Below are 223,411 nucleotides of genomic sequence, written 5' to 3' on the forward strand. Positions count from 1 at the left end.
ACTGAGATTGCTTGGTAAATTAAAGACTCATGTGGTCAGAAAAAGAGAGATATATAGTAAAGAGAGATTCAAAGACAGAGAAAGTTTCTGAATGGTTTAAAGTGTGTTAAAAATATATGCAAGCTGAAAGTTAAAGTTCTTAAAGCAAAAAAAAAAAGGGAAGAGAGTTGTTGTGTATCATAGTACACACCTTTAATCCCAACACTTGGGAGGCAGAGGGAGATAGACCTCTGTGACTTCAAGGTGTGGTAGCACACGCCTTTAATCCCAGTGCCTAGAAGGCAGAGACGAACAGATCTCTGTGAGTTCAAGGTGTAGTAGCAACACCTTTAATCCCAATGCCTGGGAGGCAGAGACAGGAGGATCTCTGAGAGTTCAAAGACAGCCTGGTCTACAGATGTACTCTCAAAAAGCAAAAAGTTAACCTAGGAATGTCACAGCTTAGATTCTTAAGCATCTAGTGATTTAAAGGCGCAAATCAAAAGTGCTCCTGGATAGTAAAAAATTGCAGATTCACAATAGGACAGATTCAGACCACTAAATGAGTCACACTGTTGGATGAATGTACGTAGGCTTGAGAGAGAGAGAGAAGAAAAAGAATATAGAGAATAAAGTTGATGATTTAAAAAAAAAGAGGTAAAGTCTTTAAAGAGACAGAGTACAGATAGTTAAGAGATTAAAAGAAATAAAGAAAAATAAGCCGCGTAAAAATGGAAAATTCACAGAGAGTCTGGATTCTTTGTATTATTGTGTTTTCTTTAAAATTTTTGACTGTGAAGGAGCTAAGTACAGAGAGACATTTCATTATATGGGCTGCCCAGTGGAACCAGAATGGATATCATGAGGGTATGATTTCAGAATTTGGATCTAAGGATATGATACTTTGGAAAAGAGATTCTTCTTTTGTTTTCACAGAGGATGAGACTCTATGGATTTCTTCTATTCCGATTTGGTATGATGGACCACGTTCTCCTGAAGGGTTGCTGTGAACATCTTCAGAAAATTGCTTTGCTCAACTGCCAACTGAGATGAAACTAGCACACAGGTTATATCATGAAAGACCTAATTAACGACGCCCCCATTCAGCAGGAAGCAGTTTGGAGAGAAATAACTGCGCCCATATTCCCAAAAAAATGTTTATAAATGTTCTTTTACATTTAAAGGGGGATATGATATAGACATGAATAATTTGCATTAATATAGATTTTGCTTTATTGATAGAGATTTACGGTCAATTTTGTTATATGTATAAATGTTTCTGATGTAACTTTTACTTGATAACTGTTTTGTTATATGTAATTTTGCTATGTTAAAGTTAAAGCCTTTCTTTTTGTTTAAACAGAAAAAGGGGAAGTGATGGGGGAGTGTCATATATCAATCTGTTGATTTCATTGGTTAAGCAATAAAGAAACTGCTAGGCCCATTTGTTAGGCCCACCCTTAGGTGGGAGGAGTAAACAGAACAGAATGCCGGGAGGAAGAGGAAGTGAGGGCAGACTCGACAGCTCTCCTCTCGGGAGCAGACACCTCAGAGAGAGACGCCATGTCCCAGCTCCCAGGCAGATGCAAGCAATGAAGCTCCGATCCAGGATGGACATAGGCTAGAATCTTCCCGGTAAGCGCACCTAGGGGCACTACACAGATGATTAGAAATGGGCTAAATTAATATGTGAGAATTAGCCTGGAAGAGGCTAGATAGAAATGGGCCAAAGCAGTGTTTAAATGAATACAGTGTCTGTGTAATTATTTCGGGTAAAGCTAGCCGGGCAGGCGGCTGGGGTTTTGGGGACGCAGCCCCGCCGTCCATATTACTACAGGACCGTGGTAAGAGATATGTTCTAAGAAGCAAACAGGGATAAGTAACCACAAATACGTTTTCAATTGAAAGTTGTGCTAAAAGGCGTAAACCAAAACTCATCATTGAGGTTAGAATCGCTCATATCAGTCACTGCTCTCAGTATCTAGAATCTTTTTTTGTCTTGCAAAGCTAAAACTCCATTGCCATCAAACACCTTCCCCTTCTTTGCCTCAAAACCCCTAACAACAGGACCCTGACTGTTCAAAATGGTTTTTAATTCACTTCCTCCTTGTTTCACTTACCATGCGTCCAGGGTTCAGCCATGTTGTAGTATGTATTAGAGATGTTTCTTTATTGTTATTTATTTACTTTGTTTTTTTAAGATAGGGTTTCTCTGTGTAGTCCCAGGTTTCCTGGAACTTGCTCTGTAGACCAGGCTGGCCTTGAGCTCAGAGATTCACCTGCCTCTGCTTCCTGGATACTGAAATTAAAGGTATGTAACACCATGCCCAGCCCATCTTTATTTATTTATTTATTTATTTTGAGACCATGTCTTACTATGTATCTTTGCTGACCTGGAACTCTGTATGTAGACCAGGCTGGCTTTGAACCCTGTCTGCCTCTGTCTCCCATGTGCTGGGAGAAAGGCATTCACTACCATACCCAGCAGACTTCATTCCTTCAAAAGCCAAATCCTATCCCACTGTGTGGAGAGGTCAAGTCTCGCTTATCTGTCACAAGCAGATATTCACAAGGCTTCCACTTTGCCTGATGTGAATAATGAAGCTAAGAACATGGCTGTACGTACCCGAGCCCGTGCTCTTCGGTCCTTTGGGGTGCACACGGAAGACTCTCTGGCAGTTCTGTGCTGAACCATTTTGAGGAAACTCCATCCTTTTGCACAGTGGTTGAGATATTTTGCCCAAGATTCCTAAGATATCACTTTTAACCTTTGGGAAAACAGTTTCAAATGGTCACAAAAGCTTCAGAAGCATAGAGAGGAACACTCCTCTTTCCTCCTCCCAGATTTCCAGGCTAGTCATGTTTAGCATTTTCTCTCTTAGGTGAACAGAGGCTCTCATCGGTCTACCCTACTCTAATTTTAGATTATAAAAGTTTAAGACCGAGTCCCACTCAGTCGCTGGTCATTTCTCTTCCCACTGTTAAAATTTCCTGCCTCCCTTTCTATCAGCTATTGTATTATTATTATTGACTTGGAACGATTATGAATAACAATTTACTATATGTTGCATCTCACCTCTTAAGATCACGTGCCCATGACGTCACTAGCCAGACTGCCACAGCATGCTGCTCTCCACCTGGACTATTCTGCTGCATTGTGCTGGAGTGTACTTTACTTCATCGTATTTTATATACTCTCCTTTCCATATGCATTTCAAACTTAATTTTCTGTCCCTTTCTTCAGTATCCACTCTTGTTAGCTAATGCAAGTGAAAGCATTGGCATTGTCTTTTTTTCCTGTGATTTCTGGGTTTCGCCCTATGAGATGATTCAGCAGGTTAAGGTGCTTGGCGCCAAGACTGAGGCCCTGAGTTTGATCCTGGAAAGCCACAGGGCAGAAGGAGAAAACCAACTAAAAATTTGTCCTCTTATCTTCACATGGGTACTGCGGCACACATGTGTCCTCCTTAAATGAAAAAATAAGTAAATGGGAAAAAATAGAAGAGCAATGGATAATGGCACCTATTCAAAGCTCATACTCAAAGAATATGAATATCTTCCAGCATTTACTAGAATTATGTTAAAGGGTGTAAAAACATTATATACAGGGTATCATACTGAAATAAAAGATGACACACAGTTCTCCATAGAAAATAAAATAATCCCGGGAAGTGTCCAGAACTCTAGTTTCTCAATAATTACTCACATGCCAGAAAGTTCCTTGCAGAGGGCACAAAAAGTTGGGATCTAAGAAAAAAAATGAGCTATGCCCAGATTTTGAACGCACACTTACACAACTACTCATTGAACCAACTGAGGTGTTCAGACTTACTCCCCACTAATACCAAAGGAACAAGTGGGGGAGATTTCCAAGGGATTTTCCTTGAGGGCACTGTGCATATGGCCTCTTCCAGTTTCAGTAGACTGGTGGGGATTTTATGAACGCTGACTTTAAATCTTGGTCCACGCTGCATCTTGACACTAGACTTAAGGCAGCCTTGTGGGACTTGTCGGCTCCCCCTCTGATATGCTGTTGAACACGCTTCCTCTCACCAGACATCTGCCGCTGCTTTGGAGTAAGGCTGCTTTCCTGGGGGTCAGGTCCAAAGCTGCCCTCAAAGGGCAGCGCTGGTGACAATGTCGTGAACAGAAAGGCTTTGGCCAGAGAAGCAGAGGGGTTGTTACTGGGTAAACAGGGCCCTAAAGATGAACATTTGTTTGCCAGGAGCCTCCCTTAAGTCACCAGGAGCCCCCCCTTAAACCACCAGGACCCCCCCCCTTAATTTGCCCCAAAGGTCAACTACCCTAGACAAGGGCATTTAGTTCTGGGTCAACTCAAACACCCTGTATCAGCTCAAAGACCTCAGCCTGCTGACTGTCTCATAAAATCTGCTTGCTTGTCTGCCTTTTTGATCTCCTCTCTGTTCCACCCCCACCCCCAGACAGCCTTGGCAGTTTGACCCTCAATAAGCTTCCTAGCCATGGAGTGGTCCCGTTCGGTGGTTTCACTGCCCCCTGGCTTACACTGAGTACATGTGAAGTGTAGACAGAGAAGACAGGCAGGCCCTGACGGTGGCTGAGCCTGCTGCTCTGCTTCTTAGCAGTGATTGCCATAGGAACAGGAGGCACAATTGCAATTGTTTCATGGATGAGGAAGCAGAATTACAGAGCTTAAGGCCATTCTGGCAATGCAACTCCGTGGTAGAGCATGTCTAGCATGGATTCCACCCTCAGCAACACACACACACACACACACACCACCCACCAGGCACACCCTATCCAGGGTTTCCCAGCTGGTTAGGCACCTTGGGACTGCCATCTTGGTCTATGCAGTTTCTTGCTCTAACACAGCTCCTCGGGACCTGCCTCACTAATATTTTGCAGTTTTATGAGTCCCGCCGTTGAGATCAGTTCTAAATTTAGAATAAAAATGACAAGAGTGGTTTCCAAAATTGGAAAATGAATTTTCCATCCTGCCTTCTAGTTAAAAATTCTTGAATTGTCTCTCAGTAGCTGGATGTTCTGCTCCCAGGATGCCATGCACTGACTTCCTGTGGCCTGGTTGTTTGGAGAAGAAGACCCTGAGATAAGTAATGACCTGGACATTCAGAGTAAAATTTAGTTGTGGCAACAGCATTTCAGAGAAGAATTCGTATCATAAGCACCAAGCAGAGCCTGGCCAACCGTGGCCAACATCTACAAGCTCACACAGCAAGGATGTCAGTCAGTCTCCTTGTATCCCCAAGAGGAGGCAGAGACACAGCTACAGCTGAGCTAGGAGTTTTACAGGTTTTAGATAACCTTTGAGAGTTGGTATTTTTTTTATCCCACTTCACCATCAGAGAAGCACAGCTCAGAGAGAGAGAGAGAGAGAAAACCAGTGGGTCTTGGTGCACAAACGGTTGATGCTGGGGCCACAGATACAGCCACACCTGTCTCCAAAGCTCCTATTCTCTTCCTTTATATCACTCTGACTGCTTTTTGGTGATTGGTACCCAACTGACATTTAAAAAAAATATATTTTTCACATCTCTAAAACTGTAGCTATAATTGCCTATGATTTGGGCATAACGGTGAGGGTTACTAATGAGGAATCTGTGTAATGAGTCAGAGGGGAATGAGGGTGAGAAACCATGCAGCTGAAGGGCCTCAAGTCTCCTCATGGCTGGACTTCAGACACGGTCCTTCACCTGCTTGTCCACTAACATTCTCATCACAAAATGGAGGCACACAGGGATAATGGCATATACATAGTAAAAGGCTATCACCAAGTCCGTTACTTTGTACGCTAACTGAAAACATTAAGAAAAAAATAGCTCTAGAGGCCAGCAAGACGACTCAACCGGTAAAGAAGCTTGCAGCTCAAGCCTGAAAATCCTAGTTTAACCTAGAGAGAACTGACTTCATGAAGTTGTTCTATGGCCTCCACAGATGCACTGCAGCATGTATCTATATCACACACAAGCACACATTAATAATAAGATATAAAGACAGCATGGAAGCAATGTATTTTACCACATTTGTTAACTTGAACTCATTAGACGTCTGCTGCTTTCCTGTTCATGGTAAAAGTTCACCAAAACCAAAATTATGACTAAAGAAAGTAGCCAGTCCCTTATGTGAGTTTATACATTTTCTGATGATTTTCATCTTAGATCATATTTTATCCAAAAGTTATGAAAAATATAAGAAAATACATACAGCTCAAGGTAAGATGATTTCCATAAAGCTTGCATAACCTCACAATCGTTGCAATAGATGGATGTAATAACTCAACAAAATGGAGCAATTCTTGCCTCATAGAGCTGACAGTGTCAAATGAGACATTATATAAACCGTGCTTGAGATGTCACAGAAAGGAAGATGCTCACAAAAGTTCGCTGTGACTCATGCCTGCTGTGATGATCTGGCTGAAGGATGCTGATGACATACCAGCTGTCGTCTGTGGCGCTGTGTGTAGGGGATTACAGAATTCTGCCAAAGCCCCATCTATTCGGTAACTTACAAAGGCCTGGCGTAGGTTCAGTATTAGTAATTATCTTTACCCACGTTCAGGGTGGGTCTCCCTTCCTCAGTTAAATATATTTGGAGACTCCCTCAGATATGCAGTGGGTGTTGCGTTTCCATGGCAACTCTAAATCCTGTGAAGATGACAAAGAAGATAAAACAAGGAAGACATAAAATATAGAAATACATCAGAATATCAAACCCAATGACTGCTTGTTATTGGTGCTGTAAAATAAACTGTATGTGTTTGGTATTTAAAGAGTGATTTCCAATAGAGATGGGCTCCCCACAGAGACTAGTTTGCGCTGGGGGTCAAGGCGCTGATATAAAATGGCTGTAGCTGCAAAATTGTTATCTTAGTGGGTCAACCATCTTCAAAGTAAGATTTTGTCTTGAAGAGACCACACAGAGACATACTGGGATCTGGGCTGAGAGACTTCATGCGTCTAGGTTAATTGCCGTCTGACCCCAGACACCAGGCTGAGCCCTGAGAAGACGGACTCCACCACCCATAGAAAGGGATGTCTGTGTAGCCTACACACCTGAGCTTGGCTTGACCTAGCTCCTTAACTAACTTGTTTGCTCACTCAGGGGTATCTCTAGTCCCCAGCTGTTATCACCTAACTGAGTTTGTGTCTGTTATTCCGATCAGTTACAGAGCAGACAGTGTGCCGGCTGTGTTTAGAGGGAGGTGCTGGATGCATTTAGTGGAGAGCCTCCATGCCGGGACTCTGGTGCTTTACTGCATCCTGCTAGTTGGTCCAGGTGGACCCTATGGGATGCTGGGGTTAACTGTACATCTCTTTTCTAAATCATGCTGTGATGGTTTATATTTGTTAGCAGCTTGACAAGAAATGATTTGTACTGCAAGCTCCCACCGCCATGGCAGAGCTCCCATGCTGGACTATATCCTCTGAAATCACAAGGCAAAATTAATCACGTCAACCTTGGCAATTGCCTCTGTCAGGTATTTTTTTTAATCAGTCATGAGCAAAGCCAATGCACTGTAAATGGCTGTTACATTGTCTTACCTGGGGAGTATGGTGAACAAGAAAGGAACAGTGTACATGTTCGCTGTGTAATGTTCACTGTGGATACAATCATCAGCTACATGCTAACCATGTTCATGTTTGTGTGCACTGTGTGCGTGCTCACCCTGTACATGTTCATGTTCACTGTTTACACGCTCACCATGTTCTTGTTCACTGTGTGCGTGCTCACCCTGTACATGTTCATGTTCACTGTGTACACGCTCACCATGTTCTTGTTCACTATGTGCAGGCTCACCCTGTACATGTTCATGTTCACTGTGTGCGTGCTCACCATGTACATGTTTGTGTTCACTGTGTGCATGCTTACAATGTGCATGTTCATGTTCACTGTGTACATGCTCACCATGTACATGTTCATGTTCACTGTGTGCATGCTCACAATGTACTTGTTCATGTTCACTGTGTGCATGCTCACCATGTTCATGTTTGTGTTCACTGTGTGCGTGCTCACCATGTACATGTTCACCATATACATGTTCACCATGTGCATGTTCACCATGTGCATGTTCATTGTGTATATACTCACCATGTTCATGTTCATATTCACTGTGTGCATGCTCACCATGTACATGTTTGTGTTCACTGTGTGCATGCTTACAATGTGCATGTTCATGTTCACTGTGTACACGCTCACCATGTACATGTTCATGTTCACTGTGTACACACTCACCATGTACATGTTCATGTTCACTGTGTACACGCTCACCATGTACATGTTCACTGTGTACACGCTCACTATGTGCATGTTCATGTTCACTGTGTACACGCTCACCATGTGCATGTTCACTGTGTACATGCTCACCATGTTCATGTTCACTGTGTACACGCTCACCATGTGCATGTTCACTGTGTACATGCTCACCATGTACATGTTCATGTTCACTGTGTACACGCTCACCATGTACATGTTCATGTTCACTGTGTACACGCTCACCATGTACATGTTCATGTTCACTGTGTACACGCTCACCATGTACATGTTCATGTTCACTGTGTGCGTGCTCACCATGTTCATGTTCACCATATACATGTTCACCATGTGCATGTTCACTGTGTATATACTTACCATGTTCATGTTCATATTCACTGTGTATATACTCACCATGTTCATGTTCACTGTGTGCATGCTCACCATGTTCATGTTCATGTTCATGTTCACTGTGTGCGTGCTCACCATGTTCATGTTCACCATATACATGTTCACCATGTGCATGTTCACTGTGTATATACTTACCATGTTCATGTTCATATTCACTGTGTATATACTCACCATGTTCATGTTCACTGTGTACACGCTCACCATGTACATGTTCATGTTCACTGTGTGCGTGCTCACCATGTTCATGTTCACCATATACATGTTCACCATGTGCATGTTCACTGTGTATATACTTACCATGTTCATGTTCATATTCACTGTGTATATACTCACCATGTTCATGTTCACTGTGTGCATGCTCACCATGTTCATGTTCATGTTCACTGTGTATATACTCACCATGTTCATGTTCATGTTCACTGTGTATATACTCACCATGTTCATGTTCACTGTGTGCATGCTCACCATGTTCATGTTCATGTTCACTGTGTATATACTCACCATGTGCATGTTCACTGTGTACATGCTCACCATGTTCATGTTCACTGTGTACATGCTCACCATGTTCATGTTCATGTTCACTGTGTATATACTCACCATGTTCATGTTCACTGTGTGCGTGTTCACCATGTGCATGTTCATATTCACTGTGTATATACTCACCATGTTCATGTTCATATTCACTGTGTATGTGCTCACCACGTGCATGTTCATGTTCTCATGTAGGTGGGCCTTCTGTCTATGTGTTATTTTCATTGGTTAATAAGGAGACTGCCTTAGCCCTTTGATAGGACAGAAAATTAGGTAGGTGGAGTAGACAGAACAGAATGCTGGGAGAAAGAAAGCATAGTTGGTCAGACGCCATGGAGCCAGCCACCAGGTCAGACATGCTGAATCTTTCCTGGTAAGCCACCACTTTGTGGTGCTACACAGATTATTAGAAATGGGTTAAGCAATATGTAAGAATTAGCCAATAAAAGGCTGAAACTAATGGGCCAGGCAGTGTTTAAATGAATACAGTTTGTGTGTTGTCATTTCGGGTGTAAAGCTAACCATGCGGGAGCCGGGCGGGATGAAAAGCAGGCATGCCCGCAGCTCCTCACCACAATGTTCACTGTGTATGTGCTCCCCATGTACAGGCTCACTGTGGACATGTTCATGGTAGATTGCGTTTTCCCCCTGTATATATTTCTGACCCACAGTTGGTTGACTTCATGAATGTGGAACCCACAGTTGTGGAAGGTTAATTAAAGTTATAATATTTAAGGGTATAATGTTTTAAAAACTGGCACATTCATATAAACCTGATGGTGCTGCTGAGCACACTCACAGTGGTTTGCTCAATTTTTGCCCAAATGATGCACATTTAAGATCATCTGTGACTTGCATCACATGTTTATCTGACTCATGAATTTTTTAAAGGTGCACAGGAAGATTTTATTAAACTCTAGGCTTACAAGGCTGATTGCATTTTACATTTTTATTATCATTATAAATGTTTTCTCAGCAGAGCTCTGAAACCCACTAGCGTCCTGCTGTTCATTTTCTAAAATAAGATTCATAAACTTGATTACAAATGAAAAGAAAATCAGATTTTAAATCTTGTAGCAAATGAAATGAATATTAATTTTGAAAGCAGAAATAATATTTTAAGAATAGTCTAGCATGTGACAGCCACTCCTGGGAATATCTAACCATCTTCTGTTGTCACTTGCCTCGGCTTCTCATCACTCACACTTGGTAAATATGTATGGTGTGTGGAGGCCACAGTTGTGTGAGATCTCCTTTCTCCCGAGACGGGGCTTCCATGGAGCAGGGACCAGGCTTGTTTCTCTCAGTACCAAGGGGACTCAGAACACTTGAAGAAGTCCAGCGCAGAGAGCAGACTGACGAGGGAAGGGTGTCCTTGGATGGACCGTGGCAGGTGCAGAAAGGAGGCCGAGGCTGCTCTGCCTGGCTCGGCTTCTCAATGGCTTCTCCTCAGGCATCATGTGTTTCTGCAGCTGCTGTGTCCTAGCTGTGGGCTCGTGTTCTCACCAGTGTGTCTTCTCTGCATTCCGGACACATTCGCCATGAGGTTATTCCAACACTCACCAGGTGGCCATTTGTAGAGGGATTTGCTAACATGTGTCACTGTGTGACCTGAGACAGCTGCTCCTGGGTCACCAGAGTCTCGTTGAAGCAAGAACGGCTTCCTTTGCAGTGTCAGAAGGAGCACCCCGATCCACTTCCTGCCTCCATAGCCGATTATTGCTGTAAGTGGGATGGTTTGTAAAAAACAAAGGCTTATTTGGCTCATGGGTCTGAATGTGGGGGTGCTGGAGAAAAGGCTGCAGTGTCCTTGCTGATGGGGATTCTACAGGGTTCCATCATGACACAAGATGTCACACCCCAAGAGCACACAAGCTCAGCCCTCTGGCCCTCTTATCAGAAAGCCACAGTCCCACTGAGTCAGTACCCATCCTTATGGCCTGCCTGAACCTTAGTCTCTGCTAAGGCACCATCATTGAACACAATAAGTTAAAGTGATTTCCTGCTTTCTAAACACTCACATAGAGATTAACTTTCATTTAACGTATAGCAGGAAGTAAAATCAGGTGTGAGTATTTGGGTACAAAAATAACTTCTTCCTTATTCAGTGTGTTTAAGTTTTTAATTTGAACAATACTGTATTAGTTTATGCAGTCAAATCTCAGGTAGACAGTGTCTTGTGTACTTAGAACTGAATGTTACCCTTATTCAAATGGGAAAAATAAGTTTACGTTTTCAAGACCAATATGGCTATCAATTTCTATGTAATGCCAACTCAGCATGGTAAATTGGGTCATGTTGTGCCAAAGTTAACGGCATAGCTAAAATTTTAAAAATTTAAATTATACATATAAACACATGTATATATATACATATATATACATATACATACACACACACACACACACACACACACACACACACACACATATATATATATATATATATATATATATATATATATATATATATATATATATGCCTTCTGTCTTGTCTTCAAATCTCCCTGCAATTGTGGCAAATTCCAAGCTCGCTTGCATCACCATTTCTCTTCCTAATTTTAATCAAGCACCCTTAAATTATTTTTATAAATCTATGAGACCCAGAGCCTTACAAAAGAAACACTGTATTCCATGGTGACATTACCATATCAGGGACAGGGACAACCTTGCAGTCCCTCAGTGCCGGACAGTGGGGAATCTCATGAAAGGTGGTGGCATCCAACCAAGGTGGTCTTGCTTGCATCGTATGTTGTTTGCTGGTGAACTTGGAGGCCGTCTTGAGTTGGGGCAAAGACTTTTGGTTAGTGTAGTGTGTGGTACGTTAGGATAGAACTGGAGAGAAGGGAGGAGGCAAAAATGGGGACAGCGGAATGGCTTTGGACCTAAGTTCAGGGTGGTCCTGGTTTCTGATATTTTATGTAAATTTACAGCTGAGTAGTGTTTCTGTCTCCAAAGCATCACTGCTATTGTCATAGTTCATTTTAATGTGACAAAAACCATATGCCAATTCAATTTTACTCTGATGCCTCAGAACAAAGGCAAAAATCAGGTATATGAGCATATAATTAGCTAAAATCATTTGAAAAACTCCATGGGGACTGAACATATGTCAATTTTCCTCTTTAATAGTGTCCCCCAAACAATACAACAGAACAGCTCTGTGTAGCATGTAATTATATTTGGTATTATGACCATCTGGAGATAAATTAAAGTTGACTGGAGGGTGAAATGAGATTATATGTAACTATGAACCATGTTATATAAGGGATTCAAGCATCAGTAGATTTGGGTGTCCATGGGTGCCCGTGGGCAGACCTTGAGGAATGGGCTTAGATAATTGCCCAGTTCTTACAAAACCTTCTCTTAGGAAAGTCTTCCTGATAAATTCTCAAGTAAACATTTCTCTTGAGTGAAAACACTGATTTACCAGGGAGTCAGCTTCACAGGGAATATTTAGGAAAAATGTTGAACCAATGTCTTGCACGGCTGCTGCTGATAGACATGGAAACAACGATGATGTAACCACTTCTTTTTTTTTTTTTTTTTTGGTTTTTCAAGACAGGGTTTCTCTGTGGCTTTGGAGCCTGTCCTGGAACTAGCTGTGTAGACCAGGCTGGTCTTGAACTCACAGAGATCCGCCTGCCTCTGCCTCCCGAGTGCTGGGATTAAAGGCGTGCGCCACCATCGCCCGGCTTGTAACCACTTCTTGCTGGTGCTTACGGAACTGTGCTGAACGCCTTGTGTACGTAGGCTCATTTATTCCCCACTGATATTCTCTAGGGCAAGAACATCACTCTCATTTCATGTTATAAGTGGGGAGCTGGGCTTCAACACAGTGGGCATGCTCTCGCTTTGGCCTGCCAGGTTGGGTGTATCCCAGTGCAGAGCCCCTTCCCTAAGCAGGGGGTTTGTCACCTTCAACAGAGTGCTCCCATTCAGCCTCAGGGAAGGGGCACTCTGGAATTCTCCTCTAATGGTGGATGTAGTCATTTTCCTACCCTGCTAATGGGATGGCCACCTGGCAGTCCTGTATAAAATGTTGGCAAGTCTCACGTAAGACATCTTCAACTTGTCTGTCTCCTTTGGACCAGCATTGAAGGAATCGACCACCAGGAAGTCAGCCCCATGAAATCTAATCTATCTGAAATGTAGGACGGTAGAGAAATGGTTAACAATATAACAAAGTGACCATGGAGATGGGGTACTCTGTTCCGTGAGTCTTTAAAATGAACACTTAAAATGGAAAGATATATTCATGTTGTCTTTGTAAGCAATATAATACAACAGCCATCATGTAAGGAAACAAACCTAGGTTTTGTTTAACCAACACCATCACACCCAGATGAGGGATGGCACAATCCCTGGGGCTCTGAATACGTGGTAGTACCTGTGAGATTGGGTGCTGTGAGCTAAGCCTGGGTACCACCTTCCTCTCTACCCAGAGTCCTTGCCAAACGGGCAATGAACAGATCTCTGATAGTCACGGTATAAATTTAAGGCAGTGAAGAAACACTTGGAGTCACCTGCCCTCTGGAGAGGACCTGTCCTTGGTCCATGACAGCCAGCACAGGAGATGGGGTAGATTGTTGCTTTACTGGTCTCACAGCAGTTGCACCTGAATCTACTACTGTCTTAGTTTCTGACTGCGCTCAGTTGTCTGCTTAGGTCGGGAGAGACTTTCGCATTTTGCCATTACCTCTGCTGTTGCCACCAAATGTAGTTTTTAATCTGAGTCTCTATCTATCTTTCTATTTTGCCAATAAAGACTCAGGAGCCAGTAGTTAGGGTGAAAACATGGTAGCTAAGAGAGGCAGAGAAAGCACACAGCTGCTTCATCTTTCACTGCCTTTCACAAAAGAGTTTCTCTTCTGCCATCCCAACCCAAAATGGACCACCGAACTCAAAGTCCCTCCCTACTACTTCCCGTGTGTCTTTATCCATCTTCATGACTTCCTCTTACTCTTTATGGGTTGTGTGTGTGTGTCTCTGTGTGTGTGTGTGTGTGTGTGTGTGTGTGTGTGTACTGGTTGCTTGTCCAGCTCTCGATCTATGGTTGATTTTATCTAATCTTTTAAAGGGGTGTGATAAGGCTGAACCAGGCCACAACCAAAAACAGGTTTTTCCAGTAAATAGAGCAATCTTGGGGTTCATAGTGTGACCAAATATCCTGCCACAGGAGCTGATGTGCAGGATTACCTATTGTGGTAGGGTCATGAGGGCATTCTACACACAGTTCCATCCAGAGAGCACAGCCCAGATTCACCCAGTTGTGTTTACTCTCAACTTGACAGGACTTAGAATCACCTGAGAGACAAGTCTTTTGGCATACCTGGGTTCTGGGGGTTGGGGGTTAGCTTAGTTAAGACAGGAAGAGTCACCTCTAAAAGTGGGCTGCAACATTCCTTGGGCTTGGGTCCTAGACTGCATAGAAAGAAAGCTTATTGCTCTTCACTCACTGCTTTTAGCTTTCAGACTGCAGATCCAATGTGAGCAGCTGTCTCAAACCCTTCACACTGGGACTTGCCATTCATGATGGACTGGGAATGGAGAAGAGGACATGACTGCTCCTAGGTATGGCTGAGAAGGTTTGCTGTAGGTATGAGGGAGAAAATAGTCAGAGACATATGGAAGGGTCCAAACTGAACTGGGCCATGTTTTTTGATAAAACAAACAAACAAACAAGCAAAAAATGCACACTGGAAAAAAGACAGCATCTTCAATAATGGAGCTGGTCAAACTGGGTATCCACATGTAGAAAAATGCAAACAGATCCATATCTATCACCCTGCACAAAACTCAAGTCTAAGTGGATCAAAGACCTCAACATAAAACCAGATATATTGAACCTGATAGAAGAGAAAGTGGGGAATAACCCTGATCACTTTGGCACATGCAGTTGGAGAACACCGATAGATAACACAGACACTAAGGTCAACAATTAATAAATGGGACCGCATGAAATGGAAAAGCTTCTTTAAGGCAAAGGACACCTTCATTTGGACGAAGTGGCAGCATACAGAATGGGAAAAGATTTTTACCAACTCCACATCCAATAGAGGGCCAATATCTAAACTATATAAAAAAAAACTCAAGAAATTAGACATAAAAATAGCAACAAATAATCCAGTTAAAAATGTGGTAGAGATCTTAACAGAGAATTTTCAATAGAGGAATCTCAAATGGATGAGAAACACAAGAAATGTTACATATCTGTAGCCATTAGGGTAATGCAAATCAAAACTACTTTGAGATTCCATTTCACACCTGTCAGAATGGTCGAGATCAAAACCACAAGTGACAGCTCATGGTGATGAGGATGTGGAGCAAGGAGAACACTCCTCCCCTGCTGATGGGAGTGCAAACTTGTACAGCCACTACGTAAATCAATATGGCAGGTCATAGAAAATCGGGAATGGATCTACCTCAAGAGCCAACTACACCATTCTTGGGCATAAATCCAAAGGATGCTCCATCCTACCACAAGGACCCATGCTCAACTATGTTCATTGCAGCTTTATGTACAATGGCCAGAAACTGTAAACAACTTAGATGTCTCTAAGCAGAATGAATTAAGAAAATGTGGTACATTTGCATAATGGAGTATTACTCAGCTGTCAAATAACATCATGAAATTTGTATGCAAATGAATAGAACTAGGAAAAAAAATCACCCTGAGCAAGGTAACCCAGACCCAAAAGACAAATATGGTATGCATTCACTTGTAAGTGGATATTAGCCATTAAGTAAAGGATAACCAAGCTAAAATCCACAGACCCAAAGTTGTTAGGTAAAGGAAAGGGCTCTATGGGGGACACATGGATCTTCCGGGGAAGAGGAAATAGAGTAGATATTATGCGTGAACTGGGGGCTGATAGGGATTGGAATAGACATGATTAGGTGTGGGGGAGGGAGAGATAGGATGGAAGGTTTCTTAGTTGGGGTTTATTATTGCTGTGAAGAGACATTATAACCACGGCAACTCTTATGAAGGAAACATTTAATTGTGGTGGCTTGCTTACAGTTCAGAGGTTCAGTCCATCATGCTAGGGAGTATGGCAGTGTGCAGGTAGGCATGGTGCTACAGAAATAACTGAGTGTCCTACATCTTGCAGGCAACAAGAAGTCTCACTGGGTAGTGTCCTGAGTATATGAAACCTCAAAGCCCACTTCCACAATGACACACTTCCTCCAACAAGGCCATACCACTCCAATGAAGCCACACCTCCTAATAGTGTCAATCCCTTATGAGATTATAGGATTATGGGGGTCAATTACATTCAAACTACCACAGAGAGAGAGAGAGAGTTCAGGGAGAGACATCTGGAATTGGGGGTCACTTGGAGGTGGTGTGAACAATGAATGCAGTGGAAACTTCCTGGAATCTATGAGGGTGATCCCGGTAAGGACTCCTAGTAGTGGGGGATATGGACTCCAGAGAGGTACGTGGGTTCTATGTAAATGCACACTACATGTATTCATTTATTTACTTTTATACCCTCATCCTTCATATGTGCATATATGCAGGAGTATATTCCAAAGCCAGTGGAGAACCTCTGGCGTTTCTCCTGGAGACAGGGTCTCTCACTGACCTGGCCATTGAGTTCCCTTCAGAGAGTTCAGGAGATTGGAAGCTCAACCTGTCTCAACTTTCTTGAACTATGGGCTTACAGGCACGTACTTCCACAACACGTTTTGTGGGTCCTGGGCATTTGAACCCAGGTCCTCATGTCTGTAAAAACTGGCCTTACCCACTGTGCCATTTCAAAAGCAGCACTCTACTGTCCCAAGGGCCTTGAGCATCTTTGGGTTGTAGCAACCTTAAGGGAGCAATCTCCATGGATACGGGGGTGGGGTGGGAGGATGACTAACAGGATGAGTTTGCGGTGTGGAAGAAATGCTGGTAGATTTGATATCTTCAGTGGCCCCGTGGGAAGGACCAGACTACAGCAAGACAAGAGTGCCCTTTCTGAAGTCAGTTTCTCTCCCCAGAGACATCATTTGAGCCCACACAGTCTGGAACTGGCCGAGCTGAATTAGGCAGTTTCCCCAAGGGCACAGCAAACAGGAGCTTCCAACCCCCTGAAGCTCTAGCTGCGCTACACTCCCCATTCACAGGATACAGCAGGCCGTTCTACCTGATACTATAACTAGAACACAGTGTACCCGAGGGCAGTGGGGCAGATCTGCACACAAAGCCAGGCACTGTTGGAATTCCATGGCCTGGTTTGTGGGTAGCAGGCATTTATGGCCTCAGTGTCTCACTAAATTGGCAGGAGCAATTAACATGGGCACCAGTTTACAACTATAGAGGACTTTTACAACATGCAGCACATTTTGAGGGAATGCTTTTTTTTTTAAATTTTTGATATTTGGAACCTCATGTCCACATGCAGCAATGAACAAAGACGCCGTGGGATGTGAACAGAGCCTGCTGCTATCTCTGCGGATGTGCTGCGGGTATCATCAATCCAACTATCAGCTGTCCTCCTTCCATCCATCCACCCACCCACCCACCAGCTAGCCTTGAACTCACTATGTATGGGAGGTTGATCCCGAGTTCTCCATCCTCCTTCCTCCACCTTCCAAGTGCTGTAATTACAGGCGAGTATCGCCACAGCAACACTTTGCTTTATTTTAAACATAGTATAGGATCTTCACACTGGACACTGTCTGTTCAGAAATCTTCATAAGGTCAAGGAAGCCCATGAGGGAGGTTCAGTGTCCCTCAGCCACTAGAGGGATGGCTTCATTTTTAAGCCACGCCACTTTCTTAAAATTAATCTTTGCAAAACGAAGAAAATAAAGCTTCCATCGTGACTTTTTACTTCAGTGACCCACAACACTGCGTCTGTGGTATTATGAAATTATCTGAGGCTGATATGGTTCTATCTCTTTAAAAAAAAAAAGCAGCTAGGTAGGGGGAGCTGTGACTGCCGCACTCTTCTGGCCCTGTGCTGGATGCAGAGGCAGTCACGCTGGGACCTGCAGATGGTACAAAAGACACACAAAGCCCCAGCGATCCAGTTGGTGACTCCAGTTGGTGACGGCCTCGCGAGTCTCTGAGGGTCCCTCCGGTGCATCTAGGAGCAGCTGCATTGAGCGCTGCGTCCTGTTGGAGCCTGGTGGCTCAGTCGCGCCTGCAGCTGCTGACCTGAGTCCGTGGACCAGCATCTGCATCTGCGCCCTGGGGAGGACAGAGCAGCTCCAGCGTGTGGGGCCCCACGCTGTACATCGGTGAGGAATTGTTATCATTGTTACCATTGCAGCACCCGTTGTTCCTAGGGGTCTTAGTTTCAGAGGGGCTCTGACGGCAGGCTTTGTCTTTCTCTAATTTCCACTCCAGATTGCACGGGGTGGTTACAATGGATTCACTGCTGTAATGAAGAGTGGGGTCCAGACTCTTGGGACGTACACAGTGGTATTCTCAGAATAGCTTATTACTTAATTTGTAGCGTCCTAATTTTAATAGCATGTTCTTAAACAGCCCATTTCTCAGTAACCTTATAGAATGATACTCGAAAGCCTTTGGTGAAAAACATTTTTTTTTAATTTTATTTCGTTCTACTAAATAATCAGATTCATAGAAAGCATTCTGTAATTTTAGCAAAATTCTCTTCCGCTCTACTGTCTGCTTTGCTTACCTGTGTTTTCCTTAAAACAAGGTCAGTATCTCAATGAAGAGCGTTCGAGCCTAATATGCTGGTAATGTTGGCTTTAACCTTCCTCCCTGTGTCTCTGAAAATAGCAAAAAGTCTTTCCATTTCAGCCAAAGACAGGGTGGGGGCTGATTCCAGGTGTTCTCTGGACTGATGGGAACTCTTTATTTCTGCACCACCCAGGTTACTCACGCCCAGCCTCATCTATTTGTCACAGGACAAATTTTTAAAGCCCCCACCGGCAGTCACATATCTGTTAGGGCGGTGCGAGGATTCTCTGTCTCCTGAGGCTCACTGATGACCAACCAGCTTTCTTTCCTTTGTCTTGACACTTAAACATTCTGTGCCGTTCCTATTCTTCTTTATCCTTTCTTTACCTCTCTTGACTTTCGGCTGCCCAAGTTTCCCCCCTGGGATCCTCACATCTTTCTGTGTCCCTTTCAGAGGAACCAAGCTAAGCCCATTCCATCTTCCACTGTCCCCCCTGTATCCTCAGCCCATCAGAATGGCTTTAAGAACCCTTGAAAGTTGCTCTGATGTTTCCTATTCTTCACATAAGAAGAAACAGCCAGCCCCAGCTTTTGAGGAATAATGCCAGCTTACAGGAGGAATCCTTTGCTTTCTGCAGGACTGACCCTCAGCAGCTTCGGCCTCAAATGTCAGCTCAACTGGATCTTCACGCCATAACCCCTCCCCCAAAAGTCACTTACACTGTGTCTCAGTTTCCCCTCTGTCCAAGACATTGATGGTCATAATGGTCACATGATGATATTGAGACACCAAATGTTTGTGAAGATAGCCAGCTTGAACCAGGCAGAGTGTGGCTAGTTAGTATTGGACTCATTCCCAATCTATCCATCCATCCATCCACCCATCAATGAGATAAAGCCAAATAGCTTTGTATATTAGTTCTCCCTCAAAAGCTGAATTTAAAAATGAATTTTTGGCTGAGTGCATCTTAATCAGCCCTTGCTTTGGGTTCAACGCTATGCACTGTTCTACCAAGCTGTTTCTACATCTTTGAACTATGAAAGCAATGCTGAAATTTCCTCACCGCCTCAGGACTATTCTCCGGGAGAGGGAAGGCTGATTCCTCTTGCATACCTCTCCCTAAACACAAGATGATGGCAATAGCTGTGACTGTATGGGCCCTGTCCACTAGGAACCCAAGTCAGGAAAGTTAAATGTGATCGAATGTGCCAAATTGGAAGCCAGAATCAGTCCCGTTGCTATTCTGATCTTGGACAGTCCAGGAGGCCATTCACTCTTGAAAGGCATTGCCAATCCTGAGACTATTTTTAATTTCTGCTTTGTCTTTCTCTTTTCTCTTTCTGTCTGTCCTTAAACTCTGCACTTACCCTGTGCTGAATTTCAGTGTCTAGGAGGGAGATGTTGTACCCTTCTTGCCCAAGAGATGGAACACAGAAACTGGAAGAAGTTCAGGATTGGGGACCAGAAAGTGTGGTGCTGGCTTTGTTGACTTCTCTCTGTGCTGATCAGAAAACCATGTATCCTCATCACCAAAATAAGAGGTTTAACTTTCATGAGAGTTCTAAGTATACAACCCTAAGGACTTTCCTCACTGTCTCAGAAATAATAAAAAAAAATTTTTCACTTGTGGGGTCAAAATTAGAAATTAAATTTATTCAATAGACCCATTCTGTAGGTTACAAAATGCAAGATCAAGGGAATAGAAGCTCAATGCGTTCTTATTTGAAAAGGAGAGATTGACTCAGAATAGCTTTTCTTGCTGAAGATCGTCAAGTTCTTAGACCCCCAAACCCCTAGTTCTGGTTCTTAGTGTGGTGTTTTTCTTGCTGCACTTAGAATTTAAGGTGACAGGAAGCTAGAGAGGTTACAGTGATTGCCAGATTTTGATGGACCCATCTTTAGTCCCTTTACAGTAATGGAGCACCCAGGTAGACATTTGTTTAAAAAATTCTCCTTCCAGTTGTATTGTGTGTCTGTTGCCTAAGCCAGAAAGGAAGGATTCTGCAGACTACATAGCCTTTCACTTTCTCCAAAAAGATAAAAGCTTACAGCAAGTCAGTCACCTTACGAGTGGTGGTTTAAATTTCATAAGCATCTTTATTTCATAACTACTGAGTGCTAGGAAGGAGCATGCATGCGGATCTTAACCGTGTCTGGAATTTGTGTACAGTTCCACACGACAGTAGATTTAACATTTCCCCTTGTTAAATGTGATGATACACTTAACCATTAAAATTCCCCAGTAAAACAAAGTTAATATTGGATAAGACATACGCACAGTAAATATTGACTACCCGAAGTGGAGATGTAACTGGGCACATATAGCTTTATAATTCTCATTTTCTAAATCTTACAATACTGCAGAAGCAAAAATTTAACTGTTGGATTAAACAATAGCGGCTTTGCCCTTAAAGATCTGACTTTGTTAGATTTTGAAGCTCAACCTGTAAGTCTTATTCCTGTCAAAACCTCCTCTTATTTTTATTTATCAGTGTTTTTGTTAAATGTTTGTGCAGAGTAATTGTTTAATGTATTTGTTCGACTCATTGTTATAGTCTTTAGAAACCCATCAAAATAAATAAATAAAAAGCCCAAGACTCTTAGTGGATTTGCTCAGAAAAGCAACTTCTTAAAGATAAATGAGCTCCTTATGTCTTCCAAAAGTACATGATATTCATCAACTCTTGTCAAATTTGGTAGATTTTAACCGTATTTATTTTAATGTTATTCTTAGCAGCTTTACCGAGATATTATCCATATGACCTACAGTTTGTTTCTGCTCTGTGTTTATGGAAAATTTTGTCTGTGCGTGTAGATGGCTTTTTTTTTTTTTGCCAGTGCAAATCCCTTTAATACTGGCTGATTGAAACGTAATGACACAGGATCAACTTGATTCAAGAGATAAAACCAGGTGTTTGTTCTTGTGACCTGGGACACGAGAGTTTGTGCACACTGCTGCAATTTGTACACCAAGTGTCTGAATTGCTCACACTATCAAATGCCTCCTGCGTCCAGGATCCAGACCTTGCAGTGGGAAGCTTAGGGGGAGCCAGACAGCTTTGAGGAATTGGCAGCAAAGGAAACGAGAAAAGCCTGCCTGGCTCACACGTAGGGCTTCAGAACGCCAGGGAAAACCTACGTGTTTTTCTCATTTAACCTGACGTAGGGTATTTTCACAGCTGGCCGTGCTCCAGGGAAATCCCGAGGTGCATGTGTACACACTGAGAATCCTGCATCTCTAGTGTCTCATTGTGGTGGTATGGAAATGCATTTATTTCTGCATTGATTGCAGAGGCCAAAGTTGGTCGTGGTGGCCGTGACCTTTTCTACAGCGTACAGCCCACAGTACTGGCATTAGTGACACAGGCAGTGCCCACTGTACGAGATCTTGGTCTGTTGATTTGTAGGGTGAATTCATCCGACTTCTCCATTTGGTAAAGGTTCTGTTTCGAGCCTGTGCATTCTTTGCTGACTCTGTGTTCTGAGAGGACAGGGCAATCACTCTTGGTAAATCGCTAGAGGCCGAGGCCTAGAAGTCTGTCTGCATTTGGCTTTTTGTTTCTGTGTTGAAGGCATTCAAGGGTAAGTTCTTGCCATGCCTGGGGGTTTACTGCGTGTGACTTTGTTTGGCAGTGTGGATTTTTAGTTCTCATCTACAGGTGAATGGATACTCTGCTCTCAGGAGAGGGCTGGGTGCAGGGCTGTGCCTGCTTGCAATAAATGGCTTAAATGGCTATTACTGAGGCTATTCTGATAGCTGCAGAGAGCTGTGGCCACCCAGAAGTCCTGTGGCACCATGTAGGGCCTCAGAAGAAGACAGCTCCTGCGTCCCACCCACGTCCTTTCCACGCAGCCTTTGCTTTGCTCAGCCCCCAGTGTTTCAAGTCTGTTCAAAAGGCTCTGCAATCTAACAGAAACCCTATATAGGACAAAGCCCTAAGATGACTCTAGCTATGTTTTTGTGCCAATTACACGGGAAGGCCTTTCTTCTCATTTCCTCAGTAACAGCCAGGCGTGTGTGTTCTAGCTCCTAGGAGGTCCGCTCTGACCTTGCTGTTTCAGTGCATTGGCTGCAGCCTAGATCCCGCTTGTTTTCTCCACTCTGCTCAGTGCTCACCTCCACAGAAGCACAGCTTTGGATTAAGGGATCCCGGCCAGTCGTTGAGAGACCGTGCCCTACCACCCCCCCGCCCCCCCCCCCCCGACTCCTGGTTGTTTATTTCAAGCCATATAATTCTCAGATACCTCTGCATCAGTTAGAGAGTGAAGTTGGAACATCTTTCTTCCTCCTCCCCAGGTGAAACCACACAGTGCCAAATCTTGCTTGGGAAGCTCAGGTTGCCAAAGCAGATTATTTTTGCTGAGGAGGCAAAGAGGTCACATCATAAACATGATGCTAATGCCAATCACGGAGAGAGGCTCCAGTTTTCGGAGCCAAGTGAATGATTGATTGAGCAGCTGGCCAGAAGTGTCCAGCCTCATTCCCCCACAGCCCATGCAGGGCACCCATTGCTTTGGCCTGAACGAAGTGTGTGAATTGGGGGACAGAAGCCATCACAGGCCGTTCCATAGGCGCATGTAATGTAATGCGCATGAGCAAAGACAGGGCATCAAGACTTGACGCAAACTACTGTCACTCTGTTAGGCGCTTTTAGACGCAGTTCACTTGGTTTCTATGGAGACACTGTTTGTGGGTGGTGCATGGCCTTGTTGTCCAGATGTAGAAAGTCAGGCACAAAGAAATTGCAGAATTTGAAAGCGGTGAGAAGGCTCCGGAAGGTTGTATGATGGTTTGTTCTTTTTCCAAATGGCTCTGAGGGGGCGGGGAGAACCAGAGGCTCTCTAAATGCTTTGGTGCTCCCAGGGAACTGGTCTTCTCTGATGGACCTCTGGGGCACTAGTCCAGTTTTCACCCTCCGCATCTGCTCCAACTTCCCGCTTTCTTGTAATGGGCTCTCACGGAGTTTGCCAGCTTCAGCAGTGTCTTTCTAGAACCAACGGGTGCTGTTTTCCAGAGCACCTCTGCTCCCTTTTATTAATCATCCTCCCCTCTTCAATCATCTTTCCTTTGGGGTTAGTCCCACGACTTTATTCCTCAGCTCTTGAAATTAAAACTTAACCCAGTCTTCAACCACCCTTCCTTCTGAATGAGATCATTGAAGATCATAGCTTCCCCGGTGCATGTACTGCTCCGTTTTTATTGAAGAATCCAGGTGAGGAATGTCTTTGGAGGGCACGCGTATCCAGTCTGAACGTACAGTTCCTCGGGCATTCGTTTTAGTTCGTTTCAGGAGCTCTCTGTTTGTGGCACATGGCCCTGCATTTCTGCATATAGAGATGGAGTTTTGCCATGCCGAATCCATTTATGAGAGCTGAGAGTGCTTTCGTTTATTTCCTGTTGCTACCAACACAACACTATAGACTGGGTAGGTTATGAAGAAAAGAGGTAGATCAAACATTACAGATCAGGTCGAAGGTCAAGTGGCCCATTTAGTGTGACCTTGTTGCTTCCTGCTGGTACAGTCCCAAGGCTGCTCAGACCGTCCTGTAGCAGGAGACAAGGAGCGCGTGAGTCTCCTCTGTTCTTTCCTCTTCTGATATAAGCTTTAGCATCCAGTCGTGGGCACACCACTCTTGATATTTACCATGTCAGCTCCCCAGGGCCCCTCTGAACTCACAGCTGGGTTAAGTCTCCTTCTGTGGGCTTTGCATCAGGAATGAAACCTCGGTGTGTGCTGCAGAGGGAGTAAGCCAGCTCCGGACTCTAGTGGCCTTACATCTGCTCTATTTTATGGTTGCATTTAAAATAAAAACTTAAGGAGCAAAATACATTTTTATTTAAGGGGAAAAATGTTTCTCTGCTAGTTTTTGAAACTTGCACTCATTGGCTTTTGATGGATGCCAATCAAAATGCCCTGTAAAAAAAATAATTACAGAAAATTGCTGAGAAATTGTTTTCAGGGATGGGATTACATTATATTTCGAGTTTTCCTAGATTTTATTGGTCATCCGAAAATCAACCATGACTCTCTGCGATTACTGCTGCGGACATTTTATCTAGTGAAAAGGCTGGTGGGTTGGGATGTAGCTTAGTGGAGTGTGCCTGCCGAGCATGCCCGGGGCCCTGGGTTCGAGCCAATATAAGTAAATAGGTAAATGAATGAGGAAGCTGGGTTGCACAAAGGATGACCCAGGAGCTGATTTCTTATGGCTTCAGCCCTTTGCCTTCCTCCTGGAATGTGTTTAAACAAAATTACGTATTTTCCAAATTTCCTTATCATAGTATCAATCCGACCTCCCTCTAAACAGCTCTTACATGTCTAAGAAAACTTTGAAACTGCAAAGTATTTTTATAACTGTGACGTTTGTATAAATAGAAAATTTGGTCTCCTAAACAGCTCTTACATGTCTAAGAAAACTTTGAAACTGCAAAGTATTTTTATAACTGTGACGTTTGTATAAATAGAAAATTTGGTATCCTGCATCCCAACTTATCCTCGTTGCCAAAGTTTGTCATTTCTCCATTTTAGTTCTTAAAAGGCAAGGCAATTTTAAAGATTAGTAGTCTTAAGCCTTTGCAACAGGCACATTTTCTATTTCTGAGACAAGTGTTTCTGGGGTGTGTGTGTGTGGTGTGCCTGTGTATATACTATATACTATACACTACACTATACTACAAACCATATACTATACCATATACCATATATTATATACTATGCTACAACCATATACCATATACTATATACTATACTATTACTACAAACCATATACTATACCATATACCATATACTATACTACATACCATATAACATATACTACGTACTATACTGCATACAGGTTCCCACCTGTCCATGCTTCTCTTCATAGGTTCTGGGTATCCAAACTCAGTAATCTTCATACTTGGTCAGCAGGCACGTTCCTCACAGAGCCATCTCCCGAGTTTACTATCTGTCTTTCAAGCATGAGATCTTGTCTGTGTTTAGTGCTAGGTTTGGATTTTAAGAGTGTTGTCCCTCAAAGAAGGTATATTGAGAAGTAGGATTCACAGTAGGAAGAAATCAGGGAAACTGAACACACGAGCTAGGTCGATAAATAGATACGGTTATTATTTTAGAGGCCTCCATATCTAGTAACGCCTGTGTTTGTTGGTGTGTGTCTTGTTGGGAGGCTGGGGACGGGGGAATGTCATGCTGGTTGGCAGAGGTGCTGCACAATGATACTTTGTATTTAATAGGTCACTGTCGCTAAGGACCTGGCCATCTTCTGTGCAGTCTGTGTCCTCAGTGCACACATTCCATATCCTCCTTATTCTTTCCTTCACCTTGTTTTTCCTTTTTCTCTCAGGGTCCTTGAAGTAAAGTCAAGATGCCGGTAGCTCCTGAGCTGGGAGGAGCGTTCACAGCAGCCAGTATTCCTTATCTCCTGAGATGAGGGTGGACACTGCCCTACCCAGCACCTCTACAGCATCTTCACCTGCACCTTCCGTACAGAAGAACCTCAGAGCACGCCTCCTCCGAGGAAAGTCGGAAACTCCCAGCAAGCGAATACAGGTTTGCTATTAAAAGGCGACCTTATCGGACCAGAGTAGCATACAGAACACAGGCACAAAACACAATGTTTTCTGACGTCAGATGATGACAGATGCCGGGGGAAACGGGCTTTTCACCAGCTAGGAAGAGCTCCGCTCAGAGAGTACTCTGAAAGGAAGCACTCGCCAGCCTTAAGCAGAAGGAGACGGGAAACATCTGTGGTTTTCAAGGACAACTGCTCCAGAAATAGGGATCATGGAGACCCAGGAGACGAGGTAAATAGTTAGTGTTTTAAGTGATAATTTATTCGTTTATGTGTATGCACCCTCGTGGGTTTGGAGGTCAAGGGACTAGCTTTAGAAGTCTGTTGTCTTTCTTTCCCCCCGTGTGAGTTTTAGGAATCAAATTCAGGTCATCAGCCTTGGTTAGAGGGTAGAGGGAACCTTTGTCTTGCGGTCCTCCTGGTTGCTGTTTTATTGGCTAGAGGGTAGAAGGAACCTTTGTCTTGCGGTCTTCCTGCTTTCTATTTTATGAGTATGTGCCTGATCTTTAAGCTTAAGGACCTATACAAAATTATATGTTTATTTATTCCTTTTGAAATTTATTTGTGCTCTTTTTCTTTTCGGATGCTTTAAATTGAAATAGAATCACATCACTTTCCGTCTCCCCTTTCTCCTTCCAGCCCCTTCCAGCTACCCTCCCTCAAACCCATGCCCCCTCCTCATGTTAATAGCTTCTTCTTCAATGATTATTGTTTCATACATATGTATGTGTATATATATATAAAAGCATGCTTTTCTCTAAGCATGAATCAGAGTTCTACTCTTTGTGTTGTGTGTGTGTGTGTGTGTGTGTGTGGGTTTCTAGGCAGGGTTTCTCTGTGCAATAGTCCTGGGTGTCCTGAAACTTACTCTGTAGACCAGGCTGGCCTTGAACTCAGAGATCCACCTGCCTCTGTCCCCTGAGTATTGGGATTAAAGGTGGCCATATCAGAGTGCTACTCTTACTTGAATGACGTATTAAAGTACCATGCTCAAAAGTTGAATTTTAAGTACCATAAAACAAGAAAGATGATTTTCCATTTCAATCAGATATCCACAGATGAAAAGACTTCAAATTTTATTTTGCCACACTTGAACTACTAAAGGAATTAAACAACAGCATTTCTCTGGTAGCTCCTGAAAACTGCACATTAATAGGAACATCGTCGCTTTCTCGGAGCAGCTGTTGCCTAGCGTCGTCAGGAGTCTTTAGGAACTGAATCTTGATCTGCGTTCAGGACTGGTCTTGAATGTGTCCCCCTCCCTCAGGCTGGGATTATTTGCTTGCGCCATCACACTTGCTTGCTTTCGAAATGTATGAATGCACGTGGGTGCCATCAACCAGCCGGCACAGACCTCACCCTCTGCATTTGCTAGGACCAAGCGAAATTACCTGAAACTAATTAGTGACGTTAGACACGAGAGGCGCATGCGTAACTTTCATCACTCTTTGCAGTAGTCTATTGATTTTTAGATGTTTTCTCAAGTTCTTCCATAGTGGTACCTGTCCGCCGAATTTTGGAAGTAGATGCTTTTACAAATGAAAAGTGAATTGCCTTCGTTTAACTTAACAGTTGGCTGGTTTGCTCTAAGAAATCTTGTCTGCAGCAATTAACATAGAACACTCACCGGTCCTGACGCTAACTGCATATTGTCAATCATCAGAACGAAGCCCAATAATATAGGTTGCTTTGCAATCACCCATGGATGATAAATTCTATCTATATCTAAAAGGAAATATGAATTAAATCTGAGTGTATTTTTTTCAGAGAAGAACATTATATAGGCTCTAGGTACTTCAAGAATTTTCACTTTACTAAAAACTAAAATGTCAGTGAACAGCAACACGCACATGCGTGTGAGCACATGCGTACATGTGCGTACACAACTGTGCATCCACCGACAGCTTCATTCAGCTTCCTGGCTGCAGATCGCACATGTCTCTGCTGGTGTTCAGACTTGAGCTGATCAGAGTGAATACCAATGGAGGCAGTAGGAAAAATGACCAAGTGACCTCAGAGGAAGGAGGATTCTAGTTACACTGCATCTGACAGACGGTCACATGGTTTCGGTAAAGGTGACTAGACACCAAAAGTAGATTCTATGTGGAGTTAGTGGGATGCTTGCTGCGGCTGGGTCAGATAGGCTAGGGACAGGACCAGTTGAATAGAGGAAGAGATGGACAGGAATTTGGAATTCTTATTCAAAGAAAGGTGAGCTATCCTGCTCCTAGTCTATCCCTCATCTCCAAATCTATCCCTCATCTCCAGATCTATCCCTCATCTCCAAGTCTACCCCTCATCTCCAAGTCTACTCCCTCATCTACAAGTCTATCCCTAATCTCCAAGTCTATCCCTAATCTCCAAGTCTATCCCTCATCTCCAAGTCTATCCCTAATCTCCAAGTCTATCCCTCATCTCCAAGTCTATCCCTAATCTCCAAGTCTATCCCTCATTTCCAAGTCTATTCCTCATCTCCAAGTCTATCCCTAATCTCCAAGTCTATCCCTAATCTCCAAGTCTATCCCTCATTTCCAAGTCTATTCCTCATCTCCAAGTCTATCCCTAATCTCCAAGTCTATCCCTCATTTCCAAGCTATTCCTCATCTCCAAGTCTACTCCCTCATCTCCAAGTCTGTCCCTCATCTCCAAGTCTATCCCTCATTTCCAAGCTATTCCTCATCTCCAAGTCTACTCCCTCATCTCCAAGTCTACCCCTCATCTCCAAGTCTATCTCTCATCTCCTAGTCTACCCCTCATCTCCAAGTCTATCCCCCATCCCACCCTCATGTTCACTAAGGACCATCGAAAGCATTTCTTGAGGCTCCCTGGTTCAAGAAGCCAGAAATTTAGTGAGGGGATTTCTAGGAAAATTAAAAGAAAGACAAAGACCTTTGGGATAAATTATAAATCTAGTTTTTGAGTATGGAGGGTGACAGCTGAAATTTCTAGATGCTGAGCTAGATGCTTCTTCAGGTGATGGAGTCAGGGCATCATAGATCCAGTGGACTTCCTGTTCAAATGTCTCTGGAGATGAATGCACACCAGTGCCAGCCATGGTCATTGCCTGGAGCAGAGCACGGGGAAGCAGGAGAAGGTGGAGGGGCTGAGTGTGGTTTTCCAAGAATAATCAGAGCACATGAGAGACTCTGAGAGAGCAACAGGGGCCTGGGCTGTCGTGGTCAAAGAGCAGAGATTATGTAATAGGAGAACAAGTTGTTTCTGCAGCACCTAACGTTTGCAAGTAACAACCGGACCTGTGAGAAACAGCATGATGTGTCGCAGAAAGGACATTTTCTAGGCTTGTAGTAGAACTAATTAGTATTACTTCCTCATATGAATAGAGTCTAGATTAGAGAAATCCTGGAGTTCTTAGAAGATTTGATAATGTGTTGTACTCAATTCAACATGCCAAATAAATGTTTGTTAGTCTTACAGTAATGAACACTCATTTCATAAGGCAAAAGAACACATTTAGAGAGGTTGCTTTGCTCTCCCCACCCCCAAAGAAATCTCAAGGTCAGTTTGAGGTCTAGATTTATTTAGTAATCTAATTTGGGGAAGGCAAAAAAAAAATACGTTTGAACATTTAACTAAATAGGATTTTAGGTTGCTGTGATGAAATTCTTGTCTGTCTATGGAGCCAAAGCAACAAAGATTCAGAAGGGGGTCATGTTTATATGTGGAAAACAAACAAATGCCCCTCAGAGGCTGGAAGGTGGCTCAACGTCAAAAGCACCAGATGTTTTTGCAAAGGTTTTGTTCCCACCGCTGACATGGTGGCTTACAGCTGCCTGTAATCTCAGTTCTAAGGGCCCAAAACCCTCTTCGGTCCTGTGAGGACTCCTGCATACGTGTGGTGCACATAAACCCATTCAGGCACACATGTGCATAAATTAAAAAAACAAAACGCTTAAAAAAACTTCCTTCTTTTAAAAGTTTAGATGAATCATCCAAAGAATAAAGGCATTTCCAGCTGGATGTGGTGATGCACGCCTTTAATCCCAGCTCTAAGGAGGCAGAGACAGGAGGATCTACAGGTCAGCCTGGTCTACATAGTGAGATTGTACCTCAAAACAAACAAACAACAAAACTAAAACAACAAAACAAACCAAACAACCCCCCAAACCCCATATCGCTTTGTAATATTTTTTTATTAAGAGAAGACCCTTAATAAAAAAACAAAATAAACAAACAAAAAACCACAACTCAAAATAACCAGCTGGTTTTTGTTGTTGTTGTTGTTTTTTTTTTTTTTTTTTAAAAAAAGCTTTGATGCATTGATCTCATCTTGGGAGGACTTGACACATAAATTTATTTTGTGTTATTTTCTACAAAGCTTCTGCAACTGTTTACTCCCCCCCTCAGGTTTTTGTTCCATATTTTCCTGTCGTTCATTCTGAAAACCCAGTCATTTTACTTCAAAAAGAAAAGTCACTTTTTTAAATCTCTAAAGGAAAACCTTTTAACATACAAAGTTGTTTATATTTGCTATTATTATTTTAATAGCTTCATTTATACATTAGTTATAACTTTTAAGTTTTTCATTATTTTTAATTGTGTAGGGGAGGGTGGTATGTGCACAGGAATGCAGGTGCCCACAGCAGCCAGAGGCATCCGATCCCCTGGGAGCTGGAGTTAGAGGCAGTTGTGGGCTGTCCAACGGGGCTGCTGGGAACTGAACTCAGGTCCTCTGGAAAAGCAGCCACATGCTCTTAATTGCTGAGCCATCTCTTCAGCCTCCAATTATTTATAACTTTTAACAACTGGCAATCCTCGTATTGTGTGCATGCGCGTGTGCCTGTGTGTTTGTGTGCATTCATGTGTGTGTACATGCATGTGACAGCTAGAAGTGAACCTCAGGCATTGCTCTTCAGGGGCCGTCCACCTTGTTTCTTTTGAGACAGGGTCTTATCAGCCCAGAGCATGCTGAGTAGGCAGTGCTGGCCACCCATCATGTACCAGGATCCAGGTCTGGGATTAGAGATGAGCTCTGACATGTCTGACTTTTTTAATGGTTTCTGAAGATTAAACTCAGGTCCTTATGTTTGCATGGCAAGCCCTTTATGGAATGAGCTATTTGCAGCTCTCCGGAAACCCTTTATTAATATTTTTAACAAGATGCATACATTGTGAGTTGCCTGGCACTAGCCAAAAGTAGAGAGCAAGTTACCTAATTCTCTTCCAACACTATCTCACGGTTTTTGTGGACTTGCTAATTTGTAGTAATAAGTTTCAAATTTCTCAGCAGACTAAGATATAACTGGCATCTCTGGATGATATAAAAATAATCCAAACCCACGTAAGCCTGTAGGTAGTAATTAGTGTGTCGTCAGCAACGTGTTTTATTTAGAAATTATCTAACACAGCTCTGAGGCTGTAAATTGCAAATAGATTTTGGAACCTTTTCAGCAGCTGTGTTATAATATAAAAACCCTTGCTACCAGCCCAGGTTATTACTCTGTTAACTGTAGACAGCATATGTATGTTAGACAAATATTAAGGAAGAGAAGGGAGGGAGAGGAAAGGAAAACAAAAACATGAAGATACCAAATCCATCAATTTTGGCTTGTTTCCTCGCTGTTCTCGATGTCTGTGCAGTATTCAGTATCCAGCAATTCATCTTTTACTTACACATTTGTTCTACATTAAATTCATAATTTAATTTAAAAATTTTTTTTGTTTTTTAATTGTGTATGTATGGGTATACACATGTCAATACAGGTGTAGAAGTCAGAAGAGGATGTTGGGTTCCCTGAGTTACTGCTGGTTGTGAGCCACAGCACATGGATGCTAGGGATGAAACTTGGATTCTCTGAAAGGTTACCATGGCTCTTAACCTCAGGGCCATCGCTCCATCCACTTAAAAATAATTCCAAACACTTTGTTATGATACTTTTGACTAGTAATTGACTAGTAAGCACAGTTCTTGTGTTAAACTTAATCCAGACAACTGAAAACATACCCTCTTTTACCAAAGCAGTAATGTCAAACTGGCCTTGTTTATTAAAAATTGACTTTAATCATTCGAACCTGGAAACCTTTGAATTCACTTCTCTTCTTTTAGGGAGCTGGGAATTTCACCCATGTGTTCCACGGCACTCCGTCAAGGGGGTTCATACGTTAATTTGGCAATGACTTACTGAAGTAAATAAAACATACATGTCTAACACACGTAAGCACACAGGTGCAGATAAGCTCGCAGCTGTTGTCCTAAGATTTTATCCACATGCGGCGAGCAGGACGGTTGACAGTCACTGGCTTATGTGAGACAGTTGGCTCCTTCTCCATCTCTCTTCCCATCTTTATGTGAATTGTGTTTGTCGTGCTCCCAGAAAGAAGCCACTGGTTTTCTACTGTTACTGATGGAGGGCAATTTCAAGATGCTGCTTGTCCTGAGACTTAGCTTTGGGGGTCTCCGAGTCCTTTGAGAACACCTGGTGGCAGTAGTCTCAAATTCAAATGACTATGGGGAATGGAGTGGCTGGCATAGGAGGGATGGTGACCGTTGGGTGGGCTGAGAGCTGAGGAAGTGGCTGTCAGAATGGGAGAATAGCAGAGAAGCGGTAGGAACTGAAGAGGAGGCTAAGGCGTGGTGAAAGGAGGATGGGGACAGCTAGTGGAAAGAGACCGGTCTGACAGGAGCCAAGCAGAGGACATCGTTGGTGCTCAAAGTCATTGTGAAATCAGACCCAAGAAGGAACCTTCAGTGAGAGCAGCAGGAGCATGGAGCACACAGGCTACATAGAGAGCAGGAAATTTCAGACCTCAGGAAAGTTCCTGCGGGGGTACTGTGCAAACAGAGAGGCTCAGGGCACCAACCCAGCTGAATCTATGCACAAGCCCAGCCTCCATGAGCGTGGGCCTTTGGTGGAACCTCTGTCTGCCGAAGACTCCATGCAGTCTCTAGGGTGTTCAACTCGGAACTGTGGGAAGTAGACCTACTCTTCGCTCTGCTTCCATGGACTGTCACTGGGAGCAGTGGCTCAGGAGTGTGACTGCCCGACTATTGCTGACCAGTTAGGAAAGATGGCCAAGGTTTCAAAGATGTGCCTCTGCAGTCCTCGGTGAAGGCTCTGAGACCCCAGTGATGAAGCTGATCTTGCACACGTCATGGTACCGTGTGTCTTAAAGAGCACATTGCTTCTGACCCTTGTGACATTAGAGAGGAAGGCTATTTAGGATTGTAGTGATGGGCACCAAGACTTAGAAATTGGAGGTGGAGTACCAGCTCTGAGCATTCCAGCCGATGGGCAGATTTATGGCATTTTGGCCAATGGGCAGAGGGAGGGTCTATGGAAAACCATGAAAGGATTCTTGTTAAATGGATGGCGCAGGATTCCTGAGGCAGGAAGCAGAGTGGTGAGTATTGAGACTGGGGGATTCTCCCTGAGCTAACTGAACAATTCCTGCCATGACTGACCTTAGCCAGGACAACGACAGCCTACTGATGGGGCCTGATGAATAGGGGTCTGTCTGTAGTTGGCCAAGAAGCTACTGGGTTTGGTCAAGAAGAACACCGCATCAGACTCACACAGAGGTTTTCTCAGCCTCCTCTTCTGTCTTTCTGTAGGCCAACCCCGTGAGCCAGACTTTACGTGGATCCCAGGATCCCAGTATGCTGGGGCACTTCTAAACCAGCTCTGTCCTCAGAATCATACCTTCTTCCGTCACAGATTAAGGATTTGTTATGCACCAAGGCCATGGATTTTATGTATAGCAATAAAATAGACACCAAGTTTTATGAATATTACATATTAGCAGGGTTGCTGGTTGTTTATTTATTTATGCCAACTTGACACAAACTAGAGACACCCGGGAAGAGGGAATCCTAATTGAGGAATTTCCTTCATCAGATTGGTCTGTGGGCATATCTGTGGGAAATTTTCTTGATTGATTGATTGATGTGGGAGGGCCCAGCTCACTGTAGGTGGTGCCATAACTGGACAGGTGGCCCTAGGTTGTATAAGAAAGCAGGCTGAGCAGGCCATGGGGAGCAAGCCACTAAGCAGCATTTCTGCGTAGTCCCCGTCATGGCTCCAGCTTGAGTTTCTGCCCTGACTTCCCTTACTGATGGGCTGTGATTGGGACATGTAAATAGATAAACCCTTACCATCTTAAGTTGTTTTTGGCCATGACATTTATCACATCAATAGATAGTAAACAAGGATGCAAGGCAAAACAAAACAAAAAATAACAAACTATACAATGTATGGGACCAAAGGGAAGCATGGGAAAGGGGACACCTGCTGAGTCACAGGGGGACCAAGAGCCAATTTAAAAAGCATGGTCAGGACATGTTGGCAATCAGAGAAGGTGAAATCTGAGCAAGCACTGAAGGCAAGGAGAGATTTGGTCATAAGTTGTTGGGGGAAGAATGTTCCAGTAACCAGGCCCTGGGTCTCTGTGATAGAGAAGGGATCCATTCTCAATGTGTCTCTGTAGCTGGTCCATTGAGGGGCAGAGAGGGAAGTTGGGGAACCCATTACAAGATGTAACAGGACAGGAAGTGATGCTGTCTCTGGCCAGCAGATTGGATCCTGGAGATACTCACCAACGGGCTCTGTTGGTCCACTTGTCAGTCTCTCGAAAGAGAGTGTATTTCCACAGCCCTGGCTGCATGAGAATGTTGACTATATCTAAGTAGAATATCAGCACTGGAGATCCCCTAATTCTCCAGTATCAGTTGGATGATCAACACTTCAATCTTGACACTAGCTACCCAGTGCTAACACAAACCCTGACAGCAAAGCCACAGTCCCATGAGACTCCACCTACTAGAGATGTCAGCTACCAAATGGGTGGGACCCCTAGACCACCTAGGCTTCTGCATAACCCACCAACCGACGGCAGCTTGGAGAATGCCTGAAATTGCCCCTAACCTGGGTTTCCTAATCTGCTGAAATAACTTGGGGCCCAGAGAAGCACTTTCCCTAAGATTGCAATTTATTATAAAGGATTCTATCATCTATCCTATATATTCCAGGACTAGCCAGCTGGAAGAAATGCAGAGGGTACCATGTGGTGATGGGTGCAGGCATGGATCTTTCCTGGTCCCCCCTGAGCATCCACCCTCCCAACACCTTGACACACTTACAGAACTACAAGCTCCCTCAGTTCCACTGCCTTGGAGTTTGTATTAAACTTCCATTATATTGAGATGACTTAGTATTGGCCATTGGTGACCGAATTCAACCTCCATCCCATGTTTTTTCCTTGGAGTTTCTTAAGGGTGGGGAGGAGAAGGGGACTGAATGACATGATTTGTTCTTCTGGCCCCTCACCTCCATCCTGAGGTCACTAAAGAGTCACCTCTGCCTCTGCACTCAAAGTCCACTGTGAATAATTAGGCACACTCTTCTTACCCAGCAAGACCCAAGGGTTTTAGGTGCTTCTGTGCCGGGAACCAGAGGCTGAAACCAAATAAACATTTGTATGATCCCCAAATGGAAGAACAAATCTGTAGATGGCAGCGCAGTCTTCGGCACGGCAGTCAGATCTGCAGTTCTAGTGTCTGGAAACAAGTCCAGACAGGGAGGAGCAGGTGGTCAGTGGAGGGCCAAGCCACCATGCCAAGCCAGCATGCCTGATGAAGGACAGTCAGAGAAGTCATTTGGGCTTGAAGCCATGACCAAGTAGCAGTGCCCAGTGCTGGGGTCAAGCCTGGGTCAGTGGTTTAGAGATTATTCTATATACCTCCTAGGTCGCAGAAGCTCACAAGTACATGTAAGGGCAATTGGTGTGCCCTGCATGTTTCGCTGGCCCCAAACCTTCTCCTGGGTGACAGGACCCCCAGCTTCTGTCATCTGCTTCATTTTCTCTCAGCTATTTCTGGGCGTGCTTGGGGCAGGGATAATTCACAAGGGCTCGGGGATAAGTTTGCTCATGTTTTTTCCACTTGAGTCCCTTGGCCATGGAGTCCGTACCATGCTTCTGCAGCTGGTGTCCTGGACAAGAAGTCATCCCCATGACCTAGTGGAGTCCTTGAGCCCAAAGCTGCTGTAGAGTGTGTGTTGAGGTGGGGGGAGTAGGCAGGGGTCAGGGCCCTTGTGGTAGTGCTGTGCCAAGTCAGTCTTGCCCACTTTTTTTTTTTTTGATTTTTCGAGACAGGGTTTCTCCGTAGCTTTTGGTTCCTGTCCTGGAACTAGCTCTTGTAGACCAGGCTGGCCTCGAACTCACAGAGATCCGCCTGCCTCTGCCTCCCGAGTGCTGGGATTAAAGGCATGCGCCACCACCGCCCGGCTCTTGCCCACTATTTTTGTCATAATTTTTATTGCTATGTATTTATTATAGAAAACAGTATGTTTCATTGTGGCATTTTCCACGAAAGCTTATCGTAGCCACTTCTCCGACATCTTTTCTTGTTCCCATCCCTCAGGTCCCCTCTCCGCTTTCATATGTATAATTCTTACATCTACATTCTGTATGTGAGAGCAAACATGTGCCATTTATCTTTCCACGTCTCCGTCCCTTATTTCCTGGGCACTGTGGCTTCACCTTGTGTTGTCCCAGGCTCAGAGCCATTGCCTTGCCTGTCCCAGGAAAGAGGAATGTGGGACTTGCCCTGTCTCCATATCTCCTCTTTGCCTTAGAAACAGCCACATCCAAACAGTGCAAAAACAAACTCCTTGTAAGTACCCTTCCACCTCTGTGAGAGGAAACGGTGTCATGGGATGGTGCAAGCCAAGCTGACCCTGCTTGCTTTGAATGCTGCTTTGTCTCTTGCTTTCAATCGCCATTTGCAGTGCTGTGGCCATGAATCAGTGACTGTTTCCACACTGTGAGAACAATTATCCCCATGAACCTGTTGAGTTGGACCTATGACACCACGCGGACAAGTGCCCGTCCTCCTGGCGCATGGCTCCTTGTCCTAACAGTGAGTTGCAGTGTTTGGTGCTCAGTATCCACTGGTACCTCTCAAATTTGAATACCTGACCCTACCGCTGGTGGTGGATGGAGAAGTTACAGAACCTCTGGGAGTGTGTGGTTGAGCTAGAAGTGAGGATTAGCCAGTGAAGGCCTATCTGCCACTGGCTCCCACCTGAGCTTCCTGCTTCCTGGTCTGCTGCAGTGTGATTAGCTACCACACACTCCAGCCTTGCCTGACAGAAACCGTGAACCAGAACAATCCCTCCTCCTTCTGTCAGGCATTCTGTCACCACCACAGAAGTAACAGTGACTTGGTTCCCCTTATTCCTTGGATGTTGAGTAGACAGTCAGGCTGCACCTCCGGAATGAGAGTGAGATTAACCGGGGCTTAGGGAAAAGTTGAAAGGAGCTATGAGGAAGCATCCTTGGGCTCCTGAAGGCCAACAGCAGCAGCTTTCTTACCTCTTGAGCCTTTTGAGGCATAGGAGCTGAACTGGTTGAGCATCCCTGGTCCCAACATGTGCAATGTGAAATGCCACTATCAGCAGAAAATTCCACACCATCTCATGTGTAGAGTTAAAACGGAAGTGTACTAAAAACCAAGAACAAGCCGGGCGATGGTGGCGCACGCCTTTAATCCCAGCACTCGGGAGGCAGAGGCAGGCGGATCTCTGTAAGTTCGAGACCAGCCTGGTCTACAAGAGCTAGTTCCAGGACAGGCTCTAAAAACCAAGAACAAAGAAACAAACAACAACAAAACCCACACAAAATCACAGCCAGGTGATTTGTCTGAGAAATATCTGAAGTATAAAGGACTTTGAGTTGAAGCTTGTGTCCTAGTTAGACTTCTGTCGCCAAGATAAAATGTTCAGCAAAACCACCTTGACAGAGGAGAGGGTTTGTTTCATCTTACCACTCCCAGGTAACACAATTCGTCACTGAAGGAAGTCAGGGAAGGAACTCAAGGCAGGAAGTGAAGCAGAGAGCACGGAGGAGTGCTGCTTACTGACTTGCTCCCCATGGCTTGCCCAGCCTACTTTCTTATCCCACCCCGGACCCCTGCCCTGGATGGAACCACTCACAGCAGGCTAGGCCCTCTCATTTCAATCATGAGTCAAGAAAATACCCCACAGACAAGCCCACAGGCCAATCTGATGGAGATATTTCCTTAATTGAAGTTCCCGCCTCCCAGGTGACCTTAGTTTGTGTTGAGTTGACAAAAGCAAACTAGTAGACGTGTGTCTGTCTACAAAGGACATTGTGTAGATGCCAATGTTTCCACTTGGAAAATATCCTAAATCAGAAATAGTTCCAATTCCAGACGTTTCAGATAAAGAGTGCTCAGTCTGTACTTGAAGCCCGGGTGTGATAAGCAGAGCAAGGCTCCTGGAGAAGGGCGGTCACTTTGACTTGAAGGTCCAAGTCAAGCCATGGTGAACCCCAAGGTGGGTGTTGGGCAGTGAATTCGTGAACTCACTTTCTGAGACCCGACATAATCCATGTTTAACAAAATACCCAGTGTCCTTGCTGTCTCTGAGGGTTAGCTGGGTGAAGGAGGGTAGAGATGCCCTGTGCAGCATGCACGTCTCTTTCCGCTGGACAGGACAGAACCCTGTGCTTGTTCTTGGTGCCTCTTTACCTCTTTGAAAAAAATGTTATCCTGAAAAACTGCAGGCATGTCTAGAGAAAAAGAGGCAAATGCTCCAAGGGGCACCCAGATGCTTACCTCCTACTGAGGGTCACCCACACCCTTTCCTCCTACTGAGGAATACCCTCACTCTCATCTCCTATGGATGGGTGCCCACATGCTGATCTTCTACCAAGAGTCACCCTCACCTTCCCCTCTCACTGAAGCTCTGCCTCTGCACTTCTGCACTCTAAAGCAAGTCTTAGGCATCGTACAGAGCCCTGGTCTCTATGGCCAGGTCCCTGGAACACACGGGCCTTGACGCGCTGCTGTGTGTGAGTTCTCAAACTGCATGGCAGTCACCTGGGGGTGTGGGGATTTCCTGTTGGGCAGCTGCAAACTGGAGAAGGGACTCTGTGGACTCTGTGGAGCCAGGGCAAGGCCACAGCAAACCCTTGAGTGTGGGCTGGAAGCTCACACAATCGTGTCTGCCGTTTCAGTTAGGGTGCTGGAATCTTTACTCTTGTCGGTGCTGGGAACCCACAGAGTCCAGTCTCAGCCCAAGTGTTTACTCCTTTATTAAGCATACTTTTTAATTGTGTGTATGTGTGGCCGTGTGCATGCCATGGTTTGGGGGAGCAGAGGACAGCTTCCGGGAGTTTGTGCTTCCCTTTCACGTGAATCCTCAGGATCAGACTCAGATCCTCAAGCTTAGCAGCAAGAACCCTTACTGAGCGACCATGAACACTGCCGCTGAAAAATCAACAGATAACTTTGCTGTGAGAATAATGAAAAATTTGTGTATTTCCCAGCACAAAACACTGGAATTTTAAGTGAATTCATCAGATGACTCTCCCTGGGGAGGGAATCCTGTTTAGAAACCACAAGTCAATCTGAGTAACGCAGGAGTGGGGAAAATGATTTCTCTGTGATTCTTTAATATAAGTTAATCTCATTTATTCGGTGCCATTTGGTTTAATGACAAGGTCATAAGAAAAGTAGGAGCCATGTGCTGTGGCTCACGCCTGTAATCTCAGCACTGGGGAGGCAAAGGCAGGTGGATTACTGAGAGTTAATGGGAACCTGGGCTACAGAGTGAGTTTCGGGCTAGCCTGAGCTACAGAAGGGGACCCTCTCTCTGAAAAACAGACAACCCTCCAAAAAACCAAAAAACAAAGCAACAAACAAACAAGCATCCAAGACCAAGATATCTCCCTCAAATCTCCCTCAAAAATCCCCAAACAAATAGAAATAATCCAATTACTAGATGAACAAGACAAGACACCAGTTTTTTATAGAGCCATGAGAAGGTCTATACAGTTCGTAACTCTTAGACCAAGTGAACAGGTTTTATAGGAAAACTGTTCCTAAATCACTGTGGAGGGAATGAGGCTTCTGTTTGAGTTCAATGATGGTGAAAGATCCAGTCATCCTGGTTTTTATGGATTCATCTCCAGTTTTCCTTAGAAAAATAAATAAATAAAACTCCCTCAACCCATTTCTAACTGGTGTCTTCACCAGTGGATGCCTGCCAATCTCTGTAACTATTCGGAGACAGCAGCAAATGCACGCACTGTGTAGCCCCCTCGGCTGCATGAGCAAGGTGGTGTCACGTGCGCTTCCTTCACCAGACCTGTTATTCCTCGGGTCTGTAATTCTGGGGGTGTGGTTTCCACCATTCATTGTTCCAAATTACTGCTGCAATGGGCCTGCAAGACCTGGGCTAGGAACCCTTGATCTGCTTCTTGACAAACCCAGATACTTAGAAATGGTGTAAATCGCACGTTGGTATATTATTTTGAAAAATCTGTAGTTGCGACAAGGGTGTAGCTCAGCATCAGGGATCTGTCTACCATGAGGCCTTCTGCTTGATCCCCAGCCATAAAAGCAAGGACTTTCTACACCAACAGTAAAAATCCCTATTGTGAACATAAGCAAGGAATTTAAAAAAAGAGATGACCAAACCTTTTGCTTTTAGAAATAACCTTTCTTTCTAAGTGATTTCTGGCCAAAGAATATTTAATCAACTTAGACTCGTGGGATTCTCTCTGATATGCTATTTCAAAGCAAAGTAGAGGTGAGTGTATTTTTAGACAAGTAGCTCAGCTGAGTGGAAATAGGAGGTTGGAAGATCTTTTTCGGTAAGCAGATGGTTGTAAGATTATTTTACTGAATGTCTCTATTTTGTGATCTCTGTACATTTATCCTGCATTAAGTATACGTTGATCATCTCTAATCACAAAGTTATAAAATCCTGAGTAAAATGCTCAAAAATAATTTTTATAGGGTCTGGGATGAAACATTACAGGTCATAGTCAGAGGAAAGCAAGCTAGAAATATTTGATCGAAATTACTTCTAGCCTGTGAATATAAGATGTATCTAAATCACAAATGAATTTCCCGTTTAGAATCAAGTCACATCCCCAAATAATTCATTATATATGCACAAATATTCCCAAATTGGAAAACCCCAGATCTCAAACACTTCTGGTCCCAAGTATTTCTTATAAGGTGTAAACTGTAGACATGTTTTCTTTATTTTTTAAAAAAAATTTGTTTTTATTGAGCTATACACTTTTCTCCCCTCCCCTCCCTTCTTCCCCTATCCTCTTCTACCCTCTCCCGTGACTCCCACGCTCCCAGTTTACTCAGGAGATCTTGTGTAGACATGTTTTCTTTCTATGGCATGAGTGAGAGCTTCATGCTATTTACATCCAGCTGGACTCTGACAGTGCTGTGTTCTTGGGACTTTAAATTGCCTTTAGTCCTTAGGGGAGCATGGAGGATGCTGCTGTCCCCAGAGAACGCTGGCTGTGGTCTCCAGCAACCTAAGCGAGGTGGAACCAATTGCTTCTAAGTAGAAAGCCACACAACACAGGAGAGACTGGATGACCCCTGGCTCCACGTTTTCTCTCACTCGTGTGTGTCAGGAAGCTTAGATAAGCTCTCATTCACACTAGGTGTCGAGTCTTAGCTATGACTGTAATATACCACCTCTGTGCAGGGTTTTCTGGGAACTAAATATGACAGTGTGGGTATAGAGGGTTTGGAATGTATTACATGATCATTGATTAAAATTGAGAACTGTTCTGATTATTGCCATGCTTTCCCTTAACTGAACCCCAAATTTAAGAATTTCTCCTCTATCATCTGTAAGATGTGAATACATTGTTGTGTGGTAGCTTGATAAGGTGTTTACAGTTTTCAGTTTCTTACTTCAGCTGCTGCTGAAAAATGAACACCTCTACAGTGTGATTTCAGAAGCAAGTGGGCGGAAAGCCTTCTGAAGTATGAACCCCAAGTTCCACGTGGTAGTAGAAATTAAAATCTCCTGTTAAAGTACAAACATTTTTTAGAGAAGTGACTTTTGTCATGTGGGCTTAACACTCCCAGGCCAGTACAGCTCAAGATATGTGACCTCCCAAAGTCTGGGGGCTTGAGTCATGGCTCTCCTTTCTCATGCAAAGTGCCCTGGTATGACCTGATTGCTGTGCATATGTACACAAGGCCCTCAGCAGTTAGCGTTACTTTGGCAGAGCTACCTTTGACAAACTCACTCAGGGTTTTTGGCATCCAAACACCTAGCTCTCATTAAAATTAATGGCGTAGTCAGGAGCCTCGTGTAAAACCTGTACCATCCTATTTTCTGATGACTTCACAGCACTCCAGGGAATACATAATGCCCCTCTTTGGAAGTAGAAAAGGCAGGAATGCTAACTCAGAAGCATGACCTCATTTCCCAAGGCATGTTTAATGACACTAAAAATAAACCTTAACTATGTCTCCGTGAGTGCAAGGACAAGGGAAGTCCGGCCCCCTTTTCTGGCTTTCTGGGGAGTGAGTGTGGCCTGCCAGATGAATTCTGCCTAGGTCCTCTGGGGCTGCCAAGCTGCTGACGCGTGTGCCTGAGAGACAGATCCCACCTAGGGAGAAAATATAATCCAAACAGGAGAGAGAGAGAGAGAGAGAGAGAGAGAGAGAGAGATCTGGGTGACACCTCCCGAAGCATCAGGCATCCCCAGCAAGGACACTTGCATTGAATTGGAAGAAATGACAGAGAGGGAGGGAGGGATGTATGCAAAGGCCATGTAGGAAAACTGGAGAACTAGCTGTCCTGGGGCCCAGCAGAGAGCAAGGAGGGGAAGACACTGGGGAGGACCCAATGTGCTGATGGGGTGGGTTTGTTGTAGCTGGCTTTGTGTGCATGAGAGAGCAGATGCTTGTGTTCGACTGTTCTGATAGTGGACTAAGGGTATTGAAGAACAGCTAACAGAAGATAACCCTAAACAAACAACACCTAAACACAAAAACAAACAAACAAAGAAAAATCCAAGAACACTAACGATCATTGAGCTCCCCAGGAAAACCAGTGTAGCTAAGTTAGAAAGTCTGTGCAGTTATTTTGAGACTGAGCAGCAGGAACAAACAAGCAGCCTCCTACAACAAGCCTTAGGATTATTCAAAGTAAGGTATCCGAGGAGGACAATTAGGGTTAGATGAGTTCTTAAGGGTGCTGATCCATGATAGGAACCCTTATAACAGAGACCACAGAGACACACAGCAAAGAGGCTGCGTGGCTAAGATGGGGATGAGACCTATCTTACCTGCACTTTGACCTTGAACTTCCAGTCCTCAGTGCTGTGAGGAGTGCGTGGTTCAGTCCATTGTGTCTGTGGCCTGGGGTGGCAGCTGCAAGCAGACTCAGGCTCTGTGGCACATCAGGCCTTGTCACCTGCCCCCTCTCAGCTTGCTGAGTCTGGTTCTGTGTGATAATCCACACCGGCTTTTCTCTGAAGTCACATCTTCCTAAAGAACCCAACTGCCACCACCTGCAGTTCTCAGCCATGCCTTTGTGTGGGTGTTGGATTGAAGTCATGTGCTGGACCCAAACGTGTTTGTCCGAGTGGACATTTTTATCTGGAGTATTCATCCAGAAAGTGCTGTGGAGAGAAAAGAGATGCTGACCGTGCTGTGTGCGCACAGACGGGGAGTGGTAGGGCTGTGGGAGACAGAGGGAAGGTGTGGGGACACTGCAGGCCAGCAGAGAGAAGAGAGCCTTCTTGGTTCTTTGAGGAGCAGAAGTCTGAGGGAGAGCTCTAATGGAGAGTGGTCAAAAAGAAGTTTAGAATCCGAGGGAAAGAAGAAGGCTGAGGCGTCAGATGCACAGCTTCACACTAACCAAGATGAAATATCACTAGTGTTACCGGGTGGCACCTGGCCCTGTCTTGTCACAGGTCTGGATGCTGCCTGCAGTCCATGGCAAGGACTAGTAGGGACACACATGTGGCCTCTTCTCTCCCATGTAGACCAATTGCATCTGATGCTGATGGTCTAAAGTCCGGCTGTTGGTCCTGAGTATGCTTCTAAGTGTTAACAGTCCACAATAGAGTCCCAAAGATTTGTGGTGTGCTAAAATAACCATGACAATTGCTTCCATACACCAAAGTACACGCACGCTTGTATACATACAACCTAGTACACGCAAGCTGTCCTGCAGGAACAAATACATGTGAAATTCTTCCTCCAAAAGAGGCAGGCACTGTGTTTGAGGGCTAGCCTTCATTGCCAACTTCAGAGGACTTGGAACAAACCTATGAGACAAGGGTGTGTCTGTGGAGGTGTTTCCAGAGATGTTTGACTGAGGAGTGGAGACCCACCATGCCTGTGGGTGGCGTGTTTCCGTGGGCTGGAGTTCTGGACTGGATGAAAAGGGGAACAGCAGGAGCAAGTCAAAAACCAGCATTCATTTGTCTCTGCTTCCTGATGGTGAATGTAATGTGACCAGCTCCCACCATGCCCTCCCCCCTGTGACGGACTAGAACCTCATACTGTGAACCCAAACAAACCCTCCCTTCTTTAAGTCACCTTTGGCTGGTGTTTTGTCAAGTAACGCACACTTAAAAAACAAAAACTAATAGTGTACAGGAATACACATCAGTTTGAAGAATTCCTCAGTTAAGTAGTTGGTTTGGCCATAGAGAAATTTTCCATTTCTCTATGTAGTGGATATGAAACTTACTTTTCCATAAAGAAACTTGAAGTGGGCAGAAAATTTGATATTCTGTGCAACAAATTTGTGCTGGGATTCTAGTATGCTTATCATCTCAATTTTATATACTTTAAACATAGGTTATATAACGAGGCTAATTAAGTTGAATGAATGAGTAGCTATCATAATCTCCTTTTATGGAGAAGTCATTCCTTTGCCCTTGCCCTCGGGTAAGACATGTTTCCAACCTCACCAGCATCATCTTAGTGCTTTTTCCAGTAGGTTCCTCACTGTGTTTGGTTCTTGTCACAGAGGACATGCACATCAGAGTAGCCCAATCACTGTGGGTATTTTCTGTTACTTTACCCTAGGTGTTTATCTCTAGGATCTGTCTTAACATGATGTATCTTGGCCAGGCAGGGGCAGCATTATCCTTCCTTTCTCAGCTCTCCAGCCCTGGCCTGTGAGATAGCTGCCTCCTTCCAGGAGTGAGGAGAGATGACCTTTGAAGAAGATGGGGGTGGGGAGGAGGGTGGAATTCATGACTTTGGCTGGATTTGCTTTAGTCAGAGAATTGAATTGTCATTCCAGAGGAAACATTTTAAAAACATAATCTGCCAAGGTCCTGCTCCAAGGTGAACAGAAGTCACCTGCATGAAAAGTCCTCCTCCCTGATGTCTTCGAAAGTGTGGTTAACGTTAGTAGGCAGCTCTGCCGGTGTTCTGGCTCCCGCTCCCTGATACGCTTGCAGACACTCTGAAAGTACCTTCCCTGGGTTTCCAGCCACAGCAGCATCGCAGATGACACAGATGGATGATTCAGCTAGCATTCCCCTTCACTTCTGACTACTACACAGGCTTGAAAAGCCATCAGTCGCCTTGCAGCTATGGTGATCATGTGACCCAGTTCTGGCCAATCAGAAGAAACAGAAGCCTGCTGGGAAAATTCCTGTTTTCCTCAGACTTTGCTGCTCCATACATTGAATTTGGGTAAATTGGAACCCTGCTAACCCCTTGTTCTGTTCCTTTCTTTTCTTTTCTTTTTTTTTCTTTTCTTTTCTTCTCTTTTTCCTTTTAACCACCTTATGGTTATGTAGCCCTGACCAGCCTGGTACCGTGTAACCCAGAGTAATGTCAAATTCACCACAATCCTCCTGCCTCAGCCTTTCAAGTGCTGGGGTTACATGTGTGAACCATCCTCCCTAGCTGGTATTGGCTATTTTAGGACAAAAAGAGAGACTTACTTAACATAACACTAAGTCTCTGGTCCTGACAGTGCTGAGGGGTGGCCTTCCCACAGCTACCAGGCATGTGAGAAAAATCTTCTCTTGCTAGTTTGGCTCTCATTAGGCTGGCGCTCGTACAAGGAGGACCTTCACATAGAATGGACATAGGAAAGTGAGTTCAAGACACCCTGTGTGGCTTGGATCTCCAAAGCTTCCCCTGGGCCCAGCCTCAGGCAGATTGCTATGTGTCTGGGGCCAGCCTGGTTCTACAGAGTGAGTTCCAGGACGGCCAGGCCTGTTGCACAGAAAAACCCTATGTGGGGAGTGTATGTCCCAGAATGTGTGGACTGCAGGGTTGACCCTGTCCATCTTGTACATGTTCACCCAGGATCCATCTCCTGTCATCAGGCTTGAACTGCAAGTCTTTACCTCCGACCCCGAATCATCTTCCAGCACATCCTCACTTTATTTAACAGCCTTGTGCTGACTCGTTAACCTGAGGAACAACAATTAGTTCCATGTGTGTCTCTATCTAACTGGTGAGGGGAGAGCTGATGGTTCTCTACCGGTAAGACAGGCTGTGAGACGCGACTCAACACTGCATCCCTGGGACACGCTCTTCTCTTTATTCCAAACAGAAGATATATGTACATATATTCATGTTTCTTTGTTTTCTGGGCATTTTGTTCTTCCTTGCTCCTTCCTTCTCTCCCCTTTTCCCTCCCTCCTAGTTCTTCCCTCAGCCCTGCAAATTTCCCTAAGGCCAGTCTGAGGAAGGCATTTTCTCAATTGAGGTTCCCACTCCCCGAGGATCCCGGCTTGAGGCAAGTTGACAAAAAAAAAATTGACCAGGACACTCTTCTCCCCATACCTGTCATTCTACCTTCACCAGCCTTCCGACCAGCCCCTTCTCAGTTGCCATGACAATCCCTTTCCCACTTTCTTCCGTTTTCTCCCGTTTGCCTCCTTCTATCACATTCTTTACCTCCTTAGTCTTTTCCTTTCTGCCCTTCCGTTTTCCTTTTCTCCCTCCTATTTATCCTTCCTTATTTTCTCTACCTACCTCTCTCAATCTTCCCTTCCTTTCTCTGCCTCACTCCCTCTTCCCTTATCTTCTCCTTTCCCTTCTTCTCTCTCCCTTCTCCTCCTCTCCCCTCTCTTTTTCTATCCCCCCTTGCTTACTCCATTCCTGTTTTTCCTCATTCCTTTTGCCGTCCCTCTTTTTCCTGTTTCCCTTTTGCCCCCATCTTTTCCTTCCCTTCTTCTTCTTCTTCCTTTTCCTCTCTCCTACCTTTCCCCACTTCTTCCTTTCCTCTTTTCTACCCCTTCCCGTTTACTTTCCCCTTCCTTCTCTTTCCCCTACATTTCTTTTCACCCCTTCCCCATTTCTCACATCCCCTTCCCTCCCCTGCCTCCGCCTATTTTCTTCCCCATCCATTTCCCTCCTTTTTACCTTCCTTTCTTCCCATGTACACTCTCTCATACACAGCCCCCCTCCCTCTCTCCTCCCTGCCTTCCCTTTCCACCTTCCCCTTCTTCACTCTCTCATGTCCTTTCTTCACTTCCCCTAACTTCCATCCTTTCTTTCCTTTTTCTGTCTTCCTTTGCCCTTCCTCCCTTTATCCCCCTCCCTTTCTCCATTGATATCTTTTTTAATTCTCACATTTGACCTCCATGTTCCCTCTTTTTTCTTCCTTCCCTTCCTTTTCCCTTTCTCTGCACTCTCCCACCTGCACCTCTCACTTCCCCTCCTTCCTCCCTCTCTCTTCATCTGTTTTTCTCCTCTCCTTTCCTTGATTCTGAGTGTCTCTATCTCTTTCCATCCATTCCTTACTCCTCTCTTACTTCCCTTCCTTCTTATACATTTCTTTCCCTCCATTCCCTCCCTTCTTTCTTCCTTTTCCTTTCCTTTCTTTCTCCCCTTTCCTTTTCCTCCTCCTTCCCCTTCCCTTTAATTCCCCATTCCTTCCTTCCTTTCTTCCTCCCTCTCTCTCTTCCTCCTTCCATCTCTCCCTTTCTCCCTCCCTGTGATTTCCCCCTTTTTCCTTGTCCACTTTCTTCCCTCTCTCCTCTTTCACTCCTTTTCAATCCCTTTCCCTACATCCCTCCACCCGTTCTATTTCTTTTCACTTTTTTCTCTTCCTTCTTTCCTCCCCACTTCCCACCTTTCTTTCCTCTCATTTATCTCCTTCCTCTTTCCATTTCCCCATATTCTCTCCCCCTTCCCTTTCCCCACTCTTCTTCCTCCCACTTCCCCAACTTCCTTCTCCCATTTCATTCCCTACCACCCCATTTTTCCTTCACCCCCCTTTACTTTCCCTTCTCGCTCACTCTCCCTTCCCTCTTCCTTCCCATATTTCTCTTGTTTTCATCTCTTCTTTTATCCCCTTTTTGTTCCCTATTGCCTCTTCCACATCTTCCACCTAATCCCCCCCCCATTTCTTCTATTTAAATTTTATTGTTGATATTGTAATTACAACATTTCCCCTTCCCTTTACTTCCTCCACACTGTTCCCTGTACCCCTCCCCACTCTCCTTCAGCTTCATGGTCTCTTTTTTCAGTGTTATTACATGCACATATGTATATGTACATACATGTATATTCCTGAATATGATCTGTTGAGTTCACATAATGCTACTTGTATGCATGTTTTCAGGGCTGACTGCTTGACACTGGACAACCGATTGGTGTCATCCTCTCTGGGGCAAATGGCATCCCCACTCCTAGCTTTTCTCAGTTTCCTGTAGTTCTTTGTGCAGGGCTGAGGCCCCTGGGCTTCTCCCTGAGCAGTTTGGTATGGTTTTTGGCGTCTTTCTTGTCCCTCTCACATTTGGGTGGTCATGTTGGTGAGGCTTTGCGGCTGGGGCTTCTGGAGTTCCTAGGAGACACAATCTCACAGCCAAGTCTTTGATTCCCTGTCTCTTATAATCCTTCTGCTGCCCTCTTTCACATGGTGATGTTCCCTGAGCCTTGGCTGCGGGAGTGTTTTGTAAATGTACCCGCTGGGACTAGGTTCCATATCGCTGCATATTGATTGTTGTGGTTTTCTGTAATAATCTCTGTCTGAGAAGTTCCTTGATGAGAGGCGAAGACTACACTGATCCGTGGGTAGACAGACAAATATTTAGGTTGTTGTTAGGGATTGTGTTGGATTAGTAAATTAGCGGTTGTAGAGTCGCCTCCAGTAACCATGACTCCACTATCACTGAATAGTTACCTAGGTTTCCAGAACCAGGTATGGTACCCATCTTGTGGAGCAGCCTTATGTCCAGATAGAGAGCTGTTGGTATGTGCCAAGGTGTGCATGCCACCGCTGCCGCACTGCTGATGGTCATCAGTGTGGTTCATAGGCGTCGCAGCGGAGTAGGGTTGTTGGTTGTTTCCTCTTTGGAAGCTTGCATGGCATCTTTTGGTACCACAAAAGCCATTTCTTAGGGACTCCTTCTTTCTTTCTAACCCTCCATTTCCACTTGTTTTTCTTCCTTCTTTCCTCAACTTATCCCTCCCTTCCTCCCCTTCCTCCCTTCATCTTCCTTTTCCTCATTTCCTTATTCCACTTTTCGCTCTCCTCTTTCACCCCCCCTTTCCCATCCTCTCCTTCCTTCTCCCCTTTCCAATCTCTCTAACTCCCCTCTTTCTTCTCCTTTCCCCTTCTCCCTTCCTCTCCTTTTTCCTCAATTCTTTCATGCCCGTCTCCATTCCTTCTCATTTATCTCTCTTCCCTCGCTTCTTTCTTTCACCTTCCTTTACTCTGCCTCTTTCCCTCCCTGCCTTCCTCCCTCCTGAACTCTTGTCTTTCCTTCCTAATTTATCCCTTTCATTCCTGCCTTCTCTTCCAGTCTTTCCCTCCCTTTCTCTTCCTCCTTTCTTCTCCTTTCCCATAACCGCCTTCTCGTGCTTTTCTTTCTTGCCCTTTTCTCGTCCTTGGAGAGCCAGTCACAAAACAATATTCCTCTGTGGTCTCCAGGTTCCTGCCTTGAATTCTTGACTTCCTTTGTGACAGTCTGTGATGTGGAACTGTAAGCAAAATAAACCATTTCCTCCCCAAGTTGCTTTTGATAATGGTGTTTTATCATAATAGTAGAAATCTGACTAAGACAGGTATCAATTAAAAATCTGATCATGTGACAAGAAAGGAACAGATTTGGAAAGAAAGCAGACGTGACTTATCGGGGAGGAAGCAATGACACGACCATTGCAAACATGAAGAAGTGTCATCTATGGGGGGTCTCTGAGTCCCTTTCTTATGCACGAAGCTGTGTCACCTCTGTTTCCTTCATTTTCTTCAGGTCTCTAGTTAAAGGCTCATTTCAGAGTGGAGCACGCCAGCCACTCACCTTCATCGCTGACTGCCTTAAATGGTGTCTCCTGTCCGCTGACATCACAGGGAGGGCCTATCTATCACTTGCCTATTTGCTTATCATTTCTCTTTCTTCCTTGGGATGTAAGCAGAAAACTAGCAGCTTTAGTTACTTTCATTGGTTATTAAAATAAGGATTTCCCAGGAGCAGAAGGAGAGAGAGCACGAGCCAGGAACTCAGAACCGCAAGGGGTGCACCCACACACTGAGACAATGGGAGTGTTCTATTGGGAACTCACCAAGGCCAGCTGGCCTGGGTCTGAAAAAGCATGGGATAAAACCAGACTTGCTGAACATAGCGGACAATGAGGACTACTGAGAACTCAAGAACAATGGCAATGGGTTTTTGATCCTACTGCACGTACTGGCTTTGTGGGAGCCTAGGCAGTTTGGATGCTCACCTTACTAGACCTGGATGGAGGTGGAGGTTCCTTGGACTTCCCACAGGTCAGGGAACCCTGATTGCTCTTCAAGCTGATGAGGGAGGGGGACTTGATCGGGGGAGGGGGAGGGAAATGGGAGGCAGTGGTGGGGAGGAGGCAGAAATCTTTAATTAATAAATAAATTAAAATAAATAAAAAATAAAAAAATAAAATAAGGATTTCCAGGATCCCCATTAGCCTTTCTCTTTCCTGCTTGGCAGGAGCTTGCAGGACGAAGTCGGGCCTGGGCCCCCTCTTGTCTTTACTGATTCCAAGCTGCATGATTTTCATGTGTGAAAATCTTCTCACCCTTTAAATCTGTGGAGATCATCTCCAAAGATGGATCCCATCAGTAGCATGTGCATTGTCCACGTCCATGTGTGGTACTAACATGGGCCTGTGTGACTGGATCCCTCAGTAGCATGTGCACTGTCCATGTGTGCACACGGGCCTGTGTGACTGGATCCCTCAGTAGCATGTGCGTTGTCCATGTGTGCACACGGGCCTGTGTGACTGAATCCCCTCAGTAGCATGTGCACTGTCCATATCCATGTGTGCACACGGGTCTGTGTGACTGGATCCCTCAGTAGCATGTGCATTGTCCATGTGTGTACACATGGAAGCCTATGTGCCTTTTTTGTCTCCTCCTCCTCCTCCTCCTCCTCTTCTTCTTCCTCTTCCACGTCTTCCTCCCACTCCTCCTCCCCCCTTTTTGGGACAGGGTTTCTTCAATGAGTCTGGAGCTCACTGAATGTCGAGATTGGTTGACCAGTAACCTCAGAGATCTGTCTATCTCCCACCCAGCTCCTAACCCCCCCTTCGCAAACTCAGGGACTGCAGACACCAGTGTGCAGGGTAGGAGACTTAATTCAGTCCTTCATGCGTACATGGCAAGCACTTTACCCACCGAACAATCTTCGTTCTCCCAACTCATCTACATTGATGGCTTCTGTCAAACTGGTTGTCATTTATTTAGGTAGCACACATCCTTGCAAGGGGTGATGGTAGCACTCAGGAGGCAGAGGGATCGCAACAGGTTCAAGGGTGTCTTGGTCTATGCAGTCAGTTCCAGCCAGCCAGGGGTACATAAGGAGACTGTCTCAGATAAATAAAAGTGAATAAATAATAAATCCCTTGCACATTTAGGAAATAAGATCAAACCCCCTATGGAACCGGCTTTTCTCTTTGCCTGGTAGAATCATGGCGATCCTGTTGGTATTTTGCTGCTCTGTCCTACTGACACGCCAGCAGTTCATTTAACTTTGCAGTCTTTGTACTTCATAGCTACCTGGCAGTCGGTATGTAATATGACGTGTGTCCATGTGAGGTGACTCATGTCACCGCCTTGCTGCCTGCCTTTGTTTGCTAGTTCCAAATGTTGGCAGCTGGTCTAGTCAACTTCTTTAGTGTTTCTGTGCTTTTCAGAAATATGGGAAAAGAGAGAAAGATGCAGTTTAGCTGAATACATGTCCACATATCCTATCCTAGCACTTAGGAGGCCGAGGTGGGAGGGTTCTGACATTTCAATACCACCTTGTGCTTTGTACTTTGTCTCAGAAAAACAAAATAGTAAAATACTATATTTTATTATTGTTTTTGTTGTTGTTTGAGACAGAGTTTCTCTCTGTAACAGCCCTAACTGTTCTGGAACTCACTACATAGAGAAGTTTGACTCCGAACACAGAAATACATTTGCCTCTAACTCCTGAGTGCTGGGATTAAAGGTGTGTGCCACCACTGCCCAGCAGTGCTATATTTTAATATGGTGGCACATATAGCTTAAGATTTACCTTCTGAATCATTTTGAATTGTGCAGTTCCATGGTATTACAGCCCTGATATTGTGTAACCACCAGCATTGTCATATCCAGAATGCTATCTGGTAAAACTGAAACTGTGTCTACTCAAACAGTTGCTTAGATACTTTGTTTCATTCTCTGGACCTCCTTGTCATTCAGGAGTGTATCCAGTTGGGATACAGCTTTTCAGTACTATCTGAAGAAGCTAGTGATTCCTCAGTCTACAGTGCTAACTCTGACTCCTCTCCGAGCTCTAGATCTGCAATTCCCGTGAGTAAAACCATTATGAGGTGTAGCCCAAAGGCACCCTGCCCTACATGTTCAGGCTGCCTCTGACCGGCATCCTTGCAGGCTGACTGTACTTCTTGTGGCATGCCCGGTGGCTGAGGTCATTCTATCCTTTCAGGATGTCCACTCCATGTCTGCGTTCTATTGTTACCACATCCTCTTGGTACCCAGGGAAGGAGCATATGGGAAGGCAGAAGAATAGAAGGTGGACCCTAATTCTGAAGTCTTTTAACCTGAAGGCTTGTCCTGGGGTCTGGGTGGTGACCTGTTACAATTGCTGAGCATGGTGCTTGGGAGAGAGGAGGGATGGAGAGAGAAGAAAAAAATCTCCATAGACAAAAACCCTTATTGTTTTTCTATTTGTCAATAACCCAATGCATTCACATGTACAGTGTTATCTAACTTAAAAATCAAATATTTCGCCATTGGGGTTTCTTGGCAGGATCTTTATGCTGCGAGTGTAGTTTTCTCTAGTTGATGAACCTATCTTCTTTCAATAGCAAAAGGCAATCTTGATGGACATCATTGTCTCCCTTAGCTTTATTAATAACTGGACAGTTCTCAGGGTAGTCAGTGTTTTTACTTCTGATGATGAATTCTGACTATATTGAGAGGAGTGAAGAGAAGTGGTAATGTCACGTTTTAGGCTTAACTCTAAAATAGAGCTCTTATTCTGGAGAGAATATTTCAAATAACAATCACCCTTTAACTATTTCACCATGTAGCTTTGGGGTTGCTGTAGCAGAGGGGGGCTTTGATTTTGCAATTTTCATCAGGATCCGTGAGAATAAGTGGAAGGAGGCACCTGATACTCACTGATGAAGCCTTCCTCACTTTTTAATTTCAAGGCGACTTAAGTTAAAGCTGTGGGGTGACCCTATTATGCCACCCATTCCTAGTTCTACAGAGTTGCAGATGTGACAGGGTGGGAGGAGACTTATCCCATCGAGTGTAAGAAAATGCAACCCAAATGAGGTACATTTGCTGTTAAAATATCTTATGTGTATCCTCTTGTATAGCTTCTGGCTCTCTTGCCTCCAGCAAATCTAATGTATGAATCTCTGCCCCTCCCTCTTTGGTTTTTGAGTCAGCCTTGCAGACAGCACAGGCTTACTTCAAAATCACGGGCATCCTCCTGCCTCAGCTTCCCTAGTGCCAGGTTTACAGCGATGATTGTCTCCACGTCTGAAGCGTTCATCCTACTTCTGGTCTAACGAACAGGAAAAACGATATTGCAATTCGGCGTCTCCCTCTTGTTTGGAGATGAGACTCCTGAGTGAAGGCCTAGGCCCTAGAAATGTTTGCTCCTCACAGATTTAACTCCAGCCAGGGCAATACACCTCTTTTCATGCGAATTTCAGAGTTTTAAATCCCCGCAGAAGGGGGCCGGGCAGAACTGGGCGGGGCCTGGCATGTGGGCGGGGCGGAAGACTCATTTAACCTTCCAGGTTGGACAGGGCAGGATGGGGCGTAGCCTGTGGGGTCGTGCAGATGCTCAGTGGGGTTGGGCTAGGTAGGGGCAGGCAGCTCTTCAGCTGTCCCGTTCTGTGTGTCGTGGGCTCGGGAGGGAGCCGGTGGGGTCGTTCCTTAAGAGACAGGCCTGGGAGACAGAGGCGGGGCTTTGAAGGGCTGAAGTCTAAGCTCCCGGGGGGGCGTGGCTTGGCGGAGGGCGCGGGGCGGTCCTTAGCCACCCAGGAGAGGGGCGGAGCCAAGGCGAAGCTGGGTTCTTAGAACCGCAGCCGTCCGCCGGGGTGTGCCTGGGGGCGTGGCCTGAGAGCGGGGGCGGGGCCGTCCTAGCCTCCCTGGAGGGGGCGGGGCCGGGGCGGGGCCTGGGGCTTAGGGGAGAACAGTAGCGGCCCTCAGGGCGCGTCTGCAAAGGCGTAGCCCCCGGAGGAGCGGCTCACCAGCTAACGGTCCTGGGGCCGCGCGTGCCCGCGGGCGACGCCCGCCCGGCCCTTTGCGTCGGGAGCGCGCGGCCGCGCCGGGGCTCGCTCCTCCTCCGCAGCAGCGCCTTCCTCTGCCTCTTCTGCGGGCTGCGGCAGAGCGCTGCGGCGGCGCCGGCCTACGCCATGAGGATCCCCGCGTCAGGGCCAGCGGCGGGCCTCTCGGAGCGGCTGGACTGGGCGTGAGGCGGCGGCGGCCTGCGGGCCTGGGGAGCCCGCCATGGGGGACAGGTGACGAGACCCCGGGTGGGAGGGCGGGCCGGGTGGCCCGCGCGCGAACCCCGCTGACCATCCCTTTGCCTGGCGCAGGTGGGTCCGCGTGACCGTGCTCCGCGGCTGCGTGGGCTGCAGAACCGTGGCGGTGCCGGCGACCGCAACCGCGCGGGACCTCAAGGAGCGCATCTTCGCCGAGACCGGCTTCCCGGTGGCGGAGCAGCGGCTGTGGCGCGGAGACCGGGAGGTAGGTCGGCTCCGGGCCTGCCCCGGGGAGATGGGCGCCGCCGTCGCGTGCTGGCGGCAGGAAACTCAGGGGCTCCTGTCTGTCGCGGAAGACTGATGCTCCGATGATTCATTCGAGCTTTGCAGATAGCTGGGGCAGAATGGCAGGAGCGTGCGCCTGCCGGCAGTAGTGGGGTTTTTTTTTGTTTGTTTGTTTTCCATTTACGGTTCCAGATTCGTGAATCTTCACTGCCTAAGACGAACGTTTTTTTGATGGGCATTGTGAACCGAGGCGTTTTAAAAATCTCAGACATCACCATTCTGATTCATCACTCGTTTATTTCAGGCCCTAAATTGAACAAGAATGCTGTTTTAAAAACGGCCTGTTCTGGAGCCCTTCCCAGCCCCCTGTGGTTCTGGGGCTGAGACTTATGGTTTTGCACGTGCTGGGCAAGCACTCTCCACTAATTTCTATGAATCACGGAAATCTACAGCTGAAAAGGGACTCCAGATATTAATACCCATACTGCTATTTTGAGGAGAAAATCTAAAACTTCTGAAGTGCCAATGAATGTCTAACTAGACCACAATTTTGGAAAATAGCAACATTTCACATATCCTCTTAGATGATGGGACAAATCCTGGAGTTTCCTTGAATGGGAAATTTAAATGACTTTTTATTGAAAATGATCTTATTCTTTATAACTCTAATATCTTACCTCTCTTATTCGGTAAAGAACAGCATGTCCAGGACTTAAAGAGTCGAATGAAATTACAGGGGTTACTTGAGCGACACCGATGACATTTCTAGTTGGATTTCCATACTGCTCAATTCATTACTCTCCAGTGTGGTCTTGACTTTTTATATACCTGGGTCAGTTTTCTGATTTCCTGTACACTTAAACAGATTTCCGGTGAACCGGTTTTTATGCACCTGTACTTTCCCCAGGGTGTTCGCTGCCTCTCTCACACACTGGCTTGCCCAGAGAGTTGAGGCGGAATCAAAAAGAGACACTCACCATTATTGCCTTCTTTATCTGTCACCTCCATGCCTTGCCCACCTTACTCCTGCGTCTCCTTTGTCATTCTGTTCCCTAGATGCATTTACTCCAGTGACTCAGTTGTAGCTTTTGCCATTGGAAGTGTCTCTGAGGTGCCTTTGAAAAGCTCAGATTTGGGGTGCTTGCTGGAAGAAGTGGTCATATTGTTTGGGTTGGGTGGTTAGGAGGGTGAAGGAAATCTGTGTCTATCACTGATTGGTTTTGAGGTCATGGGGTTCTAGTCTACGGCTGTGAAGGTGAAGTTGAAAGCATGGGGAGGCAGTGAGATGCCTCAGTGCTGTGCAAGCCTGACGACTGAATTTAATTCTGGAAACCCTTGCAGAGGTCAGAGGAGAGAAGGATCTCTACAGAGTTGTCCTCTGACCTCCACAATGCGCCCCTGTCTCTGTCTTCTCTCTGTGGGTCTCTCTTTCTCGCTCTCTCACACACACCACAAATAATTAAATCAAAGGCTATATAGGACACTCTGTAAAGGAGAGAATTGTGGCACCTTCACTGGGGTTGCCTAAGACCATCCTGCATATCAGATATTTACATTACAATTCGTAACAGTAGCAAAATTAGTTATAAAGTAGCAACAAAAATAATTTTATGAGGAACTGTATTAAAGGGCTGCAACGTTAGGAAGGTGGAGAACCGCTGACCTAAAGGATGGAGAGTGGGTGTAGAATAAGGCAAAAGGCTTTACAGAGCTTGTTTTTAAGTCTGGAGTCAGACCCGGAGACCAAAGTTTCCTTAGTGGATGACTGGCAGCTTGTTCTGGAAGAAATGTGACAGTTTGCTTTTGTGTGTGGTTCTGCTGATGCTAAGACATAGAAGCCACAGGGAAAATGCAAGTAATGGAGAAGTGGGTGACCCAGATCCTGCTTGCTGCTGCCATGTGTATACCGCTAGAGCCAAATCCATGTGCGTGTTAGTTTCTGCTTTCACGTCCAGTCTAGCCAGTTCTAAGGTGTGTGGCTCTAAAGATGGTGAAAGTCAGCTCCCAGCTGCAGATCTGAAACAGAGAGAGGTCGGTGTTGAAGACAGAATTCTAGGCTGTGGCCGATAGTTAGCACCTCTCCCTTTCTGTATTTGGAAAGTGTGGGAAGAGAACTACTGAGCTCCTGTGTCCTGTTCTGTGCCCTCCACTCCCTGCTCTCCTCCAGACACTGTTCTCTGACCTCTAATCTACAGCCTCCTTTAGTGCTCAAAAGAAGCATTGTGTGTTTGCATTCTTTCCACAGGTGGAGTTTACCTTTCAGTCCCATGCTGCTCAGGACTTTTTAGATGGACATTACTAAATTCTGAATATTTCAGGGTGAGCAGTGGATCACAATAGATAGTAGATGGTGATTTAGCTTTTCTGTCTTTTAATTCATCACAAATATGTCATGTCCCTCTCCAATACCCCATTCCCTAAACCCCAACTTTTGACTCTTGAGCATCTCCCTATGTCTTTGACACTGAAAAAAGGAAATTTTGGGTGATCTGCTGAACAGTTATATTGTCATAGTGTTTAATAATTTGGGTAGAGTTACTGTTTGCTGTTAATTGAAGATGCATGTCTCAGGTTTGTAAGGGAGAATGAGGCGGACAAGACCAAGATTCTGATGATTTTATAATCGATTTTAAAAACAATGAATAGGGACATAGTACATATGGGAGGAGAACAGGGACCTTTCTTTGGTTAGTTGTAGTGCCCAGGAGAGAAGGGGAGAGGGCCTGTACAAGCCACCAGATCATGGCACGCTCCATAGGAGATAGTGCTGCTGGGACATCTCTACTGTCTGATTGCTCTTTAGGAGAATCAGTAAAGTCTACCAGACTGTCTGTTGTCAGACTCTGTTATGTCTGGCTAACCTAGTGTACTTAGGTTATTAGGTGTCTAGTTTCTTGCAATTGATTGTCTTGGAAACCTGGAAACTTCCTATGTTTTCTTCCTTTGCTCTACCATTTTTTCTTTCAGTGCACCTTAATAATCCTAAACTGGGCTAATGATCATTGATTTATGTGTGACTTTCTTTTAGTAATTAGTTAGATGGTTAATTAACCTGTAGAATGGCCATCCATGGATGATGTTATGAATATCCTTATGTCTCTTCTGTGCCTGTATGCCTGACTTTCTCCTTCATGTCTGTGTATCTTCTGTTGTCTTTTTGTTATCTTAATAGTTCTGTAAATGTGTGTATATGTATATATTTGTATTTCATATGTATGTGTAACCTAAATACATTACCCAAATAATATTCCATTTACTTTTGTTGGTTATGCCCATTATAAGGAGTTTATCATTCTTCATGTAATAAGCTGGATAGCTTTCACTCAATATTTCATTATTAATATACATCTAAATTATATATATAACTTAGTTCAGTATTCATTAATGTGTGATGTTTTGCTATTCAAATACATTATAGTATTTGGATTATTTCTAAGGACTTTTTTTTTTTGCTAGTGACAGTCAATGTTCTCATCTATGTTTCTTTTTCTTTTTTCTTTCTTTCTCCTTTTTTTAAAAAAAGCTTTTCATGACAGGGTTTCTCTGTGTAACAGTCCTGGCTGTCCTGGAACTCTCTTTGTAGACCAGGGTGGACTTGAACTTACTGAGACCCGCCTGCCTCTGCCTCCCAAGTGTTGGATTAAAGGCGTGCTCCACAACTGCCTGACTAGCCCATTTATGTTTCTTTAAGCACCTGTGCAAGGCGTGCACTAGTTTTCAAAGATAGTTCCCAGGTTCAGCAGGTGTATGATGTGAACATGCTTTATAACCAAGGCCATTAGCGGTACATCCAACGAGAGGAGCAGAAGGATTACATACAGAAAATAAAGAGATCCAATGGGAGAGGGTTATTGAAACCTGGATGACAGGAGAAGCTGCTGCAGAGAGTGGAGAAATACAGTTAGTTTGGAGAGACTGGAGATTATGTACTTGAACCTAGAAGTAACTGCGGAGGAGCTTTGGAGAGGGATGTTCCCCTGGAGTAACTGTGAAATAAAGCTGAGGTGGTGCTGGAGGGAAAGCTAATGAGCTCACCCTTCTCCTCGTTGAGTTTTTGAACATGGAGACAGTTGGCCCTGTCAGTAAAGTGTACCTTAGAAAAGCAGTCCTTCAGGTAAGCTTTGGAGTCAATTTTGTGATCTTTGGACTGTTGAAAAAGCCCAGGTAGACCATGTCAATAGATTGAAAGTGGACTCAGACAGAGGGGTCAGCTCTGTGAGTCAGTAATTCATCTTGTACCCGCCTTCATTAGAAGCAGGGGCCAAGCACCAAGGCAGTTTTCAGGGAAGTCACAGCTTACTCCTCTCTTGCTGGGGGCATCTGTAGTAATACCTTCCAAAGGAAAACGTGATTCCTTGGGAACATGATTTTGTGGAATACCACTAAAAATAAATAAAAAATGCTGCTGATTCAGGGAATGCTGAATAGATTAATCCCAAGAAAATTGTCATACATATTAATATGTCAAAATTTTTGTCCTTTGATCTGTTACAGTTTCCTGGACCTATGCTATATACCAAATACATATTGATAGCATTGATCAAAAAGATAGTTTTGCTTATATTAAGGATCTCACATATATCTGAAACTGAATTTAAGATGATTTGGACAAGTAGAATACTTGCCTAGCTTGTGAAAGAGGGAAGGAAGAATTCTTTGGCAGAGGACAAATAGGTGAATTTTTACTTATAATTATTTAAAGAAAAATTCTAACTTTTAAATTTAAAGTATTTATTACATAAATATTTCAACTAGCATTTTGTTCTGTCTTCTGAAACATTCCCTTCAGAGCAACTTATTTCTTGGTGAGAATGGTTAACAAGCATTACTTGAATGAAAACACTTGAGGAAGGTTTTGAAATGACAGTGTTGGATGTTATGTCGCTTCTTACACATTTTCTGTTCTCTGTTTCAGTTACCTGACTGGATCAAGATTGGAGATCTGACTCCCAAAACCTGTCATCTTTTTGTGAACCTTCAATCAAAAGGCTTAAAAGGGGGAGGTATAATATTGGTTTTATCAGAATATAGCATAGTTCAGTCTATTGAAGATTTTATTTTAATCCAGGCACAGAGGGGAGGACGGTGACTGCCATGAACTAGGAGGAGGATAAAATGAAGAGTTGTTGGTCCAATATGAAATTTAACTATGCAAAACAAATGAGATCTGGAGATCTGCTGCACAGTGAATGGCCCAGTTGTGATGACCAGCACTAGCACTGTACTGTGTTCTTAAAGCCTCTAAGAAGAGTGGAGCATGGTGGTGCATGTCTGTAATCTCAGTATGTAGGAAGCTGAGGCAGGAGGCTCTTTGGAGTATGAGGCCAGCCTAGCTACTTAGCAATAAATAAATATAAACAAACAAATAAAATTGCTAAGAATGGAGATCTTAAATACTTTTCCACAAAAAGAATAAAGTCAAAACAAAATGGAGTTAGGAGAAACTTTTGGAGCTGATTGATAGAATAAGGGAGTAATAATGATGTTTGGATAGTTTCATGGGTATATATTGACCTTCAAGTTCATGCATTAAGTTTCTGTAGCTTTTATATGTACTTCTGTAGTCGGGCTTTCCTTTGGGCTGCCAGCTCACATATAACTACATGGAGACTTATTATTAATTATGACAGCTCAGCCTATAGCTTAGGCTTGTTCTTAGCCAACTCTTATAACTTAACCCATTTATATTACTCTATATTCTATAATATAGCATTACCTCTGTTTCATCTTATACCTCCTGTTTTCTCTCTGTGTCTCCCATGCACCTTGAATCTCCTCCCCTTCCTTTCTTTCCCCAGAAATCACACCTATTCCTCCTGCCTAGCTATAGGCTGTTCAGCTTTTTATTACACCAATCACAGCAAAATACTTCTTCATACAGTGTATAATTACCCTACAACATTTCTCCCTTTATGTCTAAATAAAAAGGAAAGGTTTTAACTCTAACATAGTAAAACTATATACAATAAAAAATTATCAGGTAAGAATTACATTCACAATGTCCAGTTGATTTGTATGTGGCATATTTGAGAAAATACTCTATTATTTATTTTATCTTGATGAATTTAACTAAACCATTTTATCATAACTTTAATATGGTATTACCATATTAAAACTATCTTTTTAGACCTCAAAACATCTTAGATAAACAACTTATGCTTTTATGTTTCTTAACTATTTTATAAACTTTATATCTTTTTGTAAGTTTCTTTTTGGAATTTAGTAATAAGGAAAACTATAAAACTATAACTATTTCATTTTCAACTCTATCAGAGACCCACAAAGGATATAATATTACCTGAGTAAGCAAGAAGTGTTTCAAAACTATAGAAACAATGGAGACATCTAGCTGCCTAGACAGTTGCCCTAGTTTTCTCTGTATATTGGCGCATCCATTTTTGGCCTACAGTCCTAGAATATCTGACAGATTTTTCTATAAAGCAGGAATTTAGAAGGACTGTCATACCTTGTCTTGGTAAAGTTTGGCAGTAACTTTTTTTTTTGTCCAATTTGGACAGTATAGTTTCAGCCATTGAGGCACAGGCAATTTATTGCCGAGCTGCTAACTTTGCCACAATAAAAACAAACTCCATATGGAGGTTCTTTGATGCCCAACATCCTTATTTGAAGTAGAGTGGTGCTGCCAGGAACAGATCCGTCTCATTGTCATGAAAAGCCTTCTGTTACTAAAACATCTTAAATGTGATATTCTGTAGGTTTCTGAAGTGTTTAAAGATCATCTGTATATCTAAAATATATCTCTGTATGACCTTGAAAACATACCAAACATGACTACAAGTTTTATTGTTATAGATGATTAACTACTAACTTATATTTCTTAATTATCCTAAATGACTTAATAATAATAGCTTTCAAGGACTAGAACTTTACATTACATTTTTAAATGAACTGCATAGGTATAATACCTTAAACCAGAAAGAAACATATACAGTATAGCAAAAATAACCTTAAATTTGTGTCAATATAAAAGTATCTTGCCGAGTGGTGGTGGCGCACGCCTTTAATCCCAGCACTCAGGAGGCAGAGGCAGGCGGATCTCTGTGAGTTCGAGGCCAGCCTGGTCTAGAAGAGCTAGTTCCAGGACAGGAACCAAAAGCTACGGAGAAACCCTGTCTTGAAAAACAAAAATATCTTAAACAAGAGTAGAAACATTTATAGGGTATGTTCTAACAAAAGCAACCTTAAATTTGTATCAATATACACAAATCCATACCAGTATAAGATATTTAAGACTAGTAATTAATTTTTAGTCTAAAAATAGATTTAGTAATCTGCCCTTTTATCCTATCGTTACCCTATCTCCCCTCTTTTCAAAATGAGATCCTTAACTCTAACCTCCCTTGTTTATTTGCTTACCATGATCAGTAACAATTTGCAACCAATCCCCTATACAATGACTAACACTGAGTGACGGAAAACTACCCAGTCCACCTTTTGGGAATGTAGGCATCGTAGTTTTTAAAATTATTTCCTGTTGCCCGGAGGTAACAGCATCTTCAGGGGACCCTGAGAAAATTAGGATACGGTCAAGTCCTGAGAGAGCTAGCTGTATTGTTTTTTGTTTAGTTTCTGAGTGGTGGGAAAGTATAGAGCTCATCTGAAGTCCTGGCTTAATAGTCTGTGAGGCTGGACCATCTCAGCTAGCAGCTTTGAAGTTGTTCTGGATGCAGAATTTTGAGGAAACTGTAACAGAGGCATTCTAAGAGGCTGGATCACTTGGGCTACTTGTCATCATTAGCATCTACTCCCTTTTCCCCCCTGAAAATACATAAACTTTTAAAAAGTAACATATATATTATATGTGTGTGTGTGTGTGTGTGTGTGTATTGACACAAGTATAGAATGTGTGGTATGCACAAGTCAGCGACAGATGATTTTTGTGTTATGTTTGAGCTAGTATAAGGCATCTGTTAACTCTATAAGTTTGTTTGGACTGTATAACCTTCTGTCCATGCACTATGAAAGGATGACATGTAATAAGTCATGAGGAGTCTGTAGCCAAAGAGATTTATCATGTCTCATCCAGTTTCAGAACTCTTCCCATAGTAGAGGAATCAGCATATATGTCACCTGTCCTGTAGTTTTGGCTTTTATCCTCATGTTGGTAGCCAAAATCCTCAGGAGTTCTCCCCCAGTCAAATCTGAACTCTATTAACTTCGAAGGAAATCATAACTTATTGTTTCCTGTGGAAACAAAGACATGACTTCTCCCTCAAAGTATTCTTTGTCTTCCATTCTTAAAGTGAAGACATTCTTAAAATATATATGTTGGTTTAATTTAGCAGTTTCCATAATTCAGTGTCTCTCAGAAGCTGTTTTTTGTACATTAGCATTTAAAAAATTCAAAGTCAAAAAGTACCATACAGATCCAGCACCTTGTATATTTTCCATCTTTACGTGGTGAGTTGTGAAGTTTTGTTTTCCTAAATCTTTTAAAATATATTCTGTATTTTAGGTCGATTTGGTCAAACAACTCCTCCACTTGTTGATTTTCTCAAGGATATTTTAAGAAGATACCCAGAAGGAGGACAGATCCTTAAGGTAGGATATCTGTGGTTTGCTTCCAGAGCAGATAACTCAGTGTTTGTGTTTGATCTAGATTTGATTACCTTGCCTCCACAGCCACAGTGCATAGCTGAATGGAGTAGATTTGAGACTGCAGCTGGCATGAAGGGAGGAGGGCTTGGAGTATAGGACTCCACTAAGCTGCTGTATACTCTCTTTAAACATGGTATCCTCTAGGAGTGCTTTTGTAGAGCACCCGGTTACATACACCAGCCACTAGTCAACCAACCAGTGGTTCAACAGCCTAACACAGGTCCATGTTAGAGGCCAGGAACATATGCTTGCTTGGGCTCTGAATTTAGAGCTTTGTTTCTGTGAGAGAGTTTAATAGCATAATTACTTATTTATTTATTTATTTATATTTTACATACTCAAATACATTTTTTTCACAAGATGGAGTGGAACTCTCTGTGTAATTCAGGCTGACCTCAAACTCATAATGCTTCTACATCAGTCTTAGTGCTAGGGTTATGGATATGGCTTATGATATGTTCTCTAAGTTTGAATATACTTATTAATAGAAAAACAAAAATTAAATAACCAAAAGAAAGGCAATGAAGGAAGATTTTGTGAAAATGAGTTTTGGTGTTTAATAAGAAACCTCTTGAATGAACTGGGACTGTAGATGAGTTGTTATGACCTCATTATGCTCCCTTCCTGAAGCCCTCATTTCTCTTCTAGCCTACCAAAGCTTTAAGGTCTGTTAGCTTATGGAATCATGCTCAGATAGGCATGGAATAAAGGTTGTGCTGCCTCTTAAGGGACATTGGAGCAGCTTCAGTGTGCCTTTCAGAATGGTGTTCATAGAAGGCTAATTTGAGACCTGTTTTTTATATTGACTTCTGGAGTAATGAAGGGTATGATTATGGAGTTGTCATGTGACTGAGGTGGCCTGAATGACCTACATGAATTCAGAGTGAGGATTCAACTGTTGGTTGCAGGAACTGGGTCAGAAGTGAGGGAGTAGTATCTTTGCTAGGAATGAGTCTGAGCTTCCAGGAAGGTTTGTTAGGTGTTTAGAAGTATTTGGGGGTGGTGAGGACTGAGAATTTTGTTGATGTCTTGCCCTTTCCTTTCTATATCACAGGTTTCTGAGCACCCACCAGATCACTCACAATCCAACAAATGATTGATATTACTCTATTTATAAATGGTTCTCATCACTAAGATGCTTTCTGCCTGAGGCATGTCAGGTTGTCTAGAATATTGCTTATTAGGGTGTATGTATACTAATACCCTTGAGTACCTAAGAGCATTTAAATTTGATAAACAAATGAGAACAATGGTCTGTTTTTGGAAGCTGTTTCAGCATAAGATATCTCAGAATAATCTGTATAGATCTTTGAACTAGAGTACTTTCCTTAGAACAAAGGCTTTGCATGGATTTGTTAGACTAAATGTTAGCACATTCAGAGCTGACTTGCGGGTGTGAATTTCTGGGAAAGACTTCCCAACTCCTGTGTATATAGGACTACTTTCAATAGGAACCTTACCAGAGCTTAACTTACCCATGGAGGTAGTGAGGTTTCTTCACTTTGATACACTTACATTTTAGATATTGTAGGTAAATACAGAGTTGGACAGTAGATGGCTGTATTAATATAAATTTTTGGTATGTTTTATGGTTAGGAATTAATTCAGAATGCAGAAGATGCTGGAGCCACAGAGGTTAAATTTTTATATGATGAAACACAATATGGAACAGAGACTCTTTGGTCAAAAGATATGGCACAATATCAGGGTAAGAATAATTTGGAGTAAATTTTATTTTTTGTGCTAATGATGATTTTTAATGATTTACAATGCTTTTAATGAACAGTGTGATTATCATTTGTACTTCCTGGCATGTTTAATTCAAGTGTTTTTGCTTTTTCTGCTTTTGTTTGGAAGATATTTCTGCTAGTTGGTATATTTAAAGAAAAAAATTAAAATAAAATGGCTAACAATGTAATTACATAGCCTTCCATTTCTCTCAGTCAGTCTACACTTTATATTATGAATAAGATAAAGGACACTACTTCTAAATAGCTATCATTTCTTCTGCATTTGGAAAGAAGTTGTATATATATTGGTCTCTACTTTAGGGCTGCCCTTGTGCTATGGGTGGGAACATAGACTTAATAGGAGAAGGGAAAAAGGAGGATGAGAGGGAAAGCAGTAAGAGAGCCATCACCCATAGACCTGCCGCCTGCTTGCACCCTGAAATGTTGAAAAATATGTATATAGCTTAGTTCATCTCAGCTCTGGAATTGATGGATGATTGTGAATACTTGTATATGATGGACAGTTACTGTGAAAAAGAAGTCTTAACTCATTTCTTAGATATATTTTAGGGACACATAAGTCACAAAATGATGTTTTGTGACAGTAACCATCATTGTTGTTAATTGAATATTTAACATTGATTGTAGTGGCTACAGTCATTCTGATGTCAGATTTCAGGCTTAACGGTAGTTCTTTCTTTACATCTGTAAAGAGATTATATGATGTGATGATAATCTCAGGAGGCTAGCTCCCTGGTTCTGATGTATATGAAGTGATAATCTCAGGAGGCTAGCTCCCTGGTTCTGATGTATATGATGTGATGATCTCAGGAGGCTAGCTCCCTGGTTCTGATGTATATGATGTGATGATCTCAGGAGGCTAGCTCCCTGGTTCTGATGTATATGATGTGATGATCTCAGGAGGCTAGCTCCCTGGTTCTGATGTATATGATGTGATGATCTCAGGAGGCTAGCTCCCTGGTTCTGATGTATATGAAGTGATAATCTCAGGAGGCTAGCTCCCTGGTTCTGATGTATATGATGTGATGATCTCAGGAGGCTAGCTCCCTGGTTCTGATGTATATGATGTGATGATCTCAGGAGGCTAGCTCCCTGGTTCTGAGTTCTGCCACTTTGCTGACTCTACTGCAGTCCTCTAGAGACTGATCTTTCAGTGGTTACAGGATTAGCTTGTAGTTTCTTGGCTGTAATTTTATTATTTAATGTAGCCTCCTAGATTGATGTTCAGTTTGCATTCAGGGGTCTGCAGCAAGTCCTGGTCCCATACAGCCCTATCCACTGCACAGTTCCATAGGCAGTGGCACACTGGGCAGTCCCTGCCCACATAATAGTGATAGAAAGAGCAAGTTTTCTTGTAGTTATTCTGAGAAAAAACAGGATCCTAGATGTAATAGTGGTCATGCTTATGCTTAGGACATTCTGTTTTCACTGTCCTGATGTGCTGTGATAGTGAGAACGTAGAGATCCTAGAAGCATTTCACTTCAAAATTCTGCCTCATGGCTTAAGTCTTTCTGCTTCCCATCTTTATTACACACACACACACACACACACACACACACACACACACACACTGAAATAGCTGTGTATAGTGGTACACTCTTTTAGTCCCAGCACTCGGAGGTAAAGGCAGGTGAGTTTCTGTGAGTTCAAGGCCAACTTGATCTGTATAATGAGTTCCAGGCCAGCCAGAACTTAGAACTTCACCATCACAACCACCACCAAAAAACTCAGTCACACACCTTCCTCCTGTGGCTCAGGGATCATCTCAAAAGAGAAGGTGGAGCTGGGGACCCTGTAAGAGTCATGGCTGGAGGGACTGCAAGGTGAAGAATGAAACGTGAGTCAGCCTGGCCTTTGTAAGCTCTGGGTTACAACTCCAGAGTCTGGCCTCAGGGTCTATGTCCCCTATGCAGTTAAGAAAAAGGTTCCCATGTGACTGTTATCACCACAGTAGAAACCCCTAGCAAAGTAGCAAAGCACCTGTGACCTTTAGAATAAGAATGAGGTCTGTTGACTAATAAACAGAGCTCAGGCCAAGGGCCTAAAGAGGAAGGATTTGTAATAAGTATAAGGATAGGTTCTATTGATGGAGGATGCAGAGTACATGGAACCTCTTTCGTTTTTTTGGTTCTTTTTATTTATTTATTTATTAAAGATTTCTGTCTCTTCCCCGCCACCGCCTCCCATTTCCCTCCCCCTTCCCCAATTAAGTCCCCCTCCCTCGTCAGCCCAAAGAGCAATCAGGGTTCCCTGACCTGTGGGAAGTCCAAGGACCACCCACCTCCATCCAGGTCTAGTAAGGTGAGCATCCAAACTGCCTAGGCTCCCCCAAAGCCAATACGAGCAGTAGGATCAAAAACCCACTGCCATTGTTCTTGAGTTCTCAGTAATCCTCATTGTCCACTATGTTCAGCGAGTCCGGTTTTATCCCAGGCTTTTTCAGACCCAGGCCAGCTGGCCTTGGTGAGTTCCCGATAGAACATCCCCATTGTGTCAGTATGTGGGTGCACCCCTCGCGGTCCTGAGTTCCTTGCTCGTGCTCTCTCTCCTTCTGCTCCTAATTTGGACCTTGAGATTTCTGTCCGGTGCTCCAATGTGGGTCTCTGTCTCTGTCTCCTTTCATCGCCTGATGAAGGTTAATATTCAGGAGGATGCCTATATGTTTTTCTTTGGGTTCTCCTTCTTATTTAGCTTCTCTAGGATCACTAATTATAGGCTCAATGTCCTTTGTTTATGGCTAGAAACCAAATATGAGTGAGTACATCCCATGTTCCTCTTTTTGGGTCTGGCTTACCTTACTCAGGATAGTGTTTTCTATTTCTATCCATTTGTATGCAAACTTCAAGAAGTCCTTGTTTTTTTACTGCTGAGTAATACTCTAATACGTATATATTCCATACTTTCTTCATCCATTCTTCCATTGAAGGGCATCTAGGTTGTTTCCAGATTCTGGCTATTACAAACAATGCTGCTATGAACATAGTTGAGCATATGCTTTTGTTGTATGATAGGGCATCTCTTGGGTATATTCCCAAGAGTGGTATTGCTGGGTCCAGGGGTAGGTTGATCCCGAATTTCCTGAGAAACCACCACACTGCTTTCCAAAGTGGTTGCACAAGTTTGCATTCCCACCAGCAATGGATGAGTGTACCCCTTTCTCCACAACCTCTCCAGCAAAAGCTATCATTGGTGTTTTTGATTTTAGCCATTCTGACAGGTGTAAGATGGTATCTTAAATCTTGTCTTGATTTGCATTTCCCTGATTGCTAAGGAAGTTGAGCATGACCTTAAGTGTCTTTTGGCCATTTGAACTTCTTGTGTTGAGAATTCTCTGTTCAGCTCAGTGCCCCATTTTATAATTGGGTTGATTAGCCTTTTACGGTCTAGTTTCTTGAGTTCTTTATATATTTTGAAGATCAGACCTTTGTCAGTTGTGGGGTTGGTGAAGATCTACTCCCAGTCAGTGGGTTGCCTTTTTGTCTTAGTGACAGTGTCCTTTGCTTTACAGAAGCTTCTCAGTCTCAGGTGGTCCCATTTATTCAATGAGGTCCTTAATGTCTGTGCTGTTGGGGTTATACGTAAGAAGTGGTCTCCTGTGCCCATGTGTTGTAGAGTACTTGCCACTTTCTCTTCTATCAGGTTCAGTATGTTCGGACTGATATTGAGGTCTTTAATCCATTTGGACTTGAATTTTGTGCATGGTGACAGATATGGATCTATTTTTATTCTTCTACAGATTGACATCCAGATTTGCCAGCACAATTTGTTGAAGATGCTCTCTTTTTTCCATTGTATACTTTAGTTCCTTCATCGAAAATCAGGTGTTGATAGGTTTGTGGGTTAAAGTCAGGGTCTTCTATTTGATTCCATTGGTCGACTTCTCTGTTTTTATGCCAATACCAAGCTGTTTTCAATACTGTAGCTCTGTAATAGAGTTTGAAGTCAGGGATGGTAACGCCTCCAGACGATTCTTTATTGTATAAGATTGTTTTGGCTATCCTGGGTTTTTTGTTTTTCCATATAAAGTTGATTATTGTCTTCTCCAGATCTGTGAAGAATTTTGATGGGATTTTGATGGGGATTGCATTGAATCTATAGATTGCTTTTGGTAGAATTGCCATTTTTACTATGTTGATCCTCCCAATCCAAGAGTAAGGAAGATCCTTCCATTTTCTGGTGCCCTCTTCAATTTCTTTCTTCAAAGACTTAAAGTTCTTGTCAAATAGATCTTTCACTTCCTTGGTCAGAGTTACCCCAAGATATTTTATACTGTTTGTGGCTATTGGGAAAGGTGATGCTTCTCTGATTTCCCTCTCTGTTTTCTTATCCTTAGTGTATAGGAAGGCAACTGATTTTTTGGAGTTGATCTTGTATCCTGCCACATTACTAAAGGTGTTTATCAGCTGTAGGAGTTCTTTGGTAGAGTTTTTGGGGTCACTTATGTATACTATCATATCATCTGCAAATAACGAAAGCTTAACTTCTTCCTTTCCAAAACGAATCCCCTTGATCCCCTTATGTTGTCTTATTGCTATTGCTAGAACTTCAAGCACTATATTGAAGAGGTATGGAGAGAGTGGACATCCTTGTCATGTTCCTGATTTTAGTGGGATGGCTTTGAGTTTTTCTCCGTTTAATTTAATGTTAGCTGTCGGCTTGCTGTAAATAGCTTTTATTATATTTAGGTATGACCTAATCTCTCCAAGACCTTTATCATAAAGGGGTGTTGAATTTTGTTGAATGCTTTTTCAGCATCTAATGAAATGATCATATGGTTTTTTTTCTTTCAGTTTATTTATATTGTGGATTACATTGATAGATTTGCGTATGTTGAACCAGCCCTGCATCTCTGGGATGAAGCCTACTTGATCATAATGGATAATTTTTCTAATGTGTTCTTGGATTCGGTTTGCCAGTATTTTATTGAGAACTTTTGTGTCGATATTCATGAGTGAGATAGGCCTGTAATTCTCTTTCTTGGTTGGGTCTTTGTGTGGTTTTGGTATCAGGGTAACTGTAGCTACATAAAAGGAATTTGGCAATGACTCTTCTGTTTCTATATTGTGAAATACATTAAGGAGTATAGGTATTAGCTCTTCTTGGAAGTTCTGGTAGAATTCTGCATTGAAACCATCTGGTCCTGGGCTTTTTTTTGGAAGGGAGATAAGTTCCCACTGTATGCTTTCTTCGTTTTCTTTAAGTGGGCACTTAGTGCTATGAACTTTCCTCTTAGCACTGCTTTCATCGTGTCCCATAGGTTTGAGTATGTTGTCTCTTTATTTTCATTAAATTCAAGGAAGACTTTAATTTCTTTCTTAATTTCTTCCTTGACCCAGGTGTGGTTCAGTAGTTGACTGTTTAGTTTCCATGAGTTTGTCGGCTTCCTGGGGGTAGCATTGTTGTTGCCTTCTAACTTTAATCCGTGGTGATCTGATAAGACACAGGTGGACACTGATATTTTTTTGTATCTGTGGAGGTTTCCTTCGTTTCTGAGTATGTGGTCAATTTTCGAGAAGGTATGGAACCTCTTTCTTAAGGATAGATTCTACTCATTGAGTGACTCAGCTCAGAATAAGGGCCTGAACAATGCTCAGGACTTGGGGGACTCTGGAAGGCTGGGTCCATAGAACAGCATCCACTCCAGCTTTCCAGGTGACCAGGCATCAGTCCTTCTTCCTTTGAAGAAATAGGCCTGAATGTTTAATAAGTCTGGTTCCTCCTATGGAAGTGTGAAGATTGTAAGAGCCAGAAGCAGTGACACATATGACAGGCATTCACTATGTGGACCCACAGCAGCCATGACTGCATGCACAAGCTCAAGCCTGATGGTGTTCCAGGACAGGGAGGGGAGGTGGTCAGGAAGTCCCATCCCTAGCCGAGGAGCTCTTATCTTTCCTGTTGACTCTAGGAGGGAAGATCTCTTTTCCTTCCCCTTGTGGTCAGCTGTAATGCTGGTAACCATGCTGAACTTCTTAATTCCCTTCTCTAGATCTTAAAGTTATATAGATCTTTCTAGATTCTGGCAAGAAGTTCACTCCTGGGCCCGTTGTGTGATCTTTCCTTTTGTGTCTTGTACTTTTAGTGAACAGGGAGCAGGCAGAACCACAGAGTATTTGACAGATGCCATTTGAAGTGAACTGTGGTTAGCTGGTAGATAATAACAAGTCATTCATTACTATTTTTGCATACTTACTGTATCATAATAGAAATAGCTAACAGTTTAAGGGCTGTTCTCTGTGGTGTGTGCTGGGGGGAAGCTTGAGTAATACCACAGTGGATCCTTTGCACTCCCCTGTGGGGAGATAAAGCTCTGATTTCAGTAGAGATGAAGAGGCTGAGCCTGTGCTGTGATTGGTGACAGTGGATCTGGTGACACCAGACTCCCTTGACTCCTGAGTAGTTTTTCATAGCTGTGTGCTTGTCCTTTTCAGAATATCAGCCTTGACCAACTTCATGTCCTGACTTCGATTACTATAAAGATAGCAGTTGCACTAATTAAAAGAAAAAAAAGACCAGGCCAACATTCCATATTTAATGAACATAAGGATATGTTCTTTGGATACTTGGAATCTCCATATAGTTCATTAGCATGGAGGCTGCACAGATCAAAGGGTACACATATAGATTCTGTGCCTAATTGTGTCTGTGTTATTCTTGAAAACACTGATGATATTTAAAGAGTAATGAGTTGATATAGTTACTTATATTCAGAGGATGTTAGGATTCTGAAAATGGGTCTCAAAAGAGTGCCGAAGTATTTGCTCAGAATTACACATACAATATATTATTAAAGAAATCACTTTGGAGATAGCATTGTAATTCCAAGTAATTTATTTAAATATTTACCATGACTATTTAAATTACACAGTCAATGCTGTGAATATAAATTAAGTAAAGCAAAATAAAAAAAAACAACCCAAATATTTAAAAGATGATTATTAGCATTAGTAAGGGATTAATTTCTGCTTTATGAAAAAATACAGTGACAAAGTCTTTTTTGGTTGTAGGTTTCCTTAATACATTGTTTTGCATGTCTTAGAGAATGATCTATGCTTGCCATACTTTCAGCTTTAAATGAATGTGTTTATTCAGTATACATAAAAAAGTAAAAGAATAAATAGCAACAGATAGGAGATAGATAGATAGATAGATAGATAGATAGATAGATAGATAGATAGATAGATAGATAACAAGCAAGCAAAACATCAGGTCACTTGCTGAAAACATCCAGCAGAGATCTGCTGAGGAAGCCCCTTTATGGCAGTCAGCTGGAGTTCCCAAAAGAGAGTCCCAGGCAGAGCAGAGTTCTCCTCAGGATGGGTGTCCAAGTAAAAGAACAAATAGCAACTGCTGGAGATGTCGTCATCAAACTGGACACAACATCCAACAGAAAATGACCAGGGAAGTTGAGACAATCAGACTGGAATTCCCCACTAAATGTCCTCTCCATGGGTGAGCTTCTCTTTCCCACTTCAGAACTTTTTTTATATGATGGGACAAACAGCAGTAGCATTGGTTAGAAATACTTTACCTTCTTGTTATTCTCCAGAATATACCATTTTTACTCGTGGAGCGTTTTGCTGTTCTTATCCCTTCCTGTCACAGAGTTAGGGGCCTCAGCCTATCCTCACAAGAGGCCTTGGAGAGGACACTGACACAGCATTCTTGGGTCTAAAGTGGAAGGGGTCAGATCCCAGAGCCAGCTTCTTGGTGAACTCCAACAGCACATAACAGTTTATCAAGCTGATGTATGCTGCACACATTTTCTAGAAATTCCCTCTACAAAGAATAACTTGAATATGCAATTTAGAAAAGTTTTAACAGAGGATGGTGCACTGTGGTAATATTCTTGTCTGATCTGTAGTTTTTGGTGCTTACGTTCCATAATTCTTGTAATTTCCTGGCAATTTACTTCTCTGGATGTTAGCTTTTTACCAAGTTTGTTTCTATTTTTATTGTGAAAACAGTTGGAATAATAATGCAGAATTTAGTCGCTGTGCTCACTTGTCTCTATTTTCTCATCACATAAGTTGTTTTTTTGTTGTTGTTTGTCTGGATGAAGCTCTTGGAATGGAGCTGACCATACATCTTGCTGAGTGTCTGCCTGTGCATTTCAATACCCAGGGTCGGCTCTCTATGTGTACAACAATGCGGTTTTCACCCCAGAGGACTGGCATGGCATTCAAGAAATAGCAAGAAGCAGGAAAAAAGATGATCCTTTGAAGGTTGGAAGATTTGGAATTGGGTTTAATTCTGTCTACCATATAACAGGTGCAGTATTGGCTGTGGGCAAGTGGGGAGTAAACTCAGCCAAACTATAGATAAATTTTGGTAAATCTACTGTATTATATTAACATTAATATTTAATATTGACTATGCTACATATTAAATTATATTGTTATATATTAAAATGTAGCTGTTACACATGAATCTTCATATTTTATATATATATATATATTTACCTTTTGGAAGTTCACCTTTTCATGGCTCCAGGTGATGGTTTATAAATGTTGAAGCACAGTTGAGGATTGTACAATATAGAGACTACTGTGCAGGAATTTAGAGCAGGCCTGTTACCCTGTGTGTGCAGCTCAGTGTTATTTTGTCCCCTAGTTAACAGTGAACACATTGATGTGAATCATTTGTGGGAAGGCTCTTTGTAATCTGAAGATTTGAGAAAGCCATAGGTTATGCTTTTCCAATATCAAGAGTCTCTCTGAACTGATTTCAGTGTGAGTATGTGGCGTCATGTAAAGGGACTAAGGACAAATATTTTTTAGATTGTCTTGTTGATGGATCTAATGGACATACATTTGCTACTTAAGATACATAAGAATTTAGAAGTTGGTGATTGTCCCAATTGAACTGGCATCTGACAACCACAGATACTAAAGAGCTGACAGACTTTACTAGAGTTACATTGAGTGTGAAGATTAGGGGCAAAGTCTGCATGAAAGACAAAACACATCAGAATTATCCATAGCAAGTCCTTTGAGCAGAACCATGGACAAAAGTTTCTTTCAGAGTAATAAATCACACTTTAGTTCTGCCATGGTTGAAATATCACTGTATTTAGTTGAGGAACAGAAGAAACAGTTGACGTCAATCTAGAGGCCGTGTGGTAAGATGTGGATCTTTAAGAACTGGCAGTACACGTTGTGAGTCCTTCCCCAGGAAAGTTAATTTCTCACTCGGTATGGAGTCTGTTCTTGCTGAGCTACATGGCAATGGAATAACCTGCATTGTCAAAGTTAACAGTTGAATCTTTAATTTTGAACATAAATGGTAACTCCTTTCTTTCTAGCTGGACTTATCTGGCAGTTAGTACTGAGTATATGTCTAAATAGTGTTTATATCTTCCACTTGTTGAATATTTAAAGATACAGCACATATTTTCACAAAAATCATGGAAGTTTCTATAACTGGCTCTTACTAGATTGGCTCAAACCAGAAACTGTTATGCCTCACTTTCAAAGTATTAAGTCACTTGCTTTTTTTTGATGGTAGTTGTCATTTCATTATGGCAGCACTTAAAATTGTTCATTGAGTTTCTTAGTTGGTTATGCCTTGGTTTTCATTTCTACAGATGTTCCTTGTATCTTTAGTGGTGACCAGATAGGAATGCTAGATCCTCATCAGACACTTTTTGGCCCCCATGAATCAGGCCAATGTTGGAATCTCAAGGATGACATCAAAGAAATGAATGAGCTTCCGGATCAATTTGCACCCTTCATTGGCGTTTTTGGAAGCACCAAGGAAACATTTGCAAATGGCAGCTTTCCAGGGACATTTTTCCGCTTCCCTCTTCGCTTACAACCTTCTCAGCTTAGCAGCAATCTCTACACTAAGCAGAAGGTTCTGGAGTTGTTTGACTCTTTCAGGGCAGATGCAGACACAGTGCTGCTCTTCCTGAAGAGTGTGCAGTCTGTATCTTTACATGTCCGAGAGGCCGATGGGACAGAAAAACTGGTATTTAGAGTGACTGCTAGTGAGAATAAGACCCTGAAACATGAACGACCGAATTCTATCAAGATTCTGGGAACGGCCATAAGCAACTATTGTAAAAAGATCCCAAGCAACAGTATCACCTGTGTAACATATCATATAAACATAGTTCTGGAGGACGAGAGCACAAAGGATGCCCAGAAGACGTCTTGGTTGGTGTGTAACAGTGTGGGTGGGCGAGGCATTAGTAGTAAACTGGATTCTTTGGCTGATGAATTGAAATTTGTCCCAATAATTGGACTAGCCATGCCTTTATCAGGCAGGGATGATGAAGAAAATGGAGCAATATCTGATTTCTCAGGAAAAGCATTTTGTTTTCTTCCTTTACCTCCTGGTGAGGAAAGCAGAACAGGGCTTCCAGTTCATGTCAGTGGCTTCTTTGGCCTAACTGACAACCGCAGGAGCATAAAATGGAGAGAGTTGGACCAATGGAGAGACCCTGCAGCCTTGTGGAATGAATTTCTTATTGTGAATGTTGTTCCCAAAGCTTATGCTACTCTGATCCTAGACTCAATAAAACGCCTGGAGACAGAAAAGAGCTCCGATTTCCCCTTGTCAGTGGATGCCATCTACAAACTTTGGCCTGAGGCCAGCAAAGTCAAGGCACACTGGCAGCCAGTGTTGGGGCCTCTGTTTAGTGAGCTATTCCAGCATGCGGTGATCTATTCCATTAGTGGTGAGTGGGTAAAGCTGGAGCAGGTGTACTTCTCAGAACTTGATGGAAGTCTAGAATACACACAGTCTGTGCTCAACTACCTCCAGAGCTCAGGGAAGCAGATTGCCAAGGTACCAGGGAACCTGGCTGCTGCTGTTCAGCTCAGTGCAGCCTCTGCCACCTCCACTGCGACTCCTGTGAGGAAGGTAACACCTACATGGGTGCGGCAGGTGCTGAGGAAGTGTGCACACCTGGGCAGTACTGAAGAAAAGCTTCATCTTCTAGAATTCGTGCTTTCTGACCACGCCTACAGTGAGCTGCTTGGGCTCGAGCTGCTGCCTTTACAAAGTGGGGCTTTTGTCCCCTTCTCCTCATCTGTCTCCGATCAGGATGTTGTTTACATCACCTCAGAAGAGTTCCCAAGGTAGATACTATGTGACTCAGACACTGGCTGCTTCAGGGAGTGGGGGGCTGTCCTGTCCATAGGGTCCTTGACTGCAGATCCACCAGTTATCTGTAGGTTGTGTGGTAAGGAGGGCTTTTCATGAAATGTTAAAAGATAAAATGTTATACTTTAAAAGGAAAAGGTATAAGAACTGGGTTTATTGCCTTGTGTCTCTAGTCCCAGCTGTTTAGGAGGTAAGAAGGACCACTTGAACCTGGGAGTTCCAGAACAACACAGTAACGCTTTTTCTCAAGAAACAATTGCTCTAGTAGCTAATTTTCAATCACAACACTGAAAACAATATTATAAGGTACTAATAGAGGTAGGATTAGTTAGTAGAATTACTTTGACGAAATTTAAAATAGTATGTGAAAAAATTATTTCTTTGTATTTTTAATACAGAGTGTGAGTGTGTAGCCTAGCCTAGCCTGGAAAGCAGTTTTCCTTCTTCAGCCCCAGATGCTAGGGTTACGGATGTGCATCATCCTACTTAGCTTTAGCAACTAAGTTTCTATAGCTAAGGGAACATGTTGACATTTCATGGAATAAAATTTGTTTTATTGTTAGGTATTTAGACTTTTTGAATTGACTTGGTATATGATACCTTTGTATTTTAAAGCAAATCCTAGATAATATTGTAGTTTGATGTGATGTAATTCTTGTAAAATGAAATAGCAGGTTTAACGGACTTGAAATTATATGGTGGACTTTTTTAACCTTAGAATTGTTAGAATTGTAACTGCTCACACCTCTCACGTTCTAGGTCCCTTTTCCCAGGTCTTGAAGCAAGACTTATTTTGGAGAACTTGAAGCCTCACCTTCTAGCTGCTTTAAAAGAAGCTGCCCAGACCCGAGGTATAGTAGCCATTTAGTGCTTTTCTTAAACAACCTGCTTTATAAAAATGTGAAAGGTTTTTATAAGATTTTTTCTAATAACTGTCTATTTTACACCTATAAATCTGAGTTCTTATGGCTCAGCCTAGAAGAATTGTTCAGTTGAAGATGTGTCAGGAGCGGTTCTAGTGTCTAAAAGATAACAAAGGCGATGTCACTGAGAACCTCATGCTGAGGCTCTTGGTGGTGGGCATTTGCAGGATGTGTATCATTGCCTGCACAGTGGTTTTGTTTTGTTTTGTTTTTCCCAGACCCTCCTATCCTCAGATCTTGCAGCATGTGTGATAATGAGGAAACTGATTATTAGCTCAATTTCACAGATGAGAGGAAAAGGTTAAGTTTGGGGTTTTCAGATGAGGGGTTCTACCCTGTCTGCCTTGTTTACTGTACCACATCCTGACCCGTTTATAGTATTCTGGGTGATCCTATTAGCTACCAGATGTGATCAACTTTCAAGAAATGTGTACCCATCCAACCCCACAGCACTGTAGGCAAGGGGACTGCGGAGACCTAAGAAACTCACTGAGGCCCTATATTGGGAATGATTTTCAGGAAATAACGGTAATTTGGAGGGAAAATTACTATAGTTCTGACTTTAATTCTATCTTTCGATTTCTGAAAACATTCCTTCACTTATAAAACTATTATCTAGAATTTTCCCAAGTTAGATATTTGACGCCCAAATTTCAGAATTTGTCTTACCAAGAAGCTTATTCTTTGTGATCTATCAGAGACAACATGAGTTTTTCCTTTCAAGGAAAAGTGATTAATCATATATCTTTATTCATTAAAATATTCATGAAAGGATTTGGGATTTGTCAGGGAAATGAGGTTGGGGTTAAAAGTGAGACGATGACTGAGCCTGAAATACTTGCTGCCAGGAGGATCTGTGCATATTGAGAGCTGCAGTGACGGACACTGTGGCCAGCATCCATCCAGATGACTCATCTTTGTAAATTGTGCATTTCAGGAAATCCTTATGAGGTGTAGAAATGTAGATTCTCTCCCTCCCTTCTATACATTTCTTGTTGGAGAACCTTCTAGCTTTTTTAAGCATACAATATATATTATTATCTATAGTTACCCTACTGTACAGTAGTACCCAGAACGTCTTACTCTGACATGTAGCAATACTGGCTGACCAACCTCTGTCTATTCCATGCATTTCATCCTGCACTCTGGTAACCACAGAGAAAGCGTGGGAGGTGCTCATGATCTAGGTATAATAGATAAATAAAAGATAGCTGGGGAAGAAGTCCTGCTGTACAGCTGACAGTGTAGCATGCTGGAACAGTAGTCTGTCCTACTGTTATACAGATCTCTGCCCAGTGCTTGGAAGGCACTCTGAGACTTCTGTCTTCTGCCTGGGGCGAGTCTCATGTTTGCAGACCTGGCACTGAACTCCAGAGCGATGTTCTGGCCTAGTCTTCCTAGAATACTTCCTAGTGGATGGAGTCATTGCCATCTCTTTATTGCCCAAGTGTGGGAGAGGGGTCCAGGAGGCAGCCCTTGAGCCACATAGTAAAATGTGATTCTACAGGCCCTGAGAGGTCTATGGGTCTATGTAGCATGGGGGAATGGTCTTGGAGTTCTCATGGTGGGTTTGGTAATGGGCTTCAAGTCCAAGGCCTTGTCTCAGTTACTTCCCCCTTCCTTAGTTAGGAGACATTATTGTGATGAGTATCTTCTATTGTTTGCTCTCCACAACCCTTAGCTAGCAGAGCCTGTCATCATCTCTACTTGAAAAGCTCAAGGAAATGAAAGACATTAGATAACTTGAAATTCAGAGTTAGAACCACCATTTTGTTTTTGTTCTTTCTCATTTTTATTTGCAAATTAGATTATTTACAGTTTAAATTACATGAATTAAAGGATTATTATCAGAAATTAAGTGCGAGGTGAATGGTTAGAAAATTCTGCCAGGAAATGGGTTTTAGATGAAAAAAAAAAAACCTAGAAAAAAAAGTATTTGAGTAGACAAATTCCCAATGGAGTGGTGCTAGGATCATATTTACATGTTTCTTAATTTTCAAGATACTTTTTATTAGATGAGTTTATGTGCTCTTACAATTAGTGACTCAAGAGTTGTCCTTAAATGTTTGTTTTCTGTATATAATAAGAAATGTGCCAAATGAAATTAATAAATGGATGAAAAAAATCACAGCTGCATGAGGATATGGATATCAGTCAGCACTGTCGTTCATGCAGTGGGCACTGCTGAGAAGGGGCCTGCTGAGCTGGGCTGCAAATCAGGGATGGATTTTGTATTCTGTGTAGACACACAGGGGAGAGACTTCATGTTTCAGGCACAGCCATGTTTTCAGTGATGACTCTGACACAACTTTATCATGATGTACACTATTTATTGAAAAGATAATTACCTCATATGCATGTATACAAATCTTTAGAAAATGTTGTATTTTTATTGCTAGCTTCTGGCGTACAGATAGCTGTATTTTACACAAGACTTGTACTGTGACGATGTTTGGAACTCCCACACCCAATGTTTTTTGTTGGGAAAAAGGACCATGTGCTGTTCTAAGCCTGCCTTTGCCAGAATTCAGGCTACTGCCATCTCTCCCTGAAACGCAGGAGAACCCGGTATCTCTCACAGCCTTTCCCACTTCTCTAGTCAACACAGCATTGTGAGAACTTACCTTTCTAAAACATTGTTTTCTACCTCTTATCAAAAAAATCTTTTAAAGACTTCTTGGTTTTCTTACTTAAAAAAAAGGCCATGTCGTTGACATTGTCCATGAGATTTTTTTATTACCTAGTTTTGTTTTATTCTGGGCATTTAAAGATGCCTGGTATACAGGACTGCTAAATCAGTGTTTGCTGTTACCAAAACTTTTTGTTGGTTTTGTTTTCCCCCTGATCATTTTCATCCTTAAAGAGCACTTATTCAGACATTTGATTGTTTTCCTATGCCCACCCCCTTCATCTCGTTTCATGTAACCTATGTGCGCTTCTGTAACACTGAACACAACGCAGCACCACACACCTGCACTTGTGTAGTTGCTTATAATCATCTCTCTAACCTGCCTTCCTCATCAGATAGAAAGTCTGAGGACATGTCTAGGTGTTTATTTCTAGCTATCCAGCACTTGTATTGCCTGACTGGCAAATGCTGCTGGTGAGGTAATCATTCTGATGAGACTTACAGTCCCTGTTTTAGCCTTGAAATCGAGTCCCAGGTACCCCAGTGCACAAATGTAATTCCACAAAGGTGCAGCGGTATACTTGATGGGATGAATGACAATTCTTAGAACATTGTGGTTATTGGTGGTTATCAGAAGCAAGCAGTAGGATTTGTTTGATAAATTTACCTTTCCTTATCATAAACTGAGCGTTACATGTATAGATATGAAAGCACTTATAAAAATTCTATTCTCCCTTTCTCAGTTCTCTAAGCCCTTTGTTTGATGATGATGGCCTGTGAGAAAGCCCATGGTTAGCCTGGAGGCTGCTGGGAAGGCCCTGTGATCTGTGCTTATAAAAAGACACTCTCCTTTTTTGCTGCTCTGAACTAAGTCTTAGTTCTTACAGAGTTTAGGTTAATTTGCATATGAATAGATCTTTAATCGTAAAGCATTCACTGTTTAGAGCTTTGTTTTTGCCTCTTCTTTTGCATAAATGTTGTGTAGAGAGTCTATAGACACCATTGCCTTAAAATGTAATTTCTGTAGTGAGCTTGTGAAATATTGAATGTTCTGGCATTTCTAAGAATGGATTTAATTATATTCTAGCACAGCAGCTTCTCTGGGGATACTCAGGTAGGATCACTGACTGAATGTTGTGTTCATTGATTGATTGATTGTCATTTGTTGGTTTGTTGAATCCTGTGTTGTTGTTTTGTTTTTAACCTAAATAGCTAGAAATTATGTCAACTTTTTTTTTTTTGCTGGAAATAACTTTAAAGGAGAGAGGAAACTACTAATATAGGCCTTTGTTTTGCAAACACTGATAGAAAACACATTTGAATGACTTGAAAATCTTCATTTCATAAATAGTCTCAAATGAAAGATACATTACACTGCTTACATAGGAGAATGTGGCATGAATGCACTTCTGTTATACACGCAAGTGCTCAGAGGAGAAATGCAGGGAGGAGAGCATTCTGGGAACTGTTAGGATTGTAGCCCAGTGTGGAGATTGGTGGGAGTAGGAAGCCCTGTCTAGCTACAGAGCACTAAAGTGGCCAGTCTGCTTTCATTAAGGACACTCAGGTGACCTGACAATGCTGGGCATCTCATTTTATTATTTTCCTACTCTTTTTGTTTTGCTTTAATAGATATCCTTATTTTTTATATTATTTTCCCAAGTTCATGTTTTACTTGGAAATTTAGGGGATGTAATATTTGATTAATAGAAATTGTTTTTACATATATATCCTTTGAAGCAGGATATATATATACACATATATACATACATTCACACACATATATATATATATACACACACATATATGATTAGTTTAGAAACTAAGTCATTATTAGAGTGACAGTTTTTGTAAATATTAAATTTGTATTAAAGGTATCTAATACTTTATCAATAGCCCTTATATTGGGAAAGTATAGTGAGAGGCAGTAAAGTCCTGATGTAAGTAGCTACCCTGTTACTGCCTGCCCTGGGGTTCATTGCATTTGGTTACTGAATCTCTGTGCTGTATCTCCTATTCAAGTCCAAGCCAAGCCTGATAGTAGATGTGTGTAATACCAGCTGTTCCTGAGGCTAAGGTAAGAAGATTGTAAGTTTAAGGCTAAGATGAACTACAAAGTGAGTTTAAGGCCAGCCTGGGGCAAGTTAGTGAGAATCTATGAAAAGTAAAGTAAAAAGAGAATTGGGATATAGATCAGCGGTAGGGGTTTTGCCTAGCTTGCATGTGACCTTGTAGTCAGTGCCCAGTATTACAAGAAAAACAACAACAAAAGGCCAAGGCAGGATGTCAGTGGCAGAGTAGCAGTGCAGACTTTCTGGGAAGCAGTGGGCCATTAGAACTAGAATAAGATGCTTCTGAAAGGCCCAGGGGCCTATAGCGCCACATCTAGACTTGAGTGCTGGACTGCCTTTTCCTTTTCTTTCCCCAGCTCCCTACCTTGGTCTTTTTATTTTTTTTTAAAGATATGACTGATATACAGTAACCATTTAATTGGACGTTTGCCGTTTGTGTCTTTACAAGGATTTGCATCTTCTATACAGTGGTGAATTATTAGAATTTACCAGCCATCAAAGTTGCCTTTGCCACTTTGTATCAGAAAGTGAAAAGAACTGCCGTCTACACAGTGCCTTAGTTAGCTTTGTCTAGTAGAATGCACCTCTTAAGGAGCTTACTTAAAGCACTTGGAATGAAAACATCATTGTTAAGACAATTTTTACAGTGACTGATAGTTCCTCTTTCTGACCATGAGCATTTATTCTCCAAGTTAGCAAGGAATGTCGACATGTAAATAATGGAAAAAAATAGTACAGTCTCTGAGCAGATAGTGGTTGTATCAGTATTGTTTCCAGTATCTAAGAGATGGACTCATCTATGGCCAACCAAACCTATGTACAAGGATTCTTCTTAAGTTAAAGTTGAATGTACCTGGTAATAGTTTGCTGACCCTAGGGACATTTTTTCCAGAAGGATAGTTAGATATGTTTTGACATTGCTGATAGTTGTGAAAGCCTCAAAGCCCACAACTCATTTATTAAAATGCTTACAAATTGTTTTGCTCATCCTAGTAGCAGTGTTTTAGAGGGAAGGGCACGGAGACGACTGTGTGAACATTTATACTTCCGGGTTAAAAGCTAACTGTCTTCAGTACAGAGTGCCTAGAATTTGGGACTTCTGCCTGAATTAACTTAATCTACTTAGAGTTGTGCCTTTTTACATTTTCTCTCTCCTTTACTTCCTAATGTTTTTCCAGTTGAGCATGACTGATATGTTAGTTGCATGCTATATGTGAGGTGTGTGTGTCTTGACATTTTACTTGTAATTCATACCAAATAATTTTCCTAAAGGTAAGTAAGTATGTTTTGTAAATTGTCAAATTTTATGCCAGGATATTATGCAGGATTATCTACTGAATGCATGTGATATGGCAGTTTACATGAAACATACGTGGTACATATTTTAAAATTTTGCTTTCTGGGTATTCTGAATTTTAATTTTCAACATTTTTATATCTTCAAAATTATGTTTTTGCTTTACTTATGACTTAGATATTCAGTTTAGCTAATTCTGTTCAGTAATCACTTTAAGAAACATTATTATAAAATTGATCTTATAATTTTAATTTGCTCCATAACCCAAGGAAACTACATTGGTTGTATTGCTGACAATTACTTGAATTCTTTTGTCACATGATGTAGAAACTGAAAATGTTCTGAATCTGGGTATTGTCACTCTCTTGATGTTTCCAAAGTGTGTCTTTGCTGGGACTTCTGTGGCAGTGGTTTGAAAGTAGCATGGTGGGGATTTTGGAGTAGAGAGTAAACCTTTGAAACAAACATGTCCTGCCTTGATTCAAAAGTACTAGGATGGGGAGAGGGAAGGGTGGGAATGAGATGACTACAATATCTTTAATCTGAAGTCCTGATTTCTAGCTGCTTTATACTGAAGACATTTAGCTTTTAACACTGAAGTATAAATATTCACACAGGAGTCTCCATGCCCTCTATTAGAAGGCCTCGGAAGCACCTCACATATGATCTTATAAAAAAAAAAGCTATATACAAAAGTCCCAAGAGCCTGAGGTATACCTCTTGTTACACCATTTCCCAAAATTGCTCATAAGGGTCTAGAAGTCATTTGCACATAGGGGAAAGATAAATGTTAGTTTCCATGGAATTGATTTTGAGATTTCTTTTATTTCTCTATAAGAGCAAATACATACCTACAGGTATGTAGTTTTCTATTTTGTTGTTACTGATGTTAAATATCAAAAATACTGTGACATACGAAATATACTTTAAAAATGTTAATTTTAGGCAATCTGTTAAGATAAGCAACTGTTCCCCGAAGGAGGCGAAATTCTATTACTCTCCTAGTTTTCAATCATCCAGAAATAGAATTGTTTTGGCGGGAAGAAATACCTGCCCTGGCAGCAACACCCCACATGTTTAGTTTGTTTGCCCTGAAGCTTTTCTACAAAATCCCTGGTTCTACAGAGCACACTTTAATAAAATCAACCTTGGCCAAACTGTAGCTGTGCTCGTAGAGAACAGTCTGTGAAGAGCCTCATCCCCATTGCTTTTCCAGGTGAGTGAGTTCAAATCTCTGAGACATTAGCTGACACCCAGTTGCATATCTGATTAGAGAGGCTAATAGGAAATTCCATAAGGGCCATTGCTACCCGCATTTTAGAAAGTGTTAGCTGCTAAAAAGGAAACTGCAGCCCCTGTGCTCTGAGTTTGAGCCCTTCTCTTCCTATACAATCATGCAGGTGAGGTGCCTAAAGTACTTGTATTTGTATTGGGCCTGCTTACCAAAGTTTATACATTAAATGAAAAAAAAAAGTAAATTTTATTTGCATTTTGTTTGGGACTTTTACTTGTGGACAACCAAGCATTACACATTGCTTTTCATGTTGATTCCATTTGCAGAACACTATATACCTTTGAATATGTATTTGATGATTTTTTTTTAATAAAATAAGCCTTTGTGTAGAAAATGGCTTCTTTTAGAAGTCATTATAAGCATTATTTTCTGTATAGACTATCATTTTAAAACTACTTTAGTTATACTGAATTTTTGCATTTTCTTCAAACAACTTCTTAGTACCTTCTTAAATGTGAGACTAGAAGAGCTTAGAGCTGTGCGTAACATTTCTGTGTGTGGTTTACAGGAAGACCGTGTACTCAGCTGCAGCTTCTAAATCCAGAACGATTTGCACGTCTTGTTAAGGAAGTAATGAATACATTCTGGCCTGGCAGAGAGTTGGTGGTTCAGTGGTATCCATTCAGTGAAGACAAGCACCACCCGTCCATTTCATGGCTTAAAATGGTTTGGAAGAATCTCTACATACATTTTGCAGAGGATTTGACTTTATTTGATGAGATGCCACTTATCCCCAGAACTACACTGGATGAAGATCAGACGTGTGTGGAACTCATTAGACTCAGGATCCCATCAGTAGTCATTTTAGATGACGAAACTGGAGCTCAGCTTCCAGAATTCTTAGCAGATATTGTACAGAAACTTGGGGGTATTGTCCTAAAAAGGTTAGATACCTCTATTCAGCATCCTCTTGTTAAAAAATACATCCATTCTCCACTACCGAGTGCCATTTTGCAGATAATGGAGAAGATACCACTGCAGAAGTTATGTAACCTAGTAGCATCATTACTTCCAACCCACAAAGATGCTCTAAGAAAGTTTTTGGCCAGCTTGACTGATACCAGTGAAAAAGAGAAAAGAATAATTCAAGAATTGACAATATTCAAAAGAATTAATCACTCATCTGATCAAGGGATTTCTTCTTACACTAAATTAAAAGGATGTAAAGTTTTGGATCATACTGCCAAACTTCCAGCAGATCTGCGACTGTCTCTTTCTGTCATAGATAGTAGTGATGAAGCTACCATTCGTTTGGCAAACATGTTGAAAATTGAAAAGTTAAAAACTACAAGCTGTTTAAAGTTTGTTTTAAAAGATATTGAAAATGCATTTTATACCCAGGAAGAAGTAACACATCTTATGCTGTGGATCCTTGAGAATCTATCCTCTCTTAAAAATGAGAATCCAAATGTGCTTGATTGGTTGATACCACTAAAATTTATTCATATGCCACAGGAGCGTATGGTAGCAGCCAGTGAACTCTTTGATCCTGATATAGAAGTACTAAAGAATCTCTTTTATAATGAAGAAGAAGCCTGTTTCCCACCTGCAATTTTTACCTCACCAGATATCCTTCACTCTTTGAGACAGATTGGCTTAAAAAATGAAGCCAGCCTGAAAGAGAAAGATGTTGTGCAAGTGGCAAAAAAAATTGAAGCATTACAGGTCAGTTCTTGTCAGAATCAGGATGTGCTCCTAAAGAAAGCCAAAACCCTCTTACTAGTCTTGAATAAAAACCATACACTCTTACAGTCTTCTGAAGGGAAGATGACACTGAAGAAAATAAAATGGGTTCCAGCCTACAAGGAAAGGCCTCCAAATTATCCAGGTTCCTTAGTCTGGAAAGGGGACCTCTGTAATCTTTGTGCACCTCCAGATATGTGTGATGCAGCACATGCAGTTCTAGTGGGCTCCTCACTTCCTCTTGTTGAAAGTGTCCATGTAAACTTGGAGAAGGCTCTAGGCATCTTCACAAAGCCTAGCATCAGTGCTGTCTTAAAACACTTCAAAATTGTTGTTGACTGGTATACATCAAAAACTTTCAGTGATGAAGATTACTATCAGTTCCAACATATTTTGCTTGAAATTTATGGGTTCATGCATGATCATCTGAATGAAGGGAAGGATTCTTTTAAAGCCTTGAAATTTCCATGGGTTTGGACTGGCAAAAACTTTTGCCCTCTTGTTCAGGCTGTGATAAAACCAATCCATGATCTGGATCTTCAGCCTTATTTATATAATGTGCCTAAAACCATGGCAAAATTCCACCAGCTGTTTAAGGCCTGTGGCTCAATAGAAGAGTTGACATCAGATCATATTTCCATGGTCATTCAGAAGGTTTATCTAGCAAGTGGCCAAGAGTTGAGTGAACAAGAAAGTAAACAAAACCTTCATCTTATGTTGAATATTATGCGATGGCTGTATAGCAACCAGATTCCAGCAAGCCCTAATACACCAGTTCCCATCTATCATAGCAAAAATCCTTCCAAACTCGTCATGAAGCCAATTCATGAATGCTGTTATTGTGACATCAAAGTTGATGACCTCAATGACTTACTTGAAGATTCAGTGGAACCAATCATTTTGGTACATGAAGACATACCCATGAAAACTGCGGAGTGGCTCAAAGTTCCCTGCCTTAGCACAAGACTGATCAACCCTGAAAACATGGGGTTTGAGCAGTCAGGACAAAGAGAGCCTCTTACTGTAAGGATTAAAAATATTTTGGAAGAATACCCTTCTGTGTCAGATATTTTTAAAGAGCTGCTTCAAAATGCCGATGATGCAAATGCTACAGAATGTAGTTTCCTGATTGATATGAGAAGAAATATGGACATCAGAGAGAATCTCCTAGACCCAGGGATGGCAGCTTGCCATGGACCTGCTTTGTGGTCTTTCAACAATTCTGAATTTTCAGATTCAGATTTTATAAACATAACCAGATTAGGAGAATCTTTAAAAAGGGGAGAAGTTGACAAAGTTGGAAAATTTGGTCTTGGATTTAATTCAGTGTACCACATCACTGACATCCCCATCATTATGAGCCGAGAATTTATGATTATGTTTGATCCAAACATAAATCATATCAGTAAACACATAAAAGATAGATCTAATCCTGGAATCAAAATTAATTGGAGTAAACAGCAGAAAAGACTTAGGAAATTTCCGAATCAGTTCAAACCATTTATAGATGTATTTGGCTGTCAGTTACCTTTGGCTGTAGAGGCCCCTTACAGCTACAATGGAACTCTTTTCCGGCTGTCCTTTAGAACACAACAGGAAGCAAAAGTGAGTGAAGTTAGCAGTACCTGTTATAACACTGCAGATATTTACTCCCTAGTGGATGAATTTAGCCTTTGTGGGCACAGACTTATCATTTTCACCCAGAGTGTAAACTCAATGTACCTGAAATACTTGAAGATAGAAGAAACAAACCCTAGCCTAGCGCAAGACACAATAATAATTAAGAAAAAAGCCTGTTCCTCCAAAGCATTGAGTGCTCCAGCTTTGAGTGTTTTAAAAGAAGCTGCTAAACTCATGAAGACTTGTAGCAGCAGCAACAAAAAACTTCCCACTGATGTGCCAAAATCATCTTGCATTCTTCAGATCACAGTTGAAGAATTCCACCATGTGTTTAGGAGGATTGCTGACTTACAGTCACCACTGTTTAGAGGTCCAGATGATGACCCAGCTACTCTCTTTGAAATGGCTAAGTCTGGCCAATCAAAAAAGCCATCAGATGAGTTGCCACAAAAGACGGTAGATTGCACTTCATGGCTTATATGCACCTGCATGGATACAGGAGAGGCTCTGAAGTTTTCCTTGAATGAAAGTGGAAAAAGACTAGGGCTGGTTCCTTGTGGGGCAGTAGGTGTTCTTTTGCATGAAACCCAGGAGCAGAAGTGGTCCGTGAAACCACACATAGGAGAGGTGTTTTGCTATTTACCTCTACGAATAAAAACAGGGTTGCCAATTCACATCAATGGGTGCTTTGCTGTTACTTCAAATAGGAAAGAAATCTGGAAGACGGATACAAAAGGGCGATGGAATACCACATTCATGAGGCATGTCATTGTGAAAGCTTACTTACAAGCACTCAGTGTCTTACGGGACCTAGCCACTGGTGGTGAGTTAATTGATTATACTTACTATGCTGTGTGGCCTGATCCTGATCTAGTTCATGATGACTTCTCTGTGATTTGTCAAGGATTTTATGAAGATATAGCTCATGGGAAGGGGAAGGAGTTGACCAGAGTCTTCTCTGATGGTTCTACTTGGGTTTCCATGAAGAATGTGAGGTTTCTAGATGACTCTATACTTCAAAGGAAAGATGTTGGTTCAGCAGCCTTCAAGATATTTCTGAAGTACCTCAAGAAAACAGGCTCCAAAAACCTCTGTGCTGTTGAGCTTCCTTCTTCAGTAAAGGCAGGATTTGAAGAGGCTGGCTGTAAACAAATACTGCTTGAAAATACATTTTCAGAGAAACAGTTTTTTACAGAAGTCTTTTTCCCTAATATTCAGGAAATTGAAGCAGAATTGAGAGATCCTTTAATGAATTTTGTCCTAAATGAGAAACTTGATGAATTCTCAGGAATTCTTCGTGTTACCCCATGTGTTCCTTGCTCCTTGGAGGGCCATCCTCTGGTTTTGCCATCAAGACTGATCCACCCCGAAGGACGAGTTGCAAAGTTATTTGATACTAAGGATGGGAGGTTCCCTTATGGCTCTACACAAGATTACCTCAATCCTATTATTTTGATTAAGCTAGTTCAGTTAGGCATGGCAAAAGATGACATTTTGTGGGATGACATGCTAGAGCGTGCAGAGTCAGTAGCTGAGATTAATAAAAGTGACCATGCTGCTGCCTGTCTAAGGAGTAGTATTTTACTAAGCCTTATTGATGAGAAGCTAAAAATAAGAGATCCTAGAGCAAAGGATTTTGCTGCAAGATACCAAACAATTCCCTTCCTTCCATTTCTAACAAAGCCAGCAGGTTTTTCTTTAGAATGGAAAGGGAACAGTTTTAAGCCTGAAACCATGTTTGCAGCAACTAACCTTTATACAGCTGAATATCAAGATATAGTCTGTCTTTTGCAACCAATTCTCAATGAAAATTCCCATTCTTTTAGAGGGTGTGGTTCAGTGTCGTTGGCTGTTAAAGAGTTTCTGGGTTTACTAAAGAAGCCAACAGTTGATCTGGTAATAAATCAGTTGAAGCAAGTTGCAAAGTCAGTTGATGATGGCATTACATTGTATCAGGAGAACATCACCAATGCTTGCTACAAGTACCTCCATGAAGCAATGATGCAGAATGAAATGGCCAAGGCAGCAATTATTGAAAAGCTAAAACCATTTCATTTCATTCTGGTTGAGAATGTATACGTTGAGTCAGAAAAAGTTTCTTTCCATTTGAATTTTGAAGCAGCACCATACCTCTATCAGTTACCTAACAAGTATAAAAATAATTTCCGTGAACTTTTTGAAAGTGTGGGTGTGCGACAGTCATTTACAGTTGAAGATTTTGCCCTAGTTTTAGAGACTATTGATCAAGAAAGAGGTAAAAAACAAATTACAGAAGAGAATTTTCAGCTTTGCCGACGAATAATCAGTGAAGGAATCTGGAGTCTGATTAGAGAAAAGAGACAAGAATTCTGTGAGAAAAATTATGGCAAAATATTACTGCCAGATACTAATCTTCTGCTTCTCCCTGCTAAGTCATTATGCTATAATGACTGTCCCTGGATAAAAGTAAAGGATTCTACTGTTAAGTATTGCCATGCTGACATACCCCGGGAAGTAGCTGTAAAACTAGGAGCAATACCAAAGAGACACAAAGCCTTAGAAAGATATGCATCCAACATCTGTTTCACAGCTCCAGGTACAGAGTTTGGGCAGAAAGAAAAACTGACCAGCAGAATTAAGAGCATACTCAATGCCTATCCTTCAGAAAAGGAAATGCTGAAAGAGCTTCTTCAAAATGCTGATGATGCAAAGGCCACAGAAATCTGCTTTGTCTTTGATCCCAGGCAGCATCCTGTTGACCGAATATTTGATGATAAGTGGGCCCCACTGCAAGGGCCAGCACTGTGTGTGTACAACAACCAGCCATTTACAGAAGATGATGTTAGAGGAATTCAGAATCTTGGGAAAGGCACCAAAGAAGGAAATCCTTGCAAAACGGGACAATATGGAATTGGATTCAATTCTGTGTATCACATTACAGACTGCCCTTCTTTTATTTCTGGCAATGATATCCTGTGTATTTTTGATCCCCATGCCAGATATGCACCAGGAGCCACATCAGTTAGTCCTGGACGCATGTTCAGAGATTTGGATGCAGACTTTAGAACCCAGTTCTCAGATGTTCTGGATCTTTACTTGGGAAACCACTTTAAACTGGACAATTGTACAATGTTTAGATTTCCTCTGCGTAATGCAGAAATGGCACAAGTTTCAGAAATATCCTCAGTTCCATCCTCAGACAGAATGGTCCAGAATCTTTTAGATAAACTGCGCTCTGATGGGGCAGAACTTCTGATGTTTCTCAATCACATGGAAAAAATATCTATTTGTGAAATAGATAAAGCCACAGGAGGTTTGAATGTGCTCTATTCAGTAAAAGGCAAGATCACTGATGGAGACCGATTGAAAAGGAAGCAATTCCATGCATCTGTAATTGATAGTGTTACTAAAAAGAGGCAGCTCAAGGACATTCCGGTTCAACAGATAACCTACACAATGGATACTGAGGACTCTGAGGGCAATCTGACCACATGGCTGATCTGCAATAGATCAGGGTTCTCAAGTATGGACAAAGTGTCTAAGAGTGTTATATCGGCTCATAAGAACCAAGATATCACTCTCTTCCCACGTGGTGGAGTAGCTGCCTGCGTTACACACAACTATAAAAAGCCCCACAGGGCCTTCTGCTTTCTGCCTCTCTCTTTGGAGACAGGTCTGCCATTTCATGTGAATGGCCACTTTGCTCTAGATTCAGCCAGAAGAAACTTGTGGCGTGATGATAATGGGGTTGGTGTCCGAAGTGACTGGAATAATAGTTTAATGACAGCATTAATAGCGCCTGCATATGTTGAATTACTAATCCAGTTAAAAAAACGGTATTTCCCTGGTTCTGACCCAACATTGTCAGTTTTACAGAACACACCCATTCATGTTGTAAAGGACACATTGAAGAAGTTTTTGTCCTTCTTTCCAGTTAACAGGCTTGATCTGCAGCCAGATTTATATTGCTTAGTAAAAGCACTTTACAGTTGCATCCATGAAGACATGAAACGCCTTTTACCTGTTGTTCGTGCTCCAAATATTGATGGCTCTGATTTGCACTCTGCAGTCATAATTACTTGGATCAATATGTCTACTTTGAATAAAACTAGACCATTTTTTGATAACTTGCTACAGGACGAATTACAACACCTTAAAAATGCAGATTATAACATCACAACTCGAAAAACAGTTGCAGAGAATGTCTACAGACTAAAGCACCTGCTTTTAGAAATCGGTTTCAACTTGGTTTATAACTGTGACGAAACTGCTAATCTTTACCACTGCCTCATAGACGCAGATATTCCTGTTAGCTATGTGACTCCTGCTGATGTCAGGTCCTTCTTAATGACTTTCTCTTCTGCTGATACTAATTGCCATATCGGGAAGCTGCCTTGTCGTCTCCAGCAAACGAACCTAAAGCTCTTTCATAGTTTAAAACTGTTAGTTGATTACTGTTTTAAAGATGCTGAAGAAAATGAGTTTGAAGTTGAGGGACTGCCCCTGCTCATCACATTGGACAGTGTTTTGCAGGTTTTTGATAGTAAAAGACCCAAGTTCCTAACAACATACCACGAATTAATTCCATCACGTAAAGACTTGTTTATGAATACCTTATACTTGAAATACAGTAGCGTTTTGTTGAACTGCAAAGTTGCAAAAGTGTTTGATATTTCCAGCTTTGCTGACTTACTATCTTCTGTATTGCCTCGTGAATATAAGACCAAAAACTGTGCAAAATGGAAAGACAATTTTGCCAGTGAATCTTGGCTTAAGAATGCTTGGCATTTTATCAGTGAATCTGTAAGTGTGACAGAAGATCAGGAAGAACCAAAGCCAGCATTTGATGTCATTGTTGACATCCTCAAAGACTGGGCATTGCTTCCAGGAACAAAGTTCACTGTGTCATCCAATCAGCTTGTGGTTCCCGAGGGAGATGTGCTGATTCCCCTGAGCCTCATGCACATTGCCGTTTTCCCAAACGCTCAGAGTGATAAGGTTTTTCACGCTCTCATGAAAGCTGGCTGTATTCAGCTTGCTTTGAACAAAATCTGCTCTAAAGACAGTGCATTAGTTCCTGTGTTGTCATGTCACACAGCAAACATCGATAGCCCCACAAGCATCCTGAAGGCTGTACATTATATGGTTCAAACTTCAACATTTAGAACTGAAAAACTAGTGGAAAATGACTTTGAAGCACTTTTGATGTATTTCAACTGTAATTTGAGCCACTTGATGTCCCAAGATGATATAAAAATTTTAAAGTCCCTCCCATGCTACAAATCCATCAGTGGCCGCTATATGAGCATTGCAAAATTTGGAACATGCTATGTGCTTACCAAAAGTATCCCTTCAGCTGAAGTGGAAAAATGGACACAGTCATCATCATCTGCTTTTCTTGAAGAAAAGGTACATTTAAAAGAACTGTACGAGGTTCTGGGCTGTGTGCCGGTAGATGATCTGGAGGTGTATTTGAAACACCTTCTACCAAAAATTGAAAATCTCTCTTATGATGCAAAATTAGAGCACTTGATCTATCTGAAGAATAGATTGTCAAGCATTGAGGAGCTGTCAGAGATTAAAGAACAACTTTTTGAAAAGCTGGAAAGTTTATTGATTATCCATGATGCCAACAATCGACTCAAACAAGCAAAACATTTCTATGATAGAACTGTGAGAGTTTTTGAAGTTATGCTTCCTGAAAAATTGTTTATTCCTAAAGAGTTCTTTAAAAAACTGGAACAAGTAATAAAACCTAAAAATCAAGTTGCATTTATGACATCCTGGGTGGAGTTCTTGAGAAATGTTGGACTAAAGTACGCACTTTCCCAGCAGCAGCTGTTACAGTTTGCCAAGGAAATCAGTGTGAGGGCAAATACAGAAAACTGGTCTAAAGAAACACTGCAAAGTACAGTTGACATCCTTCTCCATCACATATTCCAAGAACGAGTGGATTTGTTATCTGGAAATTTTCTGAAGGAACTGTCCTTAATACCATTCTTGTGTCCTGAACGGGCCCCTGCTGAATACATTCGGTTTCACCCTCAGTACCAGGAGGTAAATGGGACGCTCCCTCTCATAAAGTTCAATGGAGCACAGGTGAACCCAAAGTTCAAGCAGTGTGATGTGCTTCAGCTGCTGTGGACCTCCTGCCCTATTCTTCCAGAGAAAGCCACACCCTTGAGCATCAGAGAACAAGAAGGCAGTGACCTTGGTCCACAGGAACAGCTTGAACAAGTTTTAAATATGCTTAATGTTAACTTGGACCCCCCTCTTGATAAGGTCATTAATAATTGCAGAAACATATGCAACATAACAACTTTGGATGAGGAAATGGTAAAAACTAGAGCAAAGGTCTTGAGGAGCATATATGAATTTCTCAGTGCAGAAAAACGGGAGTTCCGTTTTCAGCTTCGCGGTGTTGCTTTTGTGATGGTCGAAGATGGCTGGAAACTTCTGAAGCCTGAGGAAGTAGTGATAAACCTGGAATATGAAGCTGATTTTAAGCCCTATTTGTACAAACTGCCTTTAGAGCTTGGCACATTTCACCAGCTGTTCAAACATTTAGGCACAGAAGATATTATTTCAACTAAGCAATATGTTGAAGTATTGAGCCGCATATTCAAAAACTCTGAAGGAAAGCAGTTAGATCCTAATGAAATGCGCACAGTTAAGAGAGTGGTTTCTGGTCTGTTCAAAAGTCTACAAAATGATTCAGTCAAGGTGAGAAATGATCTGGAGAATGCCCGCGACCTCGCACTCTACCTTCCGAGCCAGGATGGTAGGTTGGTGAAGTCAAGTATCTTGGTGTTTGACGATGCACCACACTATAAAAGTAGAATCCAAGGCAATATTGGTGTGCAAATGCTAGTTGATCTTAGCCAGTGCTACTTAGGGAAAGACCACGGATTCCACACTAAACTGATCATGCTTTTTCCTCAAAAACTTCGACCTCGTCTGCTGAGCAGTATACTTGAAGAGCAGCTCGATGAAGAGACTCCCAAAGTGTGCCAGTTTGGAGCATTGTGTTCTCTTCAGGGAAGACTGCAACTTCTCTTGTCTTCAGAGCAGTTCATCACAGGACTCATCAGAATCATGAAGCATGAAAATGATAATGCTTTCCTGGCCAATGAAGAAAAAGCCATCAGACTTTGCAAAGCTCTAAGAGAAGGGCTGAAAGTGTCCTGTTTTGAAAAGCTTCAGACAACATTAAGGGTTAAAGGTTTTAATCCTATTCCCCATAGCAGGAGTGAAACTTTTGCTTTTCTGAAGCGATTTGGCAATGCAGTCATCTTGCTCTACATCCAGCATTCAGACAGTAAAGACATTAACTTCCTGCTAGCCTTAGCAATGACACTTAAATCAGCAACTGACAACTTGATTTCTGACACGTCGTATTTAATTGCTATGCTGGGATGCAACGACATTTACAGGATCAGTGAGAAACTTGACAGTTTAGGGGTAAAATATGACTCTTCTGAGCCATCAAAACTGGAACTTCCTATGCCTGGCACACCAATACCTGCCGAGATCCATTATACACTGCTTATGGATCCAATGAATGTTTTTTATCCTGGAGAATATGTGGGATATCTTGTGGATGCAGAAGGTGGTGATATCTATGGGTCATACCAGCCAACATACACATATGCAATTATTGTGCAAGAAGTTGAAAGAGAAGATGCTGACAATACTAGCTTCCTAGGAAAGATCTATCAGATTGATATTGGCTACAGTGAGTATAAGATAGTCAGCTCTCTTGATCTGTACAAGTTCTCGAGGCCTGACGAAAGCTCTCAAAGCAGAGACAGTGCTCCCACCACACCAACAAGCCCCACAGAGTTCCTGACTCCCGGTCTCAGAAGCATTCCTCCTCTTTTTCCTGGAAGAGAGAGCCACAAGTCTCCCTCCTCCAAACACCAGTCCCCAAAAAAGCTCAAGGTGAATACTTTGCCAGAAATCTTAAAAGAAGTGACATCAGTGGTAGAGCAAGCTTGGAAGCTTCCAGAATCAGAACGAAAAAAGATCATTAGACGGTTGTATTTGAAGTGGCACCCTGATAAAAACCCAGACAATCATGACATTGCTAATGAAGTTTTCAAACATCTGCAGAATGAAATCAACAGATTAGAAAAACAGGCTTTTCTAGATCAAAATGCAGACAGAGCTTCAAGAAGAACATTTTCAACCTCTGCATCCCGCTTTCAGTCAGACAAGTACTCATTTCAAAGATTTTATACTTCATGGAATCAGGAAGCCACAAGTCATAAATCTGAAAGGCAACAGCAAAGTAAAGAAAAATGCCCTCCTTCTGCTGGACAGACATACTCTCAAAGGTTCTTTGTCCCTCCCACCTTCAAGTCTGTAGGCAATCCAGTGGAAGCCCGGAGATGGCTAAGACAAGCCAGAGCTAACTTCTCAGCTGCCAGGAATGACCTTCACAAGAATGCCAATGAATGGGTGTGTTTCAAGTGCTACCTCTCCACCAAGTTAGCTTTGATTGCAGCCGACTATGCCGTCAGGGGGAAATCCGATAAAGATGTAAAGCCAGCGGCACTTGCACAGAAGATAGAGGAGTACAGCGAACAGCTGGAAGGGCTGACAAACGATGTGCACACCTTGGAAGCTTATGGTGTAGACAGCTTAAAAACTAGATATCCTGATTTGCTTCCTTTCCCACAGATCCCTAACGACAGGTTCACGTCTGAGGTTGCCATGAGAGTGATGGAATGTACAGCATGTATCATCATAAAACTTGAAAATTTTATACAACAAAAGGCATGAAAGTATTTAAAGAAAAAATCAGAGCCAGATCTTGAATGTGTTATAGCACAACTACGAATTTCTGTACTTCGTTCAGCTTCATTGTCAGTGTCTGGTAATTGAGAAGCACACGAGAGTGTTCTGGAAACATTGGGAAGCTGTATGACTCCTCACAGAAACCTTAGCAGAGTTGAAAGCTGGCTTTGAAGGTGGTAGTGACCTGCAGAGTTCCTAGGTGTGTTTGAGCAGTTGGGTGGCACATTACTGAACTGCACTTTATATAACCAAAGCTTAGCAGTTTGTTAGATAAGAGTCTACTCTCTGGTTAGGAGGAAGTTAATTTTATGTCTTTAAACACGTTTTGAAGTAGGTAAGGAAACACTGGACATACTGATTTGGACATATGAGGGGAATTAGGTCTCTGAGGCTTATCACTTTCTAAGTGGACACTTCTAGATGCATTATTTCTTATCAGCTGGGTCTGATTGTGAATTTCTTGCTGTTTCACATCTTGAGTTGTACATTTAGAAATGGTACAGTATTTAATCCTGACTATTACTTGACAAAGAGTATGAAGATGGTCACTGGAGTGCGCTGGGTGCACTTTACATCTTTATTTTAATTTTTTATACCTTGTGTTTGCAGGTTTCCTGATTCATGGAGATAACTTATGGAAATCTCAGAGTGCTGGTTCCTACTATAAGATATTGTTTCTAAAACTGCTTACCAACATGACATTTATCAAAAGAACATTGGCATTATGTTTTGTGTACATATTTCCCAAAAATGTCATAATTTGTATAGTGTGACTGAACAGGATGCAATCTTTTGTTGTCTAAAGGTGCTGCAGTGAAAAAACCTTTTTCAGTATGGCACTTAGTGGGAATTTTAAAATTTTTACTTTAAGTACATTAAAATTGCTGAAATAATCTTTAAGGTGATATGCAGTAGTTTACAAAGGGAATTATCAGTGTGTACTGTCCCCCATGAATGACTGGGAATTGACATTTAATTTTCATGATGTTCAAAAGTCCTAACATATTTAACATATTCTTTTGCATAATGTCAAAGAAAGGAAATAATAGCTTATATAAGTGCACTGGCTGTAAATGATGCTAAATATATTTTATGCAATTAAGGGCTTACATACAGAACATGTTCAATTTTTTTTAACTTCATTTGTAATAAGGAATGTTAATTGCTTCTGGATGTGAATCATGAATATTTTCTGCTGTTAATATTAAATGCCATAATTTTATTAAAGAAAAATGTATATAGTAAATCATTTTGCTTTGTTATTTTCTAAATTTTTGTTTTGAGATTTTATTTTTATTTTATGTATATGGGTGTTTTGCATGTTTCTGTGTACCACCTGCATGCAGCACCCTCAGAGTTCAGAAGAGGGCATCAGATCCTCTGGGACAGGATTTAAAAATAATGGTGAGTCACCATGTGGGTGCTGGGAACTGAACCTGGCTCTTCTGATAGAGCACTCAGTGCTCTTGACTGCTGAGAATCTCTGCAGCTTCAGGTGATTTCTTGAGAAATAGTTTGATGTAAATCAGGCTTAGTGTTTCCTACATTTTGAGTTTTAGTATACATTGGCATGTGTTTATTGTCCTGAATGTTTCATGCTGAGATGTTAGGGTTCCTTGTGGTTTACTGACAGGAAGTACATATTATATGTAGCCTTATTAGGTGTTCACTGATTTAGTTAAGAGCTCCCTTCACCTCTGTAGGGAACAGAATTAGTTGATTCATCTGTTGAGGTGGGTTTGAATGTAACTGCACCATACCTAGCATGCCTTGACATTCCCTGTCTCTGGACAGCACTGTGTTTGGGGCTGGTTCACATCTGAGCCCTAACTTAGGGAAATGGTTTGTCCCTCAGGCACCAGACTTCTGAAGGTAAGTGATAGAGGGTTAAACATTCTGTTGTGATGCTACCCAATGTTGCTTTTCTTATCAAATGTATGCTGTTTGATGCTTAGATTCAGCACTTAGAATTACCATCACTAAAACTATACAGAAAACTCTGTCTGGCCTTTGGGATAGTTGATCTAGTTGAAAACAAACAAAACAACTCAGATTCACAACCCGTTATATGAAGTATCGGGTCCAGTTGCATTTCATCTTTTCTTCAGTGAGTTAATCTGAGAGCATGTTAGATTGTTTGTTTAATTTTTAGATTTATTTTTATTTTATTTTACTATTTATGTGCATGGGTATTTTACTTGCATACATGTTGTGCACCACATATGTATGTGTAGTGCCCATGGAGGCTAGAAGAATCAGATCCCTTGGAACTGGAGTTAAAAAAAAATGTGGTATGGAGCCACCATGTGGGTACTGGGAATTGAACTGGGGTCCTCCAGAAGAGCAGCCATGTCTCTTTAACTGCTGAACCATCTCTCTAGGCCTGTGAGATCGTGTCTGCTTTTAATGAAACATCTTCATGGGGTTTGACAACACCCTGCAATCTTCTGCAGTGAGCTTGTGAATATCTACCCTAGCTTAACTATGAAATCTTCATAAATAGCCTTGCAGAATTGAGATCAGGTTTCAACACTAACTTAGCAGCAAGTGTATTTGAAAAGTATTCTCCCCGCCCCCTCTGCCAGATAATTTTAGAGTTTGAAATTGAGAATAAAGAATTTTTGCCCAGAATACATGTGTATATTTTACTGTCTTAAGCTTTTAAAAACCCATTTGCCTTTTTTCTTTTTCTTTCTTTTTTTTTATGATAATGGAAACTGAATGCTTGAAGCAGGTACTTTTGAGTAGTTCTTGGTTAAGATCGCAATGCCTTCACTGGGGATGAGGCAGGGCACCCAGCAAGGATGGGTGTCCTGGCTGAAACAGGCAAGCCTGTGCACTGCCTGTGCACTACAATCAGTACAGCAGAGAGGAGAGCAGAGATGTTGAGCCCAAGAAGTATTCCAGGAAAATGTTTAGTTGACTTGGTGATGAGTAACATTTATTCCATCAACGCAGCTTGTAAACTGTGCTCTTAAATCTTATACAACCCCATGATACATCCGTAGTTCTGATAGAAAATAGCAGTAATGGAAGATTTTAGTTATCGTGTATCAGAACCAGTAGTGTGTATGTGAGGAGATTCACTGCTTGACATTGCTTGGCAACTGGGCAGAAGTCTAGAATCTAATGGTCCACCTAAAGGCTGGAAAGGCTGAGAAACTAAGGCACATTCTACAGACAGAATTTCTCAGCTCTTTGATTTCTAAACTTGTTGCCCATTTATCTTAATATGACTTAAGGTTATACTTCATTTATTTAAAAAAAAACTTTATTAGGGTTCTCCAAGAACTGACAGAATGAAGTAATATATACTTATATATTAGGGATTTATCAGAGTGGGTTACAGGGTGTGTCCCCTGTGTTAGGTCTGGGGATGTGGTGAGGGCATTCCAGCTTGGCTGTCTCACTCAGACCAAAGCCTGGGATGATTTATGTAGCAACATGATAAAACTAATCTGCATACGTTCTAAAGCCAAATTCGTTAACTTTTATTTAAGATTATGAGTGTAAGTAGTGAATAGTGGGACAGAATTCAGGAAAGCCCTTTCCTACCTCCTCTGAATACAAAACCATTGTTGGGAGGCCCTGCTAGTTAGAGGTTACAGTCTTCCATGGCCTGATAGCTCTCTCCAAGCTTAGCAACTTGGAGGACTCCAGCACTCTACCTGACCTTATCTGGAGAATGTCTCTAGGCCTGGATGCCTGACTCATCGCTGGTGTGACCCTTGACACAGTCCCTCTGCTGCCCATATGGTAATCAGACTTGTACTGGGAGCCTTGATAGGAACAGGCTGTTTAATGTAGATTAGTTGATATCCCAGTCTCTGTCCTGATCCTTTATATCTCCCCTCACTCTGGAAAAGTTGAACTATCTCACTGAAGCTATCTCCTGGAAGGCTATTTCTACCTGTGTTCACAGTTCTTACAAAGCTTTCTGTTGCTCCTCTGCCCCTTTGTCCTTGCAGACTGCTAGCCAACAGACCAAGAGAAAGGAGTATTCCGTGTGCCATAGCCTCTAAGAAGCCAGAAATGAACTTGTGCTTTACTCTGTCAACAGTGTGCTTCTCAACACAGTGCTCACACCATCTAAATTGTTGGCTTGTTCTTGATGCAAAGTCCATTGTGTTCTAAGCTATAAGAATGTAGATAGTGAAATTTAAACCAGTCTAGACCCACTGTTATTTTGAATCAGGGACCACAAAACAGATATGCTGAAAACCATACGTGAGGCATTCTGCCTTCATTTGCTGTTCCCCCAAGACAGCTGGCTGATGGGTTAATTGAGGGAGGGCTCAGCCAGCATGGCTCTGCCCTATCACAAGAGCCTGGCAGCCTTCAGAAATCAGTGTGTGTCATAGTCAATGAGTTCTGTCTTAGGTTCTATTGCTGTGAAGAGACACCATGACTATAGCCACTATTCTAAAGGAAAACATTTTCAGAGGTTTAGGCCATTATCGTCATGGCAGGAAGTTGGCGGCATGCAGGCAGACATGATGCTTCAAAAGTAGTTGAGAGTTCTACATCCGCATCCACAGGCAGCAGGAAGAGAAAGCTACTGCATCTAGCTTGGGCATTTGAAACCCCAAAGCACACCCCCAGAGACACACTTCCTCCAACAAGGCCACACCTACCCAGCAAGGCCACACTTCCTAATCCCTTTCAGGTACTGCCACCCTCTGATGACCAAGCATTCAAATAGATGTGCCTGTGGGAGCCATTCTTACTCAAATCACCATAGTGTCCATTACACAGGATGCTATGGGAGTTAGAGCCTGAATTCTGTTGTGTTCGTTAGGTTACAAAACCACTGCCCTTGCAACCATCTTCTCTGGCTCTGCCATCCACAGCACATGTGACTTGCTTTCTAGGCTCAGCCTGGCTCCACTCCACATATGCTGCTGTCCTTGGTGACTGTCTCATGGAACTGGCATCTGCAAAATTCTGGGGTCTCTGCTGCAATTGGGCTGTACCTTTATCAGTAACCTCTGCTGGACTCTTCCTCAGGGACCCTGATCCTGACACATGATGCCAAACCTCAACTTCTCTCTTATGACCCCTTTAATACTGGGACTTCTACTGCAATCAAGGCTGCACCTTCATCAATGACCTCTCCTAGTACCAAACCACTGCCCTTGGCTGTTCTCCCTGAGAACATTCTTTGGAGAAGAGACCTGGGAGACTTACACATTGCCAAGTTCAGCTGCCAGTCCAGGTACAGCCTGGCCCCCTCTGGATCACAGCTTCTGTGTTCTGACCTTGATTTGAGAGAAAGACAAAGATAGACAGGCGTAATTGAAACAAAATCTTCTAGGAAATGTTTCCTCAGTGTTGGCACACAAAGAGCTGTGATCTGGAGCGGGCCAAGGCTCTTCTTCCTCCTGAAGACTTTGCCTCAGAGATGTTGGTCTCGTCTTAATCACAGTTGATTCTTCAGTCCCAGGTGACCAGCGTCAACTGTCCCAGCAAAGCAAAGTTTTCATCTTAGTGGTTCTTAATCCACGGTTACATGATCAGCCTGATAAAGTCTTTAAGGGACTTTCAAACTCCCTCCGCAACTTCGCAAGCCAGGCCTCCGTCATCTGCACTGCTCTCAGCATGGTCTTGAGTTCCCACAACAGCTCGTTAAGCCCTGAACACTCAATGACTTTTCTAGTTCTAAGTTCCAGAGTCCTTCCATGATCTTCCCGAAACACATGGTCTGGTCCATCACAAAACCATCTACTTTCTGATACCAATTTCTGTCTTGGTTTCTAATGCTGTGATGAAACACCATGACCAAAAGTAACTCATGGAGGAAAAGGTTTATTTCAGCTTACATGTCCCCGTCATGATCTATCATGAAGAAAGTCAAGCAGGAACCTGGAGGCAGGAGCTGGTGCAGAAGCCATGAAGGAACATTGCTTATTGGTTGGCTTTCCATGAGTTGCTCAGATTTCTATCTTATGCAACCCAGTAACAGAAGTAAAGGGCTGGCAACACCCACAATGGCCTGGGCCCTCCCACATTAGTCACTAATTTAAAATGCTCTTCAGGCTTGCCTACGAGCCAATATTTTTTCTCTTTTGAGATTATAATATAATTACATCATTTCTCCCTTCCCTTCCCTCCCTATGAACCGTCACATATACCCCTCCTTGCTCTCTCTCAAACTCATTTTTTTATTTTAGTCTCATATTAAACGCCCTGACTCTTAACATCTTTCTGCCCCAGGCCAATCTTATGAAATGATTGATTGTCTCAGGTCTGATTCTTTCTTCTAAGATAACGTTATCTTGTGTCAATTTGAAAAAGAGAAAGAAAGAAAACAAACCCAGATCCAAGGATTAGTCTTAATAAGCATAGGTATGTTCTTGAATGTGAGAAAATTTTAATTACATGTATCTATAATTTTATATTAGGGTCCATCTAAAGTTTTTGGTCCTAACAAAGGATAAAGTACTTATCACTCTGGAGAATGTCTTCTATGCACATAATCTTCCAATAGGAGTCTATAAAGCCAAGAAGCACACAAAAAAATAATGTTTCTCTATTTCTCTCTCTCTCATTCTCTCTCTCTCTCTCTCTCTCTCTCTCTCTCTCTCTCTCTCTCTGTGTGTGTGTGTGTGTGTGTGTGTGTGTGCGCGTGCGCGCGCGCCCGCACGCACTTATAGAGGCTCAAGGTTTTTATGCCAGGAATCTTCCTTGAATGCTCTGCCACTGTATTTTTTGAGGCACAGTCTCTCTCTCAGCCAAACCCAGAGCTCACTGGTAGGACTAGTCTCACTAGCCAGCTTGCTCTGGGCATTCCACCTCTGCATTCCAAGGCTGGTGTCACAGGTGGGTGGCCACATCTACCTGTCATTTAATGGGTTCTGCAATCTGGACTCCAGTTCTCAGAGCCACCTCCCAGATCCTATTTTCCACTCTCATGCTTTCTCTTCGACCTCACTGTACCAATGGAGCCTTTGTGGACTTGTATGAGAAAAAGTTTACTTATATATGTAATCCTGTGTTAGGCCATATGGGCTTGAAGACATTGTTTAAGTACAAGCATGGAACTGACTGACCTTGACGTGTCACAGAAATCAGAAATTACAAAAAAAATCAAGATAGAACCCAGATGAACAGTGCCCAGCCCTGTATCCAGGAACACTGTGTGTTCAGGTGTTCGCTCTCAGTGCCGTAGGAAGCACTGTGTTTTACTTTGCTGTTTCCTGTGTGCTGTGTGCTGCCCTTAGAGTGAGGATTGGAAGACAGCATTAGATAAACACTTTATTAAAAAAAGCATTAAAAGGGTTCACTTTTCTGGCTGGAAAGATGGCTCAGTGGTTAAGAGCACTGGCTGCTCTTCCAAAGGTCCTGAGTTCAGTTCCCAGCAACCCCATGGTGCCTCACAACCATCTGTAATGAGATCTGGTTCCCTTTTCTGGTCTGCAGATATGCATACAGGCAGAATGCTATGTATATAAGTACATCTTAAAAAATTCACTTCTTTCCCCTGGCTCTGAGACGAAAAGGCACATTTGACCTGTGTTAATGTTACAGATCTGTGGGCGAGAAGCTGCAGGAGAGCTGGTCTCACTCGGTCTTAAACTGAGATTCTTCTAAAACTGCAAAACAAACAAGCAACTTCTGCCACCTTTTCAAAAAATGATGGGCACTTTAAAAAGACCTTAATACTTTTTAAATTCTATGTACTTGGATGTATCTGTGTTGGATATGGGGGCCAGAGGAGTCAGGTACCCCTGAACCTGCAGTTACAGGCATTTGTGAACTGCTTTACTCGGGGTCTGGGAAACAAACCTGGCTCTCTGCAAGAGAAGGGTGCTCTTAACCACTGAGTCATTTCTCAAGACCCATGACAGACATTTTCACTGTCCGGAAGGGCCTCCACAGAGACCAAGATATGCACTGTGTTTCGTTATTATCAACCTATGTAACAATGGCACTGTATACATTCACACACTGCATGACTGCTTCCACGCCGCTGCACCCAGCCTCCTGTTTGTGGAAGTCAGCACTAGGCCTGGAAGGCAGAGGTTCACCACTCCCTTTGATCCTTGGAGACAGAAGCCCTTGGGCACCTGCTAAATCTGTCAATTAACATTATACATCTATGCATACAGCTGTCATAGTGCTTTGAGTGGAGTGAGTATATCGGAGTTCTCCAGGTCAAAATGGCCATAGCAATTTAGGGTCACATTTTGAGTTAATCTCAATAGTTACCTGGGACCCTGTGCCTTATGACCGACTAACCTGAGCCTTTACCACCAATAATTTGAGGACAATTAATACTTTCTACATTTTAGAGTTATGATCATTAAATAAAGTAAGACACTTATAAATTCTGGTCTGAAAAAAATGTTGTTTTTATTGCTCATTGGTTTGTATATAAAAAAGCATGACTAATTTTTTGTAGTTTTTTCCCTTAACTATGTATTGAAATCTATCAACCTCAAACTCCTGGAGATTTCTTGGTAAAACCTGAGACAATGAACTTAGCTGAAAGGAGCACCTGAGGTTTAATATAAAGGAAGGGCTTGCGGGGTTGGGGCATTCTAGAATCCACCAGCCGGCTGAATGTGTGTGAGGAGAGAGATGTTGGCTGTTTAGTGTGATGCATTGCTTCCAGATAGCAGTTCAACATGAGAGACGTGGAGGGGCCTAGAAAGAGGAAAATCCAGTGACTAGGTTCTTGACATTTCTCTGTGCCATTCTGAAACCAGGCCGTTTAGGCCAACAGTTCCATTGTAACATTCCCCCTGCATGCTTCTGAGGGCTTTAGCAGGGCCTCCTCCAGCTCCCATCCAGCTGGGGGGACATGAAGGCTGAGGCCACAGCTCAGCTCACCAAGACGACATCGGTGCCCTGCAGAAGAGGTAGCGGTCAGAGACAGATGTGGCTGTGTTCCTCGCAGGTGGTGACCTCACCAGCCGTAGACAGGTACAGCTTCCCATCAGGACACACACAAATCTCATAGAATTCCTTAGAGCTGCCAGAGGGACCCGGTGTCCCCTGCTTCAACTTGGGCAAACCCACAGTTTCAGCATCAAGAACCAGCTGTTTGGGAGAGAGAGAGATGAGACATGAGGAAGGAGGAACGAACTGCTCAAGGGACATTTACAGCATAGTCCAAGAAAGGTAATTTTCTCCCATTGAAAACAAGCTGGGTACCAAGCTGGGTACCTGCCTGTATTGGAGTCCTCTCAAAATGGCCTGGAGCTGACACGCTCCTCCAATGTGGGGAGAGGCCATATTTTCTTTGACTCCCTAGCTAGGAAAACTGACCCATCGTTTTACAATTAGTTCAGTAAATTAGATTGCTTTTCAATTCTGCATTGCTTCGCTCCTGTTGTGGAATACTGTGTTAAGATGTGTTACATTTGTTTATGCTGTGGAACCTTTGTTTGATGATACAAAGATGTATTGCATTCTTTTATGTTGCATTTGTTTAACTCTGTGAAACTGGGTTACTTCGCCTGTTGAAAACACCTGATTGATCTAATAGAGAGCTGAACGACCAATAGCAAGGCAGGAGGAAAGATAAGCCAGGCCGGCAGGCAGAGAAAATAAATAGGAGGAAAAATCTGAGAAAAGATGGAGGAGCGAGAAGAGGGGAAGGAGGAGAAGGAGGAGGACATGGGGGCCAGCCACCCAGCTATCCAGCCAGCCACAGAGTAAAAAGTAAAGAAAGGTATGTAGAATAGAGAAGATAAAAGCCCAGAGCTAAAAGGAAGATGGAATAATTTAAGAAAAGCTGGTTAGAAACAAGCCAAGCTAAGGTGGGCATCCATAAGTAAAAATAAGACTCCAGGTATTTATTTGGGAGCTGGGTGGCGGCCCCCAAAGAACTAAGAGTAAAAACAACTTCACACTCCTCAAAAACTGTCTTTTGAAGTTATTTGCAAAACTGACAGGCTTGCTATGCCGATTCGCACTTGTGATGGTGTGTGAATTTATGCTGAACTGTCTCCTCCCCCCTGGAATGACACTCAGTCCACAGAAATGGGTTCATAGATGTCCGACTTTATCCTGACTTTACCTGGGATTTGTTTTCCTAGAAGAGACAACTGAATTCACCTTTCCAGCTGCCAACCATTTCCCTAAACTCTTAACATTATTCAAAATCCTTCTGTCGAGGTGGGAGGTCCTTGGACTTCCCACAGGGCAGGAAACCCTGACTGCTCTTCAGGCTGTTGAGGGAGGGGGAGTTTTCTGGGGAAGGGAGAGGGAAATGGGAGGTGGTGGCGGCGAGGAGGCAGAAATCTTTAATAAACAAACAAACAAACAAAATCCTTCTGTCTTTTCCTGAGTGCTGAGTGCAGCAGGCCTTAAGACTAAAGCAGGGCAGGGGCCATGGGAACAACCCGGTTTGTTAAATAGGTGCAAAGAGCCATTGCTGAGGCAGGGGACCATTCTCCTAAGGACATGAGAACAGTGGCCTTGAGTGGGTTGCCCCTTCCTCCCAACACCCACTCATTAAAAGGAAGTTTCAGTGCTTTGTAGGTTGGCATAATGTCTTCATTGTCAGCCAGCTTGGAGCTCTCTTTGATTCCTATAGCTCTCATCCATGAATTCCCATATGCTAATGAGCCGTCAGAGCACTGCTGGCTGCGGGACAGACAGCCTGCACTGTGTGGCTTTGCATAGCAGCAGAGCAGAGGCAATCCAGTGAGCACCGTGCCATGCCAGGGGGGTCTTTGAGTACTTGCTCTTCCCTGGGAGGCTGTTACCTCAGCATCTCTGCCCTCTCCTGTCTTGCAGTTGGTAGGTTAATTTGTCCAGTAGCTTCTTTTCCTCCACTGACAGCCTACACTATTTTACTGTTCAGCATGTTAGGCAGGAGTCCAGACTTCTGTCCTCCCTCTGTCCAGCTCCTAGTCATGGGGAATGCAAGCTGGAATTAAAGGTCTCATTGTGTGCTACCTGAAGAATTGCTGCCTGGTTCACAGTAGGAACGGTGAAAATTTAAAAACTGAAGCTGTGTGCAGTGTGTGGTGATACTGTGTCTCCATAGTAACTGAAGCTTCGTGCAGTGCATGATAATACCATGTCTCAATAGTCATTGAAGCTGTGTGCAGTGCGTGGGGATACCGTGTCTCCATAGTAAGATTTTAGAATCCTTGGCTCCATCTCTGACTTTGGCAGCTCTGGATCCCATAAGCTCCTAAGTTTCAGTTTGTAGATGTCTTTCACATCTTCTCTGTGGGCCGTCATTGATTGGGTTCTGGCCACATACCTGACCTTCTTTAGGACAGCACTGTGTGCATCCTAACTACATTCATGCTAAATGAACGTCATTTCAAAATGTTTCACAAGTGCCTCAAGACCACAAGGCACGATCAAGCACTTCCCCCCTTTGTTTAATGAGGAGACAGGCGCAGAGGGCCAGCAGACTTTCCAGAAAGAGGACTGATGGATGACCCACAGAGGCCCGGGCTGCTGGACTTGCAGCTCCCCTGCACCCTGCATGGCTTGCACTATGCTTTACAGTTTCTGCTGACTGTCCCTGGTGCAAGCCAGGGCAGAGCTGGAGAGCGAGCATGTAACCATGCACCCCACAGTGCTAATGACCTAGGCTAGTGACCTACAACATAGTGCTCTGGGCAACAAGAAGGGACGGTTGTCATTTATACACAACCCCAATAACAGCCATGCTGTGAAACACCGAGTCACCAGGAAATGCAAAACCTGATGTCTGCACCTCCTCAAAGTCTACAGTGCTTTCTCACAACTGGAAACAGGGACTTAGTGGTGCCGGTGTAAGAAAGTGAGCCCACCGTGGAATGAGCCCAACCGTCTGTGACCCTTCCCAGTACTGACGTGTCCTCAGTTCTTCCTCCGCACCGCCTATGCTGTGCCTCTCCTCCAGTCTCCTTACAGGCCAGCAGAAGGTTAGCACACTGACGCCCTGGTGGGTGCAGCGTGCAGGTGCCTCAGCCGCACAGTCGCTCAGCACTCCTTCATTGTACTCACCGCTCCGTCACTGCTCCGTAGGATGATGTCCATCTGAGAAAGAGCCTCCATTTTTCCAGTGTGCGCTTTGATGTGAACCCCCCTTGGGGCATCCATGCTTAGACTCCGTGTTGGGGATTCTAACCTGAAATGAGGAAAAAGATGTTAGACGCCACCGTTGAACCACTTGGGGACAACAGCTAAGACGCTTTTGAGCCCAAGCTCCTCAGAACTTGAGGTATTAGGAGGGCCCCAGTGAGCAGTTCTGAGATACTCAGAAGCCTGAGGTGGGAGGATAGCTCCAGGTGAGCAGTTCTAGGACAGGGAGGACCAACCGAATGAAGGAGGAAAATAAACTACCGAACCTTGCACACCAAACCTTCATGGCTTAATAGAAGTGTAACTGACAAGGGACGCAGACTCTTCAAGAAACTTGATGTCACTCATGAATGTTGACGTGTTCTATACACATACATTCAGAAATGGTGAATGTTCTAGTTTGCTCTCTATTGCTGTGATAAAAGCAGTTAGGGGAAGAAAGGCTTTATGTCAGCATACAGCTTACAGTCCATCACTGCGGGAAGCCAGGGCAGGAGCTCGAGGCAGGAACTCCAGCAGAGCCCATGGAGAAATGCTGCTCACTGGCTCGCTTTCCGTGGCCTGCTCAGCCTGCTTTCTTACGTAGTCCAGCTGCCCAGGGATGGCTTGCTCATGTGGGCTGGGTCTTCCCGAGTCAATCGTCAATCAAGAAAATGCCCTGCAAAGATGCTGACAGGTCTGTCTGATGAAGGCAGTGCCTCTTTCCAGGTGACTCCGGTTGTGTCACGTTGATAACAACTATCCTACACAGTGAGTAGCAGAGAAACACGTGTCCTACCAGTGACAGCCTATGAGATCAGTGTCCTCTGTGCAGAGGTGCAGCCAACAGACAGCTGTCATCGTGGCACTGCAGAAGAAAACGCCATGGGTGGACAGCTTAAACGGTGACAGCATTGTTGTGTGATGTTTTACTCTTTTGGCCTTTTGGGGGCACCATCCAGCTGCCAGATAAATCATACCCAGAGGCGTATTCTTAATTATGAATGCCCAGCTTAGCTTGACTTGTTTCTTGCCAGTTTTTTTTTTAAACTTAAATTATCCCGACTCTCTTTTGCCTTTGGGCTTGTATCTCTCTTCATTTCTGTGTACCTTTCTTTACTTTTTTCTCCATGGCTTGCTGTATAGCTGGGTGGCTGGCAGGCCCCTGATGTCTTCCTCTCCTTGTCCTCTTCCTTTCTTCATTTCTCCTTCTCTTTATACTGTCTGCAAACCCCACCTATCCTTGCTCCTGCCTCGCTACTGGCCATTCAGCTCTTTATTAGGACCATCAAGTGTTTTAGACAGGCAGAGAATCACAGCTTCAGAGAGTTAAACGAATGCAGCATAAACAAAGGCAACACACCTTAAAATAATATTCCCCAACAAGAATTTAGTTAATATACAAATTCACAGGGAAGAAACAAAAGAGACAGATTTAAGGCCAAAGATATTTGCTACATGTTCCCATGAGAGCAGAAAATGTTTAGGAGAGAGAGAGAGAGAGAGAGAGAGAGAGAGAGAGAGAGAGAGAGAGAGAGAGAGCTGTCTGTCTGTGTTCACCATGTGTATGGTTTCCTCACAAGGCCAGAGGAGGGGATTGGATCCCCTGGAATTGGAGTTACAGGCGGTTGTGAGCATGCCTGTGGGACTATCTACATTAGGTTCATGGAGGTGGGGAGACCTGCTCACTGAGCAAACCATCATTCCCGGGGGGTGGTCATACAAAACAAATCAAGGAAGTTGAGCACAGGCATCCATAACTCTCCACTTCCTAATTGTGAGTAGGTGCAAACAGACCAACTGCTTCAGGTGTCTGTGGCCCCGACTTCCCTAACAATGAGGTGAAATAAACCTTTTCTTCCTTGAGAATTTTGTCAGGATAGTCTATCACAGAAACAAGACAAGAAACTAAGACAACACTCAAAGAGAAATGCGAATTAAAACAGCATCATGGCTACCTAGGATTCCAGCCAGAACAGTGACCAAAGAAAACAAAGTTTTCTTTCCATGGTGCTTCCACTGTGTTAAAAAAAAAAAAGTTGAATAGTTGAATATCTCCTTCCTGACCACCAGTAGCTGGGCCCCAAAAGATATAGCAGAATCTGAAAACTCTTCAGTCTCTCTAAGGTGATGTCTGCCAGCATGTAGTCTGAAAGCCCTTAAATAAATATGATAAGAAGCCTAGAACCAAGGCACCCAAGGCTTAGTATCTTGTTGGGGCTGCAAACCCCTACCCCTTGACCTTCTTTGCCTGCCTCGGACCCTTTGCCTGCTGGAGTGAACTGAGCAAAACAACTTGTTTACCTGTGCCTGCAGCTGCTCTGAGTACGAGACCCTGATGGCAGGGGAGTGGGTTCTGATGAGGCCTGCAGCTGAAAGATCCGAGAGCTGGTGTGGCTATCAGTTAAGGATCCCTATATAAGCCTCCCTGGAGCACAATAAAGTTGGCATTCTTGTATCAAGGATGACCCGTGTCCCTGTGTCTCTGTTTGTCTCTGTGTGTGTAAATCTCCAGGCTCTTGCCTGAGACTCCTGGACCATACCGTAGTGTGTAGAGCAGATGTATTGATTGATATCTTGTTACTCCACACGTTCTGCAACACACATGCCCACATATTGCTCAGCACACTAAGAAAACACACACGAAGAAAAGTGAAGAGGGGATCCTTACTCAGCTGTAAGGAATGCAGGGATGACATCGGCAGGAAAATAGAAAGAACTAGAGATTATCATGTAAGTGGGAAAAGCCAGACTAGGACAGACAGTGGTCATGTTTTCTCTCCCATGACATGACAGTAGAAGGAGGATGCTGGGAGAGGACGGGGACAGCAAAGGAGAGCAATGGAGAGGAAAAGAAAGATTAAAAGACATGTTTTATATCATGTGCATTCATCTGTCTATATGATACAGAAACAAGTGGACTATCTAAGGAGGGAGGGAGACAGTGTGAGGGGAAGGGGAGATGGGGAAGGTAGTAAAGGGCAAATAGCAGCCAAGAGCACTGGGATTGATATATCAAAATGTCATAACTAAACTATTTATTTTATTAAAAGTAGATTTTAAATACAATATATTTTTATTATGGTTCCTCTCCCCCAAGTCCTCCAAGATTCCCTCTCATCAGAATCCACACCTTTTCTCTCTCATCATAAAACCAACAGGCAAATAAAGAATACTAATAAAATAAGATAAAACAAAAAACAAACAAATTGAAATAGGACAAAATAAACAGAAGACAAAGAGCCAAAGAATAAGCATGAGATATGGGTGTAGAAACAGAGTCACACAGAAATATTCATACACACAGAAATCCCCTAAAAACACAAAACTGGAAGCCTTAATAAATTTTCAAAGGACCTGTATAGTAATAAAAGAAAAAAATCCCTGTCAAAACCTATGGTAGTTTGGAAGAAAATGTGTTAACCGCGATGGGAAGACTGCCCGCTATGAGTGGCGCCATTCCCTAGGCAGCGATCCTGAGCTCTATGAGTGGAGAAAGTGAGCTGAGTGAAAGTCTGTGTCTGTTCATTCTCTGCTCTTGACTGTGGATGTGATTAGCTGCTTCAGTTCCTGCCACCATGACTTCCTCGAAATGATAGACTGTCCCCCAGAACTGTGAGCTAACAAACCCTCTCTCCCTAAAGTTGTTTTTGTGAGGGTATTTTATCACAGCCACAGAAATGAAATTGAGTCAGTAAGCCAATAGGTTTATGTTTAACTCTGAGATGCCTAGTTTCTTAAAATGTTAGCATTCTCTTTAAAGTGAATCTCTAAAATTTCTTATTTCAAGAGGGTCTTAATAAATTTTCTTTACAAAATATTAAATAATTTTATGCCTTAAGAAAATATTCCTCATCCTCAATGATAATTCTTTAATATTGACCTCATGACCCTTATAGAATTAATGAACATTATTACAATTCAATTATCATCACTATTGATTTTTTTGTTACAAATATTTCTAGATGGATAAAATTGGAATAATATTGAGAAGTTAGTTTGGCCAAGGAGCTAGGATTATTCATGTATAGTTAAGAATGCTGTCGGAGTCCTTACCAGAATATAACACAAATGGCCTCAGCTCAGTTTTGATAGAATCCCCATGCCTGTCTGAAACTTCATAATCCATCTTTTCTATCTGCATTTCTGTAGTGTTTGAATCTTCACCAGAACCACCCACTCAACTCTGTGTGTAGCACTTTAGGGTTTCATTGGCTTGGAGGAACATTTATTTTTGTATTTACCAACTGGTTCCAAAGGGTGCTAACCCGATGGTAAAATTACCCCAGCGATGACCTCATGAGTAAGCAATGACATGGATGTTCTGGGTTACATTTTTTCTCTCTGTGATAAAACACTTGAAAGAAGTAACTTAAGGGGAAGAATTTCTTTTGGCTCGTGGTTTGAGGAGGTAGAGTCCATCATGGAGGGAATGGCAGGGCAGCAAGGACTCTGACACTGGGAGCTTGAGATGGTTTGCTCACTTCTTAATAGGCCAGAAAGTAAGGGGTACTTGGGTCAGAACCTGGTTATAACCCGCATGCTCTCCAACTATTCCTGACAGCTAGGTCCCACCTCCTGAAGTTTGTATACCTCCCCCAAATAGTGCCACCAACTGGGGACCAACTGCCCAAATAAACAGACCTGTAGGGGACATTCTACATCCTTATTATAATAGGCCATTTATTTTAAAAAAATACCATTCAACCTTTGACATAAATAATGTATTAGTGGAATTAACAGTGGATACATGATGGCTAACAGTCTAGAATTATGGATGGACTCTGTCAGAGTCACTGTGTGCAAATACATCAAAAGTTGAGGACTTTAGACCAAGGGAAGCAGTCACAACAAGAGACACACAGTATCTCCCTTTTGCATGAGGTGCTTAGAATAGTAAGTCCACAGAGGTGGAAAGTGGTGTGGTGGGTCCAGGCTGAGATGGGAAGGGGAATATGAAGGACTTCTAAAGTTCTTTCAGTTCAAAGAGAAGAAAAGCTTTGGGTATGGACTGTGGCAATCATTCAAAAGTGCTTGGGATGTTCAGTTCACTGAACTGTGCGCTAAAAATGGCTGATAGGGAAAATTATACAGATATCAAAGCTTTCTAACATGGTTTGCAAATATGAATTTATCCTGTAATTGCATTTATACCATTCTTTCCTTAATGAATAGTATCCATGTGAGATATAATACACACACATGTGCACGCACACACCCACGTGCATGCACACAGGAAGAAGGGCACCTACAATTTGGATTAAATTGACACTTTCAAGAATGCTTATTTCAAATTTCAAAGTCTGTTTGGGGCACTGTCCTCTTCCATGAGCTTTGGCTTGTTTTTGGGTGGGGTAGGGATGGGTGGTGTAACAGAAGGGACCCCTCAGAGGGAAGCGTTTGTTCAAACGCCTGGGGTGGGAAGGGTAGTAGATGCTCAAGTCTGGGAGGCACGCAAGGGAGAGAAGTGCCAGGCCCAGTCCTGCCCACATAGGGCCCAGGGCACCCACCCATCATCCCATCCTTGATGCGGAATCAGCAGAGTATATTAAACAGTGTCCGTTGAGCAATACCCCTCTGACGGACATGTGACCGGCAGACTCCTGTGGTCCTATGCAGCCTGACCAGAGGCAGTGTGGACAAGAGAGGAAGAGCCTTGAAACCACAGCAAAGTTTAGACCTGCCAGGGCTTTGGACTTGCCTTGGGCTCTAATAAGCAATAACAAGTTAGTTATATGCTGAAAGCCCTGGCAGTATAGGTGGCTAAGGCAGGAAGAAGTGACATGGGGACATTGTGAGCATCTGTCTGCAGGCACACCTCTTTGTTTGCTATCAGAAAGCTTGTTTATATTGGAAGCAAACTCCTTACCAAATGTCTTCAAACGGGTCAGCTCTGACAAGGGGTGTCTCCACTGAGTGTTCAAAGAGAGCTCCTTCCGGCCCTAAACAAAGCCCAGAGATGTGTCAGAACAAAATACAAGAAATGGAATCAGCCAAATTAAACAGTCAGTCCAGCCTAGAGGTTGAGCATCCCTAATCCCAGAATCCAGAGTTTTTGAGGATAGGCTTAACCTTCAAGAGTGGAAAGTTCCAGCACTGGCCTCATGTGGTGGGCTCTAGTCAAAATGCAAGTTCCGGAAACCTCTATAATAGGGATGATCCAAGCTACAGAGCAAGGGAATTCTCATCCCTCTCGTGTCTATTCACAGACAGATATTCCAAATCAAAGTGTCTGGGACCTCAGACACTTTGTGTTGAACCCAGTACTGGTGGCTTCCAGTGGCTCCATTCTTCCCGACAGGCTCCCTTTAGATCCCTCCAATACACGGAATGCAATATTAACACTTCTATTTGTGTAGGGGATGTGCGCGCTAGACTATTGCATCTTTGCCGCTAAGTGTTTAAGGTCAATTCTATAGATTCATTGAGCATTTGTGAAGGGTCCCAGGCTTCTCAGATGATGGAATAATCCTATTGTTCCCATCACTGCCACACTGCATGGCACCCATACTACCTCTCACTCTGTTCCCAATGTAAACACTTCAAACAGCTCCTTGCCTTCAAGCAAATGTTCTTGCGATAGTCTAGCAGTGCCTGTGTATGCCCTCCCAGGTCCATGTGTTTTAGGAGTAGCTCTCTCGCTGTCGGCACGGTTTGCAGAGGTTGTGGAACCTTTAGGAGGTTGGGCTAGCTGGAGGCAGTGGGCTGCTAGGGGCAGACCTTGAGGTTCATTGCTTGTCTTGTTTCTGATCTGTGCTGTCTCTGTTTGGTGAACCTCTGAGAGGCGTAAGCTGTGCTGGACCATCAGCTCCCTCAGCCATGGAGCAAGCAGGTCCAGCCTCTGTGCCTTCTCTCCCACAGTGGACTGTATTTCCTGAACTGTGAGGCCAAGTAAGCCTTTCCTCCGTCAGGTGGCTTCTGGCGGATGCTTTTTCACAGAGACAAGAAAAGGAACCAATGTACTACTATGTCAGGCATTCTAGGGTTGAATCCAATAAATACAGACATAACAAGCCCCCGGGGCGGCTCTCATGCAGGCAGGTAACTTACACTGCAACTGCCCATGGGGTTTCCCATCTGCTTTCCTTACAATGCCACAATCTGAAAGGAACCCCAGGCTAGGGAGTGGGTCATCCTCTGTGATGGGGCTTGGGGCGGGGGGGATGGAATCCAAGTTTCTGTTTACTCTTTTCTCTACACCCTGCAACGCAGTGACACTTTCCCAAAAGTTATGCTGACTTTGCACACATTAATCTTGGTCTATCAACAAGAGTAGATTAGTGTTGCCAACAAACTTGTACACATCAGGAGACAGACCTACTGACAACTTGCATGCAGCCAGTCCAGAAATAGCCTTGAGGTTAAGAGAGCCAATGTTTCCTACACAGCTAGCCCTCAAATCATAATGGTTCTGTGTTCCAATAACCATGTCATGAACTGATAATATCCCAAGTGGAAGATAACGTCTACCTGCCTATCAACCGTGCCGTCTCAGCAGCACAGCCCACTGTAGATGAGGTGGCTCGGTTGTGTGTGATCCAAGGACTGAGGAGGAGCTATGGTACTGGCCACAGTAGCTGTCCAGCCATGAGGATGGGATGACGTAATGCTAGTCTAGGAAAACATGTACATTAAATATTCCAGTTGGTTCCTACAAACCGTGTGTCATGTCTCCGTCATTCCAAGGCACACGAGTCAAACCATATATACTAGTGGACTCTATGTCAGATACTTAGTGACTTGCTCTTTTACTTACTAAGCAGTAAGTGTGGGGAGGGGGGGAAAGAAGAGGGAGAGAACAGGTCTCACCATGTAGCCTGGGTCTTGAATTCGTGATCCTCTGCCTCTGCTTTCTGAGTGTTTAGACTATAGGCACATGGCTCCCTTCTCCCCCCCCCCCCCACTGGCTTCAATTGCTCATCGCTGGTTTTCCCAGTATCGTTTGTAAAGAAAGGAAGCTGCTGCTTCCTCAGCAAAGTCTGCAACATTAGGTCATCACTTTGGAGTGTGCTTGGGAAAGATGCATATGTCCCATAAAATAGTATGTCAGGGCTCGAGTCTACATCCTGGTAACACCGTGGGAGAGAAGATGCTATTGCTGATCTGATTAGTAGAGAAAAGTTCTGGAAGTGACTTAAACACACCTGTCTGTTTGCACCTCTCGTCTTCTAGAAGCATAAAAAGCAAGTTTGCATGAGGTTCTGGAAATGTTTGTCACTGAATTTTTTTATACTGAAGGTGAATCCAGTAAAGAGCTTGGTTCCACTTTTGAATCAACCAGAGGAAAGGTTGTTTTGTAGGCACATAGGGTATTCACATATCTGAGATAATGGGGATCAAGCAGGTATGTGAACTGTACAGAAAGATGTGTAAGCTGTTGGCTACAGTGACCAGAAAAGAGACAAAGGAGAAAGGTGGGCAAAGCTCTATGAGGAAGGGCATCGTCCTTCAAATACAAACAGAATGTCAAAGGAAATGCCACGAAGAACATCAACAGCCAGATGCTTTCCCTTACAGAGTTCAGCACAGAGTGCGGCGCAGAGCTATGCTTGCAGCCGCAGCCCACTGTCTTCACGTACCCGTTACCCGTAGTCTGCCCGTGCCGACCATGACATTCTGCTCCTTGGCGGTGAACAGTGGCTTGCCGTCTTCAGAAAGGATCTGAAAGCCCTGGCTCTGAACGTCTACCATTTGTGCACCTGAAGGGCCAGTCAGGACAGGGTATTAGAAGTGTTTGTTGTAAGCAGCATACGTTCCCTGTTTTCACAACTGCCCTGGCACTACCAAGCCACGGAACGTGACTGGCAAACCATGGCGTGCACAATAATGTTTTGTAATATAATGAATATAAATGTTTTGTTGACAGATATAGTTAGGGATTAAATCTCCCAGTTTGCTCAGTTTTCTTTTTCTTAAAAAAAAATGTGGTTTTAGCTGGGTGGTAGTGGCACAAGCCTTTAATCCCAGCACTCGGAAGGCAGAGGCAGGTGGATCTCTATGAGTTCAAGGCCAGCCTGGTCTACAAGAGCTAGTTCCAGGACAGGCTCCAAAGCTACAGAGAAACCCTGCCTCGAAAAACAAAAACAAACAAGCAAACAAAAAAAAAACAAAGAAAAAAGAAAATGTGGTTTTACTTTTGGGTAGATATATATTTTTATCCTGAGATCCAGGGTCACTCGCATCTCTTATATATGTTATATTAATATTGACTCTGAATGATACATAATATTTTCTGATTTAAAAAAAAAACATGGGGGAATAGGGCAACTTATGCAGTGCAGGCTCACTGCTTCAGTCATGCAAGAACGATGGGACGCACTGCCCGTGGATCCACTAGTTTCCATGAAAAGAAACCGTGGTGAGACTGAAGGCAAAGGGGTTCCCGGCTCCCCACAGGCAGTGGAAAGGAAGAACTGAGCAGAGGAGGAAGCTACCATTACTGTTGTGGGCCTGCGTCATCCAGAGACCCAGCAGGCTAACCATGAATAAGTTTTACAAGAAGAGACTTGCATTTGTATACTGGTGCCAGGTCTGCAACCAGGACTCGGGATCCCCAAATGTAGAATCAATCACATTCCTCAGAGGTTATAAAGGCAAAGCGCACTGAGTTATGTTCTGCCGAGCAGAAGGTCGTCTTGAGCAAAACAAGTGTTCCTTTACAGAAGCAGAAAGAGTGGTTGGCCTTATGACCTATTACCTTGTATAAACAATAATTTTGTTAAAATTGGACAAGACCAGGCACTTACAAAAATCAACCCTTAACAGCCCTTAACATTTGGGAATCCAATTTTGCTTTACAGTTCTCTTAAGTACAGTAATTTTAGAGTTTGAAACATGGAGTTAGCCGTCAACATAGCGTTAGTCATCATATGACCAGAACCATGCTTGTTCTGAGGTGTCTCTGCAAGCCACAGAAACATGGCTCATACTGTATAGCTACATACATCCATTGAAACATTACGTTCTCTGTCATTTAAATTCCTGTGTGTCACTTTTATTGTTTTCCAAAATATGTTGCCTTTCAGCTTAAAAAATGTTTGCTTGTTGTTGTTGTTTTGTGTGTGTGTGTTGCGCCTGTGCATACACACATGTATGTGAGTTCCCAAAGAGGCCAAACAAGGGTGTAGGGTCCCATAAAACTGTTACAAGACGTTGTGAGCCACTTGATGAGGGTGCTAGCAACCTAACTTATGTCCTCTGCAAGAGCAGCAAGTACTCTTGGGTACTGAGCAATTTCTCCAGCTCTTTCAACTTTTAAACATGAAAGATTATTGCTCAGCATTGTCCTGGGAATGGAAAATACCCCCATCTGTTATGTCATTATTAACTGTTTTTTATTTTGTTTTTCCTAAAAGCAGGCATCATGTACCAGTGGCTTTCCTCTGGATAAAAAATAATACTTTCCTTGCACCCGCATTCAGGAAACAATGCAGTGTAGGAATATTCTTCTCTATTTGTGAGAGTGAAGATGGACGCATTTGTATTTTCTGCTCCACAGAACCTCTTTAGCTGTTCTTTCTGATCATTCTGTTGCTACTCTCGTCCTCCTGGCAAACATGGACTCCTTGAGTGAAGGAAGGTAGGTACATCACTGATTTCCTGCCCATCTGTGGCACTGATTGCCACGTGGGCGTTTCCATTTGGGGCTTCTCTGAGTAGGACTGAGTTTGTCCCCACTTTATAAGGTGGGTTCTGGAATAATTCTACCATATCATAGGGCACTCAACCTTCTCTATGTAGAGCAAGGAGAGATCATGTGACTTTAAGAGAAAAATGTTGTTTCTATGCAAATCACTCAGGACTCATTAGGGATAATCAGGCTGTACTCAAAACAAACAAACAAAAAACAACAATAAAACAAAACAAAATCCAAAAACTTGCAGAAAAAAAAAACCCGGATGAAAAATGACTAGTTCCCATTTTCATGATAACCATGATGCCAATCATCACAGAGCCTTTGGCCCTTCGGTTTCTGCTAACTCCCAATGGCCCTTGCATTATTAATGCCTTACCTGCACACATAAATTTTTATTTGGGTGCTATTAAACTGATGGTTATTAGATCTCAGTATGTGCACGCACCCACCACAGAGTCAAGGATTTCATTCAGGATACAACTCATGGGGGAAGGGGGGGAGAGCTGAAGTTCTGTATTAACTTTAAATGACTGTGTTTAAGAGATCTGTAAAGCAAAACCGTCTCTAACCTGCCAGCTCCACTTGCCCAAGGACAGATAACGTCGGGGAATGCTGGGACCTGTTGTTCGGGTAAGATAACAAGCCACAGGCTTTCACTTTTGTAAACAAGGTTGGTTGTCCAACTGCACAGGATGTGCTTGATCACACAGAAGCAGGAGGTGTCTAGACAGGAAATACATCAGGATGGATGATTGCCCCCTACTGGATGAAGGTGGGAAATACATAACCTTGTGGGCTTTGCCTTTATGAGCACCTGACTAACCTAATTCCATGCTATTCTCTGGGAATCCTGGGTATGAACCTGGCCAATGTTCATTTCCTGGCCAATATTTAATAAAGCTTACTTTAATTAGATAATCATGGATTATCGTTCTCCTCACTATTTTCAAGTTTAACGCTATCCCCCCTCCACACACACAAACCTTTACCCCGTCTTTCTGCCTCTTAGTGCTAACTGTCCTCCGTGCACAGCATGAAGGTTGGAAAGCTCATGTTTTATTACTTATAAATAAGCTCGCAACTCCTTAGAAGAAACGTCCATCTGCTTACACCCTCCATGGACTTGAAACAAGTGAGGTACCATAAGGATGTTGTACTCACCCACTTTCACCCGGCCCGTGACCTCCCCTTCTGGGTTGCGAGCGCTGACTGTCACATTCTGAGTTGACTGCAGAAGCAGAGATGAGTCCTGAAAAGGATTTCCAAAATTAGCACGATCTACCTTTATGTTTGTATATAGTTGAAATGTACACTCTCTACGTCAGATCCTGGGATCCTCGACACTTTCAGCCAAAACTAAATAACCAGAATAATATTATTTTCAGGGTATAAATGCATTGACTTTTAAGAATAGATTATAATCATTTTTTGAGTTTATTATGTTTGGAAATAATGCTCTTAATATTTTAATTAGTTCTTGAGGAAAATAGGTTCTAATTAGTGTTTTATCTTTGCCAAGGCATTCACGGTCTTTGTTGTCATTGTTATTTATGTTCAAGGCATTTGTCAGGGATAAATCCAAGAATGGTTAGATAGTCTACAAGAATACCACCTGTTTATTTTCAAGATGCAAAGATTTCCTGCAATAAAAATAAAAAGTCTAACACAGAAAAAGTCAAGTTCTGCAGGACTCCTCAGCTGTGTGGTCTGAAAACACTGGTCATTTAGAAGGTGGGAAGGGTAGAAGAGGTTGGGGGTGAAGTGGGAGGGGGGAGGAGGCTGGGAGTGGCATGGGAGGGGAAAGGAGGCTAGGCATGGGGTGATGGGGGAAGAGGCTAGGGGTGGGGTGGGAGTGGGGAGAAAGCTGGGGGTGGGGTGGGAGGGGGAGGAGGCTGGGGGTGGAGTGGGAGGGGGAGGAGGCTGGGGGTGGGGTGGAAGTGGGGAGGAGGTTAGGAGTAGGGTGGGAGGGGGAGGAAGCTGGAGGTGGGGTGGGAGGGGGAGGAGGCTGGGGGTGGGGTGGGAGTGGGGAGAAAGCTGGGGGTGGGGTGGGAGGAGGTAGGAGGTTAGTGGTGGAGTGGGAGGGGGAGGAGGCTGGGGGTGGGGTGGGAGGGGGAGGAAGCTGGAGGTGGGGTGGGAGGGGGAGGAGGCTGGGGGTGGGGTGGGAGTGGGGAGAAAGCTGGGGGTGGGGTGGAAGTGGGGAGGAGGTTAGGAGTGGGGTGGGAGGGGGAGGAAGCTGGAGGTGGGGTGGGAGGGGGAGGAGGCTAGTGATGAAGTGGGAGGGGAGGAGGCTGGGGGGGCGTGGGAGGGGAGAGGTGGGTCACTAGTGGGTAGGAGTTACAGCCCAACAGGAACAAGAAGACACTGGGGAGTGCTGTGGGGCAGCAGGGCCATAGTTGACTGCGATGCACTGCACATTTCAAAGGCTAGAAGACATCACTTTGAATGTTTCCACAATAAAGAAATGCTAAATTTTGGAGGAAATATGTCTGACCTCATTTAAATATTGCCCAATGTGTGTGTGTGTGTGTGTGTGTGTGTGTGTGTGTGTGTGTTCAAACAGCCCAGCATGCTGAGGCTACTTAACTCAGAGCTGAAGCAGTTAAGAATAAAATATTTATAGCACATATTCTGTAAAGTAAGATCCATGGTTCAGTTGTTAGATAGGACATACCATGAATGTGTTAGATAGGACATACCATGAATGTGTTAGATAGGACATACCATGAATGTGTTAGATAGGACATAGCATGAATGTGTCAGATAGGACATACCATGAATGTGTTAGATAGGACATACCATGAATGTGTTAGATAGGACATACCATGAATGTGTTAGATAGGACGTACCGCGAATGTGTTAGATAGGACATACCATGAATGTGTTAGATAGGACATACCATGAATGTGTTAGATAGGACATACCATGAATGTGTTAGATAGGACATACCATGAATGTGTTAGATAGGACGTATCATGAATGTGTTAGATAGGACATACCATGAATGTGTTAGATAGGACGTATCATGAATGTGTTAGATAGGACGTACCATGAATGTGTTAGATAGGACATACCATGAATGTGTTAGATAGGACGTACCATGAATGTGTCAGATAGGACATACCGTGAATGTGTTAGATAGGACGTATCATGAATGTGTTAGATAGGACGTACCGTGAATTTCTGTGCTTAACCATTACTTATTTTTCAAAAGTGAAACACAATCTTCTTACCACTCTGGAGCGTATTTCTTTGACATACAGTGGAAATAAAAACTCCGATTCCCCTTCCAGGCGAAGTCCATCTTGTTTAACATGCAAGTAACCCATTCCTATCTGTTAAGGAAAAAGAGACATGAAATTTTCTATTGTTTTGTTTTTTGTTTCTTTTGGACAAACTAAAACTACACATGCCTTTCTATATATTCCTTTCATTTTTCTGTATTTCTCCTAAATGTCTACTTGAAATTTTAGTTGTTTTTATTCATTTTTAAAAAAACCTTTTGCAAGCAACAAAGGTTTATTTGGGAGATGCATATATGATTTAACAAATCATGTTATGATAAACATCTAAGACCCCGTGCCCATATAAAAGGAAATAAAATCTTATTATTACTGCCTTTCTTTTATTTTAAAGACATGGATGATGGATGGATTGCATGTGGGCACGTATGTGCCACAGCGTCTGTATAGATATTAGAAGACAACTTTCAGGAATTGGTTCTCTCCCTTGACAATGGGGGTGCCTAGAAATCCAACACAGTTTGTCAGGCTTAGTAGTAAGTCCCTTTGCAGACTGAGCATCCTTCTGTGTGGGGACCAGATGAAGCTGCCAAGTCGCTCCAGGAACCCCCTAAGCATAGCAACACAAGGTCAATGGAGAACCCCTTACAACAGTGGTTCTCAATCTTCATGTTGCTGTGACCCTTTATTTAATACAGTTGTGGTGACCCCCAACCATAAAGTTATTTCATTGCTATTTCATAACTATAATTTTGTTACTGTTACGAATCATAATGTAAATATCTGATATGCAGGATATCTGATATGCAACCCCTGTAAAAGGGTCACTTGGTCCCCAAATGGGTTGTGACCCACCGGGTGAGAAGTGAGAACTACTGCCTTATAACAGTCCCTACAACAGGGATAAAAGTCCTTCCAACAAGGGCCAGACCCACCTCATATAGTCCTTTCCACAAATTCAGAAATAACTGATGTGAAGCCCTAATTACACCTGCAGACGCCTCCATCCTATAAGGTAACTGGAGAAATGCTCCATCACTTTCACCATCTCCTATTGGACGGCACAAACCATAGGCCCGCCCATACTCAAAGGCGGGGCTACGGGGCATGTCACTCAGTGGGTGGACATCATGGAGACATCTTAGAATTCTGCCAAGTAGGTTATTAAGAAGGAAACAGGGGCATTTAAAAGTAAAGATTCGTAGCAATATAAACGCATTTGTGGTTATTATGATAATCATCCAGTTGATTTTAGAAAACAGTGTAGGTCATTATAAAGTTAGGATTCGGTACTGCATTTGTAAGCAACGAATATTTTATGTGACTATGAATCTGGGTCCACAAAAATAAGGCTAGCACTTACTTAAAATTCACAAGCAAAGTACATTGGGCATAAAGCCATCAATTTTATACCAGGAGGGACCCCAGAACCATTTGTACATCAAGGGCAGTAGAAAAGAAGGAAGTTGTGGTGGTTTGAAAATCAGGAAGCTGATGCTTGGTCCCCAGTAGGTGGCGCTGTTTGGGGAGGTCTAGGAGGTGTAGCCTTGCTGGAGGAAAGTATGTCATGGCAGATGGGCTTTGAGAGTCTACAGCCAGCCTCATTTCCTTCCAATTCACTCTCTCTGTCTTGCATTTGCCATTGAAGATGTGAGCTGCCTGTTTCCTTCTCTGCCTACCATGCCTGCCCGCTGCCATGCTTCCCCACCATGATGGTAGAGCCCTGGCCTCCTGGAACTATAAAACAACATAAGCTCTTCCTTCTATATATTGCCTTGGTTACAGTGTTTTATCACAGCAATAGAAAAGTAACTAAGGCAGAAGCAAAGGGCATTGAGATAAACATTCCAAGCTTTGCACGGAGTTTTACAATGTTTCTTCTTTTAGAGAGCATTTTGAATTTCGCTGCATCTCCTTCTGACTGTAACATTCTAGAACATGTCATCATTACTCTAAAGGGACACAAAGTTATTGTGAAGGGTCCCAGAGGGCCTCTGAGGGGCTTCAACATCAGCAAAGAAGAGGCTCAGGCTTGACGTGTGCTGGAGAAATGGCTGCCCCCTACTGCCAAGTGTCATGGAGACCGTGATTCAGGCGCTACACTGGGCTCCATCCCAAGATGAGGTCCATCTGTGCTCAGTTTCCACCATCAGGCTCACTGAAGAGAATGACTCTCAACTGAAATATCCAGGGTGAAAAATATATTGTGGGGTTCTGATAGGGAGCAGTTTTGCTATTCTGGGTCTCAAGCTCAGGAAGATGAGCTAAGTCTCGAAGGAAATGAGATGGAGGCTTGTTTACCATTTCAGCTGCTTGACTGTGTGCTGATTTCTGTGTGTGAGGTGGAAAGCATGAGTTTCATCGCTGTGAATTGGAATACGTGGGTTTCCCTGCTTTGCTTCCACTTTGGTGATGGGATTACAGGTGCTTGCCAACATTCCAAGCCCCAAGTGTATTAAGTTTTTCTAAACCCGTGAACATGATCTCTGATTTCCTCCCATCTGTTTCATCGATGTTTTACAACTGCAGCGAACAAGCTTTTACCTCCTTAGCTTTTCACTAGATATTTTATTCTTCGGATGCCACTGAAAATCAGATTGTTTTCTGATTTCCTTTTCAGGTAGTTTGTCATTAGGGTAGAAATGAGGACCGAGGGGTGTTATCTGTGCACTCGTGTCAGTTTAGCAACACTCAGGGTGGCAAGGATGCGGAAACAAACTATACATCTAGGAGACACAGAAGGACACATGGGGTATGACTGTCACGTATGTGTGAGATCTCTGAACACGCACACTCAAGAGACTGAGCACTAGAATGCTTCTTACCGGGGCTGGGGACTTGGAATGGGATGACTGATAAAAACCTATGAATTTTCAGATCAGTGAGCAACATGAAATAATGCCTACAGATGTGCTAACTCAACCATACCTATTGTTAGTGAGATTCTATGTACAAATTTCATGAGTAGAACCGATAATACTTTCTTACCACAATCAAATGAAATTTCAAAGCAGAAATATCATGTTAAAAGTTTTCAAGGCAGAAAAAATTAAAGCATGAATTAATAAACAATTTGTAGTCTCAGTGCTATGATATTTCAAAGCAAAGACTCAAGCTTATACCCACGCAACCCGTATGGTGAATGCCACTCCACTGCAGGTATAAAGGCCAGGTGATGCTCAACAGTTCTGGGTTAGGGCCCAGCACCTTTTGTGGATTAGGACTTTGTGTCTTTTATCTTCTGAGCCCACAAATGTGAATGGTAGCTTGTCTCACTCTGTTAAGGTCAGCACTAAAGACCCTGTTCACACACCTCCAGTAATGCATTCCTGTGGGAGAAAAGCTACCCCATACATCAAACGTGGTTGAGAGTGCAGCCTGTGCCCGACATAAGGTGGATCTGAAGTCGCTACTGTCTTCTTTGTCCAAGATGTGTGTTGTCGTAGAAATCTGTACAAATGAGTTCTATAAACTGCACAACTGTGAAGCGATAGTGTGCATCTGGAGGGTGTTTTGTTGTGTGCTATAGCATTTAAAGCAACCTTCAGTGCTTCATGCCTAGCTGAAGTTAGACTCCGGCTACTCCAGACTCTTCCATAAGTTTCCCTGTGCTGTAGACTATTATTTTAATATGTGTTACTTTTGTTTATGCTGCGGAACATTTGTTTAATCATGTAAAGATGTGTTGCTTTTGTTTAGGCTGCATTTGTTTAACTCGGTGAAGCTGTGCTTCTCTGCCTGTCTAAAACACCTGATGGTCTAATAAAGAGCTGAACAGGCAATAGCGAGGCAGGAGAAAGGATAGGTGGGGCTGGCAGGTAGAGAGAATAAATAGAAGGAGAAATCTGGAAAAGAGGGAGAAGCAAGAGAGCAAGGAGAGGAGGGTGTCAGGGGCCAGTCACCCAGAAACACAGCTGACACAGAATAAGAAAGAAAGATAAGGTATACAGAAATAGAGACAAATAGATAGACAGGGTAATTTAAGATAAGAAAAGCTGGCTAGAAACAAGCCAAGCTAAGGCCAGGCATTCATAAGAAAGAATTATGTCTCTATGTGTATTTATTTGGGAGCTGGGAGGCAGGATCCCAAAAAGTAAAGAGCAAAAGAGGTAAAGAAGAAAAACATACAACTGCAGCCTCAGTCATGGTGTTTATCATAGCAACAGAAAAGTAACTAGTACATGTCCAGATGCCTTGCCTGCATAAAGGGATGCTGGGCATTGGTGCCCAGTACCGTCATGGCTGGGCATTGGTACCCAGTACTGTGATGGCTGGGCATTGGTACCCAGTACCGTCATGGCTGGACATTGGTACCCAGTACCGTCATGGCTGGACATTGGTACCCAGTACCGTCATGGCTGGGCTTTGGTGCCCAGTACTGTCATGGCTGGACATTGGTACCCAGTACCGTCATGGCTGGACATTGGTGCCCAGTACTGTCATGACTGGGCACTGATGGCCAGTACCGCCATGGCTGGGCATTGGTACCCAGTACCGTCATGGCTGGACATTGTTGCCCAGTACCGTCATGGCTGGGCATTGGTACCCAGTACTGTCATGATTTGGCATTGGTGCCCAGTACCGTCATGACTGGGCACTGGTGGCCAGTACCGTCATGGCTGGGCATTGGTACCCAGTACAGTCATGGCTGGGCATTGGTACCCAGTACCGTCATGGCTGGACATTGGTACCCAGTACCGTCATGGCTGGACATTGGTGCCCAGTACCGTCATGGCTGGGCTTTGGTGCCCAGTACTGTCATGGCTGGACATTGGTACCCAGTACCGTCATGGCTGGACATTGGTGCCCAGTACCGTCATGGCTGGGCTTTGGTGCCCAGTACTGTCATGGCTGGACATTGGTACCCAGTACTGTCATGGCTGGACATTGGTGCCCAGTACCGTCATGGCTGGGCATTGGTACCCAGTACTGTCATGATTTGGCATTGGTGCCCAGTACCGTCATGACTGGGCACTGGTGGCCAGTACCGTCATGGCTGGGCATTGGTACCCAGTACAGTCATGGCTGGGCATTGGTACCCAGTACCGTCATGGCTGGACATTGGTACCCAGTACAGTCATGGCTGGGCATTGGTACCCAGTACCGTCATGGCTGGGCTTTGGTGCCCAGTACTGTCATGGCTGGACATTGGTACCCAGTACCGTCATGGCTGGACATTGGTGCCCAGTACTGTCATGACTGGGCACTGGTGGCCAGTACTGTCATGGCTGGGCATTGGTACCCAGTACCGTCATGGCTGGACATTGGTGCCCAGTACCGTCATGGCTGGGCATTGGTACCCAGTACCGTCATGACTTGGCATTGGTGCCCGGTACCGTCATGACTGGGCACTGGTGGCCAGTACCGTCATGGCTGGGCATTGGTACCCAGTACCATCATGACTTGGCATTGGTGCCCAGTACCGTCATGGCTGGGCTTTGGTACCCAGTACAGTCATGGCTGGGCATTGGTACCCAGTACTGTCATGGCTGGACATTGGTGCCCAGTACCGTCATGGCTGGGCATTGGTACCCAGTACCGTCATGACTTGGCATTGGTGCCCGGTACCGTCATGACTGGGCACTGGTGGCCAGTACCGTCATGGCTGGGCATTGGTGCCCAGTACCATCATGCTGCTACACAGATATTATCTTTACAAATTCTGACCCAGAAATCATATCCTATACTGTCTAATGTTAAATACACTGATATTTGTAATGTCGACTTACATGTAATTTATAATAATAATTTCTAATATATTTATAGTAAATATACTTATAGTACTCTTTACTAAATGTTATTCAAAAATGTTTTTCAAGCTACAATTTTAATTTTATGAGTATTTTACCACAATATAGAAACACAAATGTTTATTATGTGAGAAGAGCAATGGTATTGACTGGAACCATGCAGGACAGACATAAGGGCACAGAACAGGCAGGATTCCCTGAGTGCATGTCTCTCTGAACCGCAGACATAGCTGCCCTTCTTGGAAAGAGCACTCCGACTAAATGTGAAGTTCTTGGCAGTAGTATTTTTATCTCACTGGATCTGTCTTGCCAAGTTAATGTATTCTACATGAATTAATTAATTCTAAATTAATGGGTTCTACATTAATTTATAGAATCCCATCCCCAAATTCGCAAAACAAGGACTTCTTGGGACGTAGCTTAATGGTAGAGCACTTGCCCAACATGCAAATGGCCTGTGTTCAACTCTCAGCACTACAAAACAAAGTGTACCTGAAATATCAAGGCAGATAAAATTATGCCATTATTCTTAACAAATGAGAATGCTTAGAATAAAATAAATTCCTTCAGACTGCTAGTATTTTATTTATTAAATCTGCTGTGAATATTGAAGTGTTTGTCCAGTATTCATGCACATTGGATCAGAGTGTTTAAAACATGCAGACGTTGCATTGCTCTGGCTTGGGCATGGTGTGTGTCCCTCCAAGGCAGTAGTTCTCAAGCTGTGGGTCACAACCCCATTTGGGGTTGGATGATCCTTTCATAAGGGTCATCTAAGACTATCAGAAATGTCAGATATTTACATTAAGATTCATAACAGTAGCAAAGTTACTTGTAACAATGAAAATAATTTTATGGATGGGATCATCACAACATAAGGAACTGTATTAAAGGGTCACAGGAAGCCGGGCGGTGGTGGCGCACGCCTTTAATCCCAGCACTCGGGAGGCAGAGGCAGGCGGATCTCTGTGAGTTCGAGGCCAGCCTGGTCTACAAGAGCTAGTGCCAGGACAGGCTCCAAAGCTACAGAGAAACCCTGTCTCAAAAAAAGGGGGGGGGGTCACAGAATTAGGAAGGTTGAGAACCACTGCTCCAAGGCTTCCTTTGTGGGAAGTTTGGCAATTGGGGTGGCAGCTTTTTGGACTTTTAAGGAGTGGGTCCATATGGAAGGTTCTGGGGTCAATGGCAACTTGTACCTGAGATATTTGTCTGGAGCCCTTGGTTAGCTCCATAGGAGGGTGTAATAAAACCCCAGCTGGGCCCCACCCAGCCTGGCTGGCTTTTGCCTGCTGATGTGATGCTTCCTGTCACATGCATTCCTGCGTTCCCACCAAACATCTTCAGGTCCCCATTAGAGCTGAATCTAAGCCCTTAAACCTCCCAAAGTGTGAGCAGAGGTTTCTTTAGACTCAGCTCTAAATGGTCCATCTCTATAAAGTTCCTCCCCCAAATGGCTTGGGCATCATCAGGGAAGGGGTAGCCGGAAGAAGGGAAGAGCTGGAGGATGGGGAGGAGAGCTGAGCACTGAGAAATTCACAACCACTGTAGCTATCTGTACGAGACCAAGCCAGCCAAAAGTCTGGCATGGATGGATAGATGACCTCGGGGCCACACCCTTCCTGAGGAACTACGGCAGTGGATAAACCGCAGAGGGAGAGAGAATCACTCTTCCTTTGCATGTGGCTATTGGTAGGCAGATTTCCCATGCTCCCCACACCCCTGTATGTGTGTGCAGCACTAATCGGAGTTAGTGAGCTATAAAAATAATGACATGAAGTTGGGAGTTGGGTCTGTTAAGAGAGATATGGGGAGAATTGGAGGGGGGAGATGGGAAGAATATGATCATATTCTAATGTATACATACATAAAGTTATCAAGAATAAAGGAAAAAAATTAAACAAAAAACTGAATGAAAAACAAAAATTATCTTCTTTAAAGCAAACATATTCCTGTATCAGGTATTTCATTCTGGTAATTAAGTAGATGAGGGCAGGTGTGAAACACTAAGCCCAGAGGACTGATGACATTAGGAAAATCTGTGATTTAGATAGTTCTATAGACCATATTCTACAAATGGCCTTTAAGATATCTTAACTCAATCAACCACAAATTCAAGAGTAGAATTTTCCTACCCTATAGAGAAAATAACTAATGAAAAATATAATGCAATAAGGGCCCAAAAGAAAAAAATCAGCACACTGTAGTTTAGAGTATGCAGAGAACAATTCCAGTAAGCTATGAAAATCCTGAGAAAGACAGGAAGTGTCTATCTATGCACTAGTAAGGCAATGATCCAGCATATCTGGAGCATGCTCAGGAAAAGACAGAACTCACCGGAGAAAACCACATCACTTTCAGAATCCAGATGGTGAGAGCGAGGTTCACAACAAGGAGGGCGAGCAAGAGAAGAACAAATAGGTAGAGGCAGCGTTTCCTCCAGCCATAAATCCCGATCTTGTAGATGTGCTGGTTCTCGGGTCTCTCTATGTGGGTGCCCTCCGTGACCGTGGTGTACTGTTCTCGTACCATCTTCTAGGGGAGGAAAGGAGGACAGGAGAGGGGGGAGGAGAGAGAACTTAGTTGCCAGGACTGATTTGTTATGAGTCTAGAAAACAAATTTAGCCCAGACTTAAATTTCTAGAAGTGATAATTTTTAAAAAGAGACCAGAAGCTGGGTATGGTGTGCACACCTGTAAGGCCAGGGCTCAGGAGTGCAGGGGACAGGATTCAGATGAATTCTTGGTTATATAGGGAGCTCAAAATCAGATTCATAAAGCTCTGTCTCAAAGGAAGAACAAATGAGGGGGGGTATACTATTACTTTGAAACATGTCATACTGTTTCAATAACAGGAATATATTTAACTTGTCATTTAAAATAATTTGGATGTGACCAATTCACTTAAAATCCAATGGCCATAATTTTTCACACACACACATGCACACACTCTCACACACACATGCACACACGCTCACACAACACTCTTACACACACATGCGTGCACACACATACACACACACACTCTCATACACACATGTGCGCACACACACTCACAAGCACACTCACACACTCTCACACACATGCATACACACACTCTCTCCCTCTCACTCACACACACACCTATGGCTTTCAAAATGCTACAGAGCTGAACTTGACATTGAAGCATCAACCTTAAAGCCAAGTTATCAAAAAAGGAACAAAAATCAAGCTGGTATCCAGATTTTTTTAACGTAATTACTCAATTTGACTCTGAGTAGTTAAATTATGTTTTCCTTCACCTAAATGACTCAGATTTATGAATGATGTTTTAAACAGGATGCCTGTGACACCTGTCTTTGCCAAGAACTGACATATGTTAAGATAGATTATAATAGGTGTGAGAGTGAATGTTTACAAATATCATTTTTATGAACAAAAGAGTTCTGGTTAAAAATAAATCCTTTGTTTTACCTTTACACCAAGTATAAAAGAAAATGTTAGGGAAGAGGTCCATGAAAGCCGTGAGTGATGACGACGCAGACTGGAAACGGCGCATGCGCACAGCACTCGCGCAGGTCTCCTCCCTGACACCTCGTGCATGGGGTGTCCGTTCATTTTTAGGGTGATTTGGAAGCAGCCATACTGAAAATGAAAGATGTCCAGATAATTCGTTGTCTGTGTGTAACTTAGTGGTGGGCACTTCCCCCATGTAGTGACAATGCGGAAGTGTGTTTCTGTCACAAAGAATTTCCAAGTCCTCAGGACTGACCCTGCATCCTCTGGACACCTAGTGCTGGCAGCTTTACCGGGTGCTATTAGCTCAATTCTCCGATCTCCTTCAGTCTTCCTTATAATCCTGCCTAATATCCCTGCCATTCTTTCCCATTTCTGATGAAACAAATTATCCCAAGCTGAGTGGCTTATATATGTGCTGTTTCTTGCAGTCAGAAAATGTATCTGCAGAACCAAACTCAATGTGACCTGGAGGATCTAGCTGAGAATCTGCCCCAATCTCTGACCTCCATGCTGTTTCCTCCTACACATCTTCTCTGACTTCGCCATCCCTGCCCAAACCCTAAATCCTACCTTGTGTTGGCTTTGGACTCCCTGGAGAACTCAAGATCACTTTTCCACCTCAAGAGCCAACACTATCACATATACCAAATTCCTCTTTCCATGAAAGGTTGAGACATTCCCTGATGTGGGGTTCCCCTCTGTATGCTGTGAATATGTTTTATTACCACTGGTTAATAAATAAAGTTGTTTCAGCCAATGGCTTAGCAGAGCAAAGCTAGATACGATATCTGAACAGAGATATACAGAAAGAATAGGTTGCATCAAAGAAATGCCAAGTAGCTAATGAAGGAGAAAGACACCAGCCAGAACCTTACCCTGTAAGCCACAGCGTCATGGTGATATACAGATTAATAGAATTGGGTTAATTCAAGATATAAGAGCTAGCTAGAAATATGCCTGAGTCATTGGCCAAACAGTGTTATAATTAATATGGTTTCTGTGTGATTATTCAGGTTTTATCAGTTGGGAAATGAATGAGCAGTCTCTGCCTGCAATTCCCAGGTTAGGCATAGACATCTTTGGAGGTTATTAATCTGTCTACCATAAAGTATGACAAAGCTCAGGATATAAAACTGAGAGGGAATCAGCAGTTTAGAGCCCTTGCTAACTAAGGACCTGGGCTTGATCCCCCAAACCCACATTGTATGACTCACAGTTCCCTGTAATGCTAATTCCAGTGGACCGATGCACATACACAGATATAAACTCTGGCCCACACTAAATATAAATGTTACAAAAAACAACCAACATTCACCAGAGCATTTGTGATTCTCAAGATCTGAACTCCAGTCAACGTGCATGCATGGCCATTGCCCCAGCCCTGAGATGGCCTTCCACAACTTTCTGTCTCTATGCTGTCTCTTACAGTACTCTGCCTGGAAGTACACCGCCATGCCTTCACTACCACCAACAGGATTCCTCCTGCCTTCTCCCTGACCCCTACTGTTCCAGCCCCACAGGTTTTAGTGAATGTGTACCCTAAGTGTGACTCCTGCCTCGGCAGCTGCTGTCCTCTGCTCAGAAGGTCTCCCAGGTAACAGCACCTCCCTGCAGCCCCTGCTCTGTCACGCAGCTGAGATAGCGCTATGCTCCTTCCTGCTGAAGTTTGCCCCACATCACTTAGTTCTATCGGTGATGCTGTGTATTTTACCTGGGTATTTTTCTGTACTTGATTCTGTCACCACATATGAGTCCCAAGAAGGTAAGGTTCCGAACTGTTGGGCCACTCTGTTGTGCCCCAGCACCTGAACAGCATGTGCCATTATTGTATGAACTCAGTAAATACTTGTTGAATAAGCCAGCTATATTAGATACACAAACCCCCAGAACATTTTATTGAAATTGTAGCTGGATACAGAACAATAAAATGTGAGGGGTCTGAGTTGTCTCATTTGTATGTATATAGGTGATGTGGAGACTCATATATATGTATATATATACATACACACACACACACACACATATATAGGATCACCACACTCACAGGCACATCTCCCTAGAAAGAGGAACCTGGGCTTGAACCATCCTTGGCTTATGCTCACCCTCCTCTTCATAAAGGCATCTCTCACACGAGAGAGTGTGTTTATGATATGCAGCTGGACAGAGATGGGGTTATTGCATGCATCTGGACAGTGAGGCAGGGCAGGATTATTACACACAGATAAACAAGGAGCTGTTATACACCGTGAAAAGGCTGAGTAGGGACAGCCAAGGGCAGGCAGAGAAAGCTATGGTGGACATTTTCTTCACACAGTATCAATACCCACGCAGAGACCACTGGGGCAAGGCTTTGCCATTCCTCTGAGCCTTGCCTGGAAAGGCCTTGCCTTTTACTGTGGGTCTAAGGCATTAGGGTCATTGATATGGGTGGGCATTATCCAACAATACATATTCTCTTAGGACTTTACTTACTCCTAACAAAATATAAAAGACTCCTATATGATCTTCTCCAGAAAATTCCCTACACGACGACATGACAAAATTAAAAGGCCTCTGAAGGGGAAGAAATGACAAAGTGTGGCAAAGGTTTTACAGCTGTCATAGGCCACAGAGCAGAAGGTAAGGCAGTTTCATTGGCTTCGTTTTTGCCAATAGTCTGTTTCCTTCACAGCCAGAAATACAGTTTCTTTTTCTCCAGTCTTAATTACTTATGATAAATCTCAAGCCATACCTATTGCATCAAACAGTAAACACACGCACACACGCACACACACACACACACACTACAGATTGTCTACAATGTGTTTTAAAAAAGCCACTGCAGAGTTGAAGGATCTCCCAAGAGGACAGGGAATGGGAGCTGATGCGGTGGGGATGAAGCTCCTCTGCTGGAGATGCTGAGGCAGCTGATAGAGTGGAACCCAGACCCAAGAACTGAACTGCAGGGCTTTGTCATAGGGCCAGAGAAGGACAGAGCTACACAGATATTGATTGGGAGAGGAGGGGAAGGTAGAAAGAAGGAATGCATGACCTGAAGGAATGGAGAAGAGGCAGAATTAGCCTCAGGGTTCTGTCCTTTTTTTTTAATAACAGTCTGGCTTAATGGCTGGAAGACCAGATGTCTCCCTCTATCTATCTATCTATCTATCTATCTATCTATCTATCTATCTATCTATCTACCTATCTATCTATCTATCTATCTATCTATCTATCTATCTATCAATCATCTATCTATCAACCAATCATCAATGTATCTATTATCTATCTATCACCTATCTATCTATATAACTATCTATCTATCTTCTATCTATCTATCTATCTATCTATCTATCTATCTATCTATATCATCTATCTATTTATCAACCAATCATCCATCTATCTATCTATCTATCATCTATCTATCTATCTATCTATCATCTATCTATCAACCAATCATCTATCTATCTATCTATTATCTATCTATAACCTATCTATCTATATAACTATCTTCTATCTATCTATCTCATCTATCTATCTATTTATCAACCAATCATCCATCTATCTATCACCTATCTATCTACCTACCTATCTATCTACCTATCTATCTATCTATCTATCTATCAATCATCTATCTATCAACCAATCATCTATCTATCTATTATCTATCTATCACCTATCTATCTATATAACTATCTTCTATCTATCTATCTATCTATCTATCTATCTATCTATCTATCTATCATCATCTACCTGGTTGTGAACCTAGGACTTTATATGTTAGGAAAGCTCTGTAACACAGAACTGTATCTCAAGCCCCAGGAAATATATTTTTAATAGGACAAGATGGAAGGGTGTTATTTTCAGTATTTAACAACCATCTTTGTCAAGGTCACTTGGGAACTTGGACGTGACCATCTTCAGAATCACAGACCTGGCCAGTTAGAACCCACAAAATTAACTCTTCTAGTTTTGAAATTCCCAAAGTGGATCTCCTTGTATCTAGATATTTCCAAGAAAAGAGCAAAAAGCAAACAGGCCAGGCTTTTGTAGTTCCTGTGAACCCAGACTCACCTTCTCCCAGTCCTGTTGGTTTTTCCCTGGCCTTCTTCAGTTCCTTTAAAAGTAACTCATGGTTTCCAACCTTCACATAGTAACTTGGTAACAAAGACACAACCCTAATCTGAGCAGTCGAAAGCACCAGTCCTCTTTAGAGTTACCCCACAGGATGGCTTTTATCTGTGCATAGCACTTTCTTTTCTCCCCCCAAATCTTGTGAGGGAAACAGTCCAAGAACAGTTCTGGAGCTGGCTTGACACTAGGCTGTTGTACTGTTGATTATCAGTTTATAAAACACCTTGACTTTTGTTCCCATTTTCACCTATTAGTGTCTCTAAGAAAAGCACCCAGAAGGTCTGAAGCGTCAGACTCAGTTTACCAGAAAGGCTTGGGTGGAGTTGAAGGTGACTTTAAAGAGCATACTTCTCTGTTCAACTGTCAGAGTCAACATCCCATGACACAGCCACATTGTTATGACAAGTCTGCCACTGTCAGCAACACGACCACGCTAAGGGCATAGCACAGGTCGTCCCTGAAGTTGCTGGCCCTAACACGGGCGAAATGCGAGGGGAACTGGATTTTGTTAATAATGAAAATAAAATTGAGAGAATTTATTCGGCTTTATTTTAGATTATTAACTATTATGCCACTGGAGAAAAAGAAGTTAGAAACCTTGTATCTATTTGATTTATAAGTTACACATTAATCATATAAAATCCAAGTGGAAACTGACTACTTACCTTAGCGACTCAAAACCACACTGATGAACTGGTTCCAGATGAGGACCTGAGCTCTGCGGAACGGAAAGAATTAAACTCCCATTTGTGTAGGGCGAGGGGACACTGACTTCTGGCTCTGCTCAGAGAAAAGATTCTCTTGGCTCAGGTTTCTGCCCCTCCTGTAGCAACAGGCGAATCTAATTTTACCCGGTGACCTCAATCGCTCGGACTCTGTTAAAACTGGGAACCAATTCCAGCCTGCACCCTCGCGTGTGCCAAACCCAAGCCAGAGCCACCCAGAATTCCAACCATTCCTGCAAAGCCAGCACCCAGACAGGTAAACCCTGCCCCACTTTCTGAAAAGCGTCTTTGTCTTGAGGAAGAAGAGTAAGTGGGCTTCTTTGGTGAGCTCTAATGTCGACCCTCACCTCAGCCACTGCCGAGGAGCTCGCGGCGCTGAGAACTTGGGCTTCCCTGCCTTATGGGTTCCCTTTTCTTTTTTTTCCTTTATTTTATTTATTTATTTATTTATTTTTTTGGTTTTTCGAGACAGGGTTTCTCTGTGGTTTTGGAGCCTGTCCTGGAACTAGCTCTTGTAGACCAGGCTGGTCTCGAACTCACAGAGACCAGCCTGCCTCTGCCTCCCGAGTGCTGGGATTAAAGGCGTGCGCCACCACCGCCTGGCTCAGGTTCCCTTTTCTTACCCAGAGATGGGAAACTATCCAGTAACAGTCTATCTTTGAAAAACACTTTCCTTAAGTCCCATTGTCAGTGAAAATTATTTGAGAAGAAATTTACATCATGCTTACCATAAGAAACAGAATCTAAACAAACTTTACATATTAAAACGATGCTTTTCAAGAAAGATAATACATCCATTTAACAAATTCTGTGGATGTAACCATCTGGTGCTAAATTGTCTTCATTTAAAAAATAATTAGTTCATTTAATTATCAGGTACACATATATCAACTTTTGGATCATCCTAATCTTTATTTTGAGTTATTGGTATGCTGCTGAGCAGCATGAATTAAGGCAGATTAAATTACATGCTTTGAGATCTGTGTCATACCAGCAAACACGGCATAGAGGGGCAGCGTCACACAGACACGTAGTTAATTTCTACTTTGTCCTTGGGAGACTCCCCTTCTATTTATTTTCATTGTGTCTTCGTAACTGTTTGAAACCTGATGCTTCCCTGCAGGAACAGCTGCAGGCCTTAATTAAACCAGGACAGTATCCACCAATCTTGTATTTCTAGGGCACCTGGAGCTCTTTCATGGATCCTCCACACACAGTTGTCTGCTATGACAATTCAAACTGAAAACCAGAGCACAGCAATCAGTTCTTAATCAAAATATTTAACCTATGTGCCAAGGATGCCGCCTTCACCTTTCAGACAGACACGATGGGAAAACACAAGTCTGAAAGCCCTAACTCTGTATTCTGATTGAACGTGACAGTTGAAGGTCAACATCGTCCCTTTCATTGGTCAGTATGTTGGGTTTGTAATCATGCTCTTGACATTGGGAATGGCTTTCATGTCTAGTATCATGTGTGTTTTCCACTCACACTTAACATAATTTTATATTATCGGTGTCTACATCCAGTACTCCAGGTGAGAATGACTCAGAGGTGGGTCTGATTTTATAGAGTAATTGAAATTATTGTAACAAGAATTTTATATTTCCAATGTCGGTCTACCTTAAGTCTGAAACTCACATGTGATATATTTTCAATGGAATTATAACATCCCCTTAACAATCTTCAGATTTTTTTTTTTTTGCTCAAAAGATCTTTTACTACTAAACTTGGGTACCAGAGGTACCATGACCATAGAAGTGTGGTGCCTCAAAGATGATGGCCATCTAAGGATGCTCTGGCACAGGGCAGGGAGAACAGTGGTGCCTCAAAGATAATGCCTCGAAGATGATGGCCATCTAAGGATGCTCTGACACGGGGTAGGGAGAACAGTGGTGAATGGCAATGGGAAGATGAGGGGAAGCAACAGAGTGGCCTGTATTTACACCAGACCTTCTGCTGTGTTGTATCGATGCAGTTCTTGTTCTTTAAAGTCTTCTGGTTGTCCTAAGGGTCAGCCAGGGTCATCGGCCACTGCCGTGAGACATTGCTGTCCATGAGAAAGAGCAGGCTTTGTCCCAGAGACCGCCTGAGGAAACAAAGCAAAGGGACTACCTCTGTCAGGGAAAACTGTTCATTTCTCCCTGGGCTCCCTTTCCTCGACAGTGGCTCCCTGACATCAACTAGTTTTCACTTTATGCCAGGGAAGAATATGCTATGAGTCGACCGACATTTTCTTCATGACCTGACTTTTTCCACTTGCCAATCTTCACTTCTCTGCTGGCTGTTTCCCTTCTTTGGCCGGTGTTTACCTGCTGCAGTCAGAGTGCCCCACGGACAGATGGATTCTCAGTGTGGCTCCTCATTTGCCACCTCCTGGGCCTGAAGCCGTCGGCTCTTAAATCTCACGCTCAGTTCTGTGTCACAAGAAGCTACTCAGACTCCACACTGGGCAGGACGTGCCCTTTGCTGTGAAGGGCGGGTGTCCTCCATCTTTGCAACCTCCAGCAGGACCTTGGACTCTCCTTGGACTCAGAGTGTGTCCTTGGACAGTAGGCGTCCATTTTACATTTGTTTTTCCTATTGATTTGAATGGGAACTCAGTGTGTAAATAATTTCACATCATGCGCCCTTGCTTGAAATCTTCCCTCCCATGCTTTGTCACAGGGATATTCGAGGTCACTGGAGTGTTTGTTTGTTACAGTTACCTTTTGTGTTCTTTTCTGAATCCTTCTTACTGGAGGGATTTCGTTTGTTTTTGGTTTTTTTCCCCCCACATAGTTAAAAGCCTGAGGCTGGGTAATCTATCAACAACCTTTCTTGTGGTCCTGGTGGCTGAGAAAGAGCTCCCAATAAGTCTTTCTTTTATGTGGTTCTCATCTATACACACCTAGCCCTGAACTAATTCATACATGAAATGTACTCGGGGGTCTCAGTATCCTCTAAGGTTGTGTCCTCAACAGCCTAACTTCCTCCCACTAGAACCACCTCCTAATGGTTCCCACCACCCATTCCTCTATGATCAAACCCTGAACACTCGGGTCTTTGAGGAACAGTCAAGGTCCGAACTGTAGCCCAGGGTTGATGTTTATAGACACGAGATTATCCCTGTGTCTGAGTGAGCAACAATGGAAGGAACAGCAGCATTTTTCACCCAGAGCAGGGAAGATGTGGAATAAATGATGGCAGAGTCCATTGTGGACACACAGGGTGTAGATTGGGCTGAACTGTTGGGTGGGGATGGGAGTGGGCAGCTTGGTGTTACGGCCAGAAGTCTTAAGAACACGGATATGCAATTCATAAAATGATAGTGAAATGGGGGTTTCTGTTTGTTTGATAGATGCTGGGATTAGCAAATGTGAGTTGTATCTCAGAAACACAGCAGAAATTGTGTCAAATAATTATAGCAAGGGAATTGTTTTTATTGTGCTCAGCCTTTACAGTTTAATGTTACTTCTTTAACTCAAGGTTGGTGAAACACCTTGTCTATCAAACTTTAGATTCTCACCAGACACTGAGTCTGCCTCTTCATATTACACACAGTAAACATTTCCTACCTTTATCCAGTAAGCAACAGGACGTCACCTCCACCTCGGGCTTACTTTCTACATCTAATAAAAACGTTTAGATGGTCCATACCTGTACTTGGGAGGCAGAGGCAGGAAGACTGCTAGGAATTTGAGAGCCAGCCTGGACTTCATGATGACACCCTATCTAAAATACAAAAGCAAAGACAAAAGTAGTTAACTACTGGAAACAGTCTTAATGACTGTATGTTTAGTGGTTCTCCTTCGTCTGGGATGCTTATTCTACTTAAAGGGGAGCAGGGCTACAAATAACCAGAGTCCAGAGTTTGAAAAATACAGACTATTCAATGGGTAGAAAAATATAACATTACTCCTTAAATATGCAGTTAAGGGTTTTAAATTTAGGCAGCAGAGGAAAGCGTTCAACTCCTCTTAGTTTGAAACTAAGAAAATTCAGTTTAGAGAAATTGAAAAATCTTTCTCCAATCATGAGAAGCACAATTCATGAACTATTTTCATATTTTTCACCTTACTTCTAGCTCATATACATACATTCTGTATATTCTTCTTAAGGACCTCTCTGCCCACTTCATTTAACTAGTGAAGCAGTAATAAAATGATAAAAATAATATCTGTGCAAATGACTATGGTTACTGATAGAACAATACGAATGGCACATTTGAAATACAGATTATGCATATCTATAGCTTCCTACTTTTTGAGTTATTGTGTATTTTTGATGATAAACTTGAAGGATGATCTAATACAGCATAGTGCATAAAACCTCACCCAGCTGATTCTTTGAAAATATTCTATTTCCAAAAAAGAATAGGATCTCTCTCTTTGTGTTAATTTTTAATTTTTATAAATTACATGTACTTTATTAAAAATTTGTGTGTGTGGCATACGCATTTTATGTAACATGTCTGCATACTTGTATATGGGTGTGTATGCACATGTGCACATGTGTGTCTGGAAACCAGAGACCAACCTCAGGTATTTACCCCAATCACTCTCAACCTGAGTTTTGAGGCAGGGTCTCTCACTAAACCCAAGGCTCACTGATTTGGACAGACGAGCTGGCCAATGCACTCCAAATCGTCCTTTCTCCACCTCCCCAGTGCTAGGACCAGAGTTGTGACATCATGCTCAGAGGGATCTTAGGTTACTGGTTTCCATTCATTATGCTTGACATGCTAACATTTCTTGACATTATATTTATTATTTATTCAGTGAGTGTGTATGTGTGTGTTTACACTCTTGTCATGGCAGGTGGGGGGGGGGGGTCAGAGGACAACTCGCAGGAGTAAGTTCCTTCCCTCTATGTGGATCCCAGGGATCAAACCCTGGCCATTGCATTGTCTGCGAGCCCATTCTGCACAGCGCCACCCCGTCCACTTAGCTGCGCACCTGAACGTGAGGCCTTCGTTCCTTTGGACTCAGACGGGTTAGTAGCACTCATGTGTGGCAGTCTGCACTCACAGGAAGAATGGCAGTTGTCTAGGATGCTGTACCCTAACAGGAAGGATGTTGGGTACCAGCTCTGAAACTTACCAGAGGCTCTGGTACAGCTTCCTTTGTATGATGCTGGGGTCCAAAGCTAAGTTTTGGAGCTAAGCATCTAATATGGTATGTAAATGGGTTCTTTATTAAAAAGAGAACTCACAGATCACAACAAGGAAACAGGAATAGAAAGAAATATCCGGGCCGGTGTGGCGAGGGGGGAGCGAGAGGGCGGGCCTTTTGGTACCCAAAGCCACGCCCAACCTCCCAAAGGCCATTGGCTGAAGGAGGTTCTCCGTCAGGGGCAGGCGCAGGTGGATGAAATGAAATCGCCAGGGTACATGGCTTCACGAAGAAGCTGGGGCAACGTGATCTACACAGCATCTCCTTTTAGGGAGTGTGGGGCACATAGACCAAAAGGCACGAAGCTCCCCCCCCCCCCCCACACACACGTGAGAAGTCATCTGGAAACGGACTGAATATTTAGATTGGATCGTTTGAACCGAGGGTGGTTTGTAAAGAAAGAGTAGAGAAAGAGTAAAGGAGCCTGTGGGATAGCTCTGTAGATAGTGCTTGCTGTACAAGCCTGACTACCTGAAGTTGATCCCAAACCGGAAGCAAAGGTGAACTCGAGAACTGTCTGGCTGAAAGTTGTCTCTAGCTTTTCCACAGGCACCTGGCCGGGCACATTCCCCTTCGCCACATGCCTGTCACACCTGCTTCATAATAAATACTTAAAAAGAAACTGAGTCAGGAAGTCTCACAGGCACCCCCGAGGAAGGAACTAAAGTGCCTGCCGTTGGGCAGGAGAGTTTGGCCCAGCAGGAGGAGGGGAAGCGCGCTGCACTGCTTTCAGCCGGTTTCAATTAGGCTAAAGTTTAATTTAGGTCCAGTTCCCGGCAGGGCTGTTCAGGACTGAGACACCAATTTAAACCCCAGCGTGGGTACGGGCGTGGTTTCATATTTGCTGCGTTCTCTTTTCTCGGGACACTGATTACTGTAAATGAATAATTAAATTAGAAAAAGGGATTAGCCAGGTACAGTGTTTCCAAATTAAGTATTAGGGCCACACTATTTAATGGGGGAAGATAGAAGAACTATCTGTTCCCTTAAGTAGCCTTAAGTAATGAAGAAGCATTGAGTTTATATTTCTGTCCCCCCCCCCATCTCCTACTTCAGGGGGCTATTTCCCTCATGTACAACAAAAAGACATGAAAAATCAGAAGCTGGAATGCAGTAATTTCATTTCCTAATTTAACTGTCAGGTCCAGGAAGGTAACGTTTGGGAATTCATCAAACTGATCCTGGAAGAGAGATCAAGCTTTGTACCATCGCCAACACATGTCTGTTGGGTTCACATCCCATCAATTCAGCTACAGGGAGATGGGCTTTCTGGGACACAGCTTTTGTTCCCACCTTCAGATTGCAGACTGTTGAGATCTCTGGGCCAACATTACCCTGTCTATACAGGTCACATTCTGTCAATACAATTCCAGAAAAGGCAACAGAATTGGGTTTATCTTTTTCATTTCATTGAAACTATATCTGTTTCACTTAACAGCAGGGCAGGGCAGCAACTCGTGTGGGACAGCCTGACATGGTTGCTATCTAAATGGTGCTCTGGTAAATTAGAGAAATTCCCAAGGTAACAAAACGCTGCTAATTCGAATTGTGTTTGTGTGTATAGTCTGCAAACATGTGAGAACTAAGGGGTTTTAAATGTTCTTCTAACCATAATTGTCTAGGTGTTTCTTTAAAAAGAATGAATTTACTACCCTCTTGCTCTCTGAGTGGTATTTTGATAGTTTCATGGAGGCCAACCTTTTGGTAAACACAAGAGTTTGCTTCTCTCTCCCAGAGTCAGCTGTGGAGTTCTGAGCCTTTGCTCGGTGGATCACCATGGTGAGCTTTTTTTCTTAAGGAGAGAGTTGATCTCATAGATGACAATGGTGAGCCAGAACCCCCTCTGTGTGTGTAAGCGTGTGCCACACAAGTGAGAATCTGTGTGTGGCATCTGCTAACCATTGAGTCTGATGTCTTATCCTGCAGTTATTAAAAGCAACAGGAATGCAGGTTCAGGGAGTTCAAAATGCCTGCAGTCAGCTGTGGGATTTTCAAAGTTCCCAAGTGATCTCACACCTGTGGAGGGCGTGTCTCTCAGCCAGTCACACCATTTAGAGCAGAGGTTCTCAGTTTTCCTAATGATGCCACCTCTTATGTTGTGATGAGCCCCAACCTAAATTATCTTTGCTACTTCATAAGTTTAATTTTGTTACTGTCATGAATCGTAATATAAATAATCTGTGTTTTCCAATGGTCTTAGGTGACCCTTGTGAAAGGGTCATCCAACCTCCCAAAGAAGTCTAAACCCTCAGGTTGAGAACCACTGATTTAGAGGTATATTGTTGTAAAAAGGAAACTCCCAAGCCTGGCTTCTCATCTTGGTAAACCCTCCCACCTCACGACTTCAGCGTGAGTGTGCCTCTTTGGAGTAACAGTGTGCAGTATTGCTGACGGTTCATTACAGTGTGGATCATCCTCACAGCCTGCCACAAACACACAGGCTTATCTCCTTTTCGAAACATCAAGACAGGACACTGAGCCCGCGTGCACTATGGAATCTACCTAGCAATATCACTTGAGGAGTGGTTGTTTCTCTGATAAACTGAGATCACACTAATGTTTGTAACCATCAGGATGTCTATCCAATAGGATTTTAAAATCAGCATCTTCCTATTGGAGCCTGCGAATCCATAAACATCAAACTTCAGAAGTAACGGAACGTGACTGGGAGACGATGTTGAGCCTGAGATGCCAGTGGCCACCAGGGCTCTGGGGACCTTGGTTTCTTTCCAAGACCCCAAAGCAAACCTCTTGGACCTTTGCACTTAGCACAGACTCTCTGCTTCCCCCAAATCACCTGCTGGCTCCTGTGTAAAATCCACGCACAGAGAACAGATTCACCCCCATTCTCTCACAGGACACAGCACTCCGAGTCTTGTCTCAGAGCGCATGTCAGACAGCAGTCTTACAGGCAAAGCAAGTCCAGTCTAAGCCTCTCTGCTGGACTGTGCCCAGCCCTCTGAGGTCTCAGCAGAGTAGGTTGCGCAGCATGGGGGGGGGGGGCTAGGGGGGAACGGGGGGGGGACTCGAAGTGGTGGGAGGTCTTGGGGAAGACTAAAGCCAGGCTGGGAATCTTACCTTAGTGGATGGTTAGGAGGCTGGAGAAGAGGGCTGTCTGTACTGGGCGGTGGATGGTGGCAGTTCTTTTTTGATGCTGTTGGGCTTCGGGGGTCTGGGGTTCAAACAACCCCAGATTCCGCTGTATTCCAGACACAGACTTTTTCTTGCTCCAGACCAACCTGGATCTTGACTGGCTCCTCCTTACCCAATAATTCTGCTCCAGGCGGGGCGGTCCCCGACACAAGGGCGCACATCCAGCAGGTTCTAGGAGCAGCTGCCCCAGGGTGGGGGAGTCAGGGGTCACTGGGAACCCAGCCCCCAGTACGAGGCAGTCGCGTGACCCATCATTCCTTTCCTGACCTCTTCTCTCCTCTAAGTCCCCGCACTGCACAAGACCCCGCCTGTGTCCCCGACAATTCCTCTACCTGTCCACTCCTAGGCACCAACGCTGCACTTGGCACTTGCAGAGGTCCCCAGCGCTCCCCCGAAGCCAACAGCCCAAGTGCCTCCTCCAGGTCCACCACCGCCCCTCTCTCCAGCAACTCTGAACTCCTTCTACTTTGGCCGGGAACTTCAGCACCAGAGAACCTCTATGCCCGTCCCCCCCTCCCCGCCTCCCCCCCTTCCCGCGCCCCGCATGGGTTCCCAGGCTGTAGCTGACTCTCCTCCCTGAGTCGCGCTGCCTGGCTCGTCATCTCGCAGTGTGGTAACTTCAGGGGGCATGACTCTTAGCTCAGGTCCCCTTGGCGGCTCAACTGACGACTTGCAGAGCCATCTCGGCCCGGTGCAATGATCCGCTGCACGAACCTCAGCTCTTCTGGGTCTTAAGGGGCCCAGGAGCCCGAGCATCTTCTTTTGCAGTCTTTCCCCAATCGGGTCTCTCCAGAACTCCACATCCCTCATCAGCACAGCATAGTTTAAGCTCCTTTAGAGAGGTCGATCTTCAGCAAGGTCAGGTGACCGGCCACCAGGGGACGCCCTCGAGCTTGAGAGGCGACAGTGGCGAAGGCTTGGCTGCTCATCCAGTAGTTGGAAGAAGTGGTTTTATTGCAATTTTTTTCAAGGCAGGGTGGGATGCTGAGAGTTGTGATTGGTGCTGAGTGTGTTGGGTATTTACCCACGACATACACATTTTCGGGGCACTGCGGAAGAGCCTCCTGCTGTTAGCTTTTTCCTATGGCTAGCCCAGGTATGGGGAGATGTTCCCTGGATGTGCTGAAGACGCTGATCATCACAGTTCCCGAAAGGGGCGTGCTAGTGAGCTTTATGATTTCAAATAAGAAAAAATGCTGTCTAGAGCAAACAGGTAATAAAGCTTCTGGAGGCATTTGAAATGTTTCTCTTGTAATAAAACTGAAACATCTACGGTTTGCAACCCAGATGTTTACAATTTTTAGATCACAGTTTAGGATACCCAGTCAGTTTGCTGGAAGACTGCTCCACTATCACAACTGCACCAAATACGTCATCATTTGACACAAAGGACATCACCATCAATGGTGAGGGATCTGAATTCTACAAGGGTTTTCTCGCTGAGTCACCTCCCTGTGGGTGGGACTGAGGCAGGGTGAGCTGTGTGAAAATTCTCCTTTTACCCCAGTGTCATGTCCATGATAATGAACTCATCCCACAAAACATCTTAAATCCACTCATAGGTACCCATCACCTATTGGAGGTTCTTACTTCTCAACACATAAATTTTGGGGATACAGTTAAACCGCATCAGGCCCTATCCTTTGTGACTTTGTTTATCTTCATAATCTCTTCAAAGGATCCAACTCCAAAGTCAAATGGGTACTCAAGACTCCTTCAACACATAGGTTTGGGAGGAACACAAACTGATCAAGTCATTCAAGGGCTTTGCCTTACTCAGCTCAAACCACTATGCCCATGCTTCATCCTGTCTTTGGGGGTGAGCAAACTGGCTCTCTTGCTGGATTTAGAACGCCAGGGGTCCTCCTATAACCTATTAATAGTTTTCCCCTCACTTTTACACAGCCCTTGGATGCTTAGTCACACACCACTTCTCCATGGCACCTTGCTCCCTGCTTGACCATCACAACCCCGGCCCCAACCTGTTCAACACCTCTACTTCCCATTGTTACCATCGTTTCCAATGCTGGACCACACATCTTACCTACTCACCATCTGTCCCTGGGCTTCGTGCTGCCTGAGGTTATTTGTTCCATTCAGGGTTGGTCTTCGTCATCTCAATGCATGCTTTTCCAGTGAGATGACAGAAACTCATGACTGTCTTCAAAGGTGAGCTGCTGATGGGACATTAACTGCTTCACCCTGCACCTGGTCTGAGCCAACAAGTGACTTCTACTTTCTCCACTAGGAAACTAACTCACTGTCCTCACACGTCTTTCTGGCTGCTGACTTTGCACTGTGCCTCAGAATCCATTATTATTTCTTGTCTCTTTCTTGTGTGCTTAGAACACGCTGAAGTCAGCGCATTCAAATTCATAAATTTAGACCTCAAGGGCCTTTTCTGTGAAAGACCAAGGTTTATTGAAATAGCAGAATAATAACAATATTGCACATGGTTCGAAACTTCGCTTTCAAGAGAAACTGGCAGAGTGTCTGCCATGGGGACACTTCAGGACTGCAGAGTTTCAATGCTTACCACAATCGCACATGACATTGGCGTCTAAGTCAGTCTTAAGTCTTCTGATGATGTCCTTCCTCTCAGAAGCCCACACTTCAACAAAAATCTACACATTTTCCTTCCAAATAGACCGCCAATGTACAACTGTTCAGAATTTTACATGACCACATGCTTGTCCTCTCCAGGGTGCTAACATTCCCTGTCTGGACACTCCTCTTACCTCTCACACTTGTCCACTCGAACACAGGGACCAGGAAGGGACAGACCTGTATGTGATATGATCTAGCAGCCTCTGCAGTAAATCTGTAGATGACATTCCTCAAGAGGACGACTCAAAGGTCCTCAGTAATTCTCCAAAATGAGTGGAATAGTGTTACTGAGCATATGGACTCCCGTGTTCAAACCCCAGCACCCTCCTTTAGTGGCTACAAATAAATGACGCTGTGTTTCTCTGCAAAACACAGTGACAATTGTGTTGATTAGTTTTTGTCAACTCGACACACCAGAGAGCCATCTAAGAGCAGGGAACCTCTGTTGAGAAAATGCCTTTTAGGATCAGTCTGTAGGCAGGTCTGTGGGGCCTTTTATTGATTGATGATCTGTAGCCTGCATGTAATAATAGACATTCCTACTCTGTCCTGCTGTGTGAACCCTGTTCTGGCGTCTGTCTCTGGCAGTGTCTACATGGTGTCTCCCTCACTCCGCCTTCTTTCTCCCAGCATTCAGTTTAGTTTTTGTCACCTAGCTCTGTTCGTCTAGAGCTCTGCTATAGGCCCCAAACAGTTTTTTTTAATTAATCAATGGTATTCACAGCCTATAGAAGGGAATCCCATATCACAGCTCCATGTCTGCCTGCACGCTGTCATGCTCCCCGTTATGATGGTAATGGATGGAACCTCTGAAACTGTAAGCCACTCCCTCAGTTAAATGTTTTCTTTGTAAGAGTTGCTGTGGTCATGGTGTCTTAAAACTTTTATTTTTAATTCTGCATGTGTGTCTGTGTGGGTTTGTCATGTGAGCAGTGTCCTCAGAGGCCAGAAGAGGGCACCAGCTGCCTTAGAGCTGGAGTCAGGCAGTTGTGAGTACGCAGTGTGGATGCTGGTAACTGAACTCAGGTCTTCTGGAAAAGCATAACTGCTGAGCCACCTCTCCAGCCCTCAGTCTGCCCTTGATTGTATGTCTATACCTGTCTTCTAAATAATTCTCCAAATCCCTCCTACCCTATAGAGCTATCAAGTAGTTTTGCCATATTCTTTGCACTCAGTATAAATTGACCAGCACGTAGTCAACTGATATTGGCTTCCCAGTGTGTTCTATACCAGTGTGGTTAAGTCAGAGAGTCAGGCGCCAGCATCTCTTAGTGCTTTCAGGTTTGGCATCTGTAATTCTGCATTATCCACTGTGTCTTTTTCCCCTTTTTTTCTTTATTTTATTATTTTACTCTGCCTTTATTTTATCTTCATTTATTTATTAAGCATCTGTGTGTATGGTATATGCAACTCTATGTGTGTTTCAAGTTCTCATTCTTTTATGATTTTTGTTTTTAATTAATTTATTTAATGTGTGTGTGTATGTGGAGGGCAGAGGAAAGTTTTCAGGAAGTAGTCTGCCCCTTCCACCTTGTGGTTTCCTAGTAATCAAATTCAGGTTGTCAGAGGTTGGAAGGATGGCTCAGTGGTTAAGAGCACTTGCTGTTCTTACAGAGGACCTGAGTTCAATTCCCAGCACTAATACTGGGCAGTTCACAATTGCCTGTAACTCCAGTTTCAGGGTACACAGCACCCTCTTTTGGGCATCCAAATACATGTGTATACACACACATATGCACACACACACATTCTCTTTCTCTTTTTAAAAATACTAGTAACAATTAAAGAGGGAATAAAAATGGTCTCTAAAGTAGAAGACCCTCTTCTCAAACTGGGGAAAAACTTCCTGACTCATGGTGCATTCTAGAAGAGACATCCTGACCATGGGTCTGGAAGATTCTTGAATATAACTGCTTTCCAGTTACTACCTGGCAGGGTGGGGTGACGGACACTGTCCATTTGGGGTTCACCCTGGAGTTCAGGCTGCGTCATCTGAGGCCTTCAGCACTCAGTCTTCAGCTGGCAGGTGTGCCGGGTGTCTTCAGGAGGCAGAGGTGGGCTATCTCAAGCTCAAGGCTAGCCTGGGTGGAATGGCAGAACCTTCTCTCTAGTAAAACTAAGTAAACATTCAAAAATCACAAAATGGGATTTTGAAGACATGGTCTCACAGAGGTCTACCCACTTCTGCCTCCTAAGTGCTGGGATTAAAGGCATGTGCCACTATGTCCAGGTACAAGTATGTTTTGTTATATAAGATCTATTTGTTTTTATGTGCACGAATGTTTCTCCTGAATGTATGTGTATATATGTGCACCACATGCAGGCCTGCTACCCACAGAAGCCAGAAGCGGGAGGGCTTCAGATCACCTAGAACTGCAGTTACAGGGGGTGGCAGCCTCCAGGTGGGTGCTGGAACGGAACCTGGGCCCTCTGCAGTAGTAGTAAGTGCCCTTAGTCACTGCGCTCTCTCCAGCCCCTCAGAATGTGTTCTAAGAAATATTTCCTTATAATTTCCCACATCTAAATTACACTTGAAACTTTATATTTGGAGTAACTGCAATGCTTTCATAAGATTGTTAATTTTTAAAATTAAATTTGTGTGTGTGTGTGTGTGTGTGTGAACACCCCATGGGAGGTCAGTGTTCTTCTCTACCCTGTGGGTCCTTGGGGTGGAACACAGCTTGTGAGACTTGGCAGTAGGAGCCTTTACCCACTGAGCCATCCTGCCTGCCTTTTTCACGCATGTGTATCTTACTTTCTGTTCCTGTCGCTGTGAAAAAATGACAGAAGCCACCTGAAGGAGAAGGGTTTGCCCAGCTCACAGCTCAGGAGCAGTCCCTCATGGCCCAGAAGTCACTGTGGTGGGAGTTTGCGGGAGCTGGACCCTTCACAACCGCAGTCGGGAACAGAGAGCCATGGACACACACATACGATGCTCAGCTTGCTCCCTCAGCCCTCACACAGTCCAGGATTCCCCGCCCAGGGAGTGATGCCACCAACAGTGGGCAGGATTCCCGCCTCCATTAGTGATAGCAAAGCAGCCCCAACCCAAGATGCCCATCTCCCATGTGATCCTAGGTTGTGATAAGTAGCAGTCAACACTACTGTGCAAGGCTCTCTTTTGGGCCACCCATGGAGACTTCTTATTAGTTATGAATATTCGGCCTTATTTTAGATCTTATTTTAATCTGTTTTTCTTTATCTACGTTTTTGCCTTTGGGGCTTTTTACCTTTCCTTCTGTGATGTGGGATTCCCTTCTGTATTTCTGGATACCTTACTTTCCTGCTATCTCTGTCTAGCTGGCTGGCAGCTGCCTAGCTTCTGGCCTAGGCATATTCCCCTATCTCTCCTCGTTCTCTTTTTTCTTCTCTCCTCTGAGCCTAGATTCCTCCTCCTCTTTATTCCATCTGCCCACCAGCCTTGCCTATCCTTCTTTTGCCTAGCTATTGGCCACTCAGCTCTTTCTCAGACCAATCAGATGCCTTAGGCAGGCAAGGTGAAACAAACGCAACACATCTTTCCATAATTAAGCAAATGCAGGATAACCAAACGGAACACATCTTTATATCCATAACAAAGGCATCAGAAACCAGTGTAACACACCTTTACACAGTTAAAGTAACACTCTGCCGCAGAAACAAATGTAACACGTCTTTGCCCAGTTAAAATAATCCACAGCACACTGCCATCACACTGTAAGGTGGGTGTGTGTGCCTGTGTAGATTAGAGGACAACCTCAAGTATCCTCACAAACGGCATCCACCTCCTCCTCCCAAACAGTTCTACCTTCGGAGACCAAGCATTCAAATGTACAAGCCGGGGCGGGTGGGAGGGGGGCATTCTCATTCAAACCACGTGGATCCTCTCATTATACATGAACAGCCTTTAATTTCATCACTTGGCTTGTTGCTTATATACTGTTCTGTTTTTTATATTTTACTGATTGGACCATGCAGTTGAGTGACAGCAGTTACTTGTACTTTTGTTGTTGTTTGAGACAAGGGTTTCTCTGTGTAGCCGACTGTCCTGGAACTCTTCTCTCTCTCTGTAGACCAGGCTAGACTCAAACTGAAGGAAGGATCTGACTGTCTCTGCTTCTGGTGTACTGGGATCAAAGGCGAGCCTGACAGCAGTTAGTTATAATACTTTGCTTTTCTAGAACATTCTCAGGGATCCTCACATTTTCAAATATAATCTGCACATCCTGTGTCACACACCCACAAGTGTCTTTGTTGATGAAGCCTTTTGCTTAAGCCTTTTCCATTAAAATTTCTTCGTTTGCTCCTCATTTCTTGTCTGTGGCCCTGTGTTAAAACTGCAAGTGAATTGACCTTTGACATCTCTTGGTTGTGTTTTTGTTGAGTGGGATTTCATTAGACCTGGAAGCACTTAGCAGTTTTCTCCCATGTGCCCCTGAGTGCCCAGGGCAAGCCAGAGCTGTTTCCATTAATTTACTTCCTGCCCAGGGATCTCACCACAGATCCTTGTGTTCCTTGTTAATAGTGACATCTGCTGGCCACAGGTTAACAAGACAGTACGGTGGTAACTTGGTTGTGCTGACTTTATTCTAATACAGTACAACAGTTGCCTCTTGCGGCCTCATCCACTACTTTCTTTGGAGCCTTCTTCCCCAGTAGCCCTCTCCCAGATTGCCCACACCCAGCTGGCACCTTGGCTCCAGAAAGTTCAAGCTGGTCCTGCTGGCTGTGAGCATTGCCCTCCCTGCCCCCAGCCCACTGCTAGGTGGTAGGGAAAGCCTGGTGGGAAGAAGAGAATTTAAACCACTGTGTTGGTACCCTCAGTCACATTGAACCAGATCTGGTTGGGATTCTAGAGTTAAAAGCCAGCATCTCCCTGGGCAGCAGGTGGCCAGGGTATTTTTAGCATCTGAAGTCTTTAAGGCAAGGTGGGAGTGGGGGACAGAAGAACAGTGAGATCCAAGGACACTGGTTCTTCCAAGACCTGAGTTCAAAAATCTCTAGAGTCGGAGCCTTTCCCCAACACCCTGTGGGCTCTTGGGTTCTGGGTACAGGTTGCCCACTGTGAAGGCCACACGCTCATCCAGTCATTGGCTGTTTCCATGTCTTAGGCAGTTAGTAAGTGGGGGAGGGAAGGTGGGATGCCACTTTGGGATGCCAGACTGACAGACATCCAAGGAAAGACTGACCATAGTCAGTGCCCAGGCACAGACCTGTTCCTCTGCAGAGCTTCTGTTCACGGTACTGCCCAGCCCTCACTATCCCATGAACCCCGAGGATGATGGTCTTATTCTATCTTCCAAAGAACTAGGCAGTGAAAGCGAGACCCCCCTGAAGCCATGGGCATAGGAGGTGGATCTGAGGCACCACAGACACAGAACCAGAGCCTAGCTGTGTGTTCAGTCAGACGAGGCTGGAATTGCTCTGCCCACGAGACCCTGCAAGACTTGTGCATCCCTGGCTCTCAGCTTTCTCAGAATGGTTGATCCAGTGCTTGGCATGTGCTCCCGGGAGGATGGGCACAGCAAACCCCTCACTGCGCTGGGCTTTCCCATTGCAGCTCATGCGGTTATTTGGCCTTCACTCAGCCCACAGAATAGGACCTGTATCCATCATCACTTTCTTCCTCTGAGGGGGAAACTAGAACAGCTGTACGGGGAGAGGGTCCGTGATTCCCTGATCCAGCCACTAGAGGACCAGGAAGAGCCCTAAGTCTGGAGGAGAGAATCCCTAACTGAGAGAGTGTTCTTGCCTGACCCTGGCTCCTCTAAGTGCCCCCAGCTGGGGGGCTCCCAAAATAACCGTATCTGAAGATCCACAGGCCACACTGATCATGAAAGCTGGCAATGATGGGACCAAGAGGGCCACCCATCTCCCAGAGATTTTATGGTGCTCTGGCCCAAGGGAGCCACCTTCATCATCACTTCTGTGGGCACCAAGAGACATGCCCAGGCAGGAGGCTCCCATTCCTGTTGTGCAGCCCTGAAGCACAGACACCAGCAAGACTGAGGAGTTCCTGGTGCCCTACCAGGTACTCACAGTTGGCTCAGAAGCGCAATGTGCAACACAGGCAGGTGAGAGTTATTTGTCAAACTAAGTGCCTACTTCAAGAACTGAAACCCAACACTCAAAGATAATCTGAAGAGGCTTCTGCGGACCTTGAAGGTTTCCGACACTGACTCGACACCCTCCCTCTCAGAAGAAGTGGATGAGGCCAGCAATGAGGTGAAGGTGAAGGCAGCTCTCAAGGGAATTCTGGGAGACAGTCAGCTTATCCTGGCAGACTGCAACCTGTTGTCAAAATGCCACATGGTGTAGGTAGTGCTTCCAAAACACGGGACTGTATGCTGGAAGAGGTCCATCTTCTTATTCAGGTAACAGAGTCCGCCCATGATCAAGTGGTGAAGGCCCCCACCCCGAAGGGTCTCAGTGACTCCCTTGCCTACTTTGTGTTTCTCAGACAGTACCTGGGTGGCTTCTCTATTTCTACTCAGTGACTATACCCCCAAAACAACCAATGGGCAAGGATCTTGTGCTCTTGTGCAGGACTAGGAATCTGAGATTGGGGGAAAATATATCAGATGAGGGTAAGATTTTTACCATGGATTAAGGTCAGAGTGGGAGACTTACTGCTCCCTGGATCAGTTTCGGCCACCCTGTTGCACTTGGCTCCTCCTGCTGTTCTGATCTGTCAAATACTAACCCTGCAAGGAGTTATTGCTCCATTGTTCCTGTGTTCTGAACCTTCTGACTTCTCTGCATGTTGCAGTTAGGGAGTTTCTGCCTGACAGTTAAACCATGGTTAGGTTGCCTAGTAAGTTGCCTAGTTACCCATGTACACAAGAAGAACTTCCTCATTTCCCTTACCCTATATTTACCTTGCTTATCCCCTTGAATAAATGAGACTTGATCAGAATCTCCATTTGTTGTGTCTCTTGTCTCTTTCCATTCTCACTCCCCCACTAGGGTCTCCGTTGACTTACCCACGTGGGTCAATGGATAATGCATTTCAGTAAAATGGAATGAAAGCGTGCTGGGTTTGCAGGGCAAGGACGGAAGTTGCTAGAACTATGGGTGGAAAGGTAGCACCTCAGAGACGGGAACATTAGACAGCAGAAGATAAGAAAGGGAAAGTCCCTGTGTCGGGCTGCTGAGATGCTCGGCTGTTAAAAACACATGCAGCTTCAGTTAAGCATGGCTGCTTTCCTCTATGTGTGCTGGGGATCCATGCTTAGGACCTATTCTTCTGGGACAGACTTTACCCACTGAGCCACCTTGCCAGCCTTCCGTGTTAGTGTCTTAAGGAGGCTGTCCTTGTTTCAGGCGAGTGGCACTTCCTCAGCTGGATGGAGAAGTGCCCAGTCCAGGAACCCCACTAGAGGCCCTAGAACCTGGAAACTGAAGTGTGAGCCCCTGAGGAGAGCGAGAGCAAGACAGGCAGTCACCCCCAACCAGCTGGATAGAACATTGTGATTGGTGGTGAAGGTGTCAAAATACAAGAGCCAGGTCCGGGGCTGCAGCTCAATGGTTGGCAAAGCGCTTGCTTAGCAACCAAGCAAAGCAAAACAAAACTCAGATCCTTTTCCTGCTAACGCCAGCCCCTTGTGCTGCATCCCTCATCTAGAAAGTGCTGTCAATTATCTGGTCCAGTGTTCTGTTCCCATGGAGTCTCATGGTCATGATCAACACTGCAACATGATCCCCTAACTCTCTTACAGTGACCATGACCACCCTCATATGGGAAGCTCTGATATGTCCTGCACTGGAGAAATCTGGTTTATGTCCGTCAACCCAGCATCTCCCAAGCTTCACTTCACATCTGTCAGCACTGCTATGTCATGGGTTTCACGGAACCAGGCTACTGCCACCTCAGGATGGTGTCAGCTGCTTTGACTTGGTGTCACTCTGCCCCAGCTGGCATGGAGTTGGACTGACCCCTGCTGGCACGGAACTTGAGCCCATCTCCTCCCGAGCCAGCCCAGTCTGGCCCATGTGCTCGGCCTGTGTCCCCTCCACAGTGGCTGCCATTCAGTCCCCACTCGTGTGCTATGACTGCAGGGAAATGAATCCCTCAGGTGCTCCCGTCACTGCCTCCTCACTGTCAGTCCAGAACGACTGCTGAAGCCATGCTCACCTTCCAGCAGAGACCTCAGGACGGTGACGCCTCTCTCCCTGCTTTCCCTCCTGGAAAGACAAGAGTTAACTTTCCTTCCTTCTCTACCACAAACTTCCCTCCTTCCCTTCTCCCCAAAGGGGCATTTGGTTAAATGAGTACTTAGTGTTTACGTTCTTAGACTGTGCAAATGTTGTTTACAGCCAAGCTATTTAGGGTAGTAGGGTTATATTTCTTTTTAGTGCAATTCTCCGCCCGCAGGTTACAAGGTTACAAGTCTCTCTCTCTCTCTCTCTCTCTCTCTCTCTCTCTCTCTCTCTCTCTCTCTCTCTCTCTCTCTCTTTCTCTCTCTCTCTCTCTTTCTCTCTCTGTGTGTGTGTGTGTGTGTTAGTTTTCTGTTGGTGAAGGCCGCTCATTTTTTTCCTGTCACTCTGACACAAAATAATCACACAGAAATCTGTGTTATTTGCAATATTCTTTGGCCAATGGCTTAGGCATATTTCTGACTAACTCTTATAGCTTAAGTAAAATCATTGCTATTAATCTGTGTATAGCCATGTGGCTGTGGCTTACCAGGTAAAGTTCCATCTGGCGTCTGTCTCTGGCAGGGCTACAGGGGTCTCTCTAACTCTGTTTACTCTCTCCTACTTTACCTGCTTGGAACTTCCGCCTTGTCCTATTCTGCTCAGCCGCTGACCAAATCAGCATTAACACATATACAGAAGGACTTCCCACACCAGTTTTCTGCATGTGTATTCATAATTCAGCTCCAAACTCTCAATACTAAAAACTTGTACTGAGTGATGGGGCATGTATATGGGTTCTGGATTCATTCCCAGGAATGGAAAACAAAGTCACCTGAATCAGTGGATTTATAATCACACTTATAATCCCAACTCTTTGGATACTGAGACAGGGCGGTCTATAGAATGAGACCCTGCCTCAAAAATCAAAGTAGGGCTAGAGAGATGGTGTGCACAAGGCAGCTCACAATCATATGTAGCTCCAGGTCCAGGAGTCCTGATGCCCCTTCCAGTCACCGTGGGCATAAGCCATGTGGTAGACATCCATACATGCACGCAAACACACATTTTCAAATAAAATTTTAAAAAATCCGAATCATCACAAGTGGAACACAATTTCCTTTTTAGTATCTGTTTATTTATTGGCTTTAAATTTTTTCTCACACAATTTATTTTGATCAAATTATTTGCCCTCCCCAACTCATCCTTGACCTTCCCCACCTGACTTCCCATTCTTTTTTTTTTCTCAAAAGGAAAATCAGAACAAATAAACAAATACCCAGACAAAATATGTAGAGAGTCTGGTTTATGTTGGCCAGCTACTCCTGTCCTGTGGGCGATACACCCAAGGTCACTCCATCTGGGAAAGACTGCACCAATATATCCCGCAGGCAGGTCACCCTTGTAGGTCTCAGCGTTCAGAGCTGGGTGATACTTATGACTACTTTCTCCTCCTGTAGTGTGCATAGTACCTTCCAGCACTGTGAACACTACCAGTCAGTGGGGGTGAAACTCCTGGTTGGGCACCACCAGCTCAATTTCTCCAAGTTGATATAAGTAATAGAGTCTCCAGCAATGAGGCCTTACCGTCAGTTTTGGGAGAACAACCAATAGCATTGGCAGTAGCTTGTAATGTTGGGGGGTTGATTGTGAGATCCCTTTGGCCAATGACTCAACAAGACATAACCCACTTCAGCTACTGGGACTTCAATCAATACTGTAAGATGTCTAGTTCAGGCATTGCCACCCTCATTGTTTGGTAACTCCATTTAAATTCCTTTCAATGTGTGTGTGTGTGTGTGTGTGTGTGTGTGTGTGTGTGTGTGTGCACATATATTAGGAAGGAAGCTCTATAGCAGTAGGTTTGCATATGACTTTTCTAAAGGCTTTTAGTATTAGTCATCCCTCCCCATATTCCCTCCTTTACCCTGCCCTCCCATATCCCTCCCAATTTAACACTTCCAATTTTCCCTTTATTTATTTATAACACTATGTTCTATTAACCCTTTCTTGGAAGATCCCATCCCCTTCCCTGGTACCTTACTATCTACCTAACCTCTGTGGTTATTCATATTGAAGCACACATATTTAAAGCTTAAAAGCTAAAGTCCACATAGAGAAAACATACAAAGTTTGTCTTTCTGGGTCTAGGTTACCTTGCTCAGGATGAATTTTCCTAAGTTCATCATTTTCCTGTAAATTTCATAATTTCATTTTTCTTAACAATTGAATAATATTGTGTTGTATAAATGTACTACACTTTTATTGTCCATTCATCAGTTGGTGGACATCTGGAATCATGAAGGCTGAGATGGGAGAGGTACTGCTGAAAGTCTGAAGCAGACTGGTTTACAAAGTGAGTTCCAGACCAGCCAAAGCTACATAGCAAGGCCTTATCTCAAAAAAATAAAAATAATAAATAATAAACTTTATCTCCCAGCACAGTTTAGAATAGCTTAGTGGCTGGGTACTTACATGTGAGGCCCTATGTTCAATCCTCGGCATGCCCACAAAAGTATTATCTCTTGGCACTTCCGAGAGGCACAAATAAGCTAACATTGATACATTGATAAGTCATAAGGTATGGATTCAGGATTTAATCAGAGATACATTTTTTGCTTTGTTTTGTTTTTGTTTTTGCTTTTAAGGCTCAATAAGAGAATCCCGTTGAGCGTGTATACATAGTGAGAGAAAATCAGGGTCTACCTGCCTCTTCTAAGATACTGAAGCCTTCCAGAGACAGAGCTTTGGTGTTTCGGTAGGAGGACTGTGGGATGTAACAGGTCTAAGTGAAGCTTGGAAAACCATGAACATGGCAGTCAGTGATGTGGCAAACCAGAATTCTCTCTCTCTCTCTCTCTCTCTCTCTCTCTCTCTCTCTCTCTCTCTCACACACACACACACACACACACACACACACACACACACACAGAACTAATTAGTATTTCCAGGAAAATGGATGGAGACCATCATAGTAAACAAAATAAACCAGACTCATAGAGACAAAGACTGAATTTTATTATGCAAATGTAGTTTTTAAAAATGGCATAAAGTTAGAAGGCAGTAGGACTCTAGGATATCAGGGTTGGAGAAGAGACAAAAGGGGGTGGGAATTATCAAAGCCCCTTCACACGAGTATGAAAATGTCACAATAAAGCCAACCCATCATTTTGTACAAACAATCTAGTCTCATTTTGAAAACCTAGTTTTGTCTTGTCTTGTTTCCTCCTGCCTTCATGCTCTTCCACCATGGAATCACACAGGGCAAGCATCCTTGCCAGAACTGGCATAGTGTTCTTAGGTCTTCCCAAACTCCAAAACTTGAACAAAATACATTTTTTCTTTATAAACTACTCACTCAGTGGTATTCTGTTACAGCAACATAAAACTGATACCAGGTGAAAGAGGAATGGATGTGGGGCTACAATCCAGCTCTCATTCTGCCCTTGTGTTCTTCCTAGTTTATAATGTGGTCTCATTAGTACAACCATGCTGCCCAGCCCTATATCCACTGCAAGCCAGCAGGCAAGAGTGCTGCAGAATCACCCCTCCCCCTTTTATTGAGACAAGATCTTACCACGTAGCCCTGTTTGGCCTTGAGATCACCGTCCTCCTAATTCTAAGTACTGAAGTTACAGGTAATCAACCTTGCTCACTCATCTTCTTGGACTGTTTCTAAAATTATTTATTTGTTTTATTGTCTGTTTCAAACAAAGCAAACATAGATTTATTAAGGAAGGGCAAGAAAAGAATTTCCCAAAGTGGGAGGGTTCAAGCATGATTGTTGTTAGAGGCTGCTTGTTCACTTCCTGGCTACCCAGACCTGAAAGAACCACACTGAAACTATATTAATTGCAACACTGTTTGGCCTATTAGCTTATGCATATTTCTAGCTAGTTCTTATATCTTAAATTAACCCATTTCTATTAATTTGTGTATCACCATGTGGTTGTGGCCTATGGGTAAGGTTCCATATGGTATCTGGCATCTATCTCCTGTGGCAGCTACATGGTTTCTCCCTGATTCTGCCATCTTTTTTCTCTATCTGCTTGGAATTCCTGCCTTGCCCTATTCTGTGCTCCAATAGGCCCAAAGCAGCTTCTTTATTAACCAATGACATTCTAGCATATAGAGGGAAATTTCACATCACCTCCCCTTTTTTGTCTAAATAAAAAGGAAGAATTTAACTTTAATATATCAAGATTATATACAACAAAACAGTTATCAAACAAGAATTATAGTTACAATATTTATTCCATTTACATTTGGCAAATTAAGAAAAATACTCTATCATTTATCCTTATCTTTGTTAGTCTAAAGTTTTATATCTAATCTATCTTTTACCATAACTAAGGAAAACTGTGTAACAATTCTTCTATTCCACCAAAGACTCCAGAAGGATATAATATTACCTAAGCTAACAGGAAGTACATTGTAAACAAATTCCAAAACTCTAGAATTAACAGAGACATCTCACTGCCTGGAAAGTCACCCAAAGTTCTTCTGTAACATTCTCCTAGGCATCCATCTTCAGCCTACAGGCCAATAGTATCTGGCAGACTTTTCCATGAAGCAGGAAATTTCAAAGATAGTTCTCCCTATATTGGCAGTTTGTCAGTCACTTTCTTCTGTACCCTGCAGAATGTCTGGCAGACTCTTTCATGAAGCAAAAACCTTTTTTAGGCAATGTTAGCAGTCATTTCTCTGTGGGTCCTGCATGTCCAGTTCATATAGCATAACATCAATCTGTCCAGGCAAAAGCATTTTTTTTTTGCCCAAATGGCTAACAAGCCAAATAAGGAGTCTCTGATGCCCATCATCCTCTTGAAGTAGATTGGTGCTTCCAGGAGCAGATATGTCTTATTGTCATGAAAAGTCCTAAGTTCTTAAAACATTTTAAATGCCATATTCTGTTAGTCTTTGAAAGGTTTGAAGAATACCTATCTGAAATATGTCTCTGTACATCTAGAAAATCTAACTAGCATGACCACAAGCTTGACTGTTATAGATAATTATCTATTAACCTGTATTTCTTAATTATACATTACATTTTTGAATGAGCTGCACAAATGCAATACCTTAATCAAGAGCAGAAGTATACATATAACAAAATTGATGTTAAATTTGTATCAATAGATCAAGATTCATGCCAATGCAAAGTATTCATCTCTATATCATTTCCCCTTTTAAATGTAAACAAACATTTATAAACAATCATTTAGGGAATTTGGGTATAGTTCTCTCCAAACTGCTTCCTGATTTTTGTTGGGTGAAATAATTTTAGGAATTCAGAGACCTTTCAGGGGGTCTTGTTCCATCAAACCACATTAGTCTGGAAGCAATCCACAGGTTCTCATCCTCTGTGGAAACAAAAGCAGAACCTCTTTTCCAAACAACATATCCTTAGACCCAAATTTTGAAGTCAAGATACCTTTAAGGTATATATGTTGGTTTAGCTTAGCAACCTGTTCAATTAAATGTCTCTATGTACTTAGCTCATTCACAGATGAAAAATTCAAAGAAAACACAATATACATAATCCAGACTCTCTGTGTATTTTCCATCTTTAAGTGGCTTATTTTTCTTACTCTATTACTTTTTTACAAGTTTAATATTTATTTTATTATCTTTACTTCTTTAATCTTTGACTGTACTCTGTCTCTTTAAAGACTATACTTTTTTTTAACCATTTACTTCTTTTTATAACTATTTCTTCTCTCTCCCAAGCCTACATGCATTTATCCAACACCACGATCCATTTAGAGGTCTTTTTCATCTGGATTTGTCTTTATTGCATGTGTATCTATAATTATTTTTTGACCAGGAATGCTTTTCTTTTAATGCTAAGTGGGCATGGCTAGGACTAACTCCAGGGTCCTGCCTGTTGACTTCACTCAGCCCAACATGGCAGAGGCATGTTTGCTGCCTCTGAGAGTCATGCATGCTGCCCAAGCTCCAGGGTCACAGCAGGTTTATGCTGAGTCAGTAAGCCTACTCTTAAAGGAGCCATGACACTCCTGCTCACCACCAGCAAAAAGAGCCTATCTGGAAAAAAATGCAGCTGAACTTTGATTTTTTTTTTTTTTTTTTGCATCAAGAATTCCTTTCCAAGCTCTCTCGGCTTGTATGTGGATTTAGCTGGCACGTTGGTTTACCAATCTGTTGTCAGAGGCTTCTTGTTCATTTCCTGGCTGCCAGACCTGAAATAACCACACTGAAACTATATTAATTGCAACATTGTTTGGCCTATTAGCTTATGCATATTTCTAGCTAGTTTTTATATTTTAATTTAAATGTTTCTATTAATCTGTGTATCACCACGAGGTTGTAGCCTATGGGTAAGGTTCCATCTGGTGTCCAGCATCTGTCTCCTGTGGCAGCTACATGGCTTCTCCCTGACTCCGCCTTCTTTTGTCCTCTATCTATTTGGAATTCCCACCTTACCATATTCTGTGCTGCAGTAGGCCCAAAGCAAATTCTTTAGTAACAAATGTCATTCACAGCATACAGAGGGGAATCCCACATCACATGATCATGATGCGATACCAGGAACATCCATCTAAGGCACAGCTTCACGTACACATGTGCACATACATATGCATACACACACACACACACACACACACACACACACACACACACACACAGCTATACACACTGTTAGCACAGGTCAAAGGCCAAGGCTTTGGAAGACAGCATTGCCTTGTGCAACGAAAAGCTAACATGGAACACGGGGAAGGGTAAATGTAGCAATAGTGTTTTGATCTCACGCCACGCCTTCTTTCTTCTCGCCAAGAGTAGCGCTATTTTATTCAGATACTGAGAGACAGGAGCAATGCCCTGGTCAGTGAGATAAACAGGTGACAATGGCTGGAGGACACTGGGGGAGGAAATGTGTGAACACACACACAGATGGAAGAAGACAACTGTCATTCTTTCTTTGGGCTTTTAGTTCTACTTGGAGGTGGATAATTGTTTTGTGTAAGGGCCCACCGTCCACATAATCATAAATAGAAATGTGGAAAGATGCATTCCTTTGTGAGCCGGGGCTGAAGGCCAACCTGTAGTGTACCACGACATTGCACTGAGCCCCACACACGCCACAAGGTGTGCTGTGGCTTCAAGTGTCAGTCCTGACGAAAGGAGAAAGGAGGGAGTGAAACACCTAACACAGGGGAGTCAAGGAACAGCAGCTGATAGCGGGGTAACCATGACAACCATGATAGATCGCACTCCCCCCCCCTCTCTGCCTGCCACCGTCCCACAGTGGTCTGGGACAGTACTGTCAGCCACTGCCTCCTGTCACCGCTAAATAACTCAGCCATGGGTGCCACTAAGAGGTCTAACCTATAACAAAGAGAGAGGGGGAAAGCAATAAGCATCCTGTAAACCTAAAGCAGAATTGGTACTGCAGCATCCTATATGTCAAGGCTCTAGGCAACAGGGAGTGTTCATTTCTTCTGTCCCAGAAGCCACAACCCTGTAATCTATCTGATGAAATAACTCGCTAATTTAACACTTTCCTTTGGAGGGCAGGGGGATATTTTGGGTTGGTTTGGTTTTTGCTCTTTGTAGATTTCAGTAATAAATCACATTGTTGCATGGACTTTTCTTATGGAAATTCACAAATGTCTATCCATCTCAGGGTATCAACAAAGACCAAGTAATAATTCCATCCAAGTATGGGTCAGTGAACCAAGGAGTTGTTGGGTTCTATTTTCTTTCTTACAGTCATATTCAGAAGGAATTACCACAGGAGAGTGAGCAACCCCAAAAGAACATCATCACCAAATCTTACCTCAGCTGGTGTGAATACTTCCCCATGGTGGCATTGATAGAGTGCCCCCTTTCAACCAGCCCTCTATACTCAGTATACTCTGTCTTTGCTCTGGTCCCAGAAAGGGGCAGTAGAAATCGGGAGACTCTAGAAACAGTGGCTAGAATCGTATATCAATGTCTAACGGTTCTCCCCACCACCTAGCACCTGTCAACAGATCCCATTTTGAGAAAGGCCTGTAGGTGACCACAACTGTTTGGACTTAGAATGTAACCCCTACTGTGCCCAGAGGACAGTAGTTCACAGTATACTTGACAGTATAATTATGAAGACATTACACTATTTCTGCTGGAGATTGGAGTAAGATCATGTAATTTTCAATACAATCTTAAAACAATCAGAACCCACGAGTGTATATACACTCTGATTACAACCACTGGAAGCAGAGCTATAATTAGCCTGGGCTGTCATTGGCAAACATTGTTAATATGCACCCAGCTGAACACAGGGAAGGAAAGTGTTGTGGATTCATGAAGCTGCTTAGACAGGAAGTGAGAGAAATAAAAGACCGTGAAAGCTATAAAGGGCATCACTCTCGTTCACCAAGATCATCAAAATGGCCCAGGCAGCCAAGAGCAGAGCTGAATGTGGCCGGAGCCGCGGAGGTATAAGCTACCATCCTATCCACGCAGCACCCGGAGCAGTGGTGTGAGATCCCGTACCAGGACAGGTCCAGCAATTTGAGGAACACTGGAGAACTGGCCCTGATGGAACGCAGCACAGCGTCCAGGCGCCGCTGCCAGGATAAATATTCCTTCTAGTATGTTCGCTACAGATACGCAGCTTCAGGGAAAGCCGTGCTTGTGGCCAGTACTAGAAAGCAAGGACAGCCAGATCTCTGCCTTCCTAGGGAGGGGGAGGCTGTGGAAAACAACAACGCAGCCACTTCCGGTGAGAACAGCCGGCTAGGAAACCTGCAAGAGGGCGCTCACAAATACACTTAGAAGCGTGTGAAGAAGGAGCCTTTGAGAGGGTGCAACGGAACCCGTATGCCCCCTATACATAGATGATTACTTTTTTAAAAAAGCATGTGAAAATAAATACATAGGTATTATTACATTCTCTAAACAGAAGAAAAATTTCTTTCCATTTTCTGTCTACTGTGCCCTGTGACTGGCATAGACCTTTCTACATTCATACATCAATGTTCTTTACTTTTGAGTCTCCAGCTCAGTAACCCAGCACACACTCATTATGGAGCCAAGGAAAACTCTGGACTTTTTTCTAATTTTCCTGCCTCCACCTCCTAAATAGTGAGTAATGATTTGTTACCCATCAGGTTATAAATGACATTTTTTTTCATGAAGGTTGCATTATCTGGCTTCTCTGTCACCACATTCACACAGACACCCACGTCCCCTCCTGGCCTACAGGTTATGGGCAGTAATAAACATGCTCCACACAGGAATAAGCCCATGTTCTGGGCGGAAGAAACAGCCCACTCGCTCAGTACAGGTCATCTCAGAGGACTTCTGGTTCAGGGCCTCCTCCTGCCCCCCACCTCTTCAGACCACTTACTCATGGGTGTCTTCCTCCAGCTGTGTTCCTCGCTACAGCTGAACCCCAAAACAAAGGAAAGCTCCTCATTTTTCTGTAGCATTGTAGCGGCATAAATGAATGGCAGACAGAAATTATAATAAAATATTCAGCTTTAATTAGGAAAAGACTTACAGAACCGAAGTTCCCGAGGAGAACAGGAAAGCAGAAGGGAAGGGGGGGAGCACACCAGCAATATTTATTAGTAAAAATTATCCTCAGGGGACCCCGCCCTACAAGCAAGGTGATTGGCTGGGGCTTCCCCTACAGAGCACATTTCCAACGGCCATTTTAAAGATGTAGGAATGAAACTGTAAATAGCAGTGTGTTGCCCAAACCCCTTCCTTGGGAGAGACAAAAATAACATGTCCCCTCCCCCTCAGGTCCCAGGGATAAACCACAGAGCGATTCCTGCAGAGTTCACTGGGAACCAGTTGGTGTATCAGGCCAATGGGGGTGGCTGGATCATAGGTAACCTTAACCAGACGCTTTAGAAGGTCTGCACCCAAGAGGGGTGGCAGCTTCTGCATGGCTGTGTAGTTCGAGTCTCCTCCCTTTATCCCCACCTACATCCTCTAGTCCCTCCCCCAAGACCCCAAGACAACACGCAATTAGGGAAGAATTGCACAGCCTTAGCTAGGGTAGCTTTACCCTCTCTGCCCCCTCCTCCCACGAGGAAAGGTATACAGCCAACAGGCCCAACTGCAAAGAGCTTTTGAGTCAGGCTCCGCCCAACTCCTCTTCTCCACAGGACTACTCACCCATAGGATCTTGAGATAAAGTCAACATAAGGACTAAATAAAAGGAAGGTAGCATGACAAAATGGAAGAGAAGTCCACATATAAAGTGCTCAGGCACATAGGCAATGGCACCTGGCAATGGTGGACCACAGAGAGGTGGAGCCCAGGGAGAGGCAAAGCATCCGCCGCAGCATCACCCTCACCAATGGCTAACGTTGCTTTTCTGTAGGTCTGGTCCTCGGGACACTAGATCAAGAGCAGCTAGCTATAAAGTGAGACCACCACAGAACTTCCTCCCATAGTGTCACTGCATAAACAGTTATTTAGATTTTCCTTGACATATATATGTGTGTGTGTGTGTGTGTGTGTGTGTGTGTGTGTGTGTGTGTATGAATATACACCACACACACACACACACACACACACACTTTTGGAGAGTTTTTTGTTTAGAATCACACTGCACGTTTTAATACACATATGGTTCTGTCTGACTAAACAGAGGGATTCTCTGACATCTAATGTTCTTTATTTGGGACTAACAAAGCACTGCAATGTGGGTTCATGCACCCAAGTCAGTGAGCTCCACAGGGGCTGCCTTAGGAAAGGCTGAGATTCAAGTATACAGAAATACAAGGGCCTTGGGGTTCAGTGAGAGACCTTGTCTTAGGAAATAAGGCAGTGAGTAACCGAAGAGGATGCCTGACTTTGACCTATGACCTCCACATGCCTGCACATGTTTGTGCGTGTGGATATACCCACACATACATACTTGTATTCCACACACACACACATACACATGTGCACACATGCACACACCCAATGTAAGAGAATTACAAAACTATTTTGAAACCACTTAGGCTACAAAGAAAAATCAAAAGGGTTGTACTATTCCAAGATAAAACAGTTGTTGGGCAGACATCTTTGTATAACCATTGTGTGCATGTGAGTGTGCGTGTATGTGTGTGTGCACATGTGTGTGTGTACGTGCGCGTGTTTGTGTGTGTAAGATAGTGGTTCTAGTCTTTTATGAATATTCTTATCAGTTATGTATGCATGAGATCCCCTCCTTTATTTACTTATTTATTATTCATTAATTCATTTTTCCTCCTTTTTTTGTTAGGGCTTGACAAGTGAATCCATTTTGATTGCTACAAGCTTCACCGTTTTGCAAATCAAAGACTCTCCAGTCACCAGAAAAGTACCGATGCACGTGCCCCTGTGTTCAGAATTCCCACGGAGGTCCGTCACAGGAGTCAAGGCAAAGAGCCACAGAAAGCAGCTACGCTTGCGCTTGCGCAATCCCCCACAGACCTTGGGACTCAGCTGCTAAAAATGAGAACTGGTGCTGGTCTGGGCTCCACCAACCACTGGAGAACTACCATGTCTCTGAGGCACATCCCCACTATGGGAGGATGTCCGCCCTAACCACTTGAGAGAGGAAGCAGAAGAGGGACAAATTGCAACAGTTACCACACTTCCTTCAGGCCTCACTCTTGGGACTGGCGACCAGCAGAGAGCCGCTTGATGGCGGAGGAGTGCCTTGGCGGAGGGACACCTGCCACAGATCAGGCTCACCACAGAGGTAACTCTGGTGCCTGCTCTCCTGCCCGTGGCAGGAGTGAAAAAGGGCCCTTGTCGCAGACTCCCTAGGAGTGTTGTGTCCTCCCTCTTCCCTCTCCCAAGTTCTTCCTAAACTGTAGACAGTCCGTAGGCTTTAAAGACTAGGGTTTCTTAAAAACCACGTGGGGTGTTCTAGAGACCTTCTAGATGGTGTAGAAAACGTCCTGGCTCGGACTCAAATCCGCCTGCGTCAGCAGAGGTTGTCAATAGAAATTAGAGAGGCCAGTGTGCTGGGCCTGGGAGGAGTTCCAAGAAGTCAGCACTCCGTGACCCGGCTTCTCTACTCTGTCTGGAATGCAGTGTGCTGCCTCTTCTGGGTCTAGGGAGGAACCCAGAAGGGCCAGAGGCCTCAGACGGTGCAAACTGAAAACAGTTTCTGCCTCCTCCACTGACCAGGGTCTGGCGGCAGCTTCCTCTCTAACTACCTAGGAAGGACACCTGATTTCTGTATCTTCAGACAGTCCTTCACCCGCGCCAGAGATCAGAAACTCATACTTCCTCACTTCCTGGACCTTTCAAAGGCCCAGCCTGGGTCTGAACGCCTTCCCTGAAACGACTTCTTTCGTTCTAGGATAGACGCTCAGCGTGTCTGCATGGGTTCGCCTTTCTTCAGGAAGACAGAATAGCCTATGCGCACCCCAGGCTTTCTGCAGTTGGATTTATTAGAGGCCACCATGGGCTCTGTGAATTCCAGAGGTCACAAGGCAGAAGCCCAGGTGGTAATGATGGGCCTCGACTCTGCTGGCAAGACCATGATCTTGTACAAACTGAAAGGCAATCCTCTGGTGGAGACCTCACCCACTGTGGGCTTCAATGTGGAGCCCCTTGAATCTCCTGGACGTGTGTCACTGATTCTCTGGGACATCGGGGGACAGCCGCAGCTCAGGGCTACCTGGAAGGACTACCTGGAAGGCATTGACATCCTTGTGTATGTGCTAGACAGCACCGATGAAGCCCGCTTGCCTGAGGCAGTGGCTGAGCTCCAGGAAGTCCTGGAAGATCCCAACATGGCCGGCGTCCCTTTCTTGGTACTGGCCAACAAGCAGGAGGCGCCTGATGCTCTTCCATTGCTTGAAATCAGAAACAGGCTAGGCCTGGAAAGGTTCCAAGACCGTTGCTGGGAGCTCCGGGCCTGCAGTGCTCTCACGGGCCAGGGGCTACAGGAAGCCCTGCAGAGCCTGCGGCACTTGCTGAGATCCTGCTGAAATACCTTAGCCTGGCTGGAGCAGGACAGGGGTCAGGGCCAGCCAGACTCCCTGAGCAGGGGGAACAGTTTATCCTTGCTTCTATGAGCAGGAAAGGCCAAGTGATCCTTGAGAAACTACAGCTCAGTTTACCACACGCGAAATCCTTCTACTCCTGGGCGGGATATTTTCTTCTCAGGACTTACTCCTGTCAGCACTATACTGAAAATCAACCGGTGCTTTTTTTTGAATAATCATAGCCAGTGGGAACATAAAAAGCCTCAAAATGCCTCATGTAAGCTCAGTACCAAGTGCGAAGGCGACAGTTGGTGACAATACCTGAGAACCAAGCTCACAAATGAAAAGAGGTTTCAAAAGTGTATCTGAGTGTCACCTGGACCTAGGTGTCACTGTCACCAGGAAGGGCTTCAGTGCTGCAGGTGTCCCCAGGGCCCTGGAGCCTTCCAGGATTCACTCTCCTCTCTAACTCTGATGAGCCCTTCTCTGCCCTACATTCTATGTTGTGAAAAAATAAAATGACCCCACTTGTACTCCCTTTTTCTTCTCTGTAGCGTATGTCTTTCCTTAAAGCTGAGACGATGGGGGCTGGAAGATGGCTTAGCAGGTAATGGCGCCTGCTGCTGAGCCTAATGGCCTGGGTTTGGTCACCAAAATCCACAGGGTGGAAAGAGAAAACTGATTCCTACACATTGTCCTTTGTCCTCCACACATGTGCTGTGGCATGTAGCTATATATAGATATATATAGATATACACATATGTGTGTATGTATGTATATATACATATATGTGTGTATGTATGTATTTATATATGTTATATATAGGCAAGCATGTGTCTCCCACCCTCCAAATAAGTAAATATTTTTTTAAAGATTTATTTATTTGTTATGTATTCAGTGTTCATGTATCCCTGCAGGCCAGAAGGGGGCACCAAATCTCATTACAGATGGTTGTGAACACATGTGGTTGCTGGGAATTGAACTCAGGACCTTTGGAAGAGCAGGCAAAGCTCCTAACCACTGAGCCATCTCTCCAGCCCAAGTAAATATTTTTTTAATTATTTTTAACTATCTTTTCTCATTTTACATACCAATCCCAATTCCCACTCCCTCCCCTCATCCTCCTCCCTCCACCTTGCCCCCCACCCCACCCCCATCCACTCCTCAGAGAAGATAAGGTTTTCCATGAGAAGCCACCAAAGTCTAGCACATTGATGAGCAAATATTCCTAACAATGTTTTCAATCATATCAAGCTTGGGATGCAGCTCAGTGTCTCGAATGCATGTACAGGGTTTCAGACTCAATCTGTAGCACTGGATGGGGGTGCAGCAGGTGTAGAGATCAGGGGTGGATCAGGGGTGCAGGAAGACTGTGGGGCCTCTCTGTAACCCCAGTGTTTGGGAGTCAGGCATGTGAGGAGAACTGTGAGCTGCAGGGCAGCAGGGCTGCCATGTGAATCAAGAATAACAGCAGAAGAGATCAGATCTCAGTTCTCATGAAAGGCACATAGCGAGAGCGCTTTGTTTGTGGCAAAAACAAAAACAAATACTCCCCTTGCCTGGTGGCCACACAGCACTGGGAAGAGGGGCAGTCTACCGAGAAAGACCCTGAGAAAAGAGGGGCAGGGTACATAAATCAAGAAAGAGAGAAGGAAGGATCAAAGGAATGTAGGAAGGAAGGGAAAGAGAGAAAGTGGGGGAAGAAGGCAGAGGAAGGAGGGAAAGGAGCCAAGAAACAAAACTCAACCAGGGAACCACTGCTACCTGTGGACCAGGAGTTCTGGGTGATCAATCTAAAGATCCTGGCAACAGCAGCCATTCTCTCTAACTCTCTACAGCCTAGGGATGGGGGGGAGGGACGACAGATGTGCTGTGGTATGTATTACAGACACGTTTGTAGCCCACGTTGTGAGACGGAACCTGTGTGTGTGTTATTAATAGCTGAACATCCACACATTAGAAATGGGTTTCTTGTTCTGAGTTAACCCCTCCCTGCGCTGGAGGAGTATGAGCTATATACAAGCAAAAAACAACAAGACTCAGCATCCTGGGAGTGCCTGAGTCAAGGCATCTACAGAATGAGGGGTGAGCACAAGGGATGGTGAGGGATATGGAAAGTCTCAGGCTGTCCTCAGATCATGTTCCTTGAGTCCCAGTCTCCTGATTTCTGGGATTACAGACCTGGGACCCCATGTTTGGAAAGACATTTCTATTTTAATGTCTATGACTTCTTGAGATTTGTGGGGAGGGACTGCTGATAAGCCAAGCTGGAAGTTGACAAAAGACCAAGGAAGTGTGGATGCAAGGTACCAGGGGGAGGAAGGGAACTGCACCAAGTGATAATGAATCTGGGTTATCATGCCTCTAACAAGCACCCGTGGAGCATGGAGCTGCCACTTCCCTGGGTGTGTAGACAGCAAAGACCCAACCGATGGAGACACACATAACTGACAGGCCGGCCCTGAGCATCCCTTCAGCCTGGCCCCTCTCCAGCTCACAGTTTTGATGAGTCTCTCCACTGGTCACTGGCCTCCTGGGATACAAAGCCAGGAAAAATAAAGCTTTAGAGAAAAATCAGGCTGGGGTGGGATAAGTCAGTACAACTGTGAAGTTAATCGGGGCGTGCTGGTGCATGCTCGAGCAGCCAGAAGGAGCAGCTGTGGTCTTCAAGGGGGAAGCCTTGTGTCCCTGACTGTGTCCTACACTTCCAGAGTAGCTCCTCTCAGGGACAACAGAGACAGCTCAACACTGCCACCCCCAGCCCAAGGTCTTCTCCCCCCCCCCTTGGACCCACCACACAGTAAAGCTGGACTATACCACAGATAAGAATTTTAGGATGAGGCAAGGAAAGCTTTTAAGATTGAAGAGAAATTTCAGTATGTAGAAGGAATAGGAGGGGGAGGGAAGGGAGGAAGGGGGGAGAGGAAAGGTAGAGAGATTATAGTACCCATCGAAGCTATAGGTGTGGGTTTCTTGAGAAAGATACTCACATGTTACAATAACTGTATGTGTGACCCTCTGGCTAAGTTATGTTCTTCAAATGATATAATGCACAATATGTTTTAAAAATTAAGCAAGCCTTAGGATGTAAACACTATGCCAGCAACATAGAGATGTTTAGGTCTTTCTTCAGGGTCAGACTTTGAATGAAAATGAGGACATGGCCAAGGCCAGGTATGGTTGAAGGGAAGGTTTTATTGTGGACACGAGGGAGAGAACAGCTGATGGAATCTGGAAGAGTCCAGACTGAACAGGGCCAGCAGAATATACCAAGTCATGGGGGAGGGAGGAATGGGAGAGAAGAGAGAGAGAGAAGAGATAGCAAGCAGGCCCTGAGGATCAAGGAGTGGAGCCAAGACAGCCTGGGGCCAAAATGGCTGTTAGGTCGGAAAGAGAAGCTGGGGAAAGGAAACAAAGTTTGCTCAAGTGCTGGAGAAGTTTAGGGTAGACACAGGGTGGTGGTGGTGATAGGGGCGGAGTTGAGGAGTGCTGAGAGCAGCCAGGACTCTGTAAGGGGTACTTGAGATGCTGAGAGCACCTGGGGCCAGAGACTGCTTTGATATGTTAAATGGGCATCTCAGTCTTTCTTCCTGAGTTTCCTTGAGACCTAACTGGGTTCACAAACTGCATCGATTTCCTTGGTTACAATCTACCCCTTCCTTACTCCAGACTTCACAACCTACCCCTTCCTTACTCCAGGCTTCCCTTCTGAGCTGTTGGCAAAGACAGATTTTTCTTTTCTAATTTTATGGTGTTTGTTTGGTTGGTTTCTGTTTGTTTGGAATTGAGGAGGGTGCTCGGGGCCTTGTACTTGCTAGGCTCTACCCTTGAGCTGAACCTCAGCTCACACACCACACGTGAATTATGCTCTGTATGTTTATAGGTTTCAGAGTGATTGCAGAGGGAGTGAGGGTTTCAAGGAGGCCTGACTGGAGACAGAGGCAGCTACAGCCACCCAGCTGGAGAGTTCCTGAAAGGGCAGAGTGGGGCTGCAGGGTCACAGGGTCACAGAGTAGAGCTATAGATGCAGGGGGCAGGACTTCAGCTCTGCAGAGGGAGGTGAGGTCTGGGTGAGTAGGCAGATGGACAGACAGTGAGCAGTGGACACCCAGAGACAGTGGGGGGTTCTCTACCCTTCCGTCCCTTGATGCACACAGCAAGTGGTCATTTGACAGGTCCAAGGGACCATCACCATCACACCGTAGCACACACCTCACGGTGGGATGCTGCACCCTTGCTCGGTCAGGTGTGTTCCGGAAATCCTTGGTTCTGGTATTTCTGGTACGCCATATGTGCCTGTGTTCCTAAATGACTTTGGTAAATTTACAGAGGTTCTTTTTTAGCTCCTAGAATAAGTTACTTCTCAGCCTGTGCGGTACCTATGCACATGGTACCACACAGAGTCTTCCTTCATCCACATTATCGCTCTACATGGAGCCAGGCACCGTGGCAAAATGGAGTCACTCAGGGCAAAGCTGAACATAAAAGCCACGGTTACATGCAATATGCAGTCACTTCGTGTAGGATGCAACCCGGTCTTTCTATAAGGTTTAAACATTCAGGAAAATTATATAAGCCACTTTACCCTTTTTTTTCTGGTTAATGAATGGCAGTGTGAAAAATACTGATCTCACTCAAAAGGGATACAAGATGATTTTTCCTGAAGCCAAAAATGAGTGACCATGGCCAAGGAATACAGATTGAGGACACCACAAAGTCCATGTTCCAGTGTGGTAGCAGTTTGAAGTTTTTATAAGAACAGTTGCAAGTCAAAGCACTTTTCTTATTTATTTATTTATTTATATTTATTTATTTATTAAAGATTTCTGCCTCCTCCCCGCCACCGCCTCCCATTTCCCCCCCCCCTCCCCCGATCAAGTCTCCCTCCCTCATCAGCCCAAAGAGCAATCAGGGTTCCCTGCCCTGTGGGAACTCCAAGGACCACCCACCTCCTTCCAGGTCTAGTAAGGTGAGCATCCAAACTGCCTGGGCTCCCACAAAGCCAGTACATGCAGTAGGATCAAAACCCAGTGCCATTGTTCTTGAGTTCTCAGTAGTCCTCATTGTCCTTTCAAATATATTGGTGGGCCCATCAGGAAGCTGGGTCACAGCACAGCCATGGGCTTTAGGTGTTGACAGTGTTTCTATCCTTTTGACTTGTGGAAAGAAGCAGTCTCTCCCGGTTAGTTTTCTGTTCAACTTGACACAAGTTAGAGTCAACTGGGAAGAGGAACCTCAAGTGAGAAGATGTCTCCACCAGATTGTCTGTGGGCATTTTCTTCATCAGTGACTGGTGTGGGAGGACCCAGCCCACTGAGGGCAGTTCCACCAGGGCAGGTTAACCTGAGCTGTATAAGAAAGCTGGCTGAGCAAGCTACAGGAAGTGTTGTGAGGAGCGACAGGCCACTTCCACCACCCGGCTAGCTTTACCGGAAATAATTACACGGAAACTGTATTCTTTTAAACACTGCCTGGCCCATTAGTTCCAGCCTCTTATTGGCTAGCTCTTACATATTGATCTAACCCATTTCTAATAATCTGTGTAACATCACAAGGTGGCTTACCAGGAAAGATCTTAACCTGCGTCTGTCTGGAGTGGGAGAATCATGGCGACTGACTGGCTAGGCTTCTTTCTCCCAGCATTCTGTTCTGTCTACTCCGCCTACCTAATTTTCTGTCCTCTTAAAGGGCCAAGGCAGTTTCTTTATTTAACCAATGAAATTAACACAAAACAAAAGACTCTCCCCCATCAAGGAAGTGAGGCAGTAAGTGGCCTTCCTTCATGGTCTCTGCTTCAGCCCCTGCCTCAAATTCTTGCCTTGGCTCAACAGACTTGTAACCCATAAACTCTTTCCTCCTGAAGTTGCTTTTGGTCATGGTTTTTATCACAGTAACAGCAAACTAAGGCAAGGTTTGCTTGTACATTCTAAAGGATTTACGACAGCAGATATTGGATCAGATACAGAGGAGGGCAATGAATGTCTCTTTAGGAGGGTAAAATACCCCAAGATCATCAGGCCCTGGAACTGCAACATTCCAAGGTCTCCACATGACACAGTTCTATTCAGCCAATTAGTCTTTGTAGACACAGCTTCTTTTTGTTTTTTTTCAAGACAGGGATTCTCTGTAGCTTTGGAGGCTGTCCTGGAAATAGCTCTTGTAGACCAGGCTGGCCTCGAACTCACAGAGATCGCCCCCCCCACCCCTCTCCCACCCCCGCCCGCCTCCGCCTCTGTTGGGATTAAAGGAATGCACCACCACCACCCAGCAACACAGCTTCTTTCAGTGAGTCTTGGTCATAGCGCCCCTGCTGGCTTGGCATTGTGACATTATGAGGCACATCAAAAGATCTGGGGATGAGAGTTTTATGTTAATCGCATAAAACTCGAGGTTACAAACATTTTAGCCCCTGTGGAAGCAGAGGGTTTGTTTTGTTTTGTTTTAAACAGAGTCTCATGTAGCATCAAACTTGATGCGCAGCCGACATTCATCATTGTTAGCATCTTTGTCTGGGGTATCGTTAGGGAACGGCACATTGTCTCTGAAGGAAATTTTAGGTTTATCAGTTGAGTCGAAGTTTCTAGACTCTCAGTCAGCCTGAAAGGCAAACCAGATCTTTGCATTCTCAGACCCTCTTAATTTCCCTATTCTTTCTGTCTTCCTTCCATGACCCAGGCACAAGAACGAGCACACCACAACCCCCTCCTGTTAGACAGGGTGGGGTCAAATCCTCCAGAGCAGTCAGATGGTATTTGCTGGAGAGAGTCTGTTGGCTGTTTGCTCAGTCACAGCTGGCTCTTACACAAGTGTGTGGTCTCAACCTGGGCCTGGTTTCCTTTGAGGCAGGGATGACTAAACAGCTTTGGGAAGACCTCAGGGTCACTCCCCTGCAGGTCCACCTCTGGCCCTTTGTGATGGGCATGTACTTAACCAAATCCAATTCTGAGGCTGCAGGACAAACACATGGTTATTAATGCTAAAACTAATTTGGGGTAGTGTGGGGTGTCTTCAGGGAAGCCAAAGAGAGGAGGCTATTGAGTTATTAGCCTAAGTAGTGACGTGTATACACACATTTGATTGTATGGGCTCCCCAAACCTCAACAGGCAGGCAACAGGGGAATTAAAAAAGAAGGGAAAGAAAAGAAGAACGGAAGAAAAAAATGAAACAAAATTTCATAAAAGCCAAAGCAGAAGAGAGACTCACAGGTTTGAGATGAACATTGAAACCATGGCATGTGGAAACAGTTCACAGGACAGAGTCAACACTGTGTTGGTCTGTGCAGCTTGGCAGGTTTCCTCTCCAGCACTCACCAGTCCGAGGGAGGCAGCATCAACCCCTCTAATGTGCCCAGACTTAAGAAGTTTCTACTCTGGTTTACACACAGGGCACAGGACACAGAGTGGGTCACACACATCATTTGCGCTTCAGAGCATGTCTCCAGAGTCCACACTTTCACGTGACACAGGACTTAGGCTCTAAAATCAGGAGGTCTCAGGACATGCCACAGGAAGGACCAAAGTGCGGTCAAAACCAGAGGCAGTGGAGAGTGTAGGGGGAGAATGACCTCAGCCCGCCCTCTCATCTCACTCCAGCAGCAGCTGCCCCAGTTCTGAGCAGAATGTTATTATTTCTTCTCTGGTGGCCTTGCCCGATGAGCACAGGGGAGACACATAAGAAACTGGAGATTGAGAGGAAGTTCGTGAACTGAGCAGAGGCTGCGGGGACCTCTCTGACTTAGCTCTCATGTGTGACAGAAAGCACATGTGCCCCACACCAGGACTGAGATGCTGACCAGCAGAAGGTCAGCACTGTCCTCAGATGAAAAGCCCTGGCCACATACACAGAGTTCACACCATGCTTTCTTTCCGCTTTTCCACTTTCATTTTTCATACAGAGAGATATGTAAATATCAAAATGACAGCAAGGTTCTCTATAGCAATGACACTGAACTTCAGAGGATGGTATAGAAGGCCTGAAAAATTCTAGGGGCAGTGTAAGCAGGAAGCCTATATTGTAATTGATTCTGAGTCAATGCTCGTCAATAATTAAGTAACTAAGTCCATAAAGGGAAGGGACAGCTCCACCTTCATGAATTTCAGTTCATAAGTGTAAAAGTATGGAGAGGAACAGAAAATCACCCTAGAATATTCTAGCAATCACTGCTGCAGGTTAGCTTCATCATTGGATGCTTAAATTATGTGGTGAGAATTTGAGACTAGCCTAGGCTACATTAGGCCTATGTGAAAAACAAACAAACAAGTAAAAAACAAATGTTTAAGGGGAGCCCACATGACATGACCACTCAGACACAGTTTATAGCCAGTTGGAAATATTTATTTCAACTGTCTGGAACTACACCCAGGTATTCAGGACCCAAGTATAATGTGTTTAGGGTAAAAGATTTTAAAAGGCAAGACCATACCCTGGTATCTTGCCCTGTAGCTGCAATAGTTTAACAGATACTGAGATAAATAGTTACTTGAAGGGGCAGTCTGGACAAGCAAGCAGGTTAACAGAAGCTAAGTTAGCTGGGGCATCTTGACCTCAGGTTCCTAGAATAGACGTGGGTAGTTTTCCATGGGTTTCTCTCCATCAAGGAGATAAAATTTTGGAACCTAAGTGGTCTCAGCAAGAACACAAGATGGGGAAACCTGTGCACTATTTTGCCCTGTAACAAAATTATAGTGGGAAAATGCAGAAATCACTTAATCATGTGGACAGGTCAGCATCACTAGCATCAACTAAAAAAAAAAAAACAGGAAAAAAAGAATGAAAGATAAAAGAAGAAGAAACAGCTCTCACCTCAAAGGAATAAAAGACATGGTTTATTTTGGAGCTAAATATGAATGACCAGGGGGCAAAACCATAGATTTCAATCTCCCAAAATACTATGCTCCAGGAAGGTAGCAATTTCATGAACCTTTTATGATAAAAGAACACAGCCATAAATCAGGACGATTTTCAAGCATATTGATGGGTACATCAAGTTGGTGGGTTATAGCCAGCTACGGAAACTGCGATAGGCCTTGGATTGTGTCTGACAACACTCTAAGCCCTTCCATTGGTGGGATACAAAGGTTTTGCTAGTATGTGCTAAAGGTATCTGTCAGGTATTAGGTCTGGCTATGTCTGTTAGTCGTGGGATACTAAACCTGATACAGCGTCATGTAAGGAATGGCTATTTAGTCAGTTACAGGTGCCCCAAGAGAAACTACAGCTAGGCTGTGGACCTACAACATGCCAGGCTCTCCCCATCACTGAAGTTTTCGTCAGTCACTTGGCTTTGCAGACACAGCTTCTATACAGGAATTCTCATTCTCTCCAGTAACAAGTCCGAAAAGCTTCATGCTCCCTGACTTGATGCTCAGAGAAAGGCATGCTCCTTGGAGTGTCCTTTCCCCAAGCCTAAAACTCACTGTAACCATGAGGAAAGCTTCAGAGAAATCCAAACTTCACAACATTCTAAGGGATGTCAAGGTTGTGAGAAACAGAAAGACTGAAGACTTAGCCCAGAGTAGAGGACTCAACAGTTACATGCAACATAGAATCCTGGAAGAACAGGATGACATTTGTGGAGACCCTGGTGGAACGTAGCTGGTGGAGTAGGAAACCACGGGGCATGAAGTTAATTTCCTACTGCAAGACATACTGTGTCTGGGTAAGACGCCAGCATGAAGGAGAGCTGGGTAAAGGCAGAACTCTACACAACTCGATACTTCTCTGTGAGTATAAAACCAATTTAAGATAAGAACACACACAAAACAGTGAGCTTATGTAGAATTACTTTTGCCCTACAATTTTATACCCAATCAAACTATGCATCCACTGTGACGACAGAGCAATGACAGTTCTCATACATGGGAGTCACAGGTGAGGACAGAATGGTGGTTCTCAGACATGGAGGTCACATGTAATGACAGGACAATGGCAGTTCTCAGACATGGGAGTCACATGTGAGGACAAAACAATGGCTGTTCTCAGACATGGAAGTCACATGCTCCCTCACCTCCTCAAAGAATAAACCAAGCTGAAGACGGAGATTCAAGTAACACTGCGGTCAGCACTAGAGAAAGTCAATGTGTTTCCAGAACAATGCTATGGAGAGACCCCAAGGCAACCAGTATGGATGGGAACCTAGGAACTAATGTTTCCTCAGAGGCTTCTAACTTACCAAACACCTACTCATTTAATTATACCAGTAAATTTTCAGTTTGATTTTTAATATTTATTTTAAAATGTGTATTTGATCACATGTATGGATGTCTAAAATGTGTGTTTGCTCGCATGTATAGATGTCTACCACATGGCACATGACCACAGAGACTAGAAGAGGGCACCGGGACCCCTGGAACAACTATATGGTTGTGAGGGGCCGTGTGTGCTGGGAACCGAACCTGGATCCTGAGCATCATGATTAGCCATCTCTAACCTTACTTTGATTTTTGAGACAGGGTCTCATTCTATAGAACACCCTGTCTCAGTATCCAAAGAGCTGGGATTATAACTGTGATTATAAAGCCACCAACTTAGATGATTTCTTTTTTTCCAATCCTGGGGATGAACCTTATGCATGCCTCCTTCCTGAGCACAAGTGTTCAGTACTGAGAGTTTGGAGCTGTATTATAGAGGCGCGTAGAAAACAGAGAGGGAGGGAGGGAGGGAGGGAAGGAGGGAGAGAGCGAGGGTGAAGGGGAGAGAGAGGGAGAGGGGGAGGGAGAGGGGGAGGGAGAGGGAGAGGGAGAGAGAATTGTAACCTGCAACCTGCAGGGAGAGAATTTCACTAAAAAGAATTACAGCCCCAGTACCCTAAATAGCTTGTTGTAAACAACATTTGCACAGTCTAAGAACGTAAACACTAAGTACTCATTTAACCAAATGCCCCTTTGGGGAGAAGGGAAGGAAGGAAGTTTGTGGTAGAGAAGGAAGGAAAGTTAACTCTTGTCTTTCCAGGAGGGAAAGCAGGGAGCGAGGCGTCACCGTCCTGAGGTCTCGGCTGGAAGGTGAGCATGGCTTCAGCATGTCGTTCTGGACTGACAGTGAGGATGGCGGTGACGGGAGCACCTGAGGGATTCATTTCCCTGCAGTCATAGCAAACGAGTGGGGACTGAATGGCAGCCACTGTGGAGGGGACACAGGCCGAGCACATGGACCAGACTGGGCTGGCTCGGGAGGAGATGGGCTCAAGTTCCGTGCCAGCAGGGGTCAGTCCAACTCCATGCCAGCTGGGGCAGAGTGCAGCCCCAAGTCAAAGCAGCTGACACCATCCTGAGGTGGCAGTGGCCTGGTTCCGTGAAACCCGTGACATAGCAGTGCTGACAGACGTGAAGTGAAGCTTGGGAGATGCTGGGTTGACGGACATAAACCAGATTTCTCCAGTGCAGGACATATCAGAGCGTTCCATATGAGGATGGTCACAGTCCCGGTAAGATAGTTAGGGGAGATGATGCAGTGTTGATCATGACCCTGAGACTCCATGGGAACAGAACACTGGACCAGAGAACTGACAGCACTTTCTAGATGCGGGATGCAGCACAAGAGGCTGGCGTTGGCAGGAGAAGGATCTGGGTTTTGTTTTGCTTTGCTTGGTTGCTAGGCAAGCGCTTAGCCAACCATTGAGCTGCAGCCCAGGACCTGGCTCTTGTATTTTGATGCCTTCACCACCAATCACAATGCTCTATCCAGCTGGTTGGGGGTGACTGCCTGTCTTGCTCTCGCTCTCCTCAGGGGCTCACACTTCAGTTTCCAGGTTCAAGGGCCTGTAGTGGGGTTCCTGGACTGGGCACTTCTCCATCCAGCTGAGGAAGTCCCACTTGCCTGAATCAAGGACAGACTCCTTGAGACGCTAACATGGAAGGCTGGCAAGGTGGCTCAGTGGGTAAGGTCTGTCCCAGAAGAATAAGGTCCTAAGCATGGATCCCCAGCACACATAGAGGAAAGCAGCCATGCTTAACTGAAGCTGCACGTGTTCTTAACAGCCGAGCATCTCAGCAGCCCGACACAGGGACTTTCCCTTTCTTATCTTCTGCTCTCTAACGTGCCCTTCTCTGAGGTGCTACCTTTCCACCCATAGTTCTAGCAACTTCTGTCCTTGCCCTGCAAACCCAGCATGCTTCATTCCATGGTACTGAAATGCATTGTCTACTGATCTTATCCCATGGTAAAAATCTTCTCACCCCTATATTTTACCCCAATATCAGCTTCCTAGCTGGGCATAAGAACCCAAGGTCCTTACCCATTGGCCATGTCAGAGTTATCCCTGGTTAGAAATGGAGAAGCCACCAGGTACTTTGTGGAGAACTCAAAGTAAGCAAGGTAGTCACTGAGAACCTTCAGGGTGGGGGCCTTCAACCCTTGATCATGGGCCATCTCTATCTCCCTGTTATCTGAACAGGAAGAGGAAAGTCTTCCAGCATAAGGTCCCGTGTTTTGGAAGCACTACCTACACCATGTGGCATTTTGCCAACAGGTTGCAGTCTGCCAGGATAAGCTGACTGTCACCCAGAATTCCCTTGAGAGCTGCCTTCACCTTCACCTCATCGCTGGCCTCATCCACTCCTTCTGAGAGGGAGGGTGTTGAGTCATTGTCTGAAACCTTCAAGGTCCACAGGAGCCTCTCCAAATTATCTTCGAGTGTTGGGTTCCAATTCTTGAAGTAGGCACTAAATTTGACAAATAACTCCACCTGCCTGTGTTGCACACTGCGCTTCTGAGCCAACTATGAGTACCTGGTAAGGCACCAGGAACTCCTCAGTCTTGCTGGTGTCTGTACTTCAGGGCTGCACAACAGGAATGGGAGCCTCCTGCCTGGGCAGAGCATGTCTCTTGGTGCCCACGGAAGTGATGGTGAAGGTGGCTCCCTTGGGCCAGAGCACCATAGTCTCTAGGAGATGGGTGGCCCTCTTGGTCCCATCATTGCCAGCTTTCATGATCAGTGTGTCCTGTGGATCTTCAGATACGGGGGCACTCAGAGGAACCAGGACCAGGGAAGAAGGCTCTCCCAGATAGGGATTCTCTCCTCCAAACTTAGGGCTGTCCCTGGTCCTCCACTGGCTGGATCAGGGAGTCACAGACCCCTCCCCCTACAGCTGTTCTGAGTTTCCCCCTCACAGGAAGACAGTGATGATGGAGTTCAGGGCCTATTCTGTGGGCGGAGTGAAGGCCAAATGACCGCATGAGCTGCAATGGGAAAGCCCAGCGCAGTGAGGGGTTTGCTGTGCCCATCCTCCCGGGAGCATATGCCAAGCACTGAACCAACCATTCTGGAGAAGGCTTAGAACCAGTGAACCAGGCCTCTTGCAGGGTCTCACTGGCAGACAGTTCCAAACCGGTCCCACTGAGCACTCAGCCAGGCCCTAGCCCTGTGGCTGTGGTGCCTCAGATCCACCTCCCACACCCATGTCATCAGTCAGGCCTCTCAGCTTTCATTTTCTCGTTCTTTGATAGCTAGAATAAGATCGTCATTCTTGGGGTTCATGGGATTACTGAGGGCTGGGCAGTACTGTGAACAGAAGCTCTGAAGAGGAGCAGGTCTGTGCCTGGGCACTGACCACAGTCAGTCTTTCCATGGATGCCTGCCAGGTTGGCATCCCAAAGCCGCCACTTTCCCTCCCCCATTTACTAACTGCCTAAGACATGGAAACGGCCAATGACTGGATGAGTGTGTGGCTTTCACAGTGGACAACCTGTACCCAGAACCCAAGAGCCTGTGAGATGCTGGGGAAAGGCCCAGTCTCTGGAGATTTTTGAACTCAGGTCTTGGAGGAACCAGTGTCCTTGGATCTCACTGCCCTTCTACCCTCACCCTGGCCTTTCCCTAAAGACTCCAAAGGCTAAAAATACCCTGCCACCTGCTGCCCAGGGTGACAGTCAATCACCCGCCTTCTAACCCCAGAATCCCAGCCAGATCAGGCTCACGGTGGCCGAGGGCACAACCCCAGGGGGGTCAAATTCCCTTCTTCCCACCAGGTTTTCCCTACTGCCTAGGAAGAGGCTCGGGGCGGGAGGGCAATGCCCACAGCCAGCAAGACCAGCTTGACCTTTCTGGAGCCCAGGTGCCAGCTGGGTGTGGGCAATCTGGGAGAGGGCTACTGGGGAAGAAGGCTCCAAAGAAAGTAGTGGATGAGGCCACAAGAGGCAACTGTTGTACTGGATTAGAATAAAGTCAGCACAACCACAAGTTACCACGGTACTGTCTTGTTAACCTGCGGCCAGCAGATGTCACTATTAACAAGGAACACAAGGATCTGTGGTGAGATCCCTGGGCAGAAAGTGGATTAATGGAGACAGCTCTGGCTTGCCCTGGGCACTCAGGGGCACATGGGAGAAAACTGCTAAGTGCTTCCAGTTCTAATGAAATCCCACTCAACAAAAACACAACCCAAGAGGTGTCAAAGGTCAATTCCCTTTCAGTCTTAACACAGGGCCACAGACAAGAAATAAGGAGCAAAGGAAGAAATTTTAATGGACTTCTCAGCAAAAGGCTTCATCAACAAAGACACTTGTGGGGGCTTGACACAGGACGTGCAGATTATATTTGAAAATGTGAGGATCCCTGAGAATATTCTAGAAAAGCAAAGTATTGTAACTAACTGCTGCCAGGCCAGCTGTTATGGCTCGCCTTTGATCCCAGCACACCAGAAGCAGAGACAGCCAGATCCTTCCTTCAGTTTGAGTCCAGCCTGGTCTACAGAGAGAGTTACAGGACAATAAGTACACAGAGAAACCCTGTCTCAAACAACAACAAAAGTACAAGTAACTGCTGTCACTCAACTGCATGGTCCAATCAGTAATATATAAAAGACAGAACAGTATATAAGCAACAAGCCAAGTGATAAAATTAAAGGCTGTTCATGTATAATGAGAGGACCCACGTGGTCAGAAATTACTCAGAGTGGTGGTTTGAAGGAGAATGGCCCCCTGGGCTCGCACATTTGAATGCCTGGTCCCCGATGGTAGAACTGTTTGGGAAGAACTAGGAGGTATGACCTTGTTGGAGATGTGTCACTGGGAGCTGGCTTTAAGGTTTCAGAAGTCAAGGCCATTCCCAATGTGTTGTCTTCTCTCTGTCTTGTGTTGATGTGGGAGTGTCATATATCAATCTGTTGATTTCATTGGTTAAGCTATAAAGAGACTGCTTGGCCCACATAGGTTAAAACATAGGTGGGAGGAGAAAACAGAACAGAATGCTGGGAGGAAGAGGAAGTGAGCTCAGACTCGATAGCTCTGCTCTCTGGAGCAGAGACACCATGCTCCCCTCTCCTGGGAGGACACAGGGATAGCTCTGCTCTCTGAGGCACACGCGATGAAGCTCCGACCCAGGATGGATGTAGGCTAGAATCTCCCTGGTAAGCCACCTCGTGGGCTACACAGATAATTAGAAATGGGCTAGTCCAGGTGTGAGAATTAGCCTAGAAGAGGCTAGATAGAAATGGGCCAAGCAGTGTTTAAAAGAATACAGTGTCTGTGTAATTATTTCGGGGCATAAGCTAGCCAGGTGGCTGGGGTGCTGGGGACACAGCCCTGCCGCCCATATTACTACATTGTGTGAATTATACAAGCTCTTAGCTACTGCTCCAGCACCGTGCCTGACAGCACATGCTGGCCATGGACCAAGAGCCCCAATTAAATGCTTCCTTCTATGTGTTAACCTTGGTCATGGTGTTTTCTCGTGGTAATAGAAAATTAAAGAAGACACGCAGGTTATTTTTAGTGCACAATGCCTCTACTCTGAGAGATTTTCAGACCTTTCATGTCCTTGGGCGCGTCTCTAGTGTTCTGTGTGAGACTCAGTGTTGGAGTAGGAAGACCATGTTGCTGCTGCTGCTGCTGCTGCTGCTGCTGTTGCTGCTGTCTTGGAGGTTCAGTCTTGCCCTGTAGCCCAGCTGGCTCTGAACTGGAGCTTTCCCACCTCAGCCTTCTGATGATCTAATTACCTAAGTTCTACCACGCCTGCAGGAAGGATCTAATTAACTACGTCCTATCACACCTTGCTGGATGGAGCCATTTAAGTGAAATTTGACCTAGCCCATTGGTCCTCTAACCCTTGTGTGCCTCAGTTTCCCTGTTCATAAACAGGATTTTTTTAAAAGACCCCTTTAAGCAACACAAATCTAGGATTTCATGTGTGGCCTCAGAAGGTTTCTGTGTCACTGGAAAAGTGTGTGAGAAAAATTACTATTGAATAATCCCGAGGGCCACTTACATGACAGAGACAACAGCTTGGGGACATGGACAAAGTAAGGATTCAGGGAGAAGGGATGAAACCGGGACCTAACTTTGTAGCATGATGGGTACACTGGAGACTCTTTCAGAGTTGGAAAGAGGCCCTCTAAATACTTTACAGCTCAGTCTGCTTCCTCCACATCATATAAACATCTGGGGAAACTGGCTACACAGGTCAAGGGTCATCGATACCAACCGGCCCCTGCTGCGCGCACACATTTGTCAGAAGTGAAGGCTCCTTCACCCCATCCACAGATAGATTGCATATAACACGGAGAGTTGCAGCTGCACAGTGGGAAACAGATGACAAGGGCCAGAGGATAGTAACGTTCCAGATGTTAATACACACCCAGGAAAATCTTTAGGAGACTGAACCCAAGTTTGTCTTCCAGATTCTCTCTGGTCAGAGTCATGCTCTCTCTCCACCCTTCCCCTTTTTTCTCCATTGAGACAGGGTCTTACTATTGATGGAGGAGTTACTTTCCTTGGTTAATAAACTGCCTTGGCCCATTTGATAGGCCAGCCCTTAGAGAAGCTAAATAAGAAGGTGAATCCAAAGACAAACATATAGGCATCCTCCTGAATATTAACCTTCATCAGGTGATGAAATGAGACAGAGACAGAGACCCACATTGGAGCACCGGACAGAAATCTCAAGGTCCAAATCAGGAGCAGAAGGAGACGAAGCACGAGCAAGGAACTCAGGACCGCGAGGGGTGCACCCACACACTGAGACAATGGGGATGTTCTATTGGGAACTCACCAAGGCCAGCTGGCCTGGGTCTGAAAAAGCATGGGATAAAACCGGACTAGCTGAACACAGCGGACAATGAGGACTACTGAGAACTCAAGAACATTGGCAGTGGGTTTTTGATCCTACTGCACGTACTGGCTTTGTGGGAGCCTAGGCAGTTTGGATGCTCACCTTACTAGACCTGGATAGAGGTGGGCGGCCCTTGGGCTTCCCACAGGTCAGGGAACCCTGATTGCTCTTCGAGCTGATGAGGGAGGGGGACTTTATTGGGGGAGGGGGAGGGAAATGGGAGGCGGTGGCGGGGAGGAGGCAGAAATCCTTAATAAATAAATAAATAAATAAAAGAATACAGTTTCCGTGTAATTATTTCGGGGCATATGCTAGCCATGCGGGTGCCGATGTGGCTGGGAGCCGGGTAGAACGCAGCTCGCCGCAGCTCCTTACTACATACTATGTCTCCAACTGGTCTCAGCTTGGCTCAAAAGATCCTTCTGCCCCAGCCTCTGGAATAGCTGAACCCACAGATTCACATTCCCAATACCCAGATGGTTTTGCTTACTTTTTTTTCTTTTTATTCTTCCAATTTTCCATTCTCAGCATTGCACATCTATCAGTTTTAGTTCTGGGGTTTTTTATTGCACAACTGGAACTCAGGGTGTCAGCCCTCTGCCACCACAGCCAAGCCCTTGTAATAAAACAAGTCTTGAAGGAAGTTCATCCAGGAAGCATAATATATTGGGTTGCCTCGACTATTAACTTCTTAGGTTTAACTAATGGGTGTGATTGCTTCCTACAGCGAAGCAAAGGTGAGAAATGAATTACATATGCCATCTGCAGGGATGTCTGGATGTGCTTCATGAAGAAGATGCAGTCTCCAATTAAAGAGTAGGTGGAGGAGGGTGGTGCCCTTGTCCACCTATGCCGGGCATGCACTGCCTCGTACTTTAGGGCATGGGAAGCTAAGCTGCTTATCTGAGACTTTGCACAATTATTCTCTTTATAGATGTTTTTATGTTAACATAATTTCTTTATTGATTCTTTGGGAATTTCATGCACCATAATTCCACTCACCTTCCAGTTCCCCTATTGCCTCCCCTTACTCGTGCAGTGCCTCCAAAAGAAAAATTTTTAAAAAATCAAACCAAAATAAAATAAACAAAAAAATAGGCACAAAAAATCCCAAGAAATTAAAACAAAACAACAGAAAAAACTCTTAGCTTCTCTTCCTTCCCCTTCTCTCCAATACCTCCTCATTTGTCCTGGTGGCATCGGGAGCAGTATGCCTCATCATACACCCTTTTGTCCAATCAGCTTTAGAAGCAAATGTTCATAACAACGAGTGGTTGGTCTGGATCAAGGGCTCTGGTTTCTGGTACACCGTCTTCACTGGATCCTCACCAGAACTCCCCTGGGCTACCCAAGGACTGCCCAATCATGCAGAGACATTGAGTTTTGTTTACACCTACACATCATAGTCCATCACTGAAGGAAGTCAGGGCAGGAGCTCAAACAAGGCAGGAGCCTGGAGGCAGGCGCTGAAGCAGAGGCCATGGAGGGGTGCTGCTTCCTGGCTTGCTCATCATGGCTTGCTCAGCCTGCTTTCTTACAGAACCCAGGACCACCAGCCCAGGGGTGGCACCACACACAGTGGGCTGGGCTCTTCCACATGAATCACTAATTAAGAAAACGCCCTACAGGCCTGCCTATTGCCCCATCTTATTTTCTCAATTGGGGTTCTCCCTTCTCAGATGGCTTTAGCTAGTGCCAAGTTAGCATAAAGTTAGGCAAGCCCTTACCAACTGAGCTACATCTCCAGCCCAGGATTTATGTTTTAATGAAAAAAAAAAAACCAAGCAATGGGTTTTATTTTGACATCTTGAAACATACTTTGCCCTTATTTGTCTTCTTCTCCACGGTTCCTCTTTTCTCCTTCAGCCTTCATGTCCCACGTGTTCTAATTACCCCCTCCCTCTCCCACAACCTCAAAACTGCTTCTTCCATTCCCATGGTTCCTAGTTTCTTTATCCTCCACACAACAGATATGATGAGAAGTCAAGCACAGGGCAATTGATTCCTAAGCAAAACATAAAATGTCCATGTTTTATTTATTCATTGTATGTGTCTGGATGATTAAAGCATGCATGCATGTCTATGCAACTTGTGTGCCCAGCATCTGAAGAAGGCACTGGGCATTCCTGGGAATGGAGTTACAGACAGTTGTGAGACAGTGTGTGGATGCTGGAAATCAAATCCAGATTTATAGGTAAACATAAGGGGCAGGACTTATCCCTACATCTCCCCTTTTTGTCTAAATAAGACAGAACTAAACCAAATACAACTATATACAATAATAACAAATAATAAATATAACAAACAATATTGAGAACAAAAGTTTTGCTAAACATTCTATCTCAAGGAGTCTAAATATGTAGAGAGTAACTACAATTATATAATCTTCAACTCCGTCAAAGATCTGAGAAGGGAATAAATATTACTTAACAAATGAGATAGATCCAAAATGTGCAACAATTGACAGAGACAACTGACTACCTGGGCAATCACCCAAAGTTTCATTTGCAATGTTGAGTCAACCAACTTTGGCAGCAATCTGTACAGATGGTCCTCATTCCCATAAGAAAACAGGCTGAGAAAGCCATAGGGAACAGGCCAATAAGAAATGATGCTCCTTGGCCTGTCTCTCTCTCTCTCTCTCTCTCTCTCTCTCTCTCTCTCTCTCTCTCTCTCCTCTCTCTGTGTGTATGTGTATTTGTATTTGTGAAAGACAAGAAAGATATGTAGAGGTCAGAGACACCATCTGGGAGTTGGTTTAAATCTCCTATCATGGATTCCAGAAATGGAATTCAGGTTATCAGACTTGTATGGAATATGGTCCTAGGTGCAGAGCCATTTCAATGGTCCTTTCCCCATGTTTTCTTTCCATTAAAAAATAAAAAGTGTTTTTTATATTTCTCTCCCTCCCTAAATAAGCAAATGCTTGTAAAATGCTAGCTAGTAAGGAAAACATAGGGCTGTGCATGAGCTTGGGGGTAGTGTGAGCTCGCCTCATACATGGGTCCAGAAGAAATCATTATATATTCCCTGCTCTTTGATTTATTCTCATGTGTTGTATATAACCATATATAGGCCTATAGGGAATTTTCTTCAGAATTTAAGATTTCTTATAACTCAACACTAGAATGACAGCCCAGTGACACAGAGGACAATAAATGGATCTGAAGAGAAATTTTGTTAGTATTCAGGCACACCCTCACACAGCACCTCACACCATCTGCCTGGCTATACAGCAAATGGTATCCTGTCCCTTTAAGAGACCCTCCGTTCACTCTCAGTCTCTCTAGGATTCTCCCTCCCTTCCTCCCCCCTCCCTTCCCTCTCTCTCTTCTTCTCTTTTTCCTCCACTGAGGCAAGCAGGTCTCAGCCTCTTTTCCTTCTCCCTCCTCCCTCTCTCTCTGTTTCTCTTTCTCTCTGTCCCTTCCTCCCATCCTTTCCTCCCCACTACACCTCCCCTTTTAATAAAACTTTGCACTCAATCTTCATCTACATGGCATATTTGTCTGTCCCTTACCAGCCGTGGGTTGAACCTCACCCACATGCCATGGGACCTGGAAAGGTTTCCAAATGTCCCACTGGCACACTGGAAGATGTTCAACACTATCAGCCGTCAAGTGTTGCAAATCAAATTTCAATGAGATGATACTTGATATCATTAAGATGGTGAAAATACAAAAGATAAGTCAGTCCTGGTTTCACAGCTCTGCAATCCCAGCACTTGGTAGAGGAGTGTGTGTGTGTGTGTGTGTCTATCATATATGAGTTTGCAGCTGGACAGCAAAATATGGTCTAAGAATTGAAAAGTACATGTTGCATGCTGAGGATATAAGTCACAGGGAAAGCACTTGTCTAGCATGCACAGGTGCTGGGACACATGTGAGAGTGTAAACATACCAGAGAACAGGAACATGCTACATTACTGCTGGAATGTAGATTAAAATGGTGCAGCCACCAGCACCTGAGCATTTATATAAGAAAAAAGGGAGATACCCCAATTACCTACTGCTTGATGAGTAGGTAAACAAAGGGTGGTGTGTTAATACAGTGGTCTAGTTTCTAGTCATGGAAAGGGGTAGAGAAAGCATACATCCTATAACATGAATAAATATCACAAACATTGAGTTGAAAGTAGCCAAAGGACTGAAAAATGGGACACTTCTTTATTAGATGATTTGATTTCTCTTTAATACCCAGAATGAGACACTTGAAACAGAAAGTTAGATTGGTAACTAATAGGTGGTGGGGGTCTGGAGAAATGAAGAGTAACTGCTAATGAATAAAGGGTTTTTTCTCAAATGACAAATTATTTTAAAAGCAAATAGAATAATGGTTGCGTTATTGTAAGAACATAGTAAAAAAATACCTACTGGGTTATATACTTTAAAAGAGTAAACTTACTACGTAAATGTATTACTTCTCAATATCTACAGATCACATTTCATGTCTATGTATGTTTTGTCTGCATATATGTATGTTCACTGTGTGCATATCTGGTGCCTGCAAAGAGACAAGAGGGTGTTGGATCCCCTAGATATAAATATCTGTGAGCTTCCTTCCATTTGGGTGTGGTTGTAGGTTGAAGGGTTTGTGCTGAGAGGTATTGAGGACTACTTTTCTCCTCCAGGGGCATGTAGAGTACCTTCCAGTACAGTGAACTGTGGTTAGTAGGTGAATAATGTAGTTAGACACCAGCTCAACTTCTCCATATTCAGTGACAGAAGTGTTCCCTCAAGAGACAAGACCTTAACATCAGGTTGTGTGAGCAACCAAGAGCCTTGGCAATAGCCTGTGCTATTTGGTGGTTTCCATGGGTCCCTTTGGTGAATGACTCAACAGGCTGTAACCTGTTCCTGGCACTGGAGGTTTAATTTGGTGGCACAAGATATCTCGTTGAAGTCTTCACTCCCCTGTTGTTTTTTGTCTCCCTGTGGGTTCCTTTCACATATGTAAAGGAAGATTCTAGGATAGTCAGTGTCCATATAGTTTTTCAAAGGACCTTTAGTATTGGTTGTCCCTCTCCATTTTCCTTCCTTTACCTTTCTGTCCCATCCCCCTTTCATTAAACCATCCAATTCTAGTTTTCCTTAATAGCTAAATAACACTATAGACTTTTTTCTTTCCTCTCCTCCCTCCTGGTCCCTTACTAGGTTCCATACCTCTGTGGGTATTCAGATTGAAGTTCCCATATCAGAACCATAACATCCTTAAAAGAGAAAACATACAATATTTGTCTACATGTACTGAGCACTGTATGCTTTTGACGCTGGAGTCTGACATGGGCACGCACAGAACACAACCTCGGTGCATAGCTGCTGAGTACCATTGTGAGCTCATAGCGCATCACTATGCCCCTAGAACTGTGTTGCTAAGAGTGACTCAGAATTCAGCTCACACTGAACCAAGGATCTGCCCAAGCAGGACGCTTATTTGGTTCAGTGGGGAGTTTTTACCAGATTTTGAACGTTTACTATTGGGTTTGGGAGGGTGGGGGTGGTTAAAGGGGAAGGAAGGGAGGGATAGTAGGCCCGTGAGGGCCAGGAGGGCCAGGAGGGCCAGGAGGGCTGGGAGGGGGGGCGGGGTTGTCGGGAGGGCCAGGAGGGACAGGAGGGCCTGTAGAGCCTTGAGCCTTAACATGCAGGAGGATATGGAGTATGATGCCCTAACCATTCGGGCCCCTCAGCGGTCTCGCTGGTATACCCGCCTGTGGCCCGCATGCCTGGGTTGTGGGTGCCTGGGTAGAAGACAGCAGCGATTTCCTTTGTACCTAATTGGGTACGATCCCGTGGGCCGATTCCAAAGGGCGGCCAGTGTGGGTGATGTCAAATTAGTCGAGAGATTGATCAATGCCCGTGAACACCATGTTAACGAGTGCGACCGGAGGGGCAGGTAATGGGGCCTGAGGAGGGGCGAGGGGCAGGAGGGGCAGAAACTGTTGGGGACAGTCAGGGTCTACCAGGGAGAAACATACCTTCCAGATCTGCAGCCTGTGGGAGGGCAGATGTCATGCTCAAGGCTCTTCTTTCATGGAGACCTCTGGGTTTGTACCTGCTTTAAGCTCCTAGGCACCTGAAACCTGCACACCTTGGAAGGGCAGCTCCGAGGCTTTCTTTAAGAGAAGCAAAACAAAGAACTTCAGTTAGTTTACAAATCCCTTTACATTGTCTCTTTTAGAGCACTTTATTGAGGGCTTTAAAGGAATTTAGCTAAGGAAACCACATACATCTTTTTATGTGTACACTTATAATTTTTTAGGTTTGAGTGTTTTGGCTGCATGTATTTTCAGTGTACCACACAAGCATAGGAAGAGGGTGTTGGACCTCCCGGAACTGGGGTCATGGACAGCTGTGATCTGCTGTGTGGGTGCTAGGAATCAAACCCAGGTCCTCTGCAGGAAAAACTAGAGCTTGTAAATGCCAAGCCATCTCTCCAGCCCTTTAATGTATATGTTTTAATGCTATGTTATATGCAACACAGAAAATTGTATCATAAGATAAATTTTCACATAAAAAGCCAACTCAAAGCCAAAAAAAAAAAACCAAAGAATTAACAAGAAATCTTATGTCTGTTTTATGCTTGCTGAGGGATTTCATAAGGAAATTTTCATCTTGAACTATAACTATGTCCCCCGGCCCCTTATATACATGTTGTGTGTGTTTTGGTAAATACTTGAAGGCTAACGGTTGACATTCTCTTTGAAAATTTCTTTTCATCTCATTAAAAAAAATCATATGTGTGTGTGCACCTGTGCCTCACACATGCCAAGCAAGTGTCTGAAGGTCAGAAGAGAACTATCAACAGCTGTGTTCTGCCACGTTGTGGATTCTGGGGATTGAACATAGGCCATTGGCTCTGCCAGTAGATGCCCTCACCTGATGAACCACCCTGTGGTTCCTCCACCTCAGCTTTTTAGACAGATTCTCTCACCAAAATCCCCGCTGTGTTTGACTGATTGTCTTGGAGTATACTGATTGACCTAGACTTGCTGGCAAGATAGATTTGGGGATCCTCCTGTATCCACATCTCCAGCACCAGTTTCTCAAGTTGCTGGGGATTCTGAAGTTGGGGTCTCAGGCTTGCAGGGTGAGTGATTTTCCAACTGAGTTGTAACAATCACTGCAGCCCTCTTTCCTAGTCCTTGTTTCCTGTTTCTCACTAGATTATAGGCAGGAAACAATGACCCTCAACAGTAGATTCTCCATAGCTCACATGCTTCTTGATCATGTCTGTAGTTGTGAGGTTATTTGGTCTATAGTTACTCAGTCTTCCAAATTAGAGCTTCATACAAATAATAGAACAGTAAATTATTGTTTCAAAGTATTTTTGCTTAATATGTGTATTCTTTAGAAACACTGAATTTTCCAGCTGTATTTATCCATTCTGCCAATCCACTTATTCCCTGCACATAACTTAGATATCTACTGTACAGCATACAAATCTACTAGCTCTCAAGACCCTCTCATTCATAAGATATTACATTTCTCTGTCCAGTCAGCTTTCCTGACGTTCTATAAATTTAAATATTGAAAACAATGAATGATGCTCAATTGAATCCCTAGTAATTTTTGTCTTTAAACTTTTTGAAAATCAAAGCAAGGGAGCTATGATACCATGGGTTATCTCCTTCTGGATAGATTTGCTCAGTTTTGGTGCTAATTCATGGAGGTATAAGGCAAAGCCATTTGCTACCACCTGGTGTCTATATTAACATGGACATTTTGTCTATTGACTGAGGACTATGCTGTGTCCCTGTTGGCAGCAAATATAGAAACATTAATTCTGGGCAAAGAGAAATGAAAAAAAGTTTAAGTATTGAAGACTGAAATTTTAGATTTTTGTTTTTTGTTATTACTATTCTAAATAGTTTACATTTCATAGTCTTAAGAGCAGAAATTTACATAGATACATGTGACCTTTAGATGTGTCATGGGCCTGTGGATTGTGTCATATTTCATTGGATGTCAGACACAATGAATGGACTGCATGGTGACCTTTTAGTTTGTATGGTAGCAAAGTAAAAAACATTGCCAATTATTGTCATAAAATATCATGAATTATAAGTGGCAGACATCAGCGATGCTAAAATGTGAAATAAAGAGTAAGGTGGGTGCGGTGGAACTGCCTGCATTCCTACCCACTGGGAGGATTACCAAATCAAGGCCAGCTTAGGGAATATAGTTTTAAAATATTGTAAAGATACTTGAGTAAAAACTTTCACATCTGCAGTAGGTATAATTCTGCTATTTCTCTTCATTGAAATATTCTGTTTGTTACCATTAGGAACAAATTGTAATCATATTCAGCAACACTGAGCTGTAAGGTGCTGGAAGCATTTGTACGTGCTCTTGAAGATGTGAGTTGAAGCGTCACAGCAGCACTGTGTAAGAGAGCTGCAGTGTTGAATCCCCATTCTACAGATGGAGAGATTGATTTGTGGAGTTCATAGGAGGTCTATGTTCTAACTAGTAACACTCGGTGATTAGAGTAGGATTCAAATCCAATCTGAGTTCAATCTACTGGGCATTCTCCTGTTATGTAGAGAGGCTGTTCTGAGGAAGGGTGAAGCTTGTGATAGAGCACTCGCCTTGAATGGGACAGGCATGCGCTATATGCCTAGCACAGAAAATGAACACCTGAGTAGAGAAATAAGTAAATAAGAAAATTTTAGTTTCTTCTTTTACATCAGAAAGAAATGCACATTGGTGTCTACTTGAGTGTGCCTTTACATAATAATCTGTAATTTCCTAAAATGTCCTCTCAATTTGTAGGAGTCCACTTCACTACGCCTCTGCCCATAATCATCCTAATGTAGTAACATTGCTATCATCCAACGACTGTATCGATATTAATATGAAGGATGATGAAGGCTGCACGCCCCTAATTAAGGTAGCTATCGCGAAACACTTTTGGTATAAAATGGATTAGAAATTATCCTTGTTTGGTTTTTGTTGCTGTGATGAAACACTGGCCAAAACCATCTCAGGAAAGGAAAGGTTTATTGGCTTACAATTCCACGTCACAGTCAGTCATGAAGGGAAACCAGGTCAGGAGTTCAACCAGGACCTGAGGCAGGAAATGAAGCAGAGGTCATGGGGGAATGATGCTTTCCCGTGGCTTTTTCCAAGGCTTGCTCAGATATCTTATACTACTCAGGATAACCTTCCCAGTCATGCCATCACCCCTAGGAAGGTGTGCCCTCCCAGATCAACCTCAATCAAGAAAATACTATACACGCTTCCCAGAGTCCAGTCTGGTGAAGCCAATTCTTCAAGTGAGATTCTTTTTTTCCAGGTGTCTTCAACCTGTGTCAAGTTATCAAAACAAGCAAATGAACAAGCAACCTCCCCCACTACAAAAAAGGCCAAACAGTGCTAGTGAAATCCTTTAATATCTAGGTGTGGTGGCACACCTCTGAAACTCTACCACTTGGAAAACTTTGGTGGGGAGGTTATGAATTTAGGAAAGTCTGGGTACTTGAGAGGGATAATATGCATGACCTAAACAATTGGTCTCATCCAAGGGTAACTAGTCAATGGAATTGTTGGAATGCTTATTAGAGTTCTTGATTTCAGTGTCTCTTTCTTTATCCAATACCCACAGGCCGCCCAACGGGACAATTTAGAATGCATCTCTATTCTACTCAGGCACGGGGCTGATCCCCACATTGTAGATGCCAATGGCGATGCTGCCCTCCACCACGCCATTTGCAGAGGGAACATACCAGTTGTGAGCAAACTGCTGGAGTATAATGTAGACATTAAAGCCAAAACAGAGGTAAGAATCATTCAACTTCATTCACAATGTACTTCTAGCAATGACACTCAGATCACTTTCCACATTCTGAAGCTCAAGCAGTCTCACTGAATCTGTTCAGAGTAAAGCAATTTTTCCAAATCTGTTTTTCATAGTTTTGTAGGTAACTTAAAGGAACTCAGCACAGCACATTTTGTTTCAGATTTGGGCTTTACTTTAAAATTCAACAAGTAAAGGACTTGGGCCCACACATACTTCACATACACACAAACAATAGAAAAAATAATTTTAAGATAAATGTCTGTAGAAAAAACAGAAATCTATCTCCATGTTTTAGGATTGGGGCAATTGAGCTCTCTATGGAGCTAAGAAACTTGGAACCAGCAAGTGTTTGTGGGAAGTTCTGGAAATAGTGGTGTTCACGGGCATTGTTGGACAGGGAAAGATGTTTCAAAGGAAAGGGAAGCCCTGTGTGTGTGAATCTGCAGCAAGGGCTGAAGGAAAATCTATCCCTTTGTGAATCATTTTGTTTTCAAAATCTGTGATACATTTTTCATTTGAAAAGCATGTCAATTTATAAAATGAAATTTTTCCTTTACAGTATGGTTTGACACCCTATAAACTCGCTTTGTTTGAAAATCAACTTAAAATGGCGGAGTTTTTAATTGAGAACGGTGCAGAAGCACCTTCGGAGCTTACACCAAATAGGTACCGTTTCTTTTTTACAATCTTAGTGCTGTTCTTGAGGGTGTCATTGCTTAAGTAATGAACACTAAAATGCTAGAGGGAAAATGGCTTCAACTCATAAGCATATATTGAGAAAGACTAGCTCACAGGGAGTGTGAGCTGGAAAAGAGACTGTTCCAACATAAACAAAGGAACAGTGTGTACCAGGGCTCAGCTTCCCATTCAAAAACAAGTGATCATTTCTAATCTGATTTGATTGGCAATTTTCTACTTGTTAAGGCAACTTCACATTAATGTTGTTTACTTTGAAAAGTGTCAACTTTATTATCAACACTGAAATGTATAATTTTATTATTTTTAGCCTGTTCCTTATATATTTTCTTCTTATATATGTTCAACTTAAATATTTTTTTCAAATCATGTTGTCTCTTTGATCACTCACTTTGCTTTAAGTGAATCTGAGTAAGCAAATAGTTTAGGGTATCCATCAATTAGATGATATTACCAGATGCTATTATTTTCCCCTGTCCTGTCTGAACTATCTTGACACTGTGTTAGTCAGATGTGAATCTGTACACCCAAACTCCTGAAACAGCTAATCTGGATAGGGACACTTGTCCAAAATGAGTACAAAGAACTAAGACTCCATTGAGAAAATGCCTCCGTAAGATCTGGTTGTAAGGCATTTTCTTAATTAGTGATTGATGGATAAGGGCCCAACACATCATGGGAGGTGCTGTTCCAGGGCTCATGGCCCTGAGTTCTTTAAGAAAGCAGAATGAGCAAGCCAGTAAGCAGCTCTCTTCCATGGCCTCTATAAGCTCCTGCCTCCAGCTTCCTTCCCTGTCTGAGTTCCTGCCCTGTCTTCCTTTAATGATGAACTATGATGCAGACATATAAGCCAAATGAATCCTTTGGTCCCCAAGTTCATATTGGTCATGGTGTTTTATCACAGAAATAGCAGCTCTAAAATGGACACTTGGTATTTAAGATGATTTCAGCATTAAAAATTAAATGATTACCTTTTTTGTTCATACATTCAAGTTTAAAGTCAGATGAATTAAAAAGTAAAGCCTGTGTGTTGTGTATGTTTTTATTGAAAATACACTTTGGACATACCATATATTCTAAACATGGTTTAGCATCCCTCATCTTCATGTACTTGTTTTTGTGTCAGAGGACGTGCATGCACTGATATTCCCAACCAAGACACAGTATAGCACTGTGTGATGGCTTTGTCTTCCATCTTATTTGAGGCATTTTTTCTATTTTTATTTGGCACTTGGCCACTTACTCCAGGTAAGCAGGTTGGGAAGCCTCTTTGGTATCTTACTACCTCCACTTTCTTTGTACTATAAAAGTGCTGGGATTATAGATACATTACACAGTGTCTGACTTTTTGTTGAATTCTTGGCTACTGTGACAATATGTATACCCACTGAGCCATCTATCTGGCTCTATAACACTCAATTTTTTAAAGAAGACTTTGTGTCTAAATTAAAGAGGTGGCTATAAGTGTATTGTTATTAATTATGGAACTAAGGCTTCTGAGTGCAGAGCACTTTCAATTAAACCTCTAATCCAGTTAGAGGGCCTGTGTTTCCCTCTAAGAAGAACCATTTGAGGTCATTTATTCTTCCTTTAATACAAGATAGACAGAAATTTGTAAAGCTGGTACTTTTGAAGCAAATAAAGTATGCTTGTGACTTTGACATGGAATAGCACAGTTTTAGGAATTCACGACTAGGAACATGTCTCAGGAATAAAGTACTTATCACACAAACCCAAGATTTCAGAGTTCAGCTCCTCAGAACACAGAAAGGGCCTCATATGCTGTGTGCATCTTAATCTCAGGGAACCTTGAGGGACATGGGAGATGGAGACAGGAGACTGTCTGGAAAGTTATACTTTAGATAGTCTTGCTTTGTACAGCTGTTAACAACAAGAAACTCTGCCTCAAAACTAAGTTAGGAGGCAAGGACTGCCAGTCAAGGATGTCCTCTGACCTAAAAAACATGCACTGGGATCAACAGACACAAATGCATACACAGATGTGAACAGGAACGCATATCAAATATGAAGATGAAAAAGTAAGTTTAGGTTGTTGATCTAGTAAGACTGGGGATCATTATCTGCTAAAAAGACATTGGAAATAGTGGTCAAGGTTGAAGGTTTTCTTAGTTTTCTGGAGATCACTTCAGCAGCGGTGCTATTTTGGACAAGGTTCACACCGCAGGTGAAAAGTCCCCATGGCAAGTTCCAAGACTGTGATGACAGCCAAAGCAGAAACTAGGAAAATAAAGCTGCTGGTCCAGAATATACTGGCAATAGGCCCTGAAGTACAGCAGTCTTAGCTCTGACCTGGGAAGAATATAGCTGACAAAAGAGCGTTGCTTTTCTTGAGTTTGGAAGCTGCTCGTGAGTTACAAAGACTCAGGATTACACAAAAAGGCTTATGAACAAAGAAACAGCCAGGTGGTGGTTTCAGCATTCACACATAAAAGAACTGTTAAAACAATTTGAAGGTGCCACAACTGTCATGGCTTCTAAGAATGCAGGCAGAAGGATGCTTAGAAGCAAAAAAAAAAATACTTTTTCATATACTGACCACTTAGAGCATAGTACTCAACAAAATACCTCCAAAGACTTCTGACAGATAGGACTGTGGGGCCATAGGGACAAGCAGGCAGATGAGTGGAACAGGAACACTGACTCCACGAGCATAGAAATACAAGGTTACTGGAGCATTCAAAGCAAATCTATGGAAAAGCACTGCTATCATTCGTGTGTGTGTGTGTGTGTGTGTGTGTGTGTGTGTGTGTGTGTGAGAGAGAGAGAGAGAGAGAGAGAGAGAGAGAGAGAGAGAGAGAGAGAGTTTTAATCAAGAGATAAATTTTCTCTGTTTCTTCTCTTTGAGGGAAGGTGGGCTGGGCCTTGTTGCCCATGCCTTTAATCCCAGAACTTGGAAAACAGGAGGCACACAGATCTCTTTGATTTCAAGACCAACATGATGCATATAGTGGGTTTAAAGTAATCTGGACTGCATAATGAGACCTGTTTCAAAAAATTATTTGTAAATATCTAATGAGAGATATATTAGGGACTCAAAAATAAAGAATTTAGAAAACATGTTAAGTATTTTTATATGAATAGTTAAATGATGATCACTTTTAAACATATGTCACAGTGGAGGAGCAGCTGCAGTAGAATCAGAACAATCAATGAAAACGTGTGCCAACTCCAACGAAGGTAAGAATGACTCCAACTGCTCCTACCTTCCCTAAAGAAAATACGGAAGAGTAAAGATTTTAGATCCCCAAAAAAGAGTTAAGGAAATCCAGTATAAATGCAGTTCTGTGGTTTTCAAATATTCTGAAAAGTCAGAATTAAGAATTTATTTCAAAGAACTTTCAACTGTGAAAATATATTGTCAAAACATTGCTTATTTTATATTAATGCTGATATCTGTACTGCCTTTGAATAAAGGAGAAATCAACTTTACACACGTGTCCTCCATAGTCACATTGCAGCAAATAGGATTATCAGAAATACATATTCTCCTTGAGTTTTATGACAAAAGTCTTGTATTTTGTACTGCATAACAGTACACAGGTAAGTGTCACTAGAATGTAATTATGTCACAAACCAACCTCAGTAATCAATAACTTTCATTGAATAATTTCCTACCTTATGATATAATTAAAATCTTCTGACCTCTTTAATGTCTGTGCAATTTCTCAATTTGGACAGTTTTGTCCTACTGTATAATTGTTTTCTTTAGAAATCTCCCATTTAGGGGTGAAAGCTTCATTCTGTAATGAATGTATTGAGTTTATGAAGACTTATCAATCCTGACATGTTTTCCTTTTCTTTTTCTTTCTTTCTTCCTTCCTTTCTTCCTTCCTTCCTTTCTTCTCTTCTTTCCTTCTTTTTTGTTTTGATTTGGTTTTCTGAAGAGCTAGACATTGAGCACAAGGCTTTGGGAGCATTCTAGGCAAGCACCCTACCCATTATCCCTACCTTCAGTACTTTTCTCTTTAGTTTTTCTTATAGAACATGGTAAGGGTGAATATCATTTCCATGCTGCAAAGCATAATTCAGGAATAAATATTGGAAAAAAGCAGAGTGTAGAAAATGACATCATTCTGTATTTCAAAGAATTGTCTGCTTCTCCATTGAGTCTGGAGAGACTTTGTGGCAGTGTCAGGAGCACCATGTAGTATTTACTTTCAGTAACTCACATCACAGTGTCTTTTATACCTCAGTTGCCAGTGACAACCACACTAGGTAGAGAATCTAAAACCCTCTTCTCTCAAGAGGTAAGATGAAGAGAGTCAATATTATTGTAATGGAGACAGCTTTGTGTCACTGTATTATAAAGTTTGCTGTTCGTGGCATTTGTGGTGGTGAGAACTGACTGAGGCCTCCTGCATAATAAGCATAGGCTTTCCTGCTGAGCCGCAATCCCAGTCCACTAGTTGGTGGCTCAAATGACCTTCCTGAGTCATGAGGAATGCTATGAAAGCACATTAAGTTTCTCTGACTTTAATCAAGACAAAAAAAAAATAAATGAAGGTTTCATTTCATTTTTGTTTTCTTATGTTTATTTTGGTTTTGTGAGACAGGGTTTTCCTGTGTGTTGACTTTGAGCCTAACCTGAAATTCATTCTGTAGACAAGGCTAGGCTTGAAATTACAGAGATCTGCATGTCTCTGGTACCAAGTGCTGGGATTAAAGGAGTGTACCATCACTGCCCAACTCAAATGTTTATTTCTAAAAGCAAGCTGCAAGTGTCTAGGGAAGGAGTCAGTGAGTTTATTGTTTACACATGTAAACATGTACAATGATCCTATGTCAGAAGGAAGCCCATGGAATTTGCAGCTGCAGTCTCACAGCTTTTTCTCTGCTGATCTCTCACCTTAGGTAGAGCTCGGGGTTATTACTACCAAGGGAGGGATCTTTCCAATAATTCTTTTCAGGGGAGATGATGCCTGCTTTCATGAGCATCCTTTAAGCTGCATATAAGGCTGGGAACACAGATAAAACTAAGGAACTTCTTCCCTCAACAGGGATGAGGAGAGGAATCCTGTTGCACTCCCTTGAGCTGTTAGGTAAAAGTCTTTGCCCCTCTTCTCTTTCTTTCTGTTAGGTTATACCCTGATACAAAAGACAAAAGCCATACATGTAGTCCCAGTGGTAGCATTTTGTACCATAAAATGAACAATTTTAACTAAAAAGCAAACAAGATTCTTTGTTTCCCTGAAGAACAAAAATGTGTATAGGCTCATGGATTTTTTTTTCCATTTTGAATCTGTTGTTTTGTTTGTGAGACACCATCTCATTGTTAGGTAGTTCTGGCTGTCTTGGGAATCACAGGGATCCACCTGCCTTTGCCACCCATGTGCTGGGATTAAAGTTGTGTGCCACCATCTAGACTCTAGAATTTTTCTCAAGTGTCATTATCCCAAAGTCAAACAAGAACTATAGAAGCTATTCTGTGACACAGTCAATTGATGCTTATACTGGTAAGGATGCTACTCTCCATCTGTCTGAGAGAGATCACTTAGGATCATCTCAATTGTTTATGGGTGGGTGTTTACCTTTAGGTATTACGCTTGTTAAATTTAAGTCTTCTTTGATTTGAAATATTAAGAAAATGAATGAATTCCCCATGAGTAAATTTCTTACAAAGGAGTATTTACTCTAGAATAATCTAGATTAATCTCAAAAAATTATACTATTTGTCTAATAATTTTATGTGTTATATTTCTCTAGCATTGTAATGAATTAATTTTGATTTTTTTTAGAAGAAAATTTCAGCACTGACATAAGGCCTTCTTACAGGTAAGGTCTAACAATATATAAAGACTAAGGAAATTCAAAGATAACAAGCTAATTAATTATTGGTTGTATTCTCAGATAAATACCGATTTATACACTCAATTTTTGTGTTGTCTTACAACCCCACAGTTTTTTTAAATGTATTTTTAGACTGAAAATTTATTGTTTTTAGATCATGGGCATGAGGTTTTCACTCAACCATCACTTCCCCTGTACCAATTTGGTGTTTTGGAAAATGAGCTTCCTAATGTTTACCACACACACTACGTCCATCTGATACTCCTTGCCTTTTCAAAACTTCCTGAAATCAGCTAGTGAACTAGATCTTCATTGCATTTGTCTTTTTGAGAGCTGACAGAACTTGGGATCATTCTGCATTATCACATAGTGTTACAAGAAATCAACAAATTGTTTACCTCCTTTGACACCATCTCCACATGCAGAGGCCCTTTTGTTCTGTGTAGCACCCTTTCATAGTTGGTAGAAGATCCCATGCCTTCCTCCTACCACAGTGCTCCATGCATCACTTGTCCATTCCTGTGAGCTGTTTTCTACAGTAATGAAGTCTTTGGATCTCGGTAGATTATCTGAATGTAGAGAGCCAAACTGTGGCATGTTTACTCTTTATGTGTCTATAAAAGGGGCTTTGTCTTCCCCATCAGTAGGACATGAACATAGAGTAAAAGGCCCCTTCTGTCAGTGATCTGCTATCTCAGACACTGATTTGGCAGAAAATTAAAGGTGGTATGTCAAGCTAGTTCTGTGCTCATCTTAATTGATTACTTCCATAATAGAGGACAATTGTGTTATCATTTGTGGGAACATGTATCATAAAGCATTTGATACACATTAGTAAATTGCTTATTACTAATTATTTATTAATAAATTACTCCAAGTTAAAAGGTCCAAAATGCATCACAGTTAATATCCAAAGTACAGATTCATAAATTACAGTAGCTACAACTGTTCAAAGACAAACCTTGTAAAAACCATGTTCTCTTCTACTAAGAGTTCTAAACTGTCTCAAGCTGAAATTATCCACTGAGTTTTGTTGTTGTTTGTTCATATTTTTATCTCATTAAGTTAATAGCAATGCTCATTTGGCATAGAAACAGGCCGATTGTAGTTTCAAGTCCACTCATGAATGGACTACTAAGGGACAGCCTGAGCATATCCTAGGCCATGGTATCTTGTCAGAGTGCTAGCAGAAGCAGGAATCTATTCTATGGTCCACAAACAAACCTTGTGAGAGATAGCATCACATGCATTGAGAGCCCACAAAGTACCCTGAGAGAGAGGGGTTCTGTGATGCTCTAGGAACAGATGATGACATGACAAGTGGAATCGGGGTACTAATTACATTGAGCACAAGAGTGACCATCAGTTACTACAGCATTAAAAAAGTTCTGTGGAAAAACTAGTGTCTTTCTTCGTGTGTGTGTGTGTGTGTGTGTGTGTGTGTGTGTCTTTCTATGTTTTTAGTGGACTAAATTCTTTTTTCACATGAGAAAAAGTGTTAAGGAAATTGTCACCAAATCTAATCAACTGATTGAAGGGCAATTTAATGGCTAATGGTAAATCTCTAATGTATTTTAGGAAAACATTTGGTAAATGTTTTTATATGAATATTAAAATATTACTTTTTAAAATATGCCACAGTGCAGTAAGACCAGCAAGACAGCTAAAATCCCTTTTGAAGAAGTCTTTCCGGATTAAGAGAGGTAAGAGTGATGGTGAATACTTGACTACCAACTCCCTAATTTCAAAAACAGCTTGGTTTTTTCAAAATATGAACAGAGGAAATAATATAGAAATGTAATTCCATCTTCTTTTGATCTGCCTTCAAATGGGTTTGAATTCAGAATTATTTAAGAAGTAGTTTCTGAGAAATTGTCAGTCTCAAACTTTATCATCTGAAACATGTTTGTTTATTTAATGTGAGCCTCTGATGTACACGGTATCTTTGTATAAATAAAAAGATCTCTAACTATTCCACAGTATGTGTCCTCTATGGTCATGTAACCACAAATTGGCTTGTTATAAATGGATTTTTTATTAAAACCACATTGTGTTTATGCTACATATTATTATATACATCAATGTCAATGTCAATAAGATGATCATGTTAAAAAAAACAAAAATAAAGTATTCAATTATTTTAAGTTTTTTGAGAACTAAATGTTAATAAGTTTTTCTGGGTTTTGCTCCTTCTATAATTTCTCAATTTAGACATATTAGATAATTCACATATGGTATTATGTTTATCTTTAATTATCTGTTATTTAATCTGAATATATCTTGACAAAAATCTTGACCTAAGAAATAATAGGCTTGCCCAAAATTTAAAGAAATAAATGGACTTTGAGTCCTCTAGGCAGTTCGGGGGATTGAACACTGCTCTTATAAACATTCTCCGGTAGCGCACGCCCTATTGACTATATTGCCAGCACCTTTTTCCTTTGGTTTTATTAGTTAGTTTAAGATATGATGATACTTGGTTTATATGATGATAGACATAATTTCCAGAGCAATTTGCCACAATAGGAGGAAGGCTGAGAAAGTGCATCATTCTACAGTCGACAGCACAGATTGGTGCATTGAGTATATGGTATCTATCTAAAAAATTGTTCATTTCTTTTAAATTTTCCAATATTGTGTAGTACAGGTTTTGTAGTATGACCTAATGATTCTCTGAATTTCCTCAATGTCTCTTGTTATGTCCTTCTTTTCATTTCTGATTTTGTTAATTTGAATGATCTCTCTCCATCTTTTGATTAGTTTGGATAATGGTTTGTCAATCTTGTTGATTTTTTTTTCAAAGAAACAGCTCTTTGTGTCATTGATTCTTTGTATTGTTTTCTGTGTTTCTATTTTGTTGATTTCAGCCCTCTGTTTGATTATTTCCTGTCTTCTACTCCTTCTGAGTGAGTTCTTTTTTTTTGGGGGGGGGGGGTGGAGTGTTCTATAGATATCTGTTAAGTCCATGTGATTCTTTACATCTGTTAGTTCTCTTATTTCTCTCTTAAGTTTCTGTCTGGTTGAACTGTCCATTGGATAGAGAGGAGTGTTGAAATCTCCTACTATTAGTATGTGTGGTTTGATGTATGATTTAAGTTTTAGTAATGTTTCTTTTACTAAGAAACATTCTTTTAGTAAGATTTCTGTGGTGTTGTGGGTGTAGTTAGCTTCCTTGGGTGGAAGTTTTCCTACTAGTACTTTCTGTAAGGCTGAGTTTTTGGATATGTACTGTTTAAACCTGCTTTTGTCATGGAGTAACTTGCTTTATCCATAGATGGTGAGTGAAAGCTTTGCTGAGTATAGTAGCCTGGGCTTGTATCCATAGTCTCTTAGTGTCTGCAACACATCTATCCAGGACCTTCTGGCTTTCATGGTTTCCATTGAGAAGTCAGGCATAATTCTGATAGGTTTGCCTTATATATTACTTAACCATTTTCCTTTGCACCTTTTAATATTCTTTCATTATTCTGTATGTTCTTTGTTTTGATTATTATATGGCTAGGGGATGCTATTCTTTTGATCCAGTCTATTTGGTGTTCTGTAAGCTTCTTGTGTCTTCATAGGGATATCCTTCTTTAGGTTGGGAAAGTTTTCTTCTATAATTTTGTTGAATATGTTTTTTGTGCCTTTGAGCTGGATTCTTCTACTCCTATTATTCTTAGTGTTGGCCTTTTCATGGTAGCTCAGATTTCCTGAATGTTTTGTGTTAAGAATTTGTTGGATTTAATGTTTTTTGACCAATGAGTATTTTCTTTATAGTAGGTTCAGCACCTGAGATTCTTTCTTCTATCTCTTATATTCCATTGGTTATACTTGTCTCTGTAGCTCCTGTTCATTTACCCAGATTTTCCGTGTCCACAATTCCCTTGGTTTGTATTTTCTTTATTACATGTATTTCAGTCTTCAAGTCTTCCACTGTTTCTTTCATTTCTTTGATTGTTTTATCGTGGGTATTTTGGGGTGTCTTTGAGGGATTTATTCATTTCTTCCAACTTTGTCTTCTCTTCAATTTCTTTAAGGGAGTTTTTCACTTCCTCTTTAAAGGTATTCATCATTTTCATAAAGTTATGTTCAAAGTCGTTTTCTTTTACTTCTGGGTTAGAATGGTCAAGTCTTCCTTTTGTGTGTCTACTGGATTCTCGTGTTACCATGCTGTGTTTTAGGATATTGGAGAAATTTTTGCATAGGCACCTACCATCTCTTCCTTCAAATGAGGCCAGCAGTGTCTTGGCATCTTGGTCCAATTTTTGCTGTGGCTGTCTCTTAGGTCTCCTCAGTATTGGAGTAAGCTGTGTTTCAGAATTCCACGGAGCTCGCAGGCTCTTGAGGCCCGTCAGTGTTGGAACAAACTGTGTTTTAGGGTTCCACAGAGCTTGCAGGTGAACAGGCACCACCTTGGATTTTCATTGTGGTAAAGAGGGTTGATGGAGGTCTCCCACATGCTAAGCCTCATTGGCAGTCCATTTGTTGATGGGACCAACACTCTGCTTCAGCCATAGGCAATGCCAAGGAAGTTATATTACAGTTTATATACTGTGAATAAAATAAACAAGAATTTGCTTTATTCCTTTTCGGAGGGCGGGCTTTTAGCATGCAGTGGGAGCTTGATACATTGTCTGTGGGAACTCTGATGTTTCCTGTAAGGTACTACTATCATGGAATTGCTGCTTGGTCCCCATGTTTTTCCATGCGTCTCGCCCTAGAGATACAGTTCAGGGTGCATAACTACTGCAGGGGGCTTTGCAATAGCTCTTACCATGGAGGTGATAGCTACTAATGCTGAACTTCTTTGCACTGCCCATTAGCGAAGGACCAGAAGCTAGAACTGAGGGGCTTCTGCAGCTTCCTCAGAAGCACTTGAGGAGAGTACACACCTTGACCCCTCTCTGGAGCTTTGCGAACCTATCAGTTTGAAATTCTTTGCAGGGGCCATTGTCCTTGGTCTGCTTGTGGTTTTGTTTTGTTTTGTTTTGTTTTAATTTTGCTATGCTGCAAAGGGCAGTCACCATAGACTTAGCTTCCTTGTGTCTGGAATTTTCATCTTCAATGGAATAAGGTCAACTCAAACCTTAGAGAAACTCTTTTCACTTCCATACAAGATGAGTATACTCACTTACAATTCTCCTACCACCACTAGTCCAGAGACAAAAGCAACAGCAGCAACACTGTGCTACTGCTTTAACACTTCAGCTTGTGATATTGATTCTGGTTAAGATGTCTTATAGTGCTCAAGATCATATGTGTTTTGTACACCAATTTATTATAAGTAGTAACTTTTGATAAGTTTGTCTCTATTTGAAACATACAAAGAAGTTTCAATTAAGAGTTATCTATATTTGTTGTCTATAAATCAATATTCACTTTAAATTTTAGCCTCATTTGGGGACAAAGTATATGTAGTAAAAAAAATACTGGCCTTGGCATTTAATGCTCATATTTTACAATTGATTATAACATATTTTGTTTCTTTACTTTATAGGTAGTCGAAGACTAAAAGACGAGGTCTCACTCAGGTAAGAATGTCTGGATTTTAAAATACACTGAGCATGTAGCGAATATAAAGTTTAGAAGCTGCCACCATGTTTTTCTCTGTGTAAGGCAGTTTCAGCTTCTTGATTATATGCTAATCAAAGCTGAATATTTATCTATGGAGAAGCATATAGTTTTAAATAACTGATTATTCCTCTGATACAGCATGAAATGCTATTAGAACTCCCTGTCTGTGGAGGTGATTCAGTGGGTAAAGTACTGGCTGTGTATATGGGAAAATGGGAGACGGATTCCCAGGATCTATATGAGGCCTGTTGGTATTGTGTGCTTCTAAAATTCTGGTGAGGTTATGATGAGATTGCACGTGGACAGAGAGCATCCCCTGACATTTTCTGGATTGCTTGCCTGAGGTTTGCATTCATGAGTGAGAGACCCAGCTAGTAAACTAATGCTTAAGGTTAGGGCCAACTCCCAAGTCTATATTCCAATCACCACACCTACACACTGGCATGTATTTATCTTAAATCACACATACATAGAAATACAAGGCATATAACATATTTTGCACATATATGTAAAAGGATCCATTTTCAAGTCATAATCTTTTTCACTAATTTGTTTGTTTGAGCTGTCTGTGGGAAGAGTGTGAATAATATGGCAAGGTTCAAAACTCTCAAAGGCTTTGCTAAAGATTACCTCAGAATGGCCTTATAGACATGCTTCTGTCCAGCAGGTTAATAGCTCCCTTAATGATTTACCCAACTGTGGTGACTCACAAGGTAGGTGAAGTTAGAAAAACAAATTGGTTGGTCCAGAGCTTACCAACCAGAAGCCTTGAAATTTGGAGCTCTTAGCTGTAGTTCGGATGGAGTAGAGCTGAGGGTACAGTATTGCTCTGCAGTGCCCCGTAAATACTCAAGACTTGTGCAGGAAGTACTGGCCATTGCGTATAAAGAGGATCCTCATAGATGAAGGTGGTTTTGGTGCATGCTTTTAATCCTAGCACTCAGGAAAGCAGAGGCAGGCAGATCTGTGAGTTCAAGGCAAGCCTGGTTTACAAGAACCAGTTCCAGGACAGGCTTCTAAACTACAGAGAAACTCTGTCTCAAAAAAACAGAAAAAAAAAAAAAAGAATTTCATCATGTACTTGCGCACAGACTACCAATAAAGCAGCTTCAAATCACCAAAATATGATGAATTCTGATATTGTTGGCAGCTTGAGGTTTAGATGTTTAGATTTTTCAGTGTTTGATGTTTAGATCAAGATGTTGCTCCCAAAGCAATTTCTTGGAGAGAGTGAGTGACTAAATGTAACACCTAAAAAGTTTCTTGACAGAAAACAGGACAACGTGCTGTAGGTTTAGGGGAAGAAATGAAATAGGAGCATTAAGTACTTAGAGCACAAAACAGTCAGTTACTGCAACCATCAGAACAAAGTGTGTGGAAAAACCACCATTCCCCTGTCTTGTGTGCTTGGATGTGTGTGTGTGTGTGTGTGCGTTGTTTTAATCAAGAGCTAAATTTTCTATGTCCTTCTCCATGAGGAAAGGTGGAAAGGAGAGCAGTCATTAATCATCACCAACTGTTGAAGAATGAATTCAGAATTATTTGGCTCAGCCTCCTTGCCCATGCCTTTAATCCCAGAATGTGGGAGGCAGGAGGCATAGATCTCTTTGATTTCAAGACAAACACGAAACATATAGTGTATTAAAAGTTAGCTGGAATACATAATGAGATCCTGTTTCAAAAAATGTTTTTGTAAATATGTAATGTAAGATATATGAGAAACTCAAAAATAAAGAATTTATGTAATATGTAATATAAGATGTATTAGGGACTCAAAAATAAAGAATTTATAAACATGCTAAGTGTTTTTATATGGATAATTAAATGATGATCACTTTCAACATATGTCACAGTGAAGGAACAATGACAAGAGAGCCAGAGCAGAGAAAGAAAAGGTGTGTCACCTTCAACAAAGGTAAGAATTACTCCATCTGTCCTACCTTCCCTGAAGAAGAAGGAATAATAAAGAGTAAAGATTTTTAGATCACAAAAAGGAGTTAAGGAAAACAAGTATACATCAAGCACTTTCAAGTGTGAAGTATTTTTGTCAAAACATTGCTTATTTCACTTTAATGCTGATATCTGTACAGCCTTTGAATAAATGAGAAAACATCTTTACACAGCACATGTCTTCCATAGTCACATTGCAGCAAATAGGATTGTCAGAAATACAGATTCTTCTTGAGTTTTATGACAAATGCCTTGTATTTTGCACTGCATATCGCTAACACATCTCACTGCCACTAAAATAAAATTAAGTCACAAAAAAACCTTAATCAATTATTTTCATTAACTAATTTCCTACCTTATGATGTTATTAAATCATCTGAGTTCTTAAATGTCTGTGAAAGTTCTCAGTTTGGAAAGTTTTGGCATACTGTATAATTGTTTTCTTTAGAAATCTCCTACTTTAGGGTGGAAGTGTTTCTTTTACAGTGAATGTATTGATTTTAGGAAGACTTAACAATCCTTATATGTTTTCCTTTTCTTTCTTTTCCTTCTTCCTTTTTCTTGGTCCCTGCCTTCCCTCGTTCCTTCCACCCATCCCTAAATCAATCCCTCCCTCCCTCCCTTCCTTCTTTCTTTCTTTCTTTCTTTCTTTCTTTCTTTTCTCTGAAGTGCTAGAGGTTGAACATAAGGCTTTGGGAGCATTGTAGGCAAGCACCCTACCCATTATCTCTGCCTTCTGTTTTTGTTAAAAAGAACATGGTAAGGGTGTATATCATTTTCATGCTGCAAAGCATGATCCAAGAATAAAAACTGAAACAAGGAGCTGGAGAGATGGCTCAGAGGTGAAGAGCACTGGCAGCTCTTCCAGAGGTCCTGAGCTCAATTCCCAGCAACCACATGGTGGCTCACAACCATCTGTAATGAGATCTGGTGCCCTTTTCTGGCCTGCAGGAATATATGCAGACAAAACACTGTAGATGTAATAAATCTTAAAAAAATTGAAACAAAAAGCAAAGTGAAGAAAATGACATCATTCTGTATTTCAAAGAATTGTCTGCTTCTCCATTGAGTCTGGAGAGACTTTGTGGCAGTGTCAGGAGCACCATGTAGTATTTACTTTCACCAACTGACATCACAGTGTCTTCTATACCTAAGCTGCCAGTGGCAACCACACTAGGTAGTGAATCCAAAACCCTCTTCCCTCAAGAGGTAAGATGAAGAGAGTCAGTATTATTGTAATTATTATTGTAATGGAGACAGCTTTGTGTCACTTTATTATGAAGTTTGCTGTTCATGGCATTTGTGGTGGTGAGAACTGACTGAGGCCTCCTGCATAATAAGCATAGGCTTTCCTGCTGAGCCGCAATCCCAGTCCACTAGTTGGTGGCTCAAGTGGCTGTCCTGAGACATGGGGGAACGCTAAAAAGGCACACTAAGTTTCCTTGACTTTAAACAAGACAAAAATGAATGATTTCATTTCTTTTTTTTGGTTTATTTATGTTTATTTTAGGTTTTTTTTAAGACAGGGTTTTTCTGTATGTATATTTGGAGCCTGCCCTTTAGTGTATTCTCTACACAAGCTTGCCTTGAACTCCCATCGAGCCTCCTGCCTCTGTTTCCAAGCCCTGGGATTAAAGGTGTGAGCCACCACTGCCAGCCTCCAATGTTTCATTTCTAAAAGCAAACTGCACGTGAACAGTGAAGGATTGAGTGAGTTTATTGTTTACATATGTAAACTTGTACAATGATCCTATGTCAGAAGGAAGCCCATGGAATTTGCTGCTCCAGTCTCACAGCTGTTTCTCTGATGCTCTTGCACTTGAGGTCGAGCTTGGGGTTATTACTCCCAAGGGAGAGATCTTTCCAGTAATTCATTTCAGGGGAGATGATGCCTGCTATCATGAGCATCCTTTAAGCTGCATATAAGTCTGGGAACACAGATGGAACTAAGGATATTCTTTCCCCAAAGGGGATGAGGAGAGGAAGCTTGATGCCTGCCCTCCCTTGAGCTGTTATGTAAAGGTCCCTGTCCCTCTTCTCTTTCTTTCTGCCAGGTTTCATCCTGATACAAAAGACAGAAACAATACATATAGTCCCAGTGGTATGAATTTGCCTGATAAAATGAACAATTTTAACTAAAAGGCTCAACAAGGTTCTGAGACACAGTTTTATTGTTATGTAGTTCTGGCTGTCTTGGGAATCACAGGGTGATTGTTTATTTTTAGGTATTGTGCTTGATAAGTTTAAGTCCTGTTTGATTTGAAATAAACAAAATGGATTAATTCTACATGAACAAATTTCCTAAAAAAGAGTATTTAGAATAGTCTAGATTAGTCTCAAAAATGGATACTATGTATCTAATCATTTTATATGTTTATATATATATACATCTCTAGCATTGTAACAAATTCATTTTGATTTTTTTTAGAAGTACATTACAATACCAATAAGAAGCCTTTTTGCAGGTAAGGTCTAAGAATACAATAATACTAAGGAAATTCCAAGATAACAAGCCAATTATTGGTTGTATTCTCAGATAGATACTGATTTATACACTCAATTTTTGCTTTGTCTTACAATCCCCATAGTATTATCAATGTATTTTAGCCAGAAATATTGTTGTTTTTAGATCATGGACATGAGTTGTATACTCAACCATCATGTCCCAAGTACCAATTCTGCGTTTTGGAAAATGAGCCTACTGATGATAACCACACTCACTATGTCCATCTGACACTTAGTGCCTTTTCAAATTTTTTCTGAAATCAGCTAATGAACTAGGTCTTCATCGCATTTGTCATTCTGAGAGCTGAGAGGATTTGGGATCATTCTGCATTATCACACAGTATTACAAGAAGCCAACAAATTACTTTCTTCCTTTGACACCATCTCCACATGCAGAGGCCCTTTTGTTCTGTGTAGCACCTTTTCATAGATGGTGGAAGATCCCATGCCTTCCTCCTACCACAGTGCTCCATCCATCACTTCTCCATTCCTGTGAGCTGTTTTCTACAGTAATGAAGTCTTTGGATCTCGGTAGATTATCTGGATGTAGAGAGCCAAACTGTGGCATGTTTACTCTTTATGTGTCTATAAAAGGGGCTTTGTCTTCCCCATCAGTAGGACATGAACATAGAGTAAAAGGCCCCTTCTGTCAGTGATCTGCTATCTCAGACACTGATTTGGCGGAAAATTAAAGGTGATATGTCAAGCTAGTTCTGTGCTCATCTTAATTGATTACTTCCATAATAGAGGACAATTGTGTTATCATTTGTGGGAACATGTATCATAAAGCATTTGATACACATTAGTAAATTGCTTATTACTAATTATTTATTAATAAGTTACTCCAAGTTAAAAGGTCTAAAGTGCAGATTCATAAATTACAGTAGCTACAACTGTTCAAAGACAAACCTTGTAAAAACCATGTTCTCTTCTACTAGGAATTCTAAACTGTCTCAAGCTAATAACCTGAAATTATCCACTGAGTTTTATTGTTGTTTGTTCATATTTTTATCTCATTAAGTTAATAGCAATGCTCATTTGGCATAGAAATAGGCTGATTGTGGTTTCAAGATTCACTCATGAGTGGACTACTAAGGAACAGCTTGAGCATAGCCTAGGCCATGGTATCTTGTCAGAGTGCTAGCAGAAGCAGGAATCTATTCTATGGTCCACAAACAAACCTTGTGAGAGATAGCATCACAAGCATTGAGAGCGCACAAAGTAACCTGAGAGAGAGGGGTTCTGTGATGCTCTAGGAACAGATGATGACATGACAAGTGGAATCGGGGTACTAATTACATTGAACACAAGAGTGACCATCAGTTACTACAATTTTTTAAAAAAAGTGCTGGAAAGAAACTACTGTCTTTGGTGTTCTCTCTCTCTCTCTGTCTCTCTTTTTCTCTCTCTCTATCTCTGTCTGTCTTTCTCTCTTTCTCTCCCTCGTGTGTTTCTATGCTTTCGGTGGACTGATTTCTGTGGACTAAATCTTTCCTTTCTTTCACATGGGAAAAGTTTTAAAAAAATGTCACCAAACCTAATCAACTGATTGAAGGACAAGTTAATGCTTGACTGTAAATCTCTAATGTATGTTAGGAAATCAAGCAGCAAATAATCAAAGCATTTGGTAAATGTTCTTGTATGAATATTAAAATATTATATTTTAAAATATGCAACAGTGGCATACGACCACCTGGAGAGCTGAAACCAATACTTAAGAAGCCTCTTCAGATCAGTGGAGGTAAGAGTAATCATGAATACTTTGCTGCTACTTTCCTAGTTTCAATAGCAACTTAATTCATTAAAAAAAAGGAACAAAGTAAATAAGATATAAACATAATTTCATTTTTTAAAATTTGCCTCCTAATGTTCTTCACATTCAAAATTATTTCAGAAATGATTTTCCGAGAAATTTCAGTATCAAACTATATTATCTGAACCATGTTTATTTATTTAACATGAGCCTCTGATGCACACAGTATCTTTGAATAAATATAAGGACCTCTAACTAGTCCACAGTATGTGTCCTCTAGAGTTATGTGACAGCAATTTTGCTTGTTATAAAATGAATTTTTCTTTCATTTTTATAATAAATATATTACATTTATGCCACATATATATTAGTGTCAATGAAAGGTGATCATGTAAAAAACAGAAATACAGTATTCAATTACTTTCATTAAGGATTTTGAGAACTAAATTAACTACATTTTTATGGGTTTTGTTCCTTTCTATAATTTCTCTACTTAGACATATTAGAAAATTCACATATGGTTTTATGTTTATCTTTAATTATCTGCTATTTAATCTGACTATTTCTTGGCATACGAAATAATAGGCTTGGTCAACTTTTTTAAAAAATGGACTTTGAATCCTGTAGGCAGTGCTGCGGATTGAACATTGCCATTCTAAGCATTCTAGACTAGCGCTCGCCCTAATGGCTATACCGCCAGCACCTTTTTTCCTTTGGTTTTATTAGTGTAGGATATGGTGATACTTGGTTTATATGCTGATAGACATAATTTCCAGAACAATTTACCACAGTAGGAGGAAGGCTGAGAGAAGAGCATCATTCTGCAGGGGACAGCACTGACTGGTCCACTGAGTCTGGATAAGATTCTAAGAGTGGGAGGAACACTACAGAGTTTGGGCTCTCCGCTGTCACCACAGTGTCTTCACACCTACCTTGCCTATAGAGAGTACAGCATCAAGTGAATAGGAGTACATGGAGTGTAGAGGGTCTGAAAGACTTTATTGAAAAGAGTCAGTATTATTGTAATGTGGGTGACTGTCCTTTACATTATTTCCACACTAAATTTCCTTTGTGGTGACGATGGTTGATGGAGGTCTCTCACATGCTAAGCCTCATTGGCAGTCCATTTGTTGGTGGGACAAATGCTCTGCCTCAGCCATAGGCAATGCCAAGGAGGTTATACTGGAGTTTCCATACTGTGAATGAAATAAGCAAATATTTGCTTTATTCCTTTGTAGAGGACAGGCTGTTAGCATGCAGTGAAAGCTGCTCACTTGAAGCTGTGTATGTGTGGACACAAACGTTTCCTGTGAGGTACTACTCCCATGGAATTGCTGCTTTTTCCCCATGTTTCTTCCATGCTTCTCGCCCTGGAGATACAGTTCAGGGTGCATAACTACTGCAAGGGGCTTTCCCATAGCTCTTACCATGGGAGGTGATAGCAGCTAGTGCTGAGCTTCTTTGCACTGCCTGTTAGCGAGGGACCAGAAGCTAGAACTGAGGGGCTTCTGCATCTTCCTCAGAAGCACTTGAGGAGAGTACACACAATGCCCCCCTCTCTCTCTGTATGTAGCTTTGCCACCCTGGCATCTGGAAATTCTTTGCCCTTGGTCTACCTGTGTTTCTTAACTTTTGCTATGCTGCAAAGAGCAGTCCTCACAGACTTAGCTTCCCTGTGTCTGGAATTTTCATCATCAACAAAATAAGTTCAACTTAATCTTTAGAGAGGCTCTTTTCACTTCCATGCAAGATGAGTATGCTCACTTGCAATTCTCCTAACACCACTAGTCCAGAGACAAATCCAGCAGCAGCAACACTGTGCTACCAATTAACACTTCAGCTTGTGATATTGATTCTGGTAAAGATGTCAGTTTCTCTGTTTGATAATGCTCATGATCATAGGTATTTTGTATACCAATTTATTATTAGTCTCAACTTTTGATAAAATTGTCTCTGTATTTTAAACATACAAAGAAGTGTAAATTAAGAGTTATCCTTGTTTTTATTGTCTATAAATCAGTATTCACCTTGAAGGGTACACAGATTCAAAGTATATGTAGTAACGAAGCATTGGCCTTGGCATTCAATGCTCTTTTTTTCTACAGTTGCTTATAACATATTTTGCCTTTCTACTCTGTAGATAATGGAATAAATCAAGACCAAATCCCACTCGGGTAAGAATGTCTGGATTTTAAATACAGTATGTAGAGAATATAAAGTTCAGAAGCTGGCACCAAGTTTTCCTCTGTGTAAGACAATTTTAGTTTCTTGATTATTTGCTAATGAAAGCTGAATTATGCCTCAGATACAGCGTGCAATGCTGTTAGGACTCCCTGTCTGTGGCGGTGATTCAGCAGATAAAATGCTGGCTGTGCATATGGGAGAATGGGAGATGGATGCCCAGGGTCCACATGAGGCCTGTTGGTCTTGTGCGCTTCTAAAATCCTGGTGAGCTTTGGTGAGATTGCAGGTGGAGACAGAGCATACTCTCACATTTTCTGGATGTCTTGCCTGGATTGCTAGCCTGGGGCTTGCATTCATGAATGAGATTCAGCCATATAACTAAGGCTGAGGCTGAGGGTCGACACCCAAGTCTGTACTCCAGTCACCACACCTATACATTGGCACGTATTTATCTGAAATCATACATACTTACAAATACACTGCACATAACATGCAGTTACATATATGTAAAAATATTAGTTTTCAGGCTGTTAATCCTGTTTACTAGTATGTTTGGGACAAGGTGTCTGCTGGGAAGAGTGTGGGCAAAACTCTCCCAAACTTTGGTGAGAAAATCACCTCAGAATGGCCTTATAGACTTGCTTCGGTTTAGCAGGTTTATTTCCCTCTTAATGAGTTCCACCTCTGTGGTGAATCCCTAGGTAGGTGGAAGTTACAAAAAGAAAGTGTTTGTTCCAGAGTTTGCCAATCAGAAACCCTGAAATTAGGAACTTTTAGCTGTAGTTCAGATGAATCAAAGCTGAGGGGACAATGTTGCTCCCTAGTGTCCTATAAAATGACTCAGAAATACCCTTGAGTATAAAGAGTTTCAACATATGCATGTGGACACACTATCAAATCTTCAAGGCACCAAAATATGGTGATTTCTGAGACTGATGGCAACTTAATGCTTAGACATAGAGTCCATTTCATGTTTTCCCAAAGCAACTCCTTGGGAGAGAGTGCTATGAAATGAAATGTCTAATTTTTATTTATTTATTTATTTATTTATTTTACAAAAAACAGGCCATGGTACTTTAGGTTTAGGGGAACAAATGAAATAGGAGCATTAAGTGCTCAAAACAATCAGTTACTGCGAGCATCATAACAAGTGTGTGCAAAACTCGCCATTTCCTCCTCTTATGTGATTGGATGTGTGTGTGTGTGTGTGTGTGTGCGCGCATGTGTGCATGTGTCTGTGCCTGTTGCATGTGTGCATATTTTGTTGTGCAGACATGAGGGAAAGAGGGGGATGTTGGTGTCTTGCATCATTCTCTGACATAAGATCTCTGACTGACCCTCGAGCTGGTCTGGCAGCCATCAAGCCCAATTGGTAGCCTGTTCCACCCACAGTACTGGGGTACATGTGCATGTGTCCATGCCCAGTTTTTTATGTGGATGCTGAGGATTCAAACTCAGGTTGATCTGTGTTGGCAGCAAACATTCTTATTGACTGAGCCATCTCCCAAACCACTGGCTTTTTAAATTTTCATTTTTAAATAGAACTATGAGTGAGTCTTCACTGAATGTTACATAGATTGAGACAAGCTGAAACTGCCAAAGTAAAAACTTTTTAAAACCTGGGTCAACGTTGAATTACATAAATGAAAAATATAGTGCACAGATAACAAATCTTTCAAGAGAGATGCTCTAAGGACCAAACTCACCCCTCACTGCATGTTTTTACTCTAAAGGCTCTCTGAAAACCCTCATGTTACAACAGAGGACACGGCCACCGCCTCTGCTATTAAGGTAAAATTCTCCTTTGTGAAATTTGTTCCCTTATGAATTTTGTTAAAATGCAGCAGTACTCTACCTATCACAGTTTTATATGGAAATTTGGTCAGAGAAAAGTGTTTGGTATCAGTGAACCATCCTTTCTATAAATTCCAGTGAGCAGTAAGTCCTTGCAGATAGCGGTGGCCCAATAGGAGAATGAACTGGAAACACAGGGAGTGGAAGATTGAGTGCAGTTCTCATATATTAGAAGATGCCTGGTGCTTGATCAAGGATGGTTTGCAGAAATAGATACACATTAGACTGATTTTAAAAACAACTGTGGTGATACATCTGAATACATTTTAGAGGGTCCGGTTATTGTAGTGGTCCAGGCATCACCCAGGTGCCTTTTCTCTCAGCATAATTGCAGGTAGGTTTTCTCTTCCCTTGGATATTCCTATTTCAGGATCACAGATAAAAGCATCTCCTTTGTTTGTCTCTTTTCTTCTGTGTTTACATTAGCAAGAAATTTTGGAAATTTAGCTATTTGTAATCTGTTCAACCAAGTTTTCATTATGAAGGGATTACAGTCTGTTTTCTATTTGATTCCACTAGGAGGATATTGACAACTCTTCCTCCAGGTACACGGTAAGTATTTTTCCCCAATTAGCCAGCAATTGTAGATGCAAAGATTCAATTACCATATAGTAATACTTTGGTTTCTGGATATTTGCTCTGTATTTGACAATAATATACACTCTGATTCTTTGTATCATGTTCACCTATTTAAAATATCTTAGGGTTATACTTAGCATTTATGTGTTCATAGTAAAGTGACCTCATCACTGTGAGCTGCTGGAGGTTAGGAATCCTGTTTGTAACCTTAGAGTTAGAGTAAGTAACCTAGCCTTAGCTTAGTTTGTAACCTTAGCCTTAGAGTAAGTGTTGTGTGAATCAGAAGTTGAATATTAATGACTTTTGAATGGGACTCAGCAGAAAAATGGGTTTCTATAAAGCAGTTTCACAGATACTATGATATGGAGGACACTAGTAAGTGAGCGTATATTTATAAGAAATTTATAAGTTGAAAATAATATAAATTTTGCCTCCCAAACATAGAAGAGAAACACTGATGAAAGGGGGGCTATTAAAAGTAATAATCATCTCAAATAAGATTCAGAAAGTTTAAAATATAGTGAGTTAAGTTTAGTCTCAATCACAGGAAAAGGCCAAATTTCTCAATTCATGATTTTCTCAATCTAGCTAGTAAGGAATAAAGTAGTTTTGATATTATGCACCCCAAATCAAGAGTTCATTTCCTGGTCAGCGCGCGTCGCGAACCAATCGCGGGCGCTTCCCGGAGGCCGCATCACAGGCCGAGCAGCCAAACAGAAAAGTTTAATAAACAGCGGACAGAGGGCCAGCGGTGGCGGCGGTGGTGGCTGGCCAGAGCGAGTGGGGGTTCGGCGGCCTCACCTGTCCTCAGTCGGTGGCGGTGGCGAGAGGCGGCGGCAGCGCGTCCGGTGGAGAGGGCCGCCCGCCAGGGGTACAACAGAAGAACATGGCTCAAGAAACTAATCACAGCCAAGCACCTATGCTTTGCTCCACTGGCTGCGGATTTTATGGCAACCCTCGTACAAATGGCATGTGTTCAGTATGCTATAAAGAACACCTTCAAAGACAGAACAGTAGCAGTGGTAGAATTCTTCTGTCAGCAGTCTGTCTGAATCGTTACCAGTACAGTGCACAGACGGCAGTGTCCCAGACGCTCAGTCAGCACTAGAGTCTACGTCTTCATCTCTGCAACCAGGCCCTGTATCAAATCAGTCACTTTTATCAGAATCTGTAGCACCTTCCCAAGTGGACAGTACATCTGTGGACAAAGCAGTATCCGAGACAGAAGACCTGCAAGGACCCAGAGCAGAGGGCCTTGTTCCTCTTGAATGTGATCCTCCATTATCAGATACAACGCAGCAGCCATCTGAAGAGCAAAGCAAGTCTCTTGAAAAACCAAAACAAAAAAAGAATCGCTGTTTCATGTGTTTCAAGAAAGTGGGACTTACTGGGTTTGAATGCCGGTGTGGAAATGTTTACTGTGGTGTGCACCGCTACTCAGATGTGCACAATTGCTCTTACAATTACAAAGCTGATGCTGCTGAAAAAAACAGAAAAGAAAATCCAGTAGTTGTTGGTGAAAAGATCCAGAAGATTTGAGCTCCTGCTGGAATACAAAACCCTTTGACCATCTGCAAACTAAAAATTGACTTGAGGTTTTTTTCCTAGTCCTTGGGAATGTAGAGCACCGTATCTTGCATAGACCTTTGAATCATGCATGTCATCAGAAGAATAGATTTTTGTTTTTGTTTTGAAAATGACTCTGAACATATAGGAGTAAGTTTTCTCATTTCAGGCTCAGGTATCAAATTCAAGTTGTCAGTCATGCTGGCAAGTGCCTTCATCCATTTAGCTATCACACTGGCTCTCTGGTTTACACTTGGACTGAAATTTTGTAGCACTCACACACACCACCAGCACCACCCGCACGCACCACCACCACCACCACCAAACAAGAGAAAAAGCGTGACAGGGAGAGAAGGGATATCATGTGTTTGAATACTTTGTTACAATTTAGGAGATTGGTTAACCTTCGGGATGGGATTTGGTCTGGTTAGCAGAAGGTTGTCTGTGGTGGGTCTTAATGGTTATCACTACTTCTGGAATCAGTTCTGAGTTGTCTCCTTCCCTGTCTACCAGCATGTGAGAAGCAATAGACCATTGCCACAGACAAAGCTTCCCTGTTGGCTTTCCCTACTTCAACTGCTGCAGGGAAAGTCAGTCAGTTAGAGCAGGGAAGGCAAACAGTAGTTCCCTGTAGCCATGAGCCTTTCTCCCTTGCTTAAATAATCTCTGTCAGATATTTTGTCACAGCAACCATAAAAGTAATAGCCTTCTTTGTTTTTTATTTATTTATTTTACTTTTTCTTTTATTCTTTAAGACAATCTTTTTTATTTTACATACCAATCCCAATTCCCTCTCCCTCCCTTCTGCCTGCTCTCCCAACTCCCCACCACCCCACTCCACACTATCCCACTCCCCATTCATTCCTCACAGAGGATGAGGTCTCCCACGGGGAGTCAACAAAGTCTGTCATATCCCTTGAGGCAGGACTAAGGCTATCCTCCCTGTATCTAGGTTGAGCAGAGTATCCCTCCATAGAGAATGGGTTCCAAAAAGCCAGTTCACACACTAGGGGTAAATAAATACTGGACCCACTGCCAGTGGACTAACAAAACTGACCAAACCATATGACTGTCACCCACATTCAGAGGGCCTAGTTTGGTCCTGTGCCAGTTCCCTAGTTGTCAGTCAGGAGCCAGTGAGCTCCCACAACCTTGGGTCAGTTGTTTTTGCAGGTTTTTTTTCTATAATCGACCTCATATTTGATCACAAAGCAAATCTCAACAGATTAAAAAATGTGGAAATAACCCCGTGTCTTATTGGATCACCTATGGGTTAAAGTTAGAATTCAACAACACTAATTGCAAAAATTCCACGTATTCATGGAAACTGAACAATTCTCAACAGAATTACCCCTAGATCAAGGAAAAATAAAGGAAGCCTTCCTAGAATTTAATGAAAATGAATGCATGACATACCCAATTCTTTGGGATACTTTGAAAGCAGTACTAACAGGAAAATTCATAGCACTAAGTGCCTACATAAAGAACCTGGAGAAATCTCACACTAGCATTTTAACAGCACACCTGAAAGCTCTAGAACAAAAAAAGGAGTCCCACCCAGGAGGAGTAGATACCAGGAAATTATCAATTTGAGGACTAAAATCAATAAAATAGAAACAAAGTAAATGAAACAAAGAGTCAATGGGACAAAGAAATGGGTTTTTGAGAAAATCAGCAAGATAGACAAACCCTTATTCAAACTAATCAAGAAAAAGAGAGACAAAATCCATATTAACAAAATCAGAAATGAAAAGGGGGACATAACATCAGACACTGAGGAAATCCAGAGAATTATCAGGTCATATTTCAAAAATCTGTATTTGAGAAAAGTGGAAAATGTAAAGGAAATGGACAATTTTCTTTTGTGTTTTAACCCTTCAGAAGGTAAAAACAAGCAGAAGAGCTCGCTCTGTTTGTATCCCCTACTTAACATTACAAATGGCTAACAACTAGCTAGTTACCTTGACCCATCTAAATTCAGCATTAGGAGAGACAGGGGCAGACTTGACATAATTATGACACTTAATAAAACCATTAGTAACTGTAATTTTAATATTGTCAGAACCAAACTCAAATGTTCTTTCTTTTAAGCCTAATCCAACTTGGTTTCTGAGTTAATATTAGCTATTATGTATGATCAAAGTAAGTCATTGGTCAAGGGAGGTCTTAGCAGGGAGACAGATCTCAAGTGATTTTAATAAACAGACATTCAGTTGCCAGACATCTTCCAAGATTTCAGTGAAAAATCATTAGCATATAAATTGACATGATTAATACAAATGCAAATTTTAGACTAATGTCGAAATTTTAGTTTGATACAGAAAGTAAATGGTAATGTGATGAGTGTGGCGGCCATGGAGTGTTCCCCTTGGTGTGAAGGGACCAACATCTTGGATATGCAAAGGATTAGAATACAAACCACAATATACAAACCACAATATCACTAATATAAATGAGATCTTAGCATATTCTTGAGGCAAATAAAGTGAAAGGGCAGTTGTTTCTATCCTTCAAAGATGTGATTGAAATAAAAAGAGGCATCACTTTTATGATGTTAGATTTGCATAAAATGATATTAACACATGAGTTTTCCAGAACCCATTACCTGGTGATTGCAGTGTAATGAGTATAAAGTCACCACCTGATCTAGATAATGTCAGTTCCCCATGCTAACAGAATACTAAGCAGAAGTCTTCATGAAGAGCTACAGTCAGACACGCTGATAAATGACACAGGCTTCAAAGGCACAAAGATGATGCTTAGCTCAGGAGAAAGAAAAAGCTCACATCACAATGAGTTTTTCTCCATCTTCATTCTGAACTGATAAAAACCAATCTCTACCTCTATCTGTTTTTCTCTCCTCTCTCTCGCAAACACTTCTTTTCATTAAAAAGCTAGAACACACACACACATATGCCAGCAGATCAGAGCCCTTACATTGCAATCCTATTGATAGGAGTTCCATCCCAGATAACACAACAAACAACAAGTGTCTCACATGTGTAATCTCAACACCCCTAAATCC

At 43.1% G+C, this 223,411-nt stretch overlaps 4 protein-coding genes and 1 pseudogene across 13 annotated transcripts; 4 read left to right on the forward strand and 1 right to left on the reverse strand.

Annotated features, from left to right (window-relative positions):
* Window positions 1–18,091: 18,091 nt before the first annotated feature.
* On the forward strand, window positions 18,092–98,409 carry Sacs (sacsin molecular chaperone). Of its 9 annotated transcripts, XM_075949377.1 has the most exons (12): window positions 18,103–18,404; window positions 26,162–26,621; window positions 55,218–55,368; window positions 60,304–60,391; window positions 63,865–63,950; window positions 65,604–65,715; window positions 73,884–74,030; window positions 75,346–76,843; window positions 77,628–77,719; window positions 81,508–81,534; window positions 85,591–89,208; window positions 97,773–98,409. In XM_075949377.1, exons 2-12 carry the CDS (start codon window positions 26,602–26,604, stop codon window positions 97,934–97,936), a joined length of 6,003 nt encoding a protein of 2,000 aa, XP_075805492.1. In that variant the 5' UTR covers window positions 18,103–18,404; window positions 26,162–26,601; the 3' UTR covers window positions 97,937–98,409. The 9 variants fall into 9 exon arrangements, with proteins under 9 accessions (XP_075805489.1, XP_075805492.1, XP_075805487.1 ...); XM_075949372.1 differs by having other exon boundaries at window positions 85,591–98,409; XM_075949378.1 differs by lacking the exon at window positions 97,773–98,409 and having other exon boundaries at window positions 18,112–18,404; window positions 81,513–81,534; window positions 85,591–85,755.
* A 5,329-nt stretch (window positions 98,410–103,738) lies between these two features.
* Window positions 103,739–137,205, reverse strand: Sgcg (sarcoglycan gamma). Of its 2 annotated transcripts, none has more exons than XM_075949382.1 (8): window positions 137,073–137,203; window positions 131,138–131,332; window positions 123,045–123,146; window positions 120,976–121,063; window positions 117,758–117,877; window positions 115,048–115,120; window positions 109,122–109,245; window positions 103,739–106,205 (listed from the first exon to the last, which is right to left on the reverse strand). In XM_075949382.1, exons 2-8 carry the CDS (start codon window positions 131,330–131,332, stop codon window positions 106,032–106,034), a joined length of 876 nt encoding a protein of 291 aa, XP_075805497.1. In that variant the 5' UTR covers window positions 137,073–137,203; the 3' UTR covers window positions 103,739–106,031. The 2 variants fall into 2 exon arrangements, with proteins under 2 accessions (XP_075805497.1, XP_075805496.1); XM_075949381.1 differs by having other exon boundaries at window positions 103,740–106,205; window positions 131,138–131,335; window positions 137,073–137,205.
* A 30,449-nt stretch (window positions 137,206–167,654) lies between these two features.
* Window positions 167,655–169,640, forward strand: Arl11 (ARF like GTPase 11). Its single transcript, XM_075949332.1, has 2 exons — window positions 167,655–167,855; window positions 168,465–169,640. The coding sequence occupies exon 2, from the start codon at window positions 168,523–168,525 to the stop codon at window positions 169,096–169,098; it is 576 nt and encodes a 191-aa protein (XP_075805447.1). The 5' UTR covers window positions 167,655–167,855; window positions 168,465–168,522; the 3' UTR covers window positions 169,099–169,640.
* A 22,135-nt stretch (window positions 169,641–191,775) lies between these two features.
* On the forward strand, window positions 191,776–202,428 carry LOC142835619 (ankyrin repeat domain-containing protein 55-like). Its single transcript, XM_075949229.1, has 6 exons — window positions 191,776–192,029; window positions 194,909–195,026; window positions 195,741–195,914; window positions 196,495–196,601; window positions 199,768–199,829; window positions 202,388–202,428. The coding sequence occupies exons 1-6, from the start codon at window positions 191,776–191,778 to the stop codon at window positions 202,426–202,428; spliced, it is 756 nt and encodes a 251-aa protein (XP_075805344.1).
* Window positions 202,429–219,561: 17,133 nt separating this feature from the next.
* Window positions 219,562–220,527, forward strand: LOC142835535 (AN1-type zinc finger protein 6 pseudogene; annotated as a pseudogene).
* Window positions 220,528–223,411: the final 2,884 nt, after the last annotated feature.

This window comes from Microtus pennsylvanicus, chromosome 15 (assembly GCF_037038515.1).
Source record: "Microtus pennsylvanicus isolate mMicPen1 chromosome 15, mMicPen1.hap1, whole genome shotgun sequence".
Lineage (NCBI taxonomy): Eukaryota > Metazoa > Chordata > Mammalia > Rodentia > Cricetidae > Microtus > Microtus pennsylvanicus.

Excerpts from the sequence above, each read along its gene's own strand:
- LOC142835619 (XM_075949229.1), top strand. The coding sequence starts at position 191,776 with ATGCAGGAGGATATGGAGTATGATGCCCTAACCATTCGGGCCCCTCAG. Across the intron at positions 195,027-195,740 it reads GCTGCACGCCCCTAATTAAG|GCCGCCCAACGGGACAATTT; the intron begins GTAGCTATCGCG and ends CAATACCCACAG. Across the intron at positions 199,830-202,387 it reads GTGTGCCAACTCCAACGAAG|AAGAAAATTTCAGCACTGAC; the intron begins GTAAGAATGACT and ends GATTTTTTTTAG.
- Arl11 (XM_075949332.1), top strand. The coding sequence starts at position 168,523 with ATGCGCACCCCAGGCTTTCTGCAGTTGGATTTATTAGAGGCCACCATG.
- Sacs (XM_075949372.1), top strand. The coding sequence starts at position 26,602 with ATGGAGACCCAGGAGACGAG. Across the intron at positions 63,951-65,603 it reads AAGGAGGACAGATCCTTAAG|GAATTAATTCAGAATGCAGA; the intron begins GTAGGATATCTG and ends TTTTATGGTTAG. Across the intron at positions 77,720-81,507 it reads AGAAGCTGCCCAGACCCGAG|CACAGCAGCTTCTCTGGGGA; the intron begins GTATAGTAGCCA and ends ATTATATTCTAG.
- Sgcg (XM_075949382.1), bottom strand. The coding sequence starts at position 131,332 with ATGGTACGAGAACAGTACACCACGGTCACGGAGGGCACCCACATAGAG. Across the intron at positions 121,064-123,044 it reads AAGAAATACGCTCCAGAGTG|GACTCATCTCTGCTTCTGCA; the intron begins GTAAGAAGATTG and ends AATCCTTTTCAG. Across the intron at positions 115,121-117,757 it reads GGGCAGACTACGGGTAACGG|GGCCGGAAGGAGCTCTCTTT; the intron begins GTACGTGAAGAC and ends GGCTTTGTTTAG.